The following is a 283,523-nucleotide window of genomic DNA, read 5'->3' as shown; positions in this document are numbered from 1 at the left end:
TAGAGCAAGCAACTTGGCAAGGATACAATTGAAAACATTTGCTCTGGCTGAACTGTGAGCTTTCCTGTGGTGTTCGGACAGTGAGAGGTCCCAAATGTGTCTGAATCCATTGGATTATTCATTGGCTTGATAAACGGCAACAGTCTGATGCTCTCAAGAATGAAGAGAACAAAGAATTATTTGTTACGTCCAATAAACGAAGCACTGCGGAGTTTAAACAAGAAATGATGTAGCCCATTTTGACCATTTGACTATCAATAATCATTGCATTTTTCTAAGCTTTCAATATAACATTAAATTTCAGCTGATCATAGAAACTATATTTAAAAGGTTGAAAGTACATTTCAGTTAGCAAGAAGTGTATGTAAAGAGGAGATAGATGCTGTAAAATGACAGGGACAGACCAAGTGAGAGTGGAAACCAACAAGAAGCAATAAGGAAACAGAGGTCGTAGGTTTACCCAGACTGGGAAGATACAACAAAACAATGTCAACAAGCTGAAATAAGCTATAAACATAGAGCAAATCAAGACCACAGAGCAGGGTTAACCACTTCAACCATCTCTACAACCCTGAGGTCAGCCAGCAAATGACTTCATGTTTTCCCCAAACAAAAGTAGCCCTCAAACGTACTGTACACCAATCCATTCTCAAACTCCACCCGCTCGCCTTTGCCATAAGATTTATTGTGCACTTTGTTCTCCAGCATTATTGCACAATGCTTCTGCAGACCTACTGCAGATCCGAAAATGTGCTGAAGCTTTCAGTTTGGCAGGGCTTTTTTAGAACGCCTTTAACTTCAAACAGAAAATGTAAATCAGATGTGTAACTCTATACCTGCTTTGGATGGAGTCACGGCCTCAAGCTCCTCTAGTCGGCATTTAAAGCACTAATGAAGTACACATGAACAGAGACGCAAACCTATAGGGTCCAGAGATGGGTGAAAAAACTGAGAACTAATTCTTTATTGTGATATTGACAGATGGTTCTGTTGTTAGTATGTAAACATTATAAATATACATTTTATGTACATACAGAAATTTATCTGCATTTTAATAAAATTTTATATTTTAGAATATTACTGATGCTTTATTTGTATTTAATGCATTATGCATTTAATATATTTTTTTTTGTTTGTTTTTAAACAAAACACTTTTTTTGTTTGTTTTTCAGCATTTATAAATCTTTGTTAATGTTTGTAAATGGCAAAACAATTGTTCATATATTTTACTCCGTATTAACTAATGTTAATCGATTGTCGTAAATGTTTAAATTAACACGCAATAAGATAACTGAATGCTGCACTGTAAAAAAAACGTAACTTCATAAACATATATTTAAAAAAATTTAGTTGTATTTTACAACTCATTTTTTAAGTCAGTTCAATATAATTAAGTTCTATTGACTCATAAAGCTAAATGTAACTTTTAAAATGTCAGGCAGCATGTATGTACAGTATGTGAATGTATATTGTTGTGAACAAATGTATGAACTAATGTTAACAAATACCATATTGTGAAGTGTTATCAAGGTCTTACATTTTAGTCCTCGCCCTCAACATCTTCAAGTAATTTTCTTGAATGTTTTAAAAAAACGTTGTTTTTATAAATAACAATAAAACTTTTAATAGAAGAAGAAAAAAACAAGATAGAAATTCATGCAATACTATTAGCCAATTCCCATATATAAAAAAGCTTTTTGTGATGTAGAATTATTAAACCCTCATTAGTCAAGGTCAAAGGTTAAGTATTTTCAGAGGCCTTTGACATAACTTCCTCTCACACAAAATGCCCTTGCTTGGTCTTATTGAAGCCTCATCAAGCAAAACCCTGCACAGAATCCAAGATAAAGACCAACTTCAGCCACTTGCCATATGCAATACGTCTTATTACCCGTTTGATCCTATCAATATGTGTGTACATTAGTATTTGTAACACATTTGGAGCTGCTGAAATAAATTATTATAAAATGCAAGTTTATCTTTTTCTGTCTCTTTTGTTTTCAGTACATCATATACCAAGCACAAGAACAACTGATGTCATATGGCGTATGTTTGAAGGTATGATAATACCTCAATATAGTTTAGATGTGGTATAGTATAAACCATCCCTGTAAAACAAATTGTTCTCACAGTGTTTGCCTTATTTCTCTAATATGCCTGAATGTTTTATTGGAATAAAAAAAATCCACATTATTAAAGAAAAGGTTAATAGGCAGAACGTATGTGGGATTTTACCTACTTAAAAATGACTTGTAATGAATGTTTTCTGCAGGTATTTTATTATGGTCTGTTGTTATGTTCCCGTCTCTTAAGATTTATACCTGTGTGCGGTGCTCATTTGCTCCATTGGACTCATTTGTATATTTGTTTTTGCCATGACTATCACATGTCAGCATCTACGGCAAAAACGAAGCCTACAAGGTGAGCGTTAATCCCACAGACTATACATTGAATTATTTCTATAAATTATAAAAATTGTGTGACATGCTGAACGTTTGTTTGTTTGTTTTGGATGCATATTTGATTCTCCATCCAGCCAGTTATTACCTAGTAAAGTGCCCAGAAAATAGGTAAACCTTATATATCTATAATATGATTTAACACTGTTGTCAGTTACATATAATGCACGTGAGCACAATTGATCTTTGTTTAATATATCCAGCTCTGGAGAAACAGTAACCAGTGTGGCCAGCTCCTCTCCCGCAATGCACAGAAAGGAGAAAAGACACAAACCAGAGTTCAGAGACATCACTTCACTACACTACACAACTACGCCCGTATCAGCACCACAGATCCCAGCGAAAGGTGACTAAAGGAGCTTCTTCCACAACTTTGGAGATGGATTAGAAGATTCAAACCTTGAAAGCATATAAAATATTTTATAGATACTTTAATTTGATAATAGGCTATCATGTGTCTTTGGTCTGTTTTCTAGCACCTGTACCCAGGAAGCCACGTAGAACAAAACTTTTAAAGCCACAACATACAAAGACTCACATGGTAAGAATACGCTCTCATTTTGCATTAAAACATTTTTTTTTCTTGCTTAACCAAATTAGAAAGATTAAATGATGTTGATATGGTTTCATAATTGTTCTAAACATACAGTATTTCTTGCTATTTTACTTGTTTCAATAATTAATTTTGTTTCCCGTTTTTATCCTCGTAATCACTTTATTCACACTTTTATAATATTTGCATCTTACAATGCACTTTCTTTACCTTCTCAATTGAATTTCCACGGGCTAGAAACACGCAAGAGGGAAATAATGTGGCTTTCTCACTGAGCTTTATGTTTGCCAATGTTATTGCTATACCTTCTTCCATTTATGGGTGTTATAATTTTATTTACTATTATTGCTTTCTAAAGCATGATTATTTATTTAGCGTGCTTGATTCTTATTAGATTAGTTTCCAGGGAAATCATCTCAGAAATGCAGAAAAGCAGTTAAAATAAAAGATAGAAAACATTTTATGATCCAGCGTTGTGTTGTGAAATCCGGTTGTAATCTGATTGGTCAAACGGAACACTTCAGTAGTGCTATTTAAATGCGTTTAAAGTCAATGATTTGTTTTAGTAGGGGATCTGGGGACATTAAAGGGATGGTGTATGGTCCGGATGTACATTAATCTGTACAATTAAAATGGTGACCAGGGTTGTCAATTTACAAAAATGAGGAAAAAGCATCTTTAAAGTAGTTCAGATTTTATTATGCGCTGTTTCTGAGTCTTCTGAGGACATACAGTATAATGGCTATGTGTGAGGAACAGACAGAAATTTGGGTCAACCAGAGGCTTGCTTGAGACGGTCTAGGAACAATCCTAAAATTACACCTATAATTTCATGTTGTTTGGACGCCGCATTCCCCGGTGAATACCAAACTCCGTTTGCAGACCACATACTGTAGACAAATATTTAAACGCCCTGTTCTCTTGTCATTCTTAAGTCAAGGGTGGCAGACGACAGCCTGACCTATGCAGAACTGGAGCTGGTTAAACCAAAGCCGGAGCTGAAAACAGATTCCACCGGATGCCCACAGCTCGAGTCCAACACAAACTGCACAGGAACAGTATATGCCCAAATACTCTTTGTTGAGAAGCAAGTGTAAATATGTATTTTAAGAGATTCATACCAAAATTATTTATGAGATTTTAAATATTTTGTACCTATACGTATGGGTGTTCTGTTATTTTACGTGTACTAGTATTACTAGTATTACTATTAATATGTTTAAGCAACACCATGTTTTGTACTGATATACGGTATATTTCGCCACATTTATGTCGCATTTAGGTAAAATTTGAGGCCTGGTTTTTATGACAAAAACACTGTTGGATTTAACCAAACATGCATAATTGTTTATGCAGTTTTGTATGAGAGATGTATTTTGATATGTGGAAATAAAAACGATGAGAAAATAGTACACTTACTTATGTCAGAATATACTGACTGTATTTTTTTGTTGTTGTTGTTGGTTCACCTTAAAATGGTTACCATTTAATTCAACTTAAAAATACTAGTTAACTCAATGAATTTCTAGGCTGAAAAAAGTCGTTGAGTTGACTTATATTTTTAAGTTGAATCATTTCAAAATTTTAAGGCAACCAGGTAACTTATTATGTTGAACCAACAAAGTTTTACAGTTCAGAAATGGTCAGAACTCTACAAAGCTTTGAATGACTAATTATAAACATTTACAATCTGAAATGTAATCCAATTGAACGCATTTTAAATTCAAATTGTAAAACTTTTAAGATAAAAATATATTAAGAGAAATACTTTTACATTTTCCCACAACTTTAACATCCTTTGCTCTTGCTAGTTCATAGTTGGTGTGATGATACTGAAGAATAACTTTTATGAGTGCAAAAAATCCACGTAGTCTCTCAAAGAATATTTCTTCGTTAAAATTGCATTGACAATAATACAAAAACAAGCTAAACTCTGCCTAAAATAGTTTTGAATTAGATTCTTAAACGGGGGGCGCAGATACTTCAGGTGGGGCGCGACGGTTCCCCGACACCCCAACCTTTGGAACTCGACCTCGAATGCACGGACTAACGCGATTGCGCAAGGTTCTTTAAATGGGTTTACGGTGAGGTGCAACCGAGAAAAGGTTGAGAACCGAGATGATGTCACCACACGACACGTCTTACTTACAACAACGTTATTCAGTCAGTCTTAACCGTTGCGCAGTTAGCATTGAGCTCGCGCACAGGCTCAAATTCGTCCGTTCTTGAGTTTAAGTGTCTCTCACTCATTTCTCCCACACGCAGCTAAAAGTCAGTGACTGTGATGAACCCTTTAATGGTTACATTTATTAAAATCATACTAATTGTAATCATGCTTAATAATTAGCTTTACAGTGCATTATAATTGGGTTAGGCTACAAGATGGTTCTGCCTAGGTGCTATAATTTATTTGATTTAATTATTCAGAAGAGCCCAAATGGTTTGACATTTAATATCATAAACTCACCGATGCTTTCAAATTGAGATGGCTATTGTCTTTCGAGAAGGTCATTTGCTTCTCTCCGTGAGATATATGGTGATTATTTTCCAGTCTATTAAGCGTCTCTACTTAGCACAATTAGCCACGTGCAGAAAGGTTAAAGAGAGCGACTCCCTCTCTTCATTGTGGTCACGCTGCATATTAATGAAGCAGATGCAGAGGGGCCTCCACGCTGCGTTCAGGAACCACAGAGAGGAGAGATACGAGAGCTCTCCTCCGGCCCCCGGCTCTCATCCGGAGACACATAAACACGCAGCTCTCCATCAAAATCTGCGCGTCTCGTCTAAACTCGCGACAACCTTCTGCTGTCCTGCTTTGTTTTTACTCGGCAGGATCTTCTCTGAGAGAGGCCTCTGTGCTCTTGTGTGTGGAGCTTTGTGCAGATGCCGCAAGTACAAACGCCAGAACAAAGACTGTTCGGTTTTCTCAAGGGAGAAATTGCTCGACATCAGAGTGTACAACAAACTAAAGAAAGACGTACTGTACGCTATAGGTCAAGCTGAGAATTCATCAAAAACAGAATCAATTCATCTGCTCTCAATTCGTGAGTGTTTTGAACAACACTCGGACTAATTTATAGCAGATGGTCAAACCGGCTTTTTTGTTATTGCAAAGTTTTATTAATGATCAAAAAAACGGATCCCTCATGTCATTCTAATCCAAACCCTTATGCTGATGGATGTTGCAAGAAACAAAATAAATATTTTTTGCAATTGCAGTTTATATTGAGGAATGATGCATGACGAACTTTTGGAATACTCTTAAAGGGACAGCTCACCCAAAAATTTAAATTCTGTCATCATTTCCTCGCCCTCAGATTTCCACATCTGTACAAATTTCTTTGTTCTAGTGAACAAGACGGACGATATTTGGAAGAATGTCAGCGAGCAAACAGATTTCATCCCCCATTTTATAATAAATACTATGGGAGTCAATGGGGATGCGTTCATGTTATTGACATTCTTTCAAATATCTTTTTGTTTAGCAGAAGTTTATACAGGTTTGGAACAATCTGAGGGTGACTAAATGATGAGATTTTTCTGCGAACTATATACTGAATATTCATCAAATCTATTAAGAAAAGGTTTTAGGATTTAGTGTACTGTATATGAACTATAGGTGGTTCTACAACAACCTTTATTTGAGCTTCATGGGCGGTCCTTCTGAAGTATTGTTGTGTAGAAGAAAGTCTTCGGTGTGTGTTCCAAGGCAGAAAAAATCAAATCCATCACCACATTCGTGTAATGCAAAATTATGAATCTCTATTTTTTGTGGGAAATATTTGTTCAAATCTCACTGCAGACACAATGCATTGACACAAAACAAACATTTCTTTATATTGTGAGGACCTGCATATTACACCCGTACACGCCAGAGCACATCGGAGATATAACCTTATCGAAGGGTCGATCTCAGATTCCCATCCTCGTTTTCTTTATGGCCCGGCCCCCACCGCTGGATTATTCATGCTGCTTAATGACAGCTATTAGAAGCATGCAGCCTCCAAAGGTTGGAGGGGAGCAACAATTAGCCCCCTTCCCCAGAGAACCAAGTGAAGCGTGGACTGCTGGGACTCCCAGTAATCACAGCTCTTATCTGCACTTTTCCCCTGCTGTCTGCATGTTTGAGAGGAGCAGACTGAGCGTCATTCATGTGCCAAAAAGCCCCTCATTACACAGTCAAGTAACACAAAACATCTGGACAGCAGAAGCTTGGAAAGGCATTGTTTTTTTGTTTTTTTTTGCACTGTGTCAGTGCTCGCAGTCCAGGGCTATAGCCGAGAATGTCCATTTATAGTTTCCAGTTAGCAGATACCAAAATATTATTCTGCTATCATTTTATATTCAATATCACACATTGTATTTTCTAATAATGTTTCATTTTATCATAAAACAAATGTGTACAGTTTTTTAAAATAGCAGCGTGTTAACTGAATTTGATGTAACGTTCAATGTTACAATTATGTTAGAGTAAAGGCATGTCGTGCTTAATTTTGTGGATTTAACTACCGCAGCCCTGACAACTACCAAAAAGATGACCTCAACTACTGGATCCTGCCAGAGGAACGCATGTTAAAACGGCTAATTCACACCAAGCTTGTTTTTTGTGGAATAAACACACTCGCTGATGGTTCATGAAGGATGTTTGGATATTATTAATAGTTCTGCATGCGAACAGACGTGTCTTTCAAGGTCATACCTAAATGATGCTATTTAAATCATAAAAATCATTAGTAAAATGGCATGTTTAACAGATGATGGTACACGACTATCCCGCTAGAGATGATTGTAATTTCTCAAATTAAATCGAATTAAATATACATCAGTGGGTTTAACAAATGTTCAAGATTACAAATCTGGTCAAATTTGTATTTTATAATTTAAAGCAACAACTGCAATGAGACATGATTTGATCATGTTAGAACATGGTTCAGTATGATTCAGGCCTGCAACTGAGGGTGACAAAAAAAATCCTTAACATGTTCCGCAAGACATTGACCAAAAAAGGAATTTTCAATTCCAGCCCTTTACCGCAGTGCAAAACAATAGACTTTCTTTAATAACCTATAAAAACCTTTAAATGCAGATAAAACTACTGCTCTTTCACGATCAGACCACATAGTTTTGGAATGTAATATTAAACAATAATCCCTCACACAGTTGTCACCGTGTACACCGTAATTCAGAAGCATTTATTCCCGAATTCTCCTGATCGTTGAATGTGCAAGCATTCAAAACGCAGCTCTTCCCTCCCTGATGGGAATCCGGGGCACACTGCCAATGGAAACTCCTCTGTAATTGGTTGGGGAGGGTTGATTCAGCCCTTTAGATGTAGAGTTTTCCCTTGTGTTTAAGGCAAATGTTATTTCAAACTAGAAATAGTACCACAGTAAGAGTAAACAGTTTTATTCATATCTAATTAAACAATATTAGGTTTAACCAATAAAATCTGCTTGATTATCTTTTTAAAAAAAATCCAATGAAAAATATTGCGCAAGAAACGTTGCTATGCAACATGTTCTCAAACATTCTTATGTTTCCAGCATAACACGACCAGAATAAGCAGAACCCCGCTGCTTTACGAGTTAAAAGTATCCATTCAATGTATTTAAAACAAAAATATAAAATATAGTCAAACAACTTTGACTATAAGTTCAGCATACCGGTGTTTATAAAATAAACATTACTTTGACTTTCAGACAGTCTGTTTCAGAGAAACAGAGCTGCTGTACAATAAAACCGATCTAAATTGTTTTGACGTATCGTCTTTCGTTTCTTAAATAAGCAGGGTTGTGTTTCCGGCCCTGGCCAGCGAGCCTCACCCAGTCCAAGACGAATGCGTCATCCTTGTAATTCAGCAGACCCAGAGCGGCTCTCCTGTAGTCAGCAGTCCTGCTGGAAGTGGTGAGCGTGAAGTGCACACGTAGGCAGCACTTAAGCCGGACTGTGTTTGCGTGTCTGAAACGCAGACTGACAAACGATTGATCGACGGTCTGATTCTAGTTCTCGCAGGACCAGCCGTTCACCCTACCCCAGGCATCACCAACCAGCAGTGTGCCGTGCGTTCTGCAATTACAAACATGCATGGTCAGACGCGTGTATTAAAATGATGTTTGAATAGAAATATCATTTCAGCACATAAAAGTTGACTGATGCAGATCCTCTCTGTATTGATTCAGTGATTTATCAAACCAGTAAAAAATATTTCGATCTGAGAGACTGGCGGTTGGTCAATACCTGGATATGGCCAGAGCGGTGATGGCTGGGTTAACTTTGCCCCGTCGCCGCGAGGCTGACGGATTGCGGTTTAACTCTCGACAGAGCACCAGGTGTCTCTTCCACTTCCAGGAACCGTCGTCTATGAACAGCAAAAACAAAAAGAAGAGCGAGATACGAGACGGATTATTTCTGGTCAGCACGTTGCTAAATTGAGAGAAATACATCTAATATAAAGCCTTCACGGTTACAAGTTCCCGCAATTTAATTTGAACACATTGATACTTACACGCGCTGACGCTGTGCTGTAACCAACATGCACCAAATTGGATTTGGTTATTATTGCTTTCTAAATTGCATGCCTACATCAGCAAAATTGCTCATCAGTGTTTACCGGCTGTATGTTTAATAACTTTGGCCTGTAATTCCTCGCAGCTAGCCCTAATGCGACGCGCGAAACACTGCATCATTATGAACTTTTCTTGGGATCGCTCAAAACCTTTAGCTCTACTTGCCGATGAACGGACGCGATCCAATATACACACGGCATGTTTGAAAGACGTCTAGTATTTGTTCTGGCTATTTCATTTCGCACATTACTTGTATATTAGAAAATAACGACTCTTATGATGTCGCCATGCACGAATTTTCCAATATTCACAGAAAGTGTTCACCATTAAGGAAGCTTGTGGTTATAAGAGTCGTGGCCGGAGGCAACTACGGACCAAACGCATATATTTATGCTCAGTTTCGACTTAAAGTGAAGTGTATTAGTGTTACCTGCTTCTTCAGGGGCTGATGACAAAACGTGCCCTTGAGACATTGAGGCCTTCTCATGTCCAGGTAATTGTACTCTAGTATATTCGGTCTTCCATATCTGAAACACAACCACACAGCTAATGAAAAAAAACAGAGCCATATTCATAAATCAAATCTGCCGGCCACTGATGTCGCAGGTCCGTGCTCCAATTGAAGCCTAATTTAAGAAGCATTTTGATTTAATAACTGCTCTTACCTCATCTAAAGTGAGCACATGTAACTATTAATGCTTCTGAGGGACTCCTGAGCCAAGCCTGTGAGCCCCATTTCAATATCCCAGTTACCATATTTTAATATTTTGCTGCTATATTACCTGACTATTAAGCGGGAAACGCTACAGCGAAGATTTATTGCTTAAACACAAAGGTGTAGTCTTCAGAGAAGACTTCTCATTTAAAAGCTCTCATTATAAAGTTCACTACACCCATCAGCTCACTCAAAAGCGCAGAAAGGTCCGTTCTCAAGTTCGGCTCGTACCCTGACAACGCCATCTGCGCAGCCGGTGATGACAGCGTTGCGGGGGTCCCACTCGTGTCTTTGCGTAAAGCAACAGCACAGGATGTTTGCTTCGGGCCCGCAGGAAGCGTCGATGGAGGCCAGCAGCTGTCCCTTCATGGTCCACAGGTACAAATGGGTGCCTGCACACGATGCGATCTCACCCTGTGACGATCAATAAAATCTGTTAAGGATTTATAATAATAATAAAAAAATCATCATTTACACACCGTTATGTCATTTTGACGATGAATTACTTTCTTTATTGTGAAAGAAACCAAACCTCATTCTATTGTGTAGCACATTTCTCAAAATCTTTTCTGTGTTTGTCAGCAGGTATGTCTTGAGCAGGGGATTTAAGTTTTTTTTTTTTTAAGATTTGTTTTTGGCGTTTTGCATTTATTTGTACAGTTTCAGTGATAGAGAGGACAGGAAGCGAAGTGGGAGAGAGAAGGAGGTCGGTACGGGAAAGGACCATGAGACGGGAATCGAACTCGGGTCGTCTGATACGCAACCGCGCCACTTTTCTGAGAACTGCCCACTAGGGTATCGGCTCCGAACGGGGCTTTAAGTTTTAAAACAGGTCTGAAGGGGAGGAAATGCCCACCCTTCCTTCACACATTTTGCCCAGGGGAGTTTCAGGAACCACTCACAGACACACTCCATACAAGCCGTCGCCCACACGCCAGCGCAGGCTGAACTAACCACCACACTAACCAATGTATTATATGTCTGTGAGATGGACCGAGAGAGGCTCAGGGGCTAAAATGCAGGCTGACCTCTGTGTTTTGTGTGTTGATACTCACGGTCAGGTCATTAATAGCCAGGGCAGACACGCCAGAGGAATGTTCTGGTAACTGTGTGATGTATCCGAGGTCTTCCAGGTCCCACAGGATGCAGGTCTGGTCCAGAGAGCCGCTAATAATCACGCTGTGAGCTTCTGATGCTGCTAGACATGTCACTGTGTCTGTGTGTCCATACAGGGTCTGGGAGGAAAAACAGGTTTGGTGTTTGTGAGAAATGATACTGACCACCTATAATAATAATAAAGCCAGTTTTTAGATGAACAGCAATTGATAAAGTCAGTCATGTCTCTTTATTCCAGACCTGTCTGAGTCTCATGTGTTTGAGTTTGTCTTTGGTGATGGAGACGTCCCACACACACACCACAGTGCTCTTCCCGGACGTGATGATGGTGTTGCCATTGGGGCAGGTAGCACAGACAGTCTCCCCCCAATCTGACAGGCTCTCACACATACCAAAGCTCTGAAACATAGAGAATAAAGACACCACACTTTAACAGCCAATCAAAATTTGAAAAAAAGTCAGAAAACTTACAGTTACACAGCAGTCAAAAGTGACATGTATGGAAATACAAATAAATCTAAGGGAAGTAGGAAAACGAACCTTTTCGGCTGCGTAGTTTCCAAAAGAGCAGGTCTGGTCATATGAACCCCAGCAGAAGTATGTGTTCCACTGTGGAGGGATGAGAAGCTTGTTTTTTTCCACGACCAACACGTCCTTCTCTTTACATACTATCTGACCCACAGGCCCCAACAAGAGTTCTACAGAGACAAACAAAGAATATTTAGATTCATCAACATACTGGTAAGTTTTGTCTTGTTATGTGATATGTGGCAGTACTGTAAACATTGTGTAAATTAAGGAAATATCCTCGCATTTAATTGAGATACAACTTGGTACTTTGGCTACGGCTTTCACAATATCAGATTTTTACTAAACGGTTATTGAAACCGTCATATATGCTTGAATTATTTACAGTATTATCACATGTTTATATTAACATGATATCAATAATTATGATTATTAATATTACAATTATTGTGAATTCCAATATATTCCTAATAAATTCGAAAGAATTTTTCGAAAGAAAGAATCAATATTAGAAAGAAATTCTAGAAAATCAAGTTTTTTAAACAAGATGCAAGGTTAAAAATGATAGCCATGTTTTTTGTCAGATATTATTGTACATGATTACAGTATTGTACTTATCTACAATATCTCCATATTAAAAACACTGTAAAAAAAATAATTTCACCGAATTTTACAGATTTTGTTTCTTTTCTTTTACAGATTTTTCATATATAATGTCCCAAAACAGTCATTTTATAAAAAGTTACTGTTATTGGATAATTTAAAAAAATACAGTCAAAAAAACGTCAAATTACAGTAAAGGACTGCAAATTACAAGAAAAACATGAAAAGATGTCATTTTATGGGGGCAATGTTATTTTAACGGTATTTTGCTGGGGCCCACCTGCCATAAAATTTACATTTGTAAAGGGATTTTTACAGTCTATTTTAAAAATACGGTCAAAAACCATCAGAAAATATAGAAAAGGGGGATTTTTTTCACTTAATATTCCTGGGACCCTAGCTGCCGGAAAATTTTCGTTTTTCTAACAGGATAATTTTACAGTGATATGCGCGTTTAACGGCCAGGTATTTTTTTGATATTTTCTATTAATTTTCATTTCACAATGTTCAAAATATGTTGTACGGCCAAAGTCAGGTCTCCCATGAGGTCCATATTCAGGCAACATGTCCATATATGATCTATGTATACTTTACAGCAGGAAACTTGTCCGATTTGCAGACAGCAGTACAGTAACAGAAATCCTAACGCAGCCTGTGAGACGACTGCAAATGTCTCTCAAGATGCCCTTTAAATCTTTCCTTGTTGGATTTACCGATCACAATGATAAAGTAACACCCGATTTGAGAACAAGATATTGAATGAGAGACAATAGAGTGGGAGATGGAAAGAGATTCATCTAATTTTCCAGAGAGATCCTTTTGGGATATTCAGATTATTAAATAAGCCTCGGAGGCCGTGTCATCAAGAATGGCCTAACAAATAGCAAGAGCTGAACTGAGCCGAGCCGAGCTATGACTGAGAAAATGAGCCTGAGAAAAGTCTAGCCAGCATCTTCTGCCTCGCGGCTTCTATTGCTCCCCGCAGACGCGGCCCCATCTTGTAAAAAATAATTGAGGAATGGAAAAAAATAACAAGTTGACTATGAATGATTAAATAAGGGGGGTCTGTATCACAGATCTGTGTTTTTTGAACAACCTTTTACCTTTAATGGGCTGCGTGGAAAGCTTGAGCTTGTCCAGTTTATAGAAAAACGGGCTGATTTGGCTGGATACCGACGTCTCCTTTCCCGCAGAGCTTTTGTGAGACGTGCGGCTTGGGTGCGGTTTCGTGAAAAGCTGGAAATACATTTTAACATGCCATTTGACATATCACAATAATCACCACACTACAGGGGAGAACCTGTGAAATATGACTATTCAAATATTTTGAATTTCATGATCAATGTGATTTAATCTAACATTTTATTGCACGAAAATACAGAATAAATTGATTATTTTAACTCAATATAAATACCTGCTTCGGCATTTGGCCAAAGTTATTAATGTAGCCAAGGATGGTGCTTTTCATCACAGGATCCTTCATGCTCGCTGTGTTGTATTTGTCAGTGTGAAAATATGGGTGAAATGTGTTAACAGACTCCACGGCGGCCGGACCCTGCTGTCTGTAGCCGAAGATCAGATCAATCCAAAGATTCAGACGTGCACTCACGTAATCGCTCTCGAGAGCCTGCGGAGCGAGCGCAAACACAGAGGGTCAGCACATCTGCATGGGGACTAACACGGTATCAGTGATGCCATAACTTTTATTTCGTCAAGCAGAAAAGCTGGGTTTACGCATACCAAAGAGATTGCACAATAACACCTTTAAAAAAAACACACAGTATGAAGGAAATCATTATGGTACCCATTAAAACAATCAGATCTTAAAAAAATTACATTCTAAAAGTTGGTATTCCAATTTTGTGTTGCTAAGTTACTTTGTCCCAATTTACTTTTAAATAGAAAGATCATGGAAAAATGTAAAACGTCCAAACATTAAGCATTTACGAGTAAAAAAGGCAACACTTAAAATTACAACAATAATCACGCCACAAGCTCTAAATTGTGTAAGATCCCTATATTAGCCTTCATTTGCATATGAAGGAAAGCGAGCGGACAGAATAGCTCATTTTCTGCCATCTGGAAATGATACAAATATTGCTCTGAAGATTGGGAACTGATAAAGCCTGGTCCTTATATGCCTCCGGGCGGAACAGTGAGAAACAAAAGCATTCATTCCAATAACCAGCAGGCTTCAGTAATGGAGTTATGGGAGAGTGCAGATATTGTACTTGTGCTGAATTGGCCCTGTTATCTTGTAATTACAATGGCGTTAAACAGAGCAATGGGGCTTTCTTGATGAACTCAACAAGTGCTTATTATCTCAATAAAGGCGAGAAATAAAGCAGCTCTAAACATTATTTAACTTCTGCTGGATGTGAATGCCGTGGAATCGCTGATATTATTTTCATGAAACTCTGTGTGTTCTGTGATGGCGCTGATTGTCCTTATTGTCCATCTCGTGTATAATCTGAGAGGGGGGAAAGTACACTGTAATAATGGTGGTCTTAGAGGGACTGACCTTCCTGTGCATCCTGATGAGCTCCTGCGGGTCTCCTTTGGCCCACGGTGGCAACACCACGTCGCCCAAAGCTGTCCCGTCTTGCATGCAACCTGCATCATCAACACATATTTTACAGGCACATAAATTGGATTAATACGAGAGAGTTAATTTAATTTTATACTTATAAAATATTAAAAGAAGGGCATTTAAAAAAAAAACATTTAGGCTATGATGGCACTGTTGTGTAGATGGCTCACCAAAGTCAAAGTTGTTGGAGTTAACAAGGAAGTCTGGGAGGTAGAAAAACTCAGGAATGAGCTCTCTGACATCGCTCATGTTGTCCTTAGATGCCGATTCCCATTCTTTCTGAATGCTGTAGAACATCCGCTCCGGAACGTCAAACATTCCGCCCTGCAACACAAGTGAACGGACACAATTTTGACCATGCAAGTCTAGCGAGGGTGGTACGATGGAAAAGACGATATAAACCAAACTCCGAGCAATGAGACAAAAAAGTAATAAAATGAAACACAGCCATGATACACTATGTGTGTTTGTTTACTATCTACTGCCAGCAACAGAAAACTCCACAAGACTAAAAAAGCCCCATGTGTGTATATGAATCATATTCACGCAGAACAATTGCTTAGATTTGAGACGTTTTCAAGCAATTGATTCGGGCTTTTTATTTTACAAGGGAATTTCTATATCCTGATGAAAATCTCTGGAGAAGTTATGTAATTTGCAGTAAAAGAATATGCCCTCATTGAATGAAAGTAATATACTGTTAGTGGCACAAATCTGATTATGAATATTACTGTACGGAGGAGCGCTGCTCAAGTGAAGCAAATATCATTGCATAGTGTTATCCTAATGTCTGTATTACGTTATACAGCCTATCAAATATGCATGGCATTTTATTTTAATCAATTGGTTCCTTGTGTATAAATGAGATATTCTTTAAACCAAAATGTGTTTTTGCATGCAAGTGATGCAAAATAATTTATTTGCATACATATTAAAATACCCTAATTTGGTTTTGTTTGGCATACACAAAGCCAAACAAGGCCTAAACAATGAAGCTTATTTCATCAAGTAATCTTATTTGGAAAATATTAATTTTAAAGAAGACATTCTGCCACAACAATGTGTCTTGCGCTTCATTCGATAAAGAAGAAACAAAGGCAGATGATTTATTTTGTAAATACCAAAATAATATTTTGTTTTTGTAGCACTACATGCCCTTTCTTTAGTGTGATGTATCTGAAGCAGGTCACACAAGAGAAGCGTTTACCTGCAGACAAAGGAAGGTTTGGGAGAAAGGCTCCATCCTCACCAGGTACGAGGCCACTATGATGGCTGAGGAATAGTGTGTGCAATAGTGACACTGTGCAGACAGATCACCTACAACATTCATAAAACAAATAATCCGTCACTACATTTTCTTACGGAAATAATTCCAGTTCCAAATAACAACACTGACTTGATTCATTAAAGCAGATTTGTAAATTCAGGATTAAATAAGAAATAATAAACCAGTTCACTCATGTGAACCTCCAGGACGGAGGAAATTGTATCAATCATATACTGTACAAATCAACATCTAGATACAACGTTTAGATATAGTGAGCATCCGAGTTATGCTTTACCTTCATTATTTTCCACTTCAAGGTATCTCTGGATGAATTGCTCTTTTCTTTTTTCCGTTTGAGCTCCCATTGGTTTGGAGAGGTCTCGGAATGTCGCGGGAGACGACAGATCTAAAGTCTAACAAGCATTGAATAAATCACAAACAACTACAGCCTATTAAAAAGTCCCTTAATGGAAAAGCTTCAAATCTGAGTGAAACTGATTTTATTACCTCGGATTCATAATCTGCAATGATCCAGGGAAAAACAGGATATTGCATCAAATCGTTGTACGTCCGTCCAGCAAGAGTGTTCAGATGCATGAGGTATTCAAAATTACTGATTTCTCCCCTCTGTGAAAAGTAAGATACAGTCCAAACACAATAACCAGAATGAATGTTATGATATAATATGGTATAATATGTAATATTGTTATATATATTTACATCGTATATACAAATCTTTATCTATAAAATACATTTTATTTAAAAACAAGAACATTTTCCTATTATTTCTGTTCAATCACTATATCAGTAAAATGCATGTTTTCAGAACAAAGAAAATTAATAAATGCACACAGTACCTGCCATTTCATAAGCACATTCTTTTCAACCCCAGCTGTTCTTCTGTATGAACACACCAAAACAGAGGAATGAGAAAAATGTAAATGAATCTGATTTGTTTACAATTACATAATCGTAACATTTTGAATTTGTTGGATGTGGTTGCATGGCAACAGGTTAGGGAATAGGAAGACATCATTGGTTTTCAATCACTGAGGCTCTGCACAAGGGTCATAAGAAATAGAATTTCTTCTGGAAATAAGGGTAAACTATTCTTCTATCAGATTCATGTCAAAGCAGTAAATAGTGCCATCTAGAGGTTTTTAAAAATAACTATAATCCAGGAGCCGGTGGCATAGCCATTATCTTAAAACACTGACTTTAGATAGTTGAATGAAAGAATGATACGTGAAATAAGATGAAGGTTGTGTTTGATAAGAGAATGGTTTGTGGAAATGGCAGATCCTTTCATCACAGTTTTTAGTTGTTGAAAATATTTGCATTTAGAGAACTACAATTCTGCTAAATCTATATTTAAATGTACAAATTTAGTGAAATTCATTATGAACACAATAAAGACTTGGAATACAGAATTAATAACTTGGTAAATTTCATAAACTGTCAATGATGTACACAAAAATTGAGGCGAAGAAGGAAATAGTTTATAAAGGACTTCCGGTAGCTTTTAATGTTCTTTGAAAACTCATCCTCTTCTTATTGCACGTTCGTAAAAATAAAAAAATTGCTAATGCACAAGACAAAGTCAGACCGATTTTGTGATGTGAATCTAGAGCGGTTGAGAGTTTATTGGTTTCCATGGCAACATAGATCATCATGAAAGATTATCGTGGCCAGTTGCATAAATTTAGCCGCTAAAACTGCATCAAGCGATTATTTAGGACGAACAAGTCTTACGTTTCAGATTTCAATCAGAATTAAATCTACCTTTTTATGTTACCGACGTTAAGAAGTGATGACCAGTCTTGAAGAAAAAAATGTGATGACTAACTTGTAAAACTAGTCTAAGTAACCAGCCCTCGTTCTTCTCAATAGATCCACAATTTTAAATCTAAAAATCTAAAAATCTAAAATGCCAAAAACTTTTGGACAAAATATTTGAGACCCATCTTAAACAGATTTATGGAAGCGGCCTCTGGATTTGACAGAAATATAACATTGGAAGATGATTTGCTCCTTTACACAGATTACAAAATTACAAGATTATAAAAAAGTATTTTACTGCAGGTGACATGCAAATCACAGCTTTTTGACATAGATACAGATAATCAGATTCACAAACTAGTAAAACTCTATAACATTTATTATAAACTGCATATAAACCAGAGAGCAGAATAGTCGTAGCACTGGTAGAGTAAAATGATTCAGATAGTGGTTGATGTATGTCTAAGAACCTCCTATATGTGTGTACAAACACAACTACTGCTACATTTCTTTCTCCTCTTTCTTTTGTGTGGGCTTCAGTCACAGGACAATAAAACTCTTGGCACCATGTGCAAGCCGTTGCTTAGTTACAGAGTTAAACAGGACAAAGCTTCTTGTGGACTACAGATCCTCCCCTGATTCTCAAGCAATTCTCTTGTATGGACCTTCTTTAAAAACTGTGAGTAAGAGAAACTTATTTAAGTACATTTCACTGTAAAGGGGATGCAATGAATCCTGGGCAACAAAAGCTGGCTGGAGTTAACTGATGGTTTTTACAAACAATTGCGCGATCCTTTCACTTTCAGCCTTTCTGAAGTTGTACAGTTTAAGTAAAGAATCAATTCAGTTACAGATTAACACTGAAAAGGAGGTTAAGTGTGAATACACCAACAATGCGGCTACTGATTTAGTAGAACTATTTAAGTAAACATTGTTACATAAGCGACCCAGGGTTTAAAAAAAGAAAAACCTGTTTCATTGGGCCAATGGTTGAATTACAAATGCGAACTGTGAGTTAAACCTTTAAGATCTAGAGAATGCACTAAAAGAAACTTAAAATGAAAATTATGTTGGCATTTACTCGCCCTCTTGTCGTTTCAAACCGTATGACTTTCTTTCTTCCAAAAAATGATATTTGGAAGAAAGTTGGTAACCAAACAGCACTGGACCCCATTCATTTCTATTGTGTGGACACGCAACCAATGCAAGTGAATGGGGGCCAGAAAACAACATTCTTCAAAAAATCTTCTTGTGAGTTCCGCAGAAAAAATGAAAGTCATAAAGGTTTGTCAATGACGACAGTTAATTTTTATTTTGGGATGAACTATCACTTTAACATTCCCATCTTTTTAACTTTCCATATTCCCCCTTCTATAATCGATCCAGAACCATATTTAGAAATATACTGTATAAAGATCTATTCTACAGATATGTCTACAGCCTCTTATTGAAAACAACTGCTCTAAAAAGACTTGAAACAATTGATGGAGATTTCCAAAAGACGACACATCAATAACGTATTTGTCTCGGTTACAATTCCCGGTATTAAATCGTGTAGCTGTGACATCTATTATATTCCACATGTCACGAAACCCCACCGCCGCTCAATTTTCCATTGGTTTGGAGGTGTTCAGAATCAGTGAATCACAAACAACATGAAGATGCATCATCTCGATGGTCAGCTCGGTGTAATTGCGCCTCTCGGATGCGACGGATTCAAAAACAAAAGGTCTAATAGAAACAGGACGCACCGTATTAGCCCATCTACCAATGTGATTAATGAGTCGCCAAAGGGCTTACACTGCAGCCACTCCTCCTTTTTAATGGAGGAGAGCGAGTTGAAATCTCTTTCCAGTGTCATTTATCAAAGTACTGATTTGACTCTGCTCACACAGACTGCTAGCGCCACCCTGGATCAATCACCTGGAACGCCAACAGCTTTGCATTTGTACCCACTGTTATCTGCTATTAGCCTTAATTAGAGAATAGCATTTTCTTAAAAGATCCCTTTAGGGTGAGCCGGGTGAATGAGTCGGGTGTAAACATTACACCCCTTCGATTCCCCGGACAGCTTCACGGCCTGCGAATACAGCCTTGGGGTATACACGATACCTCCATCCCTATGCAAACAACTGAATTGTCTCGTCATTAAGTTAAACATGTTTAAAGCTACGAGGTCCTCCTGAGATAATAATTACACGACTCGGGTTAAGACTTAATCAGATAGATGCTTCAGAAACGCTTAACCATTATTCTGCATGTATGTGTGTGTGTGCAGATCCATGGCTAAGGGGAAGAAAGAGAGAGAGAGCGGAGCCAAAGGGACCAAGATCACCTTAAAAATGGCCAAAAACGCTCTGAGAGTAACTCCGGATGGCAAACTACGGCTCGATCTCAGCAACGTCGGCATCTCCACGTTTCCAAAATGCCTCCTTAAACTAAGAAACATACAGGAACTCGACCTGAGCCGGAACAAGCTGAAAACCATCCCAGAATTCATCGGACAGTTCGGTGGTCTGCATTGGTTAGACCTTCACAGCAACCGTATCGAGCAGCTGCCGGAAAGCATCGGACGTCTGCATTCTCTGATTTACCTGAACCTCTGTAACAACAATCTAGACACTGCTGGTTTATCATCTGAAATAGGGGGTTTGGGTAACCTCCAAGTTCTGAATTTGGGAATGAACCGTCTGACCACTCTCCCCCCCACATTTGTTGCCCTGACAAACCTGGCGGAGCTGGGTCTGTTTGATAATTTGCTCACGGAGGTACCCGAATGCATCCATGTGCTGCCCAAACTGAGGAAGATAAACACCAAACGCAACCCTGTGACTCAAACACTAGAAGGAAAGGGCTGTGAGTCACAACAGATGACGGGAGATCTGTATTTGGTCAGAGAAAGAGATTTGTGTCAACCTTGTCTAGAGAGGTGTAAGGAGGAGAGGCAAAGACTGGGAAAGAATAAGTCATCAGATCACAAGTCACAAAAGAAGAGTCATTTTTCAGGGCTGATCACGCCAAACTCAGTAGCGCGGGGTAATCAAGAAATTTGGCGTCAGCAGACATTCATCTCACCTGAAAGATCTTAAAACGGACAAGCCAGACCTGCTGGAGATATCAGTAAAGGGTCTTTTATCGACAACTGTTAACTTTTAAATCTCTACATTAAAACGTTGGATTAGGAAATGCATGTTGTGTTAACATTAGAAAAAAACCTGCATGAAATTACATTTTGTGCAGTACATTTAAAGGAATAGTTCACCATAATTATATAGTGACATTTTGATGTGTAAAGCTTCACTGGTTCTTGTGTATCTCGTGATAAAGAGATTTGAAGTTATGGCCATGCTGAAATGTGTGGTGCCACAGATTCTCGATTGCTAAATAAACTTAAAATATTAAAAGTTTCCCTCACAAATGTATAATTTAAATCTTAAGACCTTTAAGAGTTTTATAACAATTGGTAAAAAAAATAGCTTTCTGGCTTTTTTAATTGACATATTAGCTCCAATATAAGGAGATATATATAAAATATATAAAAAAAATTATCATAACATTAAATCCTGATTATTAAATTGTATTCAACTGAACAAATGAAACAATACAAATTAAGGCATAATTCTCATGCTGAAATACAATTTTGGCTATGAAGCTGATGTAAAAAGTCAACTTTGGTATTAAAGAGACGGTTCACCCAAAAATAAAAATTCTGTCATCATTTACTCACCCTCGAGTTCCAAATCTGTATTAATGTCTTTGCTCTGATGAACACAGGGAAAGATATTTGGAAGAATGCTTATAACCAAACATTTCTTGGACCCCATTGACTACCATAGCTGGAAAAATGACAATCGCAATCAATGTGTCCGAGTACTTTGTCGCTTTCCTACATTCTTTAAAATATCTTCTTTTGTGTTCAACAAAACAAAGAGATTTATAGAGCAATTTTTCTTACTATGGTAGTTAATGGTGGCCAAGACCTGTTTGGTTACACAAATTCTTCCAAATATATTTCTCTGTGTTTATCAGAACAAAGAAATGTATACAGATTAGGAACAATTCGATGGTGAGTAAATGAAGACAGAATTTTTATTTTGGGGTGGACCATTACTTTAAATACATTATCTCTTCAGAAAAACTAAACATGATGATGCTAAATTTAGAGGAAATTAAAATAGTAAGTAAATAAGAAAACTGCAATTGGAACTGAAATAAAATCAAATAACCAATAGGAAGACTGCTTATTGCACCCTTGCAGACAATTAACTATAAAATCATGAGGTGTTTCAGATGCTTATGACTTGGAAAAGTTACTGCGGCCGATTTAATTGGTAGAAAGTGCTGAAGATGCAGTTGTTGTATTTTCAGTGTAATGGTTGGATATTGTTCAGGGGATTGAGAGTCTTCCTGTCAATACTAAACCACACACAGATGAGAATGGCTTTTCAAGAAACTTTAAAACCACAGAACTCTGTCCGTTTTAATATAAAAGTAGGAGAGTCTCACGCTCTGAAGTGGCAGCTGTCTGTGAGAATGGGTAGATGATGGTGTAATTTGTTCTTAAGGGCTTTGACACTCACCTCACATGAAATACAGTCTCAGGTCCTTTCGCTTTTAATGAGGAGACCACAGAACACAGCCTGGGAAAAAAAGAGAAATCAGTTTGATCTGAATCACCTAACACTCGCAAAACATCACCTGAACAACTGACCGTCAGTTTACCTTTTATAAGCATTGACATGGTCATTGTTGAAGAACACAAGAAACACTGAAGCTCCATTCTTCAGGAAAATCTCCAGGGCGTTGTCCTGAAGTATTGATAAACAACAAAACCAAAGATGCAGATGAAACATTAATGTACAGCACAGATATGAGCACACATGACAAAATAATCATTGAAATGACTATAGTATAGGCTGTTTTCTTACCTCAAGCAGGTAACGCATGAAATTTGCCTCTTTGATGTCATCATATGACCAGCGTTTGCAGCTCGGGCTCGGGCGTTTCTCTTTATTCATCATGTTACAAATATATGAGTCTCTCACACTACAATAAATGCAGAAAACATAACACAGTATTTGAAATCCATTTACATTCCCAATTTATAATGTTGATAATACAGTCTGTATTATAATACACATGTAATGAACTACAGTTGTATTAAATTAGAAATGAATGAATTTCACTTTTAAAAAAGATTTTCTGATTTTCTGAATTGACTATTTATAGGCACGTGTTTAGGTTAAATGATCATTTTTGTTCTGTAAACTGCTAACAGTGTTTCTCTCAAATATAATGAACAAAAATGTTGTTTCTATTTGCGTTCATTTGCAGAAAATAAACACTTGATAAACCTATCAAATAACAGAAAGGATGCTATGTTTTTTTCAGAGTTCAAGTGAATATATTCATTTTAAGACAATAAAACAGTAATATTTCTACATATATTAAGGAAAACTATTTTTTTGAACATTTCTTATTTTATCACAGTTTTCATGTGTCTTTTCATGCTATCAGTCTTTCACATTGCTGTTGGATGACTATACATCACTCCTGAGATTAGATTTTTCGATACTCTTTAGCATGTTGACAAAATGTTTATATGCTCTCCTACTTGTAAGTCGCTTTGGATAAAAGCGTCTGCCAAATGAATAAATGTAATGTAATGATTTTGTTCAAATTCAACAGACACTGGACTGGAATGACCACAACAATTGAAAAAAATGCTGTATTTACAAAACACATTTCCTATAAACTGTATATCTTGAATTGTTTTAAAAGACACAAAAGTAACTTTACTTGGTTTTATGATGAAGTCTACAGCACACATCTCCTGTTGAGGTCAACGTGAAGGCCTCACATATGTAGAGGTCAGCTTTACCAAATAACAGCACCCCATCGGACACCACATGACCACTGACAACCACCACGCAGTGCTTTGCCTTCACCTGAGATACAGATACAACACACGTGTGTCAAGTAGCATGGAGTACACAATCCCCGTACTGATTTGAAAAAAAAGCTGTGATTTCCTTTACATGCAGCCAAATTCAATGAACGAGCAAACAAAACATTAAGCCAAGTTTCAACAGTTGCACAAGTGTCACTGCAGCCCTCTGAATTGTGCCCTGCGGCTAACATGTCAGAGAAACACTACCCTGGTCTTGATTGATCACTGTTACCACTTCATTATCTGAACAACATGGTGGAAAAACAAAAATTAAAGGCGGAAAAAGGTAAGACGGCGAATGGATGGTGTGACCACGGAACGGGGGCCAATCCTCCGCGGGCGGAGCTCGAGCTGAACCTCTCGATTATGCGTGGCTAATCGTATTGTCTCCCTTCATTTCACAGCGAGCAGCTGCACCTGGCCTCGGCCCTGAGTCACGGCGGCTGTGGGCTCCGGGGATGCGCGTCCACGAAACATATGGGGTCCAGCCGCACAGCCAGCCGCTCCACAATTAATACAAATCAAATCAGAGCCTCCTCTCCATGCGAGCGTCGCCTCACCAGCACAGAGCGAAGGCCTCGCTGTTTATTACCAGAATTAATCAATGACACAACCACAATAGCAACATGCTAATTGATTAAGGCCTTGTTGAAATATATGGTCCACCTGGTGGGGCTTTAAACGGATCAGCCCTGACCTGAGTCTGTACTTAAGAGTCGGGTCTTAAAGCCTGCTCCAGAATGTTCTCATGAGGTGGGAGTTTACACCATAAACATGTGTCTGTGAGAGTCTATGCTCTGGTCCACAGGATGTTAAATCCCTTAAAGGGAAAGTTCACCCAAAAACCATTTACTCACCCTCAAGTCATTTGACTTTCTTTCTTTCAGAACACAAAAGATGATATTTTATAGGCTGTTGCTAACCAAACAACCCTGCACCCATTGACTTCCACTGACACAAAACCACAGAGACATTTTTCAAAATATCTTCTTTTCTATTCCACAAAAGAGAGTCACTTGTACGGCATCGAATAAATAAATCGAATGAATAAATGATGACAGAATTTTATTTTTGGGTGAACTATCCCTTTAACAGACATGCATTTCTAAATAATACACTGGCAATCCTTTTAAAGGGATAGTTCACCAACATATCGTGTAATTTTTTTGTTCTGTTGAACCCAAAAGAAGATATTTAGAAGAATTTGATAATATTTGTTTAAATATCTTTATTTATGTTCAACAGAACAAAGACATTTACTCACGTTTGGAACTACTTGAGGTTCAGTAAATGATGACAGAATTTTTATTTTTGGTTGAAATATCCCTTTAATTGTCATTTTGGCCTTTTTTCCTAAATATATTAATAATACCACTATAGAACGTACAGTATAGGAACCAAAAGCACATGCTCTGACCGCTAGGGAACGTCTCCCCGCCAACATTAATAATACTGCATCTACATACAGTATCCGTGAAGTTATTCCTGTCCAGAGCAATAATGAAAAGCTAAACCATACAAGATGTGCCGCCTGTAAATTACAGCCAACATGTTGTCCCTGAAATGAAGAATGCAGACGTAGGCCATGTGCATTTCTATTTTAATAAGTACGGAGAGGGCACTTCAGCTGACACGCAGCACAGCAGGACACACCACCTACTGAATGAATACAAGACAGCAGACACCACCCCCTACTGTTCCTTATTAATACTTCTGTCAGACACTTCAAATACTGCATGACGAGTCTTGTCATGCTAAGCACGCAGCTGCATTAAAACCTGTTTTCACAATATAACTCAATAGGAAATGTATATCCAAAGTACTGTGAAAACATGATGCCAAATGTATATCAGGGTCACCGAACCTCTTCATTGGGCACCAGCTCCTGCAGTATAATCTGTGTGTCTGTACACTGATCGGAGAAATCCTCGCTCACGAGAGAAGCTTCGTTCAACACGGGAAAGAAGGTCAAACGCTCACAGTCCAAGCCGGGCTCCTCCTCAACCTCCCGTCCCGCCTCACACAGGATCCTGGGTTCTAAGATGAACAAAGACTTTAAAGCTTAATTCAGCTGCAGCTGCATAATACAAAACAATAATAAAAGTCATGATAAAAACAGACTGATTGTGTGCACACAGCCGGGCTATTTACACACCAGTCATGTAACTAGATGAATTTATGAAAAAATGTAATTTGTGTGTCTGAGAAGTAGCCTGGAAGGTAGAGCACATGTATTGGTATTTTTGGTGAGGGACCTAAATTAGAATCTGTCTTATTATGTATAATACAGAATTATATATACAGTAGATTATATGAAAACTAATATTTAAAAGCTTTGAATCTATTTACTGAAATGATTCTCATTATCTTAAAAATCTTAATCTGAAGGTGTTTGGTTAAATTTTTGTAATCACATTTGTCTATAAAATATAATTGTACCAGGATATTAATTTTTTTATTCATTAAAAACGATTCTGATTTTTTTACAAGATAATAAATAGCATCCACTAAGAGGCCATAAGAAGCATTCTGATAAAAGAAAGTTAAGATGAGAATACCTTTTAGAAAATTCTAGTGATTTTGAAGAAACTAAAATATAACATTTGTATTTCTTTTGGATGCTTTTCACAAAATATTTCCTATAGTTACCGTTGTGTTATTCCATAGTTGACTTTACTATTATTCTAATGTGAAAAAATATAAGGAATGAGTAAGTGTTTCAATGTTTATGTCTATTTGTATGTCATGCATACATTCATATTATATATTATAGACTACCTACCAAAAGTTTTTGGACACTTACTCACTTATGTATTAATATTTTTTTCTTTCATATTTTTACATCATAGTTTTAAGGTTAATAATACACATCAAATTGATGAAATAAAACAAAGGGAACTAGGGAGATGATGTTGAAACAAAAAAATGTAAACGTGGCTTATTTGATCATCTTCATTGTAGTCACTAGACTAGAACTTGCATAAATGTTTTCTTACCATTTTTTAAGCAGCTTCTTGAGGTCTCACCCTGAGATGGTTTTTAAACACTATTAAAGAAGTTCCCATCTATTATGAGATCTTTTACTTTTTTTTTCTTTAATATTTAGTCAAAGTCACTCATTTCAAATACATTTTTTAAGAAATAAAATGTTATGTTTTTGTCATGTGTTTGCAAAATTATGATTTTGTTCACTAAACTAATTTTAGATATTTAAGCATACACCTTCATATCAAAGGTTCGTTAAAATAATGAGGAACAGTTCACACAAGTGTCCAAAAACTGTTCGACCGGTAGCATATACGCTGAATAGAAAAGACAGAATAGTACCTGAATCAACCTCAATTACTTCATCTGCTTTTCTTTCGTCAATGATATTTTTCTGAATGAGGCCTGAAGTCATCGATGGCATCTATAACAAATTCAAATAAAACAGCCATTACATTTGTCCACTGTAATGTCCTTTTCTTCTTATACTTGATATCATCTAACGCAATTCTCTGGGTACACATAATTATTCCTATTTACGTTGGGAATAGTTCACCTTCTTGGAGCGGCGTAGTTCTTTACGACGAATTCGAGATCGTGTGCGGTTCCGGCCCTCTGCTGTATTCTGCACCCATCCTCGCTTGAGAAACACACCAGGCCCGGGCCCGAACAGACCCCTCTCTCTGAGTAGATCCTCCTCTATTCTCATCCACTGACTGGCCATCCGTTCATTCTCACTCTGAATCATCTACGACCGAAAACACAACACAGTGATGAATTATACATGAATATATATTACAAAATAAAATAAAATAAATAATAGACCTGCGCGTGGCTCCTCAACATGCCATCAAATATGGTTTCACAAGTATGCCAATGTGCCTCCATGTCAGCAACAAACCCCTTAAAAACAAAACACACACAGACACATAAAGGAGCATTATAAGGTGAATAACCGGACAGTTATATGCATGTAAACGATCTTCTGGAGCTATTAGGTTTGCACACAGTTACAATAACATTTCGCAAATTGCATTCACACGGGAAAAACAAGCTAGTGGCTATTTAACCATACAATAAAGCTGTCTCCAATAGTCCTGGGTGTGCTCTAATTAACTTAAAGTATAATATAAGCGCAGTGTGAGGTGACTGCTGGCCCTGCGCCACGCTCTGTGTCCCGCTGATTTATTGTACTGATAGGCATTAGCGCTTCAGGAAGCCTGTGTACTTCACCGCCGACCTGCTCATATCTAGATTTACTTAAAGGCTCATTAAAGCAATCATCTCAGTGGTGTCCTCTCAGAGCCAGCCAAACAGCCACACTCACTGCACATCAAGAGACACTAGAGGTGAACCGTAACACTATCCAACACTGTTAGCACTCAGACTCAGACTGAGAGCTATTGATTAAGACACGAGCCACCAGAAAATCACAAGAGAAACTTGATTCACATGGAAAACTTTCATAAAAATCTCAACATTTTGTGTGACCTGATGACCCATACGGGGCCAATAAAATATTCATCCTGCTAGAATCATTTTTTATGTTTTGTGATCACGATCATGGCAGATTTTAACTTCTGGATCAAATTGCATCTGCAAAACACAGGCAAATAAATACTAATAATGTGATTTTCCTTCTATATGCCCAAATTCGTCTATCAGGAAATGGAAAAAACACTACATTTTCAATGATTAAATACCGTGTTGTTTATGTTGACCAGCTTGTTTTAATACCTTTTATTGGTTAGATATTAGCAAAATCCTTTGATTTTGTAATAATAATTTAATAATAATAATAATGATTGACACTAACAGTTTTTCCATCAAATTTGATCACAAATCCAAAGCTAAATCTTCCTCTCCAAAAAACAGGAAAAGCATTTGAATAAATTCAAAAACATATCCATTATTTTACGAAAAATAAACTAATCAGAGTCTTCTTGTTTTAGCTTATTGCTGATTCTAGTACGCCGCAGCCAAATACGAAAAAAGGCCCACAAAAACAAAACTGCATTAAAACTGCCGATGAAGAATAGTTATAAAACTATGAAAAAAGGCAATTGTGTGTGCCAAATGGATGTCAGGATTAAGAAGCGTTACAAAGAAGTTCACAGGAGTAATTATGGCCCTGTCGCGACAGATAAACACTGAATCATGGCCTAATCGCATTCCTTTATTTAGAGAATCATAAGTAATATATAGCATTAATTACTCCATTTACCAGCAAACAGCAAACTTATTGGCCCTGTACAAGCGCCACATTAAACGCCGTCCTTTCTGCAATTAACATCACACTGATTTCCATTTTAATTACTTTCCCCCGAAAAAGACTACCTTTGATGATAACATAACATAATGTCGGCTTCATTTTAGCCTGTTGGCGAATGTGTAATAAACTTAAATTGATCATTAGCTATGTTAATTATCTTTCCATTATGAAGATATAATTAGTCCGTAGCATATATCTGAAATGAATCCAGAGGACCTTTTCCGTGCGCTGTGCCGTTCCTTTGGAAAATGAAGGCCCGGTTGAAGCGTATACGTTTGCATCTTATACTACAAATTTGGACATTTACACGGAGAAAGTTCTTAAAGCCAGGCCAATTCATCAAGACATCTTATAGGCTGTCACAAACTGATCTGATACACGAAATGAATGTTTTCATCAGATCAGGGCTGCCTATAATTACCGGCCCGTTTGCACGGCGGCGACAGGCGATAGCAGCAGTTGCGAAGAAACAGTAATTTCATGCCCTCGTGCCTGAGTAATATCTCTGTGCATCCTTTTCCAGATGGCGACGTCTTCTGCGGCGGGAACTAATGATGTGGGCCGCGTTTCGGGGGGGAAAAACAACAATAACAGCGTCTTTAACCTTCAACAGCAAACGCGATGTTCTAGTGAGTGTTCCCATGGAAAAAATTTACAAATATCAATTACATTGCCCACTGAGGTGTACTCAGCTGTAATAATCCAAATTGATTTAGAGAATGGAGACGGTGCCACCGGGTAGGTGGTGGCTTCCGGTGATGGTGACATTGGGATGACGTGAGGGCGCCTGTGAAGGAATCCGCCAAACGATGCTCGCATCACTGATAGCCAGAGGTGTAGTTGGAGGACTGACAAGCAACAGCAAGGCCGTTTTGGACAAGCTCTGAAATAGAGTCAGGGTCCTTACCTCAAAACTGCCGACGGGATCCTTCTCGAACCTCTTCTGAACGGATTGCAGTGCACTGCTGAGAAGTCCGGCCCTCTTCTGGTGACCATTATTTACCTTTTTATTCTGGGAGTCTATAAAGAAAAGACAAAATCCACTAGTGATTGTGCTTCTATTTTCTTGACTTAATACCAATACGGACTACAAATTATCAGCATGGAAAGCTAAATGAATAAACTAACAAACCAAGCGGATTGTGAAACTTCACTGAGGTGATAAGCATTGCACTGACTGACCTATAAAGAGCTGCCAAGCTTTCATCGCCGTCTCCTCCCACAAAGGGCTCACATCGCTCATAGAAAGCTGTCCCTCTTTCCCAGCAGTCTTAGCAGACAGGTCGATCTTATAGGCCTCCTCTAGAGTCTGTCTCCTCTCCTGCATGATTTTACTCCACGTGCTTTCCACAAGCAACATCAGCTCGGACTCCACTACAAGATCACAGCCACATACAAAAGAACCATTTCATTCAATTTTCCTCACACTCACAATAGATTTTTAACCAAAAAAGAGAAACACTGACCCTCTGCTGAGTCGTTCACATTGGTTTGTGACGTCCCCATGCTGCTCTTGTAGGGAAAGAGGTGCCTCCAGATTTTTCTCGAGGGTTTTCTATTAACTTCACATCCAAAACCATCAAGAAAGCTGGAAGACAGTGCCAAGATTTTTAAAGCATTGAACATGAAGTTTGTTGGTATATTGCATAACGAAGATATCAAATAGTTTAAAATAACAAGCGAAATTGATCAGGGAAGGAATGTGATCAACCTTCAGAAAATGCTGAAAAAAGTCCTAGTGCTAATATGCAAAAACAAAATTGCATTATGATATATGCCTAATTTTTTTTTTTTTTAACTTCAAGTGTACAGTACTCGATTTACCAAAAACTATTTAAAATCTCGCAAATGTTTGAAATAATGACACCAAAAGCCCACCTGCCAGAGCGGATGATCATGAGGCAGTGCAACAGACAGCTCAGGAAGTGGACATTAGCATTGAAGGTTACCATGACGACATCCCAGTGCTGGTGCAACACTTGAAGGGTTTGAACGATGAGCTCCTGCTCAGCCGGAGTCTGTCTGGGTCGGGACAGGAAGTAAAGCAGGGCTCGGTTCAAGCTTTTATACAGAAAACCGACCATCACCTCCCGGCGACCCTGACCTCTCTCCAGTGCCTGATGTCAACACACACACAGTTTAGATAAACTGTTTATCTAGACGCGTAACAATAATATCCTATGTGTGAAATCAGAGAATAAACTCACCACTGATATCTGCTCTGCTATAAAGACCAGGAGGGTTTCTGGATCCACCACAAACATGCCAGAATAGAGTTTCTCCACGAGCTTTTTACTAAAGAATGCCACGTTCTCAATCAAAATGGTAGCTTTTCTGTCTGGCTTTGACTTGGATGGATCTGGGAAAGATTAAGTGGGATATATGGAGTTGCCATAAATGTAAAATATTGTTAAATATAATATGCATTAAATAAGATATTTTTTCACAATATATGACGCAAAGTGCAGTTGTATAGACAATGTTCTCCAAATGATCGTTACATGGATGTAGTGTCATATATTTTACCATCTCTGGCCACATGTGTGGACTCCTCCTGCCCTGTCATGTGGATGATTTCCATAACAAACTCCAGCAGTTCCGTCTGAAAGCTCTGTCTCTGCTCTTGACAAACACCATCTGGAGAAAACTGAACACAAATCATTCAGAATGTTCAAATAAACGATGTGAAGGAGTCGCCTTGCTGTGGTCCGACAGCGCTCTCTTTGGCTAGGCTAAATAAAGCGCTTATAATCCCTCTCCAACAAGCATTTGGTGCAGTACCGTCATAAATGAGCAAATAGTGGCACCTCATGGCCGAAAGATACTCTACACACTATCAGATGCTAATTTAACAGCTACAGTCTAAATCCTGCATTATAATATATTATATATATTATAAAGCACTGAATTTCATATTTAAAGGTTTGATTTGTAAAAATAAATGAAATTGTATATTATATTTATAATTCGCAATATATCTTAATTATAGTAAATTGTAAAAGCATTATGTTTGGTAGAGTTTGCTTTTATTAAGATTGCTTAATAGAGCAAAAAGCAGCTTATTAAAGAATTATTAAAGAAACATTTGGGCCGGACAAATTAGCAAACATAAGAAAAAAACTGTAGATTTACAATAAAGAAACATGAGGTAAATGTAGGGGAGATAAAATTATACTAACAGTTATTTTAAGTTGCTCAAGCAACCCCCAATAACATCCTGAATGAAAAACCACTCAAAGCATGTAAGAAACTATAAAGCAATGGCATTGTGGGTAAACTGGCAATTGTCACTTAAAATGTATTTATTTCTTTAACATTTCTGACACATTTTTGCTCACCTCTAGTAGCTGTGTTAAAGGATGTACACTGTCTTTAGCAGAGATGTTAATAAGGCTGTCCATCAAGAGGATGCGGATGAAGTCACACACCTGCTTCCTGCCCGGGTGGGAGGGCCGGAGCAAGAGGGGCTCCTCCACATTAACAACCTCTTTGGTACCCTGAACACCTGTAGAGCTCTGTCAGAAGATAAAATGCATAATATCACTTCTGTAAACTCTTACACGACACGTCTACAGGGGTTATAAAATGTCTCATGGGTATATTTTTTAAATAGCAGAGAAAATGTTAGGTGGAGCCCCTAAAAGTTTCACCTCAGAGGTTTCAAAGGGGAAAACCGCACTGGCCAGTGAAGTGAGGAAATCGGGGGAGGTCCAGAGGAGATCTTTAGGAAACAGACTGTGCACCAGGCAGAGAAACTGCATCACGCAACCTGGGTACTGGACTTCCCAGCCATCTGTTACAGGCTTATACAGTGAAGAAAATTACAATGACACATAGACTGAAGAAAGTTGGCTTTACTGGCCTTGCATCAATGGCTTTTGTAACAGACACAGTTTACATGATTATGCAACCTGTTTGCAACAAGTGCACGTAGCTATTTGAATTAACTGTAATAATCTAATTGTCATCGAAAAAAATTTAACTAGTTCAGTATATCATCCTCTAAGATTACAAAAATATATTTATGGTGACAAAATGAAACACAAACAGAAACTCAGCTAAATAGGTTTAGTTAACATATACAATATAAATATGCAGGTGAGTTGGATTATTTTTAAAAGGACAATTTTTTATCCAGATGATTTTTACCTGTTAAATGTTAATAAAATTGAATCAATGACACAAAAAAACACATCTATTTTTGTAACATCAGGAACATCTGGAAAATTGCGCTATTCCGGTTTACACTGTAAAACTATTTTACCATGTTTTACTAAATAAATATCAATAAATGTATGTTGAAAAGTATTTGATATTGTAATTCAGATCCACCTACAAATCTACCCAACTATAAATAAATAAGATTATTAACTTTAACAAACTCAAACTAACTAACTAAACACTTACCCTAGTAATGATAACTTTGATTAGTGCTAAAAGAACACAAGCTGCATCAGCACACAATTTAACCTCATCAGCTCCATCACTGACGCTTTCAATCAGACTCTGTAGCATCACGTCAACATCTTCCTGCCATCGATAAGACCAAGAATTACAAACCCCAAATGCATCTCAACCATGAAACCAGACTAATTTCACAGGAAGTTAATACAAATAAATATACATGGCCACAAAAAAAATGAGGAAAATATTGCCGATACCTGTTCAATAGAAACCTGAAAGTCTGATTTTCCTAAAAGCATTGCGGCGAGAGACCCGTAGATCTGAGGCAGGTGAATATGAGTAATGAGAAGCTTCTGCAGAACGTCGAACCCGGGGCAAATGCAGCTCAAACACTCATATGACCATGAGTGAGACCTTAAATTATCTATGGAACGCAACAACAAGCTGTTTTTAAAATGTCATGCAACAGGTTTTAAATCTATGAATGAATCTTATCTGCATTTTGGACATACCTGTGATACTTGTAGGCATCTCCATGGTGCCCACTAATGTTCCTGGTGACACAGCCTCTTTGAACGTTGCCAGGATGTTTGGATGCGACAGGAAGTGAGTGAGCAGTGTGAGAACCAGCAGCACTGTGCTTGTGTGGATGTGGCCCTGTAAGAAGAGGAGGAACCAGTCGGATCCCAGTGCGAAGAACACATCTTCCTGGTTACTGCCATTGAAAAAACATACTGTATTAGAATACCAAAATATATGCATCTCTTTCCCTGAGATGATGTGAACCCTTCATTGTTACTTTGATAAACCTTACTCACATGCTAGACAGAGAAGCGTTTGAGATGATTAGAGAAGACAGCATAGAGAGCAACTGATTCCTGATCCAAACCGATCTACCAGGGGTCTGACTCCAGCCTAGAGTTCAAAGAGTATGCAAAGAGTGAACTTTTTTCTTCATATCCTCATCGAAGAAAACTTTTGCGAAATAAGATTTGATATTATAGCTCATCTCTGCAACTGAAGTATTAAATTTGAGTACCTTGTGACTGATCATCGAAATCCAAATCCGAGAAAGTGTCATTTTCGTTTAAAGTGGGAGGCAAAAGACTATGAACTATGAAGAGTCCAAGCCTGAACAAGAAACATAAGCGGAAAAATCATATTAATAATAATGTTTCATATCGTACATTTATTTATGATTTTTTTCTCACTAAGGCCCATAATGAGGTTCTCACTCAGCATAATTTTGTTTCATAAAACCATTTTCCAACCTCTGCCTGAACCTAACAAGTATTGTAAGGCCATTTGTACTATTGGGTCTTTTTGCATGTCAGTTTCAATAACAGACTTTTTTGCTATAGTGTACGTTTTGAGTTATAAAAATATATAGCTCTTTAAATTCAATAGTGTTTTCAAAGCATAATAAACTTTTATATCAAAAGATTAAAAGAGTAATTTTTTCATCTAAAATATGTCATTAGACCAAGGGATCAGCATACTGAAATGAACTTTTCTTCTTAAAGGGATAGTTAACCCAAAAATTATTTGCCCACAAGTTATTCCAAATCTGTATAAATTCGTTTGTTTTGTTGAACACAAAGAAAGATATCTGGCAGAATGTTAGCGACTAACAATTCTGGGGCACCATTGACTACCATTCAAATGGCAGTCAAGGAACTGTCTGTTTTCCTGAATACCTCAAAATATGTTATTTTGAGTTCAACCGAAAAAAGAAATGTATACAGGTTTGAACAACTAGAGTTAATGATAGAATTTCATTTTTGGGTGAACTATCCCTCTAAATATAGGCTAACTTATAGAAGAGCTTCCATGCCTCTTGATGTCTGTGGTGTTGAAATGTTCCTCAAGGAGGGATCTTATGATGCTACAGATGATTAACACCTTCCTACGGGTCACACTGGAGCCATGCAGCACGATCAGAAGATTGCCCATCACGTTAAGTCTATGCATGACCTCAGCATTCTTTTGACTCCCACTAACAACGGACAAAAATATTCAGTCAAGTTTGCTTCCTGTAAGAAGGTTTATGCATGATTGAAAAAGAGGAAGCTGATCATGAGTTTCACATCACTTTACACAACACCCTACAAAAAGAACATCACAATGACTTAACATGTCAGTATTTCATACCTTGATGACTTAAGGAGATCAGATAAATGGTTTAAAACTCGAAGGTCGAGATTTTCTGGAGTGTTCTGCCACACCTACAAAGAAAAGAAAAATAACAAACCATCTTAAAGTACACAGTTAAAAGTTGCACTTAATGTGTTACATTATGTAAGGAAAGACTGACTACCACACCAATCCAAAACTGACCTCAAAGTCACAGAGGACGTCCTGGAAAGCTATGATGTTCGGGATGTAAAAAGCATCACTGCCCAGCTCCATTGTGCCCACAAGGGCCAGAATAAGGTTAAAAATTCTACTGCTGACCAGCTGAGACTTCATCTTCAACAGGAAGGACAAGAGCTGACGACAAAAAAACAGGTCAAGCTTGGATTTCATGCATCGCAATTTATGATGAACTGCATTTGACAACATTACCTTATAGCCATTGGTTCGTTTCATCTCCTGCTCCATCACAGAGTTTGTCTCCAAAACAGAGAGAAGAACTTTGACAGCAGCATACAAGGAATCATCGTCTGAGGCCATCGCCACCAAGCTCAGAACGGCTGCAGGTCCACCAACATACTGGAAGCTACTAGCAGCACTGCATGACTTGAAAGTTCTTACTCCTGGAAGTCAAGGTGGTGTAAAATTAGCCCGACAGAAGTTACACTACAGATGTGGCAGTCAGGTTTGGGATTTGGAGAAGGCGCTTGAAAACAATAGTTAGTGGATTTATGGCTTTTACCAAAACAACCAACCAGGGCTGCCCCTATTGTCCGGGCAGTTCCGCTGAGGTTCTGACTGATGTTATGGGCCAGGAAGACAGGAGTACAGTTGTCACGTGATGTAATCCCCATCTGTGAACAAAGGAATAGATTATTCAAATATAAAAAATCAAGACATCGTCCAATAGATAACAGTCCAACAGTCCAATAAAAAAATGACAAGTAAAAAAGCGTAAAGTGAGCATCTTTTTTATATTGTGTATATATATATATATATATACATATAAAATGAAAAAAAACATGTTTTGAATCATGTGATATCAGTTGACTAATAAAAGCTGTTATACTTTACAGTATATGAAGCATGTCATCTTATTAGGACTACCATGATCACTTGACCAGCACAGCCAACTCTTAATAATATCATAATTTTAATAAATGACTGGGAAATACACATTTCTACAAACGTTTTATAGATCAAATAAACAAATAACTTTTAAGTCTTCCTTTAAGTAAATCATTAAAAAATAAATGAAAACTCTACCTCTTTAGCTATAAGGCGACAATCCACTTCATTGAATTGGTCTCTTAAATCTGCTACTGTTGTGACCGTGGATACCGCTGGGTTCATGGCAAAGGAAATTCTCTCCGGTGAGACGATCCTAATACGCGACATCACATCATCTGCCTCCCCTTCTGATAAAACACATAAAAATGGTTTCTACAAAATTCTGTATTGAGCATTTTCATACAAGACAGACGTCATTTTTTACCTGGAACACTAAGAGCAAGGTAGTTTCCAATGTAGTTGGTGCCCTGTTCATATATGCTCTCCACATATTCAGAACTCAACACTTCCTCGAAAAAGTATGTAGGGCCGACCCGCCAGATCAGAGCAGCGTGCTGTTTCCATATTGATGGAGTGCCAATAATCCCACACACGTCAATGACTGCAGAGGGATCCATTGAGATGCACGGACCAGGAAATGGCTGAATATATTTCATCTGCAAAGAAATACACACAGGCATGCAACTTCTGAAAGTGAATCCTAAAAGTAGTCCACATGACACGTGCACAATATCTATGATAGCTTAAAGGGACAAACACATGAAATCGTATTAGTTCTTTCATATGACCTGTGAGAGTTTGGAAACTCATGAAGGTGAATAAATGCAGACAAAATAGTCATTTCTTTGAGTTAATGACTACCAACCCTCGCTGTTCCGACTGCTGCTCCATTTATGTAAACCGTGACCAGACAGCTCTTCTTGATTCCTTTGGCCATAACAAGACAAAGATGGTGCCACTGAGCAGATAGTAAGTGCTGGGAACATTTTATCCGCACTGAGGATGACAGCGTACTGGGAGACTGAACCTCTGGTTCCATCATATCTGTCCAAAAAAAACATACAAATAAATGACACTCCATGTCGTAAACTAGTCTATAAGTGTAAACCAACCAATAACTGCAGCGATCCATATTCCATAAAGCTCACTTAAATGTGAAAATCTAGTTTACCCAAAAACTGATAAGCTTCCTCTTCAGTGGAGATCACCAAGCAGCCGTCAGTGGCAGATATACTGACAGACAGACAGCTGAACTGCTGCTCCGCACGAGACATATGGCGCACAACGGTGAGCAGACGCACAGGGTGAGAATCACAAGCCGAGCTGAACCGACAGATCATGAACCAACAGGAGAACGACAGGCCGGCTGAAGGAGGAAAACCTCTGCAGTCTGTGGAGTAAACAAGATGTGAATGTTTAGTTATAGTTATACGTTTAAAGTGATTTCTGAGGGAGTTTATCATACATCATTCCAATGTCAAATGTTCCATATGTCAAATTTCAGTGTTTTGTGATTTAAAAGCAGCCAGTTCTACTGAATGTATCTTACCGGTGCCCAAGCCGCCAGTGGAGATGAAGTCTGCACTGACACCCTTCACTGTAGCAAGAGATGGCAGAAATAGACACCTGAGAGGCAGAAAAGCTCTCACTCATTAAACAGAATAAATGAGTCTGCTTTAAAATGATGTTCAATCCAGAAAATCAAAAAAATCATGAATGTGTTTAAAGGTCCAGTGTATGAAGTTAAGCTGCATCTAGAGGTGAGGTTCCGAACTGCAACTAATGACTCACTCCACCCCTCCTTTTTTGAAGCACTATGGTGGCTGACACTAAAACTTAGATGTCGTCATGTTTTCGCTTCTTTGTCGAAGGAGATAACGTATTTACGAAATGTGCTGTGAAGAGCAGTTTGTCTGTTTAGGGCTACTGTAGAAACAACATGGAGAATTCCATGTATGCGAGTATGTAAATATAGTATGCTACATGTAGGATGTAAAAGTAGCTCATTCTAACGTAATAAAAACATTTTATACAGCTCTGAAGACATAGTTCTGTATATTATTTTGTATAATATATTATTTTGCATTTTTGTAAATAAATCATTTACAAAAACTCTGAAAAGGACAAATGTGCATTACCCATAGCCACTGTCTGTCATGTCAAACTCAACAAAAGAAGGGGTAATGGAGACTTTGTGTGGTCGAAAGCTCCGTGGTGAAGTGAAGGAGACGAGGCTTATGATTCTGTGAAGAGGAACTACTGTCCCACTGCCCGAAGATGTTTTCAATAAGCTAAAACTTCTTTTCATTGTCTTTTTAGAAGGTTTATTTTCAACGTCTTCAGTTTCTTTGTTCTTGTCTGTGTAATCGATAGCAGAACATATCAGACGTTAACATAAAACATTGAATCAACTTGCATATTTAAATGATCAAAATGATGATTTTGAAACAGGAAGTGAGCCAAAAAGGTCCGAAAGGACTGAAGCGTACGTGGGCAAGGGGCCTCTTCACAGGAGACTGAAGGCTGATTGTTTCCACTACACATCAGAGGATCTCCAAGACACAGGAACTGCCTGATATAAAGCACACAATTGTATAAAGTATAAAAACGTACATTTACAGTATTTAACGATTCTATTATTCCACTTCTGCTAATGGAAACCTTGAGTATGTAAAAAAAAACTCATGCACACCTGAGGTCCTTGTGATCCATGGCCTGTGAAGCGAGTTTCTCCAGGATCCGAACTACAGGCAGGTAGAGTGAGCTGTTGATGTCCATGAGGATGTGTTTGCAGTGAGTCAGCAGTGTGGACAGCAGACCAAACTCACACATGATCTGTCTGTTTCTCTCTGACTTCACTAGAATCTGAACATGATAAGCTATAGACAACTGCAGCTCCTCAGACAACTACAAGAGAGAAATACCTACATTGTAATATTTGCGCAGACCAAATGAAAACCTGTTAATGTTTTGCTATAACAAACTAAAAAACATGTTCTAATAATGTTTTACTAATATTCCAATTAAGTTAGTATAACGATGTTCCTTATTTTTTTTTATATTTCACTAACAACGGAAAAATAATGTTTTATGGCATTTTAGCAAAATTATGTCACTGCTAAATGCTCTTGACATTACTTTTAACATTTTTGAGCAACCTTTTAGAGAACCTTATTTAAATGGACACAAATACATTTTATTTTTAACCAACATTCATTGAACATGTCATGTAAAAATAAAGCCTTCAAATTATAATACTCTATAATACTTTTTTCTCATAGCCTATATAAAAGGCCTAAATATCAAACACTGCATTACATGACTTAACTATTTATTTTTGTGTAAACACAGCTAATCACAGAACATTTTAGTGGTTTTGAATGGGATAGCTGGGATGACAATTTTCTTATACGTATTATGTATGAAGTGTGTAAAATATTTAAGGGACAGTTCACCCCAAAATGAACATTCTGACTTTATTTCCTCACCCTCAAATTGTTCAAAATCTGTATAATTTCTTTTTGTTCTGATATAAACAAAAGAAGATATTTTGAAGAATGTAGAAATTAAAAAGATCTGTGGCACTTTTGACTAACATTGTAATTTTTCCCACTATGGTGGTCAATGGTGCCCAAGATCTGTTTGGATACATTTTTCTAAATATCTTTCTCTGTGTTCAACCATACAAAGAAATGGATTTGGAACAATTCGAGGGTGGGTAAATGAAGACAGAGTTTTAGTTTTTGGGTAAACTGTCCTTTTAAAATGATTAGGATATGACATATGATGGTTTTTACTCACATGAGGGTCACTAGGACAATAAATACTAGGCAGGAGAGTCATGAGGAGTTTAACAGCTCCAGGATGAAGAATAGGGAGGTCACAATAAACCCTGTAAAAGGGAAAATTGTATTTAACATACTTATTCTACATTTAGGCAGAAAATACACTCCTTTAAAGGTGCCTACCTTCCAGACTCTGTAGATACTGACACAGTGGTTTGACTCCGAGTCTCGTCCTCATTGGACATCCCTGCTCCCCTTTGACCCGCCACTGTGATCTGACTCGCACCCCTCTCACTATTTTCCTGCAGGCCTGCACATGAATCTGCAACCAGGCTCACACCGGTAGCAAATTGCTCCAGGAATCCCAGCAGCTTCACACAGTCGCGTAAAGGTGGCGGCAGCTGAGGTTCCGGCCTCTCCGCCATTTCCACAAACTGCTGGAAACTCCTGCAGTTAGAGGCGTCTTTATCCGTTTCTACATGGACGCCTGTCTGAAAACAGCCAAGCTGCAACAGAGCCTCACCCAACTTCTCACAGAGACCGGTGGTGTTGAAGAAGTGGTTGTTAACCGGATGCACATGCACGGCGAGTGCGATTGTGTGTAAGGTGAGGAGGAGCAGGTCTACGATGCTCTGGCGACTGAGCGGGGCCCATACTCCCATCGGCCGTTCCAGCAGAGCTCCCTCCATGTCCACAACAATAGAGAGAAGTCCGGTGAAGCCTCCTGCGGTGCGGAAGGAATTCCAAGTGTTCGGGTTCTCCAGAACTTTCATAATAGACTGCGAGGCAAGATGTAAAGATAAGAATATTACAACCATCTCTACGCAACTTATCAGTATCAAGAGAAAAAAACATTCAGTTTTCCATCATGTGGCTTCGTAGGGAATCTTTGAGGTGTATCTGTTCTCTTCAGAAATTATGCGTCACCCCAAAAAGGAGAAAGGAGGGGTCTCCCGTTTCGAAGAGTCTGGCACAAAATGCATTAGCCCTTATTCAATAAAGCATGCTAATATATCAAACAGCTAATGTGTCATAAAATGAAGCCCAAACCTAATTAGCACCAATAGAAGTAATCAGAATGGCTTTGACACATTTCGGAGAGTGCTAGGGGCGAATCCAATTGCCAGCAGCCGTAACCCAGTTACACTTTAATGGTCTGCAGGTTAGTATTCCTGCGCTCAAATCTAAAAAATGGACGTGTACAGTAACTGAATAACGTAGTTATGCGTAATCGGATTTCTCTCACATTTTCTGATCTGATATTGCTCATAATTTTCTCAGTGTCGCACCGCACGGCTACAGGCTTAATCGAATGAAGCTTGAGTTAACAGCTAAGTGTATATTAGCAAATCAATCTGAATTTGGCTATAATGCAATCGGGCTCTCAAAAGCTGATGTAATAAATTCACTAGCTCATTATGCTTTAAACAGGCTATAATTTGTTAGAATTAGGAACGGAAGTTGCATTTACGGATATGTAGTGACCACATGAACACATAGCTTAGTTTTAGCAGAAGCCCTTCTTATTATATTCCCATCATGCTTTGCAACTGTGACTTTTATTTTAAAATCGGTTTGCGTGAAAAGAACCGCGACTCCGAAAAGTAAAAAAGTATTAAGATGGCAAAAAGCAAAAGAACAGAAATACAGATAAAGTACACGTCTGATAGGGACGAAGCTCATCTGAACATGATGTAGTTTGTACCTGCAGGAGGTCCCGTTTGAGTTTGATTTCACTCTCCGTGGATGAGCAGAGAGCTCCGATGGCTGTGCTCATGTATTCCTCTGGATTCACCTCTGAGAGCTGCTCCAGAATGCAAAGAGTGGGACTGCGGAAGTGCTCGACATCTATGAAGATCTTCACATAGGGAATCATCCCCAAATCCCGGATGAGCACTGTTGAAACAATCAAATGTCATGATTTTCACAAGTTAGCTGTGTACTGCACTTTAGTTTAAGTGGTACTTGTGCTTAAATAATTCAAAATAGCATAAATGAAATTATTTTGAGCTTCACTTCAACTGAAATTAAACATTTGCAGTGAGATTATTTTAAAATGAGTTTAGAATGAGCTATTTCTATCTACATACATCGCGGGTCCTTTGAATGGAATCCACCATATTGTAGCCCTAAACAGACAAACTGCTCTACAGAACACGTTTCATGATTACGTTATCCCCTTGGCAAATAAGTGAAAACATGACGACATCTTTGTCCTGTGAGAGTCGCAATAGTGTTTCGAAATAGTATTTCCTGTAGCTCAGTGGTAAGAGCATTGCGTTAACAACACAAGGTTGTGGGTTCGATCCCAGGGGATTGCAAATACCTATGTAAAATGTATGGGATAAAGCAATGTAAGTCGCTTTGGATAAAAGCGTCTGCCAAATGCATAAATGTAAATGTAAATGTAGTATGGGTGGAGTGAGTCACTAGTTGCAATTCACAACATCTTGATGGCGCTAAAATCTCCATATTGCTCCTACAACAGCGAAGTTTAATGCTAAACTAGCATTTTGAGTACAACACATCATTAGAATGCCTTTAATTCACAAATTTCTACACACAATCAGTTGTCACAGGTTTATCGTGTATGTTGTCACCTGTCATAGACTGTACAAAACATGGACGTGGTGTCTATGACGTCACACGTAGGTTTCTGAGGAGCTGTTTAAAAGCTTAAAGTGGGCGGAGTTGGCCGTTGCCATCTTAGCAGCGCGTCACTCCCGGATAATCGAAAATGAGCAAAGAGCCGGGACGTGGTTGGAGCTGAGGCGCGTGGTTGCCCCGCATCTACTTTGCTGAATTTTTAGGCTTAAGTTAAAAGGGTAAACTATTAAAAAATTCACCCTCCTCACAGTTGATTTGACTAAGACCACCCAAATGTATACGCAAGTAAGGTGGGCTTACCAAATATGTTCCAAATATGCTAAGAGACGTTACATTTCCGTCACACGCTTGCATTATTCGACCAATCACTACGCACTACGCACTGGTTAACTGGCCAATCATAGCACACCTTGCTTTTCAGAGCGATGAGCTTTGTAAAAAATCACACCATTTTAGCTACAAACATGCACGGTATGTGGAAAATACAGCGTTTTGAACATTAAATCTTGTGTACACATTGCATTACATCTAAAACAAATGATAATATTTGTTTTAGCCATGTCATATGACCCCTTTAAATCACTTCTGTGTTGACTTCACGAGAAAGATCGCAAGGTTGCCGCTTGGTTGTAACGCATTTTATTTTTCAGAATGTAGCACTAATAGCTTTGTTAACAAATTCAACCTTGCTTTAAATTTCCCACCAAAACCTGCACAAAAAAAACTAATTACAAAAAATAACAACTAATTTAACCAACCAGTGTTTCTGATCGACTGCATTGCCAGAGCTGCAACTACATCCAGAATGTTGGTGGTCAACCTCCTCTCATGATCATCAGTGTCCTCTTCATTTACTGTAAAGACATTACATCTCAGATCAAATTATGCATTTGATTATGCATCTCAGTGTACCTGCTACTGTGATGTGTCAATATAGTGTAAACCTCACCAGCAACCCCAGCCTTTCTGATAATCTTAGCTCTTCTTTTAAGCTCAGACAACAGCTGCTCCATCAGTCCACTATCACTCAGGACATCTGACAACAATCCACTATTCATAATGAGTCGGTAGAAACACTCCAGAGCTGTGATGCTAAAGGCCTCTGAACAGCCCTGCCTCACCACTGCCTGCACCTTTTTGATGGTCTCGTGTGGGATATAAGAGAGCTGGAAGATGACCGTCTCAAGCAGTTCAAAGAAAATGAGGTGAACGGGTGGAGATTTCTGCCAGATACATTCAGCCAGTTGAGCCAGAGACTGAAGAGACCACTCCAACAGGAAGAAGTTTGCCTTTTCCAAAGACCAGATCATCTGGATGGTGCGAAGGATTTGGCTGCAGATCACAGTGTTGCTGGAGTGCAGGAAGGAGGACTGGATGATTTGAAAGGCCGTGAGGTTTTTAACAGATGAACCTGGATATTAAGGCACTTGTGTTATGACAGAAAAAGTAACAATGCAATTATATATTTAATACAAATTATTGAAATTATTATTAAAATTAAAGTGAAAAATATCTTAGCAAAGAGTAGATAAAAAAACACAATAGCAAATAATATAATTATTAAAAAAATGACAAATTCTCCCACTTTTAGTAAAAGGAATAAACAAATGTGCATTATGTTATGTTATATAATTTTGTAATTACATTGACATTCATTCAATAGTTCTTGCGTAATATTTGTAACCATGTTTCACAAAGTGCATCATTCATATCATGACATTACGAACAACACAAGGTCTCATGCAAATACCAAATTCTACATCTGTATTGAGTTATTCTCACTTCTACTGACTCAAACTCTGTTACAAGGAACACATGAATGAGAGTAAACCGCATTTAGATCAATACCAACATCCAAATGTGTCAAAACATTAAAGACCGATTGGCTCCTTGGACAAAAATGCAGTGAGTTTATGGTAAATAAATATAGCTGCATAGGGTAATAAGATTGAATCACACAAAATTAAAATCACATCAAGCGCAAATGAAATAAGGCTATAAAAGGGGCAGTGTTTCTCTCTCAGGAGTGAGGTGCTCTGGTGGTGATGAATGGAGGATTGTAATGCGGATGAGGAGAATGGATGCAGGGTGTCTTAACTGGGTTAGTGAGGAGAGCTACACTTCATCATCCTGGACATAATTGCCTTTTCTGTGGCGTTAACTTGAGGTGGCGGAGCAGAGATGCAGTGTGGCACTCAAAGTCTGTCGTGTAGGTTTACCTTTAGTCAGGGTGGGGTCGAACCTAAAACCAGGCGGCTGAGGGTTGTTCACACATATGGCCACTTTTAACTCAGCCTTGCCAAAAAGAGTAAATGATGCGATGAGGGCTAAAAGGTCTTGAATGGCCAGGAAGTGCTCCTCTGTCACTTCCTCTTCACAGCTGCAAAATACAAAAACATTGCACTATTTTAAGTTTTTTTTTTACGTTTGATAACAGCCTAGAACAAAAATAACTCACAGCACTATAAACACTGTTATGGACACTTATAAAGTTTTGAACACATTACAGAATGGCCATTAGTTCTAGCTGTTTCCAGACATCTTAACATGCTTCATGACTTTATCAGTTGTTAAGGATTATAGGAGAAGAATTTTACAAAAATTATTTTGTAAAGTTGACACTCACAAACCAGGTTATTAACGTTGTAAAACTTAAAATTATTTAAAACTATTCGGTGAATTGAATAAATTCAAGATTAGTTCTATAGAGGGTTTCATCTTAACAACATAAACAAACGTTACTGCGCACATGCACTTTTGTGACCCTAACTGAACTTCCGGTAAAAAGTCATATTATAAGACTCTAGCCAAACACAAACCGGAAGTTAGCTGGGGGTCAGGCGCGTTGGCGTCTGATGAAACGGTCTAAAGCACTTTGCCATCTTGACTGTTGCAAAGTAACCAATCAAATAAAAAAGATATTATGAAAAAAAGAGGCAACCAGTGCAGGTATATATAAATATACATTTTTTCAACTTTAAAGAAAAATTATTAGAAATGTTCCCTTATCAATAAAGTGTGATTAGTAAGTAAAGGCACTAAAATGATAAAAAAATTAACAACAATAAATAAATAAATAAAAACTTCAATAGAAATATTAAAATACCAATAAAAACTGTTAAATATGAATAAACAAAAATTCACATGAAAAATAAGAACCTTAAGTAAAAACCAAAACATCTAGTTGAATTTTTTCTGACCATGCATACAGTGTCTAGAAAAACTTAGACAGCTGATTAGATGTTAATGAATTTTTAAGATGCTCTATATTATTTCTGCAAATCAGAATTGTAAAAATTATTTTATATTTCGGGGAACAATATAAAAATCACTATAGTACATCATAGCGGGACAACTTAAGCAATGACCCTTGCTGTGAGAAAGTGCAGGAACACAGCGAGTTACGAGAGAGCTGGCATGGTCGCAAATGTGATTGAGCTAAATTTGCCATTCGATTCTACCTCATTGAAAGATGTTTGCAGCAAGAGAAGAGGATGAAAAAAGACAACCGAGTCACAGAAGGGAACGGAAAGTACCTAAGATCGTTTTAAGCAAATTTTCCCCGTTTCCGAGATGGTGGTGGTAATCAACCTACATGCACACAAGCCATCGGAGGCGTTTAAACTTTCAGTGTGTGACACTTGTGCAATATTTAGTCATACTCCCTATTTATTGCAATAATAGGCCAAGAAAGGCATGAACTTACCGTGACAAGGCGGTTTGTAGGATGTCATAGGCATCATTGCTCTCAAACTCCTCGAAAAGAGCAGGGTTGACAGGATAAGAGTCCTTCACGAAACTGAAAACACTCACGACCACCTCGGCTAGAACATGCCCAGGGACCTTATCACGGATGTTATGCATGTTCTGGATGCAGATCTTCATGCAATTACTAGCTAAAGACAGATACAAGAATCTATTTAAAAACAACTCATGCAATGTTCTATACTCTACAGAGATTAATAGAACATTATCCATGTTAAACTTTGTTCAAACAGGAAACTAGAATTCCCTACATTAGTGTGTAAATGTGTTCTAATTGTCTCTGGCATTTCCTGAATGAAACTTTAAGACATGGAATAAGTTTATGTCCGACTTGAAGGAGCAGATCTCCAGATAAAAACAATGTTATGTAATGAGGTCGGGAACAGCTGAGTGCATTAAACACCTATCATGTAAAAGCAAATGTTATATCATTAAAGGGGGTAAGCAACGGTGTTTCATGCATTCTGACTTATTTACAGCGTTAAATATGCTGGCTTCTTATCCTTAACATGGTCAAAAAACAAGTTTGACGTATTTCTGTGCTAGATACACTCCCCCAGGGTTCGTATAGGTTTCGGAAAGTTTTTTTCAAACATGAAAATCCGTTTCGTAACAACTTTTCTTGGTCCCTTATTGGAAAATTCTCCCGGGAAATGCATGCGGCACGCCCACCTGTAAACTAACGAGAGCGGTGTGCACACGCCACTTTCACTTGTGCGCAGGAGAGAGAGAGAGCGAGGACTACGTTCGCAAAGTTCTGCTGTGTGTGTTTGTTCACTGCATTTGGGTGATGAATGTGATATGAACGGTGGATATAACACTGGATTTGGAGATTGTTTGAAACTGATAGATGGAGCGGTCCCAGCGCTAAAAGATGCCGGACATGTACCGCACGCGGTGAGTAAAACTGATGTCTTCGTGTTGTTGGCAATGGGTGTTCATGTGCTTTAGTTCCGCCTACCCCTCCCCACCGTATGTTTTCAGAAATAATCGCACACCTGTATCTGTCTTTTATGATTGTGATCACTAAAGACTCTACTGATATTTGAAGGGTGTGATACTATTATGTAAATAATCAAGATTAACATGCGTCGAGATATGAAAAAACTGTCTGAGTTACGGCCACTTTAATGTCCATGTTTACAGTAGGGTCCTTTTCTGTCAAAATATCTGCAAACAATCAGCTTACTGACAAATGTTTTTATTATTACCCACATTCCCTCAAAAACTACATGAATGAATGAAAAATGCAATCTGATGCAATAGGCAAGTTTTTCACCTTGCAGCGCAGGTACAGTGTTATGAGCTTGTGCAGCAGACACTGCTCTGAGCACACGAGATGCCTGCCGTCTCCATGAGGGGCTGCACTGATCCCACAGGAGGGACAGAGAGATGATCACATTTGACAGCTCCTGCGTCTCCACCAGAACTTCTACAAAACATACCCGCCTGCACAGCTGCAAGATCGCCTGAGAAAAGCGTAAACACAAACTTATCTTTATCATCTCTGTGTTTTGAGCCTAAGACTTGCAAATTTATTTTTCATTTATACATTAACTTGAATGCTTTGATATTAAATACATTTCGAAACTTTTTCAGATATTCAAGCAAACTAACTTAAGTTAAACATGCACATTTTTTTTTTGGGATCATTTAAAATATGGAAAACATTCATCCTACCTTTTATTAGCACAACTTGTAATTACCTCAATAAAAGTGTCCTGAAAAGAGCATTTGACTTCCTCTTCCACATCATCTGGAGAGTTACAGTTCACTTTTCTGGGAGGTAAAGCCACAAACAGATACAGGCACTTGACTAAAGCAGCAGGTACACCTGCCTTGATCATAGCACCAACCTCCTGTCAAAGAAAAAAAAAATGGGATTCTGAGCACTGAAGTATAAAATAAAACCAGACAGCAGATGCTTCTTTGTCTTCAACTATTTGCATGATTATAAATGTCTAGTTATAAGCCAAACACTGGCAATATAATTACAGCAATAACCCAGTGTTGAGCAATCAAATTATGCTCTCATAGTATGTAGTTCCCTTAAAGGAGAGTTCACCCCCAAAACAAATTCTGTTATCATTTACTCACCCACAAGTTTTTTCAAATCTGTGGTAGGAAAAATGACAGCGGAAAGTACCCAAGGACTTTTTGCCTAACTACATTCTTTAAAATATCTTATTTTATGTTTTACTGAAGAAAGAAAAATTTCCTACAGTGGCAGTCAATGGTGGCCAAGAACTGTTTGGATACGAGTATTCTTCTAAATATCTTTTGGAACATTAGGAACATGGAAATGTTCGTTTTTGGGTGAACTGTTCCTTAAAGTCTTACATGACATTAATTCAGGAAGGAGTAAATTAAGAAACTCCACTGCAAGCTGACTGCATAAATTATAAATTATTGGGGAACTTACAGAGTCTCTGTTGGACAAAAGACATATTGATTTTGGTAGAACCCATCCTTTGTTGCTGTTGCCCTCTGACCTCTGAAAGAACTGCTCCAATTCAAATCGGGCTTCCTCTGGACCACAAAACCAACAGACGAATAGTTACAGCTATAGACCTCTCATGAGCACACAACAGACAGCAGAAGGTTTCAGATCGTTTTTTACGATCTCAGAATAAACTAAATATCAAAATGCAAACCTTTTCCAATCGGTAGGTTAAACATTAAACTGAATGTATTCAAAAGTTAAACTTATAGCATCGCATGCCACATATCTGCAAAATGAAGAAGTGAGCTACTTCCCTTCAAATAACAACAGAATCTCTCTGTTCATATTTTATTTGACCTATAAAAACACTGCTAATGCAACCGATTAACGCATGACACTAATAAACTACCTCTTTATACATTAACAATGGTATGCTTCATGCGGGTACCTGCAGGCTTCTCCGACACCCTTTGTTGTACATGACAGACAAAAGCTACTCCGATTTCCAGTGCCAAACCCTGGAGGTCCAGATCACCAAGGTTGCAGTCACTCTCTGAGACCTTATGAAAATGAAGAGTGTCATTTCTGCTTGAAAAACATCAAAGATTCTGAACAAAATATAAAAACATGACAAAGTGAGCATTCCACATAAATTAGGATTTCATAGAAACATGTGAAATGTACGTTTTAATAAACAGTGAAAGTATTTCACCCAAGACAAATAGATAAAGATAAGTTTGTGTTTTTCAAGTGAATGTGAAGTGTTAGTCTTTACTAAGTAGTTGGTCAAATACCCGCAGGAATGCAGGAGTGATAATCATTCACACGTGTGTAAACTCCAGAAAACACACACACAAACACTAAGTCTATGAGCGTGATTACATTTTAGTAGGTCAAGGGTGTATGTCAAAACAGTCACAAAACAGATCAATTGTCCTCTTAGGACCGATCCCCTTGACACAGGAAATTGAAGATTTGAGTTTAATATGTGGTGCAAAAGGTTTCGTTGGACATTCTTCAGGTCATTTATTCCTGTACAGACTGGCCGCTGTAAAGAAGCTAAAATGTAAATAGAAATGTCTGCTTTCAATTCTGCTTTTAAAGGGAAGGTTCACGCAAAAATGAAAATTCTGTCATTATTTACTCAAGTTTTTCCAAACCTGTATTCATTTCGTTGTTCTGTTGAACAAGTGCAAGAATGTGTGCAACCAAACAGTTCTGGGTCACTATTGACTACCATTGTAGTTTCTCCCCCACTATGAGAGTCAACAGTTCCCCAGAACTATTTGGTTACAAACATTATTCTAAATATCTAAATATCTTTCTTTGTGCTCCGTAGAAGTTTGGAACAACTTCATGGTGAGTAAATAATTACAGAATTTTCATTTTGGGCTGAACTGTCCCTTTAAGACGTGCTGTTCTTCTAAACTTTCTGAAATATTATAATAAGTTGATCCCAACGTTTGACTGGTGGTATGTAATGAACTGTGAAGTAGTTCTGGTCTGTACCTGGATGAAGAGCAGCATGAGTCTATTGAGCTCTTGTTCTCTTTGCTCTGGTGACTGTAGGGATGTTTTTCCAAGCTGAGATAGCCAATCTCTGAGAACCACGAATGGGTCCACATTTGTATCTGCCATGCTATGAATTTGACTTGTTGTCAGGTCTACGCTGTCTGAACTCTCCCCTGAAGCGCTGAGTTCTCCACTCTCCTTTGTGATTCTTTCCATTTCTCCACCTGACTCCTTGAAGAAAGGTATTACATCAATACACCACCACACTGACAACACACACAAATCTGTTCACCTCAATCAACGAAACAACTATTTTTAAGGGTAAAGACTTCTGTAAAGTAAACTGCAAATGTTCACATTAAAAGATTCATTTACCCGATAATGACACGTCACAAATTGTATACATTTATATGCCACTTCAGATCTTTTCCACCCTTAATAATTTTAGAAGAAACATCTGAGATGTTGATATTGAAATGAAACATAAGAACTCTTTTAAGTGATTGAAACACTTATGATCAAAACTTTAAAGAAAAAAGATTCCCACAAGAAAAGTCCATAAAACATAGACACTCACGAGGATGACAATAAACATGTATTTAAGAGAAAAGCAAATCTCACACTGTTGCGAAGGATAACACTAAGCAGGAGGTTTTTTCCTGCAACTCACAATCAGCTGTTCACATTAAAGTTAACGTGATCTTGTGATGTCAATGCACAAGCTTGTTTTGCTACAGGGAGGACAATTCACATTCCTGAAGAAATGAAATGTCTCGATTGCACATTCCTCCCAGTGTCCTCATTCAGCACAGTGTCTAAAAACAGCTCATGAATAAATAAACTCTTCAACACAGCCTTGTTGTGGTTCAAAATGTGATCAACTCAAAGTATGAACGAAAGAGTTTCAAGGGAAATGAATCATGTTCAGAAATTACTTCACAAAATGTGTTGTTTATCTTGTTGTCTTCGTTGTGTTGAAGTGATATCCAAGAGACAGGACGAGCTTGTGTTAATGCACGTTAATGAAAACACCACCACATGCAACACCGTAACCACAGCCACGAAATAAACAATAAACTGACAGATCAAAAACCGATCAGATCGGCCAGTCAGAAACATACCTGTTGTTTGGTGGGCGGCATCTTGTCTATGACGGGGCTTGCATGTGTAGATTCACGGTTGTAAATGAGGCTTTCATCTTGCTTTCCATGTCACAGCACAGTGAGCGACCGGCTGAGACATGCCTCTTAACACTGCTGTCTGAACTTTGCACACTGTGAAACTCTGACATCAGCTGCGTATGGTCATGTGCCTCACTTCCTAGTAAAAGAAAGAAGCAGAATAAGGAATGTGTGTTTCGCGAGGGAGGTATGACTGTATGTGTGTGTCTGTGTGTGTGTACTGACAGTTGGGTCACGTTAGGCAGGTTTAAGAATTACAGTTTATTTTGTCTTTATATAAAAAAGCTCATATTTTCAATCATCCAATCATAAAAGAGGTTGAGGAGATACGTACGTAGTGTCTGTTCTGGCTGTGGTTTTAATTGATCCCATCAGATTTTGAACAATGGCGACACCGTGTGATGGTTTTAAGATAGCGCCAAAATAAAACCTTGCGCACAGAAACAAAACAACTCTTAAAACGACTTTACTTTTTATTAAGGTTCCGTTTGTACAATGGTAAATTTAGCTACTCACATAAACATTAAACATACAACCAGTTTAAAAAAGTAAAAGCACACCTTATACCTCAGTCGGTTCCATATAAATTCCATATAAATATTTCCTTAAAGTAACTAAAAATTTTCAGAATAAATTACGTAGCCAATTTAACTATAAATACGTTTTTGAAATGACTTTCATGGATAAAGAGTGGTTTAGATTCTGTTAAGATTTGGCTTTTATTTTGAAATCAACGCACGCGAGTCAGGCGGAATGGGGTGGGTGGACCAATCATAGTCATTTATGATGACAGGAAAGGGAATTTGTTGAATTGTTTTAACATTGCTGATCATTTTATTTAAACTATATATGCCAGTAAAATATGTTTATATGTAATATATGTAAAATTATACAGCTATTTTGAGTGAGAAAAACAAGCTGGCGTCTGGGCCGCCAAGCGCCCTCTGGAGGACTAATTATTTCTGCTTCAGTTTATTGGTTAAATAAACAACAACCCAATCTTTATACGGAGGCGGAGTTTACAGAAACCACCACATTAGCTTATCGTGTTTCAGATTCGCTCTTACCGGATTAGTGATTTGTTGATATAACGGAGTGATAGATGACGTAAATGTTTCCGCTATGCAAGCCGATTGAAGACAGACATATGTTTCTAAATAATGAGCCTATTATTTTTCTCTAGTCCGAAGAAGGCGTAAATACATTGTGGCAAAATGCTGCATGGGTCTGCTGCAGGAAGTTGTTTATTTGAATCGATTCAACGCGGTGAAATCGATAGAGTTTCCCATTTAATACAACACGATCGGGGACTCCTAAAGCAAAAGGGTGAGTGTACTTGTGCTTTGTCCTAGAAGTGGTTGTAAACAAGCCATAAAGAAATATGCTGTCAGTGGTCTTCTGTTAACAGTTCACTTTCAGCTTTCCGATCCTGTTCAAAAGAATGAAGTTTTTTTGCTTTATTATCTATTAATGAGTACTATCGATAACAGAAAAGCCTAAATGTTCAATAAGTTGTAAATTAATGCACTTTTCCATTCATGTCCCTCTATTGCTTTTTTGTCGACTCATTTTGAAACCAAACTCTTCATTTAGTCTTCTTATGGTTGATGAAAAATGTTAAACAAGTGTCCTGCTGTGAATTTAATGCATTTTAATGTGACAGAAATATTTCAAATGCTTATCATTTTTTTAAATGGACACAATATTTTGTATTATGTACACCTATTTTTGTTTTATATTAGAAACAATTACTGTGTAGTAACTTGGTGTTTTGTACCACAGTACATTGGTCGCAGTGAATCTTTTAACAATGAACTCTAAATACATTGGTAGGACATTTATTTTCTGTAAACACAACCTTTAAATGTATGTTTATGCTCACCTTCAAGTGTAATGCTTAAAATAATATTCTTGTTTTGAATTTTTTTTGTATTTTTCCAGGATGGGGAGGTTTCACAGCCCTCCACTTTGCTGCTCTCAATGGAAGCCGTCCGATGGCTGAGCTTCTGCTAAACAGCGGTGCTGATCCAAACATCCCTTGCGATGCCGGCCAGACTCCTTTTCACTTCGCCTGCAGGTACTAGAAACTTATGTCTGTAGATTTAGATGTGAAACATCATTGCTTTTTAATTCAGAAAGTGCTTTGGACTTAGTGTACTGTGTTGTACCAACAGAAATGGCAATATCTATATCATGCACAATATGATGCAACATGGCGCAGACCTAAAGCTAGTGGATGAGCAAGGGAAAACATCTCTTCTTCATGCAGTCAGTGGTGGAAGTGTGTAAGTAACCATGTTGTGTAGCTATGTTGTGTATTGAAAGCAGAGAACTCTGAAACAAGGATTGTTCAAAATAATTATTTTATTTTGTTGTTTGCTGCATGCTTCAGAATATTGTCAGGAATGCATTCTTATTTCTGTCTGTTGCTCCCTATCAGTGTTGCCATGCAGTATCTGTGGGAGACTGGAATGTTCAGTTTTTCCGATGCTGATTATTATCAAATCACTCCATTGCATTTGGCAGCTTCCACAGGCAATACTGACGTCCTCCAGTATCTCCTAAGAGCAGACGTAAGCTTTTATTTGACATATATTTACATGCATTTATCAAAATGTCCAGTGGAGGAAAAGATCCCTGGCTCTGAAATGAAGGGTCTTTTGATTTTGTTCTCTCCCAAAACACCAAATACTGTAACAGCAGTATTCTTGAATTTACAATGTTCATGATCCATGGGGCCACTGACAGTGACTGTCAGACTTTGTATTAAAGGGACAGTTCACACAAAAATGAAAATTCTGTCTTCATTTACTCACCCGCGGGTTGTTCCACATCTGCATACATTTCTTTGTTCTGATGAACACGGAGAAAGATATTTGGACAAATTAATTTAACCAAACAGTTTTTGGACCCCATTGTCTACCATAGTTGCAAAAATTACCAAGCTTTCTTACATTCTTCAAAATATCTCCTTTTGTGTTCAACGGTACAAATAAATGCATAAGCAGTTTTCCTTACTATAGTAGAAGTATTGAAACTTGTGTGTTGTCCATCTCAGCTTTATGTTTCTCTAAATCTTTTCCCAGAGATGCACACCTGAGGCAGTTGACCACAAGGGTGCGACAGCGCTTCACGTGGCTGCAGAGAAAGGCATGATTGAGGTGTGCTGGATACTGATGAAGAGTGCTGGACTCCACATATTACACATGAAAAACCACACTGGCCTCACACCACTAGATCTCTGTATTCGGGGGAATACTTTTAGGTCTGTAGAGAACCAATGGAAAATTTAAAGGCTCTAGTTCTCAAGGTTTACTAAGTAGTAGTGCCCACTCCAGGATAGTTGTAGAATGGTAGCACCAGGAAGATAGCCTGGATGAGCAGTCCCATATCAAATAATTCCTAGATGTGTAGATGTACAAAATGGTGCCACGTAAAAAAGTAAGTCTAGATGTATTGTATCTACTGTATTGATTGCATGTGGAGATCATTTTGGCACAGACGGTCATCTATTACAACGGGTTTCTCCCTACACTGATGTTATTTTATAGTTTCTTCATTTTACAGGAAATAATATAATTATTTTAAAATACAATGATATAGTGTGTTTCATGTCCTCTTTATTGTATTCATATAGACATCAGCAACTCTCCAGGATGTTGATGCAATTCAGCAAACGACCAAAGGATGTGATACCTAAAGACTCGTATGGTACCTGTGTTTTTTGTTGGTTTGTTTGAATTTATTGAATAATGATATTCACCTGCTGTAGGACTCATTATTGAATGATTTGTTCTGCAGTGATGTACTTCTGGATGCTGATGTTGCCATCTCTGAGTGGGGCAGTGGTTCTCATTATATCTGCAACTCTGGCGGACTATGGCGGCATCTTCTCTGCGCTACTGTTTCCCTGTATGGCTAAAGTCATTCTATCACAGTACCACAGACTGAGCAGCTTTCAGAGGTTAGATAGTTTGGAACGGATGTATGGAGATTGTATTGCTTATGTCACTGATGAAGTAATGCTCGTTTTGTCTGCTTTTACTCGGCCTGTAGGTTACCAAACCCCATTTACCTCGGAACGCTGACTGCCGGCATACTTCATTCTGCAATCTGTTTTATCTATAAGATTTTACCCAATATCCTTTGCTAAATGCTTACATCATCTATTTGAAATCACTTTTAAGGTTCCATTAGATGTTATATTCAGATGAGCCCTTAACTGCCTACGTGTGTGGCCAGCTCACACCTTGTTACACATCGCAGTGTTCCATCTCTGTGTGCTCATTGGACTCTTTTGGAAAGTTTTAAACCAGAACCCAGGACAACTCCTCAAAGCTGAGACCGATGCCCGGTTTTCCAGCATAGGAGACTTACTAGAAGCCAACGAGAGCCCGTACAGATTCTGTATTTACTGTGAGGTGAGTACTTCTTTATTTGGGTGTGAATACATTTGTAGCATCTAGTAGTCACATCAGGTCTAGTTTGATTTGGTTGGTTTCTTTGGATGTTTATCAGTTGCTTTTCATTGTTGTTACAAATTTATATTCTACAATTCAATAAAAAAGGCCACTAAATATCACACATTAAAATACATTAGTTGTGTTTTTCCAGCTGATCCAAGTGGACAACTGCAAACACTGCCGTTTGTGTGATGTGTGCATTAAAGACTACGACCACCACTGCCTCTTCCTCAATCAGTGTGTGGGGAGGGACAACCACCGTCTCTTCATCTTCTTCATCATGGCCATGATGATGGCCCACCTCATCTTTATCTTCAGTGCTGGGTTTTATATCCACATGAAGCTGTCAGTCCTGGAGCGCTCTGACTGGGTTTCAGGGGCTGGGAGAGAGGCCTGGGTCCTTCTGTTGACTCTGCTCGGCATCCTCTCGCTTATATGGGTGAGCTGGTTGCTAGGTGAACAGCTTGGTGCCATTTCCATGGGAACAACCACCTACTTCAGGTACAACCAGAAATGCCCTACCAAAAGACAACGCTTGGCGACAGTGATTTCTTTCCTGCTTGTGGGGAAGCAAGACCAGGGACGTTTTCAGTCCTTTAACATATAGCTTTTAAGATTAAGTGACTTTAGTTTTTTAATTTACAAAGGTTTTTATTAGCTGGAATAATGCGGTATGATACAACTTAGTAGAAGCACTGTTGACAGCATCTGTGCCATGCCTTTGATTTTCAAGTTATATTGAATGTAATCCTAGTGTTGTACAGCCCTTTTATGTGTTCTTACAGTTTTATATTTTACATCATATTTGTTGTAAAATTGTTTGTATTACTATTTATTTTTAAAGGACAAATATAAATAAAACCTTTTGGTATAAATTTGCATGTATTCTTGGTTTACATTTACATTTCGATTTCAAGGTCGGAAAATGTAAAAACCACAGCAAAGTGAAAGGAAAAGCTTCTTTCATCATTTACTCAATCCAAACCTGTTTCACAAAAAAAAAAAACATTTTAATGAACATTGATATCCATATTGACTTCCATTGAATGGACACAAAACCACAGAGACAATTCTCAAAATATATTCTTTTTTTAGCTTACAAAATGATTTTTTTATATATATATTTTTTTATAAAAAATGTTTTATTACATTACTAAAATTCTTCAGATAATACAGTAGGTTTGCTGCTTCACTTCTGACTGCACTAGAATGCTGCATTCCCAGTCCTGCCTTTAAAATGGGCGTCTGTCATTAATCATCTGCCAAGCTGGTTTAGTCTTCTAATTTTCCATTGATGTTTGCTGCAGCAATACCATCATTCAGTAGGAAATCTGCAGAGCAAAATCATTGTCTATATGGGAGTGGAAAATTGCATTTAGGTGCTTTTGTAACATCTGCTGCTAGTATCCCCATTTTAAAGGTTATTGGTGGGAAATTCAAGGGATTGATTCAACGTAGATGACCACATCTTAAAATTTTGGTTCTCTTAGCCGCTATTCTTCCCTGTAAATTTCTTATATTTCACCAAAAAATTAAAATTGACTCCCATAATATTTATTTTTCCTACTACGGCAGTAAATGAGGGTTGAGGTCAGTTTGTTTACTGACATTCTTCCAAGGCTCTTCCTTTCTGTTTAGCAGAACAAAGACATTTATACAGATTTGAAACAATCTGAGAATGAGATGTTTTTTTTTCCTGAACTATCCCTTTAAAGTGTCTTCAGTGCTATACAGTGAATCATTGCTCTGTACATAACAGCTGTGTGTAGTGGTGATCGGCAAGGAGGCACTGAATAATGCTTTAAAATCTCTTGATTATTTTATACAAACCATTCCGTCAAGGACGACATGTACAAGACATACATGGACTGAATAATTGACACTTTAGGCCTACAACACTTCTGTTTTCACTTCTGCATTGGTAGTGATCATTTCCTTAGAGGTGTCTGTGAATCAACCAACCTTCTTGTCTTTTTTTACACACATCAGCTTAAAAAAAATCCCTATTAATATTGAAGACTTTAACCAATACAGATCTCACGGTGTTTGTGCAAGAGGGACAAAAAACAGCATTCGCTCATGATAGCCACTCTTGTCAATTTTGATGACGTGAACACATTTTTCTTAAAGATGTGGCTTTATTAGATTAGTTTACTGCATTCTGCCCTAACAGAATCATTCTCCTCCCATCAGTTCCTCAAGTCATTGAGTGGGAGTCTCCAACTTGATTTCACATGGTTAAACTTTACACTCTTTACTGTGGTTGTTCCTCTACATTTACAGAGGCTTGAGGAAGTTAGGTTCACATTTTACACACATGAAGAAGTTAGATTGAAAGCCTAATGAGTAAATCCTCACTAACAAGGAGCGGATGGAGGTCTTTGGGTAATTATGTGACTGTTTTATTTTTTTACTTAGTCAGCTTGTTTGGACAGATGTGTTCATTCTCTACACTGTCTGAATACATTGTATTAGTAAGGCTGTGTATAATACGTTTTCTGATATGATATGATTTTGGCATATTAGCCGCTCAAGAAATAATCTTCGGCTCGAATGCCACATCATTGTAAACTTAATAAAGCCTTTTTCTTTTCAGTTGTAGTTTTCATGTAAACATATTTACCTATTTGATTATAATTTAATATTACATATCTAATAATTCTTTAACACAATAAAGTTTCGTTTGTCAACATTATTTAATAACATGAACTAGCAATGAACGTATCCTCTACAACACTTAATAATCCTTTTTGATCTCAAAATGTAATTAAATATGTATAAAATAAAACATTAATTAGTGCACATTAGTTAGTGAACAATTTTTATAAATTACAATGAGGAAACAATAAAAAAATGCTGAAAAAACATGTTGTTAATAAGGGATAATGAAGGCTACAGGCAGCCGGTTGTTATCGCAGAAATATGCCCCGACAGTGTATCACACTGAATGGGGCTTTATGTATGGGATAATCCACGGCTAGCTGTTCATTAAAGAATTTTAATGCACGATGTGGAGGCGAAGAACCACCCGACACATTTATACCATGGTTATTTCCCAAGTTAAAGCTTTTATTGATGTAAACAGTGTAATTTTAGATCAAACAGGTGAAAATAACGGTTATTTTGTCAGTTTATTTAAAATGTAATCAAACTGACTGGAGCTACCCTTGGGTTAAAGGCTTTTAGGCCAATCAGAATCCAGTATTCAAACAGACCATGGTATAATTCACAATAACAGCTGGCTGCTTAACACTATCCTGCATATTACACGGCTACTTGCCACATGAGAAATAAACTGGACATGAAATGTGAATTTGAAATATTTTACTAGATCATTTTAACCGAATGCAGACCTTCCACAATGAAAATCCATTAACATTCGGTTTTGCAATAAGAAACGATGTTCAAATGTCGTGAACAGGCAATTTGGATTAATCATTTGTAAATATAAAGTCCAATATGTTAGTAAACAAAACATGTTTACTAATGTTAATGAATGAGATCCTATTGTAGGATGTTATCAATATTTCATGTTATACTAATATTTTATAGAGCTGTTTTAAGTACGTCATGTTTCTGTTAAACATTCTGTTTGTGACAGATTTAGATGTCCACTGTTGCTAAAAACTGTTCAAACAACATCTCTTTTTCATTTCTTAAAGGGACGGTTCGCCCAAAAATTGACATTCTGTCTTCATGTACTCGCCCTCTTATCATTTCAAACCTTTATGACTTTCGTTCTACTACTGAACACAAAAGAAGATATTTTGAAGAATGTTGGTAACCATTACAATGGCGGTACCCACTCTGGGTTTTGTGTCCATACAATAGAGGTGAATGAGTAATCAACATCATCTTTCGTGTTCTGCAGAAGAACGAAAGTCAAAACGGTTTGACATGACAAGAGGGTAAGCAAATGATGACAGTAATAAAATTTGGAGTGAACTATCACTTTAACAAATCTCTATTTCTAGTTATGGAAAACGCATTTTGATACTTTAAACTCAAATTGTGTTGTCTAATTTTTTTATTAACCTTAAATCACAATCAAAACAAAATGACATAATGTATTTAAACAGGATAACTCAAAAATGTCTTTTCATTTAACACACCTTTTTGTGAGTGATAAAAATAAATGCAAGATGATGAATGACAAGCTGTTATATTTCTGAAAATAACTTGGGGATCTGATAAGGCAGAACAGAGCGAGCAAGAGAGAGATGCATATGCACACAACCACATGTAGATACATTTACCAGACTAAAGAGCCAATTAGGTTGGGGGAGAGAGGGGGGCATAAGACCTTCTGTTTCTGCTTCGCTGAATTATTGAGAGTAATCATTCAGGCCTTTAATGGCTGGCCCGGAGTGGAATTAATTTGGGTGGTGTGGGATAAATAATGCATTGTGGGTAAGGGTGGATCTGAGCACGTGCGAGAGGTCTCTCTTCCAGCTGCCTCTGCATGATAATGGTGGGAGGGGCCCCAGGAAGCCTGCCGCTCGGTGCAGTGGGCCAGTGGGACATGAAAGAGAGAGAGAGAGAGAGAGTGAGGGAGGGAGGGAGATGCTGTCCAGAGCAGGCGGAAGAGGTGCAACAGGGCGAGGCTCAGGGAGAGAGTAAAGATCCCAACATGTGGATGGAGGACAGTGTTATCCCGTCATGAACACCATGCTTAGCCCCAAGATAAAGCAGACGAGGAGAGGTAAGCACCTTTATTCTTTCTGCAGATTTTTTACTCGTAGCATCCATCGGCCTCTCCCATCATCTCTGTTAGTTCAGCTGCACCTACCGGCTTTCACTCAGCCGGGAGCGCTGGATGATGGGATACTGTGGACAGTGTACCTCCCAGCCTCCATGGGCGGTTGCTTAGTAACATGTTCCAGCTTGATTAGTGGTTAATGAGTGTAGGTGGTCTGTGTGTCACGAATCACACGCTCTTTAAACAGGAAGTTAAGATTCAGTGGTGTCCGGAGTTGATGGGATGCAGGAGAACATTGATGCACACTGATCTTGTCTCGTGGTGTGATTTTATACACATATACACATTACACATATTTAATGCAGACTGACTTTAGGTGTGGTCTTTGATTTGTATGTACCTAAGGTCTGTACAGTATGTGAACTGCGCTTATGTTCTATTCTTGGTCCATGATGAATTGTAGTTTCGACACTTAGAATCAAGGGACTTACGGGTAATAAATCATTACGGCTTATGTCAAATATTGTTCCACCTGCATGTGGTAAAAGACTTGACAATAGCTTGCACTTGGATCTACTGAGTGGTATACAGTTTACTGTACATTCTTTCATAATTTATTAATTCATTAAAACCTTAGAACACATTTTGAGAAATGTGTTTTTTTCCATTTAATGGAGTTAGGACACCGACATTCGCTTTAAGATATATATTTTTTTGTTCTGCTGAAGAAAGTAAGTCATGTTTGTAATGACATGAGGGTACACAAATGATGAAGAATTTTTATTTTTAGGTGAACCATTTAAGAATGTATGCAGTACATGGTTGTTGTAAATATGTCCCATCTGAACGCACAATGGAGGCTTATCAGCTTCAGCAGCCATACCGTCTTGTTGTAAAATGCTATTTGCAGATTGATTTTTGTCCTGCTGTGCAACATAAAGCCAACAAGAGCATTTGAAGAGCACTGTCTGTCTGCTGCTCGCTGCATTTGTCACCCCTCATATGGATCGTGGCACTTTTGATGGGGGTTTTAAGCTCACAGTGCTTTTGGACACTATTTCACATAATAAAGCACGTTAGGATCTGAGACCCCGCTGGGTGTAATTTGCAGACTCCTGGGCAACAGATATGCTTCATTGTCAGATCACGATAGACATGTGCCTGTCCATTTTGTATTATTAACTGGAAGTTGAACACAGATTTGTCTGTGTGTTTCTATAAATTGTCCTTTTTATTTGTACACTTATACTTTGTTGTTTATAATGTAGTACATATTATTGACAGAACATTGAAAAATCACATTTTGCCTTTATATAAAAAAAACATGTTTTTATGTTTTAATCCGAAAAAGAAATGTAATGGTGTGGATTCAAATGCTTGTTGTTAGGATCAGGGTTATTGACTTCTTTTAGCAAAAATAAGCAATCCAAACCAAACTAAAGCTGCACAAGATTCAATATAATTCTGTTTATCATGTCATAGTCAATGTGTCCTCATAAAACGATGACATGCTCTGCATCAAACCATTAATCTGATTCTCTTTATTACAAGGCTATTTTAAGTAGCCTGGTTGTTACAGGCTTAGATTAATACTTGACATTAATTTTTAATCCTTTCTAATATGTTCACATTCAACAGCAGAGCGCAAAGAAGATATTTATAGATTCAGACAGACCAAATATGCGTCTATCATTCTAAAATAAGTTTTGATAAAATATTCATGGGTCTGGTGATGTGATATTAAATTAATAGCTGCTCAATCATTGTACATCCTTTTATTAGGCTGCTATTGTTTTTTTACTTTCCGTCAATTTTGATAGAATAGAAATATGTGTGTATCAAACTAAATTCATATTTGCTGGAAAATGATGAAAAATGTTGTATAGGTGTGAGAATATTCATTCATAATATATTACACGTATTACAAGGTAAAGTACAGTATGGGAAAAATAATATTTCTTTGCATCCCGATTGTCATTGGTGCAAAAACACGGTCAAATTCTGATGCTGCACCCCCTACACATCTCCTGCAACCTGCATGCTGGTCAGTTTATGGGTAATAAGGAGAAACATTATTCTCTGTGTCTCTAGAGACACTGTGTTCAAATGACTGAGGCCTTCTCTTCCCATCTGTACACTCTCACTCTCCCCATGAGGCTTTGAGGTGCACATTAACACTGATGAGGCTTCCATTACTTACAGTGATTGAATCAGAGTGTGCAGCTCTTACACTGATATAGGTGGAGCACAATAGCTCAGCCATTCCTGTCATGCAGTTCTTTTGACACTTTTAGAAAATGCATATATTGTGAAATATAGGCCAAATAAAGAGCTTGAGTTTGAGGCTGTAAATTATTGCTCACATCATAGTGTCAACTTTTTTCTGATGTATTTTTTTTGTTAATTTTTTTGAATAAATTTCCCCTTTTTCAAAGGATCCAGATAAATGACAACAATGTCGAAACAAATTCAATCTCAAATCACATAACACCAAGTGACAAAAAATGTACCTCTGTTCCCTTAATTTTAATATTAGAAAAAACCTAACGTTTTAATATTCAGATTTTTTTAACTCTGCCACCGGTGGGTCTAATTTTGCATCATCACATCGGCTTTCTGACTATAATTTCACATTTTTTCAGATTTACGTTACATAAAAGAACACACAAATCATTTTTTTATTTTCATATCAACAACAGACTAAACATTTATCATAGGAAAGTTCTCAAATCGACTAACAAAATAATTGTCAATATTGTCAAAGTGTTAACATTTACAGGTTTTTTGGTAAAATCATGACTTTTTATCAATTTACCAATGTATGTGGGTAGAGCACTCTTTTTTTTTATATGCTCCAGAAGAGTTCTATTCTGTATATTAAAATGTGTATTATAGGCACATAAAATGCACTACAGAATAGAAACGATGTGGGAATTATAGATGGAGGCTTGAGAAACATCGGACGTGACTTGGCAAATTAGATAAGTGGGACTGGAGAGTTGAAAAAGTCAATTTCAGAGTGAAATCCAGAGAAATACTGATCAAATCAATACTATGGGATGCTGGGAGTGAACGCTCATGTTTATGGCCCTCCTGCTGCTCTCAGCAGACAGGAAATATAGGATTGATTTTTCCCTTCCGACCCACAGCGCAGATGCTTGTGACACTGGGCTACAGTATGCATGAGACATACCTCTCCAACAGCTTCCCTGTCTGATCCACTTTGCTGTGGTTTGTGGTTGTCCATGGCCAATGTGGGAGAATTTCAATTCAAAGCTTTGCCAAAAGAAATTGCCATTGCATTATTACAATACCATAGCTAAAGAGCCTGCATAAAGTGTGCATGCTGCATCTTGCCTTCTGCTGCGGTGGGGAAATTGCTAGTGTTACCGAACACATAAAGTCTAGGCATTTTATTTTCAAATAAACATGTCCAAACTAGTGGAGAATGGTGAAAATGTGTACCGCATGTAACTTTAAATGGTTTCCTAACACAAATGCATGTGTTTATGTTTACGTTTCCAGCTAGGTCTAAGAGCATGGTCATGGGGGAGCTCTCTCGTGCCCCCAGCAGGCCGTCGTCCCCTAGCCTCCAGGAGAGAGCGCTGAAAGCCGGCTGGCTTAAAAAACAACGCAGCATCATGAAGAACTGGCAACTGCGCTGGTTCGTGCTCAAAACAGACCAGCTGTACTTTTACAAAGATGAAGAAGAAACCAAACCACAGGTACAGTGTAAACTTGGAATGGGGAACAGACAAGAAAATGAAAAAAGCAGAATATTTACACAGAAAAATAACAGACCACTCTTTTCTGAATTTACTATTTATACTGTAGGTACCTGTTTAGGTGAGATGGGACAATATTTCTCATAAAATTCCAAATAAAAATATTCACTTAAAAATAATCCTGTAAAAAACAGAACATTTTCGCTGCTGGGGTGCTAGTAACATACTGCAAAAAATGTTTTCCTGTAAAATCTTGTTTTACGTGTTTTTTCTTGTAAACCAGCTGTATTTTTTTGATGGTGTTTGACTGTGTTTAAATTTTTTTTTTTCGTAAAATCTAATATGATATGACGAAATAAGTCTGAATTTTTCCCAAACTTTCATGCGTTTTGACCATGACTTTGTCATCCCTGAGGTTTGTTTCTGTTCAAATTGGCTGTTGAATGCGCCCTCTTAATTTTTCCTATAACTCTTTACTGCAAAATCCGTCCAAAAATAGAAAAAATAAATCCTGAGGGACCTCGACCTTTTATCTCAAATAAGAACAATGTCTCTTCCACTGAAAAAATCAATATGTTATTCCTCTTAGTGATAAAAGCATTGACAGCGAAATAACTAATGACTTCAGAAGTTCACCCCTAAAACCCCCCAAAACACCACCAGAGCTCAACTTGTATCAGTGGAAGGGTCATCGCTGTGCGGATGTACAGTATGTGGTATTTACTGTCTCCATTACACCAGGATGACATCAGCATGCTGTTAGCTTGACAGTCTAATCTGGTAACAGCCTGCCCTGCGTCTTGGCTGTAGTGTAAGTCAAAGCATTTAGCAGATACAGAGCAGATGACCTACGACCCCCGTGCTGCTATAATGCGGCACGACTTTCCTCAGGGTACTGGCGACCCCTGCAAATCCATCCTTCCACTCTTATTATACTCCTGTAAACCCTGCTCTTTCTCTGCCCCACCTCCATCCCATCTTAATTCAATCTGAGCTGCATAAATGTGCTCGGCTTGCACTCCATAAGCATCTCCCTTTATCAATGCATATCCTATGAAATTTCATTTAGCTGAAGCTAAGTAGCAGAGAGGAATTTCTGTTCACAGATGAGATTCTGCAGCATTGCTGTGTCAATGCTGGGGCGGTGAAGTAAAGGATAAGCTAAAAGAGTCCAGTGCATAATTTATGATTTGACAGTGGTTGGGTCTAATTGTGCATGACTCAGCATTGCTGAATACAGCGTAAAATAGGGCCATGCACAGCAGAGAAGTATAGTTCCACACTGTCTTATCTGTTCCAAAGTGAGCTCCCTAAGGTGCTGATTGCTCGCACGAATCAATTATCAAATTACAATAGCTTAATGGAACATAAATCTCCTGTAATCCTATGCAGTAAGGGTGTGACTATATATATTTTCACATTTTTTGAATTGACATTTTTATTTTCAGCATACAAGTGACAATATACAAAGTTTACTGAACCTAGTGCACCTTTAAATAGGTCAATGCTACGAATAATTTTGACATAATTAAAGTCATAATTAGGGATGCACCTATAGGATTATTCTGGGCCGATACCGATTTTAACAAACAACTATTGGCCGATTCCGATACCGTTATTGGTCAATTGCATATACTAGATAGTTTTTCTGCATTCAGTTTATTTTACTGAACATGAATTGGATCCATTTAACATTTTAAGAGAGGAACAAGTGTAAATGTAAGTTAATCTAGATGTCAATGTAAGTTAAGATAAAAATACAATAAGACAACATGACAATCTTCAAATTGTCAAATTATCTTCAAATTATTTTTTGCTATCCAATATTTCATTTATTAAAAACATTAACTCAAATTTGACTTAAAATGGATTATTTCTTTAATATATTTAAATAAAGTCTGTGCTGTTGCTATTTACAGTAATTTATTTTCCTCAGAGAAATAAATAGGATATTCAGACATCCAACTAATTGCCTCCAAGTTAATAAATAAACCAGGGACCTATGAAATCTGTTAGATTTTTTTCCTAAATTGCATTAGATTTTCCCAAAAATTCAATTTTTCCGTTTTATTTTTATTTTTCTGGATTCTGTGTTTTTATGAAACAGTATTTCAAATCGTATGTTTTTTTATTTCGCTGTTTTAAGTCTACTTACATTTAATTACTAGTTTTGTAATTTTTTATTAGCAGGTTTGTTGTGAGGTTAACTGGACTTTTATTTGACCCAAGACTTTTTCTTTTGATGGCTTACCGCTAAGTTTGACAGCAGCTTCAGTCAAAAAAAACGGTAAAATGCGCCTGAGGTAAACCCTGCTAAAATGCTAAAAAGTCCACTACATTAAGTTACACAAAAACACACCACTCATTCACACGTAGAACAAGCAGATTGCATATTTAAACAGCAGCTGAATAATTATTAGCCCACAATTTGAATTTCATAAGGTGTTCAGAGGTGAATTCTGGCGTGTTTGATATTTTCCCTCTGTGTTTTCTGATACACGGAAATCAAAGGGCCCTAATGATGGTACTGGCCTTTTCATGCTATTGCCGATATGCCGATGGTGTTAAATTGATATCGGTGGCCGATACATCGGTGCATCCCTTAATTCACCCAAACATTTTAATTATCTCATCGTTTACTCACCCTCTTGTCATTTCAAACCTGTTTGACTTTCTTTCTTCTGCAGAACAAAAAATAAGATATTTTGAAGAATGTTGGCTCTACCCAATGGGTTTTAATATTTCATATTTGCATTTAAGAATTAATAAAAAAAAAATGTTTTAAACATTATGTTGACAGGTGACCTGTCGGCAGTTAACCCAATAAGATTAAACAAATCTACAGTACATAATTATTATTTTTGTATCACAATATATCGTGACATGATATACTGTTACATCCCGATTTACAAATATTGTTTTTTTCCTAGTATTTTAAAAATTTTAAAACAGAGGTGACCACACATGAAATTGAAGGCTCCCACCGTCGGTCTAAATTCTACATCCCCTTAATTTTTCTCCTCCAGGGATGTATCCCACTGCAGGGCAGTCAAGTCAATGAGCTGACAGCCAATCCTGAAGAAACAGGGCGACATCTCTTTGAGATTGTTCCAGGTAAGAGATAATAGCTGAATCTTCTACTTTCTGAATACGTCAATACTAGGTTTGTGCTATCAGAGGGTAATCTCAGCATGTCATATATAGATATGATCTTCACTGCTGTGCCTTACTTGTCATTCAATAAGAAAGATATCGTGAAAATAAGCAAATAACTGCACTAGGCCAGAGCCTGCATACTAATACTAATGAAATACTGGTTCCTCATTACTCCAGTTTATCACTAGAGGGCATGTGCTGTCCTCTGAGAGGAAACAGGTTAAATGTGACTGTGGGAAGAGTAAAATTCTATAATGTGATGGGTGCTAACCATCTACAAGCGGATCCAACACTTAAGACTACAATCTGGTAGACAAGAAATATTATATTCTATCTTAAAACCTTTTGCACCAAAGGTCACTGTTTTACTGGGAATTCACAAATAATGTTAAAAAACAGAGACCATGAGTGCATGGTGTCATTATAGTAGTTCACTCAAAAATGAAAATTCTGTCATGAATAGACCTATTTCACAGAGTGAAGTGTTCAAACCGGAAGTAAGGTAAACGCTTGTCCAGTCAATGCTCTAGCTCTGTTCACTACACAGAAGAGTTGCGAAGAGCAGAAGAAGTGAGGCATGTAGCGCTCCCTTCATGCTGATTTATCTAACATATATCAGACCTTGAAAATAAATAAATCGCTCAAAAATCAATGTTTTTGTAATGTTTGATTTCCCTATTTTTACATCTCCCAGTAAACGATGAATAAATCGGACAACATATGCTTTTGATTTTGATAAATAAAATGAATGCCTATGAGAAAAACAAGCTGAATGAAAGAATGGCTGTGGCAGCAGTGCGACAGGAAAAAGTTTTCCCCCGGTCTCTGACGCCATTTTGTAAATTAGCCGTATTAATCAGACGCATTATAAAAAAGTAAGAAATAGATGAATGGTTCTTTGTGGAACCAAAAATGGTTCTTCCATGGCTTAACTGTGAAGAACCTTTTAAGCTCCCTCTTTTAAAGACTGTTGTCACAGCCCAATGCAGTTCTTAATGCACTCTTTTAAAACAATGCAAGAAATAGCCAGCGATAGTTTAATGACATGCTTATTTTTACAAAAGTTTACAAGAATGTTTAATCTAGATGCCTAGCAACATTCAGGCTCACCTCCCTCTTTGTCGTAAAATAACTGATGAGGGAATTCTTGCATTTACAACAAGTAAATATCACAAGCTGCTGCTACGGCAATCACAGTAGAACCCAAAAGTTCAAGACATAAGACACGTGGAATGGATCCACTTGACATCCAGGGTCAAGGTGTCTGTATTCTCAGACATACTCTCTAAAGACTGTGCAAGCTTGTTCTTTGTTTTATGCCTTGACACCACCTTAACAAATGTCATGTTAAAACTCACACTGCAACAGATAAGGAAATCTCAATCGTTTCTCCTAGATGGCAAAGAGACCTTGATCGGTCCGGTAAAGTTGACACCATAGGATTTTCTAGTAGTCTGGTCATATACAGCATCAAATGAATCCTGCTTGTCACAAGTCACGATCATTTCACGTCAGTCACCCAAACAATGGCTCTATTTATGGGCGCTCTTGACACAAAAACACGACCGGAGACTTGAGTGGAGTTGCACGGCGGAGGTCTGATTTGAGCATGTCCTTACAGCTGACAGCATGCTGGAGAAGCCGAAGCATACTTTGTAGAGGCAGCAGTATGGTACATTAAAAGCTCTGATCTAAAGCCTCCTGGCAGTCTGCAGTAAAACACACGTATCACACAAACATACACACACAAGATCATTGTGGTCTCCAAAAAGGTCTTCAAAGAGGGAACGGTTTAATTAATAAGCTGCTAGATTTAATAGGGGGAAAGATCCAGGGAACATGCAGAGGTTTGTGCATCAGGCAGAAATTTTAAACCACCCCTCCACATGAAGTCACATCAACCCCCAACTACACACACACACGCACACACACACACACACATTGATTAGCTGGGTCTGTTTGTGTTTGGGGGATGTTTGCAGTGTTTGGCAAAGATGAGCACTCTGGTGGCGGTGCTCATGAGGGTGAGCGAGGGTGAGTCTGATAGATCAAGGGGGCGGAGAAGAGAGAAAGAAGCTTGAAAAAAGGAGCTCAACAACTTCTTTTTTGAATGAATGAATGAAGCAGGCAGAGAAGTTGTTTTTCGGGTCTGTGGCTATGATGGTACTGTTGGGTTCTTTACATTCTTTCTCTCTCCGTTTTGCTCTCTCAACTGCCTTCAAATGCTGCCGACACACAACTGTGTTGCATATTCACCTTCAAGGAGGGCCAGAGATGTAACTAGCATGGCACAGCTGTAGAACTGCCCTCTTTGGCTCCCGTGTGCCAACATGGGGCTCAGTTGCTGCAAGTTGCAGGAGCACAGATCTGTTCGTGCTAAGGGTAAGAATACACTTTCCAAATAGTGTTTGGTGAGTCGTATAGTTCTGTAGTTGGTATAAAAGTTGATGTAAGTGATTTGTGTGAGGAGCGATGTTTCGTTTTTGTGTAAATTTGTTTCGGATCCATGCGGCGGATGTTTGTGAGGAGTGTAACATCTGGAGTATCAAATGCATGAAACTGGGAAGCTGTGGCTTTATGAGCCGTCTTTTTTTGGAATGGACTGCGAGGAGTGAGGTAGACTTGCATGAATATAAGGGCCTGTCATTTTTGCGGAGTTATGCTGAAAGGTGTTCGCTAATGTAGACACATTGTTTAAAGGGATAGTTTACCAAAATTGTGTCATGGTTTACATACCCTCAAGTTGTTCCAAACCTGTTTACATTAATTTTTTCGGCTCAAACACAAATATTTGGAAGAATGTTTATCACCAAAATGTTCTGATTTCACACATTCTTCAAAATATCTTCTTTACTGTTAAACAGAATAGAGTTTAATAAACTTTAAAACAACGCAAGGATCAGTAAATGTTGACAGAATGATCCTTTTTGGGTGAACTATCCCTTTAAAGTTAAATCAAAAAGCATTGCTTATTTTCTGGTTGTCAGTCGTAAAAAAATGTCTAAGTTACTTGTACAATTTTTTAAAAGAAATATCCGATGATTACATTTATAATCACAAACACAATTTGTGAGGTCCTTTTATGGTAAATGTTAAGCCACATGTGTTTCTCTTGCATATGACCAGTACTTAGGTTGATATACTTAGATATGATATTAGGCTCTTTAATACACTGTCTATTCTCTCTGATATTAAAGTGAGTGGACTATGACACACAGGAAGAGCTAATGGTTGTCAGATGATAGAAAAGCTATTGAGGGTCAGTTGATTTTATGTGGGTTGCACTCATGGGGTATCATCGGGAAATAGAGGCTCACCACAGGCCACCTTCTGTCTGCTGGCTCACGGAACTAAACCAGTGGGGCTGGATTTACTAATAGCAGATGTTCGCAGGATATTGATTCAGAGATTTAGAGTTATTAGCTAAAGTGCAAAATGTCTCTACAAGAACTCAATTGACATGCATTGTGTTAAGGGAAGTGCTTTGCTAGATTTGACCAAATCGAATGATCTGGTAATCATTGAATATAATCCAATAATGTCTGATTAATTCTATAATGAAAAGTTTTACATAATAAATATAATATGCACTGGTTATAATATAAAGCACATTGTTCTGCATTCAGATTGGCTGTCGTGAAAACATTAAGGTGCAGGCGTTTGCCAAGCATAAAGACAAGTGTGTCTGCAAAATGCTGGATCATTGTCTTCGCTTGAAAGCCTGAGGGCCTGTCTTGCTAGATGTCCTCCCAAACCACACACTGTACTTCCGCTTTTCTCGCTGCAGACTACAGAAATCTGCTGATATATTCAAATGATAATAAGTACAGTGTTTATAAGATATCAACTAGGAGATTTATTATAAAAATGCAACAAAATGATGCAGTTTAGTGTTTAATGTGAATGATTCAAATACTCTCATTTGTATTGGTCCATTGGCGAGAAATGTCTGTTCATACCAGAGCAAGACTTCTTCAAGAGCACAGACTCCAAAGCACTCGCATTATCTTCAACGATGCATCATGTATTAAAGGGTTGGGCTGCGAAGCATCACATTGTTTGGGTCTTACCATCAGAGGAATGTTAAACATGCACATCAACGTTCAGTCCTTCTTGTTATAAATAGTTCATAGTCACGACCTTCCCGTGAAAATATGCTGAATGTCATAGTAAAATCATTGTGTTTAGTCGAGATATGCGTGCGTGTTGGTTGAATGTTGATCTGTTTGGTGGTTTAGCTCAGCTCTAGGCAACAGATAAAGGGTAGCAAGGCCATCTGAATATCTGGGAATTCCAAACTGGAAGACGGGAGAGCGTATTGTGAATATGGAGAGATTATTTTTTGACCTTCACTTTGGCCTTGTAGGAGTTGAAAATAATGAAACCCCAGGCACCTGCTGATCCTCAGAGTTTTAGGGGAAGTGACCAAAATCTGAGGGCTGATCAACTTACGCTACAAGCACATACTGTACGCATCACTTGTTAAAAAGGTGGCAGTTCTCTTTTAGTGGTACATAAATAGTCTACTGTACTGGTGCCAGTGATGTGTTAGAACAAAGCAAGCATGATGTAATTCTTTTGCAATTCATGCAAGTAAGTGCAAACTCAGCATTTCCAGTAATGTTTATACTGTACATAAAACAGAACATTGAAGAAAGATGAAACGACTTGTTCGTCCTGAATAGGTCCGCACTTCTTAGAAAAGAATGTCACATTACTGATGATTGCTTTTACGAATGACAGACAGGTCTTCTGCCGTGCACAAAAATGGAGGCAATTCATCATCCACCCTCACCTTACTTCAGTCATGCAGACCGAGTCAAAGCTCCTGTGGGAGATCTGTGTGTGCAACGTTACCCAGACACTAGATACCTGACAATACCCGGTTTATTCTGGCCCCTGGGGCTCCAGACTCCAGACACATAATGGAACCATCCATCCACAAAAACTAGGTTAAACAGAACTTATGCTGAAGATATTTCAGTGAGGTGGAGAGGGAGGACTGTTTTAGGAAGAAAGGAAAATGGGGTTTCATAATGTTTGGAATTTAATCGTAGCATATTGTTTTTAATCTCTGTGTAAACATTACAATAGACTTACCAGACCAATAAAAAAACACTTTGAGATTTTAAGATGCTCACATCATGATATATGCCAGTGTAATGCTACCTTTCAGTTTAGTTATGACGTTTAGTTTTTTGTCTTTGTGGTAAATGTCTGGTATGAAGGATGATGTCATACACGACCTGATCGGGTCATATGAGATGTGACTGTTACTTTGGCGCCATCTAGCGGTTTGTTAAATATTCCGTGACAATCATATTTTGGAGTTTGCAAAACGAGAGCATACTGTATATACAATTTTGACACATGGTATTTATTTAAAGCAGTCTTTCATTATTACTTCATTTTAATAATTATTTATTAAAATATGCAGAACTGTGGGGGAAAGTTGTCTTCTGGTTTGTGTTTAAACAATTCATTTTATATTTAATTTATATGAATATTAATTTCACTTAATATTTTAATGTTTATCGATTGTATTAAATTATTTTAAAACTACTCAACAGTTATTTTATATTTTTGTTTAATTATGTTGCTGCCGCTATAGAAACCTTATTTGTTATTAAAGTACATCTTTTAAATGTTTGTAATAATATCTATAAAGCCAATTAACTGTGATTTTTTATTGCAGTATGTGCTCATAAAGATCCCCCATAAAGACATAAAATAAGTATTGAATGTGAACGGGGGTATAATAAAGTAATCGTAGTTGAACAGAGTGATTCTTTCGCTGATATTATTCATAAACACGCCCATGCATGTTTTAGCATTATTTATTGGCAGCCATAATAGGTCATGATAGGTCATAACATTATCTACAGTAGCAATAAAAATGGATAGAATACAATTTTCATGTTTTGGTATTTGTTTGTTATTTAAAGCATCAAAATGACATAATGTCATCGTTGACATTATTGCTTTTTATCCCTCCATAAGCAGCACAGGAGAAGGACAGATCGGCTCTCAGCCATGAGGCGTTCCTGCTCATGGCAAACTCTCAGAATGACATGGAGGATTGGGTCAAAGCCATCAGACGTGTCATTTGGGCTCCTTTCGGAGGAGGTATTTATTTACCTGAAACTCATACAAAAATAATGATAGGCTTCTCTATGCATGCTTGATTTCCTTTGTGAATAAAATCGAACTCATCGAGCAAGCAAGCATTTGTCTGGATTTCTAGTCACATTGTTTTGGTTGAGTAATCTATATCTGGCACACAGAGCTAAAAGATCGTATGCTGATTGACAGAAATGTTTGTAGATAATCCAGGCACACTAAAATAACAATAGCATTTGCAGTATTTAGATGAGTGTGAATGCTTCTTAAAGCATTGTGTTAAAGGTCTTTAACTAACATGAATCATTTTAGGTGTATGAATAAAAGCAGAGGTTTATTAAGCATTTAAGTGACACTGTATTTTCAGAATGGACAGAATGCCTCGCAAATAGGATTCTTCAATATCACCTTTACATAAAACAATTACGTAACAAAACCCACCTTGTATTTGTAACCCAATCCTGTCATTGTGTTTCTGGATTTGAGCTCTATGTTTTACATTTGATCTGTTTCTCAGTATGTCTGCTTTGTTGTTTCGGTTGCTCTAGGTATCTTCGGGCAGCACCTGGAGGATACAGTACAATTTGAGAGGAAGTTTGGACCCCGGCTGGCCCCGCTGCTGGTGGAGCAGTGTGTGGACTTCATAAGAGAACAGGGACTGAAAGAGGAGGGTCTGTTTAGGATGCCCGGACAAGCTAATCTTGTCAAGGATCTCCAGGATGCATTTGACTGTGGGGATAAACCTCTGTTTGACAGGTACGAAAAGATCACGGCTTTGTGAGGTCTAAATGAAAGTTCACAAAACAGTGTTAGTTCATCTCTGCAGTGTTTTTAAGTCCAGCGTTCTGTGTCGGGAAGTATTGGTTTAAATAGGTGCCGGTTTGATGCTGGTCAAGCCGGTAGACCCCCAGAGACATGCAGTTCACATTCATTCTAAAACATTTCATTGGTATGTGTGTCTGCCTGATCTGTTGACATGTGTGTGACCTCTTGCAGCAATACCGATGTCCATACGGTGGCATCCCTCTTGAAGCTCTACCTCAGGGAGCTGCCCGAGCCAGTCATTCCTTTTAATAAATACGAGGACTTTCTAACCTGTGCACAGCTTCTGGTTAAAGATGAAGAAGTGGTGAGTCTGCTGATGTTCTTTTAATGAGGGGTGATGTACTTTTTTTTCAAAGCCATAGTTCACGCCAAAATAAAAATCCTCATCATTTAGTCATCCTAATGTCACTCAAAACCTGTATGTGAGTCTTTATTTTGTGGAACACAAAAGAAGTTATTTTGTTCTGGAATGATATGAGGGTGCGTAAATGATGAAAGAATTTCTTTTTAATGACCTGTCCCTTTAAGAAAAAGCTTGCTTTCTGTATTTCTAATGTGTTGAATTGCATGTGTGTCTTCTGAAGGGACTCAATGAGCTTGTGATGCAGGTGAACACACTTCCTCAGGCTAATTATAATTTATTAAAGTACATTTGCAAGTAAGTGAATACACATTACCCAAATGATCTTTCTATTTTGTAATCTTCTGTATGCTTTTAAAATCTGAAATGAATAATGCGTGTCTATTTACTGTGGCTTAGGTTTTTAGATGAGGTGCAGTCACACTCAGCTGAGAACAAGATGAGTGCTCAGAATCTTGCAACAGTATTTGGACCAAATATCCTTCGACCTAAGCTGGAGGATCCCGTATCTATGATGGAAGGTGAATACAAGGGCTTAGTTCACAAGTGGTGTTTGATGATGCTCGTTTCTCATAAAGGATTTCCTCATATATGATAAACGCAAATTTTACATAGAATTTGATAGAAAGTTTTAAATAATTGTATCTCCTGTCAGGAACTTCTCAGGTCCAGCAACTGATGACAGTGTTAATCAGCGAACACGAGCGGCTGTACGCGGGTACGGTGGGAGACGTGTCCTCAGAGCAGACAGGAAGTTGTCCGCGGGGCCAGCGCAACATGGCACAGTGGATCTCTGAGGACGAGATCATCAACCACTCACCCTCAAGCCAGACATCCAAAACGGCCGAGAGCGTGTGTGGCAGTGCCACATCTTTGGACGTTACTGTAAGTGCCCTCAACACTGCCAAGATGACACCTCAGGGAAAATCTGGATTGACAGTCAGCCCCAGTAAGCAGGCAAAGTCCCTCCCTTCCTGGAAATACTCCTTCAAGGGCGGGGGCACACGCGCCCAGACGGCGAAAATGGGGGGCTCGTCAGTGGACGTATCCAGTCTGCCCAATGCTGGTAACTGGTTGATGAATGGGCTTTCCTCTCTGCGGAGCCATCGGAGAACGTCTTCAGGAGAACGTATGGGGAAGGACTCAACCCTCTCACAACGACTGTCCACCTACGACAATGTGACCTCTTCCAGTCTCAGCGTACCCAGTGTGGCCAGCACGCCCTGGTCCACGTCCTCCTGTGAGATTTTAGTGGCCGACTCGGTGAGCAGTGACCCCTCAGGCCTGAGCTCTGTGAAGGCAGAGTGGTCAGTTGGTGGGTCTGTCCAAGGACAGGGTGAACAGAGGAGTTCAGAGGTCACAGATAGCAGTGAAGCGTTGGAGATGTGTGTGAGCAGCGCGGGGTGCAGCGAGAACGGAAACGCAGAAGGTACGTTGAACGTCACGGGAGAGATTGACAACAGAACGATAGCTCTTGAAAGTGAGACCATAGAGCTGAAGGATGAGCTGAAGAAACAGAAGATCAGCTACGAATTACGAATACGAAAGTAAGTTTAAAAGCAACAGGAAAATATTTATGCATTTGGCAGACGTTTTTATCCAAAACTACTTACATTGTTTTATCCTATTCATTTGTTTCTAAGTATGTGCAATCCCCTGAGATCGAACCCACGACCTTGGCAATGTTAGCGGCATGCTCTTACCACTGAGCTGCAGGAAAGCTGAAGCTCACAATGTACCACACTGTACAGTATAAATAATAAAAAGTCTTTATATTCTATAGAGTTAATATAGTTAACTATAAGATGCCAGTTCAAAGGGAAAATGTTTGCTCAAAGGAGAATAAATCAGCATATCTTTATATCATAATTTTAACCCTTGTGTGGTGTTAATGTTTTCAATACGCAGATAGTAATATGTCTGCTGGAAATCTGGAAAACATCTACTGTGTAAAAACATCTAATTAAACGTCTTAGGAAAACAGTTTTGCATTCTAAATCATAAACATCTTACAGACATAACGATGACAGGAAACGTCTCAACATAATATAATAAACATAATAAAATAACGAATTGCTTGATTTTTAAGAAGGGGTAATTCGGGTAATCTGGGACATTTTATGCAATTTTGAGTTCTGCAATTTATTTCGATATCTATCGAACACATTAGATCAACACATTAGAATTTTCTGAAATCCCTAAAATGTTTTCTAACCACACCAGAAGAATGAATGAAAATATTATACCCAGAGGAGACAAGCCACACTTCTGCATAAATTTGATAATCTGGGACAGGTCACTTTGTAATCTGGAACATATTTATAATAGGCCTAAAAAAGCCTATTCATTTATGCATGCCAATCACAATATCACCAATGTTTTAAAAGCATGTACAAAAGCAAAAAAGGACAAGTACAAAAATCTCAAAAAGAAATTGCATATTCCAATATTTCGATCTTTACACAAGCATGATAAATAATCTACGGTATTAATTGATTTAAATTTATTTAGATCTCAAATTGTTTAACATTTGTTTTACATTGTATTAACAATAAAAAAATCTATAAACATTTTGGCAAAATTAGCAAAAATTTGATTAACAGATAATTCATTAGGTTATTCAAATTCTCCATTAAATTGGGGCTACTCAGGGAACAAACACTCTTTGCAAGTGAGAGACCCATCATCATCTATCTAATGTTATAACCTCCAGTAATCCACATTAAAACCCATTTCTCATTCGAGCATATATAAATTCTTATATTTAGTCCCTAAATGCACATTTATACCATTTCAAGACTTTCCCAGATTACCCAAAGCATGACGTCCCACATTCTCAATCAATTTGACAATGTGGGACAAAATGTTTGAAAGAAAAAAAAACTAAAACACATTTTCAAAACTCTAATACATATTTTGTTGCTAGAATAGATCACAAACATAAATTGACAGCAATTAGGAACATTTTTTTATTGGGTCTTATGACAGATTTATGTCCTTAACATTAATTCAGTCAGAATCCTATGTCACTGACCTTTGTAGTGGAATTCCATGGGAGCTTCTTGATTGACAAGTGCCCCGCCCCTTTCTGTGCATTCAACACATGGAGTCATGTGATTTCAGTCACATGACATCCATGCTAAAATAACAGTAAAAGTCCTGTCGACTAAAATTTGATAGATCAGGAAATAAACACACTAGAGTTTAGGTGTCCCAGATTACCCCCAATTTACCCTAAACATTCAACATGTTAACAAACACTACACAAGGGTTAAAAGTGAAGCTTTTTTATGTTGCAGTTTGTAACTTTGTCTCTAAATCGCATCTTAGAAAAAAAGTTTTGGTGATTTATACCCATTTAAAGCAATTTTTACATACAAAAATAACACATAGATTTCACCAATAAGCCCATATTAAATATCTGAGCTTTTGTACATGTTGGCTATAAATAAGTTATTTTGCATTTCTTGTATATTTTGACTTGATTTATAATGTTAATAATAAAATAAATTATTCTTAGGCTAGAGGAGTCAAGAGCAGCTCTGCTTAACCACATGGAGAGACTGGAGGAGGAGTTGGACCAAGAGAAGAAAAAGAATCGCATGTTGGAAATTAAACTTCGCAACTCTGAGCGGGCTCGCATAGACTCGGAGAACCGAAACCGCTTGCTTCAGAACGAGATGGAGGAGTTCTTCTCCACTTTAGGAGATCTAACCTTGGGAACAAGGACGAGCAAAAACTGACTGCTTGAACACAGAGAATCTGTGTTTGTTGTAGATAGAATTTTGAAATCTCTCTGCTCGTGCATCACGAGTATTCAGAGGTCATTTTGTGCTGTTTTGTTACGGCGACTCGATCAGCTGTTATCGTGTGTAGCAGTTTCACTTTTTTCCTCTGCCGTCTTTGGTCTACATTATAACGAATATTTCATCTGAACATTCTGTTACTACACAATATTCAATGAAAATCTGCTCTTATCATGAGGGTGAGTAAATGAGAGAATTGGGTGTACTTTTCCTTTAAGGTGCGATTCACTTACTTGCAGTTTTTACAATAATAATCTAACATCCACAGATAAAACCAAAGCATGATTTTGACTGTTTTTGTCTCTCACACTGATAGGTCATTCCAATAGCATTGAATATCCTGTTAATGCATGGTATAAGAAATCCTGCTGAACTGTCTCTTGATAACACTCACACAATCTCTTTTTATTTAATAGGCTATATCTATACCATAAATATCAGTCACCATACAGTCTGCATCCTATCACACTGTGCCTGACACTACAGAAATAACTGTAAGTCATTGGCTCATTTAGATGAATCATTACAGAGCAAATCCCTTTATTGTAGCTAAAATGTGCACTATGGAATAAGATGTTTTTGAATGAAATGAGGTGACAAACTGTACAACTACAATTGTATGATGGCAAACCTCTGAAAGTCTTTTAAATCAACTTTCTCAAATGGAAAAAGAAAAGATTTCAGCAGCAAGATTGCCAAGTCTATTATTTATTTAAGCTTATTAAAGTAAACCTAGAACTATTTCTCAGGTGGTGTTTTCTAAACACTCAACAAATGAGTGTCTTATGTTGTAGATGATGAAATCAAGGCTGACGTATACTTGAATGTTACTATAGTAGTTTTTTTTAAGAATGCATATGATCATTTTTTCCTGTTGAATGATTCCTGTCTGCAGAAAGTGCCAAAGTAGAGATCTTCAGAAAGTGGGAATTGACATCAAATGAAGACTGACTAGCAGTAATGTAATAAATTCATGATTGCTATTGAAGCTGTGCATTGTTCTGTGTATGATGAAAACAATAATCTTTAAAAATCATGATATTGGTCGACCCTAACGGTTGAATTATAGGAATATGTTAAAAGCAGCAACATTTCCACTGACAAACAAATGATGACACAAAAGCCAAACCCATTTCCAACTGTTTATTTCTATTTTTCCAGTTGTTATGATGTTAACAGTTGAATTCCAGTCAAATCTAATGAGATGGTCATCGACTAAACCTAATATAAAAACAACTGCGTCAGTTTGTGAAGGCTAAGAAAACCCCCCAGCACCATGATCTTATAACTCATGTACAGTGATTGGGACTCAAGAATCAAATGCTAAGCAGGTCATGCAAGATTTTGCCCACACGTTTCTCTCCACTTTATAATTCGATCATCTTTTTCTGGAAAAAGCAAAATATGGACAGAATAACGTTTTCACATAGTCGAGTCTGAAATAAAATGGTTCATTTTTCAGCTATATTATACATTAGCTGGAACAAGAAAAAAGGTCTAGTGGCAACAAGAAACTCAGTTTGAGGTGTGCATAAACACACACAATCATACAAATTCTCACAGATTCTCTTTTACAAACTATACAGACACTTAAATATTCCCAACAAATCAGCCGACAACCACATCTTCTGAATAAATAAATAAAACTAAAATAATATTACAGTAATACAACGTGGGCTTATGGTGTCAGCGTGAGGTAGTTCAGACTCGACTCTGAAATGGACATTAAAATGTATCAGGGTGAGAAACATCCGCTCTTTTTGCAGGTGTAGTAACTCCCAGACAAATGTGTAGGTCTCAATGTCATTGACACGGTTAAGAGCACTTCAACAAAATATAAAGTAATAGCAAAATACTCAGGTTTTTCCCCCCGTGCACAGGTAAATAAAAGGGCCAATAACAGGTTCCCATGTTCTAGTCCAAAACGTCAGGCCTTTTCAACATTCTTAACCATTCACATTCAAAAGCCCAACACCACTGATATATCTTCATCTTTTATCAAACATTGAGTGAGCTCTGCAGTATTTCAAATCACAAGTCACAATGCACACACAAACTGTAGGTCAATCCCCAATGAAACAGGTCACGTTCATGTATAGCACATTTTGTGCCATTTATCCTTAAACTGGAAAAGAAACCAAAATCTATCTGGTATACACTATTTTCAAATGAAGCTCACTCTACTGTTTTACAAAAATAAATTAATCAGTAGCTAAAATGACAAATGGAATACGCTAGCAATGAACCTGTGTTCTGACCAATTTTTCTATCAGCTTTAACAATTTATGATGCCAACATCACAGAAAAAACCTGCTAGCCTTATATGTTGGGGGAAAGAAGAGAAAAATGCCAAATGGAATATTGCTATCACTATGTAATATGTTTGCTCAGTGTTTGTTCTGTATGCAGATTTTGAAGGGGTAAAGTGAAATAATGAAGGAAAAATGTGCTGATCTCCTGGATAACAATTAGAACAAGAAACAGACACATACAAGTCCACACATTTCATAGTCCACCAGAAAATTAGCCAGCAGCAAAACTATTCATAAAAAATAATCTTGCAAAATAAATCAACGCACATATAAAAATATTTTCGATGTTGACCGTCATTGATATCCAAATTAAAATGTCAATAAAATGTGCTTTGCACAATGTTGAATAACACTGACCCACAAAAAGCCACCTCGAGCAAGTTGTACTCACATAACTGTAATATTCTGACAGCGGTCGTGTGCAAGATGTCCAATTTAAACTTCATTCAAAGGTTTTGCAGATGTCCCAGAAAATAACCAAAATGACCAGGAAGAAACTAAATTGTAAAATAAATTAATTTGAGAAAATATATTCACAATTTATTCTTACAGATTACCTTCCTAAATCACTCTACGACCACATGACAAAATACTCTAGCTGTAGCTTATAAAAAGAAAAGATTTGTTAAGGAGCTCTGAATATCTCAGTAAAGCCAGTTAGGGGCTTTGCTGCTAAAGAGATAAAATCGTGTAATAATTTACAGCATCTAGAACAGAACTCAAAAAGCCACATCCAACCGAGAATTAGACAGGCCTAAATCTGATACCATGCCACACAGAGTGAAACTCCAGGTGAAGGTGATAGTCATCTGCAGCAGCTCAGAGGTCCTGCCGAAGCCTCCAGGCTGCTGTCGGTGTCCGACGTCACGGTGGGCTCTGTGGACATGGACGAGATATCATTGATGGAGGAAGAGGAGGAGGGTTGAGGTGAGCCGTTGATCACTGCTGCACCTGTGCTATGTGAAACACAACGTTCAGTAAGATTACATTACGTGTAACTGCATGTGAGATGGGAGCACAGCCTTTATATATATCAGTTATTCTTACTCCTGCATTTCAGAGCAGTTAAAATCATGATCTCTAAAGCAGAGAAATCTATAATGGAACAGATCATCCAAAAAAGGAAAATTCTGTAATTTACTCACCCTCTAGTTGTTCCAAATCTGTATAAATTTCTTTATTCTGTTGAACAAAAAAGAAGATATTTTGAAGAATGTAGGAAAGCAAACAGTTCTGTGGCACTTTTGACTACTATTGTCATTTTTCCTACTCTGGTTGTCAAGGTGGCCAAGAACTGTTTGTTACAAGCATACTTCCAAATATCTTTCTCTGTTGTCATTAGAACTTGAGGGTGAGTAAATGGTGAGAGAATATTTTTGACACAATAGCTGCAATCCTTTAAGTCCAGTGAACCGGAAGTTGCGACCGTTTTTACTTCTTCTTTTGACATATTTTTGGCACATTTCTGAGTGAAATGGAATTTCTAATGAGAAACATTGTGGGCGTGGCTTTTGTCTTTCTCTGCGATTTGATTGGATGTATAAAAACAGCAATTTCATTTTGAAATGGAACCAGCACAAGACTGAAACTTAAAGGGGAGGAGTTAAAGGATGCTTCGCCCAAGCCGTCTAACATACCTCATTTAATATGGAAAGTCATTACAGGAAGGAAGTGCATTTTCAGATTTTAACTAAAGATTATGAGGGTACAAGAATTTTAGAGAATGAACGATATTGATAAACTGTTTACAATAAACACTAATATTTCATGAAACATAGGCATTTTTAATTTATTAATAAAAAACTTAAAACATACAAATATAGTTCAAATAATTTGGGGGCAATACACTCTTTAAAACTCTTTTTTCCTTTTTAATGCTTCTATGGCTATGTTCATGGCGAGAGACGTGTTTAATAATAAAAGGTGTTTAATATGCATTTTCTCTGCAAAATGTAAGACTACATTTGGATGAACTTGATTGAAAACTTTTTCATAAGAATCAACAGAATAAAAAAGTTGCTACAAGGTGTAAAATTTTGATGGTGTATATCAAACTATGTTGAAAATGGTCTCTTTTTCTTAGCCTTATTCGCAACAGTAAGCTCATAATAATGATTTATAAAGGTTAAACCGTCAGGTGCAATTTTTTTTTCAAACAGAGATGTCGATATAGAGACAACAGTTACAGATTACAACTTTAAAATTCCAACCTCTCCCAGTGAATAAAGTGAAATCATCTGTATCAGACCGAGAGAAACTTCTTTAACTAACCTAGCGGGGAGGGCTGACCTCGAATGACACCGTTCTTCAGCCGTTCTTCCCATTCCACCACTTCTTTATAGATCAGGTCTGATGAAGACAAAACAAAAAATATTCCATAAGAATAAAAAACACCTACAGTACAGGTCATGTCATACTTTTATGTCTTTTTTAAATGTCTAACTACGGTCAAGCTAAAAATATTTGACCAAAATGAGCTAACTGCAGTTAAACAAAATGAATAAAGAAAATAAAAAAGCTTACACTACAGAAAAATGTAGCTTTGCTAGTTATAGTAACTCTCTAAAACTGGATTGATGGATTAAAACCCATCATGGAAACTGGCACGAGTAAAGTTGAACGTCACACATTCAATGAGTTGAAAGAAATATCAATCGTTCTAATTTAAGCAACTGCCGTCAGACGTTTAAACACGCCGAGGGGCCTATTAACGCTATTCAATCAGGTGACAAGCAGGCAAGATTTCGACTGCGTGTTTGTTCTCCATCCCTGGCACTTTCCTTTGCATCAAATTTCATTCAGTGAACTTTGTGGCAAAGTAAACGAACCTTTCCATTCATCCACCGTGTGCTCTCTCTCGTCCAGCTGTTTGTCTAAGACCAGAGGAGGCGGCTGCAGAGAAACATCATCGCATATAACTATACTCAAATGAAAAGTGGTTGTATTGAATACGTTTTTCAGACAGACAGTGTGAAATTAAATTGACCAGTGACTTAATATCTGATCAGTAACTTTTTGAAAAGCTTCCTGAAGTGCTAACGCTCAAGAAAGCATTTCTGTGTGCCGACGCATGAGCTTACCGCTTCCACTTCAGTTGGGTCGTACCACACGTTAATATAGGGGTGCTGAAGAGCTTCTTCAACAGAGATCCGTTTAGATGCGTCTATCACCAGCATCTTAGACAGCAAATCCCGCGCCTGGCTCGCTACAACACAAATCACACCCGGAATGAGTATAATAGTGCTTTGTTCTAGTAAGTAAGCCTGAAATGTAACCTCAACCGCAGTTAATTATTCTGCCTCTTTCACTGGAAATGCACTGGAATAGTAAATAATAGTTTTTCTTGTGTCCTGTAATTCTGCAAATATACTTCAGTGTAATTGTGTGAATAAAGCATCGACTAAAAGTATTTATACGTAAAAGTTTCACATAAAAGTGTATTACACACCTGCACATTGGAGTACAAAAACAAATACAATAGTGTTGTACCTTTCAGTTTGTTGTTTTCTGAATCAGCAGGGAACAGAACGTCTGGGAATAGCTTTTCAAAGCTGTATCCAGTGTACCGTGGCCTGTTCTCCACGTACGTCCGGACGGACTGGTTCAGTTTCAACATGAAGTCCTGGGTCGGCGTTCCCAACTGCTCTATGACTTTGTTCCACTGATCAATATCTTCAAGCATTGAAGGGTTAAGAAAAATTTCAAAAATGTCTAACACACTGAAATAAAACCCGTCACGGTGTAACACTGGAAATAATGTAACAAGAAATGATGACAAAGGAATGGATGGCAAACAAACCTAAAAGGCACATGTAAGGATACGATCTGTACCTGGAAACAACACACTACCTCTGACCATTTCAGCCATGATACAGCCAACAGACCACACATCCACTGAAAAATGAAATGAAAGTGAAATTAGCATGCAAACAGAGAGACGGAATGATAAACCAAAGACAAGATGAAGCAGAAATCACGGGGTACGTAAGTGATGAGTCATGCAGAATCTGACATGTTTGGCAGGGAACGTCAGACGTGTGCGCTTTCAGAAATGTGTGAGATGAAAGAAAGCAGACGCTGAAGATGAAGCACGGATGTAACACAAATACTCATCTCTACACTAAGATCTATGTATAAACCGGAGACATGACCATTTACGCTAGTGTTGTGACTCATCTAACTGATTTTGATGCAATGAAACCTATTTTGAGCAAGATGAAGCATGGGTAACAAATAATTTTTATTATTTTTACTGTACAATATTAATTCTTTTTTTAATAATTAAAGAGACGAGTATTGACGACTGAAGTCTAAATTCAAATGCAGGGCTTGTGGGATGGTTTACTACACAACGTGTATTAAACTCCATCAAGCCACCTCAAACATATTTGTATGACAACAAAACGTCCTAATTCACAAAGATAAGCTCATAAATTCACTTAATTGTTTTTTGATTCTTATCATAATAGAAGAACACAACATCTAAAATGACTGGGAAAATGTTGCAGGAAATAGGACCACCTAGGATTCGACCTGGTCCAACAACCAAAAACAACCCTTCCGTAAAGTGTCCCAAGACATAGCCGAACAATGTTTGATGAACACACACAGCATGGATGACAAGTCCACAACATTCATACGGATTTAAGGCATAATGAGAATTGTGGCCAATTGGCCCTAAAATGTCCCTTCTCTGTGAACAAAATGATGTCATTCAAAATGACAACAAATCATCCGGGGGTTCGACTCAAGGATACAGTCTCTCCCAGGAAAAAGGATTTTGTGACGGACCATTTCTGCCAAAATGCAGCCCACAGACCAAATGTCCACTAAGCGAGTGCAGTAGAGAAAAAGAGAGAAAATGGTTAAGCAGGAAGCCAGGGGGTGTTAGTATTTTTATATGATTGCATAAGCACTTCATCGCGGTTTGGGCTGAAAAATAAATCAATGACCACGTCAAGTCAAAGGTATCTCATCAGAAAGGAAACAAGATTTACATTACATCCAAACAAAAGTTAGTACGGAAACAACAAAGCTGTTATTATAAGGAAAGCATCGCAAAAAGCGATCTACAAAAGTGTGAAATGAAACCTGCAACATGAGAATGATATTTGACGTTAAACATGCACAGGATGTGCCTGCAGCTTGTCAGCAGCACTGACCATTGGCTTGATATCCCATTCCCAGGATGACTTCGGGGGCTCTGTAGTAACGGGTCACCACATATGGTGTCATCAGCAAACCTGTGGCCGCTGTCCGGGCCAGACCAAAATCCAAGATCTTCAGGGTACAGTCTGACTTCACCACAATATTACTGGGTTTCAGATCCTACAGAAACATATGACCGAGTATTAGCGTTAGATTTTAAGATAGTATTTTAGAGTTTTCATGCAAATATCAAAATTCATGTCAACTCAAACGATGTCCCGTTTCAAACTGTGTGGACTGAAACTATTTTTAGTATCACATATAGTGCAGGTTCATTAAAAATTCATCCAAAATGTAGATATAGTTTCAGGGTCTGAAATGGTGTTTGCATTCCAATGCTTTTACTATATTTGTGAAGACAAATAAAGACATAAAATATAATACGTATACTGTATATATAAAGAATCCCTTGTACAATCCCTTATACAACAAAAGAAGGGTTTTGCTCATTCAATCATGTTATAAAATCATAAAGCACACATCTTAACATTATTGCTAAATTTCAGAGAGAAGGATTAAGACTAGTCCCAGACTAAAATGAATGATTGTGCTGTTTTAGCCGTCTTTATTAAAATTCTTTCATTATTTGCTAATTTCATACCTACTTTGTTCTGATGAACACAGAGATGGATATTTGTATGAATGTTAGCAATTTTCAATTTCGTGACACCGCCATTAAATGGTAGTAAAAGGTGACCCAGAACTGTTTGTGTTCAATTCTTCAAAATATCTCACTTTGTGTTCAACATCAAAATATAAAAAAAAGTCCTACTATGGTAGTGGATGATGTCACAGAACTGTAAATTGCTAACATTCTTACAAATATCTTTCTTTGTGTTTAACAGAAAAAAGAAACGTATTCAGGTTTAAAACAAACGGTGAGTAAATGATGACATAATTTACTTTTGGGTGAACTATCCCTTTAACTGAAAGTAACTTTCCCCGACACATCTTAAAATATGTCAGTGTCATTATTGTTTTGTCTCAAGATGCTCACCAGTAATATTTTTTCTAGGGCACTTTTAGAAAAGCGACTTAAATATCCTTATTTTAACCTCGGCCTGGCTTAAACTAAGCCATGTCTGTGAAACCGCTCCTAAATATTTAAACATAAATGGGTAATTATATACGTTTTATCACATACAGCACAGAAGAAATAGAGAGACCACTGTGAAATTATTCGACTATTGACGGTATTATATAAGCAAAATGAGTTTAAGTAAAATGATTTTTGTTTAATTCCGTGAACAACATTTCTCCCAGATTCCAAATAACATTTTTATAATGAACATTTTGTTTTTATATTTGGATTTGTTCAGAAAATTGAAATGCGATAAAAGATCTTGAATACTGCAAAGAAAATGCTAATGCTAACGCTAATGTTTTTACATAAATCATAATCAATTCCATTTAATTCCATTAAAAAAGGCCTATTTTTTTTTACTTTATTTGTCTTTCACGCTTCTGTTGGGTGATGTTATGTTTCTATTGGAATTCGACTGATATATGACTGTAATGACAACAATATATGTAGAATGCTGATTAAAGGCGAAACCGGAGTGGTCTCTTCATTTTTCTGCTCCATCTTTTTATTCATGTAATGCTAGGATATGCACAAATAGGAATAAAACGAATGCATCCCAAGGTCGCTGCTTATAATGACGTTGTACAATAAAACAAAACTGAACGATCAATAAAGTGACATCTCTTTTATCATATTACTTCAAACAAAAACCTATCAAATAAATCAGAGCTAATGCGGGACTACAGGAGGAGTGTGATGTTTATTGAGGATCGCTTCTCTGCTGTCGCCTCTCCACACGTCCCTGACTCAACAGCGCAATGCAGTCCACAGCCGCAGCTGCAGTCAGGCAGGCAGAGGTCTGGCTTTTTGTAATAAACCCAGGGGATTGAAACCCCACCCCCTCCCTCACCTTAACTGATTATATAGCTATTCTCCGTCAGTGCAACCTTGGCTGCGTGTGGCAGTGTTTTTGTATAGGACGAAAGGCTTTTTTCCGAAAGAGGACCGACCCTGTGGATGATTCCCGCCGAGTGGAGGTGCTTGATTCCGCACAGCATCTGGTACAGCAGATAGGACAGCCGCTCGTGGTCCAGCTCCATCTGAATGACTTGGCAGAGGTTGGCGTCCATCAGCTCCATTACTAGGTAACTGTTGTTGGGGAAGGGGCGGGAAGAGGAGGGGCAGAAGGAGGGTGTGATGAGGCGGGGGGAAGAGAGGGAAAGGGGAGGGTGTGTGCGTGCATGCGCGTGGATGTGACAGAAGGGAAAGAGTTGGAGGGGGTGTTTAGTCGGGAGCCTTTTTACCTACCAAAACCATAATACCTCAGTGCCTATTGTATTTTAGGATACTTACACATCTTGAAATTCTTCTAATGTTTTTTGTGGTGTGAAAACATTTAAAAGGCCTATAATCTGGGAATGCAAAAACAGAAGGATATGGATTAGAAGGGTTATTCCTTACAGGATCTGTGGTAAAGGTTTCACTTCTTGTACACATGTTATGATAGACGACTTACGTTTTTATGGTTGACACATTTCATAAGCACCAGCTCTCTGAAAGCTCTTTTGGCATGGGTCTGATTCTGAAATGGCCGGCTAAGTTTCTTTATACCCACATTTCGTTCGAGGTTGTGGTCATACGCTGAGCTACAAGAGAAAAGGATGCAATGAACATATGAGAAGACGTCATGACTGCGTTACATCCTTGATTTGAGCAGGAGGTTAAATCTGAGCTCCAGAACGTACCAGACTATTCCTTGAGCACCCGAGCCAACTGGTCTTAGATTCTGATACCGCTTCAACACCGTGAATGTGGAATCACCGACATCTACGCTGTAGAACTCTTTCTCTCGCTTATTTTTGTTCATGGTGAAGTCGGTATCTGAGCATCCGAACGAGGCAGACTTTAACAAACCTAGACCACAAGCAACAAAACAAATACAACTATTAAATTGCAGAAGAATGTTTCAAGTTGTTATGTAGTGATTTTTGAGATATTGTTGCCCACAGCAGGATAAAGTGAAAGGGCAGCACTGAGTGGGCCGCAAGCTTTTTTTGGCTTTATCTCCATCTCATGAAAAAGAAAATAAATAGAGCATACAGCTGAAAGAAACACGCCACCAAGCATCTGTAGATGCACAAGGTGTCCATGAACCTAATGGCTTTTAATGAAAAAGCAAAACCAACAACATGACCCAGTTCAACACAAAAGCGCTTCCGACATTCCGGATGAAACGTTGCTTTTCGGAATTTTGGATCATGGCAGGGACAGTCATTTTCTGACATGTAGAAAAGCAGACTACAATATCGGAACGTGCGCCTAACTATGTCTGAACATGTATGAATGAACCAATGGAATTTTGAATCCATAGCAACAGAGACTTTATGAGAGATTCTGCCACAATCTGGCATGCGGCCCATCAAACCAGTTAGTCAAGTGACAATTTTTCATTTCATTTAGATCTTAATAACAGCTACGACATGAAAACAAGTCGGTTTCTATTAACCATTTGGAAGTTTACAGTTTGATATCTTAATATTAGTAAATCTTATGCTGGGTATGATATATTTTCCAGATATGCATCGCAATACTAATAATAAAACGATCTGATACCTAAAGCAATCTAAAAGATTGTCATTCAGACAGTAGAAATTATGGGATTATCCTTCTATAGGAGGTAAATATAATGAGCAAATAAGCAATTTATTTCGAAGTAAACCCCAAAATCGTTCATATTGCTCATTCAGCATACATACACTGTCACGGTTTGATAAAACATCACAGGCCTATACGACCCTACGCAATAACAATCAATAACCTGGCTAAACTATACCGTTTGCATATATTTTGTTTATATGATCATAAAGTCGTCTTTAATTGATATGTTATATAGACGATCGTCAAATTATCACATGAATACACCACCTTTCACAATAAAAGCACACTTGTGTAATTTTACAGTACAGTGGTGCCTAGCCCTACGAGCAGTTTGACAAATAACATCGTATCCGATCTCACGTAACCCACAGAGCGCTTATTCATTTATCACTCGCTACATTGAAGATCCGCATTGTATGGCAGCACCGCAAACAGCGCAGTTGTGACATTATTGATTCCGCGGAAAGAAAAATCAGCTGTGATGTATGCAAACGCCCTCCCCCACGCGAAACAATACCACGCTTTAAAGCACCTTAAAACGCTTACTTACCTGCCGCGATTGAAATATAAACAGCACTCCTCGTGTCCTGTTTGCGAGTTATGAACACGGATTCTTCAGAAACGCTACGTTGAAGGATCTATCCGTTAATATTAGCGCTTATTCGGCTAATGGTTTCGACAACATGACACCAGCGAATTGAAAGCGCGTTCTGGCAGCAGGCCTCGCGTGCACTGCGGACTTCATGCGCTCTACGTCACCAAACCCCCGCACACGCGCTTCCGTGCCGTCACATCGGTCTATTCATAGGAGCGTTATTTCTTCCATCTATCTACAGGCAAAGTGCGACACACAGCTGAATAAAACAGCTCATTTACTGTTTGAACATGTGTACATGAGGGAAAGTTTTAATCTTGATGGCTAAGTTAATGTGTGTTATGTGCTGAATTTAGACATTTCTTTGTTTTGTCTACAAGTGTGACTTATTTCCTCTGAAAACAGATGTTATAAAATCGTGGTATTAACGAGCACTGTCATCTATTTTGGTTGAGGTAACTTGAATATATGAATTGTGAACAACAGGGTGTTATTTTAAATAATTTGACTCGCGGAGAATGTCTAAACGACACGGAGACATGAGACATAGCATCTAGCAGCGTGTGGTTCGAGAGGATAGGGCTGCGTAAGGGGATCACCTCGCGCTTACATTTTGAGGAAAAACGAAGACTTCCTAATGACCTGTCAATCCACTTGAGCTCTTTAGCTGTTGTCTAAGAATAGTTCTTCAATTTATAAAAAGTGTCGAGGCCGCAGAGGCATCAGTAGCGTCTTAGCGACCAGACATGGGAGTAGTTTGAGGGGTTGTACAACAGGCCTTTGTCGGTGCATCGCTGTGTCACATGCAACGTTTGGTAACAGGAGGAAAATGAAACATGTAACGTTAGTGAATGAGACACTGGATTACAGTGTGTGGACTTGAAGTCAGAGAAGATCAGGATTTACACACAGCGGATGCTAAAAGGTAAAATCTATCATGTTTCTAATGATAATGTTGTTATAAAGTGCCTTGTTGAGCTGTGATTGGCGTACTGTATGTACAGTAGCCTGCATCTTAGTTCTTTAGTAGGGTTGGGCCTAATACAGAAAGCCAAAAGATAAATATGACAAAATAGAGGTTTCAAATATCGTTGCATTTTAATAACTATTTGTAAACTGTGGGTTTGTTTATCTGAATGTCTTCAGTTTTGATTATTGTGGAAGTGAGGTCTTGTTCATCTGATAAAAAGCTTCCTGTATAAACCTAAATGTTTTAAAAACCTAATATATACATGTTAAGTTTATCCCTTCTTATCACAAAAATGCCTACGTGAAATTGGCATAGCATTAAAAATAAAAAGCAAATCTCATACCAGTACATCTGAAAATAATGCTAGTGTGATGGGCTCATTTCCCAGAGAATGTATGGACCGATACAATGTAGGCCTATACCCCTTATAGCCAATAATATGCCAAATGTATTGCATGGTTATTTGTAGATACATAGAGGTAGATATTTGCTCACTTAGATTGAAAGACACTTATGGTTGTGATTGTTGTTAGTCTTTAATCTATGCTGCAGATGGATAATATTAAAAGCAATGGATGAGTGTTTACAATTTGTCAAATGTGAAGTGGTGCTGTATTCTATTATTGCCATATGGCTTAGACCAAATTAAAGATTGTCTTTTTTTTACCGGTCCACAAAAAGCAACTCAAAGCTTTCCGTAATGATGGATGTTTACACAACCTCAGGTTCCCGATTAACCCTCTTTGAAGTACGAGCTTATTCTTAAAGAAGTTTCTTCGAGTCCATGTTTGGGCTTCTATCTGATACGTTAAGAATCTATACTTTAAAAAATAAACTAATGTTATATTCTTACATTTAGATTATTGCTGTCAACAAGTCTTACTGTGTCATACTCATACAGGTGTTAAATCGGTCTGTTCACTTCTAATTAACTAGATGTTGTAATCCCTGTATAATAAAACGTGAATAATGGCTTAAATACCCAATTTACCCAAATAAAAACATTACAAGCAAGAATGTTGTCATTATAAATAACCTAGCGTCACTTATATAACCTTTATGCATTTTATTTGATTTCCAGGCTGTTAATTCTTGGGTTCTATTTTTGGATGCTTAAGAACCTTGATGTGATTTAAAGAGAAACCTGAAAATATTCTCGCTTGTAGCATTTGACAGCGAGATATTGTTATTTCCCTTGAGACAGAATAAAGGTCCGCTTGCAATAAATAATGACAGTTAAGTATTGATGCATGACAAAGGCTAGGTGACATCTCCTGGCAGATTTACTAGCACAGTCAGTGGAAATACCTTGACTGCTGTCCAAATCCTAGCATTTCCTTACAGTATTTCCTTCTTATTATCCCAGATTAGCACAATTTTTTGATACAACTTTTAATTCATATACCAAAAAACTCATGTACTAAATGTAAACATTACTGTCAGATGAAATCCCGAAAAACAAGCAGTATTCCACAAATGGAGTTAATATTATATTGCTTAATTAAATATATTTTCAAATTAATATCTAAAAGCCTCTAAATTTGTCTTACATAGATCACAAAATGAATAAATAAATGTAGACATTTTGATCAAGCGATGAAGACTGCCATACGAATGGCTCCCCCTTGTTTCCATGTTAAGTAATTACAGTTGGCAACACCAAATTTAAACATCACATGAGTTGTTGAGTTTAGAAAGTAATATGCGAAATATCCAATGCATTTCGTTATTTAAAATGTTTATTTTTCTACACCATATGTCCAACCTTTGGTGCAAAATGAACAATTTAATTCTGCACCCCTTCTGCTTCCATAAACTGTTTCTTTTAAGCACCTGTATTGTGTAACAGGGCAAAGAGGAATTTAATTATATATGAATTATGTTATTATATTACATATTATAAATTAAATATAATCTGTCTAAAATCTTTTTAAAATATGTGTATTATACATTTACAAATGATGACAGAATTTTCATTTTTCGGCTGAACTGTACCTTTAAATAAATGAGGAATAAAATCTGATTGCAATGATAATATTTAAAAAAGGAATTCGGTCAAGTATGAATTTTAGATCAGTGATCCTTAAAATATTAAGCCCAAAATAAAAAGACAGTTTGTGTACATTAACCTTTATAGTCCAACAATTGGTACATGATTTTGACAAAAAATCTAAATTAGGTAAAACTAAGATTTACACACCGCACGTCATGTCACGAGGTCACCATCCCTGGTGATCAGGTTTGTTTATGCACCATCTTTAAGTATTTTATTTCCAGCCATCTCTCCTCCTCCATTAGCCAGCTTGCCTGTGTGTGTCTCCTTCTCAGGTGTCTGTCTTGCGACTCTGCAGGATGAGCAGCACGTTTGTGACCCTCGCGGAGGTGCTGGAAGCCAGAGGAGGACCGCTGGAGGAGGACGAGGTCTGGTCCCTCTTGCTGGGCTCGTCCGAATCACTCGTGGACCTTTCCTACAAAGGTAAAACACTGACCCTTGCAGTTTGTTGTTTGGTGCTGGAGTGCTGTCCATTCAATATTGAACGATTGTATTTTTCTAGGTCACAATATCTGCAACATTATAACTCCTGCATCACTGCTCTTGTCAGCGACTGGTACGCTTGCGTTTAAGAACTGTGCGATGACAGATGAGGTGTGTGCCTTCACAGCCCCAGAAATGCTGCAAGGCCGGGCTATCTCAACCCAGCTAGCTATGGAGAAGGTCAGTTTTCTTTCCATCGCCATCATGTGGAATACTTAGCTTGCATATTAATGATTCACTATCATGTTGCATATTGACAGTGATTTACTCCAGATTGTGCTTTTCTATAAAGAGAGTTTACATTTGTCACAGTGTAGATCGAAAAAAAATTCTTTAATTTTGTATTTCTTTCATTTCATTTGATGCATTAGAGAAAGAAGAAATTCATTATTATTTAACGTACAGAAGGACTTAAGGCCTCAGGTATCATTAAAACAATGTTCTTTTTATAATACCATTTTTTTTCAATATTAAGTTCAATATTAATACTAATAACTAATACTACTAATACAAATAACTAATTTACTTATTTAGAGTTGGCTGTTCTCAAATGTTTTCATACTAAAAAGAAGAACGAAGCTTTATGCATGTCAACTATGCTATGCAATATAATACAAAATAACATGCTTCCGAAACCTTGGATGTCCAAATTCGAGTTAGCTTTTTTATATTGGTTGGATATTTGCACAATCCAGTGACAAACATAAAGGGAGACTAATAATATTGACATACATAATAATAAATGAAAATAAATAATTACGAAATATGGAGATACAAGGTTTCAGAAGGACAACATTGATATGTACATCATTAATTCATTTAAATCTCTGAGGAAAAAACATTAATGTCAACAAATAATTTCTCCACTACTTCTTAATAATGATTTATATCTGTGTAACGTCCTTTAGATAATTGTTTATTCTCTTGGAATGACTCTCTATTGGTCAGTTGATTATCATCTTCCTCAAAACCAGGTCAGTTAAAGCACATACAGTAAATCATGGATAAAGCATACTTGTGACAAATAAACCAGTTCCCGACAATGTGCTAAAAATGATTTATCTGCCTGTTCAGCCCATTCAGCTAAGTGACTCTCTGAACTGCCTTCTCCTGAGCATGTGTGAGGACATGGCCCACCGACGAGCAAACCTGAACTCCATCCTGGAGGTGTGTGAATCACACCACAAAGCCTCTCTCCTGCCTCCTCCAAATAAAGTCATTAAACAGCTGGTGGAGGATGTCTTCCAAGATTCTGTGAGACCAATTTAAAGTTCAAAACCTAGCTATTTAACAAAATAATCAAATTTGATATCACAAGATCTTGTTTTCCAGATGGACCGTGCTGCTTTACCTGAGAACGTTGTGCAATTGAGTGGCAAGAGTCAGATGATCAGAGAAAGACTTCACGGTAGGAACACTTAAAGTATTGTAAAATAAATAAAATAAGTAAACTGTTAATGAATATGCTTGCAACTCGGGCTGAGCAGAGAAAAAAGCAATTAATATTTTTTTTAAAGGTCCCATTCCACACGATCACATTTTTCAACCTTTAGTTAGTGTGTAATGTTGTTGTTAGAGCATAAACAATACCTGGAAAATGATAAAGCTCAAGTTCAGTGCCAAGCGAGCTATTGTCTTTAACATAATTCGCTTTTCAAGGACTACAGAGAACGACTGGAATCGGACTACAGCCCTCTACTTCTCGGGTATATGATGTCACCATTCCAAGTGCCATAATAACCTCCGCCCGGATTAATACGCCAAAAAAGGGGCGAGGCCTTCCTTAGAGAAGAGGAAGAGAGTTGTTATCAGAGATTGTATACATTTGACTGAGCTACGCGCTAAACTACTTTCACTTTCATCACAGTTCTACAGCTGATAATAAGAATTCAGCTACACACATTCTAACATTACCAACGGTCAAATAACAGCTTCCATGACTTTAACATCGGCTGTGAAAGCTATTCTGTGTAATACACTGATATTGTGTATGTGTGTGCGTGCGTGCGCATACCTCTTAAACACTTCTATGAAACGTCCTTTGAAGTCCTGCTTGCAAATGTCTCCTGGTCAATCTGCTTGTTTTATTATCCAACTCGGGTCCAATATAAAGGGGCAAAACTAACTCTTCTTTTATTAGTGTTAATTAATATGACCGGTCTTACGCCATTCGGTCCGGTGTCATATCCCTCAACATAGTCTGAAAAAAATTGCGATCTCTAACAAAGATTGACGTTTGCACATGCACTTGCAGACCTCTGTTACACTTCGATCGATCCGCATGTTTTTAACTGATGAAGTGAAGTTTACATCCTTGCAACTGTTTACCAATCAGAGCGTTTCGGAAGGAGGGAGTTTATATAGACCTGAAGAAATCAAGCCTTTTTATTAGAAGAGGAACAGCGGAGAACAGTATACTTGAAATATGTGAAATATAAAGCGTTTTTTTTTTATTAGCAACATGAACATCCATTGTTGAACACCCAAAAAACATAATCAAAGCCTCTAAAACAGCAAAAGACTGGCTCCTTTAATGCTGTCAATTCAATGTCGATTCTGGAAAGCTGTGAATATTTTTTTTTCTTTTATGTTTCGTTTGTTTTAGAAGTAATGCATTGTGACGTGTATACATGATTTAAGGTTCAAAAACGCTGTATTTTCCTCATACCATATCTCCTCTTTGCTCCGCCTCTCTGACACGCACAGATTTTTTACAAAGCTCATCACTCTGAAAAGTGAGGTGTGCTATGATTGGCCAGTTAACCAGTGTGTAGTGATTGTACGAATACTGCAAGCGTGTGATTATAATGTGTGACGATTCAAATCGGTTGAGGTGTGAACTGAATCGCAATTCATACCGAATTCCATGCAAGGGGCCCCGTGGTATATTTAGATCGAAATAGCTCATTCTTAGGTAATAAAAACATAACACTTCATTACATAAGGTCTTTATGCACCTCTGAAGACATAGTTATCTATATTATATTGTATTTCTGTCAATAGATCCTCCAAAAAATTACACACTGGACCTTTGAATAATTTAAATGAGCTACTGCATGCTAAACCCAGCTCCTTTGGTAAAGCTTTGATAAATATGCACAGAAGCTGATGTAACAGTATTAATCAAAGCACTTCACGTCACATGCAACAGTGTTCAGCAATGTTGCCCTTCTGACTTAAACTGTTTCCTTCCCTCAACCTTTTAATGCTAATCCAGACATGTTCCTTGTTTTAAAATGTTTGTCCTGAAACTCAAATTGGTAATACCCTGTAGGTTTGACCGACATGTGCGTAAGAAAGCATCGCTGTTCTTGAAAAATACTGTGCTCAATTGGATTAAGGGTTTAACCTAAACCCAACATGGGATTAAAAAAAGTTGTAATTGGTCTTCAAGCATTGATGCTTACATGCGAAACCTTAATGAAGACTGTAGCACTGTTTGTTTTGTAAGCTTTCCAGAAGTATTTCTGTACGGATACAATGTAGTGACGACAGGTTTGTGATGAGATTTTATTGTTGGGCAGGTAAGCGTGGACCGTATCCTGGTTATACGGAGGGGAGTGTGGCTACAGGAGAGACACGCAGACTTTCTCTCGACTCTGAGCTGAAGCAAGGTGGGAATTTGGTTCCATATTCAGTGAATTCTGTTTAGCTAAAGACTTATTATCTCATTTCTCCTTTTGTTTTTCAAGACGTGTTCCATAACAAACAATCCTGGTCTCTCAGAAGCAGACCTAGTCAGACCGCAACCTTCCAGGGCACGCCTAACAGGTTAGCAGTTCTGTTGTGTTCTTTTTAAAGATTTGTCAGGTTACCTGCTATACAACCCTGGGCTATGTCAGTCTGTGATGAGGGAGAATCAATGCTTTGGTATCCCAGAAATCCAGCGGGACTTCAACACAGACGAAGCACAAGTTGCTGGCTGTCACAGAGTTCGTACCTCAGTGTTCCCAATAAAAGTGAAGCCCGACTTTCCAGTCCTTGTATTACTGTGAGTGACTCTGCCGTCAACCTCTCTCAAAAAAAGACGAAGGTAGGTGCTCAGTGTCTTTGATGCTCGATGTTTAGTCAAGTCCACATCTACTACACTGTCTTATGTGCTATATATCATAGACTCTTTGTTTAGTTGTTGGTCATCTATCCTCATGTCTTCATTTTAGAGCCTTGGACCTGAGTTTTCCAGAATGACAGATGAACCTCAAATTGTTTTGGAGCTGCCTGGATCTATAGTGGTAAGTTTTAGCATTTATAATGTATATAACAACATTGTGTATAATTTTCACTTCAGTATTATACCGTATATGCAGAATACAATACATGGGTGCACAATCGTAGTATGTCTTTTTTAACCCTTTTTTCTCTCCCGATCGATACAGTCAAAGAAGGGCAAGTCTGGTTTGTCTCAAAGAGAAGTTAACGTGATCATGCCCAATGAGCAGTGTGTGGTGGTGAAATGTGACATCAGGTCTCGTGGTAGAGATGTCTTTGACATGGTTGTGGCTCATGCGAACCTTGTGGAGCACTTTTACTTTGGCCTTGCTTTCATTGATGGTAAATGAAGCCTTTTATAGTACATGAATATGTAGTCCAAGCAGTCTGCGTAACAATAAGCACAAATTATTATTATGAAATTATAGTTATTATTAACTGTTCATATATATTCACATAATATGAATCACTCATTTTTTCCCAACTTTTGTGCATTTTTAAATCACTATTTTAATGGATTTGTTTTATTTTGTGAATAAGTTTATGCATGAAAATATATTTAAATGCTAATATGTTTATGTTGTTCTTTTCATTATTACTCTCAAATTAAAGATTTTAATGTAGCCTTTACAGGTTTTACAAGAATCATTGTGTTTGCATTTTACAATGTTTTTCTTCATAATTGTTTTAAACATTGATTTGCGTTTTTCTATTGCAGATGGTGAATATTTCTTTTTGGACCAAGAGACAAAAGTCTCCAAAGTTGCACCAGATTCCTGGAAGAAAGTGGCTTCTGCAACATTTACCCTTTTTCTCCGTGTCAAATTTTTTCCTGATGACATTTCCTATATATTGTATGTACTGCAGTTTGCTGTATTACAGTATGTGATGAAAAATGTTTTGAATATCAGTTTCATGGACATTATCTCTAATAGTTTGTTTGTTTTCTTCAATAAAGGCATAGACTTACCCGTCACCAATACTATCTCCAGCTGAGGAGGGATATACTGGAGGACAGAGTGTATTGTAATGAAGAGATGGCTTTGTTTCTCGCTGCGCTGGCTCTGCAGGCTGAGTTCGGAGATTACATGTCCGATGTGAGTCAGATATTATTATGATCTTCTCGCTAGACCTACAGTATACTCTTTATAACACACTGATGTTTCCAGGTTTATGGGAAGAACTATTTCCAGATGGAGCAGTACATCTCTAGGAGAGTTATAGAGAAAGTGCCCTTGCCCTGTTTAAGAGACGAGTTGCCAAGGTTGCATGCCAATAATGTCCAGATTCTTCCAGAGGAGGCAGAGATGGAGTTTCTAAAGGTATCTTTGATTTAACAATTATTGAAAAGGCCGACTTTTAATCAAATAAGTTCAGATTAATGTCTTTTTAAAAAGCACTTTAATGTTGCCTGCGTTTTTTTTCTGGTCTTCGTTGGAGTAACTAATAATGGCGCTCGGCATAAAAGTGCGTTTCTAAAACCAACAAACATGGTCTTTACAGCTAATGTCTTCACAGTCAATGTTTTTTGTGCTTTATTAGATTGCCCAGCAGCTACCAGAGTATGGGGTCCTGTTTCACCGTGTAGCCCGTGAAAAAAAACCTGTTATTGGAGAGCTGATATTGGGAATTTGTGCCAAAGGAATTATGGTCTACGAAGTAAAGAGCAATTGTCGTATATTAAGCCGCAAATTTCATTGGTCGGAGACAGACAGTCTTTCAGCGAGTGTAAGTTTACTTTTGCGTTTGTACACAGTAGATTGTATGTTTGTTTAGGTCAGGTGTGTTATTTCATCGTATTAGGTTTTGATATGTTCCACTAATTTTCCACAGAGAAGAAAACTCACCATTGAGTGTAGTCCGAGTGGTAAGAAGCATTCGTTTGTGACAGAGAGCTCAAAGATCGCACAATATCTGCTGAACCTCTGCTCAGCTCAGCACAAGTTTCACAGTGAGATGACCTCTCGACAACTCGCCTACTGTTTGGCCTCAGGTGGCTTTTCTTTTTAAATCATTTAAATAGAATAATAATTTAATGTAATGATAAATGATAACATAACATTATGTATCATTAGAATAATTTAACGATATTATCATTATTAAGGTATAAAGCCTTTCTCATTGCAAATGTTTATTGGCTCTTAAAATGGACTAATTTTGAACAAAATATCAAGTTTGCAAACTCATGGTTGTCATTCATTTAAAGTTGTTTTTGAATCATGATTTAAATTAACAGAATTTCTTGGAGTGTATTTGCTGTTAAAGTCTATAATATTTCACCCTAGATGACAACGTTGCAAAATACACGTCAATATTTCGAGCACGGCACAATCAGATAAAGAGGCTCTCTTGCTCTGAGATCATGCTCAATAATGTTGGTTTGAATGCCTTGCCGAACGACACCATGAGCAGGTCCTGCGACGATCTGTCAGCGAAGATCGGGGTCCGGATACGACAACAGAGCGACAATATCGTTCCTGAACAGAGTGGTCTGAGTGAACTGAAAGACCAGAGTCAAAGCTCCAGGTCTGTCAATAAAGTGCTCTGCTCATAAATGAAATTGAAATGTAAGGTCTGACAGCCGTATTAAAGGCTCATCGGGCTGATCTTTTCTTTCCTCAGCCCGCTGGACACTTTCAGTTCCCCGATCTATCGCATCATGTCCAACCTCTCTCTGCAGAAGCAGGACTCTGAAGCTAATTCCACCACTTCATCTATAAGAGGTACATGGTTTGATTCCTAACAAATATATAGCAAAAAGTATATAATATACTCTGAATGCACTGTAAGTCACTTTGGATAAAACTGTCTACCAAATATTAATGTCATTGGTTACTTATTGAGTAATACTATTTGAAAGTATTTATTTAACATTTGTTTTAATCGTTTTTTTTTTAAAGTTATTTAATTTTACGTATTCAATTTAAAGTATTTTAATTGTTTTATTGGTTACAGTGGACACTCCGACAAAAACAACTCCAGAAAGAGAAATCATATGTGTTACTCTTAAGAAAGATCCCAAACTTGGTTGTGGTAAGTAAAACCAATTACCAATAAAAAAAAAAGTTTTGCATATTTTGATTGTCTTGAAAATGTTCTGTCACTGTTCCTGTGAAGGTTTTGTAATAGTTGGGGAGGACAACACAGGAAAATTAGATCTTGGAATTTTCATCGCATCAATCGTTCCTGACGGACCAGCCGATAAAGATGGCAGGATCAGACCAGGTAAACTTCTGAGCCTATTTTCTTTTTTTACTCCAAAAGACAAATGACTCAGTCCCTCTTGTGAATATTCAGGTGGTCGGTTGATCTCTCTGAATAAGATCAGTCTAGAGGGAGTGACGTTTAATACAGCGGCTTCCATACTGCAGAACAGTCCAGATGAAGTGGAGCTCATAGTGTCCCAACCCAAGCGTACGTCTTGATTAATAGATCTAAAAAAATGTATTACTGATTGTGAAGTCTAATTGACAGCTAACCGCTGAATCAAATATGTATTAATGATAGAGGACTTTCGGGATAGCAAGACCTCTTTGGCCACATGCAATCTGGGGATGATGCTGGAAAGAGGCTTTGACTCCCAAAGCTCCCTGAATGCAGAGTACAGGCCTGTTATGGAGGAACTGGAAGAGACGCTTTCCAACATCATGGCTCCCAAAATGGGAAAAAGGCTACATGTACCTGTGGTGCGCATCTTGGACATGCAGGTGTGACTCACTACACTTTATTGTACAGTTTACTTGTCAACACCTGACCGAAGCAAAATAACCTGTTGGTTCTTTTTTACTCAGGATGAGATGTCCAACACCTTTAACATGAAGCCAGGTGAGGTCACCTACATCGAGCTCAGAAAGATCAACGGCAGTTTGGGAATCAGCGTCGCTGTGAGTTTCTTTTTATTTGTTGGCATTTTCAATCGTGGATGATGAAACGATTGACTGTTGGTGGTTTTAGGGAGGAATCAACACCAATGTACGTCATGGAGGAATTTATATCAAGAATGTGATGCCAGGAGGAGCGGCAGATCAAGATGGAAGAATACAAATCGGTAAAGATTATTTCCTGAACTTTCAAAATACTGTTTTAAAGATGTCATTTTTGAAAACTGCTTTATCAATACTGTATATGTGAGATTTGTGAGTGTGTTCTGTAAGTATTGTCAACCCGTTATGACAAAACAAATGACCCATTGTTCCAGTTTTAATGTGACCCCGACATGCAAATGAGCATGAATATGTAACATCCGGATTGGATGTGACTTTAAATTGATGTTGACAGTTCGATGATGTGGTGTGTGTGACAGGTGACAGGCTTCTGGAGGTGGACGGCTGTAACCTGCGTGGCATTACCCACAGGCAGGCGGTAGAATGCCTGAAGAGAACAGGAGAGGTACTGTCACAGTCATTTAAAGGCACAATTCACCCAAAAAATTAAATGGGCTTTTACTCATCCTTAAGTCTGCAAAGCCGTTTACTGATGTTTTTTAAGTAGAAAATATTCGGAATGCAAAAATATACAAAATATACACATATTAGAGAATAAACATAGTACAAAATATACACACCATGGGCCTTATTCATAAAACATTCATAAATATATTCGTAAATTGCGCATAATACAGACCTTCTCGAACACTTTCCTCCGGATTCACAAATACTTAATAATCGTCAGATTTTGTAGTAAAATGTGTGTATTAATGAACATGCACGCTAATTCACAGTAAGCATAATCCAGCTATGAATTACAGCTAAATGTGTATCTAGGAATGCTGGAATCCTCTGGACTCATTCTCTGGTTTGGCTACAGTTGCAGAAATGCATAACATACTCATAGGCTATATGCTTACCAAAAAATTCATCAATTAAACTTTGTCTACCAAAGCGTTTTAGCCAGTGAAAATAATAATACCTGGTGCTCTTCTGAAAACGACCAGCTTGTGGTGCTTGAGAACACTTGTGGTATGGAGCAGGTGTACATTTCTTTCGTACCAACTAACATTTTGAAATTACAAGCATTTTCAAGAAAAAGAAAATTTAAGTAAAAATGACTTAACGAACCATTTATATAAAATATTGTTGCTCGTGTTTCATGAATGAGGCCCAATATATGCACAATAGATACACACAATGCACAATGTAGTTGTTATAGTGGAGATGTGTGGAAGTGTCTATAGGGGTATAATGTGTTTAGTTTGTGACCTTTTAAATGCAACCCTTGTATCAATTCCGTCAAGTACACAAGTTGAGAAAACAATATGTGTTGGTTGTTATTTTTGTCGGGGCTAATGAGATTTTCTGGGATATGACGCAGAGCTGTGCGTCGCCATACAGACACACTGTAACACTTAAGCTGGCCAATTTCCACCCCCACGCATTAGATAATTAACCAGACATGACTGCATCCCAGACCGACATCCCACATCCTTGTTTCTTGTCATGCATTCATTCATTTTTGTGTGGATGGATTTTAATTTCAGGTTGTGAGTCTGGTTCTGGAGAGAGAGCTTGCAGTGGTACTGGACACTTCTAGTGCCTCATCCACATTAGAAAGAGAGAGATCCTCTTCACCCCTCAGCGCACAGAGCACACCCACCCCCCAGAGGAGAGATGTCGCCATGGAAACGCCCTTGTCTGTCCGAGCCAAGGACTTCAGCTTTGTGTCAAATGGTGAGACGGAGCTCAGAGAGGGGGAGAGAGTCTTCTAGAAAGCATTTCAAGTGAATCTGACAGCAAACCTCTGCTAACCGCCAGACCCGCATAACTCAAAGATCAAGCCAAATATAGATCTTGTCCACATGATGATTTCAGAATCTAAAATGGTTATCTTTTGTTTAAACAAAGCTTTTCATAATTTTTCAATTTAAAGCCTTACCGAATACCAGTACAAAATGAAAGTACTATATATAGACATAATAAAAATGTCTAACATTTATAACAAACATATAAAAATGATATAAAAACGCATGAAAAATCAAGAATAATAGCATAATATAACAAAGTGTGTCTTGTCCTGTCTGTGTGACAGAAATCACCATGGAGGTGATTCTTCAGAGGAGTTCGGGTGGTCTGGGCTTCAGTTTTGTCATTTCGTCGTTGTGTCCTGATGAGGGCAGCATGGTACATATTAAGCGCCTTTTTCCTGGTCAGCCTGCAGGTGATTGTGGGCTTCTAAAGGAGGGAGATGTTATCCTGGCTATCAATGGAGAATCTGTTAGAGGCCTGTCCTATGAGGTAATGCATGTTATGTATCATTTATAAAGACATTGTGAATTGTTATGTTTTTATTACCTTAGAATGAGCTATTTCTATCTACATTCACCGCGGGTCCCCTTGCATGGAATTCATCATGTTGTTTCTACAGTAGCCCTAAACAGACGAACTACTCTACAGAATGTTATCTCATTCGGTAAAGAAGTGAAAATGCCTCAGCATCTTAGTTCTGTGCAGCCACTGTAGTGCTTCTTAAGGGAGGGTGGAGTGAGCCTTCGGCTGCAATTTGCAATATCACCGCTAGATGTCGCTAAAATCTCCATTTTGCTCTGTTAAATTCAATCCTTCGTGATACACATGTATTTCCATTACCACAGGAAGTTCTGCATCTCCTCCAGAAATCTCCATCTGAGGTTAGGCTGTCAGTTTGCAGGCCCTCACATGAACGCAGAGATATTGACACTTCACTGGTAACATCTTTTTTTCCATCTTCCATGCATAATACTGTTTTTTGTAACATCTTTTTTGCATTTAAAAACTTCACATCCCTCTTTGACAGAATCTTGCAGCGCCTCCAAACCGTGCACTGAGATCCAAGTCTTTAGACCTACAAGCGAGGTCTGTCGCCCCCGACTTTAGTGAACTCCTTAAGAAGAGAGCCATAGAGATGGCCCCAAAGAAAGCTGCATTTCCTGAGAAAACCCAAGAGATCCCAGCGAATCTAGCGAGCCAAGATAGCAAGCCGCAGGATAAATCTACATCAACCCCTCCATCACCACCTTCCCTTCCATCCCCAAGTGAAGCTGGAGAAACAAAACCTTCTGCCGCGGTGGAGGAGGAGAATGAGAGCAAATCCTCGCTCTCAACCCCATCGACTGTTACAACCATCAACACAGAAACATCTTCAGTCACTCCTGAAGCAGCCATAACAGCCAATCAGGAAGAGTCAAAAAACAATACTAGGTATAGATCCTCATGGTTTCTCTTGTGCTAGTATCGTATGGAGATAATAAATATATTTGTAAGTCTTGTTATCTGTTTCCAGTCACACCAATGAAGGTATAGAGGAGAGCATAGCAGGGTTCATAGCAAATGGTCTAAGAGTCGTATCAAGTGAGGAATACTTGTCCATCACCAGCACATTACCCGTCTTCAAACATCTGCTTCCTCCACCACCCTTTTCTCCATCACCACGAAGCACACCCCCACCCTACCAAGAAGTACCTCCAAAACACTCTCCACCAGAAACTAAACCGCCTCCCCAGTCCACTGCTCTCTCAACCAGCAACAATGGCTGGGACGATGAAGATGAAGGTGATGAATGTCCCGCAAAGGTAAGACAGAGTGTGTAGGTCCATAGAATGTGTCTTTTAAAAAGTCAATACTGTAAAATGCATGTAAACATGTTTGTTTGTTTTGTAGGATATCTTGAAGGAGTTCGAACTGACTGTCTCGCTCACCAAATCGTGGTGTGGCAGTTTTGGTTTTACCATTACCAGGAGTAAACTGGACAACTGCTATTACATCCAGGGTGTCCTGGATAATCCAGCCAAGTCAGACGGCAGACTGAGAGCAGGAGACAGACTTGTTATGGTACAGCTTCTGAGTTTTCACTATTGTACTTATTTGGCAAAACGTTGTGCTTACAAGGTGTTCGATTGCAGAAAACGCATTCATCGCATAAATTGTTTGAATAAATAAAAAGTGTTTAGATTGAATGGAAATTGTGTCTTTTGTTTTGTAGGTAAACGGCCTCTACGTTACTAATGTGACGGATGAGATGGCTATTAGCGTTCTCAGGTCCTCCTCTAAAAGACTGCACATGGTGCTCGGCAGAGCTGTGCAAAATCTTCTGCCTCCACCACCTCCTGACACACTTCAAGACATTGTCATATCCAAAACTCCTTCCGGTCTGCTAGGTGAGAAAATGCTGTATAATACACTTATTAAAAAAAGGGTTTTATTAAAAAATATGTTTATTTCTTTATTTATGTATTTCTTTATTTTGTCTGCTGTCTAAAGCTATGGTGCCTTTTGAATAAAAACTAATATAGATAGATGGATGGAAGGATGGAAGGAAAGACAGAAAGAATGAGCATTTTGCTTTGATCTGTGCAGGTATCAAGCTCACGGGCGGCATTGGCAGTAAGTGGCAGGGAATTTATGTCCTTGAGGTGGTGCCAAACTCACCTGCTTGTGACGAGGGCAGCATCCAGCCAAATGACAAGATTGTTTACATCTGTGGGAGATGCACCCTGGGAATGACACTGGAAGATGCAGTAAAAGTGTGTGAGGGGGCTCCACGCAGAGTCACTTTAAAAGCCCTGAGGTGAGAGTGGATTTATTTAGGTTCATGTATGGTAAGAAATATTTTGTACATTTTTTCCTCACATAACATGTTTATTTTTTCTTGTTCCAGAGATGATCAACCTGTGATACCAAAAGGTAAATGGAGTGGTATGTGTTTTATGGTGTGTTTATTTTATTGAATACAATTGAGAGACAACAAATAATAATATTAATTTCAATTAAATATAAAATAAATGGTTATTTTATAACCAAACACAAACCAGAAAGTTAACTTTGGGCCAGGTGCGTATTATGTATGATGAAACCATCTATTGGCTGAATCATTTTGTAAACAAATCCAGCTTTAAAAGCTTTAAAAAGACGGAATAAAAGAAATATAATATAAATAAAATACAAAAATGTGTCATCGTTTATTCACCCTCACATTCTTCAAAACCTGAATATGACTCTTTTTTTCCTGAAACACAAATGAAGATATTTTGGGGGATGTTTTGTGGCCATACAATGGAAATCAAAAGGGGCCAAAGTTGTTTGTTACCAGCGTTCTTAAAAATATATTTTGTTCTTCAAAAGAAAAAAATTGTACAGGTTTGTGTGTCTGTTGCAATTTTGAGTCATTTATGATTGTATGCAGTTATATAGTCTTTAACGTTCCCGTGGGCAAAATCTCTGGTTGTCCGTGGTGTGTGTTTTCTCGGGGTGTGTGAAGGCCTAGGTTGTGCTGCAGTGGCCGGTCATGATCGAAGTGTTTCAGTCTGGTCTAAACTGACAGAAATGCTCGAGATGTGGTCCGCAGCAGCCCGGCCTTTCCCTGCTCGCTTCACTGGGCATTCACATACCATCGCTGTCAGGCCTGAATATACTAAACATGTATTCTGTCAGCATAGTGCTGGAATGACTGGATGTTACGTTTGCTGTTCATAAAGAACAGCAAACTGTATTAAGCTTTCCTGTAGCTCAGTGGTAAGAGCATTGCGTTAACAATGCAAGGTTGTGGGTTCATGTAGCAGACACTTTTCAAAGTGACTTAAAGGGATAGTTCACTTGAAAATGAAAATTCTCTCATCATTTACTCTTCCTCAGATTGTTGAAACCTGTAAAAATGTATTTGTTCTTCTAAACAGAAAGGAAGATATTTGGATAAATGTCAGTAACAAAACAGATCTCGTCCCCCATTGACTCCGATAGTATCTATTTTCCTACTTTGGCAGTAAATGGTGAATGAGATCTGTTTGGTTACTGACATTCTTCCAAATATCTTCTTTTCTGTTTAGAAGAACAACAACATTTTTACAGGTTTGCAGCAATCTGAGGGTGATTAAATGATGACAGAATTTTCATTTTGGGGAGAACTTTCCCTTTAAAAGGCAGCATTTATCATTTTAAAAGCAGAAATAGAGGAGAAACGAAACGGTATTAAATATTTTTTGTTTGTTTGATATTGATATTAATAAAGTTCAACAATAGCAAGGTATTAGTCACTGACTATTTCTCTTCTCCAGGTCTGTTTGAATGGCAGGATAAGAAGTTCTTCCCTTACCTGCAAGATCATAGCTCACCTGACGTGGAAGCAGTCCCTACAGAAGGTAAAGACTTTGTTTCTCCGTGTCTGTTGTCTGGGAGTTGTGGCATTAGCTGTGTGTGTCGACAGACGCGGAATGTCCCGCTCAGAGGGCAGCGGGTGCAGGATTAATTATTACCGAGTGACACGGCCTCCTCTGGCCGATCAAAGTGCCTTTTCCTTGTGTCTGACGAATAAAGGCCAGCTCATCTAGAGGGCATCCGGGTTGCTAGGAGACCGCTGGCCAGGAGGTCCGAAAGAGCTGGAAAAGGCGAGCATAGTTTACCTACAGTAGCAAGGAGCGGGTCAACGACACAACTGGGCTCAAAATGACAGCGAAGGAGGGGGATAGTCGTGAGTTTGGGACGTGTTTGTGCTCTTGAGGTTTTGTTTAGGAGGAATGAAAAGAATTTGGGTTGGTTTTGTTATCATTTATGATTTTTTGATCAAAAGCATGATCTCTCTCGCTCTCTCTCTCTTGTCATTTATAGGTAAACCTGCTGCTGAGGGTGCCCTGCGATTCAGGAAGAGGCTGTCTGTGACATCAGAGCAGGAGGTAACTTTTCCTCTCCCTAAACTTCGACTTATAACATGGGAAGTAATCTAACTTATTATTCTATATTATTTTATCTGGTCTTCACATTTTTCTTTTTTTATAGAGCTGCATTATTCAGGTAGACTTCACCAAGCCAGAGAGGGGTGAGCTGGGTTTTGCTCTGGTGGGCGGAGTCAACGGGAGCGTTCTCAGAGTGAAGGATATTTGTTGCGGAGGGGTGGCCGAGCATGATGGGCGTCTGCGAGTGGGAGACATCCTTTTGGAGGTACAGTATGTGTGGTATTTCGTCTTGACCGACTGCTTTAAAGTCACCATATATTTAAGTAGGTGCACTTATTTTTGTAGGTTGCCCAAATGTTTATACGCTCTCCTACTTGTAAGTCGCTTTGGATAAAATCGTATGCCAAATGAGTAAATGTAATGTAAATGTTGTAGGTGAATGACATCATTGTGTCAGGACTTGGCCAATGTGAAGTGGCAGATATTTTGAGGAAAGCAGAGGGCACAGTTCAGCTGACGGTATGTAGGGACATCCTACCCATGTCAACCTGCTATGGATCTAGCACGCCCGGTGAGAGTTCTCAGGAATTAACTACAACTAAATCTGCAGGTCAGCAAAGCTTGTCGTTTTTTACACATCCATAGAAAGATAAAACAGCGGAAGACACAAAGAAGTTGATAATGAAATATATACACAAGTTAACAAACTAGTGATATGTCTCTAGTACCAACACTGTGCTGGGTCATCACGCATAATTAGAATTTGTGACTTTTTAAACATCTAATTTTTACCATCAAATAACATTTTCTATTCATTACTGTTAAATCAGCCATTGGTCACCCTTCTTTCTAGATATTGTTTCAGTACCACCATTAAAAAGCCATTCATTGGTTAACCAAGGGCTGAACATTCTATTGAAATGTCAAAAAATGTGGTTTGTAATAATGTTTTGAGATATATTTTTATGTAATGCAACAGTGAAATATTAAGATGTGGTTGTGATGCTTTCTTTTCCAAGAAATAATATGATACATTTTTTTTCTCATCTTAAAAAAGATATTCATATGTTTTTTTGGTAACACTTCAGTATAGGGGTCAATATTCAGTATATTCTCACTATTAACTATTAACATGCCTATTATTGGCATATTGGCTGTTTACTAGTACTTATAAAGCACGTTTTCTGCATCACCATATTCTACATCCCTGATCCTACCCAGTCCCTTAATCTAATAACTACCTTACTAACTATTAATAAGCCACAAATTTACAGTTAATTGGGGAAAAAGTCATAGTTAATGTTTTGTTACTAGCGAGAATTGCCGCCTTTATTGAAGTTTGACCTTTTTTTTTTTATTGCGATGATTATTATGATATTGCGTATTCTATATTGCATTATGCAGCAAGTTATCACATTTATTTTAAGCAATATTATCCAACCCTACCAAGGAAGTTGTCAGCGAAAAAGTTCACAGAAAACCATTTAATCGTGAATATCTCCTTTTCATGTCTCATTTGCAGATGTAACAGCACACAAATACACACACACAGACGTGTCTTTCCAAACTTCAGAATGTCTTGGAGGAGAATGTGAGCAGGTACTAAAACCATTTTAACCATTTCTTTTGTGAGCACAATAATACAAATTTTGTAATGGATACTTGTTAAAGCAAAATAACTCCCCTCCTAACACAGAACACTAGACATAAAACATGTATACAAGGAAACTGGACAACGTGTTACAGCATGTAACGTTTACCATAAAATTTGTTGGCAACGCCTCCTATTGCTGTCAGCTCAGAGGAAACAGGTGAAACTCGGATGAAGTGTAAGCTAAGTTAACTCATCGCCTGTCTCTTCTTTCTTTCTCTCTCTCTCTCTCTCTCTCTCTCTCACACACACACACTCTCTCTTGTTCTTGTTTTCCTATAGGAAAGTCGAAACTGTACACCTACATGTCAGAGGTGTTGCCCATCTCTGAGAGTTACAGACATGTTACAGGAAAGGTGAGTGTCATTGAATTATTACATTTTTGTCAGTCCTGCTACGTTATCCCAATGGCCACCGGCAGAAGCCCTTTAATAACCTGTAATGAATAGGAGTTCAATTTAGGAGGATTTTTTCTACTACAATGTGTAAAATAAAATTTTCTTAGGTTACTGGATTTTTTAAATAGCTTTCAAAAGATATCACCACAGGGAGGCGCTATAGAGTCATTAATGAAACTCAAGACCGAACCGACAAATATCATCCCTTTAGTTTCTAGTTGGGTTGACCTACAAGCCGCATTTGTTGTAGTACGTAGCACTTCCAATTAGCAGCTTTTTTACATTTTAGGTGGAAAAATCGCAGGAAAATCAGCCTTGCATGATAACAGGCCCCGGAACGTAGCAATGTGGTCAAGGTCTCTGCTCATTCCTGCCCCGTACCCCCTTCAGGACAGACACCCAGAAGCAGCATCTGGAAAATTCTGCCATGAAAAAGCATAGCCAGTCAGACGGCTGGAGCAGTGATGAGGAAGACGATGATGGAGATGATGAAGACAGAGCGCCGCTGCCGTCGCCCCCGGAGACCATCCCACATACAGGTACATGAAAGTAGAGTGTATATTATTATAATGTATGTATAGAAACGTAAAACTATGAACAATGGCATTTTAAACATTTTATAGTGATTCATTTCATATTTGCATATGATCACTTTTTTACATTAAGGTGAAGTGATCGTGTCAGAACAGGAGCTTGCCAGTCTTGCAGTGATATCTCCTCCTAAGAATGGCCGGTACTCTGGCTCCAGGGTCAAAGCCCTCATCCAGTCTCTCGAACAGCTGGATAAGCAAGATCTGATCAAAGAATTTATGGTATGTTTGTGGTCTAAGTCTACTGGATGTATCTTCATTACACTGATAACATTAGAATGTATTGAAAAACTGCATATCCAACAACTGATTCATATTTTGTAGGATTTTTTAATATTTAAATGTATTAAAATGCTCTCTGCTGTTGTTATGTTTAGAATACATGTGAAATGTTTCAAGTGTGGGAGAATTTGTGTTACTTTTCTTCCAATAGGCTTTAGAGCATTTGAAACCCTCAGACAACTGTCTGGTTGGAAAAGCCCCTGAAAACCGTGAGAAGAACAGATATAGAGATATCCTGCCCTGTAAGTACATCTGCTTCTGAAATGCAACACAAAACCTTTCATTTATTCATTTCATTCCACAGTTGTTCTCTTTGTTGGGATTTTTATTGCCATTTTACAGTTTGTAAGCCTCATAAAAAGGATTTTTGCGCTCTGCATTTTCACATCATTTAGAAACCACACAGACCACACCGTCAATAATTGCCAGGATTTCTTACAATGAAATCCTGTAGCCTATTCTGAATTTTGCTGTGGAATCGGTAAAGGAGGTTTTCGGTAATAATAAAACCAAATTACTGTCATGTTACTATGGTTTCCTGTTTATCAAGATGTCACAATAGAAAAAAGAACACTACTGTTAAAGGAACAGTTCACCCAAAAAGGAAAATTCTTTCTTGATTTACTCACTCTCAGCTACAAATCTGTATTTAACCCTTTGTTTTGATGAACACAGAGAAAGATATTTGGAAGATAGGTTGTTACCAAACAGTTCTTGGCCACCATTGACCACCATAGTAGGAAAAAAAGCTTTTTTAATTTCTTTGTTCTGTTGAACACAAAAGGAGATATTTTGAAGAATGTAGGAAAGCAAACAGTGTTGGAGCACTTCTGACTACCATTGTCATTTTCCCACTATGTTAGTCAATGGGGTCCAATAACTGTGTGACCATTCTTCCAAATATCTTTCTCTGTGTTCATAAGAAACCAAGAAATGTATACAGATTTGGAACAACTAGAGTGTGCGTAAATGATGACAGAATTTTCATTTTTGGGTGAACTGTCCTTTAAGTGTTATAAATGAAACTATAACCTCAAATATACATTTGTAGCCAGGGATATATTGAATTATATTATTTGAATTATATACAGTATGTATTTGAATTGTATATTAGCATTTTTACAGTGCACTGCAACAGATATTTTTGTAGACAGCAGATATGAGAAGTAGAATAAACCCTATATACATTTACTACTAAACAGCGGAATACATGACAAGGCAATTAAATGAAACACAACCAATCCCTGATTATTTACTCCCGGGTGTCCTACCAGAGCCGGGTGCTAGATTACAGCGCCAGTGTGGACATTTGTTTGACTCGCTATTTCACACTCTATCCGGCACCTCTTTGCGGCTTTCCGGGCCTCCTCACCCATGTGGTGCCGTTTTCACACTGCGGCTACGGTATCCAGTTTTTGCTGCCGTGAGGTGTGTGTTTGGCCTCTCTGTTTCAAATATAACCTATAATGCTGCAAAAGTCAAACAGGAGATGTGTGACTCACCGATCCGCTTTCACTAGTAATGGGAAACATCCCTTCGTGTGAGGGGTCACAGGCGAGTGTGATTTTTTTTTTAGTTGGTGGTTTGTATATGGAGGCTGGGCTGTATTTGCATTAAAGAGAGAGTGTGTGTGTGTGTAGAAGAGGGCACAATACAGTTCTTCATGTGTTCGCGGGAGGCAGACTGCCCTAGCTTGGCCTGGAGTGTTTGTTTATTATCACGGCAGCTCATTGGGCTTCTGTTCCCTGAATAAAGGGTCCAGGATTGAAAAGTGTGAGGCCCCTGGGATTTAACCACTGTTATTGCTGGAGGCAGTTCAAGGGCCGCAACCTTCTCCGGAAAGCCTGATGCCACCCATTGTGGAGTCCGCTCCGCACGAACGTACCTACTCCCAATAACGTACACTTCCTCCTCCACATGTGCCCCCTCTGTTTTCTCTCTGTTTGCTCAGTTTTTAAACTCTTTCCTCTTCCGAACTGTTGAACATGTTTTCGCAAGAAGGCCCCTTGCTGAGAGTTACAGACAAAACTAGCGTGTGAGAGACACCGTGGAGTCTGTCCACGAGATAATACAACAAAAATCTTTCATGGTACACGACATTGCAGATTCCTGGGCATGCGTGTAAACAGGCTATAAATGAAAAATTGGGAATTATTTATTGCCGTTTAGTGGTATTCACCTGTGCTTGATGCATCTATGGTCTGAAAATTATACAGTGCAAATTTATTTTCTTATTCTGTTTTTTTGCCTTTCTTCCCTGTACAAATATTTAAGTAAATTTAAATTTATGCATGCGGCAGATGCTTTTATCCAAAGTGACTTGCATTGCATTATCCTATACATTTTTGTTTCTAAGTACGTGCAATCCCTTGGGATCGAACCCATGACCTTGACGTTGTTAACACCATGCTATTAACACTGAGCTAAAAGTAATCATTAATTAATATATGTTTATTTAGTAAGAAAAATTACCTAAGATATCACAGTCATATTTTAAGTAAAAAGTCTTCTGATAAATGTGTTAATAGTAAACCAGTTTCTGCTAAAAACAAGAAAAATATCTGCCAATAGGGTAAACATTTAAAAACCTCACTGATTTGGTAACATACAATAAGGTTGTGTTTCTTAACATTGGTTATTGCATTGGTTAACGTGAACTAACAACACTTGTTTAAGCTTTTATCTAAGTTCATTTTCATTTCAACATACTTATGTCTAATGACTTATTACTAATTTTAAAATATTTCATGAAATAAAAATTGTCTGTCTCTATGTTCATGTTTATTTCATCATTTTGTGTTTTTATTATCAGAAGTATCTGTTAACATGAGTTAATTTACAATGGCAACCTTATTGTAAAGTGTTTATAATTGATAACATTTTTGAAAACAGGAAATCTTAAATCTTTTAACTTCTCTCGTAAATGTATCTTGATTTAAGAATATTTAGATAAAAGACAAATCTTTTTTTGCAGCGTAAGGGTAGTTATTGTTGAAGTAATAAATCACAGTTGCATACTTTATAGTGATCATTTGACTAAAACAAATAAATGTTAAATAAATTCAAATAAATGTGACTCATAAGTAGTAGTAGTATTAGTAATAGAAATAGTAGATTTCAAAGTGAAAATAGTAATGATATTTTTAAGAACTAATATCAGTTCACCTTGTGGGATGTGTTTGGTCCATTGTCTCAAGATTTATTAAGCTACAGCAACAAACATGACCACCATGTGAATACTGTAGAACACTCGTTCCCTTTCTGTCGGTCTCTCGACGTTGTGTCGAGAACGACAGATGGGGGTTCGCCCTTGAGAACCAATCAACTCTGACTACTATAGAAAAGGCCAATGAAATTTGGCGAATGCAATTTGCATGCCGGGCTCCGCCCCCGGAAATCCGGTATAAAAGGAGGCCGGCGTGCAGCATTCACTTACCTTTTGTTCTTCAGAGCCATCGCTCATGAGTACAACTCAGGATTCAATCCTCTACAACTACACGCTGGTGCTACGACGTGTTACAGCGGATCGTCCCTTTCTGCAGCGACCTTCCCCTGGGCGTCTCGGCGGTTCCGGAGGTGTTAGAGATTTTTTCTAAAAGTCCTTTTCAGGACTGACTGAGCATTCTCCAGCGCGGCATGTCCCGCTGTTCTCTTGGGTGCGGCACCCTCATCGAGGAGGGGGATGGACACGATCGCTGCATTAGGTGTCTGGGCGTCCAGCACACTGAAGCAGCGTTCGTTGACACATCTGCCTGCACTGCGGGCAGATTGTCATTCAGAAGTTGCGGTCACGGGTGGCTGTCTTCCTACGGGAACCAGCCACCATTTCGTCTGCTACCCGGGCTGTGACATCTGTGGCTACGGCCCCGATGACCACCCACGTTAGCAGCGTTAGTGATACGGGGAACTCTGCGAACGTAAACCCGCCAGCCAAGTGCTCACGGGCCGATCGCACCCCGATTCGCTCTTCTGAACGTTCCCCAACCGGCGGTGGCATACCGTCCGGATCCTCACGCACACACTCGGAAACGATGTGTGACGTAGATGAGATGTCGCTCGCAGCATCGGAGGGAGACTGGCATCCGACTCTGCCGAATCCAAACTCCACCCCCAGCGGTCGAGTTCAGGAGGAAGCAGAAGTGATGTCATCCGTGCTAACCCGGGGATGCGTGGTTCCCGAGGTCGGTGCGCGGTGCAAACCGCGCCCACCCCGGGTGCCATGTTTTTCCCGGAGGTGCATGAGGAGCTGTGTAAAACTTGGAACGCTCCTCTCACGGACCGTTCCAGTGAAACCAGCTCCGGCTCCCTTACTTCCCTCGATGGTGAGGTAGCCAAGGACTGCGTCGAGATCCCCCGGGTGGAACGTCCGCCTGCGGTGCACCTGTGCCGCGGACGGCTACCACCTGGGGGGGGATCGACCACTCCTACCGTCCAAAGCACGTAAGACTTTGGCATCACTGGTGTCGAAGGCTTGCGATGTTGCGGGCCAGGCTGCCTCCTCTCTCTATGCCTTGGCCATCCTGCAGGTCCGCCAGGCCAGGGCGTTGAGAGGGCTCCACGAGGGTAAGGCCGACCCGGGTATAATGCAGGATCTCCGTGCCGCCGCTGACAGCGCTCTACGGGCGGCTAAGGCGGCGGCACGGGCCCTGGGTCGGACGATGTCCACGGTAGTGGTCCAGGAGAGACACCCCCGGCTATACCTTGTGCAGAAGAGTGACAGCAAGGAAGTCCGCTTTCTTGATGCACTCATCTCGCAGGGTGGGTTGTTGGTAACACCGTCGAGGACTGCGCTCAGCAGTTTTTTGACGGCGAAGCAGACAGTGGCAATTAACCACATTTTTTTCACGCCGCGACTCGGCCGCCTACAGGCCTCCGAGATCTCACGTGACGTCTGCTTCCCTGCAACCCAGGACCCTTTCGACATCGGCTCCGGTTCCTGTGCCCCCACAGGCGGCACCCCGGAAGCAGAGGTCGAGGGGGAAACCTCCACCCCGTCAGCAACCTCCTCGCGAGAAGGGACACTGACGGGAAGACCCCAGGGAGAACAACATCGGGCCCGAACCTTCACAGCCACGGCTCTGATCGGTCGGTACGGGACGACTCCTGCCTCGTCACCAAAGCCGGGCCCTTGTTAGGGCTTGGCGCCCACTTACTCACTGAGTTTTCTGTTCTCCCCGGGTTTACTTGCAGCCGATCGCACACTCCACTGGACTGTGCTCGGCGAACCGACCTCACACCCTGGCGAGGCGTGAGGTCGTACACATATACGACAGCCGTCACCACTCTCAAACCGACAGTGCGTGCCGTTGTCCCGCCAGGCAGGTAAGCAGGCGGAGCAAAAACCTTCCCTCCGGGGACTCCCCGCGACATGGTTAGCTCCGCCAGCCGACGAACCACCCCCCGTGGGAATGATGAAGCAGACCGTCCCCTTGGTCACCCTGTCACAGTCCCTGGGAGCTCGAGAGCTGCCCACACTGTCTCGCTGGCTAATGAGGGCGGTCCGTCTTGGTTACTCGATCCAGTTCGCCAGAGACTCACCCAAGTCTCGGGGCATCATCTCTCCCTCTGTCAGAGGCAGGGACGCCTCCGTACTTCGGGTAGAGGTCACCACCCTTCTGGAAAAACAGGCATCGAGTTCGTCCCTCAAAACCAAGATGTTCAGTGGGTCACCACCCGCACTTCATCGTTCCCAAGAAAGACGGCGGGTTGCCCCCAAAGGCTGCGTACCCTGAACAGAGCACCTTTACAAGCTGCCATTCAGGGTGCTCACACAGAGGCGCGTCCTGACATCTATGAGGTGTCAGGATTGGTTCGTGGCAATCGACCTGAAGGACGCTTACTTTCATGTCTCGATCCTCCTCGACACCGACCGTTCCCACGGTTCGCGTGCGAGAGGCGGGCATATCAGTACAGAGTCCTCCCTTTCGGTCTGTCCCTGACCGCCCTTTCTCCCTGAGAGGAGGAAGGCGAGCGGGTACTAAACTATCTCAGCGACTGGCCTATCTTGGCACACTCGCGAGATCTGTTATGTACACAAAGGGACCTGGTGCTCCGGCACCTAGGTCGATTGGGACTCCAGGTCAACCAAGAGAGGGGCAAGCTCTCCCCAGTGCAGAGCATCCTCTTTCTCGGTATGGAACTCAGCTCTGTCACCATGTCGGCACACCTGTCCGCAGTTGTGCCCAACCAGTGTTGAACTGTCTGAAATGAACATTTTAGGCAGACAGCGGTCCCCCTGAAACAATTCAGAGGCTCCTGGGACACATGGCGTCCTCGCGGGCTAATACCCCTCGAGTTGATGCACATGACACCGCTCCAACACTGGTTTCAGAGTCGAGTTCCGAGGAGAGCGTGGCACACCGGCAGCAGGCGCATGGTGATGCTGCCCTGCTGCCGACGCACCATAACCCCTAGTCTTTATGACTTTTTCGACGGACTCAGGTCCCTCTGAGCAGGTTATGAGGCAGGTCGTGGTGACGACTGAAGTCTCCCTGCAGGGGTGCGGTGTAGTGTGCAACGGGCACGCAGGTGGGGTGTTGGACGAACCCCCGCCTGCGCTGGCATATCAATTGCCAAGAGTTGTGGGCTATGCTACTTGCACTGAGCAGGCTACGGCCTCTCGTGCGAGACATGCACGTGCTGTTCCGAGGACAGCACTATAGCTGTAGCGAATACAGATCGTCAGGGTGGCGTTCGCACACAGCAGCTAAACACAACTTGCTCGACGCCTCCTCCGGTGGAGTCAACAGGTGACTCGTTCCCTGCAGGCCACACACCCCGGGCAAACTGAACTAGACAGCCGACGTGCTTTCTCGCCAGTTTATGCCTCGTGGAGAGTGGCGACTCCACCCCCGTGCAGTCCAGCTCATTTGGAGGCTGTTCGGGTAGGCCCAGGTAAAACCTGTTCACCTCCCGTAACACCACCATTTGCCCGCTTGATAGTCCCTGCCCTCGGCACGGATATCCTTGCGCACAGCTGGCCGCGGGATGGGCGGAAGCACACCTTCCCCCCCCCAGGAGCCTTCTTGTACAGACTCTGTGCAAGGTCAGGGAGCAGGAGCACCAAGTGTTATTGGTTACACCACACCGGTCTAACCGCACTTGGCCTCAGAGCCGATGCTCTGGACAGCGACTCCCCCTGAACCATTCCCCTGACAGAGGACCTGCTCTCTCAGGGGAAGGACACGTTCTGGCATCCCAGATCAGACCTCTGGAACACCCATGTCTGGTCTCTAGACGGGACGAGAAGATCCTAAGATGGCTACTCCCCCTATACGGCTGAGACCATCACCCAGGCTAGGGCCCCATCTACTAGGCGGTTACACGCCTCTAGACGGTGCCTCTTCTCGTCCTGGTGTCTTTCTCAACGAGAAAGACCCACTGAGGTGCTTGATCAGGATTGTGTTCCCCTCCTCACGAGACTGGAGACTAACATCTCCCTTCCACACTGAAAGTGTATGTAGTCGCTATTGCCACTCATCACGACTCAGTCGGTGGAAAGTTTCTAGGGCAACACGACCTGGTCACCAGGTTCCTAAGCAGCGAGAGGGCGGAATCCGCCTCATCTCCGCTCCATACCCTCTTGGGACCCTAAGTGGTCCTGGGGAGCCTCAGGGCCCCCCAAAGAGCCCCTCGGAGGTTCCGATCTTCCTCATAGAGTAAGACGGCCCTCCTGACGGCGCTCACTTCTTTCAAGAGGGTAGGGGACCACCGAGCATCCTCCGTGTCCCTGGATTGCCTTAAACTCGGCCCTGGAAACTCTCACGTTATCTTGAGACCCAGGCCCGGATGCGTGCCCAAGAAGTTCCCACTACTCCCTCCGGGGCCAAGTGGTGAACTTGCAGGCGCTCCCCATAGGGGAGGAAGACCCAACCCGATTAGTGTTGTGTCCAGTACGTACTGGACCGCACGCAGAGCTCTGAAGCTCTGACCAGCTCCGTGTCTGTTGGAGGACAGCAGAAGGGGAAGGCTGTCTCCAAACAGAGGCTGGCGCACTGGGTCGTGGACGCCGTTACGACGGCATTCCGATCTCAGAATCTCCCATGCCCATTGGCAGTGAGGGCTCACTCCACACGGAGTTTAGCCACCTCCTGGACACTGGCAGAAGCGCCTCTCTAGCAGACATCTGTAGAGCTGCGGGTTGGGCTATGCCCAAACACCTTCGCAAGGGTTAACAACCTTTGCGTAAACCCGGTGTCAGCCCACGTCCTGCGTGGCGACATGTAGGACTGGCATCCGGGGGGGCGTATGCCTGCGAAAGCACCTTTCCACCCTCTAACAGGTTGGGTCAGTGTGCTATTTACCTTTTCTTCTTACCCGAACACATCGCTAAGAAACTGGTACCTCACCAGCCTCCCTTCTTACCCAGACACTGGTTAAGAATAGGCATTCCATCCATCACCAAACAAGCACCCCCTGGGGGCTGGCTGGGCAGAGCAGCCTTCCCCCTTAGGCCGGGATACCATGTGAGCTATCACAGATAGCTCTAACCGGACCTAGTGCTACCGGACGTCTGTAACACCCCCTCCGTGGGCTGTTCCGTCTGATGTATCCTCATGAGAATGGTTCCCACTCCTGGTAACCCATGAGCTTCCCCAGGTGGGCCTCCACCTCGCGGTTAACTACTCAGTCCGCACGTTCCATGCGTTCTCCTCCAAGGACGAGACCATACCTATATCCACCATATTCCTCCCCACGGGTAGGAGGTGGCCTCTGTAGCGCTTCTCTGATTAAGAGTCGCGCTTACCCGGTGTAAACTGATCTGGATGGCCTCTCGCCTATAGAGAGCTAAGGCCCCGTCCGTGAAAGTTACCGGTCAGGGCTGTACCCATCTTTCTCCAAGAAAGCTCTGGAACCCCCCGACCACCACACTGGAAGGTTACAGTCTCACGAAAGCTTCGAGATGACACGCCCAGGCTTGTTACCGTCGCTTCGCTAGAGATTGTGACGCGATACAGCGTTGTGGCGTTTTCCATAGGCAACCCCATCTGTCGTTCTCGACACAACGTCGAGAGACCGACAGAAAGGGAACGTCTTGGTTACGTATGTAACCTCAGTTCCCTGATGGAGGGAACGAGACGTTGTGTCCCTTATGCCACGAACACGTATCGTATTCTGCTGCAGTTTGAGAGGTCTCAGGCTCTTCAGAACAAAGGTAAGTGAATGCTGCACGCCGGCCTCCTTTTATACCGGATTTCCGGGGGCGGAGCCCGGCATGCAAATTGCATTCGCCAAATTTCATTGGCCTTTTCTATAGTAGTCAGAGTTGATTGGTTCTCAAGGGCGAACCCCCATCTGTCGTTCTCGACACAACGTCTCGTTCCCTCCATCAGGGAACTGAGGTTACATACGTAACCAAGACGTTTCACCCTGTGTTGACTCCTCTACACTTTCCAGAATGCATAACCTTGAGATAAGCTTGTTTTATTTATCTGAAGTTATTTTTTGTAGCTTGGGACCATGTGTTCCTTCTACTCTATAAGGTAAAGCATCAACGGTCTTACAATGTTGGCAGTCTCCTCATTAAAGGAGCAGAGCCCTCATATAAAATCTTTTACTGGGTTTCAAACAGGGCTGTCACAATTATTAAATAATCACCTCAGTGCAATTATTTGACGTCATTGCAATTATTTCAGATCACCGCAATTATTGTAAATCCTTCGAAAACAGGGGTGATCTGCAGCATCTGGTGGATTGTACATCACAGTCCTTGATCTACACTTACTGTTACATTCAAATGATATTTCTCCATCATTTTATAATCTTGACAGTCCTAGTTTTGAATAAAATTAGTTTTTATGAAGACATATATTTGAATGTACTTTAATGTTTGTTTGCTCATGCATTGTTTAAATGTTGAGTTTTCTTTTATCTTATACAACTGCCAAATGATACAACATGCTTGTTGAAGCAGAAATATACCAACATATGCCACATCTTGATATTTCAAGGTGTTTCTGTAAATTATGATTCATATTGCCTTATTGCAGATATTTGTGATCCAATGTTTGTTTCTATCTTTCTTTCTCTATTCAGACGATAAGACGCGCGTTCCCGTGGGAGAAAACAAAGACTACATCAATGCCAGCTACATTCGTATGAAGGTGGGCACAGAAGAGTTCCTCTACATCTCCTCTCAGGGCCCTCTGCCCGGCACACAGGATAACTTCTGGCAGATGGTCTGGGAGAACAAGTCTGATGTTATCGCTATGATGACTCAGGAGGTGGAACGCGGACGTGTCAAATGCCACAAGTATTGGCCCGAGAGGCTCAGTGTTCCCAAAGAAACTGACCGTTACCAGCTCATCCTGGACAACTACCAGATGCTCGGATATTTCCACATTAAGATCATCAAGATGGTGGAAAAGGAGGTAAGGAGCGTGTACCTGAAGGAAATAATGCCTCTTGTCCCCAGAAAAAGTTTCTGTTGTAACCCTTGCTAATAGTGAACAAGCATTTTAAAGAGTAAATATTACAATGTGCTTAAAATTACATTTCACGCAGTGTGTATTGTTGCTGAGTGTGAATTTAAGCAGTTTGCATAGTTGTAAAGCCGAAAGCGAACGAATATCAAAGTTATTGGCTTGAGAAAAAAGTGTCGACTCTGAATCATGCGAACGAGTCGTCTGTCGTTCTAATTTCAGTTCCGGTTTGGATTTGTCATTCTGTATATATATACATATACGTTCCATTTGCGACACTACACGCGGTAGACCAATCACAGTAGAGTAGACCATCTGACCAATCAGAGTAGGCTGACAGAAAGGAGGTGATTAGACAGATGAACGAATCATTTGAGAGTCAGTCAAGAAGCAAGGTAACTGCCTATTCTTAGAAAATTAAAGTGTTTTTACACCGTGTATGTACATGAACTTTCCGTTGGACACTCCATAAACCACAGTAGGACCCAAAAAATCACAAAATATTTACTTTTTAATGGCACTGTTAGGTGAAATGGACTTTTGAAACGCTGATAAATATTATTGAATATTTTCATGTAGCATAAATTGAAATGAAATGTAGCAATATCTCTGCTTAAAACAAATGAAAAAGATTAAAATGATGATCAAATACGTGTCTTTGCCAGAGTGGAGACGTTCATTTAGTGAAGCATCTGAAGTTCACCACATGGCCTGACCATGGCACACCTCACTCCTCCGAGCAGCTGGTGTGTTTCATTCGCTACATGAGAGCCGTACACTCTAAAGGGCCGATCACTGTCCACTGCAGTGCAGGCATTGGTCGAGCTGGAGTCCTCATCTGCACTGACGTCATCCTCAGTCTCATTGAGAAAGATCTGAGTGTAAGTCAATCAGTACCCGGAATTACAGCTAATATATGTGTATATGTGAAAACATGAGCAACATAAGAAAAGAATGTTATTTAAGATCACCTAAATGTGTGCGATTCTGTTTTGTGACTGTAGATTAATGTGAGTGACATCGTAAAGGAGATGAGACTTCAGCGACACGGCATGATTCAGACCAAAGTGAGTACATACAGAAATGTTCAGTGGGGTTAGTTAATGTGATGATGCACATCATGTGCACAGAGTCACATGATCTCTCAGCCCATGGACAAGTAGGAAACCTGACAGTCTTGCGCTGATCACAGGCCAAATGGTAGATTCTAGACACATTCTGGCCAACGTGGACAGGTTTCGTGACTTTCTCTCAACCTCAAGCATGAAACATTGGAATATAATTATATTCCAAGAACGCATTATTAATTTTATGGTTGAAAGAATAAATGTGGTTTTGGCCGGATTATGTGAAATATTGGGTGCCGTGAGTCTATAACTCTCTAAATTGAAGAAACATTCAGAAACCTAAAAAAACAAGTTTCTCTTTGTAATATTAATAAAGTTTTTGTTTCTATTCATAAGATTAATGATTAGGGTAATGGATTGGGTGGCAACATCATGTCCTGGGTCCCGAAGCCAAACAGTAATCAGTGTAATTCTCATCTAAAATGTGGTTGAGAAAAGCTCCTTTGCTCTGCATTTATTTTATGGGTTACTCTCTGAATGCATGGATGATCCCGGAGAGGATTTTGAGACTACTCTTCTTCTCTGATTTCAGGAACAGTACCTCTTCTGTTACAAAGTCTGGCTGGAAGTCTTGCAAAGCATCTCACTTCTTCATGGTAACCACTGGCAATCTGAAACCTCTTCATGTATGAAGCCTTAGAGTCTTACAATGGCTTCCTCATGAAGAAAACAACAATCGGTTGCTGTTGCATGTTAGAATGGTGATTTTTGTGTGTGTCTGATACACAGTAGTATGACCACTTGTTCAATAATCAAGTATTGAATATATAAGCAATAGGCAAGACATATTAATTAATTGTGCAATGTCTGATTTATATTTTTGTATGTCTTTTCGTCACTCTGATAACAATGCTGATATAATAGCCTTTACAGACTCTTAGTTGTTTTGCCTTGGATGTGTGGTAGTTTTGTTTTTGTTAAGATAAATGATGCATATTAGTCATTCATTCAAATTAATACCGTAGATGTATCCTCAAACCACTTGCATAAATGACAAAATGTATGCTATGAATTCTATAGGCTATTATGCAAACCTAAATATACACATTTTGTCATTTTCTTCCAGTTTCATATCAACTAAAGTGTTGCATTGTGTCTAATCTAAGTTGCTGTATTTCATTTATAAATGCTATTACACTCGTCTGAGAACCAGCTGGTAGACATTCTCAAATCAATTTTAGTGAAGTGCCTTTTAATTTCTGGTTGTGGGCAGCCCACGGCTCAGCTCTCTTGATCTGCACTCGCTCTGATTAAAGCCAGCTGTTTTACCTCCTCATTGACAGAGAATAGAACAGGAAGAGGTACCCAAAGAAATCGCTGTGATTTGGAGAGACAGCATTTTCCTCTGCTGTTTGTGAAGCTGTGCTTGTTTAGACAGAATCCCTCTGAAACCAGTATTTTGACTTTGGATGGCACATCAAGTATTTGCACATACGGTACATGTAATAGATGCTTGCTGTAAGCATCTGCTGTCACAATATTGAGCAACACAAACGCGTGAATGTGTTAACAATGGCGATGGACCAATATTCTGTGATATTTTAGTATTCCTCACTGTTTTGCGACAAATTTACAGCACAATGATTTGCAGCACATGAATGTCTTAAACTGTTTATTTAAGAGAATCGGAGCACATCAGAGATGGTAAACCGTATCATCAGACTTAATGTTATTTATTTCTATGATTTTCCACAGGCTTTGTAAAAAGACGATGCAGTCATTGTATTACTATATTAATGTAAACTTTGTACTTGAGAGCTAAGTACTGTATAAGCTAGTTAAGCACAGTTATGATCTTGGATGTATCACACGTGTATTAATCTATCACTGTAAATGTTTTTACAAATAAAAATAGCACAATAATCCACTTCATGTCTCACAATTATCATCTTATTCAAAATCAATCAAATCGACAGTGATATTAAAGTGATGGTTCACCCAAAAAAGAAAATTCACTTTTATTTCAAACCTTTAAGACTTTCTTTCTTCCTCAGAACACAAAAGAAGATATTTTGAAGAAAGTTGGTAACCGAACAGCGCCATCACCCATTCACTTCTATTGTATAAGGACACAAAAGCAATGCAGGTGAATGGGGGCAGTTAACAACATTTTTCTAAATATCTTCTTGTTTTGTTCTGAGGAAGAAAGAAAGTCATACTGATTTGAAATCACAAGAGGATGAGAAAATAATGACAGAATTTTTATTTTTGGGTGAACTATCCCTTTAATTATTTACTGAAGCAGTCAGAAAGCTCAAAGCCATGTCACCCTGCTCTCCATCCGTGCACATCCTGACACAGTTGATACTTTTTAGTCGTAGAAACAAAAACAGCATCTTAACAGCCTAACCAACGGCACCCGGAGTGTCCCTCCTCAGCTTTTACTGCAAAGTAAATAGCACCTCTTACACGGCTTCTTCTGACAGCATGGAAAGCTATTTGACCTTGTACAAGAGCAGGAAAGACTTTAAAGACAAATATTTGGGTGAAAAGACGATTAGCAAGTTTGGCTGTTCGCCTTGTTGGTAGTCTTGGCTTAAGTTGTCTTTAGGTTTTTCTGAAGTGTTAAACCACAAATGAGTTGTAATTCACATCAGGAGGGATGTTCCCCAATAACATTACTAATTTAACAAACGCTGTTTGTTCAGAAGCTACCTTTATGTGCTGGAAATGAACCACTCTTTCCCTAGATGATGCAAATCAGGCGTGTTTTGCAACATAACGGATTCATCTGGATTTCATTATCGCTTGTTTTCTTTCACGTGTTCCGAATGTTTTCAATTACTAAACAGCAACAATGCCACTGTGGCCGATAGTAAACATAATATGTTGGTCGAATGGAATTTATGACAGCAATTATGTTGTTATTGTTATTTTGTAGTTGCTGACAAACCATCATCATCTTTGGTTTTACTGTTCAAATATTTCTGCCCCTTTAACTGCAACGTGATCATATTATAGCTATTCTGTGTTTATCGACAACAGTCACAGACTGAAATAACTCCTTTTGCTGAAGACATGCATGTCTGATTTACTTTCTGAAGGAAACAAGCGAAGGATGTGGTTGATATCTGACGTATTCTGGTCGTAGATCATGCGAAACCTCATGTGCGGATATTCAAACGCATATAAGGAATTAATACAGGCTGTAATCCTGGCTCTTCCTTCAGTTTTATTGTACTTCCAGAGCGGCTGTCATTGTCAGTGAACTGAACAGTGAAGGAGGACAGTGAATATTCAATTGTGGGTAAAGAACTGGAGTGGGCGTATTGTTGTGGTAAAGTCATTTGGAGCTGTGTATTTAGAGAGAGTCTGTGATTTATAAGAGTGTGGAAAGTGTAGAAATGATCTCACAGGCTCCTTGTAAATCCACCAAGTCTTGGGTTCACCGCATAGTGCAGACATTACTTTTTTTTGTTAAAAATGTTTAAAAAAAAGCATGCATATAATAGGCCACAAACTAACTGTTCCAGAATAACACTGGAGGTGTTGCTAATGCTCATAAATACTTAAAGTCGGGTAATTACATATAAACTCAATAATAATTTTATGTGCCAAAGTAGATCTTATTGCTCAGAGATTTTTGTAGCTCAAAGTTTCTTTAAGTTACAGTTCACCAAAAAATGAAAATTCTGTCATCATTAACTCCTTTATGACTTTCTTTCTTCCGCAGAAGACAAAAGAAGATATTTTGTAGAAAGGTAGTAACCGAATAGCACTAACCCCCATTCACTTCTATGAATGGGGGCCAGTTAACAACATTCTTCAAAATATCTTAGTTTAACTAAACTTATTTGTACTGAAGAAAATACTACGAAAGACAATTATTTTTGCAGTTTTAAGTTGATATTTAGTATGGAGCTTTATTGTAAATGGCACACGTTACAATGTAAATGTTTTTGCTGTGATTATGCTAGTTGCCAGTAATTTACTGTAGATTTATATTTATCTCATTTTTGGCAAGAGTTTGATCAAAGATAAATGAACATTAAACATTAGCAGGTCTATATCTAACATTCTGGGAACCAGAAATCCACCTTTTTCTGTGTTTCTTCTCATTTTGGTTCCCAGAATGCTTTGCATGAGGCTGTTATTTTATATATATTTTCTGTAAAGATAAAGACTTGATAATATTTAATGTCCATTTTGAACAAACTGTTGCCAGTAAATTACATAAATGTAATTATAAAGGAAGTCACTGGCAAACGGCTAGTAATACTGTAATTTCTACAGAATTTTTTTACAGTGCAGGTTTTATCTTCAAATAATATGATGACAAATACATGTGTGACCCTGTCTGTGAAACCCAGAATAAAGTCTCATAATCTAATTCTGAGATTACAAGCATCAAAGTTTGATTTTAACCACTATAATTTCAATCTTTGTCATGGCCTTACTGAGTCAATGTTAAAGATATCAAGCTTTTATTTTCACAGAATGTTCTTTGCATTATGTATAATGATTTTATTCAGAAAATAGTAAATCACAGAAAATGACTTTAGCTGGATGTTCACACGCAGGGTCACGTTTCATGGCAGACTTCAGTATTTAAGCAAAGCTTGGCCCAGATTGAGACATTTCAAGCATCCTTTTTGAAACTATCTTCTCAAATTCCGAGACACATGTGAGAATACTACGATCTTTCCTCAGGAGTGAAATGAAATCAGACGTCTCCCTCACAAGATGCATGTGACAGGAATTAAAGGACGCTTTCCTGTGAACATTATAAATCTGCAGTGAATTATGGAGAGCGAAGGATAAGTTCATAATGGGACAGCAATGGATCTTTGAGAGCAACCAGAGACCTAAACACAAGACGTCTCGGATACGTACAGCTGGAACTTCACTTATACAGACGGAAAGGACCTGAGGGTGAATAGAAGAGGTGAGTGATGGAAAAAGCAGATGACTGTTATGTTCTTTTCTACAGGCGGTCAGCAGAGCAGGTGTTGACTGGGAGGCTGTTCAGTAAGTAATAGTGTTTCACCTGCGTGCTCACGTAGTCATGTGTCTGATTAACAGCAGGAAGTACCGCCATCCAACATGTGCTGTAAAATAAGATTTAACTTTAAAAACAATGCTTTGTTTCAACTAAACCATTCAATAACAAAATGAGATGAGATTAACATATTTAAAACCTATTCAAGAGGTCAAATTAGAAAGTAAATCTTATTGAACTTTACTTGCACTGACAATTCAGCTCGCGTCCTCTGTAAAGTGAACTATAGAGAATCTAAAGGTCTGTGGATTCAGTTCGAAACAAGCGTGTGACGTCGGGTGTTTGAAAGACGTGAATGGACGCGGGCTGGGGATCTGCCCATCTGGGCCGATGCAGTGCAGCTGGTACTGTGTTTGTTTTCGACATTGTCCTTTGTATGCGTACACCCGGCTGGCGTCTCTTTGGTGACTGCTTAGTGACACAGAGGAGCCATTCATTACACGCCTGAAACACTCCGCGGTGGGCTTAACTAAATCGCAGCAAATAAACGGAGACGAGAGAGAGAATAAAGTCGAAGAAAACAACAGCAATTATCACAAGTTGGGCTCGTAAGTTCAGACGTGATTATCTGGAGGTTGTAAACACGCTGGAGATGACTTTTACGTTCTGCGTGAGCCAGCAGCTCCCCTTTTGGCATTGCTTTGTTGGAGGCTGACTATTTTATTCAAAAAAAATTTTTATTTTATGGGGCAGTTCGGTTTTCGAGTCTAATAACGCCAGCCGCCTCGCTTTCTCGTGTTTTGAAGCGCTCGGGAGTTTGCGCTTGGCATGAAGGCAAATGACAAGTGGTCTTCAAACCACCGAAAAGCCATTGTATTAATTACTCTGCTACTAGATTAATTAATGCTGTGATCATTATCTACGATCATAAATCTTTTGTATGTTGCTCCGGAAAAGGTGATGCTGATTGGTTTGTTATTGTTACGTTACCTGAGTGCCGATCTGCAATCTCTATTTTAGCGCGCTTGCCGCTCGTTTACATTTAAAATGACGAATTTCCGCGCGCAGAAGAAAGTTTTGTGAACTTTCAGCTTGTGGTTGGTTTGTAAACGTTCATACTTGGCGCGAGGAGCAATTTCCAAATGTTCTGCTTGGTGTAGACTAACTGTGTCATTTAACGCGACACTCGGCACTACTGATGTTTACTTCTAGCTCCTTTGCAACCGGCAATATCTTTGACATTTGTGACGCCCTTTGCGTCAACGCTGTTTTTAAGCTCCGGGCTTTCAAAAACCAGTCACAACAGAGCTTCTGTTAGTTGACAGACTTACTTCTCCAAAGGCTTAAAAAAGACTTGAAACCAAAAGTAATGAGATTCCAGACCCCAGATGGGTAAATCAATCCCTTTATATCCCGCTGTGCCAAGACTCTAATATGGAAGAACATTCATCACCGCCGTGATGACTTGGGAGGTAAAACGAATCGTACATCTGCGAGCCAACCCTTATCTACATCACATTAAAAAGGTTGAGCGGTTCTCCAAGGACATGTAAAGACAATGGAATAACCAAAAAATGTTTCTGAAAAGTGTTCACTGGAGGCCCTCTATGATGATTAGACCTTTTCATGTCACTCGGCATAAACGGGCTAAAGACATAACCGTCTGTCCGTGAGTCGAATGGAAGAGCACTTGGTGTCTATTTTTCTTGCCAGTAGAATAGTAGAGGCTTGTGAAAGTGAATGCAGTTGCAGCTGTGGTAATGGTGTTTCATTTTAAGCGAGCGGGACATAGCGACTTGACCCCCTGCTAACCTGACCCGACTGTTCTGTGATTGACAGATATTGTGGACTGAAGCTTTTGATTGACAATGAAAATGTCCTTTTAAACACAGCCAAACACCCTTAAGCGTTTCTCCGTGGTGGTATTGTTGCTTGAACACACAGTCTGTCTGTTGTCTTTCGGCAGAACATCCAAGTTCTTTTTGACACCCGTGCAATTGTCCAATGACCTCTGTGGTAGTAAAAAAACAACTTTTTTGCTATTGAACACCCAACTTAACTTCCATCCAATTATTTGGGGACAAAATTGTCTTGCCGGAGAAACCATCTGTTTTCAGTCCATTGGCTGGTTCATCTTCAAAAACACAAATTTTCCAGGACACTAGAATAATTACACTAAGTTCTTCCAGGGAGTGACTGAACGCCTGCCATTAACACCAGGGGATGGGAACACGCCCTTTAAATTCTGTCCCATTAAACTGAGCACCTTCTTTGAAAAGAAAGATGTTTACTCAATGATGTTCCCCTGCAGTCCGAGCCTTCAAGACTTGGAGTCATTTCTGCAGAGTTCTAATCCGACTCTCCAGACGTTCTGAAAGGTACATTGAGTTGCGTGTATTCAGATTATAAATCATAGAGAAAAGTGTGTGATGTAGGCATGTTTAAACAATCCCGTACACTCTGCATGTTTTTTCCTAACGCTATTGTGTATATTGGGTCAATCGATCATTTTTATAGTGGATAAAGAATGAGAAATATTATTTCAAAGGTGATAAATCTAAAAGTTGTTTTACAGTGCGCCATAAACTCAGAGTTCCGGGGTTTGGGTCAATGGGACCGAAAGAGGAAACCTGAGGCGCTCAATGTGGCAGACCCGGGGGTGGTGACATCGGACAACAGATTACTTGTAGGGCATTCTGGGATGCCAATTACACGCAATGCCAGATGGAGAGGGCAGCGGTGAAACACTAACCGGCTCGATTAATCTAAACCGTCTGTCCGCAAAGTAAAACCCTGCCTTTGACTTTTGTCGAGAAAACTTGTCGACACGATGTTAATTACCGTTTGATCACTGTGTGGAAAAAACCGTCCTCTGTTTGTTAATGTTCCTGCCCAATCAAAAGTGTAATTAGCACCTGCTTTCAATTACATTACGGTCGTGTCAATCCAGAGATATAGATAGATAAATCATGTCTCACATCACGGAAGATGTGGAGAAATTAGAAAACTATCACTATGAGCTCGTAGACGCTCTGAGTTCCACGGGAAGGTCGTTTATCTTCATCAAAGCGCGCTATCCTTGAGCAACTCATCTGGGGGGCGTGTAATTGAAAAATGCAGGAGATGTGATTGTTGGGAGCAATAATAATTTATTACTCGGAGCGCTTGGAGCTCGGGGAGCCATTTGTTTTCATTAACGCGAATTCAAATTACCTTTGTGATTAAAACGTGACGTTGACAGGCAGGAGCTCTGATCCGCGAGACAGAACTGATGAGACCCCTAATAAGGGTTATTTGTTTCCCGCCCCCCCAAAAAAGAAGAGCGGTGCTTTACCGTACTGCATTCATTAAGCTGTTTATTTGATTGGAGATGTTAACTGTGATGGCTGCAAAGTGTCCCTTTACAGAAAATAGTGTCCCTGGTCATTAATGAGAATCGGCTAAATGGATCTGTGAAGACAATGGTAGAAATATCTGTTATAAAATCAGAAGATGCCAGACATTCACTCTTAATTCTTTGAGAGATCATTAGACTGTCACTGTCGTACAGATGACATCATATGATTTTAATCAGCCATTCGTCCACTCAACTGTCTGTCAAGAATGAGGATGGGTGCTCTTTTGAACGTAAACAAGTGCTAACTCAATTTGGCACTATTGAAGATGAGTAAGTTTATCAGATGTGCTCTGCCATGGGTCATTTGATCAGACTGTCAACGTGGCTCATCTGACAAAGTCACAAATTTTGTAAGAGAACAGGCAAACATTGAGTTCTCAATTTGGAACCAATACTTTCTGAGAATTTTTTGTGGAAAACAAAAGAAGATATTTTGAAAAAATGTCTCAGTGTTTCGTGGCCATACAATAAAAGTCAATGGGGGCCAGTGTTGTTTGGTTACCTGTGGTTTTCTAAACATCTTTTGTTTTCTGCAGAAGAAAAAAGTCATAAAGTTCTGGAATGTTGGGTAAAAAAAAATGTTGTGCTCCTTGAAAGATTAAATTAGTTGGCAAAAAAATGATACCATAGTGAAAAGCTTTTGTTAAAAAATTGAAAGAAAAAACATATTTTGTTGATTTTCCTTTGTGGTAACATTTTGTAGCCATTGGGCTTTGACTTGATAACCTTATGTAATAATATAGTATATAAACATCTGTCTGAAAAGAGTTAGACATCATTTGCGCCCCCTACTACCACCAATAATCCAGTTTAAGCGTATGCTTATTTTTGTTGTTTAAGTGATAGTTCACCCAAAAATGAATTATGTCATCATTTACTCACCCTCTTGTCATTTCAAACCTGTATACATTTCTTTCTTCTGCAGAACCACAAAAATATATTTTGAAGAAAGTTGGTAACCAAACACGATGGGCACACAACCCATTCACGTCTATTGATGGACACAAGACCGAGTGAATGGGGGCCAGTTAACATTCTTCAAAATATATTTTTTGAGGGTTTGAAATAACAAGAAACAGTCATTTAATTTTGGGGTGAGCTTTAAACAAGCCTCCTTTACATAAATTGGGCTTTCTATAAATGTGAAGTAGATGTTATGGATGTAATATGCCAGAGCAATGTCATAATATTGAAGAAATTGAAGAAAAAATGAGATGCCTGCAGACTGAATTGTGTACCTGTAGATGGCACAAGAGGACTCAGTGGCACTTCTGATGTTTCTGTGCTGATAAGATCTATGCTATTACAAAGCAGGAAAATGTGTTCTCTGTTTGATCATTTTTCATCCGTAGTTTCACGTGGATAATAAAATGACCTTTTTCTCAGAAGCTTGGAGAAATTTCATATTAAAAAAACAGCAGCAGTGTTTTCCATAGACAACCTTCGGGTATTTCATGGAGTTATAACTAGGTGTGGAAATGACTTACAACATTTTCCATAAAATATTTTTAAGCCTGAGTGGCTTTCATACAGCACAAAAGTTTTCCTTTTCGGAAACTCAATTTGACTGCTCGATTGTGAAATATCTTCTGAATGTTGTTGTCCACATTAAAATCACTTACCAAGCTAAATTAAGAAAGTTTTTAGGATTTTATTTAAATATCCTCCTCACAAATTTGAAAATGTTTAAAAAGCTTTGTGCAGATCCTAGTAAAAATTCTCATAAATACATTCTCCCCGGTTTGTGTGCAGGAAGAGGAAGTTCACAAGGTGTCTGGAGTTTTAGTAGCGTAAAACAGCTTTATACAGTATGAAGGATGTGGACCATGGCATATTTCTCACATGTTGGCACTTCATTAATAATAAACAACGGTCACTGGCAGACATACACACTCACACAGACTGCTCAAGTGTTTCGCCTTCTGTAATGTCGACCTTCTGTTTGAAAGAAGTCTCAGAGAGAGACAATGGGAAACGGGAGCTCCCCTGTCCCTACATAAAACACACACAGTCCCCTCTCATCGTCTGGTAGATTTGGCTCCGGTTTCCACACTTCCTCGTAATTCATCACACGGCCAATCAAAAGGAGGAGCTGTCACCCCCAGTCCACAGCTCGTGTTTCATCCAAATATCAGTCAATAATCAAGCATATCAGTCTGTCTGATCTTAGAGAACTCAGCTGAGGTCGCTTGGAAAGTAAGCTAAGAAAAAGTACATCAAAGGGTGTAAGCTGTATGTTGTGTGTTCATACATCCAGCCAGCAATTTATCTCTGAAACGACTTAATTGATTCATAACGACTTGCTACAATTTCTCCCTGCCTTTACGTTGTCCAAAAACAGCACAAATTGGAGAATTAGGCAAAAGAGAGGGAAAAGACGATGAGGAAAGCCCAGGTGACGTGTTTGCACATATGGAATCCCCCTGCCTCTGTCGGCAGCTTGTTTCATTTTCCAAGCTTCTAAAAACAACAGCCATTTTACGAGAGGCACCACTTCCATCTGCGAGCGGAAGATATTTAAAGGTTCGGCTCTTTCTTTCTTTTTTCTGAAATCAGCTGACCTGTCAGAACTTATTTGATTCTGGAGACGTTACGTTCGGCATATAGCCTCTGTGCTCTTGTAGCTCACATGGTTATTACTTTGAATAAAAGTGTTTGTCAGAAAATGTGGCATCTATCACATTCTGTGGATTACTACATTAAAAAAAACACTTGAACAACACTGCGTGAATAAGACTATTTATGTTGATCCTTCTTAAAGGATATTCTGAGCAATTACATGATCAAATCCATCACGGTTGCTTGTAAAGCAATGAACACCAAAGCCACTATGAACAACTTCGCTGACATGAAATATCACCAAAAGAAAATGTCTAGAATCCCCGAGATCACAAATCTTCACGCAACGGTAAACGAACGCTCCTCTGCTTTTTTATGGCTGCCTTTTACTGCTGCTACATTGAGGTTCAATGCCATGATTAATGCCACCCAACAAAGAACTTTCAGTCGCCTTTGTTGTTAAGTGTGAAGCTCACAAATTGTTAAGCCAGAGTTGAAATATTAAGTTTCCCTCCTCCACCCAACGTGTTTTAATGGCAGAAGTGGGAGAGGGCACAAATGCCAGAGGCTATAGATCCAGGCCATCTGCTGTTCTCTGTGTAAAACAATGATCATTTTCTCCGTTACCATCAACTGTCCCTTATCCTAAACATCCTTTGGGGGTTTTCATACATGCTTATGTAGATGCGGGGTAAGAGCAACTAATGTTGGGTTGGTTATACATTTATGGCCATACAAAACACCAGAAATGAGATCTTTTAGTACCAGATCTCAATGATATGAATTATCATTGAAAACATAATTTGACAGATATTTGCTGTTGTTTTTTAAAGACCTTTCATGTATGATGTCCAAAAAACTGAAATTTGACAGAATTAGCTGTTTTCTTATTTACAGATTTTTCACACATTTTTGAATTGCGGTGAAAACCCATCAAATCGACAAAATTTACAAGAAAACAGGGGAAGTGTTATTTTTAAAAGGGAAAACTTTTTTTATGGAATATGTTTTAATAATTGAAATAATTTACCGGTTTTCTTTACAGTATGTGAATAGAAATTCAAACAATTCTTATCAAATTCTCCCAAAATCATATAATCCGTGTTCGGCTCATTTTATAACTCTACACCAAAACTTTACCTGAACAACTGTCTTCTTTGTGTGTTTTTTATTTCTCTTATAGAATTTGATACTCGCAATGTTAATGAGAACTTATGAATCTCCTGAGCTTTTAACAAGAAACATCTGAGCAATAAAACTTGCACCTTTTATGTCAGTTTCCTTCTTTCTGAATGAATTCAGCCGCACATCCAGAAAATCACATCTGTAGGAAATACAAATAACATTGATTAGAATGAATAAAAAAGAGAGAAAGAGAGAAATAATCACATATTTTTACCATAGCTACCAGAACATAACAAGTCCCAGTTGCACAAGAAGTAAATCAGCACACTTTGTTTACACAGATTTCAAACATTTTTAAGGAAAAGCATTTCCATTCCTCATTCTTTTATTCAAAGGAGACCTAATAGATTTCTGACTGTATAATACGCTGTACAGTTTTCCAGTGTGAGTCTCTTCTGGCTTCATTTTCCTGACCCTCTTAAGCTGAAAACAACTGCCCTATATCGCCACACAATAATGATTATAATGAAGCTCCCTGACACACATTGTTTGTATGAGAGGATTTAAACGTCTCACCTACAGTCAGATCTGGACCGCGGGCCGCAGCGGGTGAGTGTGACTAATTATATAGAGAATAGTATTTATACATGGCAGGGCCATTAGCAATTTAAGCTCATGGGTGGCACAGCGGGGAGAAACGACAGGCATTGTAACCGGCCACATCAGCCGTCTTACGTCTTATTCAGCCCTAAAGCAGAGTCTGCCATTTCAGAGACCTTAACCATCTAAGCGGGTTAGCAAAACAAACAAACGCCTGCCATTATGGAAAGCTGCCGTTCTGCTTAGTCTCCCAAAATCTTTAAAGTAATTCATCTCTGAAGCAAATGAAACTTGCAATAAACTTTAAATCTTGTATCTATGTTCCAATTTAATGGTCCCTCACAGTACATTTGCAATTGATTTATGCATTTGAGATTGATTTTTTTTGTTGGCCAGTTACATGCTGTTCTTTAGTACATAATGCTGATCGGACAGGAATTGTAAAAGGCATATGTACAAAAAGCAAAAGATCAACCAATGAAAAAAAGAAAACCTGCCTGTCCATTGATGGAAGCTTAATGGCAGAGTGGTCAGTCATCACGAGCTTTCATAAAAGGTGTAAAAATACCAGACTGCTCCAAGATAAACTCTCTCTCCCAGAGTGTGGCATTTACCCTGGCCAAAGCCAGAGGGCCTGCACTTACCTGGAGAAAAGCCCCATTGATGTGAACTGGTGTGAAACGCTCGCTTCTGTTTGAAGCGTACTGTGCACGCAGGCCTGTGGGAAATACTGGGTTTTTCCATATTCTTCGCTCTACAGAACATGTGTCATGGGCAACCCCTGTTTGGACAGGTATGGGTGACAGCTTTTAAAGGGATATCCGAAATGACTCACCACTTGGGAATTTCGGGAAATCTGTTTTTATTATAAAGCTGTGATTTTTACTACAGACATGGTACTCAGAGACAAGAAAGAAACACTGAATATTTGGATATTTATAAGAGAAGCGTGCATTGGATAACAAACAAAAAGAATGTAAAATGCTGATTGTTTTTTTTATAAACCCCAAATCACTATTCTGATTTTTGTTTTCATTGTTTGAGAAGCATATTATTGGATGTATGAAGCCAGTTCCGTTCAGGTTTACACAAATGTTCATTGAATTAACCATAGACATTAAATATTTTCAGGCTGTAAGCTCATAAAATGTATGTTGTCATTTACTGTAATTTGGAACATGGTATATATTGTGGCCTTTGCGTTATATTTTAAATATTTTTCATGTAATGCAACACCATTCAAAGTGTGGTTTACAGTTTACTAAACACTGTTTGCGTGATGGAATTATAAAACTAAAATTAAAGAATGTAGATTAATAGTCTGAATAGATGTGATCTCATTGAAAGAAGAGAAATGCAATAACTTTCATTACATTTGTTAGCTTTTTTGGCACTCTCAGCACTTGTTAGCTCACCCATTGTCTTTGTATGTTACCGTAGTGAATAGAAAACACACAGTTCAGGATATACATTTTAAGTTCGGTGTTGTTTTAAGGGCTGTGCTTTTAGCGGTTAAAACAGAGCACCAAAAGAACAGAGCAGTCACAGGACAAACATTTCTTTGGCTCTTTTTTGCTATGATTGATGACTTTTATCTCCAGTTACAGTTTTATGTATTTATGTTTAACGTCTTTACAGTACCAGACACCCTGTGACGTTAAATGGTTTTTCCAGCTATTTAAAAATACCTTGAAGTGTTGTTTATGTAGTATAGACTAACAAGTAGCACCTCAGGGAAATTTAAACAGGAACAAACCGGATCCAAACTCTTACAGTTTCCTGCAAATGCACGAAATCGTCAGAATTGATTCATTTATATGCGTGAGTGCTTTGACAACCAGGACAAAGGAATGAAAAATTAAAAGAAATTATGCAATTATAACTATTAAGCAAGAATGCACACCAATGTTAATTATATAGTTGGCCTATACCATATGAGGGAATAGATTAAAATGAAAAAGAAAATCTCCTAAAATAATTTCAATAAAATCAAACAGTCTGCAAATTATTATGTGTATATTTATTCGAGTAAATTTTGAGCTTTGAAAATTTACATTACATCACATTTTAACATTTACTTTGTTCTGCATCTAGACAGATGTTTGAAAAATGTCTGCGCAGAAATCTGTGTAGAAATGCATCTCTGCCAAAGCACCACAAAGAAAACAGAGCATCTCATGACACCATCAATGATGTTGTATCACTAGAGAGAGCAGCATGAGGTCACGAGTTACAAGAGACCTAGCTTGTGAGTTAAGAGACAGCTTTGATCTCGCAGGTAAAGAGCATTAGACCCGCAGGCACCACATCACACCTGCCGCACAGTCCAGCTGCTGTCATTTCCACATCTGATGCCAATTATTCTTCAGTTATCGGCACCACGCCATTAACTTCATGCAGAAGTCCCACCAAGGATGACAAGAGTCATCAATCTTACGCTGTCACTTGTCTCCGAGACACTGCTGCACTGTTAAGTGTTGCTATTACATCCTCAGAAAGCCCAATCTGATTCACACTTAATTTATTATCCTTTCTGCGCTACAGTTACGCACTCTTTTTATCTTTACATAATGAGATTTTTTTACAGTTTCATGTTTACACGTTCACTTCATTCATTTTTGCTTTGCTTGGACACGAGGGGCCCTCGCTAACATAAGTCTTTCAAAAACCCAAAACCTGCTTCAAGACATACTAGCTTTGTTCTGTTTACCTTAACACTCCCTCCACCAAGGATAGCTTTTCAAAGTTTTGGCCCTCGTTCTCACGAGGAGGAGCATGGAGATATCCCGTATTAGTTCACCAGCGCTCGTAATGTTCCAAAGGCCGTCTTATGGGTAAGACTTTGACAGAATATAAGGACTGGCGTGATTGTACTGGCACAGAATTTGGTCGACTCTGTTTATGCAGAGGCCTTCTTTTCTCGGCTCCTCATGTCGTGGATGTGTTTTCAGCATGCCCAGCGGGTTCTTAACTATCCACAAAGGCCTCTTCATTCATAGGCAGAGAATGCCAGCTGGTGTGAGCACTAACCAAATAATGACTCTATCTGCTCCAGCCCACTGACCTGCAGGGACAACACACACGACACCCTGTGGACTCGGAGCAATGTTTTGTGGGAAGAAATGTTGGTTCATAAGGAGAACTAAAAAGGTATTATAGCTAAGAGGAGTTGGGATGGAGAAGAGGGTGGCAGTGTTTCAATAAATCCAATCATGTGTACACATCCATAAGAACAAAAGCCCACAAAGGTCCGAGTTAATCTTGCTTCCAGTGATAATTTGTGCTGGAGTCATGCAAAATTGAATTAAGAGGAAAATCATCATAGGCTTATTCGTACTGCATAGAACATGACAAGCATTGTCTTGGCAATGTTTCGAAACCCTCAATACACTCTAATACATTAATGAAATTAAATGTACAAAAAAGCACAAACAAGCAAAACAAAATGGGAAATAAATAAGTTAAATTAGTCTGTTTTTGTAGAAGCAGTGCCATCTTTATTCCCCGTTTGCACATAAAGCTGTTTTGAAAATGCATTTGTAGCGTGATTTTCTGTCAGAATTTATCCGATATGGTCACACTAAGATCAAGAATCTGTCTCTATTTACTGCTGTTTAGGCTAAAAAAATCTGGAAAAAATTGTGGTGAGGAAGGCGGGACGAGAGCCGTGAGGCAGGGCTGGTGGCGTGAGTGATAGTTGGAATCAGCTGTGCGCACACCGGTCCCGCATATCTCACAGTGGAAATCGGGAGCATAAAAGGACGAGCTATGGAACTGCTGAGAGAGGACCGGGTCTGGACATATGATAAGTTTGTATTTATGTTCTTATGGCCGACAGTCGACCATGAGGTTGCTGCCGGCATGTTACTTCCGTGTTATTGTTTGTTTATTTATTTTGGATTCAAGTTTGTTTGAATGCTCGCCGGCTCCCGCCTCCTTTCTTCCTGTCATTGAACCTCGTTACTGTAACCTAACCCATTGAGTCTGACATTTGCATCCGAATTTTCCGCACGTTAAAAAATAAATACGACCTCGCATTGTGTCAATAACATTTACACGCTACCACTGATATTTTTGTCCGTCATAAAACAAATTTTGACTGGGTTTTTCGCATCCATAGCAGGCATTTTTAGAGACGTTTAACAATTCAGAGAGACCGTACAGATGAGCGCAAAATACGAAGAAATGCGTGCTAACATTTCGGCCTGTATGTGAAAAGACCTTAACCTTAACATACTGCTGACCCACTTTATGGCTGGTTTGAAATATAATTTTAAATAATAAACTGTTTTGAAGTAAATTTGACTGGGTTGTATGCCTGTTATTAATAAATAGCGGTCCATTCCAGTGAACTAAATCGGCAGTTTGGTATTTTGTATTTTTTGCAAGTTTTGACAACTATGCAGGCAAAACATATAACAACCATTTAAATATTAAGTGGTGACATATATTATATGTATAATATTCTTTACATATAAAGCTATAAAATAAACCAAAACAAATGGTGCTAGGCTCAATTTTCCAGTGCTCCAACCATTTATAATGTTGCAAACAATCTATCACATTAACTGTATTATGCTTACTTGAATAGCTCTTGAAATAAGTTACAAGTTACAGCGTCCAGAAAAAAATGTCTTTACTCTGTATTCTCACCCCTCATATTCTCATATTTGATTTATGTCATTTGACATTTGAGTTTGTTTACACCATCAGTAATGCTCCAAGCTTAGACAGAGGTTAACAGTTTTAGGAGCCGGGGCATTTAGTTCAAAGCAAATGTGGACATGGAGGACGACGGCCTCGTTTAACTTTCAGCATGAGTACTAAATTACAACGGCCTTTCACCTTAGTTAGCTTTAGATTAATGTCATGCATTATCAACCATAGTATTCAATCGGTCAGCTCTAAGGGAGGACTAGTTCAGCTGTCTTTAGTATTTACAATCATGGGTCAAATCTGAGAAAGTTATATTGCAATTTAAAGGTCAAAATCAAGGATTGTATTTTCATGGCTGGTGCATTCAGCATGCTGATATGAATAAATGTTTAAGATAAGCTGGGGCTTATGACCTGTTCAGATCAGATACTAGTCTCAGCTATTGCATGAAAGGATTATAGACTCTTTGACTTTGTCTTGACTTAAGAGAGTAATAGAGTAACGTCATGGTTCAATGTTGGGTTACAGTAGCAATGGTCTTAGGATGGTCTTTGCAGTCTGTTTTGGTTGTTTTTGGCCGGGTGGTTTGGTATTAGAATACAGTATACAAGACTATGTATGTGTGTGTATGTGTTTACTGGAGGGACGTTTTGAACATTTACTCTGGATATGCTCCCAATGTAACACCTCAGGAAGTCCTGCCTGGTGGTCCATGGTCAGGCCTGTTAAATAACAAAATTTGAAAGTGAAGTTTTACTAGGAATGCATCCATTTAATTTGAGGACATGACAGCTCCCTCGAACTTAAGTTACATCTGAAATATATTTTCATCCGGAAAAACAAATCCGCAGCTGTTATTTTTAGAGCTGTTCTAACTCCACAGAGTGAAAATCTTCAAACCAAACACAGTTCAAACAAGAACGTCTTCAGAGTTTTTCTTTGCAATCCCCAGTTCAGAAAGTCGGCGTTACATTACTGTTAGTATTTCTTGCGCCCCAACATGTGCCTTCCATTAATGCATCTTTTTCCATGCGTGGTGTTGTTTTAGCTGTAAAGCTGATACTGTCTTGATCAAGCTAACCGCATTCGAGTTGACTCAGAAAGCTGGGACTGGATGTGCCCCTGTGCCACGGCTGATGATCGTATGGCGGGGGGGCTGACTTTCTGACCTGTTCACATGGCTAATAAAACATTCATAGAAGGAGAGGAATTCCAGTGTATAGTTTTGTCCTGTCTGTGATGTTTGGAATCCTGCAGTGACCCCATAGAGAGCGCCATTCTGTCTGCAGACAAAGGCCTGCTGTTCCCTTCCATATCATCATGGACTAGACCAACACTTCTGACAGCACGCTGCTAAGCTAATCAAATATTTTTCTTCCACCGCAGAATTAGTCTCAACAAATACTTTATTTTTTGCTTGATTTCTTCCCTATTTTTCTCGTAACCTCTGCAGATTCCTCATGTACCAAATTGTGCCGCAGTTCATGCAGGTGGTCATGGGCTTTTTTATTTTTTTGTGTGGTCAAAGTGGCCTCTTGAGTTGAAGACTGAAGCGAAGATTGAGTTCAATTGCTCTTAAAACCGCCAGATTTACCCAAATTGCCTGCCTTTGCGCGTTGGAAAAATATCTGCTATATTCCACAGCGGATCTGTTTGTTGTGATTTGGTTTTTAATTGAGACTCTAGAATTATACTTCATCTTTGTCAGCAAAGTCCAAGAGACCGATTAAATATTCATCACTTTGTGTAAGATGCTTCACACAATCGGTTCTTGAAAAAGCCATGTGATGAAGTTGGCACAAGAGGCTGTTCAGCAAAACAAATGATGGTTTGCAGTATCCCTGTTGGATTTATGTTTATTCACTTTCCTGACCCACAGGCACTTACCGTCCCTTTTCATCACAATAGACACTTTATGGAGCTGTCAACGTTCGCCGTGCATCAATGGTAATGGTTTTGTGGTTGGCATTTAAGTCATCGTTCGTGGATGTGAGTCTTACATTTCCCAACAATGAGAAGGGAAAGGGCTTTTCATCAAATTCTCATCATATTTTGAAAGGAGCCTCATCTTTACAGAGTCACTTTTATGATTCCTTATAGCTAGAAAAAAAATGTTTTCGGAGTCTAACGCTGTCTGCCCCAGACAATGGAACACCACAGTTTCCTTCAGTTTTATATTCTAAAAATGGTTTCCAAGAAGGAAAACGTCCAACGCTACAGACACGGTGTTGTATTTGCAAAGACAGAGTTATATTCATTAAAGTCTAAGCGGTGTGCTGTCATTTCCTGAACAAGTCCCAGAGGCCCATGACCTTCACCTTCACAGCAAAGTCTAAAACCTCTATCGGTGACTGCCAGGAGGAAATTACAATCAAAAGAAACTTCTAACTGTTGATTTAACAATGATACAGAACTAATAAATGAAGAAATTTACGAGAACAATAACAGATTTGTATTTGTAACCTAACTTTAACGGTGTGTAAATATATCTCTTTGACCTCATGCTTTGAGCTTGTTTCATGAAATAATATTTTTACCACCAAAATTATTGCTTAGTTTGATAAATTCCTTAAGTTTTTTCCCCCATCAAAGACAAATAATTTAGTTTAACTTGCACTGACAAGGTAAATCCTTATTGCCGGGAATTGCAGCTTGTTTTTTTTTTCAATAATATAATATTTTTGAATGTGTGCCTGCTTCTTGAATTCAGCTGGAGAGCAATATTTTTAAACAAATGTTTGGGGAAATTCTTAAATGGGATTTAATATTCACACTCCATTCCAGACTGAACAATTTCAGGTCTTTATTTTTCTAATGTGGGATATAGGCCTATATACAGTATATTGGATAGTCATTCATTGTATCTGTCATATTCTTAAATGCACCATCTTGTGATCATGTCAGAACTCATTTGATTGGTTGTTTGATAATCATAATCAGATATGACATATCCATTTATCTCATGCAATTTCTAGTTTTGTTTGTTTTGGTTTTTTTTGTCCCCTTCAAACTCAGTCGAGTTTCTTCCGAGTTTCTTTTTTTTTGTGGAAAATCAGGTGTAATTTTAGCTCAATTTTCGGCATTTCATTTTGCGATTTAACCAAATGACCCTACATTTCGTGCTCGATGGCGTTCTGGAGAAATTGCCGGGATTACCGTGTAGTGTTTGATCAAAGCGCAACTGTGCGAGCGAATTGTGGCCTCTGGCTCACCTCTGCCTTCACTTACTCTAAATGATGGCTGCCAGCATCCCATGGCTGTACATTATGACCTTTCATTACCTTTTTTTGTTGCAAATAAACAATCCAGCCTTTTCCAGTTATTTTCCCAGTCCAGAGAGAATTCATCATAACAATGCTTAGAATAGAGTCCATGGGGTCTGAATGATATCATTCTCGTAACATTAAAAGCCTCTACATATGAAGATATTAACGGCCATATCATCTTTGTTCTCTGCTAGCGCCATCAACCCTGTAGTGAATAAAACATAAAATGTGGTTGTTCTTTCAATGCCGATCCTGGGATCTTACTGTATATATACAATAAAAATAAAAATGAACTGCCGTCGGTTTTTATACAGACATAAATAATAAACAGCGGGTTTGGTACGCAAAATGATCTACAGTATTCCATTTATCCCAAGATAGTATTAATTAGATTTATCTGCTGGTCTGGCCTTATTCTTCCTTCTTCAGACTATACTTTACAAACTCAATGAATCTAAATACCCCAAGCTAGCATTGCCTTTCTCCCCCGGCTCTTTAACCCTGCTAGTCTATATATTTTTATTGGCAAGCGTTTCAAAAGGCCCCACAGAAATCCACACAGGTAAAGTAACGTGCTGAACGCCTAGACAATTGAGGTCAGGCTGTCTATAAGTTTGGAAGCTGAGCGCCATTAGTGTCTGTTGTAGCATATTGTGGCTGAATGTTTCGGATGGTTTTGAAATTGAGTTTTGCAGAGCGTGCTTTGTTTGATCTATTGTGTCTGTTTATTGAAAACACACAGATTTAAAGCTGTTATGATCTTCAAAGAGAAACGTGGGTCAGTGGATTTAGGTTGGAATTTGGTTTGCTGCCGTATAAGGCGTGGTGAAGTACTGTAGAAGAGGGAACGATGTTACATTTATGAACATCAGCTGCATTTGTGGACAATCTTGCATGGTGGCTACTATTTTCTTGTGGCTTTGCTTCATTGTAAACTGTGAGGACAATTTTGGCCAAGTTTATGTATGTTCGTGAGGCTAAATTGAATTTAAAGCTTAGGATAAAAATAAAAAATACACATATATGGCTACATTAATAAATAAATAGCTTTGTCATGGTTAAAACTAATTATTGAGACGACCTGGTGAAATCTAAAATGTCTATTTTTAGGTTAAAAGCATTTGTAATACCTGTATGCTGAAGGGCAGCTTTAAAACATTTTGCTTTCCTTAAAGATTTTAAAGCATGTATATGTGTCAGCTATGATTTATGTTGTATTGATTTTGGTCTGATTTGCTTGTAAAATAAACCTCTAGTTGCACTTATAGCTTTCTGGGTTTGATTTGCAAGAAAACTTCTGGATGGATGAGCTTTCTCTAAAACCCTTTAACCGAGGCAGGATCAAATATCTCAGCGATGTTTGTGGGTCAACTTAGAAGTGTAGGTCTTAACATGGACAGAGTGCTTAAACTCCATAGACTTACTATTATGGTCAAATGATGAAAGGGATAAAAACACTCGATGTAGACAGAAAGATGAATAGGTGGGCAGAATAGCAGAATGGTGACGTAGTGTTACAAGAGCACTCTTGGAAGCAGTCACTCCTGAGAAAATCATCAAGTCAGTCATTCCAGAACGTCCTATTCACCTTTTGTTGATAGAGTAAGGTGAGCAAAGAAGCTATTAAATAATCTTTCAGTAATGTTTGGTGTACAGAGACTGAAGAGGAAGTCAAATGTCTGCATTCTTTGAGCACATTGATAATTTAAAGAACAGGGCTGCGTTTCCCAAAAGCATTGTAAGCTTACAATGATCATAGCTCCACTGAACGTGCTGGAAACTGTACAATGTAAGAAACAATAGGTTAAACCTGTAAAAACCACATCTGTACACTGTAAAAAAATGTTTTTTGTCTATATATTTTCACTTTTTGTATATAGTGCATTATTGTTTTTATTCAATTCTCATTTTCTCTATATGAATGTATATTTTCACTATGTTAGCACCATGTGTACACTTTCTGCTGCACTGTTGCCAAGTCAAATTCCTTGTGTGTGTAAACACACTTGGTAATAAAGCTCCTTCTGATTCTGATTCTGATTGAAGACAATGGTTCTAAGATCAACTTAAGGTTACGATGCTTTTGGGAAACGCAGCCGAGAATTTTAAATAATAGTTTGAAATAATAATTTTTAAATAAAACCTTTAAATAAAAGTTTTTTAGTCATTATGCATTATCATCTACTTTTATTTACTGATGATTTTTTTTAGGTTACAGATAATCTGTTTCAATTCAAGTGATAGTTCACCCAAAATCAAAAAACAATTTACCATTTACTTGTCACCCTTGTCATTTCAAACCTGCATGACTTTCTTCTGCAGAGCACAAAACAAGTTGTTTAGTTATTATCTATTATCTAGTTATATTTTATGTTTTGCAGAAAAAACAGAAGTCATACAGGTTTGAAATGACAGGAGGCTGCCTAAATTATGACAGAATTGTCATCTTTGGATGAACTTTCCCTTTAACGTATAAAAATATTTATTTGAATGAAACAAAGTGTTTATGCACTTATAATGCTGTGTTCAAAAATATTGCCCCTCATTTTTAACTCTTTCACACTTGTGTACATATAAAAAAACCTGACTATATAATAATGACATATATTTGTAGTATAAATCTCAATATCACAACTTAATCACTGCAGCAAGAGGACAGTCAGCTCAAAGGTGACATGTGGCACTCGTGTGAAGCAAACCCAAGCTCAGCATGTGACTGTTTTCATGAAGACATTCAGCAAAAACAAAGCCAAGCTTGTTCGTGGACAGGCCTCTGCGGGGAGAGAAGAGAGATCGGTATTGAAGGATAACTAATTTTGATTGACAGAGAGTTAAAGATGAAAGCCAGTCTGGCCCATGAGACCTTCTGATCACAGTAGTCAGGGGTGAAATCATGTTAGCCTTAAAGCCACAGCAGTGAGCTAGTGCAAACAGGACAGCATGAGGGAGTTTTATTACTTCTGGACCAGAACAATGGGTGCGCTGCATCTCTCCCTAAAGCCAAGTGATCTCATGGTCGGGCAAGGGCCACCGTCCAGAACTGGACAGACATGAGGGTATCTCCCACTTGTCTATGGGATTCACACCAGAACCATGGACATGGACGGATTCAGATCAGTCTGTTCTATTCATTGCATTCCATCTTCTGGATCCAGTTTGTGTAATACCTCCTGTGCTATACAAAGATGCTCTGTGTGGGTCAGAAATAGCAAAAGACAGAGAGTGAGAGTAGAGATGGACAGATACTGATGTATGTGGACTACAAACTACTCGGAGACAAAAGAACAAGTGATGAGGAAATTTAAAATGACAAAAATTACATATTGCATGCCATTATATCACTAATACACAGAAAGTACTCACACAGCTAGCCAGGCTTGGCTCAGTGAAGCCAAGCAAAACCCTTTGGTTTGGCCTGAAATTACATTTCATGCTCCTAGATGTTTAGTGGCAAAATGGAGAGTGAGAGAGAGAGAATGGGGAATACTGTATGGCATGTTAAATATCATAAATATAAAACCAACTGCAAATCAACTTAAATTACTTTTTTTCTTCAGTTTATTAGAGATTTCATGTGTTCCTCGAAAAGCAAATTTGAACTTTATCGTTCTTGAAAATGATGAGACTACAACGCAAGACTTATCAAAATGTATCGTTTAAAAAAAACTTTGCGTTTTTAGGAATATGCTAAGAATTGTGTTTAGATCAAGTATAGACAGAATAGAACATCCAGGGCTTTGACAGAAATGAACAGTTTAACAAACATTGCTTTCAAACAATTTTACTCTGTTATCTTGCAGGTATGCTGGAAGTAACTGAAGCCAGAAAAGATGCACGATGCCATTAGGGCCATTTGGTGAGATTGGCACGCTGATATTGTGCTATTCCAAAAGCACCAGAACTGTAAAATTTCTTGAAGTGATTGATCACTCAAAGCACTGCATGGATAATCGTATTTCACATGAGTTGCCATATAGCCAACACAAACAGGGAATGGGAAAAAAGAAACAGAGCAGGTAATGACTTAATGTACTTTCCTTTTAAACATTCCTTGCAGATACTGACAGTTATAGATGGTTTCATAAGATACACCTTCATCCTGATGCCAAGGAAAAGTGATTTGCAAATCGGAAGGAATATCCGGAAATGCCCCTTATTTTAAATATCAGCAACCACTTTATCATCCTCAAAAATAAATCAAAGAAAATAATATAAATGAAAAAATAGGTCGCTAAAAGGTGCTACTGTCTATGTACTTTTATTTAGGCTTTTTTTCATAATTTTGTAGAAATCAGAAGTAGACAAATAAACACATTTTTTCCTTTAGGGCTCTAGGATTCAGCACATGAATCTCATTACGTACCTAAAGACATTTTCATGCAAATGTAACATGCTAATGCCACGATAAGCCTATCAAAATGTGGCATTTTTCACTGGAATCACATTAATTTGATTGCAGGTTTGACCACCTTCTCCCCTCATTTTAACTTATAGCAAAAACAGCCTCAGGAAACGAAAGACCCATCTGCCATTTATGAATCAAACCACATAAACTGTTTATGTATTGGCAATTGAGTTTAGCAACACTATTTGTTTTTGGCACCCATATTAAATAACAAATCCATTCGTTTAGGGGTGGTTCCCTACATTATATTTTTTGACAATCCATTAAAATATTGTATATCATGGTTATTTGCGGTATGAGAGCAACCCAAAACCAAACCAAAATTAACTCAAATGAGGAGAACAAATAGCTTCCAGCAAGAGGACAATGTGATATAAGGAACAGCAACCGCTTGCCATCTTGGAGTCCCATATGGTTTCTTGTTGTTCTTTTTAATATGAGTCACTGATTTTCAATGTGGGTTAAAGATTTTGAGAGCAATCTGTGACCAGAAACCTCATACAGTATATGTCAATAATGAGATACAAATCTAGAAAAAATAATGAGGTTTCTGTTATAAAAACCTGACTTTCCATTTAGTTTACACATTTCAACAAATTAGTTTACTTAAATATTGAAAAGAAATGCAAAAGATTTTTTTCTTCTAGAGCAAGCCCCTATATAAATGGAGGGGAAGGCAGACAAGAAAACAGTGTGCTTTACAAGACCACAGGACCACTAGCTGTTTTATAATAAGGGACAAACATATTAAGAGAATTTGTTGGCAACCCTCTAAACAAGACCTTATTAGGATCAATTCTTAGTTAGCTTGTTCATTAAAGAATCATGGTCATTATCCAAGACCAGCGGTATCTATATAAGACAGAATAGCTCTCTCTCTCTCTCTCTCTCTCTCACTCTCCGGTTCAACTGATCCAACTGGTCAGCCACATTAAAATAAGGTCTTCTGTGAACCAGAGTTAATTTGAATTCTTTCGCCCTTGTTCTGTTTTTATTCATTTTTAAAAGCGGTGTAGGATTCTGAAGCTTAATAGCTTCACCTTCCCACAGTCCAGCAATAAAAAGAGCTCTGGAAACAAAGCAGAGCAGAGGTATCTCCCCTCCTACTCGATTTATCCTGCGATTCACTCAGTAACAGTGTCCTAGTGGGCAGGAACGTCCGATTTTAATGCAGATTTAGGGACACATTCAAGTGCGAAGTAAAAAGGGGGTCTCCAGTGGGGTCTTCAGGGGCCACAGGAGGTGTTTAATGGCACGCAGTGACCCAAACGGCCGAGCTTGTTACGGCCTCTCCACTGGAGCCCCGGGCTTTCACAGAACCAGCATTGTTGGCATGGCACTGCAGACACTTCTCACAAAAAAACTGAGGTGACAGGGCCGTTCCCCCCAGTGCGCTTCACCTATTGAATGAAATCACTATAATAAAAGTAAGTAAAGGCACTCACTAATATTGAAAACTCTTTCAAAGTAGCTTTGCGTAATTATGCGTACATTCTGAGAAGAGGAGAGGAGAGGAGAGGAGAGGAGAAGAGAAGAGAAGAGGCGAGGCGAGGCGAGGCGAGAAGAGAAGAGAAGAGAAGAGAAGAGAAGAGAAGAGAAGAGAAGAGAAGAGAAGAGAAGAGAAGAGAAGAGAAGAGAAGAGAAGAGAAGAGAAGAGAAGAGAAGAGAAGAGAAGAGAAGAGAAGAGAAGAGAAGAGAAGAGAAGAGAAGAGAAGAGAAGAGAAGAGAAGAGAAGAATGGGTGTATGGGTCAGAAAGCATGCTTGAGGGCATGTTTGTGAAAAGAAAAAACAACAGTAGAATACCTCAGCATCGTTTAATTCCAACGTATTCCCAGACTTCAGTGTGCATGCTGCTTGGTTGGTCCTCCTCCAGGCCTCCTGCTGGATCGGGTGTAATGTAGCAGCAGCTCCCGTTGGCTGATGGTCGGATACGTCAGCACCTCACTCAGCTTATGTCTGTTCCGTGGATTGTGGCGGTCAGAAGAAATAAGTCATGTATTACACGTTATGCACGAGACTGCTAGAGATCGCATCCGTTTCATTTTTGCACTGCGTTAAAAAGACGAGAAAAACAACTTGAGCATCACTGACAAACGCTTTTCCGAGGTCGATTTTTATCATAGTGGAAACCCTCAGTGTGCTTTAACCATTTCCAGCGGTTTTCGTAATCTACACGGAATTCAATATTTGGGAAAGTCTTGCTTTTGCTTTCATCATGACATTTAAAACGATCGTTTTGACGCACCTGTTACTGTTGTGGGTTGGATCCGTAAGTAAAGCATCAGATGCTGCTGAGAGAAGTGCGCGCGACAGCGATGTGCTAGACATCCCGATGGACGCGCTCACGGCCACTGACGCGCTCGCGCAACACATGTTTAGGCTGTACGAGAGGTACATCGTTCAACTTAATGGACTTAAAGATGAGAATACTGTGAGAAGTTTTAAAGCAAAACCTGGTAAGTAGGTTCAATTGTTAAAAAGAGTGCACGTGTGACGTGTTGCTTTAAAGCAGGCTATATTTAATAGCCTACCTATAGTACTTTAAGAAGGAGGGCTGTAAGAGTTAGGCTATTGTAAACGAAATGTGCCTTATGAAATGACTTTGCATGCTTGAAAGGGACAACAATTATCTTTGTGGAATATTAGCTGAACACGTTTTTCATTGCATGTAGCCTATAAGACAAACTGTGATTTTATGTCTATTCAGAAATTAAAATTAGTTTTGTGCTATAAATATCATAGATAGGTCAACACATAGGTAAAAACTGAGTTTAATTATTGTAGCCTGTTATTTTGCCATTATTTTGGCATTTTAATAGTTTTGCTTGTCAGTGCATTATGATGTTATTCTTATGAAACAATACAATCTTACGTTTATTAAAGCATTTATGAATGTTAAAGCGTATAATCGATCAAAATAAACGCATTGTTAAAGGTTCTAATTCTTAGGGGAGCCTAAATAAACATTTCCATATGTCTGGTTTGGAAGTTCCATGTCTCCTTACTTCCTCGTGCTGTCTCCAAACCCATAGACACGGAACAAAAAGCCTGTTGTTTAAGCCCATTTTCATAATTAATATGTAACTCAGCAGTTTCTCTCATATCTCTGCAGAGAATGTGGAGCAGAGGGTCTTGTACCGGCTGAATCTTACTTCCCTTCAGGGGTCCGAGGTGATTCTCACGTCTACATTTCACTTCCTCTTTGACAAACGGCCACGCCAGAGGTCCTGGTTCTGCCAGCGCTTTAAGAACCCGTCCTGTCGCAACAAGAACTACAATCATCTGCCTCCTTTTCATCTTCTTTTTCGCTCTCCCTCATCTGGCTCCGCTGCAGGATCGTTCCTCGGAAACATCACCGTGGTTCCTCACAGACGTGGAGCCTGGCTGACCAAGGATGTGTCTGTCATTGTAAAAGAGGCCCGAGATAAGAATCATCTTTTGATCACAGTGGAGCTGGATTACGGAGACAAGTATCAAAGGTATCAGGACCAGCTCTCACCCTCCATCCTGCCATACTTGCTGGTGTATGCGAATGACCTGGCCATATCAGAGCCCAACAGCGTGGCCATGAGCCTGCAAAGATATGACCCTTTCCTCACAGACCACCAGCCGACTCAATCTCCACACGCTTCACCTGACCTACGCGTGAAGCGAGACCTGGACATAGATTTTCCCGATCCCATCGAGAACAATGAGCTCCCGGAGGTGGAGCACAACAGCTTCAAACAGCATGATATGTGGGAAAGCGCTTACTTTGCCCTCAAGCCAAAGGCTTTTAAAAAAGAGCGTCGGAGAAAAGGCCAGGAGCACAGTGATGGATTCAGCAAGTCTCAGGTTCTCAAGTTTGATGAGAAAACCATGAAAAAGGCTCGGAGAAGGCAGTGGAAAGAACCTCAGGGCTGTTCCAGGAGATACATGAAGGTGGACTTTTCAGATATCGGATGGAACGAATGGGTCCTGTCGCCCAAGTCTTTCGATGCCTTTTACTGTGCCGGAACGTGTGAATTTCCCATACCAAAGGTCAGAGGAGCCCACAGCGTGGCAGCGAATGTGAATAGTTAAGACATGTTGAAATATTTAAAAACGACTATGGTTAAAACCCTTTCTGTAGCCAGAGATTTTAAACAAAGAATCCCTTCAGAAAACCTTTCAGTTCCAGCACAACTGAAGCACACCAACTTTATGTGTAATTACAGTAAAGTAATTGTGTGCTTAATGGGGGTTTTAAACACAGTTTGGACACATTTTCTTACTTTCCTACCTTAAAATTGAACTTTCTTCGTTAGAACATGATTTTCTCTGCTCCATTAAGGAAAACCAAAAGTTGAATACTTAAATACCTTTATTCTGTTTTCTGCCTATTTCAGGTGGTCCGACCCTCCAACCATGCAGCCATCCAGAGCATAGTCAAAGCGGTTGGGATAATTCCAGGGATCCCAGAGCCCTGCTGCGTCCCTGAGAAGATGAAATCTCTTGCTGTACTATTTCTGGATGAGAGCAAAAACATTGTATTGAAGATCTACCCAAACATGTCCGTGGAGACTTGTGCTTGTAGATAAACTAAAAGTGGAATAGTCACAAGAGAGACATTGTTGTGGTTTTGACACCAGATTTGAGGCATATTGTCTGTAGTACGCACTTGTTAGAAAGTGCACATGGCGAGGTTACATTTTAGGGACTGCATCTTACTCATCGTATGTATTAAACCTTCCTTTCTGTAATATTTTAATTTCCTCTTTTTATCCATGAGGGATGTGTTGTAAATATTTTTCTTTTTTGTAGATGAGTAATGAGCACTTATAATTGCTTATATTTGCTGTCATCGCCATGACATGTGACTGTTATAATTAAACTTGTAAAATACTGGATCTACAACAAGATTTTATGCCATATGAAATATAACATAAGGTTTTGTTTTACCAGGACTATTGAATTTCAATGAAATGTAAATTTGATGGACGAATTCTATACTGTTTTCTTAATGCTGGATGTAGTTACAAGTTGACCCTACAAAGTCATGTTGTAAAAAGTCTAAAAATATAAAAATGTGAACCTTTTTTCATTAAGCATTTACAAAAGCTATGAGAATGACTGCAAAGCAGTCTAGTAGTTCAACTTAAAATCTAATCGGAGCTTAGTTTTGAAACAAAACTAACTTTGAGGAAAAGAAACAAACCATTAACAATTTCGTTTTGGAACATTTCCAGAGAACATCTTGCAGTTAATGGCTGAGGTCATAAAGCGCCGGCGAGTTGCCTGTGTGTTTGTTTTATTTTAAGAGATATTACACAAGATTCCTTTGTTCTCTCAGCGAGTTACAGTGAATAGACCGTCTTGTATTCTGACACATTTTCTACATGATAGTGTATGGATTGGTGCCATATGCAAGGAGTGTTTGGGCCAAGTGTATCAATGTGTATGGAACAGTTGTTGACTTGGATTCAATATATTATATTTTAGAGACTGTATTTTTGTAAATGTGGGTTTTAAATTATGAAAACTTGTCTTATAAGTAAAATAAAATATATAAGCCACTATCTGTGTTTGTTTTCAGCAACATAAATATATATTGTTTTAATGTAAAACTGTGTCAATTCACTGTAAAAATAATACTTTTTCATGAAATAATTTCCCTAGTTGCCTCAAATCTTTGAGTTACTTCAGTTTAAAAATATAAGTTGACTCAATGAATTTGATGCAAACTTTTGACAAATATATTTAATTTGAAGTAAGTCAAAAATTTTAGGTAACAAGGTTACTTTTTTTAAGTTGAACCAACTATTTTTACAGTGTTATAATGATTTAAATACAAGTAAATAAAAGGATAAAAATTCTCTCTACGGCTAGTATGCTGTTTCTCCACCTGAACATCAAAGACATCTCCAACCCCCAGTTCCCACCTTTAACCAACTTCAAGAGCATCAGGTCTCAAAGTGCAGGAAGTTCACCTCTTATTTCAATAGATGATGTCACCCAACTCGAATTTAATTTGACTTAAACTCTAAATCCCACTAAACCATGAATAAAAAGGGGAACCCAATTAGCCTCCACCGTGTCTTTTACTTTGCATAGTGATGTGTGTTGAATGCTTTCTCTGTGTGGTGTGTGAAAAGAGACGACACTTGAAGATATCAACATGTTTGAGGCAGCCACAATGCTTAGATTGTGTATTGGCTGCTTAAACTGTGGACCGCTAAAACATCTTAGCTCAAAAACATAATGTCTTGTTACAACAGTTTATATTGTTTAAAATAGCACTCGTCTACATTTATTAGCATAGAAATTCAGCATCCAAATCTTTGAGATGATGAATAAATGGTCTCCATTGTAATCCTAAACTGTTTTCATCCCACCTCTATGACCCAGTGCCCAGTTTTAACAGTGTCAGCTCGAATGAGGTTTGTTGAAATGCAGATCATCTCACACAGAGACCATAAAATAACAGACAAATTTGAGCTCCAGAGTCTAGCGGTAAAGCCAACATCCACTAAAGCTGCCCAGAAACATTGAGGGTATACTATCAGGTGAATCCCCCTCAGGCAATGTTTAGTTCTATGTGGAAGACTTTAATATTTAAATCAGTTGTAAACGAGACCAGAGGTTTCACCAAAATGTAAATACTCAACAGTCACCAAAAACCAAAGTCAATATTGACTTTTCCAAATGAGGCCTGATCAATTAATGGCCGTGATGAAAGATGCTCTTTAGAGCGAACAGAGGATTTTCTGTGTTGGTATAAATGACTCTGTCCTTAAATGATTACCGTCGGTAGCAGACTGCCAGGATCCTAATTGCACCAATATTATGCCAGTGTATATGTGTTAAGACGTTCAGTGTTTACACTTTTGAATAAGCAGAATGTTTAATGAAGGATCCTTTTGAACTTTGACTTCCCTGTGACCTTTCTCAGAGTATTAACTTTATTACTTATGTCTTTGTTTATAATTAAAGGGAGATTTTAACAAAACGAAGAATGTTAACAAAAATATTACTTAAAATGGGAAAGAATACATCCAGTTAGTCATGTCTGGCTTATTAACACAGCTGCTTTACCACTTATGGGTAATTCAAATATATAAGAATTGTTAGAGTGCACTCTACTGGACTGTGATGTGATTGCGCATGTGTGTGAGCTCTTGCATTTCAAAATGACCTAAAAAAAGCATAGAAACCAACAACAGCAGTTTTTTTTCTTGACAGGCAAACTTTTGTCCACATTTTTACATTAAGAACTTTATTTCCCACTGAAACCTAAATTGTCAATAAGACAGAATAAACTGTTTAATACAAGTCATATCGTATTAATATGATATTAAATATTAATGAATATGTTGTTTAAAGAGCAGCTGAAATGACCTGACAACAATATAATACATAGAATAGACAGACTCCAAAAATGTTACTTTTTTTAAACAACTGGCACTTTTACTTTATAAACTTATAAACACTAAGTGTCTTTGTGCAGTACTTGAAATAACAGAGAACCCAACTCAAAAATGGAGATTCTGTCATCATTTACTCCTTCCAAGTTGTCCCAAACCAGTCTATATTTAGTTATTCTGTTGAACACAGGACATTTAAAAAATGTTAGCAAATAATATATCTGGGACATCATTGACTACCATAGTAGAAAAACTTAAAATGGCATGGCTGCTTTCTTCAAAATAATAAAAAGTGACCATAATATTTCATACAATGGTAGTCAATGATGTACCAGAAAAGTCTTTTTGAAATGACATTTTCAAAATATCTTTCTTTGTGTTTGTGTTCAGAAAAAATCTTTTTATACAGGTTTGGAACAACTTGAGGGTGAGTAAATGATAACAGAATTTTCATTTTTGGATGAACTGTCCTTTTTAAATAAAACAAGAGGCAAAGATATGAGGATTATGGTCAAAATATTTAATGAAAAGTCATTTGTACAATATTTTAATAAATACATCCTTCATGTCATTGTGCTGATAGAAATGCAACAGCAGTAGTAAAAGCAGTAGAAGATATCTGGGAACAAAACAACACTGTAACATAAAGATTTGACATTGTGGGGGGAATTGTTGGCTTTTTCAAATATAAATCTCTATACAAAGCAATGTAACAACTATTATTTTGCAGTCAGCTGTTAGCAAACCTTGAAAAATACTTTTATAATATCAACCTTCATCAGCAACATTTACATGTACTTATCCTGACATATGTAAGGCACTGTTACGTAGAAAATTCCCAGGGCAATTGAACAGTATCGTCAAAACTATATAAGATGAAAATGATGAATCTCTATAGCCACCCAGTGGCGAGATAAGTTAACCCACATTTGCACTACATAGATCAAAAAAGCAATAAATTGAAGGAAAGACAATCAGGCCTACTAAAGTTCTTACCAAACGGAAAAATGTGGAAAACCTATTTTTTTCAATCAACAGTTTTCAGTCATATCAAATTCATTTTTAAGTAACTTAATCTGAAAAGTATTGTACTCGAACAACAATCGACCATCAGAGTGGATACGTTTTATGTCACACATACTGGACAAATCTTATGCAAATCCTATTTCTAATCATTTCTACACTGTAAACAAATGATATGATCAATAACTCGTGACAACAAGTATTTTTGCATTAACTCATTTTAAGTACTTTTTATAGGCTGAAATAAACAGTTTAATCAACTTAAAAATATAAGGCAGCAACCATTTTTTCTGTATATAACTATTTTAAAAGTGACCTGATTCATGTCTGTGAAACAACAAAAGTCTGCTGGGCAAACACTCGTATATGGCATGGCATCTCGAAACATCGGTCTCAAATAAAGTGCGGTAGTTTCTCAGTTATGAGAGGTCATGTGACGTGAGAGATGATGACGCTCTCTAAAGTACTCATTGCAGATGGGGCAGGTAAGTTTCTCCTCTCTCCTCCGCCTCACCTGTGTCTCTGCGGCGAACTCTTTTTTATGATGTGAGCGCATGTGAAACACTAAGTCGGAGGTCATCCGAAATGAAAGGTTGCATTTTGCGCACCAGTTCTGAACTGAAACACCCAGCGGAGTAAAAGTAGCTGGAAGAAGTGTTAAAGAAGAAGCGGACTGCAGCTGTCCACCTACAGCTCTAGTCCAGTGCTCGGGAGCGTAATAAAAAGAACCTCTTGTAGCTAAAGAAGTGGGCATCACTCCACCTGCGTGGCCTGGCAAGTCTCCATGAAACCGGTGCGAGGCCAATACATTTCTGTATCCTAGAGCATGTTTTGATTTATAAGTGTCTGTTAAGTTATCCGAATTCTGTGGAGAGCATAGTTGAAGAGGTGAATGATTTTGAACTTCGGTGACCGAGCGTTTGACGGGTTCACAGAATGCGCCCTTCTGTTGCGCGTGCGCTCTCTTGGGCAAAACGAATGAGAACGCGCTGCAGTCGGACTGTAGACTTGCATTTAGATGTTTTGTCATTACATCCCGTGCTGTCTCTTCTGTGCTTGACATTGTTGGTGTTTTGTTAACCTCAATAAATGCACTGTTTTTAGTGATCTTATTTGTGGATACGTTGTCTGAAGTGAGTTTGATGGCAGATTCCGACAAATCCTTGAAAGGTGGATATTCTTTGTTGGCGTTAGTGGTGTTAATGTGATTACTGATGTTGGTTTTCTCCAGTAAAACCGTTTTTTTACTTGGAGGGCTTAAAGGAGCCTCGCATTTTCTTTTTCGAGTCATGGCCACATCTTCAGAAGAGTCGTTTATTTTGTCCTCCAGATCTCTCGCGATGTTGTGAAAATCTGTAACTTTGCGCTGCCGCTTGACTTCAGTTTGTTTGTGATCGTTGTTAGGTCGGATTATATTCGGTCTTTCTTGCGGGCATAAGAAACGACAGTGCGCAAGGAATGGGTTTTCGTTCTTGAAAGCCTGTGCGCATCTCGTGCACGTGAAGCCTGTAATACAAATAACCACTGTATCAAGACAATTTAGTGCAAACTACATTATGAAATATTTAAGTAGCTAACAACATATATCTCTCATCAACTTATGATTTGAGAATTTTATATTGTAATAAATACTGTATAGCCTATATTATACAAATCTGGCTATTGATCTCTACAGCCTAGCAAATCTCAAGCATAGCCTACTAACCGTCTGCCAAGGCCTTCAACTTTATGTCTCCGAATCCCAAAAGATGAGACAACTCCTCGTCGTACCAAACAAGAAGTTCATCTCCCTCTTTCACATCTTGAATAGTCCGAAAGTGCAGTTCTCCATTCTTTAGGTAGGCCTCGGTATTCTGGTCTTCACCGCTCATTGCAGCCTGCACTAACCGTAGCCAAGGAACCACCAATGGGGAGCTTTTCATCGCATCAGGATCTACCTGTTGATAGAAATATAAACTATTTAAAGAAATTGCAGGTAAATGTTCCCCTTTAGACAGAAGACTTTAGAAAACAGTGTTATACACCTAGGCCCTATTATTAATTTGTCTTAAATTTAATTCACGATGATCTCTTATTTAACTTAGAAAAACTGCAAACATAAAGGATTGTATACTAACATAAGCGTGAGACCTAAAACATTTGGGAATATTTCAGTGAAAATTACTCACCCTAAATATATACGATTTATTCCTTTTGTCACATGATTTCAATGCAATGAAGGCTATGGTATCGTAAAATGTATTGTGAAGAACACAGGGTCCGAAAGATGTCCCAGCTGGTACATCCTGTGTAACTTGGACACTGGAGAAGAAATCTGCGACGTGGTGATGGAGAAATTTGCTGTCATTAGTCCACAAGGAGCGGGGAATAAAATTGTGCTCCATGTTTATTTCTAGAAGAAATTGAAGAATTAAAAACATTAGTTAAATATGAGCAAGGCATGTGAATAATAAAAGCCTATTGACATCTTGTAATGCCGAGCACTTAAATGATCGCTGCCATTTGATGGATAAATATATATATATATTTTTATATATTTTAAAAAATTGTCAAAACACACAGCACTAACTATAAATAGATTCTGCTGCGCAAAATCGTTTGAATCCCGACTGTTTTTTAATTAGTCTGTAATGTATGCCCTTTAGACACCAATCTGTAGCCTACAGTCATCCATTTTCAAAGAATTAAAATACCAAGCACGCGGTCAATGTTTTAACTCACCTTGGCCAAGGGATGCGAATATTCCAGAGCAGGTACACAGTCCAAGATGTCTGTGCAAGTATTCACAGGGAGTGCGCGATAACGACCGTCTCTTGATCCTGACAGTCTCTTAACTGTCTTTTGCGCTGCGCACTCACGCACTTATCTCGCTCAGGAATGGACCGGGAGAGGTGGTGCGCCTCATTTCTCCCCAAACCCCCCTCAGGGGGCAATTTGATTGGTGTTTCAGCAGCTTTTTCATGCGTGCTAATGAGTAAAGAGGGTCATCAATGACAAAATTCACAGACCGTTTGATTTTAATCAGTGCCACACAGACTGTACAGCTAAGCCAATTTAAAATGTAGCCTATGCATTTTGTGACGATTATATAGAAAACACACACAGACAGACACAACCAGAGAAGAAGAAATAAGAAATAGAGAGGATGCATTGCTCTAACTAACCAGAAATGATAAACCTGAAATGATAATAATGACTTTGATATGAAAAGTTAAATGTATTCTTTCCATTTAAAACGTGGGTCCAATGACGTCTTCAAGCTGCAACTTTAAGACATTTTCCTTTATCACTTTTTGACTGTTATAAAGTTCAGTCGGCTTAATTTTCGTCATGATTTGATATAAACAGTACATTGTTTTTCTTAATGGGTTTCCAGTAAACGTGATCGATTTATTTCTACGCATTATTAATGCGTAAAGGGTTAACTCCAGTTTGCATGGTTTTCTGAATTAAAAACAATAGTAATTTATTAATAAACTATACATTTATATCAGCTTTCCCGGAAAAGGAAGTTTCAGTCTGTTGCCTGGCCGTTCATCGTCCGGTATGTGGCCGCTCCTCCAAGCATTTCTCCCTGAGGAGGGGCTTTCTGTGTTTTGGAAGCGCAGATCTGGTGACTACGGAATATAACACCGTGATATTAGATTTAAATTATTTGACGAATACATAACCTGGAAACGCCCTTTGTTTGCTGCAAAAATGATATGAAATGCAATTTTGTCCCAGTGGTTTTAGAAAAGAAAAACTGATGAAATGGCACGTTCACTGATAAGTATGGGTCTTGCTGTGGGTATGTTAGGGATTTTAATGTCCGGTCTTCATACCTCAAAAGCGGAGTCGAATTTCGAGAAAGAAAAGAGGTCCTGTCATGGTGCTTTCGATTTATATTTTGTCCTCGACAAGTAAGTACTCTTTTTATTTATGGCTTTTTATTCTCTGATCACTGCACACTGCTGCGCGACCACTCTGACGCCTCCAGACTCGCGAGAGCCACCGAAGTATAAATGATGTATAAACCGACTAAAAGCTTCGAATGCAATAGCACATTTGCTATTAATTACTAATGATTTCGAGGTATTCTGAACAATACTGTTGAAACGGAACGTTTAATAATAAGACAAATCCAAACATTACTATCATTACTAACATTATCCAAACATTACGACTTTAACTGTAACACATGCAATAAAATGCAAAGGTTTAAAAATATCTTATGGTTCTCTTACTGTGGAGTCCTGATGCTTGCGTATTGTCAAAAGGTTTTAGACAGATTTATGAACAGGACTCTTTGCCCCTGGCAAAGCATGGGTTTCTTTTCTCACCTGGTGCTGTTCACATACCATATTTGTGCATCAAAGCAAGGGAGTCTTAATCAAAAGGCAAATGAAGAAATTCTTTTTTAATTGTTTCCTCATTCTGATCACTTCAGTTCAACATGATTCAAAATTATAGATGGACATTAAAAAGTAAGATGGAATGGTTTCATTTGCTTTGTCAATTAGACTGCTTTCAAAGAGAAGCAGACACGCTCTAAGCCAGTTCATGACATCTCAAATATGCTTTGGTGACCACTGAAGCTGTACTTAAACAACAGATGGCATTATATAACTGACTGAGTTTTATCTGATTTAAAAAAAAAGTACAGTTATTTTTGTGTAACTATTCAACTAAATGTTTTCACAACGTTTATCTTAGATAGTTGTTTAAATATGTTTACAGCATTCAGTATATAAGTGTGTAATGAGCTCTCAATGGGTGCAAATAAGGACTACAGTAGGTGTAGGTGTATTTTGAAGTTTCTCAGGACGTGAGAGTTGTATTCAAACAAGTTGGAACAGGCATCAGATCGGTAAATAGTTTTGAGGTCATCAGATTTAGGTGTTTTCCATTATAGAAGATAATATGGCTCATAAATGGATATTTGTCTGAAACTGACTTATTCACATATTAAAAGTGCAGAATTTAAAGGAAACAGCGTAAGTACCTCCAGCTATCCCTTTGTTGTTGCTTGAAGTGTAAACGCTTATTAGTTACACTTCAGTTTGCTCTCCTGTTTGTAAAGTTTTCTGAATGCCTTTAGAGACCTAAGGGATTGCATGCATCATCAAGCTTTTGCCACACTTCCACATTTTTAATCACCTCAATGGTTTTGGCTGAATTTTAGAGGCCTGAAATGCCACTCAGTGACCCTACACTAATTGTAAATATCAACCCATCGGTTCAAAGAGTTTGTGGAAAGTAAAGCCGCTGGTGGGTTTTGCAGAAGTCAAATAGGCTGACTTTTGATCACTGGTGGAACAGAGCTTTATGTACAGTCTTTGTACAGGGCTGACTTTACAGATGTGTCTTAAGATAGAAATATACTGGCCAGCAGCAGTGTTGTATTGCAGATTGACCTTAGTTAAAAAATCTAAAGAAAAAAATGAGGGAAACATCTAGGGAGACTACCACACACTGTTGCATAGTCTTGCTATTCTTTACTGCTGCACTGCACTACTGTCTATCACATAATGTGCCACAAGTATTAGGCCTATAGTACAGGAATATTTAAATACACAAAAGAGAAAGTGTGAATTTTGCAATATTTATGGTCCGCCAAAATTACTTGGACAATAAAACAAAACATATGTATCTAACATTTAAATACACAATATTCAATTTTAAAATAGAGTGTCTATTTACACGGAGTACAAATAGCCCGCCTTGTTGGCAGAGACAAGTTATACTAACTCCGCCCACCAATATGTGAGTGGAATAGAGAAAGTGTAAGGCCACCCTCTCAAACAAAGATTCCAATGGCATAAGGTTCGAAGTCTGTAATTCACCTCTTGCTTAAAACGCTTTTTAACCTTTTTCTATAACCTTACATCATAAAGGTATTTGTTTTCAATAAAATAGATTTAGGGGTAGGGTTAGGGCTTTAATATCTCAATAAGTTGACATTATTTGAATAATTCTTATAAATATAATTATTTACACTCTGTTTTATTTTCAAAATGTTTAATGCACAACTTTATCGGTAAGCATATCGGTAAGAATGCTACTCACCTGTGTAAACAGAACCTACTGCTATTTACACTTAGTGTCGTTTATATAAAATTATATATGGAAACTGTGAAAAAGGAGGTCAAAGATTATTTTGTTAATAACTTACTTTTGCTAGCTAGGAATTAAATTCCCAAATGTATTTTTTTAATCGCCCTGTTATAGTATTTTAGAATTATTTGGGACAATATATAAAAACGCTGCCAAAAGCAAATTATAAAAAGATGGAATTTTGTTTGAATTATTCTATAATACAAATAATATTTCCTGTTTTGTATTTATGGATGGGTTGAATGTCATCTTTATTGTTTGGTTTGTATCATCTATTAGTATTATTTCTTGTCTTAGCCCCTCTTAAAATGTATGCTTTTGAATGTAAACCGTAAACCATCGTGTTTTGTATTTTTTTGTCATAAAAAACATTTTTTATTGCACATTTAATGGATGCAATTGAAATGTCACTGCTTTACATGAAGGTGGTTATGAGGACAATAGGCTATATGTGTTTTTCCCCCACATAAATCACAAAAATATACACTTCTACTGTTAATTTAACACTTAAGAAAAAAGATATCCGCTGACATTCATGCCTGATCATTTAAACTGTGTCGTCAGTATGTCGTTTCCCATCGTGCTTTTCATCAACGCAGTCTGGAGAGTTTTTCGGCACACGTCAGCATGACATCATTTGATTGAGAAAATTTGTCATGATATTTACAATGATAGACAATGATAACTTAATTCGCGATTGCTAAATGTACCTTTTTTTAGGTAACAACTCAAAATTTACCTAAGTATGAAAATGCCAACTAGGAACACGTGATCGCAAATGGCAAAGTTACTTTTTGAACGTTGAATCGGTTGTGATATGGAAACTTCAGTGAAGAAACGTGCTCACTTTTGTTTGATACGCCCCCTAAAACAGGACTGTATACCATTCTCAAGAGTGCACGAACATCCGTTTGGAATTCGTTCAGTACAATCGCCCGGTATCAAAAGTTAAAGAACGGGTTGATACAATACGTCTACTTCACAAATTGGGGACAGAAACCGGAAGTAGGCGAAAACTTTTTCCTGCCGCACTGCTGCAATATCCATTCCTTCATTCCGCTTGTTGTCTCATGTACATTCATTTTATTTACCAAAAACAAAAGTGTGTATAACGCAGTGTTTTGTTTTTCTTGTTTGATTAGGAAACATACCTATGGTAGGTCGGCCTTGCTGTGTTAAAACTGCAATAGCATTACGCGAAGTCGTTCACTTTTGATTACTCCATATATCAAACAAAACAAGTAATGGTACATATCAAAACAGTAATAGCAGTGGAATATAATCCTCCCAAGATGGCGACGCCACTGCAACATCCATAGGGCGTGACGTCAGCTTCACATTCTCTATTAATAATTTCTATCACCCAGGTAACAGCTAAGGTATGCTTATGGTGAAAATGCCATCTTTTCTTTAAAAACAATTGTAGCGTTGAATTTTCTTCGCCAGCTAAATGTGTATACGTTAATGTAGGATTGTATAAAGTCCCCCAGTGTATAAATCATAACTGGTTCTATTGTTAAGCATTTGTGTCTTACCAATTTATTAATAACAATACAAAATGTTTTTTAGTAAATCAAAGTTAATCGTGTTTTATGACCCTTTGTACACGCATAAATGCAGCATTTTTGTGTACATCTGGTGCAGGTGTGCTTAGAACTGACATGAAATTAGCATTGATTGTCTCATGTGGTGTTACAGAGTTGTTTCCTCACCCTTGTCAGAGATGGAGCTGTGAACCTTTTTGGATGCTGATGTAGACGTCAGCTCTGTTTTGGATCCCAACCTGTTACATTCACCCGTTGCCATCTGTTCTCATTTAAACGGCTGGCTTCAGGAGGAAGGGGCGTTGCTCCTGACTAGCAGGAGGCAAATTCATCTGACACAAAGGCAATTAGCCCTTGTTGGGAGCACTTTGAGGCCTATAATTAATTAGCAAGATGCGCACATTTTATAGAGTACTGAGGACTCAAGATAGATAGTAAATGCTGTGTAATTATGTTCAAGGCTGCTGTTATAGTTCACAGAAGGCATTGAAGCTTTGTTTATGTTTATCGAATAGTCTGTAAAATACAGGTTGTGATTCTTTTCTAGATCTGGAAGTGTCAAACACCACTGGATTGAAATTTACTCCTTTGTGGAACATCTTGCAGAGAAATTTATAAGGTGAAGCTCGGCTTTATTTGTATTATACTTGAGTGCTGCGATGAAATCCTGTCGAATATGGTGTTCATTTCTTTTATAGCCCAATGTTACGGATGTCCTTCATTGTTTTCTCCACTCGTGGAACCATAATTATGCCACTCACTGAGAAGAGGTATAGGCAAAACAACCATGATCTTAACCAATCCAGACAACATCCATGTTGCACGTCTACAATTTACACTTCTACACAAAATGTTGTATTTACATTTTAATTACATTTCTCCATTATCTGTCGTTAAGGGATGATATCACCAGAGGTCTAAATATGCTGAGGAGAGAAATTCCAGGCGGTGACACATATATGAACCTTGGATTGGCAAAGGTATATGTATTTTTAATCACCTTTGAATATTTAAAGTCTTCTGATTTACCCATGTTTAAAGTTAAAGTTACATCACGTCAGCCATATTGTTCGTTTCTGTGCATACGCTCCAGTATGTTGTTTTGTGGTACTTGTGTGCTGACATCCCCAGTCAAGTTCCGGCCACTTCCCAACCCCCCACCCCCATTTATCTCCCCAACACTTCATGACCCCTTTTTAAAGCCTGTCATCACAATCATTGATCTGTACACCTGCTTTCCAATTGCAGGCAAATGAGCAAATATATCATAGAATGTATGGTGAGTGTCACTCTGAATCAGCATGCATAGCATTCCCACTTCCACTTGTATTCTGAGAAAGTGATGCTTAATGGGATGATGTTTTATTTTGCAGGGGCAGCCAGTGTTATCATTGCACTGACGGACGGCGAGTTAAATGACTATCAGTTTGTCACAGCGCAGCAAGAGGCAAGTACACAAGCCAGTGATGTCACTGTAGATGTGGCCTGTTCTTTTCTGGCTGTAATCAACAATGGCATGTGCTCAGTGCCAGAGCTGACTTTGTGTTGGCCGTCTGTGTAGGCTCGGAGAGCTCGGTCTATGGGAGCCATCGTATACTGTGTGGGTGTGAAAGACTTTAATCAGACACAGGTAACATCACACCACTGCTCAATGAGTTGCGTTTGTTGGCACCTGAGGTGTTTTGATCTCACCTTGCCTGTGTTGGCATTGTTGTATGGCTGTTTTAGCTGGCCACAATTGCGGACACCATTGAGCATGTGTTCCCTGTGATCGGAGGATTCCAGGCACTTGAAGGAGTGATCGATTCAGTAAGTTTCTTTGATTCATGTGTTATGATTTTCATCTTTAAGTATTACAAGCTTTTTCTTTTTTTATAGATAATCAAGAAATCCTGCATCGAGATTTTAGCAGCTGAACCGTCTAGTGTATGCGCTGGTGGTAAGACAGATCTCATCATGTCACATTGTCTCTTTGCATGAATTCAAAACATTTACATGCATTTACTAGGGCTGTCAAGCAATTTAATTTTTGATCTTATGAAGTACATAATATGTAGATTATAAGAATCTTTACATAACATATGCTGTAGGCCTCTTGCACCTTGTTATCCCAATGCAGCTTTTAACATGGTTTACGAAAAAATAATGTGATTAGACATTAGCAAGAGAACAGTACTACACAATAAGCCCCGTTAAAGGGATTTGTCATCATTTACTCACCCTCAGATTGTTTCAAACCTGGATACATTAGTTTGTTCTGCTAAACTGAAAGGAAAGTGAAAGGAAGATATTTGGACGAATGTCAGTAACTAAACAGATCTCGTCTCCCATTGACTCCCGTAGTATTTATTTTCTCTACTATGGCAGTATATTGGGGATGAGATCTGTTTGGTTACTGACATTCTTCCAAATATCTTTCTCTGTGTTCAACAGAACAAAGACATTTATACAGGTTGGGAACTTGATGGTGAGTAAATTACTGTTTTTTTATTTAAGGGTAAACTTTCCCTTTAACTGTGCTAATCTTGAGAAAGTGGCGAGCGGCTTATTGTAGCTTATGAGTTGCACTTGCCAGAAAATGAAATTTGATCTTGTCTGGACGAAGCTCATCCGCATGTCCGCATCTCCAGGGAGACGGCGCAGTAAGTGCACTCTCGCGCAGTAAGTGCATGCTAATAAGGTCATGTCAAGCCACATCCATCCTCACTGGCCTACACACCAGTGCTCAATGTGGCAGGCCTGTCTGCTGAGCTGCAGCCAATTAAACAAATGGGCATTTCTATGGTTAAGGCGGTGCAGAACCGTAGCACAGCTATTCGGCAGTACCACCGCTAGACAACAGATCTGATGTGGCAAACTAGGCCAAGACGAACCAGCCAGGCAAAAAACGCACAGCTCTCTAATTTCACTTGAGCATTCCTGACAATAAGTTCTCTGTCACGTTGTGAGACATCAAACCACGAAGCACACGGAGGGAGAGAGAGAGCATGCAGTGACCACAAGCACATAACGGCAGATAACACAACAATAACCCTGCAGTCTGTTCGCATACCCGCTTTGTTGCCATCTCCTGTATTAATCTGTTTTTAATTTAATGTAATTTAGAATTTTGGTTCCTGGAGGACATGCGTGTCTACTTGCTTAAAGTCTCAATTTTATATTATTGATGTCAAATATAATGAAAATAGATACGGAGGATGTATTTTCCATTCCTATGCGTTTGACTTTACAATAATATTGTGATGGTTTTAAAATAACTAGACCGAGACTAATGTAGATTTTAATGTTAATGACCCTAAACCGTTCATAATTACGATTAATGAGCATAATCCATAATGAATTCATTGCATCACAATGAATGTCATAATTAATGAAACATATTGCTATACTATTAAATAATTCTGGAAGTAACTCACTGTGCACCAGTTTCACCCATGAGCTACTATTAAAAAAAAAAAAGAGTATATATATAGTAACATAAAAAATCAGAATCATGTTCATGCATAGCATTTCACGCATCTCAACATGGCTTGTTTTTGGGGATAGTTCCATCATGGTACTTTGGTTTGGTTTAGTTATAATGTGAAGGCTGTTCCACCGGAGATCAAACTGATGAGAAGTGACCAGCTCACGCAGCCTGCAAACAGGCCATCACTTTCGTCTTGAGAGGAGGTCCAGCCATCAAACGTGACAGCAATCGTTGCTTTGATTAATCCGCTTCTCCCCTTGAGCAGTGATTGAAGTGTCCATGCTCGGACGTGGCACCTCCGCTCCAAACAGCCTGACCCATCAAACTCTCAGGTGTGGATGGGAAGCGTCAGCTCTCCCGCTCAGCACAGCGGGCGTGAGCCGACAGCGTACCAGCCCCTGCCCACCATCTCGCTGCCAGCGCTGCCCGCTGCCAAGCCACTGTTGACCTTTTTACCCCTGCGCTGTCCTGTCAGAACCCAACACACCACGTCTGACAGTAACACGGGAAGAAAAGGACATAGATGTTGATGCCCGCCTCCAAAATTAAATGGAATTAGCCATTTCGGCTGCACGGACGTCACATTAAGCAGGCGTGAGCAAGAGAGCTGGGCAAATTTAGACACAGAGGTGGGGTGGAGAGGGGCATTTGCATGGCCGACAGGGTTAAGATAATTAGAGAGGAAATGACAGGTTAATTGGATGGGTTGGGAGTGGAATTTGTTTGGGTAGATTTATGAAAAGACAAGGGGATTTTTTTTCGGAGAATATTCAAGCAGCCCAGACATTATGTACTTATGAAGGATTTTTAAAGCTTTGTTTGGAAACCATTGGCACATCACAGCATGCCTGTTTCCAGTTGAATGAGTGAAATGGAAATTCTATCTTAGTCACTAGAACCTCTATGATGTCCTTTTTTTTTATGGAATGCTGAAGAGGTTTAATGTTAAATTTGAATTGATGAATACAAGTAAATGGTGCCCAGGAACCTTTCACCACAAATTATGGATGCACCATAAAAGTAGATTTATTGTCTACAGAAGAAGGAAAGTCACACAAATCTATAATTTATGTATTTTTCGGTTAAACTGATGCACTTATAATGCTAAAAAGTAGTATATAGTCTCTCCAAAAAATATGTACCGTATTTATATAATATATATATATATATATATATATATATAAAGCCACAGAAAGAGAATATTTTCATGTTTTTCAGAATTTACTATTTATAGTGTTTAGGTAAAATGATTTTTTTATTCTGTGAACTACTAAAAACATTCTACCAAATTTCAAATAGAAATATTTATTTTCAGAAAATGAAAACGGGAGAAACAGGTAAAATAACTTTTATTTTTTTTAGATCGCAGATAATACAAATATGAATGTATAAATATTTATTTACCGTATTTAGGAAAAGTAAAATAATGTCTTTCACTTTGCTGTTGGATGACTTTGTCACCTTTAAGGTTTAATTCTGTTGAAATTTAACAAACATAATTCTTTAACATAGAGGAATTCACTCAAATGCCCTCAAATCTCTGTCCAACACACACACACGGATGCGCTCGATGCCATCAGTAAGGTCACATCCACTCTGTGTCCTCTGACGCCCACTGAGACAGGTTCTAAGTGAACATGTTTTTCTCTCTAACATATGCTGCTTAGCAGCCGTCAGAAGGTCTACAGCATCGCCTCGGGGGTCTCAAAGGTCAGGCAGCCAGCATTGTCGGCCACCAACGCAGCACCCCCAGCTACACGACTCCAAGAGATTTGTGAACCTCTTCACTTTTATTATTAGCACCAGTGGAGCAAATGCATTTTTTGCAGAGTTGAGTTGAGTGTTCCTGAAAGGTTAAGGATGGAAAAACAAGCCCTCCAGCTAAACACACTTGATAATTTTACAGTATATGCTTGTTTCGAAAAGGTCTGTATGAGACAAAGATCCACAGGAGATCTGGCACAGCCTTACAGGGGGCTTACAATAATAAATGCATATCACTAATAAAAAGAATTTCATGTCTTTCTATTTTAAATTCACAAAATATGAATTTGAATATGCAGCAAACAGACCCTCTGAAATGTTATAAATGTCTTCTTGTTTCATTTCTCCTAAGATTCGTTTCAAGTCGTTGTCAGGGGAAATGGATTTTTGCATGCAAGGAACATCAAACAGGTTCTGTGCAGCTTTAAAATCAACGATACTGTTACATTGGGTATGTTATATTACATTGCAAGGAAATCAGATTGAAAACCTTATTGTTAAAATATATATTTTCATGCTATTTATTTGCAGATGAGAGGCCTGTCAGTATTGAAGACACGTTGCTCCTTTGCCCCGCACCGGTCATAAAAGAGACTGGAAGGTGGGTGCTCTTCACACTGCCATTTTTATGCATTACATGTTGGTACCCTTGAAAATTAGGGTCAATGTCATGAAGAATTACGCTTATCTGTCAATCTCCACACACCCTAACACGTGGAGACAACAGGCATGTGGTGTAAAAAGCCAGAGATGAGCTTATAATTAGCCCGCACGAAAGATTGGCCACCGTGGGCTTGACCTGCGTGAAGTTTTCAGTGAGTGTGCGCTTTAGCCCAAGGCTCTGGTGATGTTCTCAGCTGAGAAAGAAAAGAACAGACCGTGAAATACAGTGCCAGAGCAAAGCCCTCAAGAGTGACCACAGGTTGCTTATAAGGCCTTCCACAGCAAATGAGCTTCCACTGGCGTAATGATGTGTACCGTCGGCTCTAGACACCTTGAGGATTTCATACATCTTGTTCATGTCAGGAAGATTCCTTGAGATAGTTTGAGTCTCCTTCATGTCCCGTTGAGGGATTTTGTCGTGGCACTTAAAAACAATAAAGCTGTATTATTTAACACATCATTTGATTGAATCTACACTGGTTCACTGGCAGTTGTGGTCTTGGATATATATATATATATATATATATATATATATTTATGATACAACAGGTTTTTGTTCAATAAATCAATATTTAATAAAGCAGCGCAGCTTGTCAGTGAGCATACATAGAATTGTTGTTTCTTTCTTGAGATTATTGTGTTATAGCCTCTTTGAGTCTCTCTCGCAGACATATTTGTTTTTATAAGTCCTAAAAGTAGATAAAAACATTCTGTCTTGACACTTTCTGCCATCTGGTTATATAAACTTAAATGGATAGTTTGCCCAAAAATGAATTCAGTCATCATTTACTCACCCTTGTTATTTCAAACCTGTATGACTTTCTTTCTTCCACAGAACACTAAAGAATGTATTTTGGAGTTGTTAAAGGAGTAATATGACACTGCTAAGATGAATATTATCGTTTGTTTTAGATGTAATTAATTTATGTATACACGATTTAAGGTTCAACAACGCCGTATTTTCCACATACCGTGCTTGTTTGTATCTCGTCTTTGCCCCGCCTCTCTAAAACGCACAGATTTTTAACACAGCTCATCGATCTGAAAAGCAAGGTGTGCTATGATTGGCCAGTTAACTAGGGCATAGTGAAAATGTAACACCTCTTACCACATTATTTGAAACATCTGGTTCCAAAGCAATTGTACAGACAAGTACGCCCACATTTCTTAGTTAAATCATACCACGAACTGACGTAGACTTGTGGGGGTGTGGTAACACGAGGCATTTCACGAAGGTCTGGGTGAGCATTCACTTTTTAATAGAATGCATCTTATGTTCCGACACTTTAATTTTTGCAATCTTAGGTGTCTTAGACATGCATGGACGAAAGAAAGTCCTACCGGTTTCAAATGAAAAGAGCTTGAGTAAATGATGACAGAATTTTCATTTTTGGTTAAACTATCACTTTAAATGTTGAGTAAATGATGTCCTGCATTGTAGAAGTCAATGGTCTGCTATTTCTTGATTTCTGAGGGGTTTAGAAAAGGCAAACCGCACAGACTGCCCTCTCCTCCTCCGCACCCGCGTGAGACGAAGCCGTCAGCTCTGTCACCTAAACACGTGGTGACTGAGAGGCCTTCTGAAGAAATCCACAAAAAGAGCCAGTCGCCTCCTGATTGATGGAAAATGAGATGGATCTGTCACTGGTAACCCCCCTCCCCCCTTTCTTCCTGTTGTGCCCCCCTTCAAACCCTCCCCCAGTTTGCCAACAGAGTGGCACTGGAAGGGCTGTCGAAGACAGACACGAAAGACAGAGAGAGGATGGGGGGCAATACCCCTTTAGTAACTTATTTTCAGCAGGAAATGTGTGACATCTTTCAGCAGATCGCTGCTCTAACTGCCTGTGGTAGAGCCAAACATGGAAGTTCCCTGAGAAATTGTCACGCGAAAACTGGACACAGCACCGTCGATTTTGATGTCTATAAGCAATACCAACCCATCCTTTTCCTTCTTCTTTCTCAATACACGATTTTTATCCACATCACATGAGATACATACATATCTGACATCTCAAGTGAGGGTTAGTTTTGACATGCATAGCTCTGCCGAGATAGGGCTTATCTGTCAAGTTCCTGTGCCTACATGCTTTGAGCGTGCTGGTCTCTGAGGGTCGGAGTTGTTATCGGCTCACGAGGAATGCACTGGAAGTCTTTTAAGCAGCTGTGTCAAACAAACATTTACCACTGCTGAACCATTTTCTTACCCAGGCACCAAATTCCACATGATAAAAAGAAATGCTGAATTTAATCTAATTTAATGAGTCCATTACAAGCTCGCACATGTTAGTCAGAGGAATGTGATGGGTATGCTTTATTGAAAGGGTGTGACTGTTTTTCTCTCGCAGGGTGATATATCTGCAGGTCAGCATGAATGAGGGTTTGTCCTACATCACAAGCTCAGTGCACATCACCACCACCGAGTGTGTGAGTAGATCTGTCTAAAACATGACGCCTGAATATTTTTATCACTTTCTATCACTTACTTTCATTTCTTTATCTTTTCCTTTCTCTTTCGTTACTCTTTTGAGGTCTCCTCTGCTTTCTTTCATCAGAGGAGTCTGGTTTGGTCACGTAAGTTTGAATAAGATGTCAAAAAAGAAAATCTGTTTCTTTGAACACCTGTTTCCCTTTTTAATTGTAATCTAAAACACCTCACTTAATCTCCTAGGTCCTGTTTCAAGACACCTAAATCTTAAAAACACTTAGATGCAATTGTAAGGATATTGTCACTCGTGTTCTTAACCTAACTTGGACTATCATTGGTAGAGTAAAATAAGGTCTTTGGTTAACATTATTTCTAACAGACTGTGCTGTTTTGTTCTACAACATAAAGTACACAATCACACTTTTTAGCAATTTTTTGGAATTTTTAGGCTTTTGGGAGTACAGACTCATGAAGATGTATGTTTCTCTCTGAACACAGTTTGATGGGACCATCCTGCTCATCTCATTACTTGTCATCTCTCTGTTGGTGGGTCTAGTGTTGATGTGGTGGTTCTGGCCGCTGTGCTGTACTGTGGTACGTCCTTTTCAGTTTCAACCCCAAAAATGATAAAACTCTACATATTTATTTTATTTTGAATGGCACATTTGTGACCCTGGACAACAAAACCAGTCTTAAGTAGCAAAGGAAGATTTTTAGTAATTGCCAAAAATACAAGGTTTGGGTAAAAATGACTGAATTTTCTTTTATGCAAAAATCATTAGTATATTAAGTAAAGATCATTGTAGTAGAGTGGTTCGAGTGGGCGAGACCGTGGTTCGAGTCCGGTGAGTAATTGTGAATTAGCGCCAGCTGTGCGCACACCGGGCTCGAATCACGTAGGAGATGGGAGCATAAAAGGAACGAGCGACCGGACCGTCGGAGAGAGAGGACCGGGCCCGAACTTGTGTTTGTATTTATGTTTATGTTATTTCGCCGGCGGTCGTCCGTGAGGGGCCGCCGGCTGTTTTTATTTCTGTTAATAAATGTTTAATGTCTGCCGGTTCCCGCCTCCTTCCTTCCATTTTATTGAGATTTGTTACAATCATGTTCCATGAAGATATTTGATAAATTTCCTACTGTAAATGTATAAAAACTTTATCTTTGTGAATGGATTGCCTTCTGCAGTGCCTCAGATTAACAACTTCAAAGGCGGTTTTCTCAATATTTAGCTTTTCATGCACCCTTAGATTCCAGCTTTGTAAACTGTGTTGTCCTGCCAGAAAGTATCCTTTACTAACAAACCATATATCAATAGAAACCTTATTTCTTCAGTTTTCAGATTATTTAAAAAACTCAATTTCGCAAAAATTGACCCTTAAGACTGGTTTTGTCGTCCGGGGTCACATTAAGACTTGGAGAAAAACATCTATAAAAATAAAACATCTGTCAAAGTATATGCAATTAAATATATTTTTGCATTGTATCTTAATTATCTAAACATGTTATTTCCAGTGAATATTATAAGAGAAAATGAAGAATTTATTGTTATTATGCTGAATCGCGTTGTTATATACAATCGACATTCCAGAGATACTCAATTCATATAATTTTCATGCTAACAGTAATAAAACATATGTTGGCGTTAATCACACTTGCACAACCCTAATCTCCGTTAAATACAGTGTTGTTATGCTATTCTGTGCTTAGATGACATTTTTGTACTGATATTGGTTTCTCTTTTAGGTCATCAAGGATCCGCCTCCACCCCCGCCGCCTGAACCTGTGAGTCCAAATTTTCAATCCAAGTGTGTGAAAACAGCCATATACAGGAAAATGTACAGTCGATATGAATCAGGCCGCTAAAAAGGCAGACTATACGCGATAAAAACAAACAACTTCCATAACCTAATTCAACTGCGTACCAGAAATACCATAATCCATTCCAAACCATATTTGTTCTCTGCCAGTGAAAGCTACTATGAGTGTAAATGCTTCGAAAAGTCGCCGTCACCATGTAAGGGCATTTTCAACCTCAGATACACACTCGGTCTGAGCAAACTGTACAAGTGAGTGTGGAAAACCTAGGCTGTGAACAAGACAGACTGGAGTGCAGTGCAAGTGGGCAGTGGGGACCACGGGCTGAACTGCAGGAAGACTGAATGGCAAAATGCGGGGAATGCCTCATAATGATCTTCTTGTGTTTGCTTTGTTACAAGAGGTCAAAGGCAAGCAGTCACCGAGGCTGATGGCAAATAAAAGAGCTTTGTGGAAATGGCTTTAGAATGTGCATCTGTGCCTCTTAACACTGAGAGTGTAAACAGGGCGCTCTGTCTCCGTGGCTTCTATGGGCGGAAGTTTCCCTTTGATACGAAGACACAATGCGGTGGCCGCTTTTGTGACTAGCGTGACTTGACTGCGTCTTTGTGTTTATTTTATGCGTGTAGACTAATGTTTAGACAGTGATTTGAGCATTGTCCTTCCTGCATTGATTGTATGCCAATTGTATTTTGACTTACTTAACGCTAAGTAATCTTGTGTATTTGATTCTCAGGACTCTGAAGATGAAGATGGCATGCCCAAGAAGAAATGGCCTACAGTAGATGCATCCTACTATGGAGGAAGAGGAGTGGGCGGAATCAAAAGGATGGAGGTGATGTTGCCCGTTGAGCTCATAGGGTGCGATTCAACTTCACATAGGGTGTCATTTGATCATAGGTTAACACAGGCTTCAGGGGAATAAAGACCACACGGGATGTGTGATGTTATGAACCCTCAAGCCTTTAGAACACGTCACTATGACCTTAAATGCTCACTGTCTGTCTGGTGCCAAAACTAGATCATATGACAGCGCAGGACACGTCTGTGCCTGTAGATCTACTCCTGTAATTTGCAACAGTAGCTATTTTGAAAGACCCGAGGATTATTGTCCTTTATAAAATAGATGCTTCATTCTAATTGCATGTTGAATGCACTACTTAGTAACACTTTGCTATAGTGTGAATGTATTATTAAGTGTTTTGCTTTTCTGGGGGGTTGTACTGTAGGTCCGTTGGGGTAACAAGGGCTCCACTGAGGAAGGAGCTAAATTGGAAAAGCCAAAGAATGCCGTAGTGAAAATGCCAGAGCAGGAATATGAACCCTATGAACCGAAAGCCAGACGGCCTAATGCACACAGATTTGCCCACCACAGAAAGTGGTACAGTCCTATACAGGTACACAGGTTTTTACTTACATTTATACAGGTACAAATGTTTTTAGAATTACATGACATCTTAACATAAATTAATGAGATTCCAATTTTCTGAAAGATTTTAATGTAACAGTTTTGCTTGTTCTTTAGGGAAAGCTGGATGCTTTGTGGGCCCTTTTCCGTAGAGGATACAACCAGGTTTCACTCATGAGACCTCAGCCTGGAGATCAGGTACAACCATATTAGAAAACAGTTCCATATCCCAAACAACGTTCTTTGTCTTATTCTAATGTATTCATTAAGTCTATTTATAAATCTACCTTCAGTCTGTTATTTGTAAACGTCCAAATGAGGGAAAGAACTGATTTCAATTTCTTAGTTCTGTGTTTACGTTGAAAGAGTTTGTGTTATTGCATTCCAAGTTTTCTTGATTAGTTTGTGATTTTAAGATTGGAATTTTAAGATTTCAATCTATGAAAGTATGAACAAATAATGCATGATGACTGTGATTTTATTTCTTAAGGTTTTGTCAAAGCGATAGTTCATCCAAAAATGATTTTGTGATCATTTGTCATTTCAAACCTGTATGACTTTCTTCTGCAGAACATAAAATAAGATATTTTAAAGAATGTTGGTAACCTAACAACGGCCATACCCATTGACTTGCATTAGTTCTGTTCATACTTGAAAGGGAAAGTGAACGGGTACCGTCGCAGTTACTAACATTCTTTAAAATATCTTTGTTCGTGTTTTGCAGAAGAAAGAAAGTCGTACAGGTTTGTAATGACAAGAGGGTAAGTATATGATGACAGAATTTTTTTTGGTCAACTTGTTAAGTGGAAACAGTGATGCCTTCATTATTTATTTTTCTACTATTTGTTTTGTTTTACACTTGTCAGACACAATTTTGGAGTTAAAATTTGTCAGAGTTTCTTTAGTCAGAGAAACACCCTCATGCTTTTTCCTGCGAGTGTTGTGGTTCATCCCTCAAGACAGTGTGACTTTCCCATCCCCACTGAGCATGCTCTGTATCCCAGACAGGAAATAGCAGTCTAATTGCGTTGTGTTCTTGTATTCTCATGCCGCTCATAATTCCTCCCCACATGGAACGGTCGTGTGGCCAAGCACAGTCTCTCATTCTTCTCCCGTCTTTGTAAGAGACGTCGCTCAGTTTCTGCTCTCTCTTCAGCCCGCATTATTCCATCAGCATAGGCCGTGGCATGGCAACACATCTGTGCGGCAATGAAAGGCATCTTTCATGTGTGCCACAGCGTCTCGGGCTGTACAGTATGATCCTATTGTAACTTCACTGTCCCCAGTAGATGGACTGATCTGATTTACTCTGGTTTTATTTTATACGGCTTCATAATGATCTGCTTGTCTGAGGGAGTCAGAGTCCAGCTGCTCTGTGTGAGCTTCTGAAGGTGCTGGAGAAGGCGGCAGACTATGTAAAGGAGATGGTTTGGGTGGAAACAGCTGTGCCATTCAGGGAAGCTTTGAGCGTTGTGGTGTGCTTTATGCCCACCTGCAAAACAATTCACTATGAGCTGGGGTCGTCTAGACACAAATGGATCGTTGTGTCCAAACAAGACCTTTGGTGAGATACAGACAGCTTAATCTCTGATTTTAAATCGCTGTATAATTCGTTGTCTTTCTTTTGACTGTTTCTTTAACCCGTACCTTCCGTTAAAACCTAAGCTTAGCTAAAACTTTGTCACATACTGTATTTCATTATTTTTGTACGTTGATTAGTTGTCAGACATTTCATTGGTTTAGCAATGCTTGTGCTTATATTTAATAATTACAAAGGATCAATGTTTTATACATTTGCATAGTTCTGTCACAATCTGAGATGTTTACTACTCAAATAATGTGCCCATTGACATCATCGCAATATGTTTTGAAATGAAATAGATGTTATAATTGAATTTTTTTTGGTTTATTTTTTAACCAGACTCAAAATACAAGTATAAAGATGCAGAGGCGTTTAAAGTGATTGTTCACCCAAAAATGAAATATCTGTCATCATTTACTCAGCTTCTTGTCATTTTAAACATCTACGATTTTCTTCTGCAAAATGAAAAGAAGATATTTTAAAGAATGTTGGAAACCAAAAACCAGTTCAGACACAAAACCCATGCAAGTCAATTGAGACCAACTGTTTTCGTTACCCAACATTTTTTTAAATATCTTCTTTTGCAGTTCGCAGAGGAAAACGGGTCACACAGTTTTGAAATGTAAGTAAATGATGACTCCCATTTCAGTTTTGGTGCATGTCTCTTTAAATGATAATGAGTTACAGTGCGCCCCAAAATCCCAAAATCCGCTTTGGACATCACAACCGGAGCGAAATCTGAACGGCACGATTTTTCATATGCTAGCAGGGAAAGGCACACCAAATTAAACTTACTGCGTTCTTATTTTTCACGTTTTCAAGGTTGCTAGATGCACCGGGGACCCGATTATAGCACTTAAACACAGAAAAAGTGGGATTTTCATATGATGTCTCCTTTAAATGAGTACCCCCACCTATTAAATTGAAGTGTCTACTGATGCTAGCTCTGAACTATTTACAATATGTGTAGTATTGACACAATATTAATAATCATGATTATTTATATTCCATTATGGTATATTGTGACCTCCTAATGAGCACTAATGCATTTTTATTATTATACACTAAAGCTTTGAATTCCTTTGAAGTCCGATCAACCTTCTTATATTATGAATGAATGCTAAACATTAACTTGTATGACCTAAACTAATGTTCCACAGATGGTTCTAGGGTCAAACTCTTTACCCATAAGCCTCAGCGCACACATTGTGATGCAATGGTGACAGCCTTGCTTTATTGCCTGCTTATAGTTGTTGTGCAAAGAAAGAAGCTCTTGTTGTTAAAAATCTTTGTTGGTCTTTTTGTCTCCCTTGTTTACAACCCTTACCTCACATGGTCACTATCTGCCCCCTCACGTCCGAGAGCCATTACCATCTGAGACAAAGAAAATCTGTGGGATAGAGAGCGTTTGTGTTTTGTTTTTCATAATGCCCCGCATGAATGTAAAAGTTGTTACAAGAAAGGCTCTGGTTAACAGAAGGATGTGGCTTTTTAACATAATTTATGAGAGAGGCTGAATGACTTGCCTCTGCAATTGTTCTCTGGGGTTTCCCTGTCCCGTCTTCTGTTTTTTTATGTCACAGAGGTCTACGGTAGAGTTTAGCCCTCATGTAACCAAAACTTGGTGGTCTCATTTAACAGCTTATTAAACAGAGAGCCCCATAATGTGACATGGGGCCAATTCAGCAGGGTTTTATTGTGATGGTCCATTGTCGGGTTGGCGGGGGGTGGCGATGAATGATTCAGGTCTACTTGGCTGGGGGGCACAGCCATCACTTTGCCGGTCGTGTGCGACGAAACGGACAATTTGGCGAGCGGCACAGCAACAGGCCCACACGAGGGTAAGCATATGGTCAGAATGAGAATGGATACTCATGAATACTGTGCAGATGTGTGTGCAGGGAGAGAGGAAGAGCAATCTAGCCATATGCTGTTAAATCACTGTGGATGGTCTCCAGCAGGCTACAAGCTTCTGTTGGCTTTACATGGTGGTGATGGAGCTAAAATGTGTATGTTTTGTGTGTTAAATCACAATGGGTGGTTTCGGCTTTCTTTCAAGATGCAGATACTTTGTGTTTAAATATTTCGTTTAAATTGATGTGGAAGACCAGATCACACCTGAATTTGCATTCTCAAACTTTTTTAATTCCGTAATGCAACATACAAATGAGACAAGTAAGGGTGAGGATATAATAAAAAATATTTAAATTATAACAAGAATCATATTTATGGGTCAGTTTGCCTATATCTGTAGTCGAATGCTATACGGGGCTTGAACAAAACGAATATATTTTTTCTGTCACAGTTTAGCTAGTGGCCTTTAAACTCTCCATCTGTTTGTCTGATACACACTCAAACAGCATGACAGAAGCTGGCGCCCCCGTAGAACCAGTCCTTTCCACTCAAGGGAAAGTAATTCAAATGTTCAGAGTTGTGAGAGATCAGAGCAGGACAGTGAATTATTTACATGGTGCTTTTTTGTTAAAGGTTAATATAACAATCGCTTTGTGCATTCTTGATTGTTTTTAAAAAAAATGTTTGTCAAAAGTCAAATTTATTATTGATATTTACACAGTTATTCCCACATGTAACATAGTTTATTCGGATATTAGGATGTTTACACTTACATTTACATTTACATTACATTTAGGCATTTGGCAGAAGCTTTTATCCAAAGCGACTTACATTTTTTTTCTTTATCCTATACATTTTACATAGGTATGTGCAATCCCCTGGGATCGAACCCACAACCTTACATTGTTAAAGCAATGCTCTTACCACTGAGCTACAGGAAAGCTAAGCAACTTGCCAAGCAACTTAGCAACGTGTTGCATTAATATAGAATTACATGTTTCTGATGTGTAACTACTCATTTTTAGGTCAAGGCTCTAAATATGGCTTATATAATGCAAATTTAGAGTCAAAACTAAATGTTTTATGATAAGCATTTAATACTATTCACTGTAGTGATTATTATTATTTTTTACCATAGACTTATTATTGTTTATTAAGTACCCCATTTTATAGACAAAATAATTTTAGTTTACATTTACATTTTTTATTTTATAGAAATGATACAGTCAATTGTTTTAAAATAAATGTTTAAAAAAAATTGTACAAAAAACATACATTTATTCTGTTTATAAGTATGCATGTAGCCAAGTGTACTGCATTTGAGAGGAAAAGATTTAGACGCTTTCTCTCGATGCACTTGCATATGAATACATCACATTTCTTAAGCCTTGTGAACACCAAAAGTGGGTGTGGTGGTGTCATCCAGAGTTTCATTTTTTGCACTAAATGAGGCGTAAAGAGAGTTTTGAATGGCTCGGGTCAGTCTTTCTCTAAATTTGAACCCCAAACTCTAACAGTTCCTTCTATAAGATCAGCCTTTTTGACAACAATGAATCACTTCATTTTAAGAATGTATGCTTTCTCCTAGTCCAGTCTTTTTCACTATGTGCTACAACACCGTGTTTCACAAATAGCTATTCTTAACGCTCTCTGCAGCGAGTTTTCAACCCCACCCCCATGATTTTAGGGACAGAATTGCAGTTGACAGCTGAGTTTCTGAATGTCTGAAGAGCTGTGGGTTCATCTCCTGGGCATTTCGAGCAAGCTAGCAAGAGAACGCAGAATAGGATCAGCTGCAGCATATCTCAAGCTTCTGTTTTCGAATCCCACCCATTTCATAGAGAAGATCTCCAACTTGTCACCTCTGGTGTTTACCCTCACGTTGAGTTGGAAAAACAGCATATCAGTACAAAAGACAAAGACTGGCCTTTGTTTTATTCCTGGAGAGGGCAAAAGTGATGGCAGAGAGAGTAGAGTTTCTGTTTTTAACTGATAGTGATTCAGCCATCTGTCCTGTTACTGCAGGGACGATGCATCAACTTTACCCGAGTGAAAGCAGAGGAGCCAAGGTCACCTCCGCGCAGCCACCTTTCACCTCCGCCGCCCCCTCCAGACCATCAGCCACTAATGCGGCCGGCCGTATCTCCTCCGCCCACAAGACCACCATCCCGTGGACCCTCCATCAACCGCTCACCCCCAGGACCTCCACCGGCCCGAGCACCCCCAGGCCCCCGTGGACCCCCTCCATCTCGACCCCCACCCTGCCCTGGGAACAGCCATTGAAAACAATGGAGGGCCTTGAGAAAGCTTGTGATATTTACTAGTGGCACTGGTTTCCCACAGTTTCAGATTGTAGGTTTGTTGATCTGGATTTGATCTGTTTATTTGGAACGAATCAAATGTTCTGTGACTTATCTGTTTATGTGTTGACCATAAGGTGAGGCTCTGCGTTCAACAAAATGGTGGCAGAGAATATAACACGTGCAAAATGGATGAAAAGGGTTTAAAGCACTTAAAAACTTTTGAATGTTAACTATGGGTGTTTTCATTAGCATTTAGCATGTGAATTTGTGTCTGAATGGATGGAAAACAAGGTTGGAGATAAACAACATAAATTATTTTATAGTAAGTATGGTATACATTGTGCCCTGTTTTAGCTTTAAAAGTGTGGAGTCGCAAAATTTTAATTTTGTCAGGACCACTGTCCTAAAATATTTTATGCAAAATTTAAAGGGGTCATATGGTGCGAATACGTGTTTTTCTGTGTCTTTGGTGTTTTATAAGTGGCCCATGCATGTATTAGACACGTAAAATTGCAAAAATGTAAGTGTCGAAACAGAAGATGCATCTAAAAGCGAATGCTCACCCAAACCTGCCTGAAACGCTGAGTGTAACAACACCCCCACAAATCTACGTCAGTTCGTGGTATGTTTTGACTGAGACCGCCCAAATGTATTAAGGAAGTAAGGTGGTCGTACATGTCAGTAAAATTGCTTTGGAAATTGATATTCCCAAAAATACATCGTTTTTTAACCTTAAATCTATAACAAACAATAGTATTCGTTTTAGCCGTGTCATATCAGCCCTTTAAGTTTGGCGGAAGGAAACTGTTCTGGGCAAACTCGGCACGATTAAGAACCTGATAAGGAGCAAAGGCGACTTAATAGGACGAAGTCTAGTATGTGTTGTATGGCTATTGGTCAATGTTGATTAGCTGAACCTGTAATGATTGGCTGATGCAAGCTAAACTCACGTGACCTGCCAGAACTGACGCTATGCTTGGTTAGAAATTCTGATGCGTTATGACTGCAGGGCAGTACAAACCGCTTATTTATTTAGCCTTGTGTTCCTGGTAGGCACTTGAATATAAAATGACAGGGTGTCCACCGGTGGTACACGACACATTACATGATGTTTTATATATTTTGTGCATTTTGCTTGATGAATAATTAATAGACATGTGTATACAGCAAGAAAACATTAATGGGCTTTACATCCTGTGCATTATCTGTATGTGCTTATCTACTTGAAATCATATGTGAATGTTATTTGGCTTCATTAATAAAAAATCAACCTTTCTCCCTTTCTTCTGATGCGAGAAAATCAATAACATCCTTTGTTTCATGTAAATACAGTAATGAAAGCGTAAGTCATATTTCATCCTAAAAAGAACTGAAAATGCTTTTACAGTTCATTATAAAATCAATCTGTTGAAATGTCAAACAACGTTTGACATGTTCTTTGAATTCTCTCTCACGCTTAACATTTTCTGTTGAATTCCTATATGTGGTGATCACAGATGTGCTGGGTTTAGTTATCAAAATTCTAAGCCTTCATTATCACATGCATAGTTTCCCTGTACAATAAAAGTATTGCATTGCTTTCCACTGTCTGTGTGCCATTCATAGAAAAGTAAAATTATGAATTCTGAAGACAAACTTTCCACCTTTGATGAATATCCTGATTCCTGATCCCGATTCCTCGCCCCACTGTTAAAACCTCCATAAAGAATTCATACTCAGCGGGGTGATGAATCACGTCATGTAACATGACATGATTAATATGGTCTTCTGACTGCAGCTCCTTTGGCTGGGTGCACTGAATTCTCTGTCAGTGTGTTGACAGTAGCCACAAAACCTGGAGCCCTGTGGCTGCTCTGCAATGTTCCTATTAGAGCCACTGACAGCCACACATTATGACTAATATCCCTCAGCCTGCTGTGCTGAGACACCTCGATATTATTTAGCGACTTATCTGTACATCTGTGATATATAGTCTGTATTGCCCGTATTACAGCTAAAGAGGAGTAAAAAAGCAGAATGCAACAAGTGTATTTCATATCCATTGATGCTCCAGTTTACTGTGAAGTCAAACAGTACCCTCTGCTGGCCATGAATACATCAGGTCTACAATATCAATCTGTTTGGAGAGCTTCTTCCTTCTCTCTACTATAATGTTGTACTAAATTAGATGGTTTTAGATCATTGGTTAAAAATCTCATAAGTAAGGGCAGGGTGTTCATGTTTTTTTAATAAGGGCCATTGTCTGTCAGCTGTAGTGTCTACTCCAGCAGACGCCACCTTGAGCCGAGACTGTATCACTGTACTCTCACTGGGACCATTAGGACAAATTCAGTGGAGTTTATTACAGTAAGATGACACGTGTGACCTTCAGCAGACCTTAGCCATCACCCATTCACACACATTATCATCTGCTGAACATCTGTGGAGAACATGAATGAAACAGGAACATGTATAAGATTAAAAATACACTTAAATTTGATTCATCTTTCATTTCAACACCCTGTTATGCTTTAAAGGGGTCATAGGGCGAGAATACTGTGGTGTGTTATAAGTTGCCCATGTATGTATTTGTAAAAATACATTGAATGGGTAAAAATGACAGATTTTTCTTTTTGCCAAAAACCATTAGGATAATAAGAAAAGATCATGCTCCATGTTTCTATCGTAAATGTATAAAAACATTATTTTTGTGAGTGGATGGCCTGCTACAGTGCCGTTTACAGGGTGGTTTTCTCAATATTTAGCTTTTTTTGCACCCTCAAATTCCAGCTTTCTAAACAGTTGTTGTTCCACCAGATAGTGTCCTATCCTAATAAACCAAATATCAATTGAAATCTATTTTTTTCAGCTTTCAGATGATGTAAAAATCTCAATTTCGAAAAAATCATTAAGACGTCAGTTTGTTGTCCATGGCCATATATGGTAAGAGGTGTTATATTTCCTGTCACACGATTGCAGTATCCGACCAATCACTACGCACTGGCCAATCGCTTTACAGAGCTTTGTAAAACATCATTTACCAACATAAGCATAATATTAATATTTCAGGGGTTAACCACATGCATACTGAAGAGAGAGAGACATTATGGGATAACTCTGTCATGATTTCATTGAACATCATTAAATCTTAATCTGCGTAGATTTGTGACAAGGCACCTTAAAGAAGCATTTTTACTCTGAAATCAACAAACATGTTTACTTTGTCCAACATAGCAAGTACATAAACATATTTTGCACAAAGCTATCATCAACCTGCCATCTGCTTACAATACAACCACTGCAAACATCATCTTTTGAGGAGACTCTTCCACGGGAAGTTCCCCGAAACAAACATTTATACAGGAAAAATTGTGTCTACGTGTAATTGCATCATTCCATGAGAAATGACAGCAGCTCTAAGAAGAACCATAAGAACATCATTTTATCCTGCAGATAAGGTCATTTTTCTGCTTGTATACAAACACATGTGGACCGTGTTGATGTGCATCTCAAGCTTTCCTCTTCCTCTGCAATGTTCTCTTTCCAGAGAGCGCTCCTTTCTTGGCTCCTCTGACCATACCTTTAAACTGGCCCTGCAGTTTGGCCTTTTTCCTGTGAACAAAGTTAAAGGTTATGTTAAAAGTGTCAAATATGTAAAGCGCAAGTGCATAAAGACTGACACCATCTCATACCTGCGGTTCAGCTGGGATTTTTCCAAAGGAACATAAGCGTACGGGTCAACCTTGCCTTTCTTCTTCACATCACCCCGTCCCTTCTGCAAAGAACAGAGATATTTCCAGAGACCATTGTCAAATGTCATCACATGTTTTCATGTGTGCTATATGTTGGTCACTATTACCAAATTGTTTGCTGTTCTATTCTCACCTTTGATTTATACTCCATCCCAACATCCGCTCCTCCACCCAGAGGTCTGTGGATGCCTCTGCCTCCAGCTGTGAGGTTCAACAACACAAATGTAAGAATCTTCACACATCGTACATAAAACAGGGCACATTTTTTCGAGTAAAACAGTTTACTCTACAAATAAAACCACAACTGTTGTGTAGTACCTTTATATTTCATTGTGGGTTCAACGTCCATATCATCATCCATATCGTCGTATGTTTTCCTTTTCGGGTTCTTCTTCTGTTTTACAGGAAGAAACATTAATATTAGACATACCCTTAATATAACAAACCTTTTACAATATTTCCCATGTTGTTGTTATTGTTAATGCCTGAATATTAGTGGCAGACAATTTTATCAAAAGCTAATTACAGTGCTTTCAAGTTATACATTTTATTAGTATACAGCTGGGAACAATATAAAGACAATTTTAGTTTTTGTTTAGTTATGTGTTTAGCTAAAATGATCATTTTGGTTTCATTCTGTAAACTACTAAAAATATTTCTTCCAAATTTGAAATAAAATTCTTTCTATTTGCATAAAATGAAGATGCTCTGAATTTATCACACCTCGAAGAACTGCAAAGAAAACAAGTTCACTTCTTCACAATACAACAGTTATATTTTTATGTTTTAAGAAGAAGTTTTAAGAAATTTTTTATGTTATAACCTCGTTTTTGTGACAGTGTTTTGTCATGCTGTGAGTCGCTCATATTGCAGTCTTAAGCCTGAGGCTTAATTTTTTGTCGAAATTCAACACACACTGGACTGTAATGGTCACAAAATATATAGAAAATTCCCAATTTTCATTTAATCAGCATTTCTAGCTGTGTTCCATAGGAATTAAACACAATTCTCTACCAACTAAGTTACAGGAACACATGAAATGCAAATTCCACATATACTCACGATTTTGACACCAGCTTCTTCCAGTATATCATCCATTTCTTGGTCTGAAAGCAAATGGCAAATGATCAACATAAGGTTCATAACAAAAAGGCTTTGGCATAAATGATGTCCTCCTACCTTTAGATTTGTCTTCATCCTCATCATCATCATCTTTAATAATCAATCGTCCGTCTGACGTCATCTTGAACCCATGATCAACTTTGGGGGCCTTCTTCATGTCAGGATTGGTGGCTAGATAAACATACAATATATGTTATATACATATATGTTAATAGAAAACTAAAACCCATGTTTAAACTGTTTAACTCATGTTGAAGACAATTATCAACCATAAAGTCAAAGGGCTCTTACACAGAACTCTCTGTGCTGCCTTTGGATCCAGGAAGTTGAGTGGTTCATCTGATACGCCTTCCTTTAGCCAGGCCTGACTTTTCTTCTTCACCACCTTCTTCTGACCCTTCTTGGGCTTCTCATCTTCATCAGAGTCAGCAGAGTCCGTCTCAGCCAGAATGTCCTCAATGCTGCACAGAAACAGATCCGTCAGTTGAATTACCAATAACACAAAAACAGACGCGTATTCAGAATGTTTACGCTAAAACTGGACAGTTGTTTTGTACCTCTCTCCCTTCGGTTTAGACGTCTCTTCCTCACTGTCTGATTCCTCCCCATCTTCCTTAACCAGCTGCTTGCGTCTTTTATTTCTGGCCTCCACTTTACGGATGTTCGCCAGGACCTTGTGGTGGTCGACGGGCAACATGCTCTTTACCAGCTCAAAGCTGAAAACAATTTACATGATATGCTTTAAGAAATGTATTAGAAGAACAGGTTAGGTTTGGTCAGCTTGCTCAACTTACCCAAATTTTCGAAATAACTTGGTGTAAATATTCTTAAGTTTTGCCCTTAAATGTCTTCGCATGTCTTCTTTCATTTTACTGATGCCTTCCATCTGCAAGAAGGAGAACAATGAGAAATTCTCTTCTGCTAAGAACTTTGAATGTTAGTTCAACTATTAATGTTTAAGGTCACTTACAATGACAGTCAGGTGACTGGCTAACACTTTCACGTCCAGAGCGTAGAGAAGGACCTTGAGGAAGCCCAGAGATGCTTTGACTATTTCTCGTGTCCTGCTGGTGAGCAGTAGGCAGATGTTATGCAACAGCTGCTCCAGTGAGGTCACATCAATAGAATCTGCAGACAGTAAATCCACATTTAATAAATAAAAAATTATAAAACAATTAAAACATAATAAACAACAAATATGATAAAGCCACAAACTAAGCAATTGTTTAGCATGAAATATAAATTTCAGTGGGGTTTTATGCCAAATTGTAACGTATATCAGAATATAATGGTTTCTGGAATGTGGAAAATGTTGGGCGGGGCTCGACTTCATCTTTTGGGATTTGATAAACCGTGGAAGTCTTGCCAAAGAAGACATTAATATAATAATAATCAATAAATTGTTTATAAAAAACACTAATATATCCCATACATTATTTTTGATTTAATAATAACTTTAAAGAAAGGGGAATATCCAAAGAAATTGTATTTGTGTTACAACGCATGTATGACGTCATTCTTTTTAAACAAGATGATCTATTATTTCTTAAAAATAACTACCAATTCTTCATGAACACTTACATAATTTTTCACATAACATACTGAAACACACAAAAATGTGTTGTGTGACAGTCATCACTCACCCTTGTAATGAAACACTAGTCGTGTAAGAGCCAGCACTGTGCAGGTTATCATTGTAACGGAGCCAATGAGTCCAACAAACACATTGCTCAAATACTCATTTACAGCATCTGAAAAAATACATCACTCTTATTGATTCAGTTCATATCTTCTTATGATACATAAACAAACCTAAAAGTTCAATCTGGATTTATCTTCATACCTTTCTGGTTCCCACAAAAGCGCACAAAAGCATTACCGATCTCAACCAGGAGGGAGTAGGCATTTTTACGGGCCCCTACAGACATTTCCTTTGTGCAAACGATGACCTAAAAACACATATTTAATGTCATAACAATAAACCTTTGATAAAGAAAACTGATTTCAAACAGTGTCACATGTGATCCGTGCCATACCTCAGGAAGCACTGCGATGACGAAATCCTTGTGTTCCGCGTTTATCTGCTTCACTATGTGGATTAGACACTTCAGTCTGGGCTAGAAAGTCAAAACCAAATATTACTGCCGTGCATGTTATTATGTGTAAATGTTATTATTACAATCCAGTGTTTATTCAGGGTTCTTACACGTTTTGCAGGTGAGGATGCAGTCTTCAGGCTGTCCAGAAGAGTTCTTTTCAGCTGCTCAAGATTATTCAGAACAAAAGTTTTACAAGGTTCTCTCTCTCCTCCGCACATCTCCTCTAATACTCTGTAGGCCTTCTTCTGGATGCCAGTGTCCTTGCTCTATAAAACACACACGTGTGTGCAGATTAATAAGATGAAGCGTGTTTAAATAACAGGAATAAATATGGTTTGAGATGCCAATGGGAAGACGTTCACCTCCAGGAAAGGTTTTATTAGTTCATATGTTTGGGTCATAGATGCTTCATCCACAAATGGAGCCATTGCTACAATCAGATCCATTACAGCAAGCCTAAAAAAACAAGAGTAGAAGTAATTTTGCTTTGATGAGGTATATCATGAACCTAATCTCAATATATGAACTTTCTCCTGCAGAACATAAGAGAAGATATTTTGAAGAACGTTGGTAACCAATCAACATTGGCCTCCACTGACTTATTGTATGGACAGAAACACATTGAGACATTTCTCAAAATATTTTCTTTTGTACTCCACTGAAGAAAGTGTCATATACAGGTTTTGAACAAATCTTTTTGGTTGTAAATGTCTATATTTATGTACCGTGTGAAATCAGAGCTGTCTGTGCTGCCAAGTCTCTCCGATGCTTTCTGCAGGAACGTGCAAATCATCTGATACACAAGAGAAGATATTTAGCAAAACCTACAGCATTATGGAATCATATGTATTTTTCCAGTATGGCTTCTTAAGCATCAGTCTTCATTAGTACCTTTTGATCTGTGATGGTCAGATAAACTCTTATTGTGTCCAGGATAGCCATCCTGGAAGCGGACGCCACTCCAGGTGTTGGCTCCTGACTGTATATGTTAAACAAGATGGGGAGGAAGTTCTTGGCAAAGCGACCCACTTCCTCCTTATCATCCTCTGTAGTAAAGAAAAAGCATCCAAGAAATGTTAATATACAAATTCTAGAATTACATGGATTCATATACTCTTCCGCAAACAGACAGAGGAAGGCTGACCTGTTTCACAACTCTTGTTGATGAGTGTGCGTAAGGCATGACAGATGCACAGGCGGAGATCAGGGCATTCATTGAGGGTCATTCCCAGAGACCGGGCGATGTTCCTGAACGATGTCAGATCTGTGGCTTTAGTGCAGAATCCAGGCATCATAGTCCAAATCTAAAATCCAACAACATTATTAATAAGTTAATAAAACCAAATAAATCAATACGGTTACTTATTTAATCCAATATGAAAATTTTCACACAATAGCAAAAGCTGGAATTTATTGTACCTGCATGTGAAGTGTCATATAAACTTTGGCCATCAGTTTCTGACCCGACTGCACTAGTTCTTCAGCTGGGATTGAGAAATCAAGTGACAAGTTTAATAATTATTTGTTTATCTGTTTTTATATAACAAAATAAAAACAAGCAGCATTTCAACAAGTGAACTGTAACGTGTACATGTATGAGAGGCACCGACACACACCTGTTCGTCTGAGTTTGGTTGCCAGGGGTAAAAAGTAGGATGTGAAATATGCCAGCTGTGTGTTCTTCACATGATCTCTAATGACCGGGATCAGCCAGCTACGTGGGAACTCCATATCGTCACTGCCAACAAATAAATACACAATTTAAAGTCCCAGTGTATAAAATGTAGCGCCATCTAGCTGTAAGGTTGCAAATTGCAACCTACAGCTCCCTCCACCCCTCCTTTTCGAACCACGACCAAGTTTGTTTGATAGTGGACCGAGACTCATCTTTTCAGCGGTCTCGGTCCGCTTGTTTGGTGCACAACAGGGTTTGGGTGGCAGCGTTCACACTTACTGTGTTTTCAGACCAAACGCGAATTGATATACATGTTAAGTCAATGCGATTGACCTGCTTGCGGCACAATTCGCGCGAATGAGGCGGCGCAAAGGTTGCGAATCGCGCCAATTGAGCGTTCGCGGGATTCGTGCGAGTTGAAAAATATGAACTTTGTCGAAATTTTGCACCGCATTAACCAATCAGGAACTTGCTCTAGTACTGAGGTAATTATGATGTTGCGAGCGAAGGCAGAAATCCCAAACAACAATGGAGGACAAAATCATCGTTGCTGTATGTAGATACCTGGAGCTGTACAATACATCATAATTTTATCGAAACAGAAATAAAAAGGATCTTGCTTGGAAGAAAGTGAGTGAGAATGTCAGACAATCTGTTAAGTTGTCAAAAACGATCTTTACACAATTTGAGCAATATATATATATATAAGAGACTGGAGCCGCCTGGCATAAGCCCCTCCAATGACGCAAATTCGCGTCTGTAGTGAAGTGAATTTGATGCGCGAATGAAGCGAATTTGACGATCGAATGAAGCGAGTAAACACAAAATGTTCAAGCGTCCAACAACGCATGAATAGCGCGATTCATTCGCGCAAGTCGTGTTTGGTCTGAGCACACAGTTACACAAATAAACCGCGCTAACAGAGCAATCGCACCAGAGTTTGTTTAAATAGAACCAAACATTGCATATATGAACACATCCCAAGATGTCGTAACATTTTTGCTTCTTTGCCAAAGGAGACATATTTACGAAACGCGCTCTGTAGAGCAGTTTGTGCGTGTAGAAACAACATGACGAATTCCATGCAACGGGACCCACGGTGTACGTAGATAGCACTGTGAAGTCAATTTCTGATAACCTTTAGAAGAAACAGTTGATCATCTCAGTAACTCACTCTGTTCCAGTGATGAGGAGGGGGACGGCATTCAGGAGCACCTCTGGACCCATGCTCTCCACCGCACCACCCACAGCAAGATCCAGCTCCCCAGAGAAAGGGAAGCGAGGGGTGGCCCGGAGTTCACTGAGAGACTGAAGACTCTGAGGATGACATACACAACAGTTTACACAACAATTTATAGACATCAGTGAGTATCAAAAAAATGAAGCACAGCTTTTAACTACATCTAAAATGAATGCAAGGGTAACGTATGGTCATGTTAAAGTACAGTCTGACAGGGTGACCTGAGGGATATTATATATTTTTTTAATAAATGTTTTTATATTGCACCCACATAATGTCACTCTCTATATAATATACCTTAATCATAATGGGATGAGCCTGCTTTCCTGCGCCTTTGTAGAAGCATCCCAGGATTTGCAGCACAAACGGCCAGGAGGCATGATAACGGTAGGACAAGCCGTCCTCCACGGTGCTTAAAAACAACAAGAAGAGGTTTATATACATTGTTACAATTCAAGACATGAAACTCTGTAAAACAACATGACAAGAATAGTTCAAATCAACTCACCGAAACATCTTAAGAATGTAGACCCCATTTCCAGACGATGTGCTTGGTAAAACAGGCCCGATCTCTGCCATATGAGGAGCCACACATTCATTTATCAAAGTCTAGACGGAGAAAACCATCAGTACAGAGTCAAAGACAAACTCCATGACGAACACCTGATGACATTGTTGACTGACTTAACATGTGCCATACCTTTAGCATCTGAGTTGCGGCTGAAACAACTTGCGTGTGTGGAGACAGGAGACATGATACAGAGATGGAGAACAAGCGAGGAAGATGTCCGAGACTCAGAGAGCTCTGTAAACTAAATGGAAGAGATGGAATGAGAAAAGATTCCTCGTGAAGATGAAACTAGTGATGTGCTTAACAAGTTTTACCTGGAGAGATGAACATGAGCTTTCTCCATTACAGCAAGCCATGCTAATAAAGGCTGTAGATCATTCTCACTAGGAACATAGTCATACAAGGCCTGGAGATGAGAAGGTGACAAGAGTGATTTAGTGACAAATGCAGAAAACACACACGTAACCTTTAACCTAAAACAGCAGATTCAGATTATAGAGAATAAATTGTGACGCTCACCGTGATGATCTGGGCATTGAGCTCTGCAGACATACTGGAGGGATTGGGTTTGCCAATGAAGAGTTTGTGGAAAGCCTGCATTGCAGCTGCTGTCACCAACTTTAGAGAAACAAAGGTGGGGTTAACAATCGCTCCATCGTGGCCCACGCAATGATAGAGATTGGAATGTAAGAGTTAAAGTGCTTTTGTACCACATGGCTCAGGGTCATGACTCGCAGGAGGGTCTCGCAGCAAGACTTGACAGAACTGAGAGGAAAAACAGACAGAAGTTCCTTCAGGAGACCCAGCACGTGAAGACTGGTAGTATGTTCTTTGTTTCCTTGAACAAAAAAGACCATCAGAATGAAGTATTCCAAAAACAAGATTAGTCGGGCTGTCAAACGATTAATCGTGATTAATCGCAGCCAGAATTAACGTTTGTGTTTATATAATATATGTCTGTGTACAGTGAATATTAATTCTAGATTTATAAACCCATAAACATCATATAAAAACGAATAAACATTTATATATCATCTTAACTATTGGTAAATATAAATAAAGAGATCTAAGTATTTCCTACACACATATAAATACACATGTATGTGTATGGTTTTGTGTTTATAAATACGGAGTTAATATTCATTGTACATTTAATATCCCTTAAATAGAAGCAATATTGTAAAATAGAAATATATCTTAACAATTGATGTTGGAACATTTTTTATTTAATTTCAACTCATAAGAGCGTGATTAGAGTCAGTGTTCAACAGACCTCCCGACTGCTCTATTTCCTTGCAGCAGAATTTGGCCGTGGTTACGGCAGCTGGGTGGTGGCTTGGGGCATTATCGGAGAACATGAAGTCACTGCCACGGAGAATGGAACAAACACCTTGCTGTGCCGACTTTCGAACCTAGAGCATGCAAACAGAACCACCAAAAGGCAACCTCTTATTAGATCATCAGCCTCATAATGATGTATTATCTCATAATCTGTATTTGTAATATAATAACATACATCTGTTTAACAAATTGGTCGACAAACCTTTGGTTTGGCGTGCACTGTGAAGCTGAGGAGGCCGTGGTAAACCTGTAGAGTTGATGGGTAACTCCATACTGAGAGATCCTGTTTCCGCAACAAGGTTGCCAGACAGGATATGATCTGTTCAGAAATATAGCAGCAACAAAATTTTATCAAACGAACCAAATGTCCTCATAACATAATTTCATTATATATACAGCAAAGCTCGAATTGAAGGGGGCCTGGGGGAAATCCTGAACCCCCAATAAGGCGCTAGGGCGTATTTTTTTTTTTTTTTTTTTATTTAAGTAAAAATGATAATGACAAATGTGATTAAATTTGTGTAATGGATCTATTTAAGATCTAATAAACTAACAAACATTATTATCACAATCCAGTTGCTTTTAGGGAAAATAGTTAAGAATACATTGCTAATGCTAGAATTATTCTGTTGGACGTACACTACTGTTCAAAAGTCATTTCTGTTCACCTACCCCTGCAATGAATACAGTAAAAAAGCCTGTTCTTTTATGTAAGCCCGTTTTTAATAAATAGTATATAGTTATGCATATTATTATCAAATATATTGTGTATTTTGTATAAACTGTATATTGCGACACTAACCCCCACCAAAAAGTCTTATGAGAGTTTGTTCAATTCGAACACTGTATAGAGATATATTATATACATATATATATAGAATATAGAATATACAAACCCAGCGCATGTAGGACACAGAATCAGAATTGGATTGATTTGACATCACATCCATGAAGGCCTTGGCTGTGTCGGAGAACTTTTTCTTGAGTACTGCAGCCGGCACCCTTAAAAAATAAGCAGAAAATTGGAAATAGTCCAAGCCAAAAGTTACAGTCTGATGACTAACAAAACACTGCTCACCTTTTCATGACCAGGTTGAGGAGGTAGGCAACAGCTGCCAGTGATTCGCTGCTTTCCACAGCTTCAAGAGTCGTCATCTGTCGATTGACAATGCATAAAACATTTAAGTGATAGTTCACCCCAAAATATTTATGTCATCATGTATTCACCCTCAAGTCACTTAAAGCTTGTATATGACTCTTCAGTGGAGCACAAAACAAGATATTTTGCGAAATGTCTCGGCGGTTTTCCATAAAATGGCAGTCCACGAGGGTCAGTGTTCTTTAAATATCTTTTGTGCTCTGCAAAAATGAAATGACATCGACCCACCAGGGCTGCAAAGTATTCGGTCTCTGTTTCCTTCCCTCCTTGAGATCGTATCACTTCTGTGACAGCTGCCAATACAGCGCAGATCTGTAAAACCAAACAAACATGTGCTGTATTCAAGACATTCAAGGTGTACATTTGTACTATAAGAACTGCATGATGCATGTTTGCAACTAATTTATTTGCAGTACCTCCTTATGTGCTGCCGAGTTTGACTCCCAGTATCTCTGTACTTTTCTAAACGTCAGGTTGGAGCAGTCTGACACCCCACTGAGAAAAGTCCCTGAGGTTTTCTCTGTGAGTGCAGGCTCTTCCATGGCATCTCCTGCAGCATCACTGCTTGTCTCCAAACACCCTGACTGAAGCTCATTGTGGAGTTTCAGAGCATTTACTGTCAGATCACTCTTTTCTGAAACAATAACGTACGTTTGATGAATTCCACATTCCCAGAATCAGACCAATTTAGCACTGAGTGTGAAATGTTATGACAACTTAGTCAAGTAACTTTAGACAGTAAACAAATTACAGTCATACAGTGAGATATAAATACTGTGAAATATATAACAGATATACTATGCTATACTCAGCAAGAAAGTAGTCGCAACCTCTCCCAAGTAAAGAAGCATTAATTTGATGTTGTTTACAGTGTAAACCAGGCGATCTGTCTGTGACCAGATACCCACGTGTTGTCAGCCAGGCCAGTCCTACCTATTGGTCGACTGAAGAATCGGCTCCTCGCAGCATTTCTGAAACGACTCGTTTCTGGATTTGAGTCGCTGCTGTGTCCTTTCTTCCACCGCTTTAATTTTTGGGCTCCTCCGGATCGAAGTTTTCCGGATTTTACCATTTTGGCAATTGGGATTCCTCTCGGTACTCCAGTCACGTTGGTCTCCTGCCTCCTGCCTGCGTGTCGCACTGGTCATTACGTCATCGCGATGCGCCAACAACCCATACGAGTTGCAGCAGATGCGCTGTCAAAACGCGCTAAATAATACACACTTTAAATACATTTAATTTATTCTAATGTCAATTTTTTATTGATTTGTTTTTATAATAACTACAACAGTATTTAAAAAATAATAAATAACGAACAGGCTAAGACATTTTACAAAATAAAAGTATCGATACAGCCATACACGGTAAAATGTAGGTACACCTAAATAGACATTGTAAATAAAACGCTCAATTTTAGCATGTAATAGGTTTTTTATTTACTTTACTTAGTAAACATTAACCATGTTTTTTGGGGGCTCAAATGTAGGAAACATGGTATTTTGGTGTATGGATTACAAAACCATGGTTTAAACACAGTAACGTTAATCATCCTTCAACTATGTTTAAAAAAAATAGTTATATTGTGGTAACAGTGATTTTACTACAGTAACCATGTTTTTTTCCATTGTAGTAAAACCATGCTTCTTTGGTTTAAACTGTAGTATAACCACAGAACATTTTGGTAAGGATTGAATTTGACATTGACATAGAGAAAGCTATAGAATACGGAGTCCTTATGTAAAAATATTCTTAGTTTGTTTTCCAGAGAAACGGGACAGAAGAAATGGTAAAGCTTCACTTTTCTAGGACATTTTATCATCTAATCGCACAAGACATCAAGATATCATGTTAACAAAAGGTATTAGTCTTATTTATTTTTCAGAAATATAGTTATATTTCCTGTTCATCAATGCATGGCTTAAAAAAACAAAAAGGTATACTGGAACTAACTGATGTACTACAAATTGGTTTATATAAAATTTTACATCATAACATACAATCTCCTTGTGGGAATCGGGATTATCCCACAAATGTTGAAGTATATTAAATAATAGTAATAGTAAATTACGTTTTTATTAAGTTAAGTTTTACAATAGAAAAGTACAAACATTTTTGAATGTCTTTGCCAATTCAGCAGCACACAGACTGACATTATTCTGCTAAAATAATTTGAAATTTAAAACTGCTGACAGTGAAATTATATCGCAATCTAGATCTAATTGTCTGCTAATTTCTATAATCCTCTGTAAAAGTACAGCTACATCAACTCTAGTTTATGTGATTATAAAATGAAATTTTGACACATTACTTGTTCGTTCTTTACATCAAAGATTTACAGTTGTTAAGAATAGATATGTTCTTAGAACAATTTATCAGTTGACAAAATCAAATTTACATTATAAACAATAACCTTAAAAAGTCTCCCTTCCTTTTTCTACATTATGATGGAGGCCAAGCTCCATAAAAATGCCCCCAATGCGAAAGTGATATGTGCAATTGCAAAAAGAAGTTCCATAAACTTTGAAACTTTGAAATAGGAAACGCAGTAACAACAAAAAGCTTCCTCGTGGTCTTATGAGTTTACTGTTTCCATGTTCACATATGTGTGTCCTCACTTGAGAGTAATGGGCTGACTAATAACGACCTGTATCACAAAGTCCTTCTGGATCTTGGTGTCCTGTAAGCGCATTTTATCTGTCAGCTGCTTGCCAGAGAAAAACCAGCGCTGGCAGGTGGCATCAATTTCTTCCTGAAGCTGAAGCTGTTTCTTCAGCTGCCGGATGGAGTCGGCCATGCTGGCACTAAGGTGGAGGTCTTTGCCGGTGGACAGACGGACCTTCAGCTGAAACTCATTTTCTTTCTTTTCCTGTAGATCTGAGTGATGAGACACAGGATCTTTGCTCTCAGAGATGAGATTGACCGGTGGAGCCAAGCAGTATGCAGGAAGCTGATAGCGGTTTCCCAGTTCATCATAGCACTCCATAAGAGATCCTAAAAAACCAAATCAACACCAGGGTTCACCTCTGATTCAGTGAGTGAAAGATCACTTCTAAAATTACATTTATGAGTTTATATCTTTTCTGTGTGTTTTTTATATATTTTTATAAAATTCAAATAAGCCAATTTTTTGGTTACTCATATATACTTTGTACAAAAAACAATAGATAGCAGATTGAATAGAATAGATTGAGCCTTTTCTCAAGTGAGTTCACACGTTTGTGAAATGTTAATAAATTCTTTATCTTTACCATGAGGCAAAGTGATGCTGGCTCCATCTACAATAGCTTGTGCAAGATCATGATCATTACACTCAACCGCTACTGTTGCGGCTTTCAATGCATCCCATATCTCTTGACGACCGTCAAAGGCAGGTGCCGTGTCCCAGAATTCATCTCTTTTATTGCGCAGTTGGCCTTCTGTCATCTGATAGTCACATTTCCATTTAGGTTTGTCCTTTTTTAGAGGCTCATTGCGTCCTACAAAAGACAAAAACAAATGTAGAAATGTCACCTACAAAATACTTGGTTAATGATGCAAAATCTATTGGGTCTTGTGCAGAAGAAAGCTCTTTGATAGAACTAGATATTGACTAGATGTATCAGCTATGTGGTCACATTTTATGGAATATGACTTTTCAAAAAAGCACATTTACCATTTAAAATAAAAATGATTAATGTGGCTAACAGCAGTTATCTGTGGTACAGAGCTGGAGAAAAAAAGAAAAATATTTAGATTGTGTGAGATTAAAACCTTAAGCAGGTGCCGCGTAAAAGGATTTAGTGGCTTCTTACCCATCATGCATCACTCATGGCCAGATGGGAATTTAAAAGAGAATATCATCGCCACATTCACCACAATTAATGTAAAATGTACTGAATAATTCAAGAAAATCAGTTATTGCTTTTCACTGCACATAGCCAGACTACAATAATCCACAATATTCAATGTTGGTCAATTTATCAAATGATCATGTCATTGAGGTATCATTAGGATTCTACAGTCAAACAAACCCAAACAGTCTGTCTGACAACTGCACTCTGTGCTCACAAATCCCCTTTTCTCTAAACTATGCAAGATTAAGTCAGGGAGAGAATTCTTAATGTAAAATGTCTTCTGATAGAACAAAAATGTCATTAGTTCCTATAGGCTTGGACTTCTAAACTAAAAACACATTACTGTACAAAATGTGTGACTTTATACTCATAATCTTCAAACAAATTATATTAAATCAAATCAAAGACACTTCTGATCTTTTACACATGAACAAATTGTGTGGTGTATGATACTTACTTTTCAGCACAACAGTAATTGTGGGTTGATAGTCTCTTGAGTTTGCAACTCCCATGGTTAGATCAGACGGTTATTCCTTCAATGTGTTATTGGACAGCTTCTGAATTCATGCAGAGACCGAATCACTCCACAAGGTGTCCAGCAAGACTCTGTTGGGACATTTGTGCAATGGCTTATTCCAGTTTTCTTGCCAAATGTACACGCCCATCACCTGTTCCGTCAAACTAATAATAACAAGTGGACAAATATAAATCAAAGCAGGTCACCAGAATAACATCTAGTGGCAAGAAATAGCACCTGCATTTTAAATCTCTGATTTAGGTTTAAGCGTTTGTACTTTTCACAACAAACTTAATCCTGTCAAATCTGTTTAAGACCAGGACAAAGGTACAAAAATAAACTGTGACAGTAAATCCCAGGATTGTCCAGAGCAGAAGACGAAGAATGCTTCTCTGAACCGAAATCCCTGTGTAAGATAAAATATTGAATAACATTTATTTGTGTCATTTAAACTGAAATCTTATATTCGGTCAAAGTCAATCCAATGTCTGTGCACCCTGCTATGAAAATAAAAAAGCATGTGTGGATCAGCAAATACGTTTTACGGATTGTGCCAGTGTGGCTTCAAAAATGACTGTCAAATTATGACTCCCAGAATATAAGATTGTCAGCATATAAAATATTTTTTTTAACAAGAGATGATGGGGTGCTTAATGTTAAATGAGATTTTACAAAAAAAGTCTGTTGTCTCAAAAATCCTAAAGTCTGTTGTTATTCATTTATATATTCAATTTTGATATCTAAAAATACATTCAAAATATTTATTATTAATTAAATATATTTAAATACACATACCAAATAGTAAATATAAACAATTTACACAATAAAATGAAACCATTAAAATTACATCCAAATATTTATTTGTTACAAAACTAGTGGTACTTAAGGAAACTAGTTTTCTTTGATATTTACTTTATTTATGGATGAATGACAAATTATGAAACACACACACAGCAAGTTAAAACTGATGCTACACTGCCACCTAAAGGGATAAAACAGCAAGGAAGTTTTGTGCAGTTATTGTCTGCTTCACCAAAAGATAACCAGTTTTGTACACATGTCCAAAATATGCATTAATATGTATGATGAATAACTTGCTGATTTAGATGTTAAACATTATTATTAATGTGGTTCAGCTGGTAGAAGCAGTGCCAAAGTAAGAGGTTCATTCTAGTAATGAATTTACTGATAAAATGTAAAATCTAAATGCAGAGGGAGTTGCTTAAAATAAAACTTTTGACACACACACACACACACACACACATAGGTAAAAGATCATGCACTGTCAAGAAATGCTACAAACAAAAGTTGTTAGACATGTTTTATGTATAAACATTACAAGAAATTGTAAACTTTTAACTTTTATTCATGTAAAAGGATCGTCACCCCAAAAAATGTCATAATTTATTCACCGTCATGTCATTTAAAACCTGTATATCACCATTTCTTCAGTGGAATACAAAAGAAGATATTTTGAGAAATGTATTTGTGGTTTTGTGTCCATACAGCCAAAGTCAATGAAGACAAAATGTTGTTGGCTTTCATGTGGCTCAATGGTAATAGCATGGCGCTTTTGTTTGGAGATTTGTAATGGCATTAGGGTGAGTAAATTATGACTAAAATTATTGCGATGTAGATGACTTCTGAAAGAATCTATTCCATTTTAGAGCATATAAATCTTAAATAATGACTCTGTGTAACTGTGTTACATAAGTTATGAGTTGACGCTCTTATTTATACACACAAAACAGTTCAACATGGTTACAAACAGTTCAACCCCTGCTTTAAGTACAGTGTTTTTCATAGATAGCAGACAACTTCATTTCATTACAAAATATTAATAGAAAAGATAAAAAAAGAATATCCATCCCAAAGGATAGTCCTTTCATTTGACCATAAAGAGCAAAAGTCTTCAAATGAGATCACTTTGTAAATCTGGGCACTGCAGTCGCTCGTGTTTTCACTGCTCTAGTTCTGCATTCAGCCATGGCACAGTGAGTGAGAGTGATGGTGGCCATCACAAACTGAGACAATCAGATCTGTAACATCTCAGACTGGTATCATGTCTTTTTTAATAGGGTAGATGTCCCATGTCAGTCCGTCACCATAAGGGGCGTGTCCAGAGGGCAGGAAAACACGTGTCAGCCAATGACTGCGGAGATGTAACAAAACACAAAAATGGTTACACTTCGTAGAATACAACAGCATTTAGTACTTGTTTAGTACTGTGGTCATATAAACAAGCGGATTAATTTTATATGCACTATTATCGTTCTATTAATTTTGTTGTCTTAAAGGTACAACCCATGCTTTTGGAAGATCTATTGTACATAACTATGTCTTCAGAGGTGTATCCTTACATAATGAAGAGTTGTTTTTATAACCTCAGAATAAGCTATTTCTATCTACATACACCGCGGGTCCCCTTACATGGAATTCTCCATGTTGTTTCTACAGTAGCCCTAAACGGACAAACTTGTCTATAGAGTGTATTTCGTGATTACATTATCCTCTTCGGCAAAGAAACAAAAAAATGACGACATCTCAGTTCTGTGTCAGCTGCCGTAGTGTCTGGAAAGGCAGGGCTGGAGTGAGCGTCACAGTTAGATGCTGCTAAATTTCATACACTGGACCTTTAAACAGTCCTGTAGACAATAACGTTTATAATAACTGGTCTCGCATCAGCTGAAATCTTCGAATGAGACAATAACAGCCGCCGATAGAAACAGTTAAAATGGATACGTTTTAAGACCTACCTTCTCTTCTCAACACCCAAAAACACCTTCCAGTTGTTTAGTTTGCCATAGTTGAAAGGATTCCGATAAACCTTCAGAGAAAAAAGTCAAGTTGATCTATATTTCACTTAAAATCATTTTAAGCAGCTTTCCTCAGAAATATTAGATTTATATGTAATACTCATCAGATTTAAATCAGACATTACGAACATGCACACTCACCATTCCACGTTTCGCCAAGCGCTTGGCCTCTTTGTTATTTATATGCCGTTCAATGCTGGTCTCTCCACGGGTGATCAGTATAGCATGCCATAATGTGAGACCTCCAACAGCCACTGACACTGTACTGATTTAAAAACACAAAAGATGTGGGTCTACAGAAGTATTGGAAGCAGTATTGGGGCTACTTTTTATCTTTTGGAAATATTTACCTTGTGAGGACCCACATGTATATAATACTCTTGTGAAACATCCTGTCTTTGTAGGTATATGGAGGTTGAGAAACCATCTGTGTCCAGGTAAGAAAAAAATATATATTTATTAAATTATAAACTATAAGAACAAAAATATTTTACTTTATCTTATGAATTTATGTACACATATACAAACATGATTTTATCAAAAGTTTTCAATACATTCTCAGGGGAAAAAAATACTGTTTGACTATTTGGAAAAATTAGAAAAAAGGAACATAATGTTTTCAGCAAGATACATAAAAGCTGTGCACCAAAGCTTATAGAGGCTAAAGTTCAGGAAATCCTCCCTTAACCATCTGCTAGAAAAGCAATATCTATATAATCCTAAAATCATTATAACAGTTGTAAAGGCAAGCTAACAGCAGGAACCACAGAAACCAGAGTGGTCTCTTATATACCTTCCCAGCAGTGGATTCTGATGGTACAATACCAATGAGCAACCCAATCCCCGTCACCGGGACCCCCTGTTTCTCCACTTCCATGTGCCTAAATTGCTTTGGAATAGCAGAGAAACCACATACTTTAAGAACAGCTACCCGCTACCAAAAAAGAAGTGGATGATACACACAAGCATTCAGAAAAAAAATGCAGTGCTCCCCACTATTATTGCCACCCTTGGTAAATATGAGCATAGAAGGCTGTAAAAATAAATCTGCGTTGTTTTTGCCTCTTTTTTATTTATAATTTTAAAAAATCTACAAAATCTCAACATTTAATTAAAGTAAACAATTAGAAGTGGGTGGAATATAAAAATTCCCATTTCCAACATCAGTTCAATGATTAAGAAATTTTAATGGACTGGAGATGTTACAAATCTGCCTGAAAGAGAATGTGTGTCTATATTGTCTTAATGCACAGCATGGATGGAGGTATGGACTCGGAGGACTCTCAATGTATTCTCAAGCCTCATCAGACTGAAAAGAAAACACTAAGAGCTGCTTTTATTATTAATGGAGTGTATTAAATACAAGGGTTTCAAATTCTTTTACTTCAATGAAATATTGGAATTTTGTAGATTTTTACGTAAAAGATCAAAACGAGAAACAATGCAGATTTATTTTCACAGCATTCTTTCCTCATATTTTCCAAAGGTGCCACTAATAGTGGAGGGCACTGTATACACCACTATATACAGAATAAGCAAGATAAGCGCACTGATTTAAAGCTTAGAATAAGTGAATGAAAGGTTCATATTTATATAACAGCTATTCAATTCGAAAATAAGTGAAAGTAAAAAACAAGGCTTACATCTATGGAGTTGTATGCTTCGATGAAGAGATTACGGCCACTGATGCTGCAATACATGCAGCCCAATGTCAAAACGACACAAAACGAGAAGAAATAACGATGATTGAAATGACCAACACAATTGTTGAGCCAAGCTGAAAATATAGAATTAAGGAATACAACACACAAGATACGTCCTTAAGACCTTAATCACTTAACATCAGTAAAACTTATCGTGTCAATATATCTAATGTGTCTTATCAATAAGGGTCTTTCAAAATTATTTTCAGTATGGCTCTCCTTTATTTTAACCTCAAAATAAATGCGTTTAAAAAAAGTTAATGAAGAATTTCTTTAGTGTGTATTTTTGCAGAACACATATTGTATGGTTATGATTTCAAAAGGATACGGCAGTGATGATCCATTTTTAAAATACAGCTGGAGAGAAAACAGTACTGTGTTAATTTTGCATGATAGTAAAATATGCAGCTGATCTTTAAATTTGATATGCCTGTTCCAGAAATGTGTAATTCTTTTACGTTTTGCAGATGCCGCAGTGATGACTTCTTGCTGGTTTAGGAATTACACATTTTTTACAGAAAGAAACAAATGGGACTTCATTTTTCATCTGAAAGAATAGAATGAAATTAGAGCTGTTACTGTTGCTCATGCATAATGTTAAACATGTACTGAGCTTTTGTAGCTCAGTGGTTAGAGCATAGCGCTAGCAATGCCAATGTCATGGGTTCAATCCCAGGGATTACACATAGTCTACTTAGAAACGAATGTATGCTTTAATACATTGTAAATCGCTTTGTATAAAAGCGTCTCCCAAATGAATAAATGTAAATATACTGCAGCTCTGCTGGAATGTGGTATTTCAGTGGTTGGTAAACCTTAGGAGGATATCCAGGGGGGGTCTTTATGGCTTTGTAGTAATGGAAGACTATCATGACCACGATCCAGTTTCCATAACAGATGTGCCACATTATCCAGCCAGGAGTGTATGTTTGCAAGATCAGTGGTAGAAGGCAGAAGTATGCAATGAAGACAACAGAACTGGTCAGAGCTACTACTAAAAAAACAAAGACCTTAAGAGAAACAGAAAAGGTGCAAGATATTAGATCAAATTTGAGCACAATAAAATAAACATTACAATAATAAAATTTACCATTCCAAACCAGCGTGTGACAATTTCCACCATCCAAAACACTGGCTCAAGAATGCAGTCGAACAACACATCAGAGTTTGTGAGGGAATTAAAATAAAGCGATTGGAGGATGAGTTTCATGTAGCTTACAAGTTGCCTTAGTCTTCGGGGCAGGCGACTGCGGCTGTGCCTGCCACACCCCCGCAGGCATCTCAGCAGCAGGTGCATGGCGGTAGAGCAGGGGTACATATTTTACTCCTGTGAAGACAGGCAATTAGCTTTAAAAATGGAGCAGAATTTCTTGAATATCGGCACAAGCAAGTTTTACCACCTATGAGCAAATACCTCATCTACAATCTTCCTTTCTTTGAATTTTGCAATTTATTGGATTAATGACTGATCCAAACCAATAATGCAAGCATGGTTTAGTTTCCCCGATACCTCTGGGATGATCTGATACAAAGAATACAAAGACACAACAAATGGATTACTCCAAATATTGGTGTATTTGCATACTTTAATACTGACTGCACTGGCATCCAAAAAAGCCCTGCCTATTGTAGGTTCTCTATTCAAAAATTGCATAGCATGGGTTGGGTCAAAAAAGGCATGGTTACGCTTGTGACTAATGCTTCTTCACAGGATTTGTGGTTCTAATCAGATCTTTAATCTTACTAGAAGAGCTTCAATCCAACCCATAAAAGCCACTCTATTGGTTATTCGCTTCCAACTTAGTGATTTAAAACATTTTAGTTGCACACAGACATCTATAGTCTGTAAAGATAAGATATTTAGCAACCAAAAAATGTATCTAGCGGAATATGAAATAAACGGCATTCAAATTCTAAACAATGACTGCATGGATATAAAATGTGAACACAAAAGACGTTTCTGTTAGCATTGCATGTCCAGACATTGTTACACTAATGTAACATCCAGACATTCTACATTGCTGAAACAAAAGATGATTGTTGAAAGAACAGCACCACCCTACTGTTGACTGGTTGAGGAAAATAGAAAAGAAAAATACCATTTAAGATCTATAATGGACAACAAAAGTAACTGTGTGATTATTATAGAATATAGCATAAGTTACCCCACTATACCCATCCCCTTGTCATAAACTGAGTGCTTTAGAGATACAGGGACAGATTGTGGGTCTATCGCTTTAAAATGATTAAAACGACCGAAGTCAAAAATACGTACACATACATTTGTGAGAGTATATGTTATTGTAGGTCACTTTAAATACTAAATAGAAATGAGATTATATAAAAGGTATTCTATTGTGGTTAGTATCTATGAAATTAAATTCGCTCGGGATGGATCACAACAGAGAGAGCTGAACATCAGAGAAATATAAGCAGTGTGTTTTCTTACCTGCTCGAGATCTTCCCGTAATTACGCGATTGACTCAACTCATGATACTGCTAAAAGACCATCTAACCGTGACAGATGGATGCAAATAAATGAAAACAGTAGTTTTCAACCCATTTAATATAATCCTCTGCCTGCTTGATGCGCAGGACTGTGAGCTGAGCTTTGACGCTGAGAATTCTGGGAGTTGGTGTTTGAAGGAGTGGGAAGCGGAAATGGTTGCTGAACATTTTTCATCAGTTGATTATTTTTATTTGCACATTGCTTCTAATTTTAAATCCATAAGTTGAATACTTGATTGATAAATAGTTTTGGGTTTATAGTTGGAATACATTTATTCGCGCCTGACGTCAAACAGCAGCACAGAATCATGGGAATTGGAGTATTACCGATGTAGCTGTTCACACGTGTTCTTGCACAACAGCGACTGAAAGCGCAGACATGGCATTCAGTTTCAACTTCGATATTCCTTTAAATGCAGAGGAACCAGCTGATAAAGAAAGCACTGACGAAAAGGCAAAATATGTGGATCCTAAATGCTCGGTAGGGGAATTTTACACACGAATGTTAGCTAGCTCCGGCTAAATGTATGCCAAAGCTGCCTTGACAACTGGTTTGAAATTATGCTGATATGAATACAGTATTTATATAGAACAATACATATTTTTGAGTTTCTGTGAAAATAAATCATAAGCACTTTTCTTTTAGGAAGCCAGCCCAACAGTCCAAAAGAAACTGAAGAATGCTCTTGAGCATAAACCTATGCTGGATCCTCTGTCACATCTTGAGAACTGGGTGTCCGAAACCATCACCATAGGGTCACTACCTCCTCTTCTGTGTCTCAATGAATCTGTGTTCGAGAGGACAGCAGCTGAACGAGAGGACACTGAGGAGATCTTGGTCAAGACATCGACTGAAAACTCTGATCTCATATCTGGAGTTTATGAGGGTGGACTTAAGATATGGGAATGCACTTACGATCTTCTTGAGTACATTGATGATGAGGGAGAAATCTTCTCTGGGAAAAGGATATTAGACTTGGGTTGCGGAGCAGGGATTCTTGGCATACTTGCATTAAAGAGGGATCCAGCAAAGTTGACTTTCAGGATTATAACAGCACAGTGATAGAGCAGCTAACAATACCAAATGTGTTTCTCAACTGTGAAGATGACAGTGATGATGATGAGACGGGAGAGGAAAATGACAGCCCACCAACAAAAAAAAAAGCCCTGAACCCGTCAAAAAAATCATTGTTAGATTGCTGTGGCTTCTTTTCGGGGGACTGGAACTCTTTTCTTGCACTGATGAAAACAAAAAATCCTTCACTGAAGTATGATATTATATTCACGTCTGAAACCATTTACAACACAGACTACTACTCATCTCTTCATGATGTATTTTGTGATCTGCTCGCTGAGAATGGCATTGTTTATTTGGCAACAAAGTCTCACTATTTTGGAGTAGGGGGTGGCCTTCATATGTTTCATAAGTTTGTCGAGCAGAATAATGTTTTTCAAATCAAGTATTTAAAAGATGTAGAACAAGGTCTGAAGAGACATATTGTATCATTGACATTCAAAAAAGGAACATTGTAATCTAGTGCAATGATGATTAGATCTAATCCTCTGAAGGATACGTGGCCTTTCAGTTTGGCAATGGGATGGAATGATGAATGTTTTGCTCGGCACTCATTCTTAGGACATAAAACAGCTTTTAAGTAGCTTTAAAGATGATTTCCATGAATGTTTATGGCCATAAAGATGACTTTCAGAACAGTGCCTTGAAGAAAATGTAAACTGTAACATGCAATGTTCCATTTGCAAAATTAAAGTACACAGTATATTTTCTCATAGCACTTCATAACTATAGTAACATAAAATAAAGAATTGATAGATCACAACTTAACACTGGTGTTATATGAAAGGCAACAGATTTATGATACCCATTCAGAACAAAACAGGCTTTTAAGAAATGTAAATGGTCGAAACGAAGTCAATAAAGCTTCACCAAACATATTCTTGTCAAAATAAAGTGGAGTCAATTACTTCTCTAAAGGAATGTCTAGCACAAATGAAAAAACTAAATGTGGCCCTTGAAAAAATGTTTAAACAATAAATATTAGTAACGATCCAAATATTCTAAAATTAAGAGTTAGTTACATATATATTTATATAAACTTGTACACACAACTTTTAATCTCATATAGAACTCTGCCTTGTTGAACATTTAACCGTTTAAAGCAATTCACTGCTAATGTATAATTTAAAATATTTCAAGTAAATACTCTTATTTTTTATTTGCTTTGCCCTGGGCAGCCACAGCCTCCATGGCCTTGCGAACAGTTTCCTCATCTCCAAGGAATTGCATGGGCTTGATAGGCTTCAGGTTCTTGTCCAGCTCATAAAGTATAGGGATGCCCGTGGGCAGATTCAGCTCCATGATGGCTTCCTCAGACATACCTGTGAATGAGAGGAAATATGGGTTTATGAAAAACATGTGGTCAGATAAGAGCATAACTGCACTCAAATATCCTAAACATTAAATATGTGGATAATTCTACGTTTTCCATAATCATGGCAATTTAAAAGATAAGGTCTGTGATACCTTACATACCTTCTAAGTGTTTCACAATCCCTCTCAAACTGTTTCCATGAGCAGCAATCAACACTCTCTTTCCCTCCTTGATTTGAGGCACGATCTCCTCGTTCCAGAATGGTAGCGCTCGTGCAATAGTGTCCTTCAGACTCTCACAGGATGGCAGCTGGTCCTCAGTCAAGTCAGAATAACGTCTATCCTATAGAAAGAACAGACATAAAATAAGTGTATTACGTACATGCTAGCAGACCTGCTTCAAGTATTTCTTGACTTCTAGCCAACAGTAGGGACAGAATGCTTTGATGATATTTACACATTTCTTTCTATACAAATAAACTTTGAACTTTGTTTTCTGAACCTTAGCACTTATTAACCACACACACATTAGTTTCAGCATACAACATCAATGTACACAGATAAACAAAGACATTTCAATAAATGTTGTCATTGGACAATATCAATCCATTCAGACAAAACTAGCAGACCAACTTATGAGTAGACCTGCCTTCTTAGTTTTATTATAAACACTGCCATGGTCACATATAAACAAACTGGATCTGCAGGTTCTTTTATAATTGGACGTCTCATTCAAGCTTTTTTGGACTAAACGACTTACAAAGAGACAAAAATACAAAATGTTATATAAATAATGCACACTTCAAAACAGAATAATCTACTACAGCTGTTAATTTAAGGTTGCAATAGTACTAGGAAATGGCTAAAGTTGTCACACCTTGCTGATGACGCAGTAAAAGTCATGATCTGCATCCATGACTGGTGGTGGGATGTCATAGGAGCGCCTCCAAATCTTAACCTGGGCTTCACCATGCCTGGCAGCGGTCTCGGCCTTGTTTAAACCAGTGAGACCACCATAATGGCGTTCATTCAACCGCCAGGTCCTGTGTACAGGCAGCCACATTTGATCGATGCTGTCCAGGACGATCCATAGCGTCCGGATGGCTCTCTTCAGCACCGACGTGTAACAAATGTCAAACTCGAACCCTGCATCTGCAAAAGTCACGTGTTTCATCCAAAATCATAATACTAGATACATTTTTACTTGGCTATAACGTTACTTTAATGGAATGGAAATGTTTGTATGATTGAGAAATTCAACACGTGAGCAAAATCACGTTTCATACAGCACGTTCGCATAGATCAGGTTGCGCCCACAAACTCCTGTCAATAACATGCAAGCAACCAAGTCATTGGTTCAGAGAGTGCTCACGTCACATTGAGTACGGGGTTGCAGCTTTTCCTCACTTATATTGTCTGAATTTTTTCTTCTAAAAAGAAAGGCGTTTCAATTCCTAAACTATAACTTAGCAGTCTCACATATCAAGAATCCTTATTTCAAACAAACCTTTTAAAGCTTGACCGCCTCTCTTTGCCTCCTGAGCCCCTGTCTCGCTCAGGTCTGCGTCGAACCATCCACAGAAGCGATTCTCTTGGTTCCAGCAGCTCTCGCCATGTCGAATGAGAACAATCTTATAAGCAGCCATTTGGATTTTTGAGATATATAATATGAGAGCTATCCGACTATCTTTGGTCGTTGAAGAGGTTGCAACGCTCTGACAGAACCTCGTCAAGAAGAAGTGTAGACCCTCCTTTCATCCGAGTCTGTAATGAATGACGTTCAGACCGCCCATCTCAGCGCTCAACCAATTAAAAACTCGGAAACGATGACCAACCACGTGAAACCCTAAACTCGAAGTTGGAAAGAACGGTATTAACATTGTTACGAATAAATTAGATCATAATCCATCGTTAATTAATCATACCATAGTTATATAAAAACTGTTCTAGAAACTAATGGAAGAGTGTAATTTCCCGTTAGTTACTTATCTTAAAATGGTTACCACAAAATTACCATGGTTTTCAAATTCGTGGTTTTTAAAAACCATAGTTACTGTAGTAAAACCATGATTTTGTCTATAGTAATCAATGCACCAAAAAAAACATGCTTGCTACACTTTTACCACAAACTTTTTTTCCGTGAGGGGTGGTACTGAAGAACCAATACAAAGTTATTTCTGGTACACAGGCGGGTTAGTGACAACCAACATTTGTAGGTTCATGAACCCACATTGGAAAAACTTTAAACTTTGATTTTCTAATGTTTTTCTTTCTTATTGTATAAATCTACCATCAGATTTACGAATATCATGAGAAAATCGAAACTGAGGAACAAAATACAGACTACAAAAGCAAAACCAGTCATGTTTGTCACCTCTTTCGAAATCACAAATTAATGACACAACATTAGACATAGTTAGATGAAAAGTTTTTTTTAAATCCTTGATAATTCACTGTTATAAAAAGCTAAAATTGCATTCTCAGTTTGTTTCAGTGTTCCAAAGATGAACACTCCTCTTATCAACTTAATAGACTTCAAGAAGGCCTTGACAGTGTACATCGCAACACCCTATGGAAAATCGTGCTATCCTGCGGAGTCCCACCAAAAATTGATAGACTGATGAGGCTGGTCTACAAGAAAGAAGTTTAAATCATAGGGAGCCGAGTATTGTTAGTTGACGTAGTTTGTATGCAAAACCCGGAAGCGAGTTAGCATTTTAGGACTTATGGTTCCATCTCTCCAAGGCTATGGGTTTTTTAAAACGGTTTTTGTTTTTTTGTGGTAAACAAAACCTTTAAATATTTACACGTTTTATTCTCTGACATAAAACTACCCAATTATAACTCACTTGTGAATTTTTTAAAGGCTTATTGTCTTTTAAAAATTGCGGATGCCAACAAGTTGCTAAAAGCGACTACTTCCTTTGCCGGGTATGTCATCGTGCAAATAAAGCTCACAGATAATGCATCATGGGCACAGAATCAGATCTCTTAAAACGTAGATGGTTATTCATTCACGGAGTAGTTACATACCAGGGAACACATTTTTTATAAAGTTTGAAAGAGTTGTGGAAGGCTTGGTGATGGTGATGTTGATATCAAGCGACCTTAAGTGTAGTTTGTTTATAACATCTTGTTAGCTTTTTACTTCTGCGGATTGTGTTCCGGCTTCAAAATTAACAAATGTTGTGTTAATATGAAAAGATTATCTTGATAGACAAAATGTGTTAACATCATAAACCTTTGTTAATCACAAAAGTCTTGGTCGAGGGGGTACTTACTTCCGGGTTAGCCTACAAAAATATGTCTTTTTGAGCCACTCCATTGTTGACGGGCACCTAAGAAAGGTTCCCTGTAAAGTCTGGTGTACAACAGGGCTGTATCATTTCTCCAATCCTCTTGGTCACTCACCATTGACTGCAGTCCCGATCCTAGACGTCTGGGGGCCTATAAGCAAACATTTGTGGGGGCTCTTTTCATAGTTCAATTAAGATAAGCATAACTGTACACTATAAGAAAAAAAATCAATTATCACACTTAAATTAATAAAAACTGGAAGACAAAAACATTAAACTGACAGAACAATTAAATATAAAATTAAATTCACATTTTGATTCACATGTAAATACTTCTTTACCTAAAATAACATATAATCTAATTGTCAAAAAAAAAAAACGTTAACATGCAAATGCGGTGTGATATTAAAACCAAATGAGTAGTTAACAAATATAAAACATGATAAATATAGTTTACTCAAGAAGCTGAGTATAGGAAAACTTCTTTAAAATGTGATCATCAAAATGTATCATGGGCAAACGAAATGCAGTGGAGGGCTGTGGTGTGCATTGTAGGTGAGATTCACAGGAACACTGTACATTTGGTTTTGTAAGTCATTCCCTGTAAATGCTATTGAGCTTTAAATAATTGGGTATTTTGAGAAAGAAACCATGCAGTTGTGTAATACACATCAATATTTATATATTATTAGATAGTTTATTGTAATAAATATAAAAATCAGAAATTACAGCTGATTTTGTGTCAGTCATTCCGGGCTTTATAACTATTGAAGTTAAAAACGTGTATATTAATGTGTAGCCTAACTTTGTTGACGTTCCCTAAATTAGGAACGTCGGTCCAACGTCAAACCAACTTTATGCCAGTGCTTAAATTCTGAATTTGTTAATCTAATAGAACTGTTTTTATATCACTTTGTAGGATTTTTATCGAATTTAACAAACAAAATTGGCATTGACAAACAATATTAACCATTTATAACTCTCAAGGCAGATGTAGTTTAATAAAATCTGTAACAGCAATGAGTCTTCAATATTAAATGAGGGAAAGATAATAAAAGATAAATAAATGATAAAAAGTACTGTATTACTTTGTAGGTGAGTAATTAAACACCAATTACAGACGTCAGAATGTTGCCTTTCAAGATATGGTGATTATTTCGTTCAAACACGCCCCCACCTGCTGGAGGAGGAAAAAGATGCGAACCGAGGATTTGGGTAGACGAGCCGTATTAGCTTTTGTCTTCGAACTTTGCATATAATTGTTTTAATTTGTTGGTAAAATTGTCCAGAATGCATCAGGCAACAACATCAGCACAGATAGCGCACTGGTTCACCGTCGGTGCGCAGTTTGCGAACATCAGAATCACAGATGAGGTCAAAAAAGAGAGCGAGGCCGACGGTACTGGTTCTGAGGACAGGTAAGAACCATTAAGCAATCACGAGTGCTTTTGCTTTTAGTTTGGAGAACAATGAGCCGATGTAGTTTAAAATAAAGTGTGTTAAGACGCTAAAACTTTTAGCATTATTTCCGACCGAACCGGGTCGTTGGGTCATGCGCATTCGGCGCTGATTAGAGCAAACGCCATGAAACACGTGGTCAAATTATTATTCATGTAGTTTATTTAACAAATATAAATTAAATGCATAGGTTAGGTTGTTTGAAAATGTGTAAAATATAACGGAAAAGACTTTGTTTAGATTGTTCTTACTTGGTAGTTTTGCATTGATATGACTGACAGCTGATGTTAGATCTGTATAAGTTAATCGTATGACATTACCACACACATGTTAATCGTATGACATAACCACACACATGTGCAGGTCTTTAGGTCCGTCTTCCAAGCAGAGCTCTCCAGAGAAAGACCAATCATATGGGGGAAACCAAAGAAGGAGAAGGCCAGAGCTGAAAATAAGTAATCATAAGCATCTGTATACATGCACACACTCAGTTTAACAGCCAAAGAGTCATACATTAATAAAAACCAAACAAATAGAAATGATTTAAGTATTTTTTTGTAACCAATAGAATCATTTCAGATAAATATGTAATTTGCACTTTGCTTAATAGTTGAGCTGTTTTGACAGGTCCAGGGACAACCCCCCCTCAGCTTGCCACGTATGAGTATCCAATTCTTCCTATTACTAAGAACAGACAAGAGGTACGGATACGAGAGCACAACCTAACCAACGTTCTCAATCCTTTAAGACAAGAAACATATTCAGATGCATTCATCTGCTCAGTATATGTTTGCATATATGTGACCCTGGACAACAATGGGTCAATTGAGATTTTTACGTCATTTGACAGCTGAATAATGAAGCTTTCTATTGAATAATGGGTTGTTGGTATATAGGACAAAATCTGGCGGAGATACAACCATTTAAAACTGGAATCTGAGTCTGCAAAATATTGAAAATTGCATTTGAAGTTGTTCATCAGAGGCACTGTAGGAGGCCATCCACTCACAAAAATAAAGTTTTTACATATTTACGGTGCGAAATTTACAAAACACCATCATTGAATCATTCAATTTATTTTTGTCTTTTTACAAAAAATGTTCCTGTGCTACTTAAAGGAGCAATGTGGGATTTTTAGTAGGATCTATTGACGGAAATGAAATATAATATACAAAACTATTTCTTCAGAGGTGTATAAACACCTTATATAATAAACCGTTATATTGGTATTACCACAGAATAAGTAATTTAAATCTACATACAGAGCAGGCCTATATACATTGAATTCGCCATGTTGCGCCGCCATATTTTGAATAGCTCCACAAAGTATGTTTCCTCTACCCTGCGGTACGTAGTCCGTTTGTCTCCGAGTTTACAAAGGGGGGAAAACCGTCAACTAAATGATTCCTAACTGCTATCTGGGTGTCAGATAAAATGCCTCTATTTACTGTTAGATATCTCTGCCCTCAAACCTGCTTTGCAATAGAAGCATGAAATGCTTAGCTTTATCAAAGCTTATCACGCAAATAATACTGCAGATAAATAAAATAAGTGAAATCGACACGAGTATATACAACCAGAACACTCGTTCCAAATAAACATTGAGGCACAAGACTGATCCGTTACACAGCTAATATTTCAACAACATATCTTGGTTCAAACAAACAGAAAAACTAATGTTACTCACGTACTGATCCGAATCAAAGCAACTTCCTCGGGGATGATTTTTAAAGATCTTTGTCTCCAACGCGTTTGTGCTGGGAAGTCTTTATAATATTAGCGCAGGTCCAGACATTCATCTTTCTTTTTGTTCTTAAAATCCACAGACCCTTTATTTTTGTAATAAATAAGACATTGCTCTCTCTACAGTGTTTCTAATGCCCGCATGATCTCTTACCTGCGTCAACATGAGAAGACACACTGTCTCAATCAACAACATCTTCTTGAACTGTGGTTGCCGCTGTAATGTTTCGAAAGGGAGGGGTGAGGGGAGGACTGAGAGATTGGTTGTAATTCTCAAATTCACCGCTAGTGGCCGCTATAAATCCCACTCTAGACGTCTATCGCCTCTTTGCATTGACTGCTTTTGTGATCCAGGGTCACATATGTTTTAAAACCGGTGGAAGTTTAGTGATGATGTGTCACTGTCTGTATTTTGTGTGTGTCTGTTTAGTTGGTCTCTCTGATTGAGAATAACTCCGTCATAATTATCCGTGGAGCAACAGGCAGTGGGAAAACCACCCAGCTGCCACAGTTCATCCTGGATCATTATGCAGAAAGAAACATGCCGTGTAACCTGGTGGTCACTCAGCCACGCAAAATTGGCGCCACCAGTATTGCCCGCTGGGTCGCACGTGAACGCAAATGCACCCTGGGGAGCTTGGTGGGATATCAGGTGTGAGATGCATGCAGTAACCTGCTTTCTAAAACATTATGCATTTTGTAGGTTCAACAAACTGCATAGTTGGTCATTTTCTTGGTCTATCTATTACTCTTCAGGTGGGGTTGCAAAAAATGGCCACAGAACACACCAAATTGGTTTATATGACCACAGGAGTCTTACTGCAGAAGTTAGTGGGGTCCAAAACTCTCACAGAGTACTCGCACATCTTCATTGATGAGGTATGTTTCGTGTTTAAAGTTAAAAATAAAGCCAGCCAGCACAGTTCTGTCAGTCGCTGTTGGGTGGATTTTCATGCATGTTTATGGTTCAGGTCCATGAGAGAACAGAAGAACTAGATTTTCTGTTGCTGGTTGTCAGAAAACTGCTTCACTCCAATTCCAGATATGTCAAGGTTTGTGTGCCAAACACACACATTACCACAAGATGTCCTGCGTTCCAATCAGCATATTATCCATCCTAATAATATTCCAAAGTAGAATTAGTATGTCCCAAACCGTAGTATGATGAAAATTGTATTTCAAAGATTCCCGGAGGGTAGACATTTGAGGTGCAGAATGATGCACACACTCACGACTGATGTTACCCACAACTCACCACGAGTAGGCGGGGTTTAGTGACGCTCCGCTGCATTAATAAATGATGTAACTGATGCGTCATTAAATTAACATATGTATGTATACAGTAAACATCACATACAAAATAATGAATGAATAAATGCCTTAATGGAAGGAAGAGCTGTATTTTAATGTGTTTGACAGTTATAGGCCACAATGTTGTCTAGGCAACAACAGCCACTTCTGCTTCCTGTTAGTACATCCCAGTTTGTGCAATATATATTTTACCATGCACTCAAAAGTACCTAAGATAATGATTGCATTTGTAATAGCATATTGTTTAGCTTTCTCACAGTATTCATTTTTACAAAGTTTCCTTTAACATGTCAGAATGTTATATTTCATACAATCTTATCAAATTACCTTTGCCTTGTATGTAGAAGTAACTCAAATGTGTAGTTTTTTGGAAAATATGCCCACAGCTGCTTTTCTGTGGTTTTAAATAATCCCTCGACACACAACATAACCCAATGTCCATCTCTCCTCGTCCTCCAGGTCATTCTCATGTCTGCCACTATAAACTGTGCCGAGTTTGCTGAGTACTTTGGAACTCCGATCCGCAATCAGATGAATCCAGCATATGTGTTTGAGGTGGAAGGAGCCCCGTACACCGTTGAAGAGTTTTACGTGGATGACCTCAAAACCATCCTGCCTGCTGGAGTCAATGTATGGCAGATAGAGAGTGTGTGTTAGGCGCATTTGTTACTGTGTGTTGTAGCAGACACACACTGGATAAATGTTTGTGTGTGTGTCTGTCAGGTGCACTTAAGAGTCCAAGATGACCCTTATATTCCTGAGGAGATGTATAATGTTGCTGTCTCTCTCATCCAGAACTTTGATGAGGTGGAGGGTAAAGATCAAAGGTCAGACTCCACAATCTTATATGAACAGAATACAGCCATACAGACCAATCCAAATGTTAATTTAATCAGCATTTATAGATGTACTGTGGTCATTCCAGTCCAATGTCTGTTGAATGTGTGTATGTGTATATATTTATAATATATATGAGACCCTCAGTGATACAGCTTCAGCGGTTTCTGTGTGTGGGACAGACGCTCAGAGCGGACTGGATCTGCTTCTCAGCCGGAGAGAGGCAGTGTGCTTGTCTTTCTGCCTGGGCTTGCTGAAATTCAGTATATGCAGGAGGCCCTCGGAAAACTCGTACGCAAGAGGTTTGTCTGTCAATAGTGTGTGTATATAAGTGTGCATGTTCATTAATGTGCTAACAGGTGTGTTTTTACTCATCCAGGTTGCAGGTGTATCCTCTCCACTCCACAGTCACTTTAGAGGAGCAAAACGGGGTGTTTTTGGTTCCTGTACCGGGGTACAGAAAGGTATTCTTCATCTAAGCAGAAGTCTTTTTCAGTTTGCATCATTTGTGCATTTGTATGCCTTATGTCTAAGAAGGATGTTGTAGTACATTGACTTTTTGTGTTTACAGATTATTCTCTCCACAAACATCGCAGAGAGTTCGGTCACTGTGCCTGATGTTAAATATGGTGGGTGTTTATCACACTGGTCTTTCAACCATATGGTTTTCTAGTGAAATTTTGCATGAGTTTTATTCTACTCTGTTTGTGTGTTTCATGCAGTGATTGACTTCTGCCTTGTACGTCAGTTGGTTTGTGATAAGGAAACCAATTACAGATCTCTCTGTATCACATGGGCATCAAAGACAAGTTGCAACCAGCGTCGAGGTACATAACATGTGCACTGAAGTTGAAATATACTGGTGTATGACAGGTTTCTGAAAGGGAGTTTGCGTTTCTTCCCAGGTCGTGCCGGACGGGTATCTAAAGGGTTTTGCTACAGGCTGGTGACCAGGCGCTTCTGGGAGAACGAGATTCCAGATTATTCAATCCCAGAGATGATAGTGAGTCATAAATTCATAAATTGTTTTAATAGATTGAATTCTTACGAGTTGGTGAAACTAATGAGTGCTTCTGTATGTTTTGAACCACAGCGGTCACCGTTGGCCAGTACATTACTGAAGGTGAAGTTGTTGGATATGGGAGACCCCCGTACCGTTCTCTCCACAGCCCTTACACCACCCAACCTCAGTGACATTGAAAGGACCGTTCTGCAACTTAAACAGGTTTAATTCACATATTGGCCCATTTTTACACTTAATCATTAAGCCTGTTTAATTCTTACTGCAGGGAAAATAAGTTCATATTGTTGTGATTTCCTGTTGGTGTGTTTATTGTTCATTGAGGGTGACTGTATGTGTGTGTAGATCGGTGCTCTGTCTGTGGAAAACAACAGTCACAAGCAGTTTGATGGAAATTTGACATTTTTGGGTCGTGTGTTGGCACACCTTCCCGTGGACTTGCAGTTGGGGAAACTGATCGTTTTTGGCCACGTGTTCGGCTGTCTGGAGGAGTGTCTTATCATTGGTATAATACTGTGCATTTCTTTGCGAATATGTATATCATGAACTTATAGTATGAAGCTCTCACCATCACTTTATTGCCGTTTTACAAAGATATAATCTGTCTTTGCCTCAGCTGCGTCACTTTCTCTGAAGAGTTTCTTTGCTATGCCCTCCCTGCAGCATCTGGCTGGGTACAGGTAGGTTGACCTTTGACCTCACATGCACTTAATAGGTGTTGATTTTAAGATTATGATGTCATTTCTGAGTTTGACTTCACAGGAGTAAGTTGGCTTTTGCACAGAACGTTCCGAGTGACTTCATTGCTTTCGTCAATGCCTTTAAGGTAACGCATGCTTAGTTAACAGACATTGCATAGTGTAATATACTGTCCATAATGAATGTAACAGTAAAATAATATTAATATTGGTCTGATTATTGTTTTTTAGGCTTGGTATACATCACGAGCTAATGGAGAACTCAGACACCCAAAGGTAAATGTGGAACAATATTGAGTTGTATACATGCAACGGGTTGCTTTGTACAGAAACAGATGGTTAGAGCACAGGAGGATGGGAGTGCGATGTATGATTAACTGCAAGATTTTAGCTTAAAATGTGACTTTAAAATGCTGTGAAATGCTAGTTAATATGATCTGCACTTGTGTGTTTTTTCTAAAGGATGAACTCGAATGGGGCAAAGAGAACTGCATTCAGATCAAACAGATCAGAGAAGTATGCACACTGCACATACACATGCATTACATAATCTGTGCGTTGTTTTCTATGTTGTGTTGTGTTTAGGTTGCAGAGCTCTTTGAGGATCTGAAGAATAGAGTGTCCAGATTCAACATGAACATCAGCAGGACCTCAAACCCAACAGACTACACCAGTCTTCACAAACAGAGATTTTTCCTGCAGGTATAGACACACACACAATAAACAGACACTCACGCCCTCTTTTCTTACAGTCCATTATACGTGTATACAACGTGTGTTTACAAGCTGCTACTGACTCTGATCTGTCTGTCTTTATGTAGGTGGTTATCGCAGGTGCATTCTTCCCAAACTATTTCTCTCAGGGAGAGATTGATGAGCAGATGGCATCAAAAGACCTTTCTGGAAATGACCACAAGACCACCATCATGGTACCCTTGCTTCTGCTTAAGGGGTAGCCTTTGTACCTTTTGTCTTTCTTTGTAATTTCCTTTACTTTCTCTGTGTCTCCTAGATTAGGAATTTGCCTCCATTTGCGTTCCTGTCTTACAAGCAGCTACAGTCTCTGTTCCGTCAGTGTGGACAGGTCAAATCCATCAGTTTTGATGGGTCCAGGTAACAGTTGCCTTGCACTTCAGCGCTCTTTGTCTGTCCGTATTCTCTCTGAATGTCGTACTTGTGCGCTTTCAGAGCGTATGTTGAGTTTTATCGCTCGTATGTGAGGGAGTCAGGCGTGCTTCCTGAGGTGTTGTTGGCATTGCTGCGGGCCCGACAGACTCCGGGTTTGCAACTGCAGGTGCACCACGCAGATGAAGTGGAGTTCCACGCTAATGGGAAGCCTATATCACACCTTCGACACGCCAGGTAGCCACACACAATCGTGGACACACTCTGGATCTGTTCATTAGCAAAGGTCTAAACATTTCATCCACAATTATTAGAGATGTGGCACTGTGTGATCATTTCTGTATTTTCTTTGATATATCAATCATTCCTGCCACTGAAAATAGACCTGTCTCTATAAAAAAAGAGATTCATAAATGAAACACCAGTGAGCTATTTATGAATGCTATGTCTTTGTCACCGAGTATATCTGTAGACTCTATGGATGTTCTCCTCGATAGCTTTAATGCAAAAGTCAAAAATGCTATCGATGCCATTGCTCCAGTAAAGGTCAAGGCAGGCGTAACGCACCCTGGAGAAACACACCAGAAGTACAAAGCATGAAAAGAACATGCAGAAAAGCTGAGCGTATGTGGCAAAAAAACAAACTTGAAGTTCACCATAACATCTATAAAGACAGTCTGCATGCCTTCAATGTTGACTTAGGCAAAGCTAGATAGAAATTTTTCTCTAACATTATAAACTGCAAAATAAATAACACTCGCACCCTTTTTGCAACTGTAGAGAGACTAACAAACCCCCCAGTCAAGTTCCGAGGGAAATGGTGTCACATGTCTCGAATTTTTAATCAATTTTACTGCTGTTTTATTGTTTCTTAAAATCTAAAGTATTTGTGATCTTAAATCATTTGCATTTTAAAGATACGTTTTATTTCTTTCTGTCAATCATTTTATGTAAATTGGATTGGATTGGATTGGATTAAATTTATTGTCATTACACATTTACAAGTACAATGCAATGAAATGTATCAGATGCAACGAAATGTATCAATGCAACGAAATGTATCAGCGAAATGGCACTTTGAATTGCCCGCGTGTATTAAATGTGCTATAAAAATAAACTTGCCTTGCCTTGCCTAAAAGGTTACTGTGTTCTAAAGTACAGAAATCTCTTTTAGGATTAATGTGGATGTTCAGAGTCATGTTGTATATCCTGTTGGAGTTCTGACCAGCTCCGTTGATCCGGAGAAACTTCCATCCAGCAGGGAGTTTGTCATAAACATCACAGAGGTGAAATCAAAAAAGAAAATGAGGTTACAGCATGATGCAAAAAAAAGTGTGTGTATTTGTGTGTAAGATTTGTATTCATGTATAAGATTATTAATGTGTCCATAGGTGATCGATGTTGGCCATTTTTGGGGCTTTCAGACAGACGAGGGCAGTGTGGAGAAACAGTGTCAGTTGACAGCAGCGTTGAACATGAGAAATCTGAGACCCGTATCTGTCGCTCTGTACCCAAACCTGCTGTGTGTGGCCCCTTTCACAGACACACAGCAACCAGCTAGATACTACAGAGCCAAAATACTGCACATCCTAGGCAGCAACATAGAGGTACAAGAGGCACACAGGTGCTGCTTGCAGGCCTTAAAGGGACAGTTCACCCAAAAATAAAAATGATGTCTTCATTTACTCACTCACCCTGAAGTTGTTCCAAATCTTTATACATTTCTATTTTTCTGGTGGATAAAGAGTTAGATACTTGGAAGAATGCTCGTAACTAAACATTTCTTGGCCACAATTGATTACCATAGTAGGAAGCATTGTTTGGTGAATTTCTTTGTCCTGTTGAACACAAAAGAAGATATTTTGAAGAATGTAATAAAAAGCAAGCAGTTCTGGGGCACTTTTGACTACCATTGTAATTTTTTCTGTGTGTTTGTGTGTGCGCAGGTGTTCTTTGTTGATTTTGGAAACACGTTTAAAGTGCCATGCAGCAGTCTGAAAGAGCTCCCATCTGACCTCACAACCCCGCCATTTCAAGTATTGTGTTCTTTTTTCCCCTAATGAATTCTAAGATCTCTGTATTTCGGGCAGTTTTTATTTATTTTTAGTTTTTATTATTCAATGCATATAGTTAATCTGCATGTTTCTTTGCAGGCACAGGAGTTTTGCATTGCAGGCATGAGTCCGTCTGCGCAGTCGCTGATTCTCGGCGATCGCTGGAGCAGTCGAGCGCGGAACCGCTTTAAGACACTCACGAGCGGCCGCTCGGCCATCGTGTCCCTTTACTCCATCCTGCACGGCATCATGCGTGTAAACCTGCACATTTCCACCGAGACGGGGGACGTCAGCGTGGCTGACCTGCTGGTGGAGGAAGGACACGCCTGCAGCGTACCAGAAAGCTTTGAGAGTCAGGTAGTATCCTATACTTTCCTCTCTTTCTTCTGAATTGTCTATTTTCTTGCTAAATTCAGATGGGGAGCATTCATTGTTTATTGTTGCATAGCAACACAGACTGATTTAGAGGACCTAAATTATTTTCAGGTTAAAAATGACTCGTGCTGCATTTAGATCATAAAACATGAACTCAACAGTATTATTTATGAATTATGACCTGAAACCGGCCATTAACTGTCCACCTCTCTCTCTCTTTTTTATTTGCAGCAGTCACATGAGGTTCTGATGTCTCTGTATCAGGATATGGCCAGTGGTAGATTTACTCCCAGTTCTATTAGTGCTTCTGTGAACAGCAGGAGAGAGGAAGACAAACTTCTCATCAATGAGCTTCTTCAGCACTTCTCTTCACCTGGGAGCGGCACCCCCAAGTGCAAGGTGGTGGCATAGCAACTCTCTGAGCACCTGTATCTGAATTCCCCTTGAACCTCTTGGCCCTTTACGGTCTCTTTACAGTGTCAAATATGATAACTTAATTCTTATACATATAAAACCTGATTATTTCATCAGTTTTACATTTTTCTTTTAGTGAAGAGAATGCACTGGCCAACTTTTCATATAAGGACAATAAATTGAGACTCCAGCCAGCGGTTTCAAATAATTAATTTATAATAATAGTGACAAAGAGAGATTTTCTAAGCTTCTGTTCTCTTTTTACAGGCAGCGATTCATGGTCCCAGCAGCCCACATAAGGTCAGCTTCCACAGCATGACCAAAGTCGGCCAGTTCAGGTAGGACACAACTGTTCATCTCATAGAAAGACTAGTCGATCGCTTACTTGTTCTGAAGTGTTGTCTGTCTGCCTATGTTGCAGGACTGTTTCCATTGAGAGGGACAGTATAAACTCTGTAATGGTGAATGAAAATCCCCAAGACTGGCATGAGAGGATGCTGGTGTCTGCATCAGTGTCTCTCACTGCCTCAGGTACACACACACAAACAAACAAACAATCAATCAATCACATAGGCATGATGATCACTGGCTCCGGTTTAGTGATGCGTGGATCGGGTAAAGAAAAGTCACTTTTCATTTTCATATTTTATTAGGTTCTTTGATAAGGTTACAGTATGTATGCCTCGGAGCTAGCATGTAACTGTCGTGATGTCGCCTAACCAAACACGTCACGAAATCGCCAAGCAGCTCCTGCCGCCAATTACACAACACCAAAACAAACGCAGAAATAAAAAGTGAAGATGGAAGACAAGGTAGGGGAGTAATTAAGGTCGGGAACTTACATCATTAAAGAACAGACGATCAAACTGCTAAATCTAGCAGATGTCCTGAAATTTCATCGTACCCATCAGATTATCCTACCATTCATGCGGACATCAATGTTACGTCATTTATTTGCGCTGTTAAATCATCCTACCTGTTTATTTTATACTGCTACGGGAATCTGATAGTTCATTTATATTGTTAATTCATTCTACAAATTTATTTAATACTGCTAGTACAATTTGATAGGGTATTGGTAGTTTCTATGGTTCATAAGCTTATGTTGTTGCCAGTTTACAGGGCGATGTAATGTAATGGCTATTTCAAAGCACTTTTAGGCTGAAATAAAGCCTGTTTTCATGTACATTTCAGTGCCTAGTATGTCTATTTAATGGTCACGGGGTGGGTTGTAAAAATAGAAGCAGTGGTGCATGGCAGGCTGGGGCGGGTCAAATAATTTCCTAAAGAGGGACCCGCAGGTTCGAAAAAAACCGACCCGCGCATCACTACTGTTATTATGAAGCTCAGCTGGTAAAGCAACAGCAAGATCATGGGTTTGAAAGCCTGGATTTATTGACCTGCTGTATTAAAAGAAACAGGCTAAATACGATTCAAGTCACTTGATAAAATGCATATGTTTTCAAGTCTATTATTTTGGCCAAAATATTCTTACAATGTTTTTTTTTTGTCAAGTTGCTCATGTTTTGCATTGTACAGGTTCACGTATTATGTTGAAGGAAACAACTCTGATGCCTCATATCCATGGCCTTCCTGCTCTTATTACTATGCTCTTCACTCCAGTCATGGAACTACGGTATATTGGCACTCTTGAAACATTCTTACGGCATGTATTGTAAAGCACAAAACTATTGATGTTTGTGAAAGAGATGTTTTTTTTGTCTCACAAATATCAGCATTATCATTGAACAACAAATTCCAATCCAAACTGCTTTATGTCTTTAAGGGACAGTTCACCAAAAAATATGAATTCTGTCCTCCGCTACTCGCCCTTAAGTTTTTCGAGATCTATATAAATATCTTTGTTTTGATGAACACAGAAAAAGATATTTGGAAGAATGCTTGAAACCAAACAGTTCACCATTGACTACCATCGTAGAAAAAATTACAACAGTAGTCAAAAGTGCCCCAGAACTTTCCTACATTCTTAAAAATATCTTCTTTTGTGTTCATCAGAAGAAAGAAATTTGGTAACACTTTCCTTGAAGCATGTATGAATAAGGCATTATAAAGAGTTTTTGATGGGTAAAATGCATTATAATTCTTCATAATGTGTGTTTTAATGCATTATATGTAGTTGTAAAGAATTGTAACCAATTTAAAATGTGTAGTGTAACAATGATTTCCTAAATGTTATAAATAATTATTACAGTTAATACATTATAATGCATTAAAAGGTGCATTACAAGGCTTTGAAACTACTTTTATAATGCATTATACATACATGCTTCAAGGAACGTGTTACCAGAAATGTATACAGATTTGGGTCAACTTCAGGGTGAGTAAATTAAGATAGAATATACATTTTTGGGTGAACTGTTCCTTTAAATGAAGACCAGCTCAGTTTAACTATGAACACATGCATGCTGAGATGTACTTTAATTACAGGACTGATGAGGAAAGGACTTATTTCACTGGCACTCTGTGTGGACTGGGCTGGAACTCTGTCACCAAACAGGCAGTGCTTCCAGAACATGACATCGAGCTTGCCTTTGACGTTAAGTTCGGTATTGAAGACATCATCGAGGTATGAGTGTGTTCGGAGTGGAATATTACTATAATGCTGTTTCCGCAAATTGTGAACAACATGTAGGCTATGTAGAATCTAAAATGCAGTTTACCCACAATACTGCATTTCCCACAATGCAATGCAGTCAGCTAGGAGACTGTTTTCGCCATTCTTTTTATTGTTCTCTTGAGTCATTTGATACGACTGAATGGGGCGTCTGCCTGTGTGTAGATAAATGCATTGAGAGGTACAGTGAACAGGCTCGTGTGTGAGGGACCGAATGGCCTTCTTCACTTGAGCCACGACAAGATCAGCAGACTACAGGAGGAGGCACGCGAACAACTCGTCAGGTACTTCTTCCAACATTATTTTGACTGGTTTGCTTGCTGTATGTGAGAAATGTGGTTGCTTGCTCTGTAGCAGGAATATAGTTTTGACTGTTTATGTGAACTTATCCTCAGACTCTTTACTAAAAACCCTCCCAGACCAGAGTGCACACCTGCGTACTTCGACAAACCCAAGAAATGGAATTTGGTAAGAGCGATACTCTCGGTGAAGGAGGATCTAGGATTCATTTCATATTTAACCACTCATTGTGTTGTTTTTGTGTCATCAGGTGGACCGCTCCCAGCAGATGGAGCTACAGGAGAAGGATGATGGGAAATCCAAAGGTCTTCTGTTTCGGCTGCATCCCATCACGCTACTGAACATGTGAGGAGCACGGGGCAGCACTTAAACTTTCAGCTGATGGAAGAAGATGCTTTTATGTTTGACAGTGTTCCAGAGGAGGTCATTGTGTTGGCAGAATTCTTAGGCCTCACGCCTCCTCACTGAGTGTTATTTCTGTTAAATGTTTATGCACGCAAGAGAGAAGTTTAATGGCATTGTGTTGCAGCATTTATCAAAATATTTGCCTGCGCTTTCTTTTCAGCTATTTATATTTGAAAGAAAATTATTTTTTGTTAAGTTTTAAGACAACATGTTTTAATTTATTGAAGTTTGTCAGCTGTTGTTTGCCAGTTGTCTGCTGACTGTTCTGTTTTTTGCATTGCTTTTTTATGTCCTGGCTGTAGAGGTATGCAGTAAAAAAAAAACTTTGCTACTTAACTGTACTTTTGTGATCTGGAATGTTGTGTACGAATAAGATTACAAAGGATCTTTTCTATGGATTCTATCCTATAGATTATAGGCTCACAAGGACTTCTCATCTTGACCGATACAACAACACCCTCCGGTCCCATCATGCCTTTTAATCTCCATTTTACTATTTGTTGTAAAACACCAGCACACCTTACATTAAGGAACATTTATTTCTCATTCATCAATTAAATACAGAGTGCAAATAGTTAAAGACTTTAAAATAACCGAACACTGAACATCGTACAAAGTTGGACAGAGTTTAGTACAGCTGAAATTGTTCTGCAGTCTTGACCGTCAAGTGCCTTAACAGAAGCACCACAAGCTTTTTTTTAAACACCTACGCGTGTCCCTACAGTTTTGCAAAAAATTACAATTACCACATTAATAATAACATCTTCGAATAATCATTGTGCTCAAATACACAGAAGAAAAGAAAACATAAACCAATCCACAATTCATTGCGATATTAATATGTATGTCTGTACACAGAGCCACTCTAACAGTGACGGCGAACTGAAGCAATTAATCGACATGGCAGCAGGAGATTATATGATAGGCATGAGCTTCATCTTTGTGTCACAATGTACAGCAGGAAATGAACACTGTAAAATAAAGCAAAGAGGAAGAGCACTGTAGAGATAGCAAATATTTACTCCAAGACGGGACTTCATGCATTTAAATCAGAAGCAATGGAAGATAAAAGCACGTCGTGTTCCTCTGGTATGATATATCTGGAACTGTGATCTTATGTTTGTGTTTGCTAGTAGTGCAGGGCTACTGTACACCTGTGACTGAAGAAAGAAGGTGTTATAACTTATGCCTTTATCTTAACATGACCAGCTATTTTAGGTGGAATATTGGCCTCCTGTGTAGTTGGGATCCTTCAGTGCTGGCAGAAAGTTTTTACTGTAGTAGTGTTACTAGCTATAGTGTTTACTCGTGCGAAGTGAAGAGTTTATTCCTTCTTTTTGGCCCCAGGAACCTTTTCTCTAATTCTGCAAAACAAGATTAAATTAATGAGAATTGTTTTTGCGAAAATGGTTTTGGTTTAAAAAATGGTTTGGTTGTTAAAGGTATAGTTCACCCAAAATGGAAAATTCGGTCATCCACTCGCTTTTACGTTGTTCCAAACCTTTACACATTTTGGTGTTCTGACGCACACATTGATTACATAATTATAAATATATTTTATATTTGGGGCACTACCACAGTAGGCAAAAGTACTATAGTAGGTAACGGTGCCCCTGAACTGGTTTTTTCCCCACATTCTTCAAAATATCTTCAACTTTCTTTTCAATCGATCAAACTAAATGTAAACAGGTTTGGAACAACTCAAGGGTGAGTAAATGATGGTATAATTTCCATTTTTGTGTGAACTATCCCTTTAAGAATTTAGTCTGACTCACTTTCCCATTATGGAGTTAACCTGGGTGCGCACCAGTCCTAAATACTGATCAATCTGCGTCTGAAAGAGACCCAACAACAGTGTGAGATTCACCTTGCAGAGCATGAACAATTATATGACTACAATAATATGGTAAGTATTTACCTGGTACTTCTCATAAACCACTGGAACGCTGAACATGGAGATCACCACTATATAGAGAGAGAGAGAGAAAGTGAAAAAGTTTGACACTGCCAGGGTGAGAGAGACACTGGCTGGCTTTTAGAATGTTGAATGACGTAATTTGTTTGGGGTTGCAACACCCTGACCAACAGCATTGTGTAAATCCTCAACCTCTTGAGCATGGAATTTTGAGTGGGTACTTAAGATAAGGATGACAATCAAAAAACACCACTCAAGAACCCTTGCTTGTTTACTAAATTGCTCCTGCTGGAGTTAAACACTAACTTGTGAGAATTCTGTGTTGTTTATGTTGTATTCTTACCCAGAATCATCAGGGTCAGGCCATTAAACAGAGCTCCCACATAGGTCAACAACCACATCAACACTGCAAACTAAACACACATAAAGTATCGTTCATATATCCATGTAAACATAAATTGTGACATTAAATTTAATTGATTATTTGCTTACAATACAAATGTATTTAGAAAGTAAATCTGAGTGCACTGTACTCAGATAATCTGAAAACCTTAACGCTCTAAAGATTGATTTTTTCCCCCCAAATTGGTGAAAGCAATTTTAAAGAGAAATTCATTCTAATCAAACACAAAATAACATTATTTTGATCTTGATTTCCGGCCGTGCTTTTACCTTAATGGAGTCAACCAGATCCTGAACGAGGAACAACCTGCGAAGCTCTTTCATAGTGGAGTTGACGTATAGCTGAATTTTATCCACATACTTGCTAATCTGATCTGCAGAGAGAGCAATATCTACCTCCAGATATGCCCTGTAAGATAGAGAAACCAGGAAGAATAAATAAACAATTATTAATTGCACAAATGTTACACAGACTACGGCAGAGATCCCCAATCCTGAGGGACAGAGTTTAGCTCCACCCCTATTCGACAACATCTGAACCAAATAATTCACAGACAGGCGTTTTAGATCGGGGTTGGAACTACATATTGCAGACCTCCTGAGCTATGGGTTAACTAACTTGAAAGGGTGTCCCTCCTCGGTTTTCTGCACCGCCTGCATGACTGATTTGTAGACTCGGAAGCTGATGGTGGCAGAGAGGACCGCCAGAGCGAGGTACGCAATAACGCTCACCACGCTGAACTGGGTTAAAGAGAACATCAGCAGCAACACGCTACCAAACATCAGTCCAGACTGCTTCAGATCCCGCCAGTGTAACAGATCCACCACTGAAGAGAGAGAAAGAAAAGAGCAATAGAAAAAGAGATTAGAAAATGAAATATTCATAACGAAGATTCATTGATGATCAATTATAAAGTACTGTATTAACATCACAGTTAGAACCAACAGTAGGGCCTGGTTGGACAGCATCCATACAATCCACAGTTTTATGTGAATGGGTCAATGATGTATAAGGGTTTGGAAAGTAGAAATAAATATATTTTGCAGTTATTAATATATTAAGAATCTGGTGTACGATTAAGATTTCAAATGAAGAGATTTTAGTGTTTTTCATCATATTTCATGTGGTATGACCATGATTTATCTTAATCTGAATTTATTTTCTAGACATCCTTTACATTTTTTTTACAAATCCTTAGTATTTAAAGGATAAATACTATCTCCAATCTCTTAAAAAAATATTTGCATTTCTAAGTTTTGGTAAGTATTTTTTTCTCATCCTAAATGAACAAAATTTAACTTATTTTTCCTGATATAAAATGTTTTTAAAATACCATTTCACAATCAGAGATTCATATTTCAGCCACAAAGATGTTTTGGGTCCCACCACAAGTGGTCATTATACATAATTGACCCCCATACAAAATCCATCTGTGATGTTTAAGAATTTTTGCATCGTAAACAATGGCTTCAAACTGTTCACATAAACAGTAAATTATAGGGCGGGTCACAAAGGTCAATATACAAACAGCTGTTTAGTCCCATTTATCAGTATTTCAATACTTTAAGAAATACATACATTTCTACGCTACGAAATGTCTACAAAGAAATCCCATTCCTGTTATTCTCTCATTCTCTATGACTGTACATTATCTATAGAAACCCTCCTGTTTAACCTTGGGACTATCACTTCACACCTGTCCACCTCTCACAGCACCAAACTCTAACATAAACCATCTGTGTGCACGCATACTGTTGAGAAAGAGCACAAAAAAGCCACGTAATCAGAAGTGTTGTAATCTGATGTTCAGTACACACGGTGAGCTATCAACCTTTCTCATTCAGAGACTTTGCCATGTGCTAGAATGTATTTTTGTAGCATGGTTGATTCTGCAATGGCACCATCTTGAGTTACAGCGACAATCCCCGTTGAGTTGAGTGTCTTGCTCAAGGGCACAATGGAGAGAGACTTCTCTTTGCAAAGCCGAAACCTGAATTGTTTATTAACCCAGACCTTTAACCTAGGCTTGACCATGTTAGACGTGCATCTTACAAAACTCCCAAAACAACAATTCAAGTCTGGTTTTCCAAGCCCAAAATCCGTCCCTCAGATAACTCAGGTATGTCAGCTGATAGACCAGGTCTTACTGCTCTTTTACAGGAAAATCTTTAAAGGTTTGGACAAACAAAAATGAGTGAAGTAAAATCGTTGCTATGAGAACCACCTCTGAATCATCCCTTCTGTCTCTACAGCAACTGAGAGCTCTTTGTTTCCTACACCTGAATTTGTTTCTTTGGTTTCTGCTTGCTTTGTAAAAACTGTTACACACACTCACATTAGCTGATCTGTTACACTCTAGTGTGTGCATGACATCTGTAGTCCCGTGTGAGATTCTCCCATCGGTCCTATGGGGCTAAAATTAGCCTGGCAGAGCTTAGAGGAGGGCAGAAATATCGGCCATTTTTATCAAGGATTTTAAGTCCATGATGAAACAAGTAAGACTTCAGATTTTATTGATCAAATCTTTGAGAATCTTGTTTTTCTAACGTTTATCTAATCTCATCCAATAAAAAAAGAAAGTAATTAAAATACTTAAAGTTAATTTATATAGTAAACAAAGCAATACGGCAATTGTGTTTTAGAAATAATAATGCTGCTGTTTCTAGTCTAATATTGTGTAAACATACCATTTAAGGAAGTCTTCAAATATTTTACACCCAAGTACAATAATACTGTTAAAGATGATAAACAAGATGTACATACAATGTCAATGTATCCCATATCAACATGAACCAATACAGACACACAGAACACAGATGTCACAGATATCTCGCATTTTTCTGACAAATCACTAATGCTAACAGAAGAGAGATACTGACCTGAAGCACCCATGACTGCAGACAGTGAGAAAAGAGAGACAGTGAGTGGGAACGCACACAAAAGGAGAGAGAGAATGAGAGAGAGAATGAGGGAGGGGGGCGGCTCTTGCTACCATTGGCTATTCAAGAATGGAGGAACATACACACATAGAGGCTTAAGAACAGCATAACAGGTGACAAATGGTACAGACCAAAGCAAACACACACACTCGATCCGAACAAAATCATTATCATGACCCATTCACAGAAGCTAATTAATCCACATCCAAGTGAAGCGTTTCTCCTATGTAATGAAAAAGAAAGGGGGCAGCGGCAGTTGCTATAGATACAGTGTTCCAGTTTCTTAAACACATCGCTTAGGGGGCCAGCTTAAAATAAGATGGTGGGGGGGGGTAATGTCGTGTTTAAATGTCGGCGTGTAATTATAGTACCAGAGATCCACATCCAGCATGGCAGCCATGCCAACATGATAACCTTTCACTTCCTGAGTTAAAGGTCATGGCCATAGGGAAGGCCTATACTGGAAACAAGGGGTCAAGGTTTGGGTGGTTGGTACTGCCCTGGTGGCAACTTCTGCACTTATGGCATTCAGTCCAGACCCCATTAGAGTTAATACAACATCATTCTTCAGATAAAGTGGTCACATGACAATTACAGGTAACTTGGATGCAGAACTGAGCACCCATGAGAAAAGATGGCAGCATTCATTGTAATAAATTGGATGCTAATGGTGCGCTTTCTCTATGTATTATAAATCTTTTTGGTTGCTAAAAAGTTAAATTATAAATAAAAAAATCGAGGAGTATAATAGCTCAATTTAAAGGGATAGTTCACCCATTCATTTCTATTCTAATGACACAAAACTAATGCAAGTGAATGGGTACCGTCGTTGTTCGGTTACCATGCGGTATACGTCCGTGCAATTATCACGATGTTAAAAACTTCAACTACACGCTTAGTGGTAGCTTATTGGTTGACTGAATGTCAGCTTATCTGAATGGCTGAAAATAGATGACCTAAACCGCAGCTGAAGACCTACTATCAGAATCCTGATGTTCTACCATTGTGCTCCTTGTCAAGACTCCAGTTCGTTTCACAGGAAACTGTCGCTGAAATTATTGCATTAAATGCACTGAAAAAAGAAGATGCATCTCTACATTATCCTAGGCACACACAGCCCTAGAAATACCAGAGCTAAATAGAACGATAAGAATAAATACTCTGCACTAATTGGTTACATGCATCATATGACAAGGGTGTGTCAAGATGATTTGAGGCAAACAATCACGGTTAACTGTCAGATTCCTTGCTGCCTTCGGCCAATCGGAGAATGTTATACTGTATGCTTAGAGACTTTTCATTTGGTGGATGAAAAGTTTATTCTGGTAATGAAATGTAAGATGTTTACTGAATAGGAATGAGGTCTACAACCTTTTAAAGAGAATAGTGCGTTGGCCCCCAGCCATTGAGTGGTTTTGAAAATGCAGCAGCACTAAGTTTTATATATTTATGTGCTGGTTTGTGCAAGTCTGAGTCTCTGAGTGTGCAAGTAAAAGCTGTCCGAGTGAGAAGAAGAGACCCCGGAGGGGTCTTGGGTTTGATACGAATCATCAAAAATAAAGAGATGACTTCATGGTGATGTCATGCTTGTTCTGCCAGGAAAAGTATAACGCCATACAAATTCAGCAAAGCATAGAGAAACAGAGTAAAAGGAGTTGAAAGTAAGTGTTTGCTTTAAATTATTAGTCATTTCTAGAAACAGCACATTATACTAAAAATAGATGAGATTTACAATTTATTAATAGCGTTTGCTTGTTTGAAAAGGGGCCAAACACAAAATCTATCTTCCTATTTACATGCAACGATTTACAAATACAGTGTCTGTACAATACTGCCAACACTTCAGCTCCTCCAGATGGTGTGTCTTTACTTCATCCCACTGCCTTCATCTAAGCATACTGTAAAACATGCCTGTTATTCTACTGGTACAGTTCTGAAAAAACACCCTCTCCAGGTATCATGGATGCCTGTTGTAGAGAATGATGTAATCAAAATGGGTGTGACCTGGTTGCTATAGTGACAGCCTCATCCATCTTTGCTGCAACCGTGATTAAACATAAAAACAGCCTGAATTCTGCGCTGTAGCAACCACGTACCAAAACAGCAGGGTTACCGTGTAAGCATAGCTCCGAAACAGACAGACCACCTGCCACCCCCCACCCCATATCCATAAACAGCTGCGTCCCTCTTTGTTCCACCAGTACAGAAACGAAAGGAAGCAACGGCATAATACAAGCCACAATTCAGCACCAATATAGGAATTATTTAAGACATACACAGCAAAACAATATATCTGTGTAGTACAATAAATAGATTGATATTCAGTTTTACACAAACACACAAGCACACAGACGCTGTACCCTGCCCTCTCCAGCCGCACGCTTTCTTTTCTTTATCCATGTCTCTCCCCTCGTCAACTGTGGTTTCTCTCGCTGTTTTCTGGAATCGCTTTTCCCCTTCGCTGATGTTATGTCTTCCCGAGACCCACTATCTCACACGTCCAAACGGCATGAATGGACAGAACAGAGAGGAAAAGCAAGATAAGAGGAGAGACAAAAGATGGAAGAGAAAGAGGCTTCCAATATTAGCGACAGGGATTCACAGACAGAGAAACGGAGTGAGCAAGGAGAGAGGGAGGGTGATGATGCTGGATGAAACAGTAAACACTGCAGCCTCCACCGCAGAGAGCGGAGCGTACCATATGCGATGCCTGGGGGATGAGGGGGGAGATAAGATCAAAGTGGCCCCACCCTGTGCCCCCCCACACATAAAGCTTATACATAAACATAATAAGCCGTCACGTGACCTCGATGAAATAAAGAATGGCATTGTTGTCGGCTAAAAAAGGGTGGAGTGTATGATATCAGCATATTTTTTAAACCTTCGGGGATTTGTGGGTAATGTAGTTTTCCCTAATCTGGATGTATTTAAAAACAAAATGGCCCGGATACAATCTATTTTAATTTAATATGCAATGAGTCCCAAGGTATTTAAAGTGATACTTCACCCATAAATGAAAATTCTGTCTTCATTTACTCGCCTACGAGTTGTTCCAAATCTGTAAAAATGTCTTTGTTCTGATGAACACAGAGAAAGATATTTGGAAGAAGGCTTATAACGATACAGATTTTGCCCCCTCATTGACTGCCATAATAAGAAAAATAACAATGGTAGTGTAAGTGATGGGAATGGAATGAAGGTTACACTATATATAAACAATATATTAAGATAAACAAAAATAAGCAAAGTGTGATAGAGCAGTTGTGACGGCAGCCTATCTTACCGGCGCCATCTCCTTACATTCTTTAAAATGTCTTAATTTATGTTCATCACAACAAAGAAACTTATACAGATTTGGAACAACTCAAAGGTGAGTAAATGATGACAGAAGTAGGTTTTCACTTATTTATTTCCATCATTTTCCTCTTCTGTTTCCTTTTGCATCTTCCTCCAAATGGCTCCCCTACAGCCAAAGCTCCCTGCCTCCTGAGTTACTATGGCAACAGTCTGATCTGTGCTGTGATCCAGATTGTCTCAGGATTGCAGTCAGTCTACTAGAGCGCACACTAGATAAATGTTTTTAACATTATGTTGTAAAACACCTATCCCTTTCACATGAAAGTATGTGGTATTTACCAACAGGTTCTTAAATGAGATGGAGATGTTTACTGTAAAACTCTTAAGTATATCAATTATTATCCCTGGGCTTTGTTCCAGAAACTAACAATCTCTACCGCCCTCTGCAGGCCATTCATAGATAAAACCCTAAAAAGGCGTTGACCTCTTTTTTCCAACATTCCAGAACCTTCAGTAGTACTCTGTTGTCTTTGCATGAAAAATGTGTGTATGAAAACAATACACAACTTAAATCTGTTATACAGTCACGCTGTTTGTCTGTTTTTTATCTATCCTTCTGAAAAACTACGGAAATTCTAATGGAATTCTAGATTAGACTAGTTAAATGGGGATTGTGTTGTTATTTATGGAAACTAAAATTGTCACTTCAGGTCTCTAAGGTGCTGTGTTGGGTTCAATTGGTGGGATGTTATCTGGCAGATGGGAACCAATAGAATACCATTAAATCCAACTGGAATAATTGCCCGCAACACACTACAGATAGGAATTTAGTTTTAATGGTAAACCGTATGACGTTATTTATAATAGAAACTATTAACATTTGTTTTTTTCAGCAGGGTATAGCTGCTAACATTGCCTTGGTAATACGTAAATTATAAAGTCATATAGGCCTATATTATGGCCCGGTTTCATAGACAAGGCTTATCTTAAACCAGGACTATACTTAAGCTAAATTAGGATATTTAAGTTGCTTTTATTAAAATGCCTCAGACACAAACTTTCCTTGTCTTGCATCTTGAGACAAACCAATGGCACTGACATATTTAAAGATATGTCAGGGCAATTCATTTTCAGTTCAGACAGCTCAAACTTTCATTTTAGTCTCGGACTAGTCTTAAACCTTGTCTGTGAAACCGGACATATATATTATTATTGCAGAAAATAAAATAAATAAATATAATACAATAACAAATGTGATTGTGTATGTTTTATCAACAGCTGTTCTCTTATGTAAAATGACAACAAAAACACAACATAGAACTTGTAACGGTATATGTGCATGCACTGCCCCCATTTTACAAGAGGATTATATAAAACTAGTGTTTACAACATTCTAGAGAGTACTCAGAAACCACTCGATTCAAAACACAATTCATTTCTCTCAGCTACGAATTTTCATTCTTTCAACCTCAGTCAACTATCACAATGTCAGAGTTTCGATGCCAAATGGATCAGATTAACACAAACACTGTATGTATTAAAGACAGACGTTGACTTCTGATTTAGGCAGTTTTACATCTGTGTGCTCTGGTTGAGTGAACCAATAAAGTGCCATGTCAATCTTGTTTGTTTTGTCAGCTAGTCTTCAGAGGATGTATACTGTAAAGACACTGAAAGAATTAAGAGACCATCTCAAAATTTGTTCAGTTTCACTATTTATAGGGATGTGTTTAGGTTAACCATTTCTTTAATTAATTCTGTGAACTACAAACAAAATTTCAAATGTGAATAAAATAAAAACTGGAGAAACAAGTCAAAATAACAGAAAAGATGCTCTAGGTTCATATTCACTTTTAAGCAATACAACAGTAATATTTGTACATGTATTTAGGAAAAGTTGTTTATGTGATGACCTTGATTTTAATCACAGTTTTCATGTGTCTGTCTTGTTATGTTGTCAATCTTTCACATTGCTGTTGGATGACTATGTCACTCCTGAGGAAGGGCCACAATACATCTAGAAATACTGATTGGAAAATTTGGGTTGGTTTTATTTGTATATATATTTTTACATGAGAAACATCAGTATAACCTAAATTCCATGTACATCTTTCAAGCACAGTTAATAACAATTGAGAATACTGAAAGAAAGTGAGAATACTGGACAAATTGTGAAGTTATGTAAATTAGTGAGAGTACAGTTGTTTAAACTCACCACTAGAGGACAAATCTCTTTAAATCAGCCTCGAATGAACTCAATACAAATCTTTCATTGTCTCTCTGGCATTGAAGCTGTTTTTTTCTGACTTTTTTTAGACTTTCATCATAAAGACACACCAGCTGCGATAATGATCTGAACAGTGCATACTATGAGCAGCATTACAGACCTGTGGATGTGCAAAAAAACTACACACTCAAACCAAGCCACGTGCTGATAAGACCAGACCAGTTGTATTATACATTAATTCCAAACAACCAAGAATTACAGAGATTCAGGGCTATGAAACATTGCAGCGCATCTTTTTCGCAGTTCTGTGCAGAGTTTCTGTTATTTTTTGTTGCACTCCAAGTGCCAATGCAGAAAGCAATATATAATAAAAACGGACAAAACAAGTCATGTTAGCAATTCATCAAAACCAAAGTCCCTTTAGTGGAGGGGTCCTCAACCTTTTTGACTCCAAGACCCCCATTGTATCCAACAATATTCAGAGGCCCCACTCCTCCCACTCAAAAAAACTAATCTTTTTTACCTAATAAAATAATTTATAGCTTGTCTTTTACTAGAAAAACGTTTATTTATTTTAAAAGTGGCCAAATAATAAAAAAAAAGATGTTTTCATTGCTCATTTTGTCTCATTTCAGAAATCTTGAGGCCCCCTTTGCCGCCCGCCGTTGAGAACCACTGCTTTAGGCAAACGGGCAACTCTGCGCACTCTGTGGCCATGCGTGCAACACCTCTAAGCAGCTATTTCAGTCATGCAAGACTCAATTCCTATCTACTCCAATGTGGGAAGACAGATAACTATAAATTGGCTATATTTACTGGCTGTAAACACAATTTATTAACATGTGTCAGACCGACAATTAAACCTTACATCATGAATTTGGTTCTTAAGCAGAAATTGAGCTTAGAAACACTTTTTCGAGGTCACGCCTCACAAAAAGAATAGAAAGTGTTATCGGATGCACTCACCTTGCCCGAAGTGAACTTTTGTTCTGTGTTTGGTTGTTAGTCTGTCTAGTGGCTTGTAAGATAACAATTTATTTGCATTTAAACTACTCAACAGTTATTGGTTCTTGGCAGAGGTCTACTGAAAATATGTGCAACGTAAAGTTTATGTTGTTGCCGCTGAAAGGTCTACAGAGTTAGTTCAACATTATTTTATTCAACACATCCATCATGTTGTATCAATTAAGAGTATTGTTGTCAATGTCTTCAACTTCATATCATCGCAATGTGTATCACATCATCAGAGGACATTCTCTGTCATAGTACTGAAATAACCCTACATTCCAAACCAGCGCCCACTCTGCTGCTGTTACTCGGACAGGTTGCAGAGCAATGTTAAAATTGACATCAGCCTTTAAAATAGCTGATTTATGATAATCGATGAACTAACCTCTCGTTTTAAACACGTTCTCAGTTGAGTCTCGAGTTTTTCGTCCTCTCTGTACACACCGACAGCTAGACTCTTTACATTGAATTGATACTTAAGTCACTGCTAATGTAATTGACGTAGACACTGTCTACACCAGGGTTCCTCAAATCTTACCTTGGAGGGCCGGAGCACTGCAGAGTTTAGCTCCAACCCTGATCAAACTTGCATACCTGTGATTTTCTAGTGATACTGGACAACTTGATTAGCTTGCTCATGTGTGTTTGATCAGGGCTGGAGCTAAACTCTGCAGTGTTCCGGCCCTCCAGGGTAAGATTTGAGGAACCCTGGTCTACACTGTCTGACCACGTGGATCAGTTTTCAAAACCACATCAGGTTTGTGTGAACAAAGCATGAAGGAACAAAGCATTATGGAGTGAAACCTCTTACCTTTCTGTTTGTTGATGCTCTGGAACAACACAAGCGGAGCTGCATCTTTCTCTGCGGTTGCACTCTCGATACTGCTTTTCCCTTTACTCTCCTGGTCCTGAATGGAGTGTTGCTCCAGAGGCACTGTAGATGTTCCCATGACAGCAGGCCTGGGTTTGGTGGACCAGCTGTCTTCTGGTTGTGAATTGGGCTTCTCAATGGGAGTTGTTTTTTCTTTCTCTTTTTCTTTTTCTTTCTCTTTTTCTTTTTCTTTTTCTTTCTCTTTTTCTTTTTCTTTTTCTTTTTCTTTCTCTTTTTCCTGTTCCTTTTCCTTTTCTTCTTCTTTCTCTTTCAAGGTGCTGGCTGGGGGTTGGATGAAGGGAGAGGTCGAGGCAACAGAAGTTGTGATGGGCTTAGAGGAAGTAAGATCTGGGATCAGCGGAGACGTTTCAGGACGTTTTGGGGCAGAGTATTCCTGCTCCCTCTTGGGACTCTCCTCAGAAGCTGATTCGATTAGCAGGTCGCTGTCAAGCTCTGCCTCCCTTTCTTCTCTCAACAGGCTGTAGAGTGGTGGGTTGCTGGGTTGACCAAATCCCCCCTTCATGCCTCCGGAAAGCTCGAATGGGTTGCTAGCGCTGACCTTGTCTGGTTGAGGCTTTTCAAATGGGTTGCTAGCTTTGTCACTGACAGATGTGTAGCTGGTCTGCTCAAACGGATTGCTAGATTGGCTGAATCCTCCTTTTGAAGTTGGGGATTTTGATGTCAAGTCATGCGTCGGCGAATCGGATTCTTCAGCAACCTGCTCAATTTCTGAATCTCCAGATTCATCTCCACTGATTTCAAGGTCTTGAGCCCATGGAGAGGAGGGTTTAGGTGGGCTCTTGATGTCTTGGTCTTCTTGAACATTGGGGCGATAGGTGGTGCTGCTGGAATCTTGAGTGGAGCTCACAGACTTCATTCCAGCAGGCTGGAACAGCACATCAGATGGAGACTCTCGACCTGAAAATGAGCGAAGGGAAAATTAGTGAATTGTAAAAGAAGAGCAATTGAAAAGTAGAAAGTTAATAATAATTTCCATACATGTGTATTTTGGTGCTCTGATGTACTGTAACTGTACTGTTATGAAAATTATTATAGTTACTTTAGTTTTATTGATATAATTTTAGTTTAATTCATTTTTAATTCCTTTTAAGTTCAGTTTTTTGTCAATTGATAATTTTAATGCCTTAATTTATAAGTATTCATTTTTTCTTAGCTGAGTTTTTCAATAATATTTATGCTGAAATTTCATTTTATTTTAATTAAAATAAATGTTTAAATAGTTTTAGTGAATTATAATAATGTTAGGGTCAGACTAGATTTTCAGAATGTATTTTTTAAGTATATATCTTGGATTTATTTACACACCATGGATGCCGATGTATTTGGACACTTTCATTGTTTTCGCTATATTAAAGATGTATTGTACAAAACTGGATTGTGCTATAATATTATTATCAACATTTTCACCAGAGGTCACATTAGGGATTATCGTTCTTTTATTGGTCACACGTCATCACATGATATTCGCTGGTCAAACTTGACTTTATGAACGCAACAAAGTGCAATTATTTTGCAAGAGCTTGTATTTCCATCTATAACATTCACACGTGTATTAATAAAAGTCAATAGAACAAAAAGTCTAGTGTGACCACAGAATGACCCGGGTGGAATTTTTTTCACATGTGCGAGGATCAGGGTTATCATTGTAACTAAAAGTGAAATAAAAATTAATAAATGACAAAAGCATATTTATAGCACAAGCACAAAATAACTAAAAAATATGAAAAAATATAAATAAATGTTAATAAAGTTATATTACAAATATATAATTAAAACTACAATTACAAAATCATAAAATAAGAAATGCACCTGTAGGGGAGTGGTTAGGGGAGTGGTTAGCTGATGAGGCCGCGCTGTCGTCCTCTGGTTCTGACAGTGTTACGGTGGGAAGACCCTGTTGACCAAAACTGAGAACACTCTCTTTTTCAGACACACCCCCTTGTGGAGAGACTCTCACAGGCTGGGCCGCAGCAGCGTGGGACTCTGTCGTCACTGTGATCTTCACAGGGCTGGCACTCTGTGGCGTTTCCATCCTACGATAAGAACGGAAATCGGCCAACTCTTCGTCCGAAGGATCTTCCACGTAAGGAAATGCATGCTGCCCACCCGCTGAAGCATGATTATCCTTCACCTTCACATCTTCAGAACCGAGAGGGCTCTTCTCCAAATAGCGTCCAAGATCGAAGGGGTCATGGCTGGATTCTTTACTTTCCTTTTCCTGCGGCTGCGGCTTGTAATCTTGAATGTCATATTTGTCTTCGTCTTCATCATCTTCATCTTCGTCATCATCTCCAAAGGCTACCACGGAGGGCTGCTGCTTATTTTTGGCATTGCCAACACTACCAAAATCACAGAGGTCATCACCCATGTCCATGTAGCTGTAATGGTCAGTCTTGTGCGAGCCCTGCAGGGTCGTCTGGTGGTCCGAGGGGTCACCCGGGGTCATGCCAATCCCAGAGTCGGTTCCAGTGGGAGCAGGTGGAGAACGGTTGCCCTCGGAGAAAAGAGCAGCGCCGTCATTGAAAGGATTAGAGGAGGGCTTTGAGGAAAGGAGAGATGTGTATAGATCCCCTTCTACTGGGGATGACTTCATAAACATGTCAGACAGAGAGTCACCTAGAGAAAGAGAAATAGGATTTTTTATTTAAAATATTACAAAAAATATTTAATTTAGTTATGTCCATTTAAAGGTAATGTAAAATTGGAATCAAAGCCAGACTCTTTCAATTCATTACAATTCTACAATTCAATGATAGTTGTATGTTAGGGAGGTAGAATGTAATATGTAAAAAATGTAGCACAGCTAGCTGAATACAGAAAAACATACAGAAAAAAGATTTCTTACATAGTTGTAAATCATATTCTCACTGGACTGAGATAAAAAAGAATAAGTGGTACACAAAGACAGCAATAAAAGGATAGTTTACCCCCCCCAAAAAAATTGTCATCACCCTCGAGTTGTTCCAAGCCTTCATAAATTTCTTTGTTCTGTTTGAACAAGAATTAAGATATTAGGAAGAATGTTAGCAACTTACATTTCTGGGATATCATTGACTACCAACAAGCTTTGCTGTAGCTCAGTGGTAAGAGCATGGCGTTTACAGTGCCAACGTCATGGGTTCGATCCCAGGGGCATTGCACATACTTAGAAACAAATGTATAGGATAATGCAATGCAAGTCTCTTTAGATAAAAGTGTTCACCAAATGCATAGATGTAAATGTACCATAATATCAAAAATTACAATTGTAGTCAAAGGTGCAACTGAACTGTTTGCTTTCCTACATTTTTCAAAATATCATATTTTGTGTTCAGCAGAACAAAGAAATAAAAAGATACACGTTCGAAACAACCAGTGTTGGGTGTAACTAGTCACTAAGTAATGTAACTGTAATTTAGTTACTGTCCCCTTGGAAAGAGTAAAGTAATAGATTACTTTTATTGTTATCGATGAAATTGAACCAAATACTGTTATATATTCAATAGTGGGAAATTACTTTAAAATTATAAGTCTGACTTTAAAATGTATGCTTTAATGTTTCCTTCTCACATTTGTATGATTTGGTCAATTCATAAGAACACTTTATTTATTATCCATTTGAATTAATTAAATAACCCGTTTCATGTCTATTAGAATCAATTATAATCATTGTTGATGTATGATATAGAAAGTAGTTAGTAATAAATTATTAAATACTTTTTAGAGAGAGTACTTTGTACAGTAATCTAATTACACTATTGCATATGTATTTAGTACCTAGTAATTCATTACTTTTTCAGAGTAACTTATCCAACAACTAGAGGGTGAGTAAATGATGACAGAATTTTCATTTTTGGGTGAACTGTCCCTTTAAACTTTAAACATCTAATGTTGTGTCTCTGTGAAATCACTCAAGTTATAAGAGGATTACGGAAAGAAATAAAACTTGTGACTTTGACATCTCTAATAAGTACACAATTTGGAGACGGGAGCAATGTAACTGAAAGCACTACAATGGACCTTAAATCCAGGCCAGCAGCTATAAAATGGACCTTCCTAATAACAGTTTTATCATTGGCGGTATGGCTTTCATTCTTTTGCATAACACACATTTTAAAGAATGTTTGTAACCGAACAATGGCTGTACCCATTCACTTGCATTAGTTTTGTGTCCATAAAATAGAAGTGAATGGTTACCGCTGTTGTTAAGTTACCAACATTTTACAAAATATCTTCTTTTGCGAAGGCAAAAGTCATTGGTTTGATGACAAGAGGGATAGTAAATGATGACAGAATTTTCATTTTTGGGTGAACTATGCCTTTAAATGTATTTATTGACAATAACTTATAGATCTTTACCACTGTGCACTATCACAGGCTCGCTATGGCTGAAAGTGACAGGAGGAATGTTCCATAACAATCACACTGCACTGTTTGTTGATCTCTCTCGCTGCCTTGCTCTCTCGCCTGAGTGACTCTGTGAATACGGACCAGAGTGTTCGCACCAACATTCTTCCTCGTCTAGTCCATTTCTCCGTATTAACCAGGCAGAGAGAGACAGGCAGAAGACAGACAGAAAGAGCAGGATGGCGATTAGAGAGGGCATATTGACAAGCGTGAGTGATGTTATTGATGATGCGATCAGAGATGCAGCATTTCTGCAGGATTAAGCCGCTCACCATGTATTTCAGCTCACCCATGTCATTCAAAAAGGAGTGAGCTCACTGACTTGGCTACTGTAGAAAGACTCTTGTTCGGCCTATAAATAGACCTCCTTGTGTTTATTTAAAAAGGCAAAATGCTAAAGACTGAGCCAAAGACAGCCCAAAACGACTTGGTATGAAAGACAGGAAGAGAGAAAAAAAATAGAAAGAGAGAGAGCGTGAGGGGTTGGAGTAAAAGTGCATTTGAATGTGTTTAAGACAATATGCGTAGCTGGGCTCGTATCCATAGGAGGAGAAAGACTTGGGTTCTTGTGTGGATGTACTGTTGTGTGTGTGTGGTGAAGCTAACAAGCACACGGGGGGGATTTCAGGCCCTGGCTCATGAATATTTGAGCATGTGAGAAAGACTGTGGATGGGCGTATGCGCCCATATGCGTGCATGCACAGTAACCCCATAGCTAAGAATAGCTCTTTTAGCCATAATGGCGGCTTAATGAGATACCCAATGATCCACGAAACACCTGCAGAACCAGAAACTGATAATTAGTCTCACAATCTGAAAAAATGTCTCACAAGGTTCTTGGAGGAAGAGTTTACTGTTAAAGTGGTACTTCACCCCTGAATCAAAATTTCCACATGTTTCACTCACCCTCAAGGCATCCTACCTGAATATGATTTTCTTCTTGAAGAATAATGCAGTCGAAGTTATTATACCACATATCATTTTAAGTCCAAGCAGTAGAATGGGAGTGAATGGGTATTGACTTTTTGAAACTCCAAAAAGTGCATTCATCGTTTAGAGAACTGCTGGACATGGCTCCGTGGTCTTACCAAAGGTCTTCTGAGGCGAATCGATGTGGTTGTTTAAAATAAATATCCATGTTGAAAGCGCTATTAATGTTGATGTCAAGCTTCCGTCATCTTTCGAATGTGCGTGAACCAGAGGATTTTTTTTTATTTGAGAGATGATGGAAGCTTGACATCAACGTCAATAGTGCTGTCGATATGGTTATTTATCTTAAACAAATGCATCGATTCGCTTCAGAAGACCTTTGTTAAGACCCCGTAGCCATGTCGAGCAGTTCTTTGATTGATGGATGCACTTTTTGGAGCTTCAAAAAGTCAACACCCATTCACTCCCATTCTACCCCTTGGGAGTAAAATGATTCGTGGTATTATAACTCAGACTGGATTATTTTTCGAGTAGAAAACCTTTTTCAGTTAGGATGCCATGAGGGTGAGTAAAACATGGGGAAAATTGTGTTCAGGGGTGAAGTACCGCTTTAAGTTCCTAATTGTATAAAAATAACAAAAGCATTATAATCAGCTCATGGCATGTGCATTATTTTTGATGTCAAAGATTGGAAAGAATATCAGTAAATGAGTTTGGGTTTTAATATCAATAGAAATATCTGTAAACTAATGTCTCTCACTCCCGCCAGTATGGATCAATGATTTTTATGATCTCATCCTGCACTTCAGCTTACTGTCTCCCAGACCGTGAGGTAAACTATCCATTATTGGCTATACATTAAAAGAGGGAGGAGTCACTCAATATGCCCCACCCTAACTTCCTGTTTCAGTGGAAATTGCATCAAGACATCAAACAAAGCTGTGCATTTCATCGAAGTAAACTGTTCATCACACAAAGCTTAAAGTGGCCAATTAAAGTGTTTTACAGAAAAAAATTACAGCATCCATGTTTAGAACAACACGCGAGTGGATAAATAATGAACTTTCATTTAAAGCTATTCATGTAAATCTATGAAAGTGAATGATGCACCATAGTATGCGCACCTATGTATGAAAGTTTTATAGCGTATGTGAATATGTTCGTTATTCACGTAATGTACTAAAAATGTAAAGATTTGAAGATTTTTATAGGTCTCCAGGCCTGAATAAGTTAATAATGGTTAATAAAAGAATAACCTTATTCAACTCACTTTGGGGCCACATACACAGCTCTCTCTGTTCCTTCACTCCACTTTGCTTTAATCATCTCTATTTAAAGCACCCGTATCTATATAAAGCTATAGTGAGGCCAGGATTGGCGAACCCCAGTCCAAAAAACTTGACAATGCGAGCTGTCATATTGAAGTTTTATGAGTCCTGCTACCATACATGAGGACAATAGCTAGTTTTTGAGCTATGATTTAAAACGTTAAGACAACACAATGATAATAGACAGAGCAAAACATATTACAGGGAAAATGTGAAATATGCTGATGTCATAGACAGTAATGATATCGCTGTGGCTTTGTGAAATCAGGACAGGATCTACAAAGCTTTGAGTTGTGTCCTGCCATCATTTCTGCATAATTCTAAAAAAACAACACAGTGCACAATATAATGTTTGTTTGTTTGTTTGTTTTATTGTGTGTGTGCTTTGTTTGACCTTACAGCTTAAAGCATCTGCCTATAGCCCACTGCGTGTTTGTGTGTGCACTGTCACACCCATGGCCTTGTCTGTCTCTTCATCTTCAATTCACCATCTTCTTCTTTTATCCCCGGCTTTACCGGCGACGATAGCAAGCGGCTCTCGCCGCAAAGACGCACAATGCGAAATAAAATACGGAATTACCTGTAGAAGCAGTTTCCATGGCAACGCCGCTTCCTTCAAGGGAATGGAATTGCTGCTCGGGCGCGTTCGTCTCGCGGTCCCAGTCTTTTGCGTGGAGCTCGTCCCGCATCTCGTCGAAACGGGGCCCTGCGCTTCCAAACATCCCGTTCTTCTCCTCTCCGAACCACTTGCCATCCAAACCCGGCCCCTCGTTCGAATTAGCGGACATGCTTACGGGGAGAGACGCAGATATGAGCACGACGAAGCGAGAACGACTCTTCGAAATTGCAGACGGAATTTAAAGATGTGACGCTAAATATGGCCGATCCTGACCGATGCTTCCCGTCTCGCGGCAGCGGAGCCAGTGGGCTCGACGTGTTTGGTTCAGTGTCACAGAGCTGACGTCACTGTATCTGTGCGGCTCGCGGTTGGCACGGATTTAGGACGGAGCGAACGACATTCCGGTTAGAGGACGGTCCGCGTGCGCGCGCCTACACACCACGGGCGTGGTTCACACTACAACAAAGTGTATAGCCTATAATATACACATTAATATGTTCTGTTTGGTGTGAGCGCAAAAGACCGACACTGTTTAACCATAGGGAGATGAGATGCTATCCCACAATAAATATTTATTTTTGACCTTGTTTAGGAAAAAAACACAAATTGTCTAAACCACACATTTATATGACGTGACTTAAATATTATAGGCCTATGTTGAATTATTATCAACGTTAAAAAATAAAAATAAACACTGTACAAAGGGCAGGTTGAACTGTTCGGGCGCGCTTCTCTGATGAGCTAGCGCCCTCTGTCGGCAGGAAGCGTTACATTCTGACAGGACTTCCTTGGCAACGGCGATCCACGCTTCCTTAGCTACAGCCTAACGTAAACAATAGAATGCGCTTAATGAAGAGGAAAATCACTACAAGTGTAGCTGGAGGCTTTATATTTGTGTCTTTAAATATGTGGTGACGCATGTTAAAAGCGTAATGCTTCCGTTAAACTTTATGGTGCAAAGCGTGTTAACTGATATGTTTCGTTAAGTTATGGATTGTGAAGGAATTTGACCCGGCCAGTTCATCCAGTGGGCTCTGGACTGAAAACATCAATATTTATAAATGGTTATACAGGTAATTTTTTTAGTCTAAATATACATGTTACTATAACAGAATCTAACATTGTTACTGTGCAATTTTAAAACACGGTAAACGTTTGTGAACAAATGTTATATGGCTTGAAAAAGCTCAGTCTGATTATTTAATATAGTTTTAAATATAGTAGTCTTTGATTGATAGATAGATATATACATTTGTGTACATTTTATTAGGTAATGTCTAATTGGTTGAATGTCTTGCAATAACACTTAAATAATAAATAATAGTTTTTAAGCCCATCATGACACAGAGAGAGCAGCAGAGACTAAATCCAGATGAAGAAATTATAAAAGAGCTGGTGAGATTTCTACTTTGATCCTTTAAGCACCACTGTTTTGCTTGCATTATTATTTGAAACGGTCTTAAAATTTGCAAAGTGTGTTGGGTTTCTGGATGCCAGCATTGTTGTGGCTCTGTTTATTTCCTCAGTGTGTGTCCAACGGAGTATCCTATGAGAAGGTGTCTCAAGAAGGGAGTGAGATCCTGGACCTAGAGATGTTTTTCTCTGGATTTCCACGTATGCTGGGTCTCTCTCTCTTTCCTGGACTATCCAGGCTCACCATCGTAGGCCAGACCATCAGCGTAATCCAGGGCCTGGAGTGCTGTCCACTTCTCAAGGCATTATGGGTGGTTGAGTGCAGGTTAGATGTAAGTCACACCGCAGACAAAATACATATTCCAAACAGCCACATGATAAAAAAGTTTTAGTTTTGTGTCTTTCTTCAAAAATGGAGAGATCAGTTTAAATATATATTTTAACTTTATTTAAGACACAAAATTGCTTGTCTAATTCATCATGATGAAAATATTAAGATCTAAAAGCAGCGGGATCATGAGTAAAAAGGGTATTTGATTTGTATGTCATCGTTTGTCTGTTGAAGGAGATTTCGGGCTTGCAGAACTGTCTGCAACTACAAAAGTTATATCTGTATGACAACAACATCCAGCGTATCACAAATCTAGAGATGCTGGTCAACCTTCATGTTCTGTGGCTCAATAAAAACCAGATTTCTGAAATAGAGGTAGGCCGATTATCAACAAGTGGTGTGGAAGTAAAAGTTTTATGTTTACTTTAATGAGTTTTTAGCAGTGTTGTAATGTTAGTTATTGTTCTTAATGAAAATAACTATAAGGAAGTCTAGCTTTTTATACTAGGAATTTGTTAAGAAAGTTTATTTGTGTGTCCACTTTGTGTTTTATTTTATTCTGCAGGGGTTGAGTTCACTTGTAAATCTTGAGGAGCTGCATCTTGCTGATAATGCCATTGCGAAACTTGGTAAGTTTATGGTAAAAATATGTTTTTTTAATAAGGCACATTATTTTACTTACACTCTAATCTTTTATTCCTTCATCTTTGAGGTCAAAGCCTGGATCCAAACACCAGTCTCCAAAACCTAAACCTCTCAGGAAATAAAATCAGTTCTTTAAAGGTATGAGAATATGATTATTTTACCTGTCATAAAGAAGCAATGTAGCTTCAAGCGTTTGAATGATGCTTTAAATGATGCAGCTTATTGAGGTTAGGTGTGTTTAATAAAATTCCCGTTGGACAATAAAATAGAAACAAGATTCCATCAATATTAAAGGAACAACCCAGTCCAGAATATGTGACCATCATAGATGCTTTGGGTTGGCTGATTTGACTTGGTTTAGTAAGCATCTACCCACAACACTGTGCATTGTGTCAGAGAGTATTTCACAGGCAGGCATCGCTCACAATTTCTTCCGAAAATTTAAAAATCTACTTCTCAGGAAATTTTAGCCATCAGATTGTTGATTGCCCTTTGTGAAGAGCCCATTTTGATGGAGTCCAAGATTACTGGATAATCGTTTTTTTCCAGCCGTCACGCTGCTATTACTGCCGTCTGTATCTGCAAGCTTTTACTGAGCTCTCTCTCACCTCCTCACTACAGATCTGATTACTATTATTTCTGTTTGTTTTGTGTGGACTCTGTACTTTCTCAACTACCCTGGAGAAACTTGATAATTTCAGGAACGGCTCAATTGAAGTTTTTGCTTTTTAATTCATCATTAACATGATGTGGCATCTCTGCCCAGGCAATTTTCTTTCCCATCTCTATTTACCAGAAGATACACAGAGGCACTTTATAACGAAGCCAGATAAATATTTTCATTTTCAAGTGTGTGGGTTCTGAATGAGGTGTGCCTCTCTGAATGGGAGTCTTTGTTATTTCGTGCGAGTCGAGAGATTGAAAGGTCTTGGCTCAGTGCTCTTTGTGTGTTTCGGGTCTTCAGAGCTCTTTCTGTGTTACAAATACAGGCTTGTGACACAAGCAGACAGGTGTTGATGTGATACTTTTTGTACTGTTAATCTGCGGGCTCATTGTTCAGATGAACTGTAGTCTTGCTCATGTGGTTAAGGTTCTTTTCCCTAATGGGAAGCTAAATGCACTTCTGTTTGATGATGAACGTAACGGGGTACAAGCAAAATGTTTCACTTGTGTGGACAGAGGCTTTATCCTGATATTGCATGACAATATAAATATTAAAATAACACCATCCTGTATTTTTTTTTGCGTTTTTAAAGAAAATTTGAGCACTCATCTATGTACAATTTTTGATGCTACAGTGTTGTTGGTGTTGATGCTCTGCGGTTGCTAGGGTGCTATGTATGGTTGCTAGGTAATGGCTAACTGAATTATTTTGCTTTATCAAGGCATACATTTCAACAAAAGTTATAGGGCAACAAGACTGATGATATTCTGTTCCTAAAATATGCTTATTAAGTCTAAACCTATAGTGTTTTTTGGCCTGTTAATCATCTTATATCTGAAAATCATACACCGGATCGCTTAAAAAGTAATATCACACCTCTTAACACACCGCACAATTTGAGGTGTCATTCATGTCAATGGCACAAACAATTTTAGATCGATACTGCATCATAATCCGATAAAGCAAAAGTAACAATAATGCTTTTCTTGAACTCTTGTGTATTTTGTAGGAGCTGACCCATCTAACTCGGCTGTCCCAACTGAGAGAACTGAGTCTTACAGACCCTCAGTCCAGTCCAAACCCAGTGTGTCTTCTCTATAATTACTACACACACGTCCTGTATCACATGCCGCACCTGCAACGTCTGGACACGTATGATGTTTCAATGAAACATCTTAAAGATGCAGCGGAGGTAAGAGCAGAAGTGTGATAGTTTGTGTTCATCTGAGTGTTCGGTTAATGAGAATCATGGCAAAACATGCTTCTGTGTCAGTCTACAGTGCTAAAAAAGATGATGTATTACACCATGCGGGGACGATGTGCTCAACGACAGTTTGATGAACTCAAAGCCAAGCTCAGACAGCACAAAAAAGATCAAATACAACTACCAGAGGAGAGAATATGGGTGCTAACACACACGCTCAGAAATGTGGGTAAATACGCAAGGAACTTGCTAAACTTGCCATTAAAGAATGTGTGTGTTAAATCTTTTTGCTATTTCTGAGCAGTTGGAGTGTGAGCTGTCAAATAAACAGGGAGCTGGCAAGAAGTCAGGTGAACCTGAGGACTCTGATATTTGCTCTGACCGTGAGCAGAAACTCCAGCGCAAACTGGATGCTGTCAGAGACCGACTGAAGATCTGGGAACAGCGTCTAAAGAAGTGAGGAGGTGCGTTTGTGTCTCTGTGTATTATCTGTGATAGTTGTACTAAGGTTTTGGTGTTTGTTTGTGTTTTAGGTTAGAGGCGTGTTATCAGCGTGATCTGGCTTTGGCTTCGGACAGGAAGGAGATGATGGTGCATCTCCTATTGTTGGAGCTGGAAACCGTGGGAAATATTCGGTTTGAGGAGGGAAACACAAATGATCCTTGGTACTACACATTCCCAAAGTTGTACAAACAAGATCTGTTTCATTAAAACACAAGGACTCATGGTGTCTGTTTCCTCAGGTTCACCTCTTGTTATGATCTCTTGTTGTCTCGTTTCTGCGCGTGGGATTACAAAACTCACCACATCAATGGCATTAAGATCAATCGGATCATCCGGATCCATAACCAAGCCCTGCGGCTGCGCTTCCAGGACAAATTGCATTTTCTCAATATGGAGTCTCCGGCCATCTCACAGTAAGTCAAGCAGAGTGGTAGCATCATAAAATTAGGATGTATGAAATTTAGCAGTTCCATCTGACGCTCAGACTAGACAGAAAAGGTATCTCTCTCCCCCACAAAATGTTTTATCTTAAGCAAAATAGATATAGATATGTATATTCAAAGTTGATAACTTCAAACTGGTAGCGTTTGTATATGTGTTACAGGAACAGCAAGCGCCATACGGAGTATCTGTTCTACGTGCCTGATCCAGAGCATTCCTGCGAGGGCGATGAGATACTCCACATCGCAGAAACTGGTTTTAAAAACGCCGATGCATATAAGGTACCAAACTCTTCACAGGCAAACAAATATGATATTATTAATCCTATAACCTTCAACATGGATGCTTGTGTCTTGGCCTCAGGCGTTAGGCAGAGAGAGAGCTGTTCCTCTCTCTAACAGCGTGAGCATGTGTGACAGACTGCGGATGACATCCCTCCAAAAAACATCAGAATGTGACCCTGCCGACCCGCTTCCCTTCAGACATGGTCTGGATCCTCTAACATTTATATTTTCATGTTGGCATTTAACAGATGCTTTTATCCAAAGTGATATACAAGAGTGAGAAAACAATAAAATAATACAATATGACAAAAAGTGCTACGACAAGTTACCAGGTTTGACAATGCTAGCAAACGTCTCGAAACTGTTTCCTCTCGAAAAGTAAATAAATAAAAAGGTGTTTTCATAAGGTATGTTTTTATAAATACAAAATAAATATGCACAGTTGCAAGTATGTTATGTAAACACAAACTTTTATTCTGATGTGTTCTTCGACAGGCCAAGTGTTTTACAAGTGTTTATATTTGTGTTTATAGGTCAGTTGATCATTTCTAAAGTGTTCCTGGGCCGCAATGCTGGAGTAAAGGAGGGAGTCCCAATAGATTGTAAATATTACCCAAAAGCAAACTCCGTTTACCTGAGTACCGACTCAAAACAACACACAGCACTAACAGCCCCTGGTGAGTTCGAGTGTGTGTACGGAAATCATTCAGAGCAGAGGTCAACAGAGCAATATTGAGTTTGTGTATCTCTCTGTGTGCCTCAGACTGTGACTGTAGACAGAGGCAGAAACTGTGGTACATCTTTGATCATGAACTGGTGCTTCCAGAATACATTGTGGACTTTGAATATATCACACAGGTAATTTATGCAAAAAAGTGGGGTTATTAGAGTTTACTGTTCTTCAGAAAGTACATTTTGCATCTCTGGAACGTCTTTTCAGGACACACCTGAGCACTCCTCTTCTTCAGACCCCTCCTCTGTTACACATGTTTCCACGGCTGTTGCCTCATCTGAGTCCCTTGCTGAGCTGGACCTGGATGAGGGGGCATTAGGCATGGAACCCATCCTAAAACCCCACCCTAAGATGCTCAGTCTAGATGAGAAATCTATACTGACAGTGGCCAGAGCAAATGTGCTCAGTCAGATCACAGTGAGTATATACAATTAGACCGACAATACCAATGTACAACGACCCCAAAAAGTGTTTAAAGACACAGCCATTGTTTGTCACACAGGTGCTGAATCTACATGGGAACAGTCTGAATAAACTGTCAGAGATTTCTCGACTCACGGCTCTGCAGCGTCTCACCCTCAGCTTTAATGACTTAACTCGTCTGGGTGATATTTCACACATGGTAATAACCATTTCTCCCACTTTGTTCAACATTGAATGTCTTTTTTTTATAAAATGCATCAATGTTAATGCTCTTTTCATGTTGACCTCAGAAAGTGTCTGTGTTGACCTGTTTACAGTTACCTCAAACTTTCAATATCATTGGGTTAGTCAGTTGTTCATCATGTGTTTCTACCAAAACAAATGACAAGCTTTTTTCATAAAACAGCAACTATGAAAAGAATGTGTGTCAATTTTTTCTCCCTCTGTCTCTCTCACAATCTTTAGCCAAATCTGGAATATCTCGATGTTAGTTTTAATCGTATTTCAACTCTGGAGGGTCTGCGAGGACTTAGCCGACTGAAAGAACTGGATCTTCGCTGGAATCAGTTGACACGCCTCAGGGATGACATGAATGTTTTGCGTAAGCACACCCCAGCTCTACTCCGCCTGGACACACAGCATAATCCATGGCACAGGGTACGAGTCACCTTACATTACATTACATTACTTACCCACAGTTGTCGCTGATGTGGCCCTGTTGCATACTGCGGGTGCATATCATCACACATGTTTATATTTAAATGTGAAATGCACTATTTGGATGGGATTCAATTTATGTGTTTCAGCATAAGTGTGTGCGTTTGGTGATTCTCTGTCTTCTTAAGACCCTCACTCATCTGGATGACATTTTAGTGACGGAGGAGGAGGCGGCTGCTGCGGCTCAAATGGCTGCCCGATCCAGAATAAACCAGGTGTGTGGATGTTCTGGGTTTACACAATGTTACAATAAATAAGTCATTTGATCTTTGACTTTATTTTAATAATTTAATATTGTGTGTGTGTGGCCTTGTGTGTGTGCAGGCATCTCTGGTCGCCCACTCTTGGACTGATAGTGAACGACCGCGCAGTCTGAGTTTGTTGTCTTCTGTTCACCTACTCACACAGATGAGCCCGTCTCCATGGAAACACTCTCATGAGCTTGAACCAGGCTGGACTGCCAAAGTATGCAAACAGCACAAACGTTGATATATTGCAAAATACATTGCCTTTTTCATGGGTTTGAACACATCTAAGGGTAAATAAATGACAGACTTAACATTTTTGAGTGAACAACTACTATTTAACTACTTATGGTGCTGTGTTTTTGCCTTGTGGTTTCAGATCACTACGCTGAATCTGGATGGTCAACAGTTGACGCGACTCAGTAATTTAGACCAGCTGGTAAATCTACGCTGGGCTTCATTTGACAATAATGAGATATCACATATTGAGGGTCTGGAACACTGGCCTTTACTGGAGGAACTTTCACTTAACTGCAACAATATAAGCAGATTGGAAGGTGCTTCATCTTACCTTTCTCTGTCCATCACTTACCTTTTAGCTCTCTCTGTATAGAAAGTTATTCAATATTTTATATACACTTCTAAGCTGCTTTTCTTTGTTGTGTTTGTGGTAGTTTCGTGTACGCTGCAAAGGCTGACGCGTCTCAGCATAAACAGCAACCACCTACAGTGTTTAGATGGAGATGTATTAGACCGGCTGCCCAACCTTCACTTCCTGTCTGTTGAGGACAACATCATCTCCTCTCTTCATGGACTTCAAAGGTCACGCTTATTATTCGAGCTATACATCGGCAACAATGACATAAGCACCACCCGTGAAATCTTCCATTTAAAGGTAATTTGATTATTATCTGAGAGTATTTTATGTGAATCAATATTCATCCCAATGCTTCTCAAGACAGCACTAGACAGGTGATGAAAATTTCTCAGCAGTGTTATGGACTGCTGGTGAAGGAATGTAGCATTTAATATAGTAAACCACGATGGTGCTGATGTAGCATCTGTTTCTTTCAGACACTTTCCAGTTTAATCATTCTGGATCTGTATGGAAACCTCCTAGTGAGCAAACTGGAGAACTACAGGATCTACATGGTATTCCACCTGCCCTCTCTCAGAGCACTGGATGGAGTGGCTGTGGTACATACAAATATCAGTTACAAGCCATTCAAATGTATTTCTTCTCCGAAATTTTGCTACACAGGCAAACTGGGTGTGGAGCTCCCAAAATGATCTTACAACTGGCACTATTTGAAGCTTTTTTTGTGTGTGCAGGAGATGTGCGAGTCAGAAGCTGCCAAAGATGTGTTTGAAGGACGACTTACTGCAGATATGGTGGCTGAGAAACTGGGACACACTAACTACAGAGAGCTATCTGAGCTCAATCTGCAGTCCAGCTCAATCAGGTACATTTCATACGTTCACTGTGATACTGCAGTCAACATTACATTAACAAATGTTAATGTTCTCCCCATCTTTCTTTGTTATGTGAATGCATTAGGATGGTGGATCTGGCCCCTGCTAATTTGTTTGGTAATTTACGCAGTATTAATCTAGAACACAATAACCTCACTTCATTCAGTGGTCTCATCTTCCTGCCCAATATCAAGGTACGTATGTGTTAGGAGAGGGATTAGGAATAAATAAAATAAAATAAAAATATTCTCTCAAAAATAGTGTGTACAGAGGTTAAAGTCTGTCTATGGGATTGTGTTTACTCATTGTTTATGTTATCGTTCAAGAGGAAACACTCTTAGTTATGCAGATCACTTTTTTCTCATTTATTATTATTATGATATATTTTTTTTATTTTCAAGTACACACGTTAAACAACTATGTACCAAAAAACATACATAAATTGTTCATTTTTGGTGTAAGACTTTTATACAGTTTTGAATGTTTTGTGTCCACGCAGATGTTGTTTCTTAACTACAACCACATTGAGTCCATTCTGCCACGTCAAAAAGTACAGAGTCACATGAGCAACAAGCAGATTCTTCATCATAAAGTCACTTCCAGTGGCTATGGGCAGCAGAACAGCAGGCTCAGCAGGTACCACACACACACATCCATCTTGAAATCATCCATTGGACTGATATAGTTGCCTGTGTTACCACTAGGGGGCAACATGATCACACGTTATAAAAGGTTCTCAGACAGAAGTGGGTCTCTATATGTCAATTTTAAAGAAGCAAATTTCTTGTAAAATGCAAATTTTATTAAATAACAAACTGTCTTAACTGTTTCAGCTGCCATACAGATATGACACATATCCATGCATGTATGTTTTGTTTGCTTTCTCTCTCTTTCTCACTCTCTCCCCCTGCTTTATTGGTTTGTAGAGAAGGAGAATCTCGTGATAATCAAGAGCCTCTGATGCCCAGTTTAGAAGTTCTGCATCTAGGTCATAACGGCATTTCCAGCCTGTTGACTTTACAGCTGAGCCGACTGACAAACCTAAAAGCCCTGTTCCTACAAGGTAAAACACTCTCACCTGTGCACATACAATCCTCCTTTACTCAGAGCGTAAAATCTCTTCACTCTCCTTCTTTAAGGAAATGATATAAGTCAGGTGGACGGACTGGAGGGTCTCCAGAGGCTACTTGAGTTGGTTCTGGATCGAAATCGTATCAAGTCTTTGAATGAGAGCTCGTTCCGCGGACAGGAGTACCTGATGGACCTGCGTCTGGCAGAGAATCGCATACGCGAACTGAATCACCTGGAACCACTCACAGGGCTCAGAAGACTGTTTTTAGACATGAACAAAATACAGGTACACAAAACATCTAAATATACATACACTGTGGTCCAAACACTGTGACTCTTACTGTTCCAAAATATCCCCAAAAAAGCACCATTAAAAGAAATGAATTCATGAAAAGCTTTTGTGTGAGGAGCAAATTTCAATTAATAAAAAGTTAATATTGCTGAAAACTTATATTTTCCTTTTATTCTACTAGAGTATAAAGTTTTGGTGTGTGATAAATTATATTTTTTGCTCTTAGTTTGCTTAGACGTCCATTTGTCAAACAGGAATCTGTCGAATATACTGCTTATGTTATCGTACAGTTTGTATCGCATTGTATAATGGGAACATATTTAGGTGTTATACGTCAGGGTCACATGTGATTTCATTAACAGTGGAAACTCAAAAAACAAATTTTCAATGCGTGTGTACATTTTGGTATTTGAAGCTTGCTTTCATTATTCACCTCTCCATTTGCATCTCTCTATATGCGTGTGCCTGCAGTTTTACTGTAATTACTAAATTACAGTAATTCAGTCACTTAGCGTGTTTGTATTAGTGTAGTTAGGCCATTTGAGAGCTCTGCCGTTTCCCTGCCCCTGAATATAGTGTAATTACAGACACCCATTACCATCCCAGCAATGCAGCCCAAGGGGACAATTAACCAGTATTTACATTGATTGAAGGTCAGAGATGCGTGAATGTTTGCGAGTGTGTGTTTTTGAGACTCACGCATCTGTTTTTCACTCACTCATTCACCTCTCCATTCTTTTCTTCCTGTCTCTTGCTCTATTGACTGTGTTGTAGAAAACGCAATCATGACTTGTTAACAACGAATGTTTAATATGATTATACAAAAATCATTGATATATTAATTGTTGTGCATCGAGCTTTTGAAAAGGTTTACTATTGTAACATTATGTATGTCACAAACATTTCTAAGACCTAATGTGACTTGTTTGTGTTGCAGGATGTTTCAGAGCTGGAGAAACTGGAGGTTCTGCCTTCCCTTATAGAACTGTCTGTGGCTGGCAACCCAGTAAGTCTTTTTCTCACTGTATGTACACTTAAAAGAGCAGTTCACCTTCAAAATGAAAATTCTGTCATCATTTACTCACTCTCCTGTCATTTCAAACCTGTATGACTTTCTTTCTTCTGCAGAACACAAAAGAAGATATTTTGAAACAATTGTAACCAATGCAAGTGAATGGGGTGCTGTTAACAACATTCTTCAAAATATCTTCTTTTGTGTTCTGCAGAAGAAAGAAAGTCATACAGGTTTGAAATGACAGGAGAGTGAGTTAATGATGACAGAATTTTCATTTTGAAGGTGAACTACTCTTTTAAAGAAACAGTTCATCCAAAAAAATGTCTTTTATTATTACTCACTACTTACTCATTATTTGTGTTGTTCAAACTGCGATAGCAATGGACTTGACTATGAAGACCCCGAGTTTTCATGCACTCTCATGACAACGGCCTCAGAGAAATGGCGCAGGTCCAAAACTTTATCGAATAATGAGTTTATTTTTATTTTCCTCCACCAAGCCAAAATGCCATTTATTTGCTATCTGGACACTTGAAATATACATCTCAAGTCATGTTATTTTATAATGCTTTTACGTCTGTTTGAAGTCTGAAAAGGGGTCACAATTTACTCTTATTGTAAACAGAAAACCAAAACACCACATTTTTTAATTCGGATTAGAACATCACAGAAAGCCTTTGCAGGTTTGAATGACACATGGGTGTGGAAGTAATGACAAAATTATGATTTTAGATGAACAGTTCCTTTACTATAAACTATGCTGTAGATCAGGTTTCACATTGTGCAATGCCCATGTCTTTAGTTACTGTTCATTTATTCAAGCCTGTTAATTCATCATGTGTTTGTGTTGCAGGTGTCACGGAGGTCACTCCATAGGCAAGCAGTGGTATTGCACCTGTCTAGACTGCATGTTCTGGATGGTCTCACTATCACACTGGAGGAAAGAACCAGAGCAGAACTTTTATCAAATGAAGCACAGGTAGCTCACACACAGGCCTTTTCTATCCAGGTGAAGCTTTGTATCTGAGTACTAATTTTGGAACAAGACACAAATCACATGTATTTATGGGTGTGTATGTGTGTAGGGTTCTAGCTCAGGTGCTGCTGATATGACTTTACCAGGTCTGGTACCATTGATGACCCGACCAGTTCCTTTAAGGCGTACCAGCCTGAATCCAGGAATACACACACTTATAACTGATCAGCAAGAAGACCCACATGATAAAGGCAGATGTATGTATACATACATTACACCAATGCACATGTTTTTGTGATGTACAAACAGTTTTTATGCGTGTTTTAAGATAAGAAGCAGAGAGGAGGTGTCTCGTTCCTACGTGGCCTTCAGAATGATGTGAGCTTCAGGCAGATCAGAGGAGCTTCTAGCCATTACCCAACAGTACTGCACCCGACCGGACACAGAGTTTTCTCCATTTATCCTAACAGTGATCTCGACAGCAGGTGTGTATACACACTAAATCACCGGTTCGTTTAAGTTCTGTGAACGGCAATAAAGGTATTTATGATTATTGCGATTATTTTATGTTCTCACAGGTACCAGTTTCATGGCGGTCCAAGGCCTAAACCTCCTCTGTAACTGCAGAACCATAGCGACACACTGTGTGTGCATTTTTGTCATGTGTGTTTCTTCACACAAAATTCCTAGATCAATGGATCTTATGTTGAACTTATGTTTATTCATATTTAAAATATGTTTATTAAATGTGAATATCATAAAGATATTAAATGTCTATTTCTCTGAATGGTGTTCTTTTGTCTTAAGGTTAGAAAAGATTTACTCAAAGTATGAAGTTTCTTAACTCGACTACTAAAGGGATAGTTTCTAATCTTTCATCATTTCCTGTGTGTATGATTGACTTTTTTCTGCAAAGCACAAAAGAAGATATTTTGAAAAACACTGGAAACCAAACAACACAGTCCCCATTGACTTCCATTGTACAAAACCACTGAGACATTTCACATTAAAAATATTATTTTTTGTTCCACAAAAGATAGTCATTTACAGGTTTTGAAAGACACAAGAGTAATGAAATTATGACAAAATATTTATTTGCAGTGAAATATAATTTCTTTTCGTTTTTCACTCATTTCACTCACTAAACAAATACTAAGATATTATTAATAATGATATTTTGAAAAATAAAAATGATATTACTGTTGGTTAGGGAAAAAAACATGATAGTAGCAATAACTGAGGAAGAGCACAGGGCCTTACACAGCCACTTTACATTTAAGTGCATTAAAAAGCACATCAAAACACACATTTCTAAGTTTTGCTATCAGCTTTTCTTCTGCGAGTATAAACCCATTTCGAGCTCTCTTAGGTGGAAGAGTTCTTGTTACAGCTATAGCAAACAGTGATTTGTGTCAGACTGTGACACTGAAAATAGAGCGGAGGTTTTTGCCTGTTTTTTAGTGGCCTTTATCATGAGGGCAGTTTAACAGCACAACTGAATCTCGACTATTTGGAGAAATTCAAAGGCAATCACTCACATAATGTGTTCAGTAAAAACCTGTCATCAAAGCTCAGGGTAATTCTCTTCCTGTTTTCCTCTGAAACATAATGGTGAGGGGTCGGCATGGGGGAGAAACGGAGAGAACTTAAACTGCCAGAATGAAAAGATATATTTAAATGTGAAGAAAATGAGAAAGGAAAGGAGAAGTAAATTCTTTGGAATTCAATGGTGATCCTGCTGTGGAAATAACACAGAACACATGTGTTGTCCAAGTTCTGTTTAATGGAAGTCAGAGGCAGTTTACTCCTCACTGGTTGATCGGTCTCTTCATATGCAGAGATGTCTGTGTTAACAGTAATGATAGTGGAATTCACATCTATTATCATCTTCTGAGATTAGTCCTTTAATCTATGGATCCTGACGCATATCATCTATCTTCTTTTCATCCATCAGTATATCTACAGTAAATCTGTTCATTCCTCATATCATCCAGCCACCCTTACCGACTTTACATATATATATATATATATATATATATATATATATATATATATATATATATATATATAATTATATAGGTACATACATACAGTACATATCCACACAGTCTATCCATCCATATACTTCATCTACATAGACCTACATACACCTATACAGTCATACTGTACATATACTCTATTGGGTATACGTATATTGTGGGGGTTTTGTGTATATAGACCACTTCAGGAGACATACACAATCGTGGTCCAATATGGTCCAGAAAAACTTTCTGTTGAATTTTTTTCGACCTACCCAAATGTTTGAACAAAACCAAACAAAACCTTTATTACCCAATCAAAATGTTAAACAAATATCTTTAAGATTTAATTATGTGACATTCAAGAAAAAGAAGAACTAAAACCGGAAGGCTTCTGGTCCATTGTTTACATCTTATAAGTGGTCTAAAGTGTGTAAACTATAATGTTCAATGTATATATTGTGTACTACATATAATGCATATACTTTGTCTTGCATAAATTTTGTATATTATTGTATTTTATAAACAATTTCACCCACCACTGCACTTCTGTGGTTTGATGTTTTGACAATAAATGTGATTTGATACATACATACAGCCATCCATCGCCGTGTGTCGTCTATCGCCGCCCTTCAGGTCGCATTGCGCAACTGTAGCATCAGCAGACGCGACGATGGATAACGGATCGGCTTTAGCCCCACAAAACTCCATCTACCTTGTGCGAGCCCCACCAACATGTCTCGGTCAGAGGTAGGTTATGTTAAATACCCAAAAATGCGTTTTTATTCTGTACGTTTAAACCGTTAAAAACATATCGCCTTTTAAACACAACCAGGAGCAGCTAACGCTAGCCGAGCTAACCCGCTCCCTCGCCCCTGCTCTCCTTACCTGCTGTATGGGATCAGTCAGGCCAACGTAATCGTGTAATGTGATATAAACGTTGTGTGTTTGGTTATTGTTATGCGTTGTTAAGTGCATGTTTGCTTCTCTGGTTGTCATAGCTCCTGGGTAAGCATGTGAACAGATCGCATGATGGAAGCTCACAACACGACTGCCTTGAATAAAATCTGATGCATATAAATAAATCAAAGGATCAGAAATGTGTATTCAAAGGACCATCCCGTAAAGTCGTTGTTATGTTTTAACGCTGTTTTGACCCAAATTACCCTCTGGACCAGCTGTGTTTATGTTCTGCTTTTGTTTTGGATACACACACCTCTCTGCATGCTATTTTGCTCATGGCAACAGACAGGTAAACTGGGAATCAGTTGTTTACATGCACAAGTTTAAAGTAACGTTTTATACGTACAGTATTTCTAATTGATTTTTACTTTTGTAAACGACTCTAGTCTATCCAATTCCTGCTACATGTCTGTGGTTATGTGTGTTTCCAGTGACTCATTGTCAACGGCACAGGGCATGTGTGTGTGTTCTGGAGCTGTTTGGAGGAGATGACTGAGTCTGTTCCCACCGTGCTGCGTTCATCACCATGGGACCAGATGTGCCCCTGCTCAACGACTACAAGCAGGAGTTCTTCTGGAAGCGCTTCCCACAGACTGTGTTGGGAGGGCCGAGGTTGAAACTCGGCTACTGTGCTCCACCGTATGTGTACGTGCACCAGCTGGTGTTATTCTTGACCCCATGGCTGTTGGGCGGCATCGGGACGGCCCTGTATCAGTTGAGGGTGCTGGACGACACCTGGGCGGGCCTTGTTTCCGGTATGCTCATGCTGGGTGTGGGCGCCACCGTGCAGGGACTGGCACAGTGTATGGCACGGAGGACAGGGGTGGTACAAAGACTGCCAGCTGCTAATAACATCCTCGCGGATGAGGAGGAGGTGGAGTTTACACACTGCGTGGCACCTGATACGGTACGGTTTGTGGTGCCCGGGAAAAAGTTTATGGCTAATGTGGTTCTGCATACGTTGCTTGCCGGAGCACTGTGCGGGTTGTCTACATGGTATCTGCTGCCGGATAGATTGGGCAGCTTGTATGGGCACACAGGAGTCGGACTGGGTGCTGTCGTGCCTTTGTTTGCCCTGAGCTGGGTGACCGTGTGTATCGCGGAGTACTCGCTTATCGTCAATACTGCGACAGAAACGGCCACGTTTCAACCACAGGATACGTACGAAATCACGCCTCTCACCAGACCCCTCTACATTCTCGCCTTTATCGCTGTGGACCTGGCTTTGAGGTACAATATCTTCTCTTTTGAAATGTTTACTGAGTATCGTTTTGTAGGCGGTGGATAGAAACGTCAAATGCTTATAATATTGATTGTTAAAGAATTTCCAGAATATTGAAATGCTTTCAATATTTACTCGCCCTCATGCCTTACTTTTTTCAGTAGAACACAAACGTTTTTAGCATTGAAATGTGAACCAATAGATCTTAGCCTTACAATCAAAACTGCTTGAAAAATGGTTTGTAAGCAATATCAGCCATCAGTATGTGTAGTTTTTTCATTTCCAGGGTCCAATTTTCTCTCATTTGTCTCAAGATTTGCAGGTTCTGCTGTTGTGGAATTGCAGGTAGCGGCTCAGGTGCTTCACGTGTTGTTTGTGGTTCTGCCGGTGCTTTGGGCTTTGGGAATGCTCTCGCCATTGGACGCTCTTCTGCTATGGGCCATGGAACAGACCTTGGTGCATGGCCTGGGTGGGTCGGCCATGTCCACCAACATCAGGTGAGCATCGTGCCCAGCTTTCACTGAAACAGAATCCTCCTGCTTTTCTTATTTGATTTGAGACAATTTCCTTTGTGATGGAAAAATGGGGCGAGTAAAGTTAACATTATTTCCAGACCTGTCATAGACATGTGTTTGATTTTTTTAGTAGTCTAGATTTAAAGGGATAGTTCACCCAAAAAAACACATCCAGACTTTTTTTGGGCAACAAAAAAGAAGATATTTTGAGAAATGTCTATACAATGGAAGTCAATGGGGATGAAAACAAAATCATTTTTGGATGAACTGTCCCTTTGATTGTGCTACATACCCATAACAAGGCATTGTTTTTTAGTCAATAAAATAAATCTGTTCCTTACGATAAGTGTTGCTGGATTTTACTTTGCTCTCTTTGGTTGTTTTTTTTCCATGCGCCTTGTGAGTGAGTAACGTTGCTCTGAATTCTTCTGGTCACATACCCAAAACAGTAAATGTCATGACACTATATGAACTGCTTTAGTGTCTTATAAATGTACATTTTTTCTCTCCTCTTTCAGGCTGTTGGTCATGTTTCTGTCATCTACGTGTGTTGCCATCTGTACATTCTTTATTCCCTCTTCCCTGGGCTTTGTCCTCTTCACCGTTGCCACGGGCTACCTCCTAAGTCAGGACCTGAGCCAGCTGCTGGTGCTAGTGAAGGGGGGCTCTGCAACCTTGGGTCTGGGCTGGTGGGGTCTTCCTCTTTCCCTGCTGCTCTTACTAGGGGCCTTGACTGAGGCAGGCCTCCTTCATCAGCTGTACCCCAACCAAACATTAGGGAATCGGACATTGAGTGTGAACTCTACAGAGAACTCGGGGTCTTCTGTGGTACCTTTAATCCCACAGGGGGTGATAGGCTTGCTCCTTATTGCCCTGTTTCTCATTACCCGTCTGCTGAGAGAGCTTCAGGGGGCGTGTGTTCTGGGAGGGGCCGTGCTTAACCCGCTCTATCCTAAAAGGGTCACGACAGCACTGGCTTTTAGGAGAAAGACTCGTGGGCTACGTGTCGCGGGGATAATCAGGAGGATGCTATTGAACCTGGGTGAGCTTTTTGAATTTTGTCCACCTGCATGAAATCTTGAGATCTTGACTTTTTTTTAATTTTGAAAGATTCGAAAAATTTCCAGATGTGTATGATTATTAATGCATTTGTCATGTCTGACTTTGCAGTCAGTCCATTGGCGATGATAGCGTTTTTGTCTGTGGACGAGTCTCTTGCAAAGCTGCACACGGCCTCCCTCGCTATTGGCTTCACGCGAGCATTCAGGGTGGTACGACATTTTGTCAAAACTTAAAGCTTTATGAGGATGAAGAACCCCGTTTACACCCCTTGACCTATGGCTTTCGTACGACAGGTGTGGCAGAACTCTGAAGCTGGTCTGCTGCAGATGGTGTTGGTGGTGATCATCAGGCTCGCTGGGGGACACAGAGCAAATCACTGGCATGAGTTGGGCACTACGGTACAGCTGATTCTGGTAAGTTGTAAAAACAACACTTGGAGGCTAACATAGGCTTTTAAGATAACTATGTTGACCATAATGTGTTTTTTATTCATTCTCTTTCTCACTGACAGGTCTCTCTGATCATCAATCGCGTGTCTCAGTTTGTGTATAAGCTAAATTTCGCTCTTACGGTCTTGATCACATCTTGGACAGAGAATAAACAGCGGCGTCAGTCCGCAGGCACTCTGCTGGCCCTGAACGCTGCTCTGTGTCCACTGCTGCTGGCCGTGGTGGTCCTCTCTGCCCTTCTCTCCGCCCCTCTCCTCCCTCTCTTTACACTACCTGTCTTCCTGGTGGGGTTCCCCAGGCCACTGCGCTCCTGGCCGGGCACCCCGGGCACCGCCTGCCCTTGCCCAGACTCTGTATATTACCAGCAGCTCTGCAAAAGACTGGCATCAGCTATCAGACCAGCACTTGCTAATGGCACTTTTGGTGAGTTACACCATATCCCAAAAATTCTGATCACAGTTAAAATTACTTGCGTGACATGGATATTTAAATGCTTAAATAACTAGGTTTAAGAATCTCTTAACTATTTGGTAACTGGTTGTAGGCTCCTGTTCTCCTGGGACTCACTACCTTGGGCGCTTCCAAGGTCGGCTTCTGTGGATTTCAGTTCTCGAAAGAGGCTACGGCTACTGCACTGTCAATATTAAGGTACACATACTTTCTTCCTTTTTTAAATGAATAAATAGTTAAAATTGCAGATGAGCTGCATACAACAGTTTTTGGTTTTATCACTGTTTGATATCTTGAGTGATGTTTGACTGAATGTGTTGTTTTTATCACAGGGTTTAGAGCTACAGGAAACATCGTGCCACACCGTTGAGGCTCGACGTGTTGACGAAGTGTTTGAAGGGGCTTTCGACCATGTGGAGCGTCCCGGTCAGTGTTTCCGTCTGTTGAACCCTCACTGGGGTAACGCTCTGACTCCCTGCTCCGTGTTGCCCGTCAGGGTCTACTCTGATGCTCAAAATGTTCTAACAGGGATCATCGATTCCCCTGACCACCTGCGTCAGCTAAACTCGGATTTTCTTAAAACACTCGTCTGGATTTTGTTGCGTTACTGTGTGCAGGATCTGACCTGTGGTACTCATAGAACGAAAGGGCAGTCTGTACAGACCTCTGGACGCAAGTCGCAGAGCTCCCAGCATACCGTGCACCTGGAGCCTGGTCCAGCTGTGGTCAAAGTTGGAATAGACTCTCAAGTGCGTCCTGAGTCCTCTTCTTCTTCTCATTTTAGGGGGCAGGACAGTTCCAGCCTAACGTCCTTTACTGATTGGTCAGATGAGGATGATCTGTTTGGTCCGATGCCTGTGCGGCGGCCAATAAAAATGATGGTACGGACAGAAGAAAAACAGAAGGAGCTTGGGTTGGGGGTATCTTTGCCAGGGTCTGTAGAAATCCACAGTCTATATGAAAGCATGGCACTGTCCTCGCTTCCCACCCTTAGACCTCTGGGCATGGGTCTGGGGCTCGGCCTGCCCATTGTAGATAAAGGGAAGGATAACATCCCCACTCTCACTTCAACTACAGTCCCATGCAACTCTCAGCCTCTCCACTTCACCAGCCCTCACTCAGAACTCTTCTCTTTGCCTACTGACTGGCGGACCGCCCCCTTACCTTTCCCTAAGATACAGGTTTTGAAGCCTTGCTTCCCAGAGGCCTGGTTTTTCTTCTGTTTGTCCCGGTTAGTGGTGGAGAGCTTTGGAGAAGGAGACTTTGAGCAGGTGACGCTAGGTTTGCGGGAGGACCGTGCACTGCTGGAGCTGTATACCCAGGTGGTTCTGTCGTGTTGTGTGGCGCTGGGAGCAGACACTCAGGTGTTCAATCCCAATCTGCTGTTCAGGCTGTACTGTGGGGACGGCCCATGGACCGAGGGACTGGAGTGGCTACGAACCAATAAAGAGCTGCATCAGCTTACTCTCAGGGCTTTCAGGTGAGATGAGCAAATGAGATTCCATACAAGTTTTGCATTTACTGCATTGTGAAGAGGCATCAGTTTATATTTCCTCCTATAACCAATACAAATTTGATGATTTAAGGATTATTCTCTGTATTTAGGTACAGTGTCAAACTTTTGGTAGACCAAGCATCTCTTGGTCCAGTGGAGAGTCTGGAGGAGCTTTACACAACTTTACAGGATTATCATGACAACTGGTTCATCGGCCTGGTAACAGACTGTGGTTGGCAAGACAGTGTTGTACAGGAGAAGCCCTTCCTGTTCTCTCTTGGACATGACCTCACCATGGTAAGAACAACATTTTTTATTTTAAGTGAGTACACTTACGTGTCCTTTGAAAGCAAATAAATAGTTTTGTATATCTGGACGTCTTTACAGCATATATGCGGTGATAAACAAACTGTTTTACACTTAAGGTATTCTCTGGACTCATAACATTATTAACGTTTTTGAACCAGAGGCAAAAATGAATAGACATAAATAGGTAAAGTTATAAATTTCCAGGAAAAAAACATGTAGCCTAATTAAAATCTGTTCAGTTTAAAGAGATAAGGGAACATGTGTTAATGTACAACACATACATACATATGTATACATATAAACATATTTTCATGCTTGTCTCTAGAAAAATGGATTAAATTTCTATATATAAGTCTTTTTTTGATTAACATAAAAGGTGACCTTTTCCATTATAAATTTCAATTGTCACATCAATCCAATAATCTATAGTTGGTCTCTCTTGTTTTAACCATTTGCGTAATTTTCTTCTTACCAGCTTTATCCACCGATACTGTATCAGGACATAGACAGCCGAAATAAAATATTCTGCTTTCTAGGGATATATCCTACCAGTTTGCTACTGTCTTAATTTGTGCTGCAATATAATAATCCTTTAATGAAGGGAGACCCCATCCCCCTTTGATTATCGTAGTGTTTTGAATCGTACTCTAGGCTTTTTGCCCTGGCAGATAAAGTGTGACAGCATTTTATGTCTTTCTATGAATTGTTTTCCCATTATTTCTACAGGTTAATGTTGAAAGAGGTATAGGAATTTTGGTAATACGCTCATTTTATTGTTTCAATTCTTCAGATAAAACTAAAAAAGGGATTCAATTCCACATATTTAAATAATCTCAAAATGTTGTAGATAGTTGTCCAAAAACAATATTTTGCCTTTTTCCTATGTCTTTTTTTTTGAGTGGATCCCCAAGTACTTAAATGTTTTTGTTTGCCATTTCAACAACAAAAATGTAATTCTTGGTATATTTTTTATGTTGTATTGGCTAGCCCCACCCACAACTTCATTTATTGGTCTAGAATTCCAAGTACGGAATATGTTCCTAATGGCTGCAATTGATTTAAGTGTGGACAAATAAAATTCCCGCTGAGTTGAACAATACAATCGGATTGCATAATTTATTATTCCTTACATTTCCAACTATAAAATCATTATTAAAATCACCTTCCTGTCTTTTCATAGGGGACATATACAAGCCGTGTGTTATCCCTGCAGGAGAATCTGGTGCAGGTTGGAGTTCTGAATGAGGAAGGTGTAAGGGGTCAGTGGGCCAACCTGTCCTGGGAGCTGCTATATGCTACAAATGATGACGAGGAGCGCTACAGTATTCAGGCCCATCCAGTGATGCTGAGGAACCTGACTGTTCAGGCAGCTGATCCACCGCTGGGATACCCCATCTATTCATCCCCGCTCATCCACCTGTGCTGTTTATGATAGTCACTTTGTGTTACAGCCCTTGAAGTTTCTTACCTGCACATCTTCTCATTTGTGATCAACATTCAAACAGGTGCTACCCAGTACTACAATTTCATGGTTTAAAGCCACGTTTTTTGGCTGAAGTCAGTCAAATGCATTTCTTTTCTTCCTTTACAGGGTACAATGAATTAAACTATTTTAATGAAGTGTTTAAATTTGAAGAACCTCTACAGTAACATTACGATCTGAAATGAATACACAGGTTAATAGAGGTCTGCAGCTGAAATATGAACTGATTTTAACAAACCTATTCTCCTGAACTGGCCCTGATCTATTAAGCAGACACTCCACACATTCATACCATAGACTCATTCAGACACAGAGCCTGCATTTATTCTTTTCTCCGGGAAATGTGCCCTATTTTCGGAACAACGGACCTAAGTAAGTAGGAACTTCTGTGTGTCCTTGACTAAATCTTACCTCGCATTGAGCTCCGATTTTGTTATTTAATTTTTCCGTTTTCACATTAAGCATATTGTTTATCAAGAGTGCTATCAAGAGACATAAATGCTGTTGCCCTTTTATGAACCCGTTTGTCCAATCTGAAGTATGTGCCTTGGTTACATTTTTGAATGGTTATTAAACATTTTGTCGAACATTTGAGCACCTCGTGGAAAATATCATTTTTTCTTTGTTCCTTGTACTTTGGCCTGGTATTTTTATAGTTGTGTAATTGTATAGCTGTAATTTATGTTTTCCTATCCATCATTTTTTTATCACAAATTGTTTAAATACTGATACATGCATCAACGGCAAAATCTTTATATTTATTATTTGAATTTGTTATTAATACAGCAAGCAAAATATTCCCTTTTTTCTTTAAATAGTGGGAGTCTAAATCCTTGTTTAATAGATTTGTTTTAGTTGATTTGGTCCTTCCACTCCAAGATTGTTCAGAAAAGCACACATTTATACTTAAGAATAAGATGAAAATATTACAATTTCAGGTGGTCTTGTTCTTTGGCTTGCTAAAGTATGCCGAGTCTGCATCCTAAAAAAGGGAAAGTTTCAGAAAGAGAAAAATCAGGGAAGAGACATGAATCGAAATTGTATAGTTCACCAAAAAATGCTAATTCTGTCATGAATTACTCACTCTCCAGTCATACCAAATCTGAATACATTACTTTGTTTGCTTGAACAAAGATAAAGATATTTGGAAGAAGGCGTGTAACGAAACAGTTCTTTCGTTCCTTTGACTTCTAAATGACAATGGTAGTCAAAAGTACCCCACAAGTGTTTGCTGTCCTACATTCTTCAAAATATCTTCTTTTGTGTTCAACAGAACAGAAAATATAGAGTAATATTTCCTACTATGGCAGTCAATGGGGTCCAATAACTGTTTGGTTATAAGCATTCTTCCAACTATCTTTCTCCATGTTAGACAAAACAAGGACATTTATACATATTTGGAACAACTCGAAGGCAGGTAAAGGATCAAATATTTATAGTCAATCTAACTGCAGTGTATTATCAATATAATCTACTTGAATTAATATCTAATCTGTATTCATTTAAAACAGTACTCACCAGTCCGGCTTTGAAGTTCTGCACACGCCTTTTACCCAGAATATTTGTGAAATACCAAGCCAAAGTGGGAGTGTACTGCCACATATAGCAGAACAACAGAAAGGGCTGTTGAGCAATCCACATCTCTTTCACATGGTTGGCCAGACCTACCAGTATGAGGTGGACACAGCGCTCTGTAGACATTTTATGCGTTTGATCACTAGTTTTGGAAACAGGCTAGTGGAAGAAATGTGAAAATAAATTAAAAAGACAAATGGCAGTGTTCTGGTGTAATGGTGAACATTTTTGCTTTTTGAGCTGATGTGGCACCTTCTCAAGCTGCTCGGTGAAAGCATTGTGAACGATGCTTGATATTACAGGTCCGGGGCAGATTGTACTGATAGTGATGTTTGGATAATCTGCGAGTTCTGTTCTGAGACTGTTAAAGAAACCCTGCAGAAACAACAGATTTTATTCCATTCAGGAGTTTTTTCTTTTAAAGTCCGGGTACTGAGAATTCTGAGAATTGTTTCTAAACACATTGTAGATGTTAGAAATGTATTGCTGAAACACGGTAACAAGACTCAGAAGTATGTAGTACTGAATTGTAGAGTTAAAACCGTTAAACAGTTTTTCACCAATTCTCTGTCAAGGATTTTCTGGGCGGGGCTAAAACAGGGGGGTCGATGATGCAATGGAGCTTCCGAGCATGCATGGCCCCTCCATTTCACTAGATCGCCTAGCATCAGGCGTCTCCTCAATCACAAGCTCATGGTTGCAAGCTCTCACACACACGCTTTCAGGCTCTCTCACCCTCTCACTCTGCCAAACTAAACAAATCTCATGCCAAATAACAAGCAAACGGTTACACAGAAGGGAATGGTCGAAGGAGAATAACGTCCCAAACGGAAGGGGATCACTGCGCGTGATTGCGACTTCCTTCATTGATTATCTACTGATGAATATCGTGCGCATTGACTCGAGGGTGTTTGAATTCAAATCCTCCCATAAAAACATTCATATTAACCTACTGGCGACTCAGGTGGAGCAATGTGAGTGGGCGTGGCTTCTTCAGCACCAACAGCAGACACGCCCATAGCATTTGAGAGCAGAGTCCTGATTATTTTTCCAAGATTTTGATAACTTATTTTAATTACTTGGATGTTTTTTCTCCATTCAAATTTGGCTGTTGGTTAAAAACACAATTTTCTGTTGTGTGACAAACTCAGAACAAATATTTAACGTCACTTTACTTGGTTTTAATAAATGTCTATATGACAATATTTCCTGTATCAGACAATGTTACAACATGTACATGTTTTGTGATAATTTGGTCAACTAATGTGTGATGTTTGCTCTCACCTGCACTGCGTGCTTGCTTGCAGAATACCCTGTTGCTAGTGGTACCCCTACAAAGCCTGCGACGCTACTGACGGTTGCTATGATACCACTACCACGATGCATCATGTGGGGTAGCACCTGCTTAGTGACAGATACGGTGCCAAGATAGTTGAGCTCCATAAGTGCCTCGTACACATCCACATCTGTGTCGATAAAAATCGACCGCTGGGTCCGACCACCGTTATTTATCAACACATCTATCTGAAAATGCAGACACAACCAAAGAGTCGTCAGACTATTTAATGAAAAATACAAGACTGGGAAATCTTTAGAAAAACAGTGCAAGGTTTTGATCATGAACTTGATCCTGGACTATTTGTGTATCAGACTAACTGAATTATTTCAGTTAAAAAGAATAAAAAAACATCTGGTGTGAAAAAGAGGATGCATTTACATCACCAAAGTGCTTCAGAGCTGTCTGCGTTTTTTCCTTATGCGATGCACGGTCCGTCAAATCGAGGGGAATAACAAGAATATCCTCATCCTTTAAAGAGGAGCGCTCTATCAGGAGAAAGAGAATGTATTTCAGCTCTGTGTCATAGTGTGTATGCTTTCAGCACATGATTGTGTAATGCAGGACAGACATTCAGGGTCACACTCAGTGGCTATAAAGAGACATGAATGACTGTGTACATATTTGACTCCTGGGCGCTTTTGTGCGTTAACTCTAGTATTGCACGCTTTCCTCTGAGCTTATCATACCTAAACATGAGCGCTTCACCCTCTCCAGCTCATTCTCTCTACGGGCAGACAGCACTAGACGAGCACCAAGCGCAGAGAATTGATAGGCCAGTTCCTCCCCGATACCACTGGATGCTCCAGTAATCCAGACAACTTTGCCTCGCAACTTTGCCTCTGAAAAAATTATTACAAACATGGCATTGTATGCGTGTTAAACGAGCTCTTGTAAAATTAAGTGAATTCAAATTCAGTGTATATATCTCCTACCAACCTATTGGTTGGGTCAGCACTACATTAGTACATACAAGTACTACTTTTACAGAGATGCAGTATATAGTTAAAAGTAGACACTGCTCCTTATAAAAGTATGCAGTGATGAAATATACAAATTCAAAATAGAAGACAGAAAATGCAGATATAGAGAAACGTGTACGGTGTGATTCTTTCTTGCACATTATTTTTTAAACAGAACGCACTTCAATCCAATCTCTGACATGTATGCATTTGACAGGCTTACTGTTCTGTTCGAACCCATGACCTTTGTGCTGCAACTGAGCGAAAGTGCACAGTATGTCCTTGTCGCGGTCAAATACTAGTTCAATTTGTATGAATGAAGATGGATTGTGTGAACCTGCCTATTTAAACACAGTCAACCACATGGTGCCAATTCCACAATCGTAGAGTTGTGACACTTGAAGTTGTGACAGCCCATACAAATACAGTCAAATAACCTTCTACCGTTGGTCTCGACATACAAACGGTGATGAATACAAAACATTATTGCTGTAAGAAAAATGCATGTCCTTTTCTAAACGATTTACCTGGTGTGCTGCCGAACTTCTCCGCCCATAATAAAGTCAGATCGGCATCACCGAAAATGAAGCGAAGAAGTTGCGTAAAGACATAAACGGCGATTCCTAAGACAATCACACATGACCAGCACACATCCATTTTATTCTGCGCTGACGCAAGAGTTTAGAGACTTTACAAACTCCCGAAGCAAGTACGGAGGTTAAAGTGTATCTGGCTGATAACGTTGGTGCTCCTTGCGCAAGCAGAGCGCTTGAAAGCTCTGTGTGTGAATTACAACATGCGTCTTCCGTATCAGATCTGCGGATTTAAAATCGCATACGACCCGGCAGGACCCGCTGTATCATTCAAAACCTTCCGGGTTCAGATTCTGTCATTATAGTGCGCACTGCAGCGGTTACACTGTTTATGATTACGTTTATTTTCTGACATACGCGTTTAGTTAAATATGAAGTGCTGCTGGTACGCTGTTGTCTGTCGACATATTAAGTCAAAACAACCCTCACGAAGAGTCACGTGGTTACTTACGTCAGTTGTTACTACTGTACAAAAAACTGGCCTGTGCTATGCAGAGAATAAAATGTTTATAATTAATACATTTATACATTAATAAAATGTAATAAATGCAATTATACAGTAATAAAATGCAATAAAAGCAAATATAAGATCTAACTGAATTAAAACATTTAATCGTTTATATCTTGTCCATTGAAATGGCTTTTGGTCAATTTCTGAACAAATGTGTGGCAGTGTTAATAAAAATGTTTTAGACAATAATTGTATGAAACAAATTGCATTAAATTCTCAAGACAGTTTGTATACATTTAGAATGGGGTTAAAAGGGGCACTTTTTGAGGGGTTATGGAAGTAGGATCGATGGTTTAAGGATGTAATGGTGATGACAGAATGAGGTGCAGATTGGGGGATAGTGAATGAGAGATGAGGATGATGATGGAGAGATGATGATGTCATTCTTTTAAGTACGCAGCCCTGCTCAATCCACATCCGGGTCCCTTCGCTGCTGCTGGTGTGCAGAGATTCGGTCCCGAACACAGCGGACCAAATTTGCGGTCAAATCTGCCACTTCTCATTTAACACATACATTCGGGACGCAAAATAAATGGGAATGATGCATTCCTGGTTCAGACAGATAATGGAGGTTCGCTCTTTCACAGACTGAATGCAAAGCAAAACAAGCCACCAGCCTGTTTCTCTCTCTCCACCGCCGCGCTCAGTTTATATCTATTACTTTCTCTTCGCCCTTCGCTCTCTTTCTATTGTGAAATCCTTCGCTACAGAGCTCTCTGGGACTTGTTGAGTGGGTAAGTTACTTTGCTTTTGTGATATACATATATGAATGATAGACGTAGCCTGATAGCATGCATGCTAAGGGAGTATGTCGCTGTTGCGTGAGCTTAGCGGGCTGACCCTCCGCCTGTATCCGACGCACAGCGCTCAGAGGCCCCTAAGCGGGACACTTTATCCCGAGGCTTCATGCGGGCCTTGTCAGCATTTAACCTACTTCATACTCCGTCAATGAACGTCTCGCAGACATTTAACTCGTTCTCTTTCACGTTTAACGTTACACCCGCTAGAAGACTGTACTTTGTTTACTTGTTTTGATTACAGCGAGATCATGTCAAGTACTAACGGGAGTGTCAGTGTTAGCATGATGCTAATCCATAAGTAGGCTCGCGACACCATGACGTAATGTGGAATACAGGCGCGTGAACATGCGGCAGGTCTGCACGCGCCTGTTTAAATGTCAAATATTAGCACCACCAACAAGGGCGAAGAACATGCATTGCGCCTGTCTGAACCTGAAGTTTACTTTTAGCAACAAGCCCAAATCTGCAGCTTCATCACATTTATATATTGGTCAGGCATTTACAGGCTCATTTTCTCAATACACAGGCCTTGTGCCCAGTTTGATGATTATGATTGATGGGTGGTGAATTGTGGTCTGAATCCATCTGTACTTTTCTATGTTTAGTAAGAGAGTGTGTAGTCTGCATAACACTGTGTTAGCCGACGGCCATACATGGCAGAGAACCTTCTGTGTTTGTCTGGCTGCCTTTGTTATGTGTGTCTGTGTGTTTAAACTTGCGTCTGGTTTCTGTTGGCATGCCTTTGGTTTATTTCTAAAGTGGCCAGTGGCATGACAAGACTTTGGGAGTTTCAGTCGTTGTGAATTATAAATAGAGACGTGTGTTTGGTGTGTGAGCGTATACACTTGATTCTAGTAGTGAATGTATTTTTTTTATACCAACTGCCATCCCTCCTATTACAGGTTTCACAGGTTCATGTAACCCAATTGTTTTGTGTGATACGCTGACATTGCCCTTGGTAAATGCTTATTGGGATTGACGTCAGTTATTGATCAGTTTTAAGGTTGATGTTTGATTAACTGTATAAACCAAATTTTGGTTGTCAACCTGAACATATTCCCGGATTGTATTTGTGTTGAACCTTTACTCCCACCATGCCTTTAGTTTATTTCTAAAGAGGCCAATGGTATGGTATGGTTTCAGCCATTATAGGCAAATGCACTGTAAATAAATAAATGTGAAGGATAATGTTGGTTCTTCTAGAAAGTAAACAATTTAAATACCACACAGCTAGTTTCACTAAACAATAAAAAGTCTTCAGTGTCTTCCATATAGTGTCTTGCATTGGTTAAAAACAAGCATTGGTTAACCCAGTGCTTAGTTCAGCCCACACTTACTTTTCTATATTTTTCATCATCCTTGAATATTTTCTTTCAGATTCTTAAACGATAAAGATGGGTGCATTTCTGGATAAGCCAAAGATGGAGAAGCACAACGCTCATGGCGAGGGAAACCACCTGCGCTACGGCCTAAGCAGCATGCAGGGTTGGCGCGTAGAGATGGAGGATGCGCATACTTCTGTCATCGGTCTGCCCAATGGCCTCGACCCCTGGTCTTTCTTTGCAGTTTATGACGGGCACGCGGGTTCGCAGGTGGCGCGATACTGCTGCGAGCACCTCCTCGAGCACATCACCAGCAACCCTGACTTCCAGGGTGGGGGCGGAGGTGGCGGTCCAGACGCGGAGCCCAGCGTGGACTGTGTGAAAACCGGTATTCGTACAGGTTTTCTGCAGATCGACGATCACATGCGGCAGATCTCGGAGAAGAAGCATGGGGGAGCAGACCGCAGCGGCTCGACGGCTGTCGGTGTGATCATCTCGCCCCGCCACATCTACTTCATCAACTGCGGAGACTCGCGGGGGATGCTGAGCCGCGGAGGGGTTGTGCACTTCTTCACACAGGACCATAAACCCAACAATCCACTGGAGAAAGAGAGAATTCAGAATGCTGGAGGGTCTGTGATGATCCAGCGTGTGAACGGGTCTCTGGCGGTGTCCAGGGCTCTGGGGGACTTTGACTATAAGTGCGTGCATGGGAAGGGTCCCACGGAGCAGCTGGTGTCTCCGGAGCCGGAGGTGTATGCTATAGAGCGATCGGAGGAGGAGGACGAGTTTATTGTACTGGCTTGTGATGGGATCTGGGATGTGATGGCTAATGAGGAGCTGTGTGATTTTGTTCGTTCCCGGCTTGAGGTGACTGATGATCTGGAGAGGATCTGCAATGAAATTGTAGATACCTGTTTATATAAGGTGGGTGTAAACAAACACTCTCACCAGAAATAACCAATGTATGTTTCTGTAACATTTGTTGATAATTGCGCAACTTGATAAATATTACAGTAATCACTTATTCGCAAGACCCTCGGATGTGTTAAATCTATGCTCAGTGCTTCTCTGGTTCTGTATTTGAACTGCTCCTTTCATCTGTGATTGGACAGGGAAGCCGTGACAACATGAGTGTAGTGTTGGTGTGTTTCGTCAATGCACCGAAGGTTTCTCCTGAGGCTGTCAAAAGAGAGGCAGAGCTCGATAAGTACCTGGAGAGTCGAGTAGAAGGTAGGCTCAAACTGCTTGTTGTTCAACTTTAAGGGATATTTCAGAGACGAAACAAAATTGTTTTTTGTTTTACTCCCTCTCAAGACACCCTGACGGAATATGACTTTCTTCTTGAAGAATTATGCAGTCTGAGTTATACCACGTATCATTTTTCTTCCAAGCGGTAGAACAGGAGTAAATGGGGTGCAATTTTTTGAAGCTCCTAAACGTGCACCCATCGATCAAAGAACCGCTCGAAACTGCTCCGTGGTCTTACCAAAGGTCTTCTGAAGCGAATCGATCCATTTGTTTCAGAGAAATATCCATATTGACAGCGCTATTAACATCATCAACTTCCCTCGAATGCACGTGAACCAGAGGCTTGTTCTTTGATCGATGGATGCACTTTTTGGAGTTTCTAAATACAACTTCCCATTCTATCACTTTAAAGAAAAATGATATGTGATATTCTATCTCCGACTGCATTATTCTTTAAGAAGAAGGTCATATTCAGTCAGGATGCCTCGAGGGTGAGTTAAACATGGGAAATTTTGTTTTGCCTCTGAAATATCCCTTTAAGCAGTGAGCTGGATTTCATTCAGCCAAATAAAAAAATGAAACGAAATTGATTTCTCTTAAATGTTCTGAAACAGAGATTCTTAAGAGGCAGGGGGACGAAGGCGTGCCAGACCTGGTTCACGTGATGCGAACTTTAGGATCTGAGAGCATCCCCAATTTACCACCTGGAGGAGAGTTGGCCAGCAAGTGAGTTTGCACTTTCTTCCCTTATCTCTCTCTCTCTTTATGTCTCTCTTGTGATCGGCCCATATTGGCAACATTTTTATGAATAATTGGTGGATCAGTCTCACCTGTTGAGAAATGTGTATTTTCATAACTGACATTATACCACGTCTTTATAGACAACAAGGCAGCCAACTAGATTTTAGAGGAGAGCTGCTGTTTCTTACCATATTCCCCCGCTTTCCTATTAGATGCTTATACCTGTGTTTGTGTTTGTCATAGGCGGAATGTAGTTGAAGCTGTATACAACAAACTCAACCCGTACAGGAATGAGGATACAGTGAGTACATCACACTGACCCTGTGTGTGTGTGTGTGTGGATGCTGCCATGTTTTGTTTTTGTGTGTGTCTGCATGACTGCATTTGTCATCTTGAGCAAGTCATTTCTTTGTGCATGTTGCCACCCCACTTCATAATATCTGCTCAGACAGTGCTTTGAAAATTCCAATAGATTAGAAATAAAATTATTATTTACATCTGCATTTATTTATCTAAAAATGTTTTTGTAGTGTGTGAGATTTAATTTAAAATCAGCATCTTCAGTTGCTCGGATTTTGATTTTTTTTTTTTTTTGACATGCAAACCTGTCTGTTTTTCTGGTTTGTCTCCCCTAATTTCAAAAGCATTTCAGGCCACATGGGAAGTCATAAAAAACTATTCATTTCTGTTCTTTTTGCTCTCCTCCTAATGAATCTATTCTCCCTATTTATGTCATCTCATTCCTATTCATGAGGGGCAGTTCAGCCTGCTAAGTGTGAATTCTGGTGGGTTGGTGTGAGCATTTGTGGGCTAATGCTGTATGATACGTTGGTGGTGTTTTTCCTCTTTGGCGCTTCACTTTTAGTTGCATCCTTGAGTACCGCTTTCAAGGAAGCTGTAGGTTTTTATTACATTTTTAGAGCCAGTGTGTTATAACAGCCAGTGGGGTACTAATAGCAAGAGTAGTTAACAGAATCCCTGTCAGCTACTATAAAAAAAGTCCAGAGAAGCTGTTGTGACTAGCACTGTTACAGGTTAGTTTCTTGCAATGCATCAGTCAACCCATCGCTACCGGGGCAGTCAAAGACAAAACCGGTGCTTTAATGAAATATATACATGGACTGGGAGATATTGTTAAAACAATTATCATTTGATATTTTCAGATTTTTGCATTCAGCATGTATCTTGATCTATATAACTAAATTCCTTATGCTTTATAGATACACTCAAAACCATCTTGAATGTCAGATATATTGTCTAGGTTTAAACGTTTAGATGGCAGAGCATCTTTTTTTTTTGTCCTTTTTTTGCAAACATGTTGCTATTTGTGTGCTTGTCTGATACTGTGACTTCCAGTATCGTCGATATGTCTATGCATTCATTCCCGCATTCATGTTTCCTTATAAAATCTGACCATTCAGTTAATTATTGATGTTTCATGAAAGTGAAGCTTTTTGCGAAAGCTCCTCAAATACACCAAATGCTGTCATTTCTCTCAATTTGGATATTTTCTTGAGCCCAAGGTGATCTCAATCCTTCCAGCAAGCTTCCATTGCCATTTCCTAAAATGAATTATTTCTTCACTTTCCTCACATATCTCATTTATTCATTTTATCTATGTTTAATGATGTGTAAAACACACCTCATTTCCTGAGTGGTTGGAAATGAGGAGCTTGGTGGCATTTCACAAGCTGCTCTCCTCCTCTCTCCATTCAAGGACTCTGCATCCACGGATGACATGTGGTAGCCCTGCCCCTTTATACACTGCACAGAGTTTACAACCCTCCAGAACCCCCCCGCACAAGAACTCCACAACAGGACCCGGCACCAGAACCCTGCACAAGAACCCTCATACAGACAACTACTACAGGATCTGCACAAGAACCCTACCACAGCCCAGCTCGGCTGCTCTGGACTGCTCAGAGGAAGAGGAGGAAGGGGCTTATGTCTCTTCTCCCTTGTTCACATAACCTTCCCTCTCAGAGCAAGGCAATGGTACCTTCTGGAAATGTCTGCATACTCTTATGTCCCGAATCACTTTCTTCCCACAACCTTTTATCCTTAACCCTCTTAAATTTTTGTTGGTGTAATAATTAATTTGATTCACATTTCCTTGTGTGTTTGTAAATTTCAGCTTTTATTTTCTGTGAAGTGCAACTGTCTTGTACAAAGAAAAGCCTGTATCAAATGCAGCTTGTTTTAAGTTTATAAAAAGGAAAAAAATGGCACATCTTTATGCCCCCGCCTGCTTTTCTGTTTCCTATCCAACTGGCAAAAACCATCACAGCATCGGCCTCCCCAATTTCCCTTAATGTCTATTTTTTTTTTTTAAACAAAACCTTTTTGTATTGTTATTTTATAAGTGAAACGGGTAAATTATATGGGCTCACAGCACAGTACAGTAAGCTTTTTTGTAAATCTACGGCACAGATGACAGTAATTATGTTCTCTTTAGTACTACTGTTTTTCTCTTTCTAGTGGGGTCTTTTTTTCCCCTCTTCCTCTGAGGAAACCGCTTTAAGTCCTGCTTAAAATAAGCTGAACTTGCGTGCGTGTGTAAGAAAGTAGAAGTGTGAGTGATAAATAAGCGATATGTGTGCATGTTCAAACCTCCCCAACTATTCCCATAGTGTAGCTTGTTTTATGCGTAAATGTCTGTTACCTGATTGGCCCAACCTTGACTCCCCCCCCCTCATTTCTTTCGTCATCAACACTAGGACTCTCTTCATTCAGTGTTCCACAGCTTTTGATTTTTAAGACAACTAATAGGAACATACTAGACCAGCACATGTGCTTGCTGGGAAAAGGAATTGTTAGGAAGCACTCAAAATTGAGATGCCCTGTTAAGTGTGTGTGGATGTTTGTGAGAATTTTGTGAATGGATGTGTGTGAGATTGCATGTTTTATTGTGCTTAAAACGATGTGGGATATTTAAGCTTTTTGACACGCATATAAGGCTTTAGCTGTAGCACTCGCTCATCTATCCGAACTGCTCCGAGAGAGAGAGAGAGAGAGTGTCACATGCTTTCAGATGTTTTGGCTTTTTCCTACTTCAACTATTTTATTTTACATTGATTATATTATCTGCATCCTTCTTCGTTTTTTGGATGTCTTTCAAGTTTTTAATTTGAACATTTTTGTAAAAGAACAAATTGAGTGTAATGCAGTGAGCCGGCCTCCTAGTGCGGCGCTTGCACGTGTTCCTCTGACCAATAGGGAGCGCAACAGAGTCCTGTTTGCTGCTAAGTATGTGATTGATTGATTTATTCCTTTAAATGCTCTTTGGTTATTTCCTTTTGCCCCTTTCCCCTCTTTCTCCAATGCTATATGTAACGTGTAGTTCTGATTTTCTTTTCTTTGAGAGGTCTAAAAGATTGTCACTTCTGTTCAAATGTTCTTTGATTGTCTGAAGTGTAACATGGTAAAAAAATTATCCTCAGAGTCTGTGTCCCTACCTCCCTAAACTAAATCATGTTTGTTGAATAGATTATATTGCAGTAAGTCCCTTGAGTCTGAATAATAGAGTTTTTCCTAATCCCATATGTTTGCATACTGAAATAAGGGTATAGTCTTTCAAAAACCTCACAGGGTGATTTTAATAAACTTTAAAACTAATATTGTTTTAAAATGACAATCTAACAGTGTATAGCTAATGTAAACAGAAAGAATCTCCCTGTATCATTTATGCTTTGGCTTGTGTTATAACATGAGCTTAAAGATCATTGTGTTTGTGTGCGATGTATGTTTTCCCCAGTGGAAGTTGAGATATTTGTGAAATGGGAGGATTTGGAAAATAAATCTGTGATTAAAGGGACAGTTCATTTACAAAACGTTTTGATCACCCTTTTGTTGCTGTAAACCTCACAACAACAAATTTAAACAATGTTGTCTCTTTTTCCATGCAATGAAAGTTAATGTGGACTACAATTCTGCCTAACAAGTCTTTCCTTTACACTTAAGAAAGAAGACTGAGAAGATTGTAAAGGTTAGGAACAGCATGAGGGTGAGTAAGTGATTGGAATGATGATTTTACCGGATGAACTATCCCTTTAATACAATGTTTTAGGATGGCATTAGAAGCCAGGATATATTTGTGTGTTTTGGGGTTTTGCGTCTGGAAATCTGTAGTCGCTTTAGGAATGTAGACAAGAGGAACAACTATTAACAGGCTGCTGTTGGTTTGCTTAACCTTCAGTTTGGACTTTTAAACAACTTGTAAGTTAAAGTTGACATTGCGTTTAACTGTACTTTCGAAGCTTTCAGATAGCTGCAGTGTTTTTATATATTGCTGTTGTACAAGTTTATCCCTTCATTATGTTATGCGTCCAGATAGATCCAGATTTTTTAAATCAAAACAATTAGGGCAGGAGAATTGAGTTAAAAGGCTGGGTAATGGCATACAATGAAAACATACATCACCAGTTATTGACTGCAGAAGTATTTATGAATGTGTTATTACTTTGTCCTGTCACTCAAGTTGGCAAGGGCATTTTTCAAGGAATTCATATCGTGCATGAAACTGATTTTTTTTATTGTGCGTAAGCTTTTTGGTTGACTTTTCTGAAGTCGACCGAATATGCTCGTATTTTAGTTTTATGCTCTTAAATCCCTTTTCAATGTTCGCTAGTTTCATAGTGTTATCTTGGTAGACGATTTCGTTGGTATATCTGGACCTGCCTTCTTAAACCAAGTGATTAATGCAGCCTTAACGCATCCTGCGAAAACCCACCCTTCAAACCCCAAAAGCTGTCACAGTGTGCTCATAGGTTGCTGTAGGCTTTATATGACAGAGTCTCCTACGTACCTCCACGGTTTTGTGCAAAAGCGAATTTTGCATTTAATCCAGTGGACACATTCTCATGGACACACGTTTGAAATCCCACCTCCGACCCAAGGGATTTGCGTTTTGCCCACCTTCGACCCAAGCGGGATTTGCGTTTTGCCCATTTCAGTCATCTGCTGTCCTCATAAGCTAAGCTATTTTTGTTAAATAATTGATATGTATATTTGTATTCATTTATAAATATGTACACAAAATGAAGTGAGTAATCAAGGATAATCTGTTTTCCCTGTAACCCACTGTGACCCTCTGGTCATCTTCTAACTGTTCCACTGTCCGTTTTTGTTGTTTTAATCTTTTCAGACTGGAAATAAACCTATTTTATTTGAAAATAGTGTATTTGTGTTTGTTTTTCTGTTTCGGGTTGACTATTTGACTAGTAAATTTTGCCAAAAACAGGCCCAGGGCTGTTGTGTAATGCAGGTTAGTGTTCTCTTTAAAAAATAAATTCTCTACCATCTGAAGTGGATTGCGTTTTCATTTGGCAATTTCTTTGCAGTACCATATTTCATCTTTGTATTTATGGACCTAATACTGTTTTGC

At 38.8% G+C, this 283,523-nt stretch overlaps 20 protein-coding genes and 2 long non-coding RNA genes across 51 annotated transcripts in view; 11 read left to right on the top strand and 11 right to left on the bottom strand.

The window, feature by feature from the left end:
* vstm4a (V-set and transmembrane domain containing 4a) overlaps positions 1-5,121 on the top strand; it is a 7,775-nt gene extending 2,654 nt beyond the window's left edge. Inside the window, exons 3-8 of the mRNA XM_056760934.1 lie at positions 2,005-2,058; positions 2,314-2,421; positions 2,537-2,570; positions 2,663-2,805; positions 2,936-3,000; positions 3,948-5,121. Of these exons, the coding sequence (XP_056616912.1) occupies positions 2,005-2,058; positions 2,314-2,421; positions 2,537-2,570; positions 2,663-2,805; positions 2,936-3,000; positions 3,948-4,109 (566 nt within the window). The 3' untranslated portion in view covers positions 4,110-5,121. The remainder of the gene's footprint in view (positions 1-2,004; positions 2,059-2,313; positions 2,422-2,536; positions 2,571-2,662; positions 2,806-2,935; positions 3,001-3,947) is intronic.
* A 3,281-nt stretch (positions 5,122-8,402) lies between these two features.
* On the bottom strand, positions 8,403-52,639 carry wdfy4 (WDFY family member 4). 3 transcript variants are annotated; one of them, XM_056760278.1, is made up of 64 exons: positions 52,619-52,639; positions 52,225-52,423; positions 51,101-51,334; positions 50,040-50,151; positions 49,571-49,677; positions 48,855-49,007; positions 48,428-48,617; positions 47,090-47,279; positions 45,603-45,763; positions 44,333-44,794; positions 44,142-44,237; positions 42,482-42,672; positions 40,960-41,555; positions 40,793-40,883; positions 39,684-39,898; positions 39,481-39,563; positions 39,130-39,349; positions 38,541-38,617; positions 38,163-38,381; positions 37,857-38,035; positions 37,416-37,647; positions 37,187-37,338; positions 36,663-36,774; positions 36,353-36,543; positions 36,125-36,277; positions 35,939-36,012; positions 35,622-35,783; positions 34,827-34,918; positions 34,606-34,702; positions 34,300-34,502; positions 34,045-34,211; positions 33,791-33,913; positions 33,034-33,186; positions 32,722-32,898; positions 31,910-32,030; positions 31,591-31,742; positions 31,262-31,500; positions 30,850-30,971; positions 30,566-30,757; positions 30,291-30,403; positions 27,937-28,014; positions 27,668-27,859; positions 27,454-27,535; positions 25,991-26,163; positions 23,976-24,124; positions 23,105-23,222; positions 22,899-22,984; positions 22,757-22,816; positions 21,252-21,284; positions 17,255-17,297; positions 16,905-17,024; positions 16,693-16,810; positions 16,338-16,447; positions 15,301-15,454; positions 15,062-15,153; positions 13,955-14,167; positions 13,644-13,776; positions 11,950-12,107; positions 11,650-11,808; positions 11,349-11,528; positions 10,525-10,707; positions 10,009-10,105; positions 9,250-9,370; positions 8,403-9,078 (listed from the first exon to the last, which is right to left on the bottom strand). In XM_056760278.1, the coding sequence occupies exons 2-64, from the start codon at positions 52,243-52,245 to the stop codon at positions 9,012-9,014; spliced, it is 9,543 nt and encodes a 3,180-aa protein (XP_056616256.1). In that variant the 5' UTR covers positions 52,246-52,423; positions 52,619-52,639; the 3' UTR covers positions 8,403-9,011. The 3 variants fall into 3 exon arrangements, with proteins under 3 accessions (XP_056616256.1, XP_056616258.1, XP_056616257.1); XM_056760280.1 differs by lacking the exon at positions 21,252-21,284 and having other exon boundaries at positions 37,187-37,335; XM_056760279.1 differs by lacking the exon at positions 21,252-21,284 and having other exon boundaries at positions 52,619-52,637.
* A 427-nt stretch (positions 52,640-53,066) lies between these two features.
* On the top strand, positions 53,067-57,622 carry si:ch211-223a10.1 (putative ZDHHC-type palmitoyltransferase 6). 2 transcript variants are annotated; one of them, XM_056760781.1, is made up of 10 exons: positions 53,067-53,610; positions 54,226-54,361; positions 54,459-54,569; positions 54,725-54,857; positions 55,371-55,549; positions 55,922-55,995; positions 56,086-56,248; positions 56,341-56,423; positions 56,515-56,705; positions 56,899-57,622. In XM_056760781.1, exons 1-10 carry the CDS (start codon positions 53,499-53,501, stop codon positions 57,352-57,354), a joined length of 1,638 nt encoding a protein of 545 aa, XP_056616759.1. In that variant the 5' UTR covers positions 53,067-53,498; the 3' UTR covers positions 57,355-57,622. The 2 variants fall into 2 exon arrangements, with proteins under 2 accessions (XP_056616759.1, XP_056616760.1); XM_056760782.1 differs by lacking the exon at positions 53,067-53,610 and adding an exon at positions 53,656-54,113.
* Positions 57,623-59,012: 1,390 nt separating this feature from the next.
* On the top strand, positions 59,013-80,427 carry arhgap22 (Rho GTPase activating protein 22). 4 transcript variants are annotated; one of them, XM_056760691.1, is made up of 10 exons: positions 59,013-59,132; positions 64,972-65,171; positions 68,198-68,285; positions 74,328-74,453; positions 74,996-75,203; positions 75,444-75,576; positions 75,857-75,930; positions 76,033-76,154; positions 76,289-77,180; positions 79,154-80,427. In XM_056760691.1, the coding sequence occupies exons 1-10, from the start codon at positions 59,090-59,092 to the stop codon at positions 79,374-79,376; spliced, it is 2,109 nt and encodes a 702-aa protein (XP_056616669.1). In that variant the 5' UTR covers positions 59,013-59,089; the 3' UTR covers positions 79,377-80,427. The 4 variants fall into 4 exon arrangements, with proteins under 4 accessions (XP_056616669.1, XP_056616670.1, XP_056616668.1 ...); XM_056760692.1 differs by lacking the exon at positions 59,013-59,132 and adding an exon at positions 61,336-61,449 and having other exon boundaries at positions 74,331-74,453; XM_056760690.1 differs by lacking the exon at positions 59,013-59,132 and adding an exon at positions 61,336-61,449.
* A 141-nt stretch (positions 80,428-80,568) lies between these two features.
* mapk8a (mitogen-activated protein kinase 8a) lies at positions 80,569-91,355 on the bottom strand. Of its 7 annotated transcripts, none has more exons than XM_056761101.1 (13): positions 91,192-91,354; positions 89,729-89,897; positions 89,500-89,629; positions 89,337-89,395; positions 88,994-89,132; positions 86,914-87,079; positions 85,574-85,645; positions 85,241-85,423; positions 84,832-84,956; positions 84,580-84,643; positions 84,023-84,100; positions 82,897-82,933; positions 80,569-82,627 (listed from the first exon to the last, which is right to left on the bottom strand). In XM_056761101.1, exons 2-12 carry the CDS (start codon positions 89,848-89,850, stop codon positions 82,929-82,931), a joined length of 1,143 nt encoding a protein of 380 aa, XP_056617079.1. In that variant the 5' UTR covers positions 89,851-89,897; positions 91,192-91,354; the 3' UTR covers positions 80,569-82,627; positions 82,897-82,928. The 7 variants fall into 7 exon arrangements, with proteins under 7 accessions (XP_056617079.1, XP_056617074.1, XP_056617073.1 ...); XM_056761099.1 differs by having other exon boundaries at positions 82,565-82,702; XM_056761100.1 differs by having other exon boundaries at positions 82,576-82,707.
* Positions 91,356-91,518: 163 nt separating this feature from the next.
* On the top strand, positions 91,519-125,923 carry ptpn20 (protein tyrosine phosphatase non-receptor type 20). 3 transcript variants are annotated; one of them, XM_056761092.1, is made up of 47 exons: positions 91,519-92,161; positions 94,535-94,682; positions 94,762-94,922; positions 95,651-95,716; positions 95,817-95,996; positions 96,075-96,150; positions 98,267-98,356; positions 98,435-98,513; positions 98,622-98,775; positions 98,903-98,974; positions 99,119-99,293; positions 99,670-99,805; positions 99,910-100,048; positions 100,121-100,273; positions 100,494-100,679; positions 100,785-100,944; positions 101,237-101,477; positions 101,574-101,674; positions 101,907-101,984; positions 102,069-102,176; positions 102,249-102,365; positions 102,459-102,658; positions 102,743-102,835; positions 102,906-102,999; positions 103,255-103,340; positions 104,428-104,617; positions 104,976-105,181; positions 105,538-105,630; positions 105,720-106,123; positions 106,206-106,494; positions 106,583-106,753; positions 106,905-107,079; positions 107,279-107,489; positions 107,580-107,605; positions 108,973-109,056; positions 109,523-109,587; positions 109,691-109,852; positions 110,023-110,197; positions 111,110-111,186; positions 111,521-111,594; positions 112,027-112,175; positions 112,303-112,448; positions 112,660-112,750; positions 122,544-122,878; positions 123,595-123,810; positions 123,934-123,996; positions 124,589-125,923. In XM_056761092.1, exons 2-47 carry the CDS (start codon positions 94,559-94,561, stop codon positions 124,694-124,696), a joined length of 6,579 nt encoding a protein of 2,192 aa, XP_056617070.1. In that variant the 5' UTR covers positions 91,519-92,161; positions 94,535-94,558; the 3' UTR covers positions 124,697-125,923. The 3 variants fall into 3 exon arrangements, with proteins under 3 accessions (XP_056617070.1, XP_056617072.1, XP_056617071.1); XM_056761093.1 differs by lacking the exons at positions 91,519-92,161; positions 94,535-94,682 and adding an exon at positions 95,114-95,165 and having other exon boundaries at positions 94,800-94,922; XM_056761094.1 differs by lacking the exons at positions 91,519-92,161; positions 94,535-94,682 and having other exon boundaries at positions 94,789-95,165.
* LOC130431878 (uncharacterized) lies at positions 95,865-97,889 on the bottom strand. Its single transcript, XR_008908354.1, has 3 exons — positions 96,333-97,889; positions 96,094-96,159; positions 95,865-95,994 (listed from the first exon to the last, which is right to left on the bottom strand). It is a non-coding gene; the product is annotated as an uncharacterized LOC130431878 (long non-coding RNA).
* LOC130431877 (uncharacterized) lies at positions 103,134-109,581 on the bottom strand. Of its 2 annotated transcripts, none has more exons than XR_008908352.1 (3): positions 109,011-109,581; positions 107,351-107,484; positions 103,134-103,322 (listed from the first exon to the last, which is right to left on the bottom strand). It is a non-coding gene; the product is annotated as an uncharacterized LOC130431877 (long non-coding RNA). The 2 variants fall into 2 exon arrangements; XR_008908353.1 differs by having other exon boundaries at positions 109,030-109,581.
* A 24,856-nt stretch (positions 125,924-150,779) lies between the features above and the next one.
* gdf10a (growth differentiation factor 10a) lies at positions 150,780-154,539 on the top strand. Its single transcript, XM_056760777.1, has 3 exons — positions 150,780-151,460; positions 152,117-153,024; positions 153,372-154,539. The coding sequence occupies exons 1-3, from the start codon at positions 151,220-151,222 to the stop codon at positions 153,561-153,563; spliced, it is 1,341 nt and encodes a 446-aa protein (XP_056616755.1). The 5' UTR covers positions 150,780-151,219; the 3' UTR covers positions 153,564-154,539.
* A 2,346-nt stretch (positions 154,540-156,885) lies between these two features.
* On the bottom strand, positions 156,886-160,265 carry prdm8 (PR domain containing 8). The gene is made up of 4 exons (XM_056761201.1): positions 160,131-160,265; positions 159,578-159,801; positions 159,115-159,346; positions 156,886-158,915 (listed from the first exon to the last, which is right to left on the bottom strand). Exons 2-4 carry the CDS (start codon positions 159,791-159,793, stop codon positions 157,825-157,827), a joined length of 1,539 nt encoding a protein of 512 aa, XP_056617179.1. The 5' UTR covers positions 159,794-159,801; positions 160,131-160,265; the 3' UTR covers positions 156,886-157,824.
* Positions 160,266-160,989: 724 nt separating this feature from the next.
* On the top strand, positions 160,990-183,911 carry antxr1d (ANTXR cell adhesion molecule 1d). Its single transcript, XM_056761113.1, has 18 exons — positions 160,990-161,311; positions 165,597-165,668; positions 165,748-165,819; positions 165,948-166,029; positions 166,298-166,328; positions 166,423-166,496; positions 166,611-166,679; positions 166,778-166,858; positions 166,928-166,988; positions 170,635-170,733; positions 170,814-170,883; positions 173,291-173,369; positions 173,869-173,964; positions 175,114-175,152; positions 175,922-176,020; positions 176,415-176,582; positions 176,711-176,791; positions 182,055-183,911. Exons 1-18 carry the CDS (start codon positions 161,163-161,165, stop codon positions 182,310-182,312), a joined length of 1,680 nt encoding a protein of 559 aa, XP_056617091.1. The 5' UTR covers positions 160,990-161,162; the 3' UTR covers positions 182,313-183,911.
* A 1,558-nt stretch (positions 183,912-185,469) lies between these two features.
* On the bottom strand, positions 185,470-196,399 carry rrp12 (ribosomal RNA processing 12 homolog). Its single transcript, XM_056761499.1, has 34 exons — positions 196,204-196,399; positions 195,687-195,904; positions 195,499-195,582; positions 195,190-195,266; positions 195,008-195,113; positions 194,314-194,430; positions 194,044-194,182; positions 193,481-193,608; positions 193,290-193,388; positions 193,085-193,176; positions 192,900-193,011; positions 192,708-192,808; positions 192,497-192,611; positions 192,134-192,276; positions 190,901-191,022; positions 190,704-190,768; positions 190,429-190,588; positions 190,176-190,330; positions 190,010-190,077; positions 189,647-189,740; positions 189,392-189,550; positions 189,222-189,302; positions 189,029-189,134; positions 188,829-188,936; positions 188,156-188,313; positions 187,980-188,071; positions 187,743-187,901; positions 187,477-187,646; positions 187,243-187,356; positions 187,126-187,169; positions 186,382-186,457; positions 186,197-186,264; positions 186,004-186,086; positions 185,470-185,923 (listed from the first exon to the last, which is right to left on the bottom strand). The coding sequence occupies exons 1-34, from the start codon at positions 196,340-196,342 to the stop codon at positions 185,821-185,823; spliced, it is 3,855 nt and encodes a 1,284-aa protein (XP_056617477.1). The 5' UTR covers positions 196,343-196,399; the 3' UTR covers positions 185,470-185,820.
* A 1,482-nt stretch (positions 196,400-197,881) lies between these two features.
* On the bottom strand, positions 197,882-199,681 carry ubtd1a (ubiquitin domain containing 1a). The gene is made up of 3 exons (XM_056761182.1): positions 199,561-199,681; positions 198,519-198,746; positions 197,882-198,261 (listed from the first exon to the last, which is right to left on the bottom strand). Exons 1-3 carry the CDS (start codon positions 199,613-199,615, stop codon positions 197,882-197,884), a joined length of 663 nt encoding a protein of 220 aa, XP_056617160.1. The 5' UTR covers positions 199,616-199,681.
* Positions 199,682-200,599: 918 nt separating this feature from the next.
* Positions 200,600-206,769, bottom strand: zdhhc16a (zinc finger DHHC-type palmitoyltransferase 16a). 3 transcript variants are annotated; one of them, XM_056760329.1, is made up of 12 exons: positions 206,589-206,769; positions 205,359-205,466; positions 205,230-205,270; positions 204,955-205,149; positions 204,598-204,686; positions 204,468-204,496; positions 204,080-204,213; positions 203,230-203,325; positions 202,787-202,863; positions 202,578-202,701; positions 202,377-202,447; positions 200,600-201,772 (listed from the first exon to the last, which is right to left on the bottom strand). In XM_056760329.1, exons 2-12 carry the CDS (start codon positions 205,417-205,419, stop codon positions 201,670-201,672), a joined length of 1,020 nt encoding a protein of 339 aa, XP_056616307.1. In that variant the 5' UTR covers positions 205,420-205,466; positions 206,589-206,769; the 3' UTR covers positions 200,600-201,669. The 3 variants fall into 3 exon arrangements, with proteins under 3 accessions (XP_056616307.1, XP_056616306.1, XP_056616305.1); XM_056760327.1 differs by having other exon boundaries at positions 200,603-201,772; positions 205,230-205,466; XM_056760328.1 differs by lacking the exon at positions 203,230-203,325 and having other exon boundaries at positions 200,601-201,772; positions 205,230-205,466.
* A 31-nt stretch (positions 206,770-206,800) lies between these two features.
* mettl18 (methyltransferase 18, RPL3 N3-histidine) lies at positions 206,801-208,435 on the top strand. The gene is given in 3 exon segments (XM_056760330.1): positions 206,801-207,128; positions 207,294-207,663; positions 207,666-208,435. Coding segments are annotated over 3 exon segments (987 nt in total). The 5' UTR covers positions 206,801-207,026; the 3' UTR covers positions 208,181-208,435.
* A 63-nt stretch (positions 208,436-208,498) lies between these two features.
* On the bottom strand, positions 208,499-210,810 carry pgam1a (phosphoglycerate mutase 1a). The gene is made up of 4 exons (XM_056760331.1): positions 210,544-210,810; positions 209,914-210,188; positions 209,199-209,379; positions 208,499-209,044 (listed from the first exon to the last, which is right to left on the bottom strand). The coding sequence occupies exons 1-4, from the start codon at positions 210,680-210,682 to the stop codon at positions 208,872-208,874; spliced, it is 768 nt and encodes a 255-aa protein (XP_056616309.1). The 5' UTR covers positions 210,683-210,810; the 3' UTR covers positions 208,499-208,871.
* Positions 210,811-213,485: 2,675 nt separating this feature from the next.
* On the top strand, positions 213,486-227,044 carry tdrd9 (tudor domain containing 9). Its single transcript, XM_056760326.1, has 35 exons — positions 213,486-213,750; positions 214,154-214,245; positions 214,418-214,491; positions 215,964-216,185; positions 216,290-216,412; positions 216,505-216,585; positions 217,304-217,474; positions 217,568-217,671; positions 217,864-217,983; positions 218,061-218,145; positions 218,253-218,310; positions 218,404-218,508; positions 218,587-218,684; positions 218,775-218,906; positions 219,048-219,207; positions 219,319-219,382; positions 219,465-219,528; positions 219,632-219,676; positions 219,863-219,916; positions 219,986-220,102; positions 220,222-220,329; positions 220,413-220,513; positions 220,589-220,762; positions 221,700-221,811; positions 221,917-222,132; positions 222,472-222,561; positions 222,679-222,936; positions 223,186-223,353; positions 223,636-223,706; positions 223,790-223,899; positions 224,908-225,004; positions 225,817-225,955; positions 226,169-226,287; positions 226,399-226,471; positions 226,554-227,044. Exons 1-35 carry the CDS (start codon positions 213,623-213,625, stop codon positions 226,650-226,652), a joined length of 4,032 nt encoding a protein of 1,343 aa, XP_056616304.1. The 5' UTR covers positions 213,486-213,622; the 3' UTR covers positions 226,653-227,044.
* Positions 227,045-227,228: 184 nt separating this feature from the next.
* rtn1a (reticulon 1a) lies at positions 227,229-246,979 on the bottom strand. Of its 4 annotated transcripts, none has more exons than XM_056760214.1 (9): positions 246,614-246,979; positions 241,325-242,005; positions 239,309-240,286; positions 229,645-229,852; positions 229,296-229,434; positions 228,967-229,036; positions 228,627-228,673; positions 228,484-228,542; positions 227,229-228,072 (listed from the first exon to the last, which is right to left on the bottom strand). In XM_056760214.1, exons 1-9 carry the CDS (start codon positions 246,819-246,821, stop codon positions 228,033-228,035), a joined length of 2,430 nt encoding a protein of 809 aa, XP_056616192.1. In that variant the 5' UTR covers positions 246,822-246,979; the 3' UTR covers positions 227,229-228,032. The 4 variants fall into 4 exon arrangements, with proteins under 4 accessions (XP_056616192.1, XP_056616191.1, XP_056616193.1 ...); XM_056760213.1 differs by having other exon boundaries at positions 241,199-242,005; positions 246,614-246,977; XM_056760215.1 differs by lacking the exons at positions 239,309-240,286; positions 241,325-242,005; positions 246,614-246,979 and adding an exon at positions 234,326-234,639.
* A 359-nt stretch (positions 246,980-247,338) lies between these two features.
* lrrc9 (leucine rich repeat containing 9) lies at positions 247,339-259,843 on the top strand. 7 transcript variants are annotated; one of them, XM_056760208.1, is made up of 33 exons: positions 247,339-247,725; positions 247,977-248,047; positions 248,179-248,397; positions 248,631-248,771; positions 248,962-249,025; positions 249,109-249,179; positions 250,715-250,897; positions 250,979-251,134; positions 251,214-251,365; positions 251,443-251,574; positions 251,653-251,826; positions 252,018-252,135; positions 252,218-252,341; positions 252,672-252,815; positions 252,902-252,996; positions 253,079-253,288; positions 253,374-253,493; positions 253,760-253,951; positions 254,140-254,226; positions 254,336-254,476; positions 254,636-254,813; positions 254,931-255,151; positions 255,331-255,453; positions 255,589-255,719; positions 255,815-255,923; positions 256,229-256,365; positions 256,656-256,792; positions 256,869-257,086; positions 258,030-258,098; positions 258,961-259,116; positions 259,193-259,340; positions 259,412-259,568; positions 259,662-259,843. In XM_056760208.1, the coding sequence occupies exons 2-33, from the start codon at positions 247,991-247,993 to the stop codon at positions 259,702-259,704; spliced, it is 4,407 nt and encodes a 1,468-aa protein (XP_056616186.1). In that variant the 5' UTR covers positions 247,339-247,725; positions 247,977-247,990; the 3' UTR covers positions 259,705-259,843. The 7 variants fall into 7 exon arrangements, with proteins under 7 accessions (XP_056616186.1, XP_056616184.1, XP_056616185.1 ...); XM_056760206.1 differs by having other exon boundaries at positions 254,101-254,226; positions 259,662-259,842; XM_056760207.1 differs by having other exon boundaries at positions 254,101-254,226; positions 258,961-259,086; positions 259,662-259,840.
* A 1,443-nt stretch (positions 259,844-261,286) lies between these two features.
* On the top strand, positions 261,287-269,534 carry pcnx4 (pecanex 4). 4 transcript variants are annotated; one of them, XR_008908306.1, is made up of 12 exons: positions 261,287-261,851; positions 262,496-263,294; positions 263,601-263,783; positions 264,320-264,843; positions 264,972-265,072; positions 265,157-265,276; positions 265,375-265,735; positions 265,857-265,960; positions 266,095-267,242; positions 267,368-267,554; positions 268,747-269,071; positions 269,158-269,534. XR_008908306.1 is itself a non-coding variant. In XM_056760849.1 (11 exons), the coding sequence occupies exons 2-11, from the start codon at positions 262,591-262,593 to the stop codon at positions 268,996-268,998; spliced, it is 3,651 nt and encodes a 1,216-aa protein (XP_056616827.1). In that variant the 5' UTR covers positions 261,287-261,851; positions 262,496-262,590; the 3' UTR covers positions 268,999-269,534. The 4 variants fall into 4 exon arrangements, 3 of the variants coding, with proteins under 3 accessions (XP_056616827.1, XP_056616825.1, XP_056616826.1); XM_056760849.1 differs by having other exon boundaries at positions 268,780-269,534; XM_056760847.1 differs by having other exon boundaries at positions 268,747-269,534.
* A 254-nt stretch (positions 269,535-269,788) lies between these two features.
* On the bottom strand, positions 269,789-273,936 carry dhrs7 (dehydrogenase/reductase (SDR family) member 7). Its single transcript, XM_056760850.1, has 7 exons — positions 273,450-273,936; positions 272,650-272,802; positions 272,342-272,448; positions 271,909-272,148; positions 270,877-270,999; positions 270,568-270,783; positions 269,789-270,031 (listed from the first exon to the last, which is right to left on the bottom strand). The coding sequence occupies exons 1-7, from the start codon at positions 273,577-273,579 to the stop codon at positions 269,984-269,986; spliced, it is 1,017 nt and encodes a 338-aa protein (XP_056616828.1). The 5' UTR covers positions 273,580-273,936; the 3' UTR covers positions 269,789-269,983.
* Positions 273,937-274,429: 493 nt separating this feature from the next.
* On the top strand, positions 274,430-283,319 carry ppm1aa (protein phosphatase, Mg2+/Mn2+ dependent, 1Aa). Its single transcript, XM_056760684.1, has 6 exons — positions 274,430-274,760; positions 276,204-277,075; positions 277,264-277,381; positions 278,014-278,125; positions 278,384-278,441; positions 279,858-283,319. Exons 2-6 carry the CDS (start codon positions 276,221-276,223, stop codon positions 279,885-279,887), a joined length of 1,173 nt encoding a protein of 390 aa, XP_056616662.1. The 5' UTR covers positions 274,430-274,760; positions 276,204-276,220; the 3' UTR covers positions 279,888-283,319.
* Positions 283,320-283,523: the final 204 nt, after the last annotated feature.

The sequence above is a fragment of the Triplophysa dalaica genome, chromosome 11 (genome assembly GCF_015846415.1).
Source record: "Triplophysa dalaica isolate WHDGS20190420 chromosome 11, ASM1584641v1, whole genome shotgun sequence".
Classification (NCBI taxonomy): domain Eukaryota; kingdom Metazoa; phylum Chordata; class Actinopteri; order Cypriniformes; family Nemacheilidae; genus Triplophysa; species Triplophysa dalaica.
This window is presented reverse-complemented; position numbering and strand designations above follow the sequence as displayed.

What these genes read in the sequence shown, in the direction of transcription:
- wdfy4 (XM_056760278.1), bottom strand. Translation starts at nt 52,245, where the DNA reads ATGCCGCCCACCAAACAACAG. An exon ending in CTACAAACCGCCTTGTCACG is followed by an intron (nt 45,764 to 47,089) that starts GTAAGTTCATGC and finishes TGTATTTTGCAG; the next exon opens with CTGTGAAGAGGAAGTGACAG. An exon ending in AAACCTTCCTTTGTCTGCAG is followed by an intron (nt 15,455 to 16,337) that starts GTAAACGCTTCT and finishes CTTGTGTTGCAG; the next exon opens with GGCGGAATGTTTGACGTTCC.
- si:ch211-223a10.1 (XM_056760781.1), top strand. Translation starts at nt 53,499, where the DNA reads ATGCTGCATGGGTCTGCTGCAGGAAGTTGTTTATTTGAATCGATTCAA. An exon ending in AGTATCTCCTAAGAGCAGAC is followed by an intron (nt 54,858 to 55,370) that starts GTAAGCTTTTAT and finishes ATCTTTTCCCAG; the next exon opens with AGATGCACACCTGAGGCAGT. An exon ending in ATTCGGGGGAATACTTTTAG is followed by an intron (nt 55,550 to 55,921) that starts GTCTGTAGAGAA and finishes GTATTCATATAG; the next exon opens with ACATCAGCAACTCTCCAGGA.
- arhgap22 (XM_056760691.1), top strand. Translation starts at nt 59,090, where the DNA reads ATGAGTAAATCCTCACTAACAAGGAGCGGATGGAGGTCTTTGG. An exon ending in TGGTTAAAGATGAAGAAGTG is followed by an intron (nt 75,577 to 75,856) that starts GTGAGTCTGCTG and finishes TGTCTTCTGAAG; the next exon opens with GGACTCAATGAGCTTGTGAT. An exon ending in TCCCGTATCTATGATGGAAG is followed by an intron (nt 76,155 to 76,288) that starts GTGAATACAAGG and finishes ATCTCCTGTCAG; the next exon opens with GAACTTCTCAGGTCCAGCAA.
- mapk8a (XM_056761096.1), bottom strand. Translation starts at nt 89,850, where the DNA reads ATGAACAAAAATAAGCGAGAGAAAGAGTTCTACAGCGTAGATGTCGGT. An exon ending in AATGTGTCAACCATAAAAAC is followed by an intron (nt 89,396 to 89,499) that starts GTAAGTCGTCTA and finishes TTGCATTCCCAG; the next exon opens with ATTATAGGCCTTTTAAATGT. An exon ending in ACCCAACTGAAGTGGAAGCG is followed by an intron (nt 84,644 to 84,831) that starts GTAAGCTCATGC and finishes GTTTCTCTGCAG; the next exon opens with CCGCCTCCTCTGGTCTTAGA.
- ptpn20 (XM_056761092.1), top strand. Translation starts at nt 94,559, where the DNA reads ATGAGCAGCACGTTTGTGACCCTCGCGGAGGTGCTGGAAGCCAGAGGA. An exon ending in CCCAGCTAGCTATGGAGAAG is followed by an intron (nt 94,923 to 95,650) that starts GTCAGTTTTCTT and finishes AACGTCCTTTAG; the next exon opens with ATAATTGTTTATTCTCTTGG. An exon ending in AGATCCCAAACTTGGTTGTG is followed by an intron (nt 101,985 to 102,068) that starts GTAAGTAAAACC and finishes GTTCCTGTGAAG; the next exon opens with GTTTTGTAATAGTTGGGGAG.
- gdf10a (XM_056760777.1), top strand. Translation starts at nt 151,220, where the DNA reads ATGACATTTAAAACGATCGTTTTGACGCACCTGTTACTGTTGTGGGTT. An exon ending in AAGTTTTAAAGCAAAACCTG is followed by an intron (nt 151,461 to 152,116) that starts GTAAGTAGGTTC and finishes ATATCTCTGCAG; the next exon opens with AGAATGTGGAGCAGAGGGTC. An exon ending in GTGAATTTCCCATACCAAAG is followed by an intron (nt 153,025 to 153,371) that starts GTCAGAGGAGCC and finishes TGCCTATTTCAG; the next exon opens with GTGGTCCGACCCTCCAACCA.
- prdm8 (XM_056761201.1), bottom strand. Translation starts at nt 159,793, where the DNA reads ATGGAGCACAATTTTATTCCCCGCTCCTTGTGGACTAATGACAGCAAA. An exon ending in ATAAATCGTATATATTTAGG is followed by an intron (nt 159,347 to 159,577) that starts GTGAGTAATTTT and finishes TTCTATCAACAG; the next exon opens with GTAGATCCTGATGCGATGAA. An exon ending in GTTGAAGGCCTTGGCAGACG is followed by an intron (nt 158,916 to 159,114) that starts GTTAGTAGGCTA and finishes TTTGTATTACAG; the next exon opens with GCTTCACGTGCACGAGATGC.
- antxr1d (XM_056761113.1), top strand. Translation starts at nt 161,163, where the DNA reads ATGGCACGTTCACTGATAAGTATGGGTCTTGCTGTGGGTATGTTAGGG. An exon ending in TTGAAGGAGTGATCGATTCA is followed by an intron (nt 166,859 to 166,927) that starts GTAAGTTTCTTT and finishes CTTTTTTTATAG; the next exon opens with ATAATCAAGAAATCCTGCAT. An exon ending in GTCTAGTGTATGCGCTGGTG is followed by an intron (nt 166,989 to 170,634) that starts GTAAGACAGATC and finishes ATTTCTCCTAAG; the next exon opens with ATTCGTTTCAAGTCGTTGTC.
- rrp12 (XM_056761499.1), bottom strand. Translation starts at nt 196,342, where the DNA reads ATGGTAAAATCCGGAAAACTTCGATCCGGAGGAGCCCAAAAATTAAAG. An exon ending in GACAGCTCTGATTTCACACG is followed by an intron (nt 189,741 to 190,009) that starts GTACATAAATAT and finishes TTGTTTTTTTAG; the next exon opens with GCTTGCTGTAATGGATCTGA. An exon ending in GGCAGCACAGAGAGTTCTGT is followed by an intron (nt 187,357 to 187,476) that starts GTAAGAGCCCTT and finishes ATGTTTATCTAG; the next exon opens with CCACCAATCCTGACATGAAG.
- ubtd1a (XM_056761182.1), bottom strand. Translation starts at nt 199,615, where the DNA reads ATGGGAGTTGCAAACTCAAGAGACTATCAACCCACAATTACTGTTGTG. An exon ending in AATTACTGTTGTGCTGAAAA is followed by an intron (nt 198,747 to 199,560) that starts GTAAGTATCATA and finishes TGTCTTTTGTAG; the next exon opens with GACGCAATGAGCCTCTAAAA. An exon ending in CAGCATCACTTTGCCTCATG is followed by an intron (nt 198,262 to 198,518) that starts GTAAAGATAAAG and finishes TTGGTTTTTTAG; the next exon opens with GATCTCTTATGGAGTGCTAT.
- zdhhc16a (XM_056760327.1), bottom strand. Translation starts at nt 205,457, where the DNA reads ATGTACCCCTGCTCTACCGCCATGCACCTGCTGCTGAGATGCCTGCGG. An exon ending in CCCCTGGATATCCTCCTAAG is followed by an intron (nt 204,687 to 204,954) that starts GTTTACCAACCA and finishes CTATTCTTTCAG; the next exon opens with ATGAAAAATGAAGTCCCATT. An exon ending in AAAAATGGATCATCACTGCC is followed by an intron (nt 204,214 to 204,467) that starts GTATCCTTTTGA and finishes CTATATTTTCAG; the next exon opens with CTTGGCTCAACAATTGTGTT.
- pgam1a (XM_056760331.1), bottom strand. Translation starts at nt 210,682, where the DNA reads ATGGCTGCTTATAAGATTGTTCTCATTCGACATGGCGAGAGCTGCTGG. An exon ending in AGGCGGTCAAGCTTTAAAAG is followed by an intron (nt 210,189 to 210,543) that starts GTTTGTTTGAAA and finishes TGACTTTTGCAG; the next exon opens with ATGCAGGGTTCGAGTTTGAC. An exon ending in TTTACTGCGTCATCAGCAAG is followed by an intron (nt 209,380 to 209,913) that starts GTGTGACAACTT and finishes TTCTTTCTATAG; the next exon opens with GATAGACGTTATTCTGACTT.
- tdrd9 (XM_056760326.1), top strand. Translation starts at nt 213,623, where the DNA reads ATGCATCAGGCAACAACATCAGCACAGATAGCGCACTGGTTCACCGTC. An exon ending in GGAGCTTGGTGGGATATCAG is followed by an intron (nt 216,186 to 216,289) that starts GTGTGAGATGCA and finishes ATTACTCTTCAG; the next exon opens with GTGGGGTTGCAAAAAATGGC. An exon ending in GCGGCACCCCCAAGTGCAAG is followed by an intron (nt 223,354 to 223,635) that starts GTGGTGGCATAG and finishes CTCTTTTTACAG; the next exon opens with GCAGCGATTCATGGTCCCAG.
- rtn1a (XM_056760213.1), bottom strand. Translation starts at nt 246,821, where the DNA reads ATGTCCGCTAATTCGAACGAGGGGCCGGGTTTGGATGGCAAGTGGTTC. An exon ending in CCCTAACCACTCCCCTACAG is followed by an intron (nt 240,287 to 241,198) that starts GTGCATTTCTTA and finishes GCTCATTTTCAG; the next exon opens with GTCGAGAGTCTCCATCTGAT. An exon ending in TGGTTTATGAGAAGTACCAG is followed by an intron (nt 228,543 to 228,626) that starts GTAAATACTTAC and finishes GGTCTCTTTCAG; the next exon opens with ACGCAGATTGATCAGTATTT.
- lrrc9 (XM_056760206.1), top strand. Translation starts at nt 247,991, where the DNA reads ATGACACAGAGAGAGCAGCAGAGACTAAATCCAGATGAAGAAATTATA. An exon ending in TGGTTGAGTGCAGGTTAGAT is followed by an intron (nt 248,398 to 248,630) that starts GTAAGTCACACC and finishes TGTCTGTTGAAG; the next exon opens with GAGATTTCGGGCTTGCAGAA. An exon ending in GGAAACACAAATGATCCTTG is followed by an intron (nt 251,575 to 251,652) that starts GTACTACACATT and finishes CTGTTTCCTCAG; the next exon opens with GTTCACCTCTTGTTATGATC.
- pcnx4 (XM_056760847.1), top strand. Translation starts at nt 262,591, where the DNA reads ATGGGACCAGATGTGCCCCTGCTCAACGACTACAAGCAGGAGTTCTTC. An exon ending in GAGGATGCTATTGAACCTGG is followed by an intron (nt 264,844 to 264,971) that starts GTGAGCTTTTTG and finishes CTGACTTTGCAG; the next exon opens with TCAGTCCATTGGCGATGATA. An exon ending in CTACGGTACAGCTGATTCTG is followed by an intron (nt 265,277 to 265,374) that starts GTAAGTTGTAAA and finishes TCTCACTGACAG; the next exon opens with GTCTCTCTGATCATCAATCG.
- dhrs7 (XM_056760850.1), bottom strand. Translation starts at nt 273,579, where the DNA reads ATGGATGTGTGCTGGTCATGTGTGATTGTCTTAGGAATCGCCGTTTAT. An exon ending in GGTGAAGCGCTCATGTTTAG is followed by an intron (nt 272,449 to 272,649) that starts GTATGATAAGCT and finishes TTCTCCTGATAG; the next exon opens with AGCGCTCCTCTTTAAAGGAT. An exon ending in CAAGCAAGCACGCAGTGCAG is followed by an intron (nt 271,000 to 271,908) that starts GTGAGAGCAAAC and finishes TTGTTTCTGCAG; the next exon opens with GGTTTCTTTAACAGTCTCAG.
- ppm1aa (XM_056760684.1), top strand. Translation starts at nt 276,221, where the DNA reads ATGGGTGCATTTCTGGATAAGCCAAAGATGGAGAAGCACAACGCTCAT. An exon ending in TAGATACCTGTTTATATAAG is followed by an intron (nt 277,076 to 277,263) that starts GTGGGTGTAAAC and finishes GTGATTGGACAG; the next exon opens with GGAAGCCGTGACAACATGAG. An exon ending in GGAGGAGAGTTGGCCAGCAA is followed by an intron (nt 278,126 to 278,383) that starts GTGAGTTTGCAC and finishes TGTTTGTCATAG; the next exon opens with GCGGAATGTAGTTGAAGCTG.